Source organism: Delphinus delphis, chromosome 11 (genome assembly GCF_949987515.2).
Source record: "Delphinus delphis chromosome 11, mDelDel1.2, whole genome shotgun sequence".
In the NCBI taxonomy this organism is placed as follows: Eukaryota; Metazoa; Chordata; class Mammalia; order Artiodactyla; family Delphinidae; genus Delphinus; species Delphinus delphis.
The window spans coordinates 24,471,221-24,746,576 of NC_082693.1; the positions used below are offsets into that span (position 1 = coordinate 24,471,221).

Below are 275,356 nucleotides of genomic sequence, written 5' to 3' on the forward strand. Positions count from 1 at the left end.
ACAAGAAGGGGAAATTCTGTACACATATTGGAAATACAGCTAACGAGTTCTTCAATAAGTATCTCTTCTGTGATCCATTTCAAAAAAAATATCATGATCCTTTGTGACATCAAGATTTCAGGAAAGCTGAATAAGCCATCAGAGAATATAAATCTTTTATGAGGCCTGTGATGGTTAATTTTTTATGTCAACGTAACTGGGTCATGAGCTGCCCAGATATTTGGTCAAACCTTATTCTGGATGTGTCTCTGAGAGTGGTCTGGATGAGATTAACATTTAAGTTGGTAGACTGAGTACAGTAGCTTGCTCTTCCTAACATGGGTGGACCTCTTCCAATCAGCTGAAGCGTGAATGGAACAAAAAGGCTGGTCCTTCTCTGAGTAAAGAGAATTTCTCCTGCCTGACTGGCTTTGAATTGGAACATCGGCTGTTTCCTGCCTTCAGACTTGAACTAAAGCATCAGCTCTTCCTGGGTCCCAAGCCTCCTGGCCTTTGGACTAGAACTGCACCATCAGCTATCCTGGTTCTCAGGCCTTTAGACTAGAATTGGAACTCACCATAGCTGCTCCTACATCTCCAGCTTGCCAATTCACCTTGAAGATCTTGAGACATTTTAGGCTCCATAAGTGTGTGAGCTGTTCCTCATAATAAATAAATGAATGCATACATACATAAGTAAACAAACACACACACACACACACGTACACATATATATATATCCTACTGGTTCCGTTTCTCTGAGAACCCGGACTAATGCAATGCCCAAGGTTATTTTTCTTCATGAAATATAGTTCATGAATTAACTTTACCCTTCCTACTTTCCTTCCATTCTTTCTCCAAACAAGAATACATATATTTAGGTTGGTTGTTTGGCCTGAGGAGACCCAAGACTGGAGCCTACCCTGCTCTTTGGTGGGGCTAATGGCGGACTCTGGGAGGGCTCACGCCAAGGAGTACTTCCCAGAACTTCTGCTGCCAGAGTCCTTGTCCTCACGGTGAGCCACAGCCACCCCCAGCCTCTGCAGGAGACCCTCCAACACTAGCAGGTAACTTAGGATGTGTTCTGGGGAAGGGGAACACTCTGGCTCCCTCTGGAGGAGCAGCTCTCAACCTTCTCTTCATAACCCATGTGACAGATGACACTCACCGGCAGGACACACTCTCAAAGATGGAGCCAGATGGGAAGATGCTCCATATTCCATTCTTCTATTCCAAGACCTGGACAATTGAGGAAATAAGCAGTTCTGTGATGTCAGGACCTGTATGTAACCTTGCAGAAGGCAACCAGGAGAGTCAGCAAGTGGTTAAGAATACGCCTGTCGGGCTTCCCTGGTGGCGCAGTGGTTGAGAGTCCGCCTGCCGATGCAGGGGACACGGGTTCGTGCCCCGGTCAGGGAAGATCCCACATGCCGCGGAGCGGCTGGGCCCGTGAGCCATGGCCGCTGAGCCTGCGCGTCCGGAGCCTGTGCTCCGCAACAGCAGAGGCCATGACAGTGAGAGGCCCGCGTACCGCAAAAAAAAAAAAAGAATACGTCTGCCAATGTAGGGGACATGGGTTCGAGCCCTGGTCCAGGAAGATCCCATATGCCATGGAGCAACTAAGCCCGTGAGCCACAGCTACTGAGCCTGCGCTCTAGAGCCCGTGAGCCACAACTACTGAAGCCCACGTGCCTAGAGCCCGTGCTCTGCAACAAGAGAAGCCACCGCAATGAGAAGCCTGCCCACCGCAAAGAAGAGCAGCTGCCGCTAGCCGCAACTAGAGAAAGCCCGCACGCAGCAACAAAGACCCAATGCAGCCAAAAATTAAAAATAAATAATTAAATAAAATAAATAAATTTAACAAAATATACTTTTGTTATATTTACATTTATCCCCAAAACATTTACATTTATCATTACATTTACATTTATATTTACATTTATCCCCCAAACATTCACTGATTAGTTAATTGGATTTCTAATGGCTACTTTATCTTTTATGAATTTTCTGTATGCACTTGGATATACTTCTCGGTTTTCTAATCTATTTCATTAATCTACTCATATATCCGCACCACTCTCTTTTTAAAATTTGTGGGTTTTTAAAACTGTAAGACCACTCTCTTTTAATTATTGAAATTTTATGAGTTTTAATGCAAGATGTCTCCCTTCTTCCTTTTATTGTTCCTTTTCCAACTTTTGTTGTTGTTGTTGTTATTCTTTTCTAAATTGATGTATAATTTATATATAGTGACATGCATAGATCTTAAATGCTCAGCCTGATGAGTCTTAAAGATTTTATGCAGCCATGCCCATTTCAACATACAATGTTGTGTTTTGATTTATTTACTTTATTTTGTTTTGGAAAGTGATATCCTTCTGTTGTTGAATTTTCATATCCAAGCATAAAGTATGATTTTCCATGTGAGCAAATCACTTTTTGTGTCCTTACATGGAAGGTCACCCACTGAGCATCTGTGCTGTTTTGATGGTGTAAGATAAATTTCCATTAAGTCACTAAGAATTTGGAGGTTACTTGTTACAGCAGTTAGCCTATACTAACCAATACAGTTAGACTTCATGTCAGGTGTGGTTTGTACTTTACTGTCTTATTGAGCCTGGGTTATATTTGGCTACAAGATCCTGGCACAGTGAAGACTATTAATATTCATGTGAACTCTTAGTTAGCATCAGTGAATTTCCACAAAGCACCACTAGGTGTCCTCTACTGATAATTTTCACTGAGCTGCTGCAGGACAGACTGAAACTGTTTTTCCCGGTCCATGCATTCCCTTAGCTGTGCTGGCTGAACTCATCAAAATTTGGACCAGGACTCCACCCTCCTGCCGTCATTGCTAAAACACAGACAGATTCATTGGAAAAATGAGAACTGTTTGTTCCTTATTTCGAAAAACATTGTTAAATAGATCATTCTTCTCAGGAACACAAGTGTAGCCTTTATCACATTACAAAGATTAACCCAGCACCAGAGACTGGTTGATGATTCATCTGAGAGCTGTTTAAAGACAGATTTGGAAGAGACAGTTTATTCTCTATACCTCCCTCATCTCCCATCTCTATTCTCTAGCACCATAACACAGCAGGAAAATGGTCCAAACAACATCAAGGCCAGCCTTGAAGAAGAGAAGTAATTACCAAGTGGAGACCTCTTGGAAAGGAGTGGCTAAGTCACATCTCTTGACATTATGTATATGCTTGGAGGGAGACATTGGAACTGGTTGAAAATCATCTCAAATAGCTATTGGTTAAGCCACACTATTTTGCCTGGCTTCAATATTCCTATTTGGATAAGAAGAGAATAAGTATTAATTAAGACAAGGAGACCAGATCGAAGGCTGTTGAGGTAGAATAGATAAGAATCGATGGTCTCTGGAACTCAGACAGTGGTCATGGGCACCGAGAAAGGGAGATGTATTCGAAAGGTATAAAAGAAATAAAACGTACAAAATTTGGCAGCCATTTCATGTTTGGGGTGAAAGAGAGGGAGAGTGTCTAGAAGATCCAGAGTTCCAGAGTCAAGGCAACTGGACATGATGGTGCCTCTTCCTGAGGTAGGAAAAACTGAAGAAGGAAAAGAATTGTGGTACAATTAATATGTTTTCACTTTTTAACATGTTAAGTTTGATGTATATGATGGAGGTCCAAGTGAAAATATCAAATAGACTAAAATCATTCTGAAGAAGATTTTTGGTTAAAGAAGAAAGAGTAGCAGCAGCATTTTTACTCTTCTCCACTCCCTCAGACCCCACCAAAAACAAACAAAAAAAAAATTAGAGGGAAAATAATCTATCTTCAATGAAACATGGAAAAGGATACAACCACAAGCCACAAACAGGGGGGCAAATCTGCCAAATACTTGATGTCTAGACTAAGATGAGAGAAGAGAGCCCAGAAAGCCAAACCCTGCTTCCTAGTATCTAGACCAGGATAACTAATTTCATGTCATCAACACCCTAAAAACTCCTTTGATAGCATGTTGAGCTCTATGAGTATAAGGAATGTTAAAAAACAAAAAATAAAATTAAAAAAAGAAACAACAGGCCCAAAATGGAGTCATTTGTGCTAAACCCCATGAGGGTGAAATGAAGACTTAATACCTAACTATTTGCAGTTTCAGCCTTCCCCAGGAGTGGAATTTTAAACCAGTCTGCCAGGAATTTCCTGGTCAGCACTAGTTGATGAGACCTGTGACTTGAGGAAAGGTGACCTTGCCTAAAACAATTTTTTCATTTGCTAATAACCTCCTTGTCACACCCTGTTTCTACTTATAAAAACCTCCCATTTTGCATAGCTCCTCAGAGCACATGTCTACCTGCTAGATGGAATGCTGCCTGAGTCATGAATCACTAAATAAAGCCAATTAGATTTCAATTTACTCAACTGAATTTTGTTTTTTAACAGGAGTCCATAAGAAAGGAGATATATCCTTACAGAGATCCAGGAGGACATCTCAGAATGCAGGGAAGTTGCAGTAGGACAAATCATGCTGACCCACCATTGTGCGTGCCGTGAGGGGTGAGGGAAGGGTAGATGTGTGTGTGTGTGGGGGGGGGTGTTCTGTGTGTGAAAGAGAACAGAGCAGAACAGAAAAGAAGGGGAGGGGAGAGGATGGGAAGGGAGGGAAGGGAAAAGATTCACAATATACTGTTATAGCTAAGGGGGAACTCTGGAGGTGAAGTGGGGTGAAAGAGGAAGAGGAAACTGTTATAACCACACTGCAACAGAGTTTGTGGCTTAAAAGAATTTGATGGAATCCTCAACCACTCCTAACCACAGTATTTATTATTTTAATAATTAAATAATTAATTATAAGTGGCTGGCTTCCATTTGAAGATAGGTAAGAAGGCAGCATGGGCTAATACACAAAAACTTTGCCAGAGAGAGAGAGAGAGAGAGAGAGAGAGAGAGAGAGAGAGAGAAGCGGGAGGCACATAAGCAAAAGACAAATAAAGAGCATATACTCCACCCAAAGGAAATAGAAGAATTACCCAAGAAACTAGATAAAGAGTAAGTTCTCCACATGCTATAGAAATACTGTGATCTTTGTTTAGAAAAGACAACATGAATGAGATAGTATTTGTCATAGATATTTGCTGGTTTTTCTTCCTGGCATCTACTTCCCCTTCTTTTAATAATAGTATCCACCTAGTCCTCATGCAACCAAAGTGCTTTGAAAGAAAAATGACCCCACCTTCAAATCTAGGGATAATAGTTCAGCCGTAGTGATTGGTTCAGGAATGGACCTGTGACCTAAATTGGTCAACTCACAATGAACCTATTATTTATGTGCAACATTTAAGTTTTAAAAAAGCTTTTTACTGTTTTGTTTCCATGTGAATATAAAATGAAGTTCTGAAAGCTGCTGGTAGCCATCTTATTACCATAAGGGGAGCTGTTGCCTAAGGTTGGAGCCAACACGAACAAAGCTGATCTGGGGAGTTGAGAGAGAGAGGGAAAGAGGGAAAGAAAGAAATTCTGTCCTGAGCATGTAGTTTTAATCCTGGATAATCTCATTCCCTGGTCTCTTCAAGATCCAACCAATTTTTTTGTTATAATTTAAGCCATTCGAGTCAGTTATTATTACTTGTTTAGAAACATTTCTAATTGAAGCACAGGAGATCAAGAAAAGATCATTAATAGTAATAGATAACATTTATTGATTGCTTGTTTTGTGCCAGGCACAATACTAAGCATTTTATGTGAAGTATCTTATATAAACATCAGAGCAGGCCTACACAATAGGTACTATTATTATCTCCACTTTATAAATGAGATAACTGAGTGACCCAGATGAGATAAATAATGTTCTCAAAGTCACAGAGTTAGTGGCAAATTGAGGAATAAGTTAAACCAAGTGAATCTAACTCCAAAGCTATACTTAAATAGCAGTTAGAGTTTCTTCTGCAAAAGATCATTTAGACAATGTAAGAACATAAATTAAGTAGATATAAAGTGGAGCACAGTAAACTATGTAAGTCTTTTTCTGTTCCATTTCTTTGTTCTGCCTCTTCTTGAAGAGTACTAATATGGAAGTTGGGTCTCCTTATCATCCTCCATATTTATCATGTTTTTTACAAAAACGTTTATATTCTTGTTCTTTTCCAATTAATTTTGTGAGGTTTCTTCTTTCAGTAGGTTTATTAAAATTTTGGCTGCTCTGTAATGTTTTCTGTTTATCTCTTCCTTTTCTTTCTTTTCATCTCTTGTTTTTATTTACAGATGACATGATCACCCATGTACAAAAATGCTAAGAAACCTGTGAAAAAGCTATTAGAATTAATAAGTGAGTTTACTAAAGTCAAGGGGGATACAAAGTTCATATGCATAAATCGATTGTTTTTCTATATACTGGAAATCAACATTTGGAAATTGAAATTTGAAAAGCAATATCATTTGCAACATCATCAAACAATATAAAATAGAAATAAATTAAAGAAAATACCGTTGAACCTTGAACAACATGTGTTTGAACTGTGTGGATCCACTTATACACGGACTTTAAATAAATAAGTACTACAGTACTACATGATCCATGGTTGGTTGAATCCATGCAGGCAGAACTGAGGATATGGAGGGCCAACTGTTAAATTATACATGGATTTTCTACTGTGGGGAGTGGGTGCAGGGGAAGCATCCCTAACCCCCCATTGTTCAAGGGTCAACTGTATGCATAAGACTTGTATACTGAAGACTAGAATTGCTGACAGGAATTAAAGAAACCTTTAAAAATGTAAAGATATGCTACATACATGGATTAGAAGATTCAATAATGTAAATAAATCAGTTCTTCCTAAATTAGTCTATAGATGTAACAGAATTCCAAACAAAATTTCCAAGGGCTTTTTTATTGAAATTACCCAACAAAATTGGAAGACTTACATGAATTAACTTTAATATTTACTATAAAGCTACAGTAAATAGCACAGTGAGAGCCATAGAGATATAAATCATGCAACACAACAGAGAGTCCATAAATAAAACCACGTGTATATAATAAATGGATTTTCAACAAAAGCATCAAGGAATTCAATGAGGAAAAGAATAATCTTTTTAACAGATTAAGAATGATTGATATACATATATAATCAAATGAACCTCAACCCTAACCTTGCACCAAAACACAAAAATCAATTTGCATTAGATCACACAACTTATGTAAGAACTAGTACTATAAAACTTCTAGAAGAAAACACAGGGGAAAAAAGTCTTTATGAACTTGGAATAAGTCAGATCACCAATCTTGAAATGGATTTCTTAAATAAACCATACACACACACACACACACACACACACACACAAATTTTTTAAAAGTTGACTAAATAGACATTTCTCCAAAGAAGATATACAGATTGCCAACAAACACATGAAAGAATGCTCAACATCACTAATCATTAGAGAAATGCAAATCAAAACTACAATGAGATATCACTTCACACCAGTCAGAATAGCCATCATCAAAAAATCTACAAATAATAAATACTGGAGAGGGTGTGGAGAAAAGGGAAACTTCTTGCACTGTTGGTGGGAATGTAATTTGATACAGCCACTATGGAGAACAGTATGGAGGTTCCTTAAAAAACTAAAAATAGAACTACCATACGACCCAGCAATCCCACTACTAGGCATGTACCCTGAGAAAACCATAATTGAAAAAGAGTCATGTACCACAATGTTCATTGAAGCTCTATTTACAATAGCCAGGATATGGAAGCAACCTAAGTGACAATTGACAGATGAATGGATAAAGAAGATGTGGCACATATACACAATGGAATATTACTCAGCCATATAAAGAAACGAAATTTAGTTATTTGTAGTGAGGTGGATGGACCTAGAGTCTGTCATACAGAGTGAAGTAAGTCAGAAAGAGAAAAACAAATACCATATGCTAACACATTTATATGGAATCTAAAAAAAATAAAAGGTTCCGAAGAACCTAGGGGCAGGACAGGAATAAAGACGCAGATGTAGAGAATGGACTTGAGGACACAGGGAGGGAGAAGGGTAAGCTGGGGCGAAGTGAAAGAGTGACATGTACTTATATATACTACCAAATGTAAAATAGATAGCTAGTGGGAAGCAGCCGCATAGCACAGGGTGATCAGCTCAAAGCTTTGTGATCACCTAGAGGGGTAGGATAGGAAGGGTGGGAGGGAGATGCAAGAGGAAGGAGATATGGGGATATATGTATATGTAGAGCTGATTCACTTTGTTATAAAGCAGAAACTAACACACCATTATAAAGCAATTATACTCCAATAAAGATGTTAAAAAAATTGATAAAATGTACTTTATTTAAATTAAAGTGTGTGTCCTTCAAATAATATTACAAAAATGTAGAGACAGCCCCAGATTTGGAGAAAATACTGCAATTCATTTATATGAAAATGGACTAGTATACAGAAAATATAAAAAACCCTTATTTCTCAATAATAAGAAGACAAACAAATTAAGTTTTGATAGGCAAATATTTTAAAAGACACTTCAGCAAAGACATAGAGACATAGCAGATAAGTACCTGTGAAAAAACTCAGCATCATTTTTAGGGAAATTCAAATTAAAACCACAAAGAGATATCACTATATATCCACCAAAATGTCAAAAATAAATAGATTGATAACACCAAGCGTTGGCAAGAATGATAAAGACACTTTAAAAAACCACTTGGAACCTTTCTAAAGTGTATACATGCAACTCCAATAAATCACAGAAATTTATACCTAAATATTTACCCAGAGGAAAAAAAAATGGACATGTCCACAAAATGTACATGGCAACATGGAGAACAAAAATTGGAAATAACCCAATGTCAATCAACTAGTAAATGGATAAGCAAACTATGGTATATTCATAAAATAAAACTCCACAATAAAAAGAAATGTACTACTATATGCACAATAACATAGGTGAGTGAATAGCAAAAGCCTGATTCTCAATGAAAGAAGCCAGACATAAAAGACTGTTTACTGTATGATTCCACTTATATGAAGTGGTAAAAAGCAAATCTAGAGTGACAGAAAACTGATCGTTGATTGCCAGGGACCTGGAATGAGGGAGGGAGGCTTACTACAAAAGGGCATAAGAAAATTTTGGGGGGCAAAAGAAATGTTATATATATCGTGATTAGTTGTAGTTGTCATTACACAGCTGTATTTGTTAAAATTCATCAAATTTGACATTAAAAATCACAGGATTTTATTGTAATTAAATTATAAGTAATAAGGCTGATTTTTTTAATTGAAAAGGCTCTCATCTGTATATCATAAACATTAAACATGTAAAATTGTTAATTATTTTAAATGACTTTTGGAATCTCCAAACAAAGGGAATCTTTTGTTAAAAAAAAAAAGTCATATGAGAGTGGAGAGCAAGTTGATGGAGTAGGAGGATGCTGAGTTCAACACCCCCATGAACACATCAAAAATACAATTACATGTGGAGCAACTCTCACTGAAAACAACCTGGAGACCAGCAGAAAACCTCTTCTACAACCAAGGCTGTAAAGAAAGATCCACACAGAGACTGATAGGAAGGGAAGAGAAGTGATCTGGTAAGGATCTGCACCCCTAGCATGGGACACAGAAGAAGAGGGGGATTTCATGGGCTCAGCAATCTTCCCAGGGGAGTGAGGCATTTGAACCACATATGGGGCACACTGGCCCTGGGTTCTGACCTGGGAATAAGTACATACCTATCAATAATCACTTTAAATGTCAATAGACTAAATGTTCCAATCGAAAGACACAGGGTAGCTGAATGGATAAAAAATAAGACCTATTTTTCTGCTGCCTACAAGAGACTTACTTCAGAGATAGAGACACACAGAGACTAAAAGAGAAATGATGGAAAAAGGCATTCCATGCAAACAATGCAAACAAGAAAGCAGGGGTAGCAATACTCAGAAAAATATTATAAAATAAAATCTATAACAAAAGATAAAGAAGCACATTATATAATGATAAAGAGATAAATATAGGAAGAAGATATAACATTTATAAATATATACACCCCTAAAATAAGATCACCTACATTTGTTAAGCAAATATTAACAGACAAAATGGGAGAAATTGATGATAATAAAATAATAGCAGGCAACGTTAATACCCCACTTACATGAAAGGACAAATCACCCAGAGAGAAAATCAATGAGGAAAGAGTGGTCTTAAATGGCACATTAGACCTGTTGAATTTAACAGAGACCTACAAGACATTCCATTCAAAAACAGCAGAGAAAAAAACACATTCACAGAAAGATAGACAAGATGAAAAGGGAGAGGGCTATGTACCAGATGAAGGAGCAAGATAAAACCCCAGAAAAACAACTAAATGAAATGGAGCTAAGCAATCTTTTAGAAAAAGAATTCAGAATAATGATAGTGAAGATGATCCAGGACCTCGGAAAAAGCATGGAGGCAAAGATCGAGAAGATGCAAGAAATGTTTAACAAAGATCTAGAAGAATTAAAGAGCAAAAAAAACAGAGATGAACAATACAATAACTGAAAAGAAAAATACACTAGAAGGAATCAATAGCAGAATAACTGAGGCAGAAGAATGGATAAGTGACCTGGAAGACAGAATAGTGGAGTTCACTGTTGCGGAACAGAAAAAAGAATGAAAAGTAATGAAGACAGCCTAAGAGACCTCTGGGATAACATTAAACGCAACAACATTTGCATTATAGGGGTCCCAAAGAAGAGAGAGAGAAAGGACCTGAGAAAATATTTGAAGAGGTTATAGTCAAAAACTTCCATAACATGGGAAAGGAAAGAGTCACCCAAGTCCAGGAAGTGCAGAGAGTCCCAAACAAGATAAACCCAAGGAGAAACATGCCTAGATACGTAGTAACCAAATTGGCAAAAATTAAAGACAAAGAAAAATTATTGAAAGCACGAAGGGAAAAATGACAAATAACATACAAGGGAACTGCCATAAGGTTAACAGCTGATTTCTCAGCAGAAACTCTACAAGCCAGAAGGGAGTGGCAGGACATATTTAAAGTGATGAAAGGGAAGAACCTACAACTAAGATTACTCTACCCAGCAAGGATCTCATTCAGATTTGATGGATAAATCAAAAGCTTTACAGACAAGCAAAAGCTAACAGAATTCAACACCACCAAACCAGCTGTAAAACAAATGCTATAGGAACTTCTCTAAGAGGGAAACACATGAGGAAAAAAGCACCTACAAAAACAAACCCAAAACAATTAAGAAAATGGTAATAGTAACAAACATATTGAAAATAACCATAATTGTGAATGGATTAAATGCTCCAAGCAAAAGACACAGGCTTGCTGAATGGTTACAAAAACAAGACCAATTTATATGTTGTCTAGAAGAGAATGACTTCAGACCTAGGGACATATACAGACTGAAAGTGAGTAGATGGAAAAAGATATTCCATGCAAATGGGAATCAAAAGAAAGATGGAGTACAAATACTCATATCCAATAAAATAGACTTTAAAATAAAGAATGTTACAAGAGACAAGGAAGAACACTACATAATGATCAAGGGATCAATCCAAGATGAATGTATAACAATTATAAACACATATGCACCCAACATAGGAGCACCTCAATACATAAGGCAACTGCTAACAGCTCTGAAAGAGGAAATCAACAGTAACACAACAATAGTGGGGGACTTTAACACCTCACTTACACCAATGGACAGATCATCCAAACAGAAAGTTAATAAGGAAACACAAGCTATAAATGACACAATAGACCAGGTAGATTTAATTGATATTTATAAGACATTCCATCCAAAAACAGCAGATTACACTTTCTTCTCAAGTGCGCATGGAACATTCTCCAGGATAGATCACACCTTGGGTCTCAAATTAAGCCTCAGTAAATACAAGAAAATTGAAATCATATCAAGCATCTTTTCTGACCACAATGCTATGACATTAGAAATCAATTATGGGGAAAAAAAAAACATAAAAAACAAAAACACATGGAGGCTAAACAATAGGTTAATAAGTAACTAAGAGATAACTGAAGAAATCAAAGAGGAAATCAGAAAAGACCTGGAGAAAAATGACAATGAAAACACGATGATCCAAAACCTACGGGATGCAGCAAAAGCAGTTCTAAGGGGGAAGTTTATAGCTATACAAGCCTAACTCAAGAAACAAGAAAAGTCTCAAACAATCTAACCTTACACTTAAAGGAACTAGAGAAAGAAGAACAAAAAAACCCCAAAGTTAGCAGAAGGAAAGAAATCATAAAGATCAGAGCAGAAATAAATGAAATAGAAACAAGGAAAGCAATAGCAAAGGTCAATAAAACTAAAAGGTGGTTCTTGGAGAAGATAAACAAAATTGATAAACAATTAGCCAGATTCATCAAGAAAAAGAGGGAAAGGACTCAAATCAATAAAATAAGAAATGAAAACGGAGAAGTTACAACAGACATGGCAGAAACACAAAGCATCCTAAGAGACTACTACAAGCAACTCTATGCCAAGAAAATGGACAACCTGGAAGAAATGGACAAATTCTTAGAAAGGTATAACCTTCCAAGACTGAACCAGGAAGAAACGGAAAATATGAACAGACCAATCACAAGTAATAAAATTGAAACTGTGATTAAAAATCTTCCAACAAACAAAAGTCCAGGACCAGATGGCTTCACAGGTGAATTCTATCAAACATTTAGAGAAGAGCTCACAGCCATCCTTCTCAAACTCTTCCAAAAGATTGCAGAGGAAGGAAAACTCCCAAACTCATTCTATGAGGCCACCATCACCCTGATACCAAAACCAGACAAAGATACTACAAAAAAAAATTACAAACCAATATCACTGATGAATTGATGAATATAGATGCAAAATTCCTCAACAAAATACTAGCAAACAGAATCCAACAACACATTAAAAGGATCATACACCATGATCAAGTGGGATTTAGCCCAGAGATGCAAGGATTCTTCAATATATGGTAATAAACCAATGTGATGCACCATATTAACAAATTGAAGAATAAAAACCATATGATCATCTCAATAGATGCCAAAAAAAGCTTTTGACAAAATTCAACACCCATTTATAGTAAAAACTCTCCAGAAGGTAGACATAGAGGGAACCTACTTCAACATAATAAAAGCCATATATGACAAACCCACAGCAAACATCCTTCTCAATGGTGAAAAACTGAAAGCATTTCCTCTAAGATCAGGAACAAGACAAGGATGTCCACTCTCACCACTATTATTCAACATAGTTTTGGAAGTCCTAGCCATGGCAATCAGAGAAGAAAAAGAAATAAAAGGAATACAAACTGGAAAATAAGTAAAGCTGTCACTGTTTGTAGATGACATGATACTATACATAGAGAACCCTAAAGATGCCACCAGAAAACTACTAGAGCTAATCAATGAATTTGGTAAAGTTGCAGGTTACAAAATTAATGCAGGAAATCTCTTGCATTCCTATACACTAATGATGAAAAATCTGAAAGAGAAATTAAGGAAACACTCCCATTTACCAGAGCAACGAAAAGAATAAAATAACTAGGAATAAACCTACCTAGGGAGACAAAAAACATATATGCAGAAAGCTATGAGAAACTGATGAAAGAAATTAAAGATGATACCAACAGATGGAGAGATATACCATGTTCTTGGATTGAAAGAGTCAATATTTTGAAAATGACTATACTACCCAAAGCAATCTACAGATTTAATGCAATCTCCATCAGATTACCAATGGTATTTTTTACATAACTAGAAAAAAAATAGTAAAATTTGTATGAAGACACAAAAGACCCCAAATAGCCAATGCAGTCTTGAGGGAAAACAAATGGAGCTGGAAGAATCAGACTCCCTGACTTCAGACTATACTACAAAGCTACAGTAATCAAGAAAATATGGTACTGCCTCAAAAACAGAAATATAGATAAATGGAACAGGATAGAAAGCCCAGAGATAAACCCATGCACCTATGGACAACTAATCTATGACAAAGGTGGAAAGGATATGCAGTGGAGAAAAGACAGTCTCTTCAATAAGTGGTGCTGGGAAAACTGGACAGCTACATGTAAAAGAATGAAATTAGAACACTTCCTAACACCATACACAAATATAAACTCAAAATGGATTAGAGACCTAAATGTAAGACTGGGCACTATAAAACTCTTAGAGGAAAACATAGGAAGAACACTCTTTGACATAAATCACAGCAAGATCTTTTTTGATCCATCTCCTAGAGTAATAGAAATAAAAACAAAAAGAAACAAATGAGACCTAATGAAACTTAAAATCTTTTGCACAGCTAAGGAAACCATAAACAAGACCAAAAGACAACCCTCAGAATGGGAGAAAATATTTGCAGATGAATCATCGGACAAAGGATTAATCTCCAAAATGTAAAAACAGATCATGCAGCTCAATATTAAAGAAACAAACAACCCAATCCAAAAATGGGCAGAAGACCTAAATAGACATTTCTGCAAAGAAGACATACAGATGGCCATGAAGCACATGAAAAGCTGCTGAACATCACTAATTATTAGAGGAATGCAAATCAAAACTACAGTGAGGTATCACCTCACACCAGTTAGAATGGGCATCATCAGACAATCTACAAACAACAAATGCTGGAGAGGGTGTGGAGAAAAGGGAACCCTCCTGCACTGTTAGTGGGAATGTAAATTGATACAGCCACTATGGAGAACAGTATGGAGGTTCTTTAAAGAACTAAAAATAGAATTACCATATGACCCAGCATTCCCACTACTAGGTATATACCCAGAGAAAAACATAACTCAAAAAGACACATGCACCCCAATGTTCATTGCAGCACTATTTGCAATAGCCAGGTCATGGAAGCAACCTAAATGCCCATCGACAGATGAATGGATAAAGAAGTCGTGGGACATATATACAATGGAATATTACCCAGCCATAAAAAGGAATGAAATTGGGTCATTTGTAGAGATGTGGATGCATCTAGGGACTGTCATACAGAGTGTAGTAAGTCAGAAAGAGAAAAACAAATATCGTATATTAACATATATATGTGGGCCTAGAAAAATGGTACAGATGAACCGGTTTGCAGGGCAGAAACTGAGACACAGATGTAGAGGACAAATGTATGGACACCAAGGGGGGAAAGTAGCAGTGGGGGGTGGTGGTGGGATGAATTGGGAGATTGGGATTGACATGTATACACTGATTTGTATAAAAGGGATGACTAATAAGAAAAAATAATAAATAAATGAAAATTTAAAAAACAAAAACAAAACAGCTGAATATGCATTATTTTCAGGAACTTTCTCCAAGATAGATCATATACTAGGCCATAAAACAAGTCTCAACTTTTTTAAGAGTATAGAAATTATATCAAGCTTTATTTCTGACCACAACAATAAGAAACTAGAAATTAATTAAGGAAGAAAACTGGGAAAAACACAAACACATGGATAGTAACAACATGCTACTAAAAACATTGTTTGATTTCAACAAAGAAATCAAAGAAAATATCTTGAGACAAAAAAATTTAAAAACAACAACACAACGTTCCAAAATCTATGGAATGCAGCAAAAGCAGTTATAAGAGAAAAGTTTACAGAGATACAGGCCTACCTCAGCAGAAACGAAAATCCTTAAATAAACACCCTAACTCATCATCTAAAGGAATTAGAAAAAGAAGAATAAGCAAAGCCCAAAGTCATCAGAAGAAGGAAATAATAAAGATCAGAGCAGAAATAAATAGAAACTAAAAACAATAGAAAATATCAATGAAACCAAGAGCTGTTTTTTTAAAAAAATAAATAAAATTGATAAGTTTTAACTGGGTTCATTAAGAAAAAAGAGAAAGGGTGCAAGTAAATAAGAATGAAAGAGGAGAAGTTACAACTGATGTCACAGAGATACAAAAATCATAAGAGAATGCAATGAACAATAATATGCCAATGAATTGGACAACCTAGAAGAAATAGATAAATTTCTAAACATACAATCTTCCAGGCTGAATCAGGAAGAAACTGATAATCTGAATTGACCAAATACTAGTATTAAAATTTAATCAGTAATCAAAAAACTTCCAACAAACAAATGTTCAGAACCAGACAGCTCCACAGGGAAATTTTACCAAACATACAAAGAAGAGTTAATACCTATCCTTTGCAAACTATTCCAAAAAATTGAAGAGGAGGGAACATGCCCAAATTCATTCTACAAGGCCACCATTACCCTAATACAAAAATCAGACAAAGAAACTACCAAAAAAAAAAAAAAATATATATATATATATAGAATTACAGGCCAGTGTCTCCAGTGAACATAAATGCAAAAATCCTCAACAAAATACTAGCAAACCAAATTCAACAATATGTAAAAAGAATCATACACCATGATCAAGTGGGATTTATTCCAGGCATGCAAGGATAGTTCAGTATCCACAAATGAATCAATGTGATACACCACATAAAAAAATGAAGGATAAATATCACATGATCATCCCAATGGATGCAGATTAAACATTTGACAAAATTCAACAACAGTTCATGATAAAAACTCCTATCAAAGTTGGCATAGAGGGAGCATGTCTCAACATAATAAAGTCCATTCATGACAAACTCACACCCAACATCATAACCAATGGTGAAAATATGAAAACTTTTCCTCTAAAATTAGGAACAAGACAAGGATGCCCATATTATTCAACATAGTATTGGAAGTCCTAGCTACAGCAATCAGACAAGAAAAAGAAATAAAAGACATCCAAATTGAAAAGAAAGATGTAAAACTGTCACTATTTGCAGATGACAGAAAGACCTAAAGTTTCCACCAAAAAGCTATTAGAACTAATAAATGAATTCAATACAGTTTCAAGATACAAGATTAATGTACAAAAATATTTTGCTTTTCTATACACTGATAAAGAACTATCAAAAAGAGAAAGCAAGAAAACAATCCTGTTTAAAATCACAGCAAAAAGAATAAAATATCTAGGAATAAATTTAACCAAGACCCCAACTCTGAGAACTATAAAATTTTGATGAAGGAAATGAAGATGATACAGCAAAATTGATAGATGTCTCATGCTCTTGGATTGAAAAATTAATATTGTTAAAATGTTCATACCACACAAAACAGTCTACAGACTTAATGCAATTACTGTCATGATGCCCATGACATTTTTCACAGAGCTAGAACAAATAATCCTAAAATTTATGTGGAGCCACAAAAGACCCTGAAGAGCCAAAGCAATCTTGAGATAAAAGAAAAAAGCTGGAGGTATCATGCTCCTTGACTTCAGATTATGCTATAAGTCTACTGTAATCAAAACAGTATAGTACTGGCACAAAAAAAACAGATATATAGATCAATGGAACAGAATAGAGACCCCAGAAACAAACCCATGCACATATGGTCAATTAATTTATGACAAAAGAAGCAAAAGGAGAAAAGATAGTCTCTTCAACAAGTTGTGCTAGGAAAACTGGACAGCTATACATAAAAGAATGAAATTAGTACATTTTCTCACACCATACACAGAAATAAACTTAAACTGGATTAAAGACCTAAATGTAATACTGAAAACCATAAAACATAAGCATAACACTCTTTGACATAAGTCTTAGCAATAATTTTCAGATCTGTCTACTCAGACAAGGGAAATAAAAATGAAAATAAACAATGAGACTTAATTAAATTTAAAAGCTTTAGCACAGCAAAAAAAAACATCAACACAAAGAAAAGGCAACCTACTGAATGGGAGAATATATTTGCAAATGATACGTCTAATAAGGGATTTATATCCAAAAATATGTAAACAGCTCATTCAACTCAATATCAAAAAGAAAAAAACAGACAACCTAATTTTCCAATGGGCAGAAGACCTGAAAAGAAATTTTTCCAAAGAAGATACACAAATAACCAAAGGCACAATAAAAGCGGCTCAACATCACCAATCATCAGGGAAATGCAAATCAAAATCACAATGAGATAGCACTTCATACCTGTCTGAATGGCCCATAAATAATAATGATGGACCACAAATAAAAATTTGACAAAGATGTGAAGAAAAGGGACCTCTCGTACACTGTTGGTGGGAATGTAAATTGGTGCAGATACTATGGAAAACATTATGGAGGTTCCTCAAAAAAACTAAAAATAGAACTAGTATATAATCCAGCAATTCCACTCCTGGGTATATATCTGGAGAAAATGAAAAAGCTAATTTGAAAAGATACATGCACCTCAATGTTCATAGTGGCATCATTTACAAAAGCCAAGATGTGAAGCAACCTAAGAGTCCATCAACAAATGAATGTATAAAGAAGCTGTGAGATATATAATGGAATATTACTCAAGCATAAAAATGAATGAAATTTTACCATTTGAAACAACATGGATAGACCTGTAGGGTATCATGCTTAGTGAAATGTCAGACAGAGAAAGACAAATACTGTATATTGTCACTTATATGTGGAATCTAAAATATAAAACAAACAAATGTATGTGATAACACAGAAACAGACCCACAGATACAGAGAACAAACTGGTGGTTACCAGTGGAAAGAGGGGTGGCAGAGGGGCAAGATAGAGGTGGGGAATTGAGACGCACAATCTACTATGTATAAAATGAATAAGACACTTTCAAAAAGTAAAAAGATAACAGGCATTGGTGAGAATGTGGAGAAAAGGGAACTCTTGTGTGCTGTTCATGGGAATGTAAATTTATACAGCCATCGTGGAAAATAGTGTTGAAGTCACTCAAGACATAACTATGACTGCCATATGATCCAGTAATCCCACTTCTGGGAAAATCTGAAGGAAATAGAATCATTATCTCCATGATATATCTCCACCTCCATGTTTATTGCAGAATTATTCACAACAGCCAAGATATGGAAAAAACCTAAGTGTCCATCAACGGATGGATAAAGAAAATGTGATACACACACACTTACACACACACTGGGATATTATTCAGCCTTTTAAAAGGAGGAAATCCTGCCATTTGCAACAATATAGATGGCCCTGAATGATATTATGCTAAGTGAACTATGTTAGACACAGAGCAACAAATATCACATTATCTCATTTATATGTGGAATCTTAAAAAAAATAAACAGTCAAATTTTAAGTTACACAGAGTAGAATGGTGGTTACCAGAGGCTCAGAGGTGGGAGAAAAGGGGAGATACTAAAGTCAAACTTTCAGTTATAAGACTGAATACTTTTCTGAGGCCTATTATACAACATGGTGACTATAGTTAATGATAATGTATTATGAACTTGAAATTCGCTAAGAGAATAGATCTCAAAAGTTCTCACCACAAAAAAAGGTAATTATGTGTGGTGGTAAATATGTTAATTGGCTTGATTGTGGTAATCATTCACAAGGTACACATATTTGAAAATAATACATTGTGTTCCTTAAACATACATAATTTTTATTCGTCAATCATACCTCAATAAAGCTGGAGAAAAATCAGTGAAAGTCTCATAACAGAACTTGTTGCCACAAGAAGGAAAACTCACGTGGTGCTTACAAATAATGTCAGCATGTAAAATTATAGTGAGTAAAATGCTTGGATAAGATACAATGTGAGGGGCTTCCCTGGTGGCGCAGTGGTTGAGAGTCTGCCTGCCAATGCAGGGGACTCAGATGCGATCCCTGGGCCGGGAGGATCCCACATGCCGCGGAGCAATGGAGCCCATGCGCCACAGCTGCTGAGACCCATGCGCCTCCGCAATGGGAAACCCGCGCACCGCAACTAGGACCCAACACAGCCAAGATGAATAAATAAATAAATTTATTTTGGTGCTTCCCTGGTGGCGCAGCGGTTGAGAGTCCGCCTGCCGATGCAGGGGATACGGGTTCGTGCCCCGATCTGGGAAGATCCCACGTGCCGCGGAGCGGCTAGGCCCGTGAGGCATGGCCGCTGAGCCTGCGCGTCCGGAGCCTGTTGCTCCGCAACGGGAGAGGCCACAACAGTGAGAGGCCTGCGTACCGCAGAAAAAAAAAAAAAAAATTATTTTTAATAAAAGATACAATGTGAGAAATTGAAAACGTTCATTTCTCCAATAATATGGTGAGCCAACCTACTGATAACTTGTCACATGAGTCTCAAGAGGTCTTGTGTAATAAACTGAAGAACAACAGCTTCGCTATCCAATTTGATATGAACAGACAATAAAAGTCATGGTATATAGTATTTGTAAAAAATATTACATGCTGGTGAAATTCAAGAAATTATGTCTGCTGCAAAAGCTGCCCAAAACAAGCAAAGCCCAAGATATATTTAATGTTTTGTCATCATACCTAGGAAAAAAATGTCTGTGCTGGCATTTGTAGAATTAATTATGTGCATGAAACGTTTCACCTCTCGTAAAAAATGTGAAAATTTTGACTTTGTCACAACATATGTCTTTCTCCACAGAGGGATTTTAGTGTCAAAAATTCTTGGAAATGAAATGAAAAACTATACAGATAATGCTAAATGGTTAGCTTTATTAAATAAAGACCACTTTGCTCAAGAAAAGACTGGTGTGAAAATCTAGACTAAGAGCACATAAATCTGCTACACACAGAAATCTGGTGGCTTAATTTATGAAGCATTCTTAGCAAGTTGTTTGAGTTGGAAGATAAATTCAGAAGTAATTTCTAGAAACTACTAGTATAGATTTTGCTGCATGACTGATAGATGAAAAATAGCTGAAGAAACTAGGCACACTGGAAAACATTTTTATCATAACAACCAGTTGAACAAGTCCCTGCAAAGCCCGGAGAAAATGTTTTAACTTCCCATGACACAATCCCTGGACAAAAAAAATCCCTCAATCTTTGGGAAAATCATGTTGCAAAATGAAATCTTTAAATGATTCCACTGCTGCTTGGACTTGAGAGTGAGAAAGTATATCAAGTTTCCAGTATTGTTGGAAACCAGCCAGAAGAACTGCAGATTAGAAGAGAATGAAATTTTCAATCCCTTTTCTCTGAATCTTCTGCTAAGCCTGAAAACGTGACTTTGACAGAAGAAAGAACTTTATGAGCTACACTTAAAGTGAGATTTACTAATCTGCTCCTAGATATGTTCTGAATTTCTGTGTAAGGAGAGTATCACACAAGTCATAGGAAAGCAATAAACACTCTGCTGCATTTCTTAATTTCTTAACATGTATGATCAAGACTCTTCTTGTTTAATCAAGCATTAGAACAAGAACAGAAATCTCATTTCAGTTAAAAATGAAATGCGTGTGCATGCTTAACTCAAGTGTAACCAAAAATTATTTGTGTAGCAAAAATCAAGGTTAGGTTTCACAATAAAGAGGAGAATTTCATTATTCACTTTTCATGTCAAAAATAGCATCTTTACACATTTCTATAAAAAGATCAAAGTGCTTGTATAATCATTTTGAAACACCTACATCTATGAGCCTGATCATGTAGGAAACTGTCTTTCAAAGTAAAAGCAGTATAAAATTGTGTCTTGTGTTATATTTTCACTCAGGTAGCTTCAGTTTATGGCTTTAGTAGTTTTACTGTTCAACATTGTCAATAAATTTTAATGTAAATAGTATTAGTTAAAATAAATTAGTAACCACTATTTAAAAGAAATCTAACAAAACCATCTTTATAAAATTGAAACTGTATTTTGGCTTAAGGTAGTAATTTACCAGAAATTTACTATATTTGCCTTGTGAATTTTTAAATTTATAAAAATCAAAGAAAGATTAATTGTGGAAAAGTAAGCAAAGTTTAGTTTTCTAGTTCTTTTTCAAGAATGTTAGGGGGAAATGTCATCTTTTTGTTTTAGATACAAAAAAAAACCCTTTTACATTTACCATCTACTACATATACCACATACCATACCTCATTAGCATATTGCAGGGTAAAAATGTGTTATAAGATCTACTTGGTAGGTAAAAAAATCAAGAAGAAAAAAAACGTGGTTTTCACCATCTATACTACTGACTTACATTAAAGATGACATTCTTTGTGGGGAGGGGATAGTCACACAATAAAAGTAAGCTAATTCGTTGGCCAGAAGAAACAGATCATGACAAAAATACCGTTCTTTACTCATTAGAGCATTAACAATGATAACTGGTTTCTTATGTCTACAACTTACTGATCACATTAATGGACCATGAACTATAAATACAAATTTTATGCAGGAGTTCCTGAGATCTGATCACTACTGCAAGGATTCCTCAAGGGTAAAAAGATTAAGAAAGTCTCCCCTAGAATTATCCATTGAGAAGCCTCAAAGTATCCATAAATTTTCTGGAATGGAATGCAACATTTTACAATTATTATGATTCTATGATAATTTCTAGAAATTTTGTATTTTTGCTACTGTAAAAGTAATATTTCCTTTCATTGAATTCTCTAATTTGTTATTGGTATTATATAGGAAAATTATAGTCTTTTCTGTACTTTTTTAAATACAAATTTCCCAGAAAGCTCTTAACTTTTGCTATTAGCTTCAGTTGCTTACTATGGACGTTTTAGACCTAAAATAATTTAATCTGCAAACAATGCTAATAAACAATAACAACGATAGTAAGGTAGTAAGTAGGTATCATTTAAGGTTGTCCAACATTCCAATCTTCTTAACTAAGGTATGTACATTGGTTTTGTTTTGTTTTGTTTTTTACACATAATGCTGTTGGACACAATACATTACAGTACAGTATAAATATAACTTTTAGATGCACTGAAAAACCAAAAACATTGTGACACTCACTTTATTGCAATATTTGCTTTATTGTGGTGGTCTGGAACTGAACTCACAAAATCTCTGAGGTATGCCTGTACATTATTATTAACTAAAGCCCATAGTTTACATTAGGTTTCACTCTTAGTGTTGTGCATTCAGTGGGTTTTGATGAGTGTATAATGGCATGTATCCACAATTACAGTATCCTAGAGTTTCACTGCCCTGAGTATCCTCTGTGCTCTACCTATTCATCCCTCCCTCCCCTTATCCTCTGGCAGCCACTGAACTTTTTACTGTCTCCAGTGTTTTGCCTTTTCCGGAATGTCATGTAGTTGGAATTATACAGTATGGAACCTTTTCAGATTGGCTTCTTTCACTTAGCAGTATGCAATTAAGTTTCCTTTACATCCTTCTGTGACCTGATAGCTCGTCTCTTTTTAGCACTGAATAATATTCCATTGTATGACTATAGAAGTTTATACATATATTCACCTATTGAAGGACAACTGGATTGTTTGAGTTTTGGCGATTGTGAAAGAAGTTGCTATAAACATCCTTAGGCAGGTTTTTGTGTGGACGTATGTTTTCAGTTCATTTGGGTAAATACCAAGGAGCATGACTGTATGATAAGAGTGGTTCAGTTTTGTAAGAAACTGCTAAACTGTTTTCCAAGGTGGCTGTACCATTTTGCATGCCTACCAGCAGTGAGTGAGAGTTCCTTTTGCTCCACATCTTCACCAGCATTTGGTGTTGTCAGCGTTTTGGATTTTGGACATTCTTATAGGTGTGTAGTTAGTATCTCATTGCTGTTTTACTTTGCAATTCCTTAATGACATATGATATTGATCATCTTTTCATATTCTATTTGCCATCTGTATTTCTTCTTTGGTGAGGTTCTGGTTCTTGGCCCATTTTTACTTGGGTTGTCTATTTTCTTATTGTTGTATTTTAAGAGTTCTTTGAATACTTTACATAAAAGTTTATTAGCAGACATAATAATTATTATTATCAGACTCTTGTCTTTTGCAAAAGTGTTCTCCCTGTCTGTGGGCTTTCTTCTCATTCTCCAAACAGTGCCTTTTGCAAAGCGGTAGCTTTTCTTTTTAATGAAGCCCAACTTACCATTTTTTTAAATAGATTGTGCGCTTCCAGGGTTGTATCTAAAAAGTCACAGCCAAACCAAGTTCACCCTGACTCTCTTCTATGTTACCATCTATGAGCTTTATAATTTTGCTTTCAATACTTCAGTTTTTAAAGTAATATTTCCTGCTTGGTTTGTCCTAACATCTGAAAATTTCCAGCAAAAAATGTATTCTGACCTGGTTTTCTGGCTATTTTTTACTTTCTTTCATGGATTTAGATTGTCTCAGTTTATGAGTCTGTGAAAAATGAGTATTTTTCATTGCAACTATTTTCTTTGTGTTAATTGCTTGCATGTAAAATAGACTGCAGAGGGCTTCCCTGGTGGCACAGTGGTTGAGAGTCCGCCTGCCGATGCAGGGGACAGGGGTTCGTGCCCCGGTCCAGGAGGATCCCACATGCCGCGGAGCGGCTGGGCCCGTGAGCCATGGCCGCTGAGCCTGCGCGTCCGGAGCCTGTGCTCTGCAACGGGAGAGGCCACAACAGTGAGAGGCCCGCATACCGCAAAAAATAAAAAATAATAAATAAATAAATAAAAATAGACTGCAGAGGAACTGCAGAATTACAGAGAACTATGATCTTTATAATAATAATGAAGTGCTTCCTGGGAAAACTTGGCCTATAATTTTAGTCATCTTTAGCACGACTAAAGGACTGGCTCAACCAAGGAGTCTGTACTTGTCCAGGTTCCATTTTCAAGGCTAGCACAGACTAGATTTGGGCAAGAAAATGTGAGAGCAGGGAAGGCAGAGGGGAAGCCACAGCAAGAAAAGGCTTCTGAGTCCAAGCATTTCATAGGCTGGTGCCCAAGGCAGTCATTAAAGAGTTAAGTTAGGGCTCTGTGGAAATATGGGTGATTATTTTCCTTTGATGTTATTTTAAATTCTCAATAATACTTTTTATATTTTGAAACATTTGTAAATAATTCAATTTTAAATTCAGAAAAATAAAATTAGAAAATTTAAATGCATGAAAAGACTGAAAAATAAGAAAATTAAATAGGTAAAAAATAAATTGCATAAAATGAACTCCTCAAGGCCATACTTATCTCCATTATCATCAGACAGACAAGGAAAGATACTGTGAAATTTGATGAAACCAGACAGAAAGAACTTAGATTTTGTTAAACATCTCTGGGCAGTGAAGCCTTTCCAGTGTTGATAGACTCTGTAGTTACTGATGATATCAAATGTTTCTCATCATCAGTGAATGCACTACAGAAATACTGATGTCATTCTTTGATTTTTTTTTTCTATATCTAACTTAACACAAGGCCATGCCAACTATATAACTTTGCATCCTGAAAACTGGGATGCCTGTGAATAAGGCTAGGATTTTGTCTTTTGCAGAAAACATCTAAATTCCCTTTACTCTTCTATTCTGTTGGAGTTTTTCCCTGCATCCTTGCCTTGAATAAAAATATATATTTATGGTTTTAGGTTGGCAAAAGTGGTTGGATTGTCTGGATATATCATTGATATTCTTCACCACCTTACCTATTTTTCATTTTTCTTTTTATTAAGTGATGATTATAACTAACATTTATACAGTACTATATAATACTAGACACTGTGCTATGCAATTTGCATTGATTATCTTGTTTAATTTTCATAGTAACTGATAAGAGATCTTTATTGTTATCCCCACTTTACACATGAAGAAAATGAGACTTGGAGACAAATAACTTGCCTGGGGTCACATAGCAGTGGGTCAGACCAGGCCACCTGACTCCAGAGCCCTGCCCTACCCTTCCTCCTTGCAATGTTTTCTTAGGAGTATAACAAAACTGAAACTCAGTGACTTTTTCTAAGATCTCCAGATGATTCCAGATCTCCAACTGGTTTCTTGCTTTCAGACTTGATCCTCTCAAACTGATCCCATACACAGCTACCACTGTGGTTTATCAAAAATGAAACCTACTCATGTTATTTCCTGCCTCAAACCCTTCAAAGCTTCCACATCCTCCTGTAAAACAAAATCTAGGTCCCTTAGCACAATATCCAAGAGCCTCTGCATGAGCAGGTCTCTGCTTCATAACTTCCGTACCGCCTTCCCACATTGACATTGCAGCAACAAGAACGGTTTGTGATTTCTCACACACACTCCATAATCTCTTATCTAGTTTCTGAAGCACACAACTGCATGGGCAGTTCTTCCTCCATGCTACACTAAAGCCTCGTTGCATCAGGGAAACACCTATCCATCTCCAAAAATCCTTCCCATACCAAACACTCCTCTGAACCCCACACACCTCACTGGGGGATGCGCCCTCCTCTGCACTAGTAGAATGTCCCCTAGAATCTTATTTATGTTGCTGCAGTAGAGTCATAATACAGGAGTCAGCCTTTCCCTTTAGACTACAGGTTCATTGAAGACAGAATAAACCTCATTCCCTTTTATTCATATATAAATATTATATAATGAAAAAATGAAACTGATGATGGAAGGTGAAAGAGTGATCCAGTGGTTAGTCCTGGCCCTTAAATAATTCTCCATTATCATTTACTGGTTCAGGTACTTTTGAATGGAGTCATTACTACTAAGAAAACTCAGGAGTGGAGAGAGGGAAGCCCATTAGCTTTGCTTCATACCTGAGCCTAGTCTGAGTCTTGCAGCTCCTGGGAGCTCACCAAGTCTCTTTTGTGTTTTCAGCTCCTGAGCAGTTTTGCTATAGATGGGACAGAGCCTAAAAGGAGTGGCATGAAGTATGTTAAAGCTGAGTGTTCTGCCTCAAAATAGGACCAGAGGTGCTGAGTCAGTGTTAGTGAAACTCCCCAGTTGCATCATGGCTTCTTTAGAAAACTTTTAACTGAAATTACCCATGTTTTATTTCACATCATGCCTTTGCACATAACTGCCAAGCCATAAACGGTAATACAGCAGGCTTCCTGTTCCGATTCAAAGCAGTCTAGTGAAGAACAAAGATGTCATGTTTTGTAAGATACAGAGTTATTTTTCTCCCCCCAATTATTTTTAGCATGAAGCGTGATCTCATGCCACTCTCTCCTTTTTTGCAAACCTAACAGTGCTCATTTGTTTCTTGGTCTTACAAGTCACTTGCTTTAGGGTGTCATTTTTCTCGGAAGACTGCCCGTAATAGAACTGTCTTGATAACTTCAAAATAAAGCCTAAGAAAATGATTTTAAAAGGTAAAGTCCTGCTATTGTAAGTTCTTTGTAAGTGTTGATGCTAAATCATGCTATTGACATTAACCCAGCTGACTTTAATTTCAATTCATTCATTCAACAAGCAAGTATTGAGTCCTACATTTATAATATTACTTTAAAATACATTGAAAGGCTTGTTGTCAAGGATCTTGCTAAATAATCTCCTAAGTTTGTTGACATGAATAACGCCTGATTTATGTTGAATAAAGAGAATTCTTAGAACTGAAGTGTTTGCTCATCTTCCTTTCCATCAATCAGGGGGAAAAAAATCAACCCTCTAGAGAGGAAAATAAAAATCAGAAAACACAATATAATACAGCTAGAAAGGGAAATAAGGACCAACCTAACTTAGCCGTCCTCAAGATACTGAAATCTGGAACCCAGGTCTTCACAGAGCTCATGCCAAAGATTTCATAGCAAGAGAAGGCCAGGCTGTTTAGTAAGCGTTTTCATTATTTTGTCACAGTGAAATCCCAAATGTAAAATGTAGTCATAGATAACATCAGTGGAAGAAGGTATTTAAAAGCTTGATTTTTAAATAAATTGATGTTAAACTAATTACTCTGTTAGATTACCCATCTCTCTCATCTCCTGTTTGTGAAATAAGAAAAGTTGTTACACCATTTTCCAAGAGGACAAGTATGTCACAGCCATGAATATAGAAATACAGTTTTGCTCACATTTATACACACACATACACACACAGAGAGACACAATTTCAGGTTAAGATACTACTACCATTCTCCACTGTCATCAATTTTGAAGTTTTTCCTAAATGTAATTTACTCCGATTAATTTTTCAATTGTTTCAGCTGTAAAGTGGGGATAATACTAGTGCCTACTTCCTAGGGTGGTCGTGTGAATTGAACGAACATATATATAAAAAGCACTTACAGTGATGTGGTGTGTAGTAGGCGTTATTTAAGGGTTAGCTATTATTATTCATCCAAAAGCTATGTTATTTTTAGAAGTCAGACATTTCCTTGAATTTATGTCCACAATTCAGGTGGCATGAAAGCATGAGCTATAAGAAACCAAACCGACCTTACCAGTCACAAATAGGAGTACGAGTAGTACAAAAAACTCATCTCCATAAAAAGATGATTATGCCAGAAGAGTTAGAGTTGTCTAGGTTGAATTTTAAATGTGTGTGAGGAACAGTCTTAGTTATTTTTGGAAGTGGCAAAAATCTCTTTGTGTTGCTTTGAAAATGAATGTGTGTACTATGAAGATGGTATTCTAAAGCATAAGTGACCTAGATTCAATTAAGCTAATTGGAGGCCTACAGAGGAATTGGAGGTTGGGGAATAGACCAAGAGATGACGGAGTATAGAACAAGGGAAAGGGAGAGGAACTGGACATAATTAGCTAGGCAGAGATGTGTAGAGGTGGTACCATAGGATGGAAATAGAAAATTATCAAAAAGGAGAAAAAAGAGGTAGGTGACAGAAAACTGAGGGGTGGAAGAAGGTCAGAACCTGCGGACAACAGGTAGAATGAAGATATGGAGAATGTGAGATAGTGATCTGAACTTACACAGGCTAAGAACAGGCTGAGAGCAGGGCCTACCTTAGAAGCACAGGAGAGGGGAGAGCAAGAGAAATTGCTTATATCATAGTATCTGAGCTGCCCCAGCACCCCCAGTGGGGTCACTGAGTGCTTTTCAACATGGTGAAATTGCCTGAACTATATGAAATTTTAACATGTTAGATTCTCTTCATAGTACCTGTTTCATACCACAATACCCACACACAAAATAACAAAATGTGATTGTGCATCAAAATCTTTGTTGCATCCTGTTTCATGGAAGCTGGCAGAAACAGAGCCTAGCAGTGTGCCCAGGACAGAAAGGGGCTGCTGTCATACAAGCTGAAGTCTCAGGCTGAAACACTGCAGGTAAGAAGGAGAAGCAAGCAGTCCTGGTGAGGGGACAAGGGCAGAGCCAGTATCCTGACAGCAGCGCCAAGCTTAGCAACAGAGAGATGGTTGAGATGGCCATGGAGCAAATGTTCACAGACTTTATCTCAGCGTGGTGGGGTCAACCCCTGGTGGGGTTTCCTTGGTCGAAATGTATTTGCTAAGTTTTTCAAATGAGAATATTTGACTTTGGTGATTAAAAAAAGAGTTTCTCAAGAGCAATGAAAAAAATAACCAAAATGAAAGCTGCTGGATGCTGCTCCCTGGGCAACCCTGTATTTCGGCTCACACACTGTAGCTGCTGCCCCCATGTGCCTTCCAAGTGGCCTCTGTCATCTGACAACCTTCTTTAGGGGCTTGCCAGCTCAGGGTGAGGAGAACTGTCCCCACCGGGCAGCGACACCATCTTACTCTTAGACAATCAGCTCCATTATGGCACAAAAATTTTCTGGGGTAAAATTTTGAGAACACAGACCTTGAGATGTGTCTGCAAGCCCCCCTCATCTGTAGAACCTTTAAGCTGTTGCCCCTCTGAATAGATACACTGAGCAAAATTGTTTAATGGGAAATACATGAGATCTGGAGGTGGGCAGTTTGAAAGCTGGCTCCATCAATTATTAGCTGCATATTAGTTAATCACTGTGTGTTTCATTTCCCAAATTACTGAATGAGAGTAAGAATCCTACCCTATGCATTGTAAGGATTAGGGTGAAATTTCAAAGTGCTTAGTACAGTGTATGATACGTATAAGGTGTTCAACATTTAAAAATAGCTGTTATTATTGTTAAATTGGGGAGGTAATCCAACGTAGACAAGTGTTTATGCACTTAAGGAACATATCAATTAGCTGGGAGGCAGACAAGTAAGCTAACAATTACACGTAGTGTAGAAAATGCTCTAACAGAGGTATGTTCTAGGAGCACATCAGATTGCGGGGGGACAGGTTTCCTAAATGAAGTGTTGCTTGAGCTGAGTCTTGATGGGAAACAGTGCCTACAACAGGGCCAGGCCTAGGGTGATACAGCGAGGCACTTGCCTCAGGCACAAAATTTAAAGGGGGCCAAAATACTCAATAACTAATAGAAATTTTATATATATATATATATATATATATATATTTTTTTTTTTTTTTTTTTTTTTTTTTGTGGTACACAGACCTCTCACTGCTGTGGCCTCTCCCATTGCGGAGCACAGGCTCCGGATGTGCAGGCTCAGCGGCCATGGCTCACGGGCTTAGCCGCTCCGTGGCACGTGGGATCCTCCCGGACCAGGGCACGAACCCGTGTCCCCTGCATCGGCAGGCTGACTGTCCACACTGTGCCACCAGGGAAGCCCAGAGATAGTATTTTAATGCAATGTTTTAAAAAGTTGAATTGGCAAACTGCAGCCTGCAGCTTGCCTGCTTATTTGTATAAAGTATTATTGGAACAGGGGCTGCCATTTGGGTGAGGTGAGTAAGGCAGGGTCGTGGAAATGCAGGATCAATTCCTGTCTTTATTTCAAGTTTGAATATTTTGTTTATTGTGGATTTCTTTAGCTATTGCATTAGTGTATTGTTGATCTTGATCACTGCATTTACTGTCACCTCCTTAGATTTTGTGCCTGAGATGAGTGCCTTACCCTCTGATGAGAAGATATCAAGATGAAGGAGACCCAGCAGTTAAAGGACACATTCCAGGAAGAGAAAAAGCATTTGTGAAGGCCCTAAGGGCAGGCATGGAAGGCTATCCTCACAGCAAATGGCTCCACGGGGCTGGCACAAAGAGGACAGGAGGAAGAACAGCAGAAGTGTCCAGAAAAGCCATGTAAGGCCAGACCTTGAAGAACTGTTATGTACAAGCCTAAAATAATTAAAATTCTAGAGATGCATCAACCATTTTCATTAGCAATGTTTTCCTCAAACATTTTTGTTTGAGGAAAAGTAACTCTTGGAAGAGCCAAGACAGAGGTATTTAAGAGGCTACTGTAATCACAGCCTAGAAAGTATGGTGACATGAACTATGGAGAAGACAGTGGGAGTAGAGCAGGAGGGCCTGGATTGGCAGACATTTAGAAGATGGAGGGAATGCTGAATAAACATTGAAAATAATTAACCTAAAAGTTTCTCTCCCTGCTCTGCTAGAAACATGGTGATGCTATTCGCCTAGATCGGTCAAACAGGAGGAAGAGTAGGTCTGGGGGAAGATAATGAGGTTAGCGTGGACCCAGGAAATTTGGAGTTTGGGTAGAGGTATACATGGAAGTATCATCACAGGATTGTTACAATCAGGAGGAGAGATTCCAAAAATCCATTGGAACGATAGAGACTATGTGACCAGGCACCAAACTCAGTCCTTGGTTTTGGAGGAGCCAGCTGGGCAATGCAATCAACATGAGGCTGTGGACATCTGCATCGCACAGGAGTGTGTGAACCTCTGAGCATCCTCCATGCCCAGCGCTCCCCTCAGAGAAAAACTCATCGGTGAGTCGTTGTAAAGTTGCAAAGCCTGTCACTCTAGTCATGACTGAAGGAACCAGGAATTGGTGCCCAGGTCAAAAGCAGCTATGGATTCTAGTGAAGGAGGTCAACTAGCAGAGAAGTGATTTGGTCCCAAAGTCCACTCTTTGTGTGGGAAGGTGATAAAATGCCCTTAGTCCGGGCTTCCCTGGTGGTGCAGTGGTTGAGAGTCTGCCTGCCGTTGCAGAGGACACAGGTTTGTGCCCCGGTCTGGGAAGATCCCACATTCCGCGGAGCGGCTGGGCCCGTGAGCCTTGGCCGCTAAGCCTGGGCGTCTGGAGCCTGTGCTCCGCAACGGGAGAGGCCACAACGGTGAGAGGCCCGCATATCGCAAAAAAAAAAAAAAAAAAAAAAAATGCCCTTAGTCCAAAAGCAGCAGGGATTCATGGATGCCTGTTCTGAGGTAACAATAAGATGACTGAATCACTTGGGGAGCTGTTGTATCTTGTTTAACAATGAGCTGTTGACAGTTCTCCCTCATACTTGCTGTCAGTTCCGTCTGGCCTCGGAATCCCTGGGATTTAGCCCAAACCTGCAGCAGCTAAGATGGGTTTTGTTGCTTTCTCACTATTTGGTAATCCCTACAAGGCCCTGCCATTTCATATAACGTGAGCAGGTCTTTTCCATACAACCTAAAAGGCTATAGGTGAGGTAAGGCCCGTTTCACTAGGGGAGCCAGAAGACCAAAGCCTGAGGGCAAGGTGTCAGAAACCAGAAGCACAGAGCCAAGGAGGTTAGAACATAGACACATCCCAGGAACAAAACTGAATCATGAGCCAGCACAGGAATCAGAGCCTGCAGACTGACAATGGGGAGCCTAACAATGAGCCCCAACAAAATTCATTCAACAGTGACCTGGACAAATCACTTCTCTGTGCCTCATTTTCCTAATCTGCAAAATGGGGGTAACCTTTGTACCTTTGGCATGGGGTTGTGATGAGGACTAAATGAATTAAATGTGTGATGTCCTTACAACCAGGAAGATAGTAAACATTATGTAGATGGCTGTTAAAAATAAACTATTTACTTTTTAAAAAATTGACTGGTATCAGCCCATTTCTCCCTTCTTAGACGTTTTGTAGCTTATGATACATATCACAACTAAAGTTAACCAATTGCCAGATATACACAAGACCAGCAAATTGCTCGATTAAGCTTGGGGTTAAGTTTTCTCAGTTTGGTTTATTTAACAATTTTACTCAGGACTGCTAGGACATACATTCCCCACTGAATCTGTGGGAATGAGCAGTTGTGTCTACACTGGATATTTAGGGTTTTTTTAGATTTTTTTGATTTTTTTTTTTGTGGTACGCCGGCCTCTCACTGTTGTGGCCTCTCCCGTTGCGGAGCACAGGCTGCGGACGCGAAGGCTCAGCGGACATGGCTCACGGGCCCAGCCGCTCCACGGCATGTGGGATCATCCCGGAACGCGGCATGAACCCGTGTTCCCTGCATCGGCAGGTGGACTCTCAACCACTGCGCCACCAGGGAAGCCCGATATTTAGTTTTTAAGGTTACTTGTAGGGAGAAAAATATCATCCTGCTCTGGTGTAGTCCCTAATAAGGTCACCAATCAACAGTAAAAGAACATCTTTCAAAGTGAAGAAACAACTATTAACAAAATCAGTTGCTGTGTATGTCCTTTATTTCCATAGGCTAATTTTCTATTTGATAATAAGCATCAGCTTTGATTTTTTTTCTATAAGATATGCAATTTCTGATCCTAAAGTAATTCTTCTAATTGATATATATGCAATTTATTTTATACAATTTTCAATTGACCAGAAAGAAAAGAAAGAGAAATTTTCATTGAGAAGCTACTGTGGTTTATGTACTATGCTCTTCACTTTTATATACATTTTTCTCATTAAATTCTCATTGCAAGCTTATAAGTTTAGCAATATCATCCCCACTTAACATGTAAATAGAGAGAATGAGAGCAAGGGGGAAGACAAAAGCAAGCAAGTAAGAGAGAAGGAGGAAGAGAGAAACTAGAAATGTTTACTTCTCTTATAATATTGAATCCAGAAGATAATATTACATTGTAAATACTTTTTTGCCCACATTTTCATAAATGATGAATTCTACATTAACAATGAAATAATTGAGATAATGCAGTGCTTTGTTTTGAATTTTAAATTTCTTTTGATTTCAGGCCCTTGTCTGTTTTTTTTGGTTTGTTTATTTTTTTCTTTTGGCTGCACCACACGGTTTGTGGGATTTTTTTGTTCCCCAACCAGGGATTGAACAGGGACCCTCAGCAGTGAGAGCTCAGAGTGCTAACCCCATTGGACTGCCAGGGAATTCCCAAGGCCCTTGTCTTCTAAGAACCTCCCAGAGAATATTCACTCTGCTTACCCCTGGTAAATGCCTGATTTGTGATGTCTTTCCTTCCCACTAGACTCCCCAACAATGAGTACAGGACTGCCAAAGAGCAAAGATTTAGTGCTGCGTTTTAACATGACTTAACTCTAACAATTTGGAGCCTGTTGATTTAAGGTTTGATGGAGAGTCTTTCTGGGACATGTGTCTTCTTGTTTAAAAACACTCAGAACTTTTGACAATGCCACTGTTCTGTTACAACCAGAAATCTCACTGAAGCAACAAAAAGAGGAAAAGGAAAAGTTATCTAATTTCTAACATTTTTCTTTAACTTCCCAGATTTAGTTGAGCGTTATCCTTGCTTTTTAAGGATCTAAGTTTATCAATTGAGAGGAGTGTCTCTTTTACCTAGTAAGCTCCGTGAAAAAAGCTTCAAAACTTCTTTGTTCAATGAAGCAAACATGGTGATCAGAAATATCATTAAAATTATTATCCTCTCAACTCATCTTTCTTCTATATTTATTCTTTAGTGTAGCCTTCTAAAAGCACTAACAAAATACAAGAATAGCCACTGCAGAAAATTATCAACTGATAAATTACATTAGTTAAGGGATTTTTTGTTTGTTTTGTTTTTGAAATAAAAGTAAATGAAGTCTACTTAACTTGAGCAAAATAATAATTATAAATAACTTCATGGGAATACTGAAATATTTATCAGAATCCAGAAAAGAGTAAAAAGGTCTTGGAAAGTACAGGAATTTAGGAAGCTCTGGGTACCCAGTAGCAGAAATTCATGGATTTTCTAGAATGCAGTCTAGAGTTACTGAGCTTCGAGAAACTTTCAGAGCCTGTGTCTTTTCAGTCAACAATTCCAAATTCCTGGAAGGGAAAATCTGATTGATCTAGCTAAGGTCAGGTGATCACCCTTGGATCTGCTCTCTAGAGGGTTCCACATATCACACACATGCACACACACACACACAAATGTGTGCAAGGATGTTTCTGTCATGGAGGACCCAACACTCATTAGTGGTAACCAAACAACCACTCTCATGATTAATACCAATCATGTCCCAGGAAACGCTGTCTCTCTTGCCATTTATCTTAAAAACACAACATGACTGCATCTGAATGCCATGAATGTTTGGGGTTGTGCCATTGCTAATGTCAGAGATGGAGGCTGCTTTGGAGCATGAGGAGGACTGGAGTAGCAGAAGCACATAGGTAACAGAAAGGGTAAAATAATTAACCTGAAATCCTGCTTCTCAGATACTATGAATTCAATGAACTCTTGTATGATAAAGTGCTTTTTCCTAGTAGTGCTGAAAGTCAAGTGTCTTGTTTCTCTTTGTGTTCCAATCTGATTCCAAATTAGTGCAGTATTTGAAACAGTTGCTTTTCAGGGCTCAGGACCGTTTTGCCACAGTAAACAATTCATATTACTCTTTAACTTGTATATATGTAGATCTCAATGTAATACTATGAAACATGTTACCAGCTTGATTTTTTTTTCTTACATTGGCAACTAGAGGAAGCCCGAACACTAGAATTGAAAACAATTTTATTTGTATAAAAATTCTTGATATGATGTTTTAGATTTTTTCAAAACAATTTAATTTTTATTTAAAACTTTGATATTCAATAATTTAATTTGTAGTTTCACGTTTGGTGTTAATAGATCACTTAAATGTTTTAGTAAACAACATTAAAAATACTTTTATTATTTTCAAACTTTGCATTTAATTTAATCCCCATTTTTTAAAAATGCAAACTTTATCCCTTTTAAATATAATTTCACTTGATTCTTTAATCAATTTTCATCTAAAATCATAATACAAATTGTGCTATTGTCTTGGTATTAATATTATAATTTGCGATTTCTTTAAATGCAGACAAAAAATCATTTCTGAGAATAAATAAGAAATAATTTGTGAATTATGTACATTTTTATTACTCACCCTAGCACTGTCAGCCCATCAAATGTACATTCACGTATATGCAATAATTATATTGAGTCATCTTGATACTTTGGCAACTTTTAGTCATAAAAGTCCTGGCTTTACACACATGTCATTATTTTGTCATTTGAAGCTATATTTGTCAAGATAGAAGGTTAGAAGATATATAACAATGTGTTAGTTTGATTTGTGATTTAAATATCTAGACTGTAGAAGTTAGTCAATATTCAGTCAAACTCCATTTGACTCTTGCAACAGGTCTCTTAATATTAGAGGCAGAGTAGCATTTATGATTTCCTCTTTATAACCTCTCTCTTCTCATTACTTGTTTTCCTCTGTTACTCTCTGATTCTCTAATTACAGAACTGGCTATAAGCCTTGCTAGCAGATTCAGACAAACCATAAGAACAAGATAAAACCCCACAGAATCATGATTCAATATTGGGAGAGACCTGCCCTACTGGTCTCCATGTGTGGTCATGGAGTTGATTTAAAGTTGCACAAAGTACCATGTACATAATTATTTGTTCTTTGAGGTACAGTAATTTTCACACTCTTTTGTCCCATGACATGAAGGCAAATTCCTTCAGTGACCCCATAACCATCTGATTTTAGCTACTATTACAAAGTTTTTCTCCTAGAATCTAAAGCAATTCCTTTATCTGAGGAGGATAAAATAAAAGATGAGCCACCAATCTTCTCACTTCAAGATTCTGCAGTTACACTTTTTTTTGTTCATCCCCAGAGCGCATGACTTTCCACACCTATCTTTGATTTCACTTTACACTTGACAACTAAACATACTCATCTTCTTCATACCTGCTGCCAGTCCCCCAGCATTCTCTTTTTCAATCAAGAAACAATTACTTTTCAAGCAGTTTTACATTCACAGAAAAATTAAGTGGGAAGTACAGAGATTTCCCATCTACCCCCGGCCCTCACGGATGCACAACCTACCCCACTATCAACATCCTGCATCAGAGTGGTACATTTGTTACAATCAATGGACCTACAATGACGCATCATTATCACCCAAAGTCTATAGTTCACATTAGGGTCCACTCTTGGTGTTTTATATTCTATGGGTTTGGCCAAGTGTATAATGACATGTGTCTACCACTGTAATATCACACATAGTAGCTTCACTCTCCTAAAAATCTTCTGCGCTCATCCCTTTCTCCCACACAATGCTTAGGAACCACTGAACTTTTTACTATCTTCACAGATTTACCTTTTCCAGAATGTCATATAGTTGGAATCATATAGTGTACGTAACCTTTTCAAATTGGCTTCTTTCATGAAGTAATATTTATTTGGGTTTCTTCTGTGTCTTTCCCTGGCTTGGTATCTCATTTGTTTTTATCACAAAATAGTATTCATTGGCTGATGGGGTGTACAAGTTTATCTATTCACCTATTGAAGAACATCTTGGTTGCCTCCAGGTTTTAGCAATTATGAATAAAGCTGCTATAAACATTCATGTTCAGTTTTTGTATGGATATAAGTTTTCAGCTCCTTTGGGTAAATACCAAGGAGCATGATTCCTGGCTTGCATGGTAAGAGGGTATTTAGTTTTGTAAGAAACTACCAAACTGTCTTCCAAACTGGCTGTGCCATCTCTTCAGCAATTAATGAGTGTTTCTATTGATCCATATCTTCACCAGCATTCGGTATTGTTAGTATTTTGGATTTTGGCCATTCTAATTGGTGTACAATGGTATTACATTGTTTTATTTGGGAATTCCCTAAAGACGTATGATGTTGAGTATCTTTTTATATGCTTACTTGCTATTTGCATATGTGCTTTGGTGAGGTGGCTGTTTAGGTCTTTGGCTCTTTTTTTCTTAATATAAATTTATTTATTTATTTTTATTTTTGGCTGCATTGGGTCTTTGTTGCTGTGTGCAGGCTTCTCAACGCGGTGGCTTCTCTTGTTGCGGAGCACGGGCTCTAGGCGCACGGGCTTCAGTAGTTGTGGCTCACGGGCTCTAGAGCGCAGGCTCAGTAGTTGTGGCACACGGGCTTAGTTGCTCCATGGCATGTGGGATTTTCCCGGACCAGGGCTCGAACCTATGTCCCCTGAATTGGCAGGCGGATTCTTAACCACTGAGCCACCAGGGGAGCCCCTTTGGCTCATTTTTTAACTGGGTTGTTCATTATGCTACTGTTGAGTTTTAAGTGTTCTTTGTATATTTTAGATAACAGTCCTTTACCAGATGTGTCTTTTACAAATATTTCTCCCAGTCTATGGCTTGACTCCTCATTCTCTTGACATTATCTTTTGCAAAGCAGAAGTTTAATTTTAATGAAGTCCAGCTTATCAATTATTTCTTTAATGGATTGTGCCTTTGGTGTTGTACCTAAAAAGTCATTGCCAAACCTAAGGTCATCTAGGTTTTTCTCCTACTTATCTTCTAGGAGTTTTATAGTTCTGAATTTTACATTAAGGTCTACAATCCATTTTGAGTTAATTTGTTTGAAGTGAATAATATTTTTGTCTAGATTCTTTTTTTTAATGTCCAGTTGTTCCAGCAACATTTGTTAAAAAGATTACCTTTGCTCCATTTCCTCTGCTCCTTTGTCAAAGATCAGTTGATTACACTCTGTGTTTATGTGGGTCTATTTCTGGGCTCTCCATTCTGCTCCATTGATCTATCTGTTCATTATTTCACCAATATCACACTGTCTTGATTACTGTGGCATCACAGTCTGTTTTGAAGTTGGATAGTGTCAATCCTCCAACTTTGTTCTTCTCAGTATTGAGTTGGCTTTGGAATCAGTTTGTCAATATCCACAAAAATACTTTGCTGAAATTTTGGTTGAGATTTTGTTGAATATACAGTCAAGTTGGAAAACACTGACATGTTGACAATATTGAGTTATCATAATCATGAACATAGAATCTCTCTCCATTTATTTAGTTCTTCTTTAACATCTTTCATCAGTTTTGTAGATCATATAGATCTCATACAGATCTTATACATATTTTATTGAATTTATACCTAACTAAGTATTTAATTGGGGAAGGGGGATGCTAATATAAATGGGAAAGTGTTTTTAATTTCAAATTCAACTTGTTCATTGATGCTATGTGAAAAAGGGTTTCACTTTTGCATATTAACCTTGTATCCTGCAACCCTGATTATTTATTTGTTCCAGGAATTTTTTGTTGATTCTTTTGGATTTTCTACCTAGACAATTATGTGTTCTACAAAGACAGTTTTATTTCTTCCTTTTCAATGTGTATACCTTTTATTTCCTTTTCTTGTCTTGTTTCATTAGCTAGGACTTCCAGTACAATGTTAACAGTGGTGAGAGAGGACATCCTTGCCTCTGTTTCTGATCTGGGAGGGAAAGCTTTGAGTTTTTCACCATTAAGTATAATGTTAACTGTAGGTTGTTTGTAGATGTTCTTTTATCAAGTTGAGGAGGTGTCCCTATATACAGTTTGCTGAGTTTTTTTTTAATCATGAATAGATGTTGAATTTTGTCAAATGATTTTTCTGTATCTATTGATATGACCATATGATTTTTCTTCTTTAGCCTGTTGGTGTGATAGAGTACATTAATTGATTTCTGCATGTTGAACCAGCCTTTCACACCTGGGATAAATCATACTTGGTTGTATATTGTTGGATTCAACTTGTTAATATTTTATTGAGGATTTTTGCATCTACATTCATGAGGGATATTGGTCTGTGAGGTTGTCTCTTTTTCTTCTTCTTATTCTACTTCTTCTTCTTCATGTCTTTGCCTTGGTTTTTGGTTGTAGGGTAATGCTGGCCTCAGAAAATGATTAAGGAAGTATACTCTCTACTTTTATCTCCTGGAAGACATTCTAGAGAATTGGTATAATTTCTCCCTTAAATATTTGGTACAATTCACCTGTGAACACATCTAAGCCTGGTGATTTCTGTTTTGGAAGGTCATTAATTATTGATTCCATATCTAATATGCCTTTAGATATAGGCATATTCAGATTGCCTATTTTTCTTTGTGAGTTTTGGCTGATTGTGTCTTTCAAGGAACTGGTCCATTTCATCTAGGTTATCAAATTTGTGAGCATAGAGATGTTCATAATATCTTTTTATTATCCTTTTTATGTCCATGAGACTTGCTGTGATGTCCATTTTTTATTTCCAATATTAGTAATTTTTGCTTTCTCTCTTTATTCTTAGTTAACCTGGCTAAAATTTTATCAATTTTATTAATCTTTTCAAAGATTCTTAAAATTTTTCCTATTGATTTTCTGTTTGCAATTTCATTGATTTATGCTTATTTCCTATTATTACTTTTCTCTACTTAATCTGAATTAAATTTACCCTCTTTTTCTAGTTTCCTAAGGGAGAAGCTTAATTCATTTTAGAGCTTTCTTATATTCTAAAAATAGTATTCAATGTTATAAAACCTTCCCTAAGCACTACTTTTGCTGCATCCCACAAATTTTGATAAGATGTATTTTCATTTTCATTTAGTAAAAAAAAAAATTAGTATCTCTTGAAATTTCTTCTTTGACTTACGTGCTATTTAGAAGTGGGTTGTTTAATCTCCAAGTATTTTGAGATTTCTCAGATATCTTTCTGTTATTGATTTCTACTTTAATTCCACTGCTGTATGAGAGCAGAAATTGTATGGTTTCTATTCTTTTACATTTGTTAATTATGTTTTATGTCCAAAAATGTGGTCCATCTTGGTGAATGCTACATGTGAGCTTAAGAAGAATATGTATTCTGCTGTTGTTGAATGAAGTAGCATGTAGATGTCAATTACTGATTTTCTGCCTACTGTATCTGTCCATATCTGATACAGGGATCTTACAGTCTCCAACTGTAACAGAGTATTGATCTATTTCTCCATGTAGTACTACCAGGATTCACCTCAAGTGTTTTGACACTCTGTTGTTAGATTACTATGTCTTCTTAGAAGATTGACCCTAAGAGTTAAAGATTATTATGCCTTCTTCAGATATCGTTCTCTTTACCTTTAACTAATGCCCCTCTTTACCCCTAATAACTTCCCTTGCTCTGAAGTCTGATTAGTCTGAAATTAATATAGATAATTCTATTTTCTTTTGTTTAGTGTTAGCATGGTATATCTTTCTCCATCCCTTTACTTTTCATCTCTATGTGTCTCTATATTCAAAGTGTCTAAATCCAGTACACAACATGTAGTTGGATCTTGTTTTTTTGATCCACTCTGACAATATTTTAATTAGGTATTTATACCATTGACATTTAAGGGGACTCTTGATATGGCTGGTTTAATATCTCCTATGTTTGTGACTGTTTTTTATTTGTTACCCTTCTTTTTTGTTCCTATTTTTAGCTTTGGCAACTTCTCTGACTTTCATGGGGTTTTTTTGCTTTTTTTTAAACATCTTTATTGGAGTATAATTGCTTTACAATGGTGTGTTAGTTTCTGCGGTATAACAAATTGAATCAGCTATACATATACATATATCCCCATATCTCCCCCCTGTTGTGTCTCCCTCTCACCCTCCCTAGCCCACCCCTCTAGGTGGTCACAAAGCACCAAGCTGATATCCCTGTGCTATGCGGCTGCTTCCCACTAGCTATCTATTTTATATTTGGTAGTGTATATATGTCCATGCCACTCTTTCATTATGTCCCATCTTACCCTTCCTCCCCACAGTGTCCTCAAGTCCATTCTCCACATCTATATCTTAATTCCTGTCCTGCTCCTAGAGTCCTCAAAAACTTTCTTTTTTTTTTTTTTTTTTAGATTCCATATATATGTGTTAGCATACAGTATTTGTTTTTCTCTTTCTGACTTACTTCACTCGTCTGACAGACTCTAGGTCCATCCACCTCACTACAAATAACTCAATTTCGTTTCTTTTTATGGCTATGTAACATTCCATTGTATATATGTGCCACATCATCTTTATCCATTCATCTGTCGATAGACACTTATGTTGTTTCCATGTCCTGGCTATTGTAAATAGAGCTGCAATGAACACTGTGCTACATAACTCTATTTCAATTATGGTTTTCACAGGATATATGCCCAGTAATGGGATTGCTGGGTCGTATGGTAGCTATATTTTTACTTTCTTAAGGAACCTCCATACTGTTCTCCATAGTGGCTGTATTAGTTTAGTTTCCCACCAACAGTGCAAGAGGGTTCCCTTTTCTCCACTTCCTCTCCAGCATTTATTGTTTCTAGATTTTTTTTTTTTTTTTTTTTTTTTTTTTTTTTGCAGTACGCGGGCCACTCACTGTTGTGGCCTCTTCCGTTGTGGAGCACAGGCTAAGGATGCACAGGCTCAGCGGCCATGGCTCACGGGCCCAGCCACTCCGCGGCATATGGGATCTTCCTGGACCAGGGCACGAACCCGTATCCCCTGCATCGGCAGGCAGACTCTCAACCACTGTGCCACCAGGGAAGCCCCATCATTGTAGTTTTGATTTGCATTTCTCTAATGATGAGTGATGTTGAACATTCTTTCATGTGTCTGTTGGCTATCTCTATGTCTTCTGTGGAGAAATGCCTATTTAGGTCTTCTGCCCATTTTTGCTTTGGGTTTTTTGGTCTTTCGATATTGAGCTGCATAAGCTGCTTCTACATTTTGGAGATCAGTCCTTTGTCGGTTGCTTCATTTGCAAATATTTCCTCCCATTCAGAGGGTTGTCTTTTCATCTTGTTTATGGTTTCATTTGCTGTGCAAAAGCTTTTAAGTTTCATTAGGTCCCATTTGTTTATTTTTGTTTTTATTTCCATTACTCTTGGAGGTCGGTCAAAAAGGATCTTGCTGTGATGTGATTTATGTCATAGAGTGTTCTGCCTATGTTTTCCTCTAAGAGTTTTATAGTGTCTGGCCTTACATTTAAGTCTTTAATCCATTTTGAGTTTATTTTTGTGTATGGTCTTACAGAGTGTTCTAATTTCATTCTTTTACATGTAGCTGTCCAGTTTTCCCAGCACCACTTATTGAACAGGCTGTCTTTTCTCCATTGTATATTCTTGCCTATTTTATCAAAAATAAGGTGACCGTATGTGTGTGGGTTTACCTCTGGGCTTTCTATCCTGTCCCATTGATCTATATTTCTGTTTTTGTGCCAGTACCATACTGTCTTGATTACTGAGGCTTTGTAGTATAGTCTGAGGTCTGGGAGCCTGATTCCTCCAGCTCCAGTTTTTTTTCTCAAGATTGTTGTGGCTATTTGGGGTCTTTTGTGTCTCCATACAAATTTTAAAATTTTTTTTGTTCTAGTTCTGTAAAAAATGCCATTGGTAATTTGAAAGGGATTGCATTGAAACTGTTGATTGCTTTGGATAGTATAGTCATTTTCACAATGTTGATTCTTCCAATTCAAGAACATGGTATGTCTCTCCATCTATTAGTATCTTTAATTTCTTTCATCAGTGTCTTATAGTTTTCTGCATACAGGTCTTTTGTCTCCTTAGGTAGGTTTATTCCTAGGTATTTTATTCTTTTTGTTGCAATGGTAAATGGGAGTGTTTCCTTAATTTCTCTTTCAGATTTTCATCATGAGTGTATAGGAATACAAAAGATTGCTGTGCATTAATTTTGTATCCTGTTACTTTACCAAATTCATTGATTAGCTCTAGTAGTTTTCTGGTAGCATCTTTAGGATTCTCTATATATAGTATCATGTCATCTGCAAACAGTGACAGCTTTACTTCTTGTTTTCTGATTTGGATTCCTTTCATTTCTTTTTCTTCTCTGATTCCTGTGTCTAAAACTTCCAAACGATATTGAACAATAGTGGTGAGAGTGGGCAACCTTGTCTTGTTCCTGATCTTAGAGGAGATGTTTTCAGTTTTTCACCATTGAGAACCATGTTGGCTATGGGGTTGTCATATATGGCCTTTATTATGTTGAGGTAAGTTCCCTCTATGCCTACTTTCTGGAAGGTTTTTTTACACATATTGATGATGAATTTTGTCAAAAGCTTTTTCTGCATCTATTGAGATATCATGTGTTTTCTCTCCTTCAAGGTGTTAATATGGTGTATCACATTGGTTGATTTGCGTATATGGAAGAATGCTTGCATTCCTGGGATAAATCCCACTTGATCATGTTGTATGATTCTGTTAATGTGCTGTTGGATTCTGTTTGCTAGTATTTTGTTTAGGATTTTTGCATCTGTATTCATCAGTGACATTGGCCTGTAGTTTTCTTTCTTTGTGACATCGTGTCTGGTTGTGGTATCAGGTTGATAGTGGCCTCGTAGAATGAGTTTGGGAGTGTTCCTCCCTCTGCTATATTTTGGAAGAGCTGAGAAGGATACGTGTTAGCTCTTCTCTACATGTTTGATAGAATTTGCTTGTGAAGCCATCAGGTCCTGGGCTTTTGTTTGTTGGAAGATTGTTTATCAGAGTCTCAATTTCAGTGTTTGTGATTTTTCTGTTTATATTTTCCATTTCTTCCTGGCTCAGTCTCAGAAGGTTGTGCTTTTCTAAGAATTTGTCCATTTCTTCCAGGTTGTCCATTTTATTGGCATATAGTTGCTTGCAGTAATCTCTTATGGTCCTTCGTATTTTTGCAGTGTCACTTGTTACTTCTCCTTTTTCATTTCTAATTCTATTGATTTGAATCTTCTCCCGTTTTTTTCTTGATGAGTCCAGCTAATGTTTTATCAATTTTGTTTGTCTTCTCAATGAACCAGCTTTTAGTTTTATTGATCTTTGCCATTGTTTTCGTCATTTCTTTTTCATTTATTTCTGATCTGATCTTTATGATTTCTTTCCTTCTGCTAACTTTGGGGTTGTTTCATTCTTCTTTCTCTAATTGATTTAAGTGTAAAGTTAGGTTGTTTATTTGAGATGTTTCTTGTTTATTGAGGTAAAATTGTATTCCCATAAACTTCCCTCTTAGAACTGCTTTTGCTGCATCCCATAGGTTTTGGGTCACCGTGTTTTCATTGTCAATTGTTTCTAGTCATTTTTTTGATTTTGCTATGATTTCTTCAGTGATCTCTTGTTTATTAAGTAGTGTATTTTTTAGCCTTCATGTGTTTGTATTTTTTACAGATTTTTTTCCTTTAATTGGTATCTAGTCTCATAGCATTGTGGTCAGAAAAGATACTTGATACGTTTTCATTTTCCTAAATTTACCAAGTCTTGATTTGTGACCCAAGATATGACCTATCCTGAAGAACGTTCCATGAGCACTTGAGAAGTAAGTGTATTCTGTTGTTTTTGGATGGAATATCCTATAAATATCAATTAAGTCCATCTTGTTTAATGTAACATTTAAAGCTTGTGTCTTAATTATTTTCATTTTGGATGATCTGTCCATTGTGGAAAGCGGGGTGTTAAAGTCCCCTACTATGATTGTGTTACTGTCAATTTCCTCTTTTATGACTGTTACCATTTACCTTATGTATTGAGGTGCTCCTATGTTGGGTGCATAAATATTTACAATTATTATATCTTCTTCTTGGTTTGATCCCTTGATCATTAGGTAGTGTCCTTCTTTGTCTCTTGCAATAGTCTTTATTTTAAAGTCTATTTTGTGTGATATGAGAATTGCTACTCCAGCTTTCTTTTGATTTGCATTTGCATGGAGTATCTTTTTCCATCCCCACACTTTCAATCTGTCTGTGTTCCTCGGTCTGAAGTGGGTCTCTTGTAGATGGCATATATACGCGTCTTGTTGTTGTATCCATTCAGCCACGCTATGTCTTTTGGTTGGAACATTTAATCCATTTACATTTAAGGAAATTATCAATATGTATGTTCCTATTACCATTTTCTTAATTGTTTTGCATTTGTTCTTGTAGGTCTTTTCTTTTTCTTGTCTTTCCTGCCTAGAGAAGTTCCTTTAGCATTTGTTGTAAAGCTGGTTTGGTGGTGCTGAATTCTCTTAGCTTTTGCTTATCTGTAAAGGTTTTAATTTCTCCATCGAATCTGAATGAGATCCTTTCTGGGTAGAGTAAGCTTCGTTTTAGTTTTTCCCTTTCATCACTTTAAATATGTCCTGCTGCTCCCTTCTGGCTTGCAGAGTTTCTTCTGAAAGATCAGCTGTTAACTTTATGGGGATTCCCTTGTATGCTGTTTGTTGCTTTTCGCTTGCTGCTTTTAATATTTTTTTCTTTGTATTTAATTTTTGATAGTTGGATGAATATGTTTCTTGGCATGTTTCTCCTTGGATTTATCCTGTATGGGACTCTCTGCACTTCCTGGACTTGATTGACGATTTCCTTTCCCATATTACGGAAGTTTTCAACCATAATCTCTTCCGATATTTTCTCTGTCCCTTTCTTTTTGTCTTCATCTTCTGGGACCCCTATAATTCGAATGTTGGTGGGTTTAATGTTGTCCCAGAGGTCTCTGAGACCTCAATTCTTTTCATTATTTTTTCTTTATTCTGCTCTGCATTAGTTATTTCCACTATTTTATCTTTCAGGTCACTTATCTGTTCTTCTGCTTCAGTTATTGTGCTATTGATTCTGTCTAGAAAATTTTAAATTTCTTTTATTGTATTGTTCATCATTGTTTGTTTGCTCTTTAATTCTTCTAGGTCCTTGTTAAATGTTTCTTGTATTTTCTCCATTCTATTTCCAAGATTTTGAATCATCTTTCTATCATTACTCTGAATTCTTTTTTCAGGTAGACTGCCTATTTTATCTTCATTTGTTTAGTCTGGTGGGTTTTTACCTTGCTTCTTCATCTGCTGTGTGTTTCTCTGTCTTCTCATTTTAATTAACTTACTGTGTTTGGGTTCCTTTTCACAGGCTGCAGGTTCATAGTTCCCGTTGTTTTTGGTGTCTACCCCTAGTGGGTAAGGTTGGTTCAGTGGGTTGTGTAGGCTTCCTGGTGGAGGGGACTCGTGCCTGTGTTCTGGTGGATGAGGCTTGCTCTTGTCTTTCTGGTGGGCAGAACCACGTCCGGTGGTGTGTTATGGGGTGTCTGTGACCTTATTATGATTTTAGGCAGCCTCTTTGCTAATGGGTGGGTTTGTGTTCCTGTCTCGCTAGTTGTTTGGCATAGGGTGTCCCACACTGGAGATTGCTGGTCGTTGAGTGGAGCTGGGTCTTAGCCCTGAGATGGAAATCTGTGGGAGTGCTTTTGCTATTTGATATTAAGTGGGGCCCAGAGGTCTCTGGTGGACCAACGTCCTGAACTTGGCTCTCCCACCTCAGAGGCTTAGGCTCAACACCCAGCTGGAACACCAAGACCCTGTGAGCCACATGGCTCAGAAGAAAAGGGAGAAAAAAAAAGAAAGAAAAAATTAAAAAGAAATAATAAAGTTGTTAAAATAAAGAATAAAACAATTATTAAAAATAAATTTAAAAAAGAAAGAAAGAAAGAAGAGAGTAACCAAACCAATAAACAAATCCACCAATGATAACAACTGCTAAAAACTATACAAAAAAAAAAAAAAAGGACAGAATATACCCTAGGACAAATGGCAAAAGCAAAGCTATACAGACAAAATCATACAAAGAAGCATACACATACACACTCACAAAACGAGAATAAGAAAAAATATATATACATAAAAAAGGAAGAGAGCAATCAAATCAATAAACAAATCTACCAGTGATGATAAGCTCTAAATGCTAAATTAAGATAAACATAAAACCAGAAACAAATTAGATGCAGAAAGCAAACGCCAAGGCTACAGTTGCTACCAAAGTCTACCGCCTCAATTTTGGGATGATTCATTGTCTATTCAGGTGTTCCAGAGATGCAGGTTTACATCAAGCTGATTGTGAAGATTTAAGCCACTGCTTCTGAGGCTGCTGGGAGAAATTTCCCTTTCTCTTCTTTGTTCGCACAGCTCCTGGGACTCAGCTTTGGATTTGGCCCTGCTTCTGGAGGCAGGTCGCCTGAGGGTGTCTGTTCCCCCCAAATACAGGGTTAACGGAGCAGCTGATTATGGGACTCCGGCTCACTCAGGCCGGGGGGGAAGGAGGGGTACGGAATAAGGGACAAACCTGCAGTAGCAGAGGCCTGCGTGATGTTGCAATAGCCTGAGGCGTACTGTCTGTTCTCCCAGGGAAGTTGTACCCTGATCATGGGACCCTGGCAGTGGGGGGCCACACAGGCTCCCGGGAGGGGAGGTGTGGAGAGTGACCTGTGCTTACACACAGGCTTCTTGGTGGCTGCAGCAGCAGCTTTAGCATTTCATGCCACACTCTGGTGTCCTCGCTGATAGCTGTGGCTCACGCCCGTCTCTGGAGCTCGTTTAGGCGGTGCTCTGAATCCCCTCTCCTCGCACACCCTGAAACAATTGTCTCGTCTCTTAGGCAGGTCCAGTCTCCTTCCCGGACTCCCTCCCAGCTAGCTGTGGCGCACTAGTTCCCTTCAGGCTGTGTTCACGCAGCCAACCCCAGTCCTCTCCCTGCATCCGACCGAAGCCCAAGCCTCAGCTCCCAGGCCCCACCCGCCCCTTTGGCTGAGCAGACAAGCCTCTCGGGCTGCTGAGCGCTGGTCGGCACTGATTCTGTGCGGGAATCTCTCCGCTTTGCCCTCTGCGCACCTGTTGCTGAGCTCTCCACCGTGGCTCCGAAGCTTCCCCCCCGCCACTCCCCCATCGCCACCAGTGAAAGGGCTTCCTAGTGTGTGGAAACCTTTCCTCCTTCACAGCTCCCTCCAACTGGTGCAGGTCCTGTCCCTATTCTTTTGTCTCTGTTTTTTCTCTTTTCTTTTGCCCTACCCAGGTACATGGGGACTTTCTTGCCTTTTGGGAGGTCTGAGGTCCTCTGCCAGCGTTCAGTAGGTGTTATATAGGGGTTGTCCCAAATGTAGATGTATTTCTGATGTATTTATTTGTGGGGAAGAAGTTGATCTCCACGTCTTACTCCTCTGCCATCTTGAAGGTCCCCTTCGGTCTTTCATGGTTTTTTTTTTTTCTTCTTCTTTTTTTTTTTTAACATCTTTATTGGAGTATGATTGCTTTACAATGGTGTGTTAGTTTCTGCTTTATAACAAAGTGAATCAGTTATACATATACATATGTTCCCATATCTCCTCCCTCTTGCATCTCCCTCCCTCCCACACTCCCTATCCCACCCATCCAGGTGGTCAAAAAGCACCGAGATGATCTCCCTGTGCTATGCAGCTGCTTCCCACTAGCTTTTTTTTTTTTTTTACATCTTTACTGGAGTATAATTGCTTTACAATGGTGTGTTAGTTTCTGCTTTATAACAAAGTGAATCAGTTATACATATACATATGTTCCCATATCTCTTCCCTCTTGCATCTCCTTCCTTCCCACCCTCCCTATCCCACCCCTCTACGTGGTCAAAAGGCACCGAGCTGTTCTCCCTGTGCTATGTGGCTTCTTCCCACTAGCTATCTATTTTAATTTTGGCTGTGTGTATATGTCCATGCCACTCTCTCACTTTGTCACAGCTTACTGTTCCCCCTCCCTATATCCTCAAGTCCATTCTCTAGTAGTTCTGTGTCTTTATTCCTGTCTTACACCTAGGTTCTTCATGACATTTTTTTTCTTAAATTCCATATATATGTGTTAGCATATGGTATTGGTCTTTCTCTTTCTGACTTACTTCACTCTGTATGACAGACTCTACTTCAATCCACCTCATTACAAATAGCTCAATTTCGTTTCTTTTTATGGCTGAGTAATATTCCATTGTATATATGTGCCACATCTTCTTAATCTATTCATCCCATGATGGACACTTAGATTGTTTCCATCTCCTGGCCATTGTAAACAGAGCTGCCATGAAATTTTGCTACATGGCTCTTTTTGAATTATGGTTTTCTCAAGGTATATGCCCATTAGTGGGATTGCTGGGTCATATGGTAGTTCTATTTGTAGTTTTTTAAGGAACCTCCATACTGTTCTCCATAGTGGCTGTACCAATTCACATTCCCACCAGCAGTGCAAGAGGGTTCCATTTTCTCCACACCCTCTCCAGCATTTATTGTTTCTAGATTTTTTGATGATGGCCATTCTGACTAGTGTGAGATGATATCTCATTATAGTTTTGATTTGCATTTCTCTAATGATTAATGATGTTGAGCATTCTTTCATGTGTTTGTTGGCAGTCTGTATATCTTCTTTGGAGAAATGTCTATTTAGGTCTTCTGCCCATTTTAGGATTGGCTTATTTGTTTTTTTGTTATTGAGCTGCATGAGCTGCTTGTATAGTTTGGAGATTAATCCTTTGTCAGTTGCTTCATTTGCAAATATTTTCTCCCATTCTAAGGGTTGTCTTTTGGTCTTGTTTATGGTTTCCTTTGCTGTGCAAAAGCTTTGAAGTTTCATGAGGTCCCATTTGTTTGTTTTTGTTTTTATTTCCATTTCTCTAGGAGGTGGGTCAAAAAGGATCTTGCTGTGATTTATGTCATAGAGTGTTCTGCCTATGATTTCTTCTAAGAGTTTGGTAGTTTCTGGCCTTATATTTAGGTCTTTAATCCATTTTGAGCTTATTTTAGGGTATGGTGTTACGGAGTGATCTAATCTCATATTTTTACATGTACCTGTCCAGTTTTCCCAGCACCACTTATTGAAGAGACTGTCCTTTCTCCACTGTATATTCTTGCCTCCTTTAACAAAGATAAGGTGATGATATGTGCGTGGGTTTATCTCTGGGCTTTCTATCCTGTTCCATTGATCTATATTTCTGTTTTTGTGCCAGTACCATACTGTCTTGATTACTGAGGCTTTGTAGTATAGTCTGAAGTCAGGGAGCCTGATTCCTCCAGCTCTGTTTTTCGTTCTCAAGATTGCTTTGGCTATTCGGGGTCTTTTGTGTTTCCATACATATTGTGCAATTTTTTGTTCTAGTTCTGTGAAAAATGCCAATGGTAGTTTGATAGGGATTGCATTGAATCTGTAGATTGCTTTGTGTAGTAGAGTCATTTTCATAATGTTGATTCTTCCAATCCAAGAACATGGTATATCTCTCCATCTATTTGTGTCATTTTTAATTTCTTTCATCAGTCTCTTATAATTTTCTGCATACAGGTCTTTTGTCTCCTTAGGTAGTTTTATTCCTAGATATTTTATTCTTTTTTTGCAGTGGTAAATGGGAGAGTTTTCTTGATTCCACTTTCAGATTTTTCATCATTAGTGTATAGGAATGTCAGAGATTTCTGTGCATTAATTTTGTATCCTGCTACTTTACCAAATTCATTGATTAGCTCTAGTAGTTTTCTGGTAGCATCTTTAGGATTCTCTATATATAGTATCATGTCATCTGCAAACAGTGACAGCTTTACTTCTTCTTTTCTGATTTGGATTCCTTTTATTTCCTTTTCTTCTCTGATTGCTGTGGCTAAAACTTTCAAAACTATGTTGAATAACAGTGGTGAGAGTGGGCAACCTTGACTTGTTCCTGACCTTAGTGGAAATGGTTTCAGTTTTTCACCATTGAGGATGATGTTGGCTGTGGGTTTGATACATATGGCCTTTAATATGTTGCAGAAAGTTCCCTCCATGCCTACTTTCTGCAGGGTTTTTATCATAAATACGTGTTGAATTTTGTCGAAAACTTTCTCTGCATCTATTGAGATGATCATATGATTTTTCTCCTTCAATTTGTTAATATGGTGTATCACGTTGATTGATTTGTGTATATGGAAGAATCCTTGCATTCTTGGAATAAACCCCACTTGATCATGGTGTATGATCCTTTTAATGTGCTGTTGGATTCTGTTTGCTAGTATTTTGTTGAAGATTTTTGCGTCTATGTTCATCAGTGATATTGGCCTGTAGTTTTCTTTCTTTGTGACATCCTTGTCTGGTTTTGGTATCCGGGTGATGGTGGCCTCGTAGAATGAGTTTGGGAGTGTTCCTCCCTCTGTTATATTTTGGAAGAGTTTGAGAAGGATAGGTGTTAGCTCTTCTCTAAATGTTTGATAGAATTTGCTTGTGAAGCCATCAGGTCCTGGGCTTTTGTTTGTTGGAAGATTGTTTATCACAGTCTCAATTTCAGTGTTTGTGATTTTTCTGTTTATATTTTCCATTTCTTCCTGGCTCAGTCTCAGAAGGTGTGATTTTCTAAGAATTTGTCCATTTCTTCCAGGTTGTCCATTTTATTGGCATATAGTTGCTTGCAGTAATCTCTTATAGTCCTTTGTATTTTTGCAGTGTCACTTGTTACTTCTCCTTTTTCATTTCTAATTCTATTGATTTGTTTCTTCTCCCTTTTTTTCTTGATGAGTCTAGCTAATGTTTTATCAATTTTGTTTATCTTCTCAAAGAACCAGCTCTTAGTTTTATTGATCTTTGCTATCGTTTCCTTCATTTCTTTTCATTTATTTCTGATCTGATCTTTATGATTTCTTTCCTTCTGCTAACTTTGAGGTTTTTTCGTTCTTCTTTCTCTAATTGCTTTAGGTGCAAAGTTAGGCTGTTTATTCGAGATGTTTCCTGTTTCTTAAGGTAGGATTGTATTGCTCTAAACTTCCCTCTTAGAACAGCTTTTGCTGCATCCCATAGGTTTTGGGTTGTCGTGTGTCCATTGTCATTTATTTCTAGGTATTTTTTGATTTCCTCTTTGATTTCTTCAGTGATCACTTCATTATTAAGTAGTGTATTGTTCAGCCTCCATGTGTTTGTATGTTTTACAGACCTTTTCCGGTAATTGATATCTAGTCTCATAGCGTTGTAGTGGGAAAAGATACTTGATACAATTTCAATTTTCTTAAATTTACCAAGGCTTGATTTGTGGTCCGAGGTATGATCTATCCTGGAGAATGTTCCATGGCTGTTAGTATTTGCCTTATGTATTGAGGTGCTCCTATGTTGGGTGCATACATATTTACAATTGTTATATCTTCTTCTTGGATCAATCTCTTGATCATTAGGTAGTGTCCTTCTTTGTCTCTTCTAATAGTCTTTATTTTAAAGTCTATTTGGTCTGATATGAGAATTGCTACTCCAGCTTTCTTTTGGTTTCCTTTTGCATGGATATCTTATTCCATCCCCTCAATTTCAGTCTGTATGTGTCTCTAGGTCTGAAGTGGGTCTCTTTTAGACAGCATATATATGGGGCTTGTTTTTGTATCCATTCAGCCAATCTGTGTCTTTTGGTGGGAGCATTTAATCCATTTACATTTAAGGTAATTATCAATAGGTATGTTCCTATTACCATTTTCTTAATTGTTTTGGGTGTGTTATTATAGGTCTTTTCTTTCTCTTGTGTTTGTTGCCTAGAGAAGATCCTTTAGCATTTGTCATAAAGCTGGTTTGGTGGTGCTGAATTCTCTCAGCTCTTGCTTGTCTGTACAGGTTTTAATTTCTTCATCAAATCTGAATGAGATCCTTGCTGGATAGAGTAATCTTGTTTGTCAGTTTTTCTCCTTCATCACTTTAAATATGTCCTCCCAGTCCCTTCTGGCTTGTAGAGTTTCTGCTGAAAGATTAGCTGTTAACCTTATAGGGATTCCTTTGTGTGTTATTTATTGTTTTTCCCTTGCTGCTTTTAATATGTTTTCTTTGTATTTAATTTTTGACAGTTTGATTAATACGTGTCTTGGCATGTTTCTCCTTGGATTTTTCCTGTATGAGAGTCTCTGTGCTTCCTGGACTTGATTAACTATTTCCTTTCCCATATTAAGGAAGTTTTCAACTATAATCTCTTCAAATATTTTCTCAGTCCCTTTCTTTTTCTCTTGTTCTTCTGGAACTCCTATAATTCGAATGTTGGTGTGTTTAATGTCCCAGATGTCTCTGAGACTGTCCTCAGTTCTTTTCATTCTTTTTTCTTTATTCTGCTCTGCAGTAGTTATTTCCACTATTTTATCTTCCATGTCACTTATCCATTCTTCTGCCTCTGTTATTCTGCTATTGATCCCTTCTAGAGTATTTTTAATTTCATTTATTGTGTTGTTCATCATTGCTTGTTTCACCTTTAGTTCTTCTAGGTCCTTGTTAAATGTTTTTCAATTTCTCTATACCATTTCCAAGATTTTGGATCATCTTTACTATCATTATTCTGAATTCTTTTTCAGCTAGACTGCCTATTTCCTCTTCATTTGTTAGGTCTGGTGGGTTTTTATCTTGCTCCTTCATCTGCTGTGTGTTTTTCTGTCTTCTCATTTTGCTTATCTTACTGTGTTTGGGGTCACCTTTTGGCAGGCTGCAGGTTCATAGTTCACGTGTTTTTGCTGTCTGTCCCCAGTGGCTAAAGTTGGTTTATTGGGTTGTGTAGGCTTCCTGGTGGAGGGGACTAGTGCCTGTGTTCTGGTGGATGAGGCTGGACCTTGTCTTTCTGGTGGGCAGGTCCATGTCTGGTGGGGTGTTTTGGGGTGTCTGTGGACTTATTATGATTTTAGGCAGCCTCTCTGCTAATGGGTGGGCTTGTATTCCTGTCTTGCTAGTTGTTTGGCATAGGATGTCCAGCACTGTAGTTTACTGGTCATTGAGTGAAGCTGGGTGATGGTGTTGAGATGGAGATCTCTGGGAGATTTTCACCTTTTGATATTATGTGGAGCTGGGAGGTCTCTTGTGGACCAGTGTCCTGAAGTTGGCTCTCCCACCTTAGAGGCACAGGCACTGACTCCTGGCTGTAGCACCAAGAGCATTTCATCCACACGCCTCAGAATGAAAGGGCAAAAAAGTAGAAGAAAGATAGAAAGAAAGAGAGAAAGGAAGGAAGGAAGGAAGGAAGAAAGGAAGGAAGGAAGGAAGAAGGAAAGGGGATAAAATAAAATAAAGTAAGATAAAATAAAATAATATTATTAAAATAAAAAATAATTACTAAGGGCTTCCCTAGTGGCGCAGTGGGTGAGAGTCCGCCTGCCGATGCAGGGGACACATGTTTGTGCCCTGTTCCAGGAAGATCCCACATGCCGGGGAGCGGCTGGGCCCGTGAGCCATGGCCGCTGAGCCTTCACGTCCGGAGCCTGTGCTCCGCAACAGGAGAGGCCACAACAGTGAGAGGCCCGTGTACCAGAAAAAAAAAATTATTATTATTATTATTATTAAGAAAAAAAAATTTGTTTAAAGAGAAACAAAACAAAACAAACAAACAAAAAAAGATGGATAGAACCCTAGGACCAATGGTGAAAGCAAAGCTATACAGACAAAATCTCACACAAAAGCATCTACATACACACTCACAAAAAGAGGAAAAGGGGCAAAAATCATAAATCTTGCTCTCAAAGTCCACCTCCTCAATTTGGGAGGATTCGTTGTCTATTCATGTATTCCACAGATGCAGGGTACATCAAGTTGATTGTGGAGCTTTAATCCACTGCTTCTGAGGCTGCTGGGAGAGATTTCCCTTTCTCTTCTTTGTTCACACAGCTCCCGGGGCTCAGCTTCGGATTTGGCCCCGCCTCTGCATGTAGGTCGCCTGAGGGCGTCTTTTCTTCGCTCAGATAGGACGGGGTTAAAGGAGCAGCTGCTTGGGGGGCTCTGGCTCACTCAGGCCGGGGGGAGGGAGGGGTGCTGGTGCGGTGTGAGCCAGCGGTGGCAGAGGCTGGCGTGATGTTGCACCAGCCTGAGGCACACCATGCATTCTCCCGGGGAAGTTGCGCTTGGATCCCGGGACCCTGGCAGTGGCGGGCTGCACAGGCTCCCAGGAGGGAGGTGTGGATAGTGACCTCTGCTCGCACACAGGCTTCTTGGTGGTGGCAGCAGCAGCCTTAGCGTCTCATGCCCGTCTCTGTGGTCCGCGCTTTTAGCCGCCGTTCGCGCCCGTCTCTGGAGCTCCCTTAAGCAGCGCTCTTAATCCCCTCTCATGGTGCACCAGGAAACAAAGAGGGAAGAAAAATTCTCTTGCCTCTTCTCTTGCCTCTTTTCCCTGGACTCCCTCCCAGCTACCCGTGGTGCACTACGCCCTTCAGGCTGTGTTCACGCTGCCAACCCCATTCCTCTCCCTGTGCTCCAGCTGAAGCCCGAGCCTCAGCTCCCAGCACCCCCCACCCCCCGCCCCGGCGGGTGAGCAGAAAAGCCTTTCGGGCTGGTGAGTGCCGGTCGGCACTGATCCTCTGTGCGGGGATCTCTCCGCTTTGCCCTCCGCACCCCTGTTGCTGTGTTCTCCTCCGCAGCTCCGAAGCTCCCTGCCTCCGACACCCGCAGTCTCCGCCCGCGAAGGGGTTTCCTAGTGTGTGGAAACCTTTCCTCCTTCATATCTCCCTCCCACTGGTGCAGGTTCCGTCCCTATTCTTTTGTCTCTGTTTTTTTTTTCTTTTGCCCTACCCAGGTACGTGGGGAGTTTCTTGCCTTTTGGGAGGTCTGAGGTCTTCTGCCAGCGTTCAGTAGATGTTCTGTAGGAGTTGTTCCACGTGTAGATGTATTTCTGGTGTATCTGTGGGGAGGAAGGTGATCTCCGCGTCTTACTTTTCCGCCCTCATGTTTTTAATTAAGCATTTTATATTATTCCATTTTTTTCTCATTTCCTATCATAGAAATCATACTTTCCTTTTTTACTTTTTTAAGGATTGCCCTAGAGTTTGGAAGATACATTTACAATTGATCCAAGTTCACTTTCAAATAACACTATACCACTTCACAGGTAACATAAGTACCTTGTAATAACAAAATATTCCCTTTTAATAACAAAATATTCTGAAAATATAACAAAATTTCCCTCCCTTCCAAATCTTGTATCATTTCTTTCATTCATCTACATGTATACACAGATATACATAGTTAATGCAAGCACATATAATCAAGTATATTGTTACTATTATTTTGAATAATCTTTTAGATCAATTAAGAATATGAAAAATAAAAGATTTTATTTTACTTTCAATTATTCATTCACTGGTACTCTTCCTTTCCCTACAAAGATCCAAATTTCTGACCTGTGTTATTTTCTTTCTCTCTGTAGAACTTCTTTCAACATTTTTGCAAGGCAGTTCTAATGGCAACAAATTCCCTCAAATTTAATTTGTCTGAGAAAGTCTTTATTTCTCCTTCACTTTTGAAGGGTAATTTTACATGGTACAGAATTCTAGGTTGTAGGTCTTTTTTTTCTCTCAACACTAAATATTTCACTTCATGCTTCTCTTGTTTGCACATTTTCTGAGGAGAAGTTCAGTGTAATTCTGATTTTTGTTTCTCTATGGGTAAGGTGTTTTTTTTACTCTGACTTCTTTCATGATTTTTTTCTTTATCTTTGATTTTCTGAAGTTTGAATATGAAATGCCTAGGTGTATATTTGTAGATTGGTGTGGGTTTTGGGGTTGGGTTTTGTAGTTTTTGTTTTTTATTTTTGTGTTTTTCATTTATCCCCCTTGTTTTTCTGAGATTTCTGGATCTGTGGTTTGGTGTCTAAAATGAATTTGGTAAAGTCTCAATGATTATTGCTTCAAATATTGCTCTGTTTCTTTCTCTCTTTCTTTTTCTTCTGGTATTCTTATTATGCATATATCTTTTGTAGTTGTCCCACAAGCTTTTGATATTCTGTTCATTTTTTTCTGTCTTTTTTCTCTTTGTTTTTCAACTTTGGAAGTTTCTATTGTCATACCCTCAAGTTCAGAGATTCTTTCCTCAGTGATGCCCAGTCTATGAATGAGCCCAAAAGGCATTCTTCATTTCTGCTACAATGTTTTTGATCTCTAGCATTTACTCTTTATTCATTCTTAGAATTTACATCTCTCTGCTTATATTATCCAGCTGTTCTTGCATATTGTCCACTTTTTCCACTAAAATCCATAGCATCTTAATTACAGTTTTTAAGAAATTCTTGGTCTGATAATTTCAACATTCCTGCCATGTCTGACTCCGATTTTGATACTTGTTCAGTGTCTTCAAAATGTGATTTTTGCCTTTAGTATACATTGTAATTTTGTTGTTGTTGAAAGCTGACATGAGTGCTGGGTAAAAGTAACTACAATAAATAGGCATTTAGTAATGTAATGGTTAGGTGTGAAGAAGGGAAGCATTGTATAGTCCTAGGATTATGTCTCAGTCTTTTGGTGAGCCTATGCCCCTGGGCTGTGAACTTCAAATGTTCTTCTTGGTTTTCCCCCCTTAGATGGAATGAGATGGCAGAGAGGGCTGGAGTCAGGTGTTTCCCTTTCTGCAGTTATGCTGGGCTCTGATAAAACTCCAACAGGTTAGGATCTAGTAAAATAGTTTTTCTTGACAGCAAGCCTTGTTAAGAAGAACAGAATGTTCTGGCTTATTTCAAATGGCTCCTTTTCTCCTTCTCCTGATGGAAGTACCTGGGGATTTTTCACTGTGAGGACCTTATAGAAGACCTGGAAGTAAAACTCAAAAAAGTGTGCCCCACTCCGGCCCCATTACTCTGTCCCCCTGGAGTTTGTAACTCTCAAATTTGTCCACACTGAGGCTCCAGTGATTCATCTATTACAGTTCAGGGTTTTTTTTTTCCTGTGACACTGATAACTTGAAGGTTTCTGCTATGGGTTTCTGCTCCTGTCGTGATTTTCTGCATCCACTTGTCTGTTTCTCCAGTTTTGGTGGCAGCAGTTTGTCCTGTGACTTCATTTCTCTGACAAATCTAAAAAGAATTATTTACTTTTCACTTTGTTTAGCTTTTTACTTGTTGGGATGGCATGATGACTCAGCATTTTTTAAATTAAAACTGTTATAATATAATTTAAATAAATACATAGATGTGAACATATGATACCTTAATTTTTATTTTAGTCTTTCTTTTTCTTTTTCTATCTTTGCCTGGTACTCCTCCCTCTCACTTCCCTCACCTACATTAGTGCCTCTCCTTCACCAACCAAGGTAACATGTTAATAACCTAGTATGTGTCCTTCCATATTTTTCTCCAAGCTTTTGTAGACCTATACATCTATGTATACACATACATATTCAGGTATTTCACATTGATTAATATGAACAAGATCATATTATACATGTTTTTCACCATGTCACTTTCTTCATAAACTAAACCTCTTGGAAAGTAGTGCAATTCAACTGGCATAGCTTTAAGTTATTCTTTTTAATGTCTGCGTAATAGTCAATAGAGAGGATATTCTTTTAGTTCATTCAGCTGTAACCGTATTGCATTCTCACAATAGAGTTCTCAAAAGAATTCTCAAAAGACTCTGGATGTTATGACCCAGGGTTTGAGAAAGCACTTGAATACACTACATTTGGAATCAGAATATATGAGTTTAGTCTTCACCTGTTACACTTTCACAATTGGCAATAAAGAAGCCATATAACTTTAAAGACCTGTATATCTCCATAAGGAAAAAGAAGACAAGAAAAAATTCTGTAAAAATCCATATCTAGCTGCCTCATAAAACAGCCAGATAATAAGAAGCAATTTTTCTTATACAAAAGAAGCTCAGTAGGGTAGGAAACAACACTCTGCTGCTGCTGTTCCTACAGTCTAAGTTACTAAGATGGGCAGAATTCTAAGACGGCCCCAAGACCACGCGCTCGAGTTTAGATGCTCTGGATAATCCATTTCCCCTGAGGGGGCGGAACTGTGTCTATGGTGGTTACCACTCCTGTGATTATGTTATATGAAGAAAGTGAAGGTACCAAATCAGTTGATTTTGAGTTAATCCTAGGTGGCCCTCATATAATTCGGTTGCAGCCCTTAAAAAGGGTCAGAGATTTGAAGAGAGAAAGAAGTATTTTCTTCTGCTGACTTTAAAAAAGCAAACAACCATGCTGTGGGAGTACACATGGTTAGCACCCACCGGAGGATGGCCTGTAGGAGCTAGAAGCAAACTCTGGCCAACAGTCAATAAGAGTATGAAGCCCTGAGTCCTATAGCTGCAAGGAACTAAATCCTGCTAACAAACAAGAAAGAGCTCAGAAGAGGACCCTAAGCCACAGGTGAGATCAGAGCCTGGGCTGACTTTATGATTTTAGCCTTGTGAAACCCTGAGGAAAGGACCCATTATGCCATATCTGATGACTGACCTATAGAACTTGATAATAATAACTAGGTATTGTTTTAAAACACTAAGGTTATAGTAATTGGTTGTGCAACAACAGAAAACTAATTCAGTGACCTTAGACAAGACATAAAGTCTAGTCTTCATCACTATCAAGTAAGATAGTGGGCCCAAAGGACGAGCTTTTGAGTTCTAGAACATTATATTTTTATGATTCTCCTCTCAGTCAACAGAAACAGGGTTTGTTTCAGCAGCACTGGGCAATGACAACACTCCTTGGGAACACTGAGTGTATTCACAATCTCCAAATTTAAGGTGTCATTAGAATGATCTGACATTTTATTTTAGATATGGCATATTTAAAAGTATTTTGCATATTAACTGAAAAACTTCTAGGCAGATTGACAGAGAAACATTTATTTTACAGGGTTGAATAAAAGGGTAAGTCACTGAGCAATAGTGAGGGAGAGAAGACTTTCAAAATAGAGGTCAGTAATTATAATAATCTATTTCTCAATATTGACCATGAGCAACCATGGTTTTAAGATACAACCCAACCCTGGAGACTATTCTCTAATCAAATTGGCATGGAGCTGAATTTGTCTCGACAAGAGTCACATGTACACCATGTGTGAGGATGAAGAACCACCTTACCCGTTTGACAGGATCAGAGCGCTTTGCAGTTTTATCAGCATTTGTGCCTATTGGAGAGTTTATTTTGCAAAACGATAAAATCTTCAGCATGTCTTCTGCCCATCCCTTCAAAAGTGGATGAGAATTTTAAGATTTCTAGTAAAATACTCACTTGAAATTGTTTTGAATCATTTATCACTCTTTCAAGAAAAAACCAAAAAGTAAATACATAGAATGCCAACCCAAACTGCCTGATTTGGTTTCCTAAGGCTGTGATAATAAATTACTGGGTGGCTTAAGCAACAGGATTTTATACACTCACAGCTCTGGAGGTTAGAAGTCTGATCTCAAGGTTAAAGCCATGCTCCTCAACCTTTGGAGGCTCTAGACGAGAATCCTTCCTTCTCTACCAGCTTCTGGCAGCTCGTCTGCACCTCTTGGCTTTCCTGGGGTTTTTTTTGTCTGTTTTTCTTTTTCTTTTTTGCTACTTTGCTCCAATTTCTGCCTTGTCTTCAAATCACTTTAACCAATATGTACATGTCTCAAATTGCCCTTTGCCTTTCTCTTACCAAAGGCAATTGCCATTAGATTTAAGGCCCACCTGGATAATCCAGGAAGATCTCCTCTGAAGACCTTTAACTTCATTGCATAGAAAGAGACTCTTTCATCCAAATCAAGTAACATTCATAGGTTCCAGGGATTTGCACCAGGACGTATCTTTTGGGAGCCACCATTCAACCCACTATGTAACATGGAAGAAACTTTGTATTCTATTACAAGTTAATCACTAAAGGGATGTTGTCTATAAGCATAAATTATACATAATGGTCCATCTCTGGGAACCCTGCCTCCAGATAATAAGCATTAAGCTAAAATAACTTTGTCTGGCTCACAGAAAACATCCTGACCAGGCCCACCTTTGAATGACTGCAGGAAGAATGAAATTAACAACATCTCCTCTGGAGGCTGACTGGAACCAGGAAATGACTGACTTTACTCCCTCCCCTTTTAGTATAAGAGAGGCCTGCATTCTAACTCAGGCAAGATGGTTATTTGGGACACAAGTCCACCATCTTCTTGGTCTGCCAGCTTTCCAAATAAAGTCACTGTTCCTTTCCCCACCAACTCCTCTCTCGATTTATTGGCCTGTCTCGGGGTGAGCAGTATGAGCTTGGACTCCGTAACAACTACACTGCCTCTTTTTGCTATTATACGTTTATGGGTTGATTTGTGCCTTTCTCCACATCCCCCCTCCCCAAATTCATATGCTGAAGTCCTAACCCTCAGTACCTCAGAATGTGACCTTATATGGAAATAGGACTATTGCAAATGTCATAAATTCAGATGAGGGCACTAGGGTAAGCCCTAATCTGATATGACTAATGATTAGGGTTATACTTCTTGAAGGTAAGAAAAGCCAAAAAAAAAAAAAAAAAAAAAAAAAAAAGCCAGCAAACCACTAGAAGCTAGGTAGGAGGCATGAAACTGATTCTCCCTCACAGCCTTCAGAGGAAGAATCCTGCCAACACTTTGGTCTTGGACTTCTGGCCTCCAGAACTGTGAGATAATAAATTTCTGTTTAAGCCACCCAGTCTGTGTACTTTGATAAGGCAGTCCCAGCAAATGAATACACTATCCATACATAAATATTACTTTAAATGGTGAAAATAAAATTATGGTTTTGTAGCCTATAATAATGTTGCATTTTATTTATCAACACTCCACTGAAAATATGTTTTCTATTTTCTACTTTATAAATAGTGTTGTAATAAACATGAACTTTGTCCATATTACATTTCTCTTTTGTGGATTACTTTCTTTGGATATATTCTAAGAAATGAGAATCCTATATCAAAATATTCAGAACGGGCTTCCCTGGTGGCGCAGTGGTTGAGAGTCCGCCTGCCGATGCGGGGGGCACGGGTTCGTGCCCCGGTCCGGGAGGATCCCACGTGCCGTGGAGCGGCTGGGCCCATGAGCCATGGCCACTAGGCCTGCGCATCCGGAGCCTGTGCTCCGCAATGGAAGGGGCCACAGCGGTGAGAGGCCCGCGTACCACAAAAAAAAACCCAAAAGATTCAGAACAATAAAAAATTTTTGAGTGATTCAACATTTTAAGCCTTGGAAACTTGTTGCAACAAGAGTTGTAACAATTTACCTTTTCCGCTATGTGATGAGTGATTTCAACACTCATCACATAGCAGTGATTTCAATCTCACCACCATTTGACAGTATCATTTCAGTACACGTTGTTTGGGGAACACATTCAGACTTATTCTTGAGTGGGAGGAGCGATAACGAAGAGTATATTTATGTGGTCCTAACTTTTTCTGTCTCTCTTGCTTTCAGGTAAAATCACCAGAGAAAATTAGCCACCGTAACTTTAGGCTACACTTTGCTTAATACATTCAATTGAAGAGAGTCCAATAGAAGAGAATTCAAGATGGGTGTGAATTTTTTCTAATGCAAAAACTGGCTCGTATTAACTCCAACTTGCATGAATTAAATTTTATTTCTTTGTATGTCGATTGTTGTAATGAGGAGAATGAAGACAACTTATAGGGCAATGTTCCTTTTTTAGCTTTTCTTAACATAGCATGTTTATTTGGGAATTTACCTTCCACCTTGTCCAAGAAATGAGGTTGGGCGTTGGCCGTTTTCAGCACGTCCTGGCTGAGGACTGTGACAGCTCCACTCACGTGCCTCTCTGTCCCTCTACAAGTCTTCCCTGACGACGGTCCAGTTTTACCGTTTAAAATGTAACAGTGACCAAAGCAAATCCCCCCAAAGCTAAGCTACCAGGCTTATAAACAAAACGTTTTTGTTGTTGTTTGTTTGCCTGCTTTTTGTTTGTTTTTTAATCTGATGAGAAGCTCTGATGAGCAAAGCTGGCCGGCTGCACTCTTGCAGCCGCATCTCTGATCCTTTCTAGTTTCCTATCCACCTACCCACTCCCACCTGACGCAGACAGAGCCTGATTTCTGCCCTCCACACCCTGGACATGAGTTAACCGCGCCTCCGGCCCCTCCTGGATTTTTAAAAGGACACTGCCCTGGTCGGTCATTGCCAGGCGCCTCCGCAGTCTGGAGCAGACACCAGAGCATCCCTCCCACTGGGCGTACAGTACGGACGAGCTGAGTAAACTCGGATTTTTGGCTGCCTTTTCTGCTAGGGTGGGTGGGGAAAGATGTGTCCTCCAAGCGTTCACGGTAGAACCTCTGACCCTCTGTCTCCCCCTGCCCCCCAACTCTCTCTCTCTCTCTCTCTCTTTCTCTCAAGGTGTAGGAGCTCTCCTTTTCCAGACCAGAGAGGGGCGCCTTTCCTGTTCCCTTACCCCTCACCCACCGATTTTTTTTTTAATGGGGGAAAAAATCCTAGCCGCGAGTAATAGCGAGTGGATCTGCTCCGAGCTGAATGAATGGAAGCTGCGGGGCAGGCCTGCGCGGACCGCCACCCTGCCCACGATGCGGTCCCCTCGCGGCCTGTAGGGCCCTCGCCAGCCCCTCGCCCTCCTCCCGCCCCGGGCAGAGGCCGCCGCCAGCTCCGCACCCGACGCCGAGGCCGCGGCGGCCGAGGGGAAGGTCGGAGGGAGGGTGGTTTCCTCCCGCCCCACACCCAGTCTCCGAGCCGGATATATAGAGTGTCACGTTTGGGAACCGAAAGACAAGAGCAGCTTCCTCGTGGCCGGAGCACTTCCCGGAGCCCCGGGGAAGGACCGGGATTTAGAGGACCACTAGTTGAGCCCGCCCCGCGCCGGAGGAGCAGGTACTCAGGGTCGCAGCCGGGCCGCGCGAGCGCCCACGCCTCCGCCGGCGAGGAGCCGCCCGGGGTGGCCGGGAGGCAGGGCTCGGCGGGGTCTGCAGAGAGGACGAGGCAGCAGCGGGGCCCCGCGGCAGGGTGGGCTCGGGCCCCGGCGGGGTCTGCAGAGAGGGCGAGGCAGCCGCGGGGCCCCGCTGCAGGGTGGGCTCGGGCCCCGGCGGGGAGACGCGCGGTTTCCGCGGCTCTGCCCCGGAGCTGCCCCCGGCCGCCCTCAGCCATCCGGCCGCGGCTTAGGCGCGCTGGGCGCCGGCATCGTCCGCCAAGGTGGGTCACGCGGGGGCGGGAAGGGCGCGCGTGACGGGAACGGGCAGACTGGGCTAACTTGGGAGCCGCGCCGCGGCCGCGGGCCCGGGGAAACAGAGGCGCCGGCCGGGTCTGGCGGAGGCCTCCTCGGCCCCCGGGGCTGTTCCAGGAGAGAGCAGGGCCACGTGGGGCGCGGTGGCCGCCCTCCCTGCGCCCTGGACTGTCGGGGCGCGCTTTCCGGCCCCTAGTCCCATCCCGGGCTGTGCACGACCGGACCCTCCCACCCGGGCCTCGCCGGGTACCGAGCCCCAGGCTGAAAAGGGCCGGAGCGGTCCCGGGGCGGCCGGGGCGGGGTCTGTCCCCGTCCGAAGTTTTCCACCTCTTCCTGAGGGGCCTGGGCGTCTTGGAGGTAGCAGGGGAGCAGGTACCAGATTCCAAGGGGTGTAGATGGCTTGAGGGAAGGCTGCTGGCACCCCTGGCGATTACTCACGGGGCAATTCCATTCAGTTAAAAGAATTAATGACCGACTTCATCCTAGAAACCTCCTACTTTTCACCTGGTGGGATGAGTAGAATTATGAACACTTATTCTTCGAAGGATGAGTTACCAGGTGTGAGCAACCAAGGTTCTCTCTGGACCTGCCAGAGCTTCGGCGGCTGGTTGAATCATGTAGATTGTCCCATTGTGCCATGAACAGGGACAAGAGTGGGAACAGCAGACTGACCAGGAACTCAAGTGAATCGTGCTTTTCTGCTTGTTAGAGGCTGCATCAAGAGAAGTTTGACACTCTGTGCAAGTGGATATTTGAGAATTTCCCTGCTGTTTCAGTTACCCATCTCTCTGTATCCCCATTCATATGAGTTGGAGATTTGGCTGGGGAGCATATCTAGTCTAAACGGGCAAAGAGACTAAATAAAATTTTAAGGCAGCCACTCAGACTGAAGGAGCAGGGCTTTCAGCAAAATCCGCTATTAGGGATATTTGTGTGTGAGACTTATAGGAGATGGCCATGGGGTTTTACCAGCCGGACTCAAGAGTTGCAGCATTTCTTCCGTAGTATTTCTCGGGATGCAGGTCTTCAGAGCACTCTTTCCCTGTTTCTGAGGGCATCTTCTGAACCTGCTTTAACAAATGCCTACTTTACTCCTATTTCTAACGTTGGGTTATAATTATCTATAACATCGATATAAATCAGCACGAGTTGGTAAATCTTACATTTCTCCTTAACTTAAAAGAGGGAGCGTGACATCTAATTACAGAAGAAGAAGGAGAAGCTTCCTTTAAGGGAGTAAAAATAAATAAAATAGCTCCTACTTGGGTATATCACTTTGGGGTTTGTGAAGAACGTCATCATCTTGATGTCTCACCATTCCCTTTCCTATCTTCTGAAGGTACATTCAGATGTTATTTCTTTCTGACAACATCTGGGCAGCCTTAAGAATTCTTTGTCTTTGCATTAATACTTGTGCACCCATGAAAACTCACGCATGTACAAATAGTCTCTGAAGGAACATGCACCTGCTGTCCCTGCCAGTCTCTTGTGACTCTGTGTTTGGTCTCTTTGAGAACATTTATTACTCTTGAAGAAGCATTCTTAATGCTTTATTTTGTTAACAGACCACTTAAGGATCTGATGAAAGCTATGGAATATGAAAAAGAAGCATATACATATTAACAGAATTCTGCCTACAATTTCAGGCGCTCACAGCCTCCCTGATACTTAATCACCCAGATGTTAGAGGTTCAGAGGCCTCAGGCAGGGCCAGCTCACAGGGCCCAATACTTGGAAAAGGGCCCTGCACTTGGTTTAATGTTCTGCTGTCGCTTTCAGCTGTCTTAGTAATTTTCAAACAAGGAACTCCAAATTTTCATTTTACACTAGACCCTGCAAATTCTGTAGCCAGTCCTGAGGCCAGGTTCACAAGCCTGTTCTGTCACTTCCTGAATAACAACCCTGTCTCAGCCATCCTACACTGCAGGTAAATTCTCTGACACAAACGGAAAGTTAGCTGCTGCATGCTTCTGTCATTAAGTCCTTCTACGCCCAATTTCCTCATTGACAAAATAAAGATAACAGACAATATCTACTACTCTATTCATCTTAAAGAGTCATTGTGAAAACAGATAGGTAAAAAGAGCTAATAATTGTAAAACTGTCGACTTACCTTGAAGAGTACTATACTAACAAAGACAGTATTGTTACAGGCTTAACTTTTCTAATCCATGTTTCAGAAGTAGCTTGAGGAAGGCTGGTTAAGTACATTAACAGGGTTGCAGAACCTTTATAACCCTTATATTTTGGTGGGAGAAAAAATAAAACAAAAAGTAGCTACGGTTTGTGGTATTTTAAATATTCCTTAAAAGTCTTTATTTGGTCAAGACTGGAACTGGCAACTAAAAGTACAGAATACCTTCCTGGATCCCAAAGATACTTCCTGAATTAAATTGATGTTTCAGTGGAATTCATCCAAAATTGAACAATGAAAAACTGAGTCATTGATTGAAATTTTTGAGAAGGTATCCTTTTTGCCTCATTTAACTTTTAAATATTCATACTTTCAAAACCCTGAGCAAGGCACTCTTTTAAATATTCTGGGAGATACTTGGCAATATAAAGTACACCTAGTCCCCTACCAAGTTGTCTTCACCTTCTGTACCATTGGGGGAGGAACTTAGAAACCCTGGGCCTGTCCTCTTTCCCCACACTCCTCCCTTTATTGCTTCTCTCTGACCTCAGAACTTATCCTTTCCACAGCTTTCATTCCCAGTATGATGGCAACACACCCAGAAGGGTTGAGGAAGAAAATAGAGTAAAAGGAAATGGGTCAAACTTCCGTATCAAAGTCTTAAAATAGGGGCACCAGAGAAGGTAGATGGAGACTCCTTTCATGCAGCACTCTGTGCAGAGGCGTGCTGTGAACTTTAGGGTATGAAGTACCAAGTCCTGTACTCGATAGATTTATGACATCATTGGCAAGACGAAATATGTAAATATAAGGTGTTAATTAACATAACAGATACATTGTTAAGAGGCAATATAAGATTAGGCACCAAATGAATGGTACAGAAAATAAGTGCCATGAGTTCCCAAGAAGAGAATAAAATAAACTGAAATGGTTAGAGAAGCATAAGAGGAGAGTTACATGAGATGGCCTTAAAATTCCACTCCTAATAGAAATGAATGATTGAACCTTCTGGGTGATAATTGTGCAAAAGATGAAAATCTGGATGGAACTAAAGTTTCATGTAAGGAAAAGGCAGGAGATAAAACGAAGAGAAATTTCCACTGGTTAGCTTCAGTCGTGTAATACATAATTATTAAGCCCATTCTGTGACCAGACACAATGCCAATTTTTCTGCATTTAGTGTGGAATAAAGCAGATGTGTCCCCTATCCTTTTGGATCTCACAGGCATTTAAAAAATAAACATATAATAAGAAAATTTTGGAAGTAGCATGGAGAATAACAGGTGCAATGAAAAAACCAGGGGTTGACTCAGATTTGGTGGTTTGTGAAGGTCTCTGACAAAGAAAGATTTAAATTGATATTTGAAGGAAGCATAGGGATTAACTTGGCAAAAAGAAAAAAAAAGAATGGAGGGAAAAGCAATCTGGGCAGAGGAAATAGCAAGTAGGAAGACTGTAAGGAAAGGAAAAACCTGGAAGTGTTCAAGGAACAGAAAGAAGGCACGTGTTTTGGGTGAGGGAGTTGCTGAGAGGCCGGACGTGTGTGTGTGTGTGTGTGTGTGTGTGTGTGTGTGTGTGTGTGTGTGTTGGGGGGTGGCTAGGCAGGAACCTGGTCATGTAGATCCTCACAGATCTTGATAAAGATTCTGAATTTTATTTTAATGAGAAGCTTTTGAAGACTTTGAAGCCGGAGACTAATTTAAATTTTAAGACCTTTGTAGCTGCAATTAGGAGAATGGACGAGCGGGATCAGGGGTTGGAAGTAGGACAGAGCTGGTGATGGTGCGGACAGGCAAGATGGAGAGAAGTGGGCAGACTTGAAGTGCATTTCAGAAGTAGAATTGATAGACCTTGGTGATAGATCGGCGATGAGAAGTGGCTAAGCAAAGAAGTGTGATAATAAATTCCTCCAGTAGATACTGCTCTATGTTTATAATCCAAAACCATAGTCTCCTGATGCATAAGATTTAGAGTTGCCACAGAAGAGCTGAAAAGTGACATGGAAACTGATAACGCTGCCTGGTATCTCTGGAAAGTGTGCCAGGCTGTTGGGATAGAGGTGAGCGAGCAGAAGATAATATGCGTTTCATATTATCATTTCTACTGTTGAGATTATCAATGAACTGTGCACGAACTTTATAATTTTTAAGAGGTTACCACCGAAACAAATATGACTTCTGTCTTTCTGACTTGAGCACACTGATGGCACATGGGGTAATCTCCTAAAATGACGAAAACCCGGAGAGAAAAGTCTGATCCCCACCAAAGTGATTGATCTACAACATAAGTTACTCCCCTGCTTAGAAGCTTTCCATTCTTCCACCTTGTCTGTATCAGTGTCCCAAAATGCAGTCTGTGGACCATTAGTTTCTCGGGATATTAATAACAGTCAAGTGAAGAAAAAAAAACTTCCCTCATCACATAAGCTTGAGAAACACTTAATTTAACCTAGTTAAGCAGTCTTATTGTGGGAATCCTCAAAGCCTTTAACATACTGATAATGCACTTTAAGAATCATCAAGAAAGAAGAGATATTTTATGCTGCATTTCCTAAACTTACTTGACCTTGAAATGCTTTTTTTGGCAGAACATCTAACAGAGTCAGCATTCAGCATAACACACTTTGGGAAATGCTGCCCTATATTAATAGATTAAACCTTTTAACATCCACAGCTGTCTATTAACCATCGGCTTCTCTCATGTCTTTGATGCTACTGCTTAGTTGGAAGGAAGCAGAAGACCGGAATTGAACTGACTCTGTTAATAAGTTCTGAGTTGATGATGAAAACAATTCTAACATATGGATAATAGATGAAGAGATATTCACAAGCAAGGTCTGCAGTCTGACTAAAAACAATTTTTAAAAAATTTTAACTTCTACTTCCCTGGCAAGGCTATGCAGGACCTCTCGGAGGTCTAGATGTACACGTGAGAAAGCTGAAGTCTAGATGTACACGTGAGAAAGCTGAAGCATAGACAATGGGGAAGATTTCACAGGACGTTTTGTGTCCCATGGGAGGTCTGAGCCTTATTTGATGTTCATAGTATATCCCCGGCAGCGCAACACAGTGTGAATACATAGGACGTCTGTAGGAGCAATGATATTGCACTGAATCTTATACATCTTCTTTACTGGTCCCCAGCACATCTGCATGGTGGTGGGATCGAGCCAGAAGTGTGATTTATGACCAAAGAATAACCAGCAGAGCAGAGCAGAAGAGACAAGTTCAAACAGCTATGGACTCTGGCCACGGCTTCATCCACCTGGTGCTCTAGCTTAGGGGTTAGCAAACTATGGCCTGAGGGCCAAATCTGAATCCTGCCTATTTTTGTATATCTCTTGGGCTAAGAATAGTGCTTATATTTTTAAGTGGTTGAAAAAAATCAAAAGAAGAATAATGTTCTCTGGCAAATGAAAATTATATGAAATTCAAATTTCAGTATCCATGAGTGAAGTTTTATTGGAAATCAGACAGTGCCGTACACCTATTCGTCCTATTGTCTATGGCTGCTTTGGGACTCCACGTAATGAGTAGCTGTGATTTGCAAAGCCTAATATATTTACCATCTGGCCCGTTAACATAAAATGTTTGCTGGCCCCTGCTCTAGGCTACTAAACTCACTGGCCATAGATAATTTTAATAGATTTGTTTTATTTATTAGGGGTAGTCTTAGTTCAAGCTGCTATAACAAAGTACCGTAGACTGGGTGGCTTATAAACAACAAAAATTTATTTCTTACTGTTCTAGAGGCTGCGGGTCCAAGATGAAGGCACCAGCAGATGTGCTGTCTGGTGAGAACAACTTCCTGGTTCATAGATGTCCTTCTCTCCATTGTAACTTCACACGGTGGAAGGAGCAAGGGGGTTCTCAGGAGTCTCTTTTATAAGGGCACTAATCCCATTCACAAGGGATCTGCCCTTATGACCTAATCACCTCCCAGAGGCCCCACCTCCATACACCATCACATTGGAGACTAGATTTCAACATACACATTTTGGGAGGACTGAAACATTCAGTCCATGTCAAGGTAGAAATACAAATAGGTAAACTGACGGTCTAGAAGCTCCTCAAATGTTATTACCATCGGAGTCATGACAATGCCATTTATTGTGGATTAGTGTAGCTAGTGTTAGCTGCCAATGTGAGGTGCAGAAGACAGTCTTGCAGGTGATAGCTTTTGAAAGTTATTCAAACATTTGAATTCATATGTAAAGGATGGGGCCTCAGATAAACATACCCAGCATCTAAGAGGTAGAGGGGGTAATTAACACCAATATTACTTAGCTGTTGAAGTCTGCTACCTCTAAGCATGGATCTTCTGTGAGTAGTCACCTCTGAATTTTATTTCAATAAAGCAAATCTGTCTTTTATTAATGCATCCTTTTTGTGAAGAGTGATGGTTTAAGGGTGACACTCTTAAGTTTGGGGTGACAAATATATTTTTTGTCATCCCCACCACATGCCTATTTTATTTATTTACTAATTATTTTTTATACATCTTTATTGGGGTATCATTGCTTCAGAATGCTGTGTTAGTTTCTATTGTACAACAAAGTGAATCAGCCATATGCATACATATATACCCATATCCCCTCCTTCTTGAGCCTCCCTCCCACCCTCCCTATCCCACCCATCTAGGTCATCTCAAAGCACCGAGCTGATCCCCCTGTGCTATGCAGCTGCTTCCCACTAGCAATCTGTTTTATATTTGGTAGTGTGTATATGTCGATGCTTCTCTCACTTCGCCCCAGCTTCCCACTCCCCTCCCCGTGTCCTCAAGTCCATTCTCTAGTGTCTGCATCTTTATTCCTGCCCTGCTCCTAGGTTCATCAGTACCATTTTTTTAAGATTCCATATATATGCATTAGCATACAGTATTTGTTTTTTCTCTTTCTGACTTACTTTACTCTGTATGACAGACTCTAGGTCCATCCAGCTCACTACAAATAGCTCAGTTTCGTTTCTTTTTATGGCTGAGTAATATTCCATTGTATATATGTGCCACATCTTCTTTATCCATTCATCTGTCAATGGACACTTAGGTTGCTTCCATGTCCTGGCTATTGTTAATATTGCTGCAGTGAACATTGTGGTACATGTCTCTTTTTGAGTCATAGTTTTCTCAGGGTATATGCCCAGTAGTGGGATTGCTGGGTCATATGGTAGTTCTATTTTTAGTTTTTTAATGAACCTCCATACTGTTCTCCATAGTGGCTGTATCAATTTACATTCCCACCAACAGTGCAGGAGGGTTCCCTTTTCACCACACCCTCAATGAGTCTGTATTTTTGGTACAAGACTCCCCAGGTGCTTCATACATAACCAGCACAGCACAGGTACAAATGTGGGGACAGCTGGTGTAGGTGCTTCCATGGGACTTAGAACCAGAAGATGGGAGATGGAGGCCTGTGCTTAGGTCTATCGCTGTGATCACAAAATCTTTCCAGGACACAGTGTTCTGTGGGAATCAAACAGATTGCCAGCCACATTCATCAGGGGACTTTCCATGACTAATTCAGAGACCTGCCTTTAATAAAAAAAAAAAAAAAAAGAATTGGTTTCAGGTGAGATCTTTATTCAATAGCCATTTTTCCACTTTAGTCAACACTATATCAAAGCAAAAAATATTATATATTTCTTTTTGTAGAGAACATGATTGAGTAGACAGTGAAAAAAATTCATCTTACTTTAATTGGCAGACACTAAAAATAGCATGTGTCTATTGCTTTAGTCATGGTTTATTTTTAAAGTCCTAGATAATTTTGTAAACTTAACCTCTGCAGTCCAGCAAAAGCCCTTTCCAGCTGCAGTTGACAATGCGTCCCCTTTGGCTTTTGGACATGCTCTTACCTTGGGGTTTTGTTTTGTTTTGGTTTGGTTTTTTGCGGTACGCGGGCCTCTCACCGCTGTGGCCTCTCCCGTTGCGGAGCACAGGCTCCGGATGCGCAGGCTCAGCGGCCATGGCTCACGGGCCCAGCCGCTCCACGGCATGTGGGATCTTCCCGGACCGGGGCACGAACCCGTGTCCCCTGCATCGGCAGGCGGACTCTCAACCACTGCGCCACCAGGGAAGCCCCTATTACCTTGTTTTTAATGCATTTTAACTTCCTAGGCTCCTCCAGAGATGGCTCCAAAGTGTTGAAACACACACTTGAGGGGAAGAGGAGAAGGGAAAGCTCTTCCTTGTGAATCTGTGTAAAAAAAGGCAAAAATCCGGCCTCTTCTATCCACTTACCCAACCATCCACCTCAGCTGGGAGGTGCTGGGTCAGTAAAATTCGCTGGTGAATAACAGGATGACCATAGGAGGCAAGAATAATATTTCCTGAGCCAAGAAATGAGAAAAAGTCATTGTGAAAATGCTCCACATTTTAGATCATTTTAGAAAAATGGTGCACTATTTATCATAGGTCAGCGAGAGGACACATTCCACAAAAGTCAGCACAAACTCCAGTATTCTTGAGGGCAGGATAGTTGGAAATTAGGAAGATCATTAAATTATGTGTCTGGTCCCAACATATTTGAAACCACTGAAGCGCTTCAAGCAGAATTAGATCCACCAATGCACGATATTGTCAAGAAACTGGAAGAATCTGCCCAGAAGAATTTGATAACCTGAACAAAAGAAGCTCTGTGTAACAATTCACTATGTGTGCACGTATTAAAGACTTTTTTTTATTATTTTCAAGAAAGGACATTTAGTACTAAAAAGTGTGTGGATAGTAGCAGCATAGTTTTATGCAGTAATAAAAGCATCTTAAAGATAGATAGGGCTTCCCTGGTGGAGCCGTGGTTGAGAGTCCGCCTGCCGATGCAGGGGACACAGGTTCGTGCCCCGGTCCGGGAAGATCCCACATGCCGCGGAGCGGCTGGGCCCGTGAGCCATGGCCGCTGAGCCTGCGCATCCGGAGCCTGTGCTCCGCAACGGCAGAGGCCACAGCAGTGAAAGGCCCGCGTACCGCCAAAAAAAAAAAAAAAAAAAGATAATATTCATTTAATAAAAATAGAATTATTTGTCTAAAACTTAAGAGAAACTGTCCACTTAATTCCACATGAAACATAAGTGTAAATAAGATACTCTGATAAATATTAATGAAATCAATTTTATGTCAGCCTGTGTATTTTTATTTCTATTATGCTGTAACTGTTGTCTCATTCTGAATTGACTCGTTTCCATTGTGTTTGTTTACATGAGACCTTTAGGACCTATTTGTTCTGAAGATAAGTGTATGATCTAAAGGATGGACACGTGTTCTCGTACCAAGAAGCTTTGAGAGCATTAAGATCCACTTACAAAACTATTCTCCAAGCTGCAGGAGAGTTTGAAAGAGTTAATAGTTCCATCCAAATAAGCAGTTTCCTTCTTTCTTGGTAACCTGTAGTTGCCAAACCTCTCTCCTTAGTAGAACTGTGACTTTGCTTCTTCCTTCTTCTCTTCTTACTATTTTGGTCCAGTCCTGCCTGAAGCAATGGTTATGCAAGTGCTGCTGAGTGCACTACTGATCACAGGATTGCACTTTAGGTAAATTTAGGTCTCAGTTTCTTTTAGGACAGAGTGAAACTTTCTCAAATTAGCCTTCCCTAAACTCTTAGACATACTATATACATACATACATATTGCACCATCTTATCTACTCCACATAGTGGTGACTACAAATAGCTTTGCCTTAACTAACTCTGTTCACATTCTAAATTGTAGAATGTTCAAGTACCTTATCTATATTTGCTCTAATTCCCTTATTTTATAGAAAAGAAAAAGTCAGTCCCAAAAACACAAGGGGACTTGTCACTTATCTATTTAAGTGTAGAATAATATCCAGATGTTATGACTGCAAATCCCATGAGCATTTTATTCCATTCGTTCATTCATTCATTCATTCAATTCACTACCATGTGCCAGGCCAGGTGTTTAGCTCTGCAAATATAGTGGTCAACAAGTTATAGTACCTCCCCTTAAGCTTTAGTGCCCCCTATTCATTGGGCAATTTCTGACCAGTTAAAACTTTGGAGTTTGTGAAATCTTTCAGCGAAGATCCTCAGTGTGAAAATAAAAAATATGCATATATTTTTATTTCCCATTCTTCCCCTCCTAACCAGCCCCAGTCAGTGATTTAGCTTCCCATAGCCCTGAGCAGTTAACACCAAGAAGGGGGTGATGGGAAATGGAATTAAAATGAATTAAAGTCCACAGGGAAGATAATGAAAATTCTCCCCAAGGAAACAATGTTCTCCTTTATTCACCATAAATCCTGAGGATTAAATTAGCCTGTGCCGCCCTCCTCTCAGTTACTGACTCTTTCCCCAAACCTGGCTGTGGACTGGGTTCAATCTTCATGCTTCCCCCTTTCCTTTCTGCCCTTAAAGATAGACGTACAATCTCTTTGTGATTTAAGTAACTGCTCTTCATTGTGGATAAATAAATAGGGGAAGAGCAAAAACAACCAACGTGGGAAAGTTACAGAGTTTCCAGAACGGTACCTTTGAGTCTTGGCATAGGGCTAGTATGTTGCTGGCTTCCTTTGAGTCTTGGCATAGGCTAGTTAGTTGCTGGCTTCCTGTGTGATGACAGCTGGAAACCCCATTATCTTCAGCCATCCATCTTTATTTCTACAAGTGAGATCAAAAACCAATACTCTGTTTTAAAAATCCTCACCTGTACTCTTAAATCTGGATGAGTATGGGTATCTGTCTGATGGGAGGATTTATAACTTTCAACAGAGTTTCAAAGAGGTTGTGACCAAAACAACATGGGAAACCACTGCTTTAGGAACAATCAAGTGGTTATTTTACTTCCTTGAAGACCTCCAGACCCAGGAAAGATCCATTCTGAGGATTCTTCCCAAGGATCATAGAACTGTTTGAGATGCTTAGGTTTTCCTGATCCATCTTCAGTGTGTCACATGATTCAGAGCATTCCATTGTTCCAAAACAGAAAAGAGATCATGTGATTCCCCTGCCTAACACCTTCCACTGCTCCCCATCCTTTAGAGCAGCCTTGCCAAGTGTGTGAGATGCTAGTTGAGGCAGGTGTGTGGGGGGGTGGGTTTCCCTAATGCAGAAGAGCTTTTAGCATCACCCTCCCCTCCTGCATCTCAGGAATCTGGAGTCTAGAAAAATCAAGATGTTGGCAGGGTTGGTTCCTTCCCAGGACTGTTAGAGAAACATCTGTTCTAGGCCTATTCTTAGCTCGTAGATGGCCATCTTCTCCCTGTGTCTTTAACTCCCCTGCCCTCTGTGCATATCTATGTGTCCAAATTTCCTCTTTTTTTTTTTTTGCGGTTACACGGGCCTCTCACTGTTGTGGCCTCTCCCGTTGCACAGCACAGGCTCCGGACGCGCAGGCTCAGCAGGCATGGCTCACGGGCCCAGCCGCTCCACGGCAGGTGGGATCTTCCCGGACCAGGGCACGAACCCGTGTCCCCTGCACCGGCAGGTGGACTCTCAACCACTGAGCCACCAGGGAAGCCCCAAATTTCCTCTTTTTTAAGGACACCAGTCATAATGGATTAGGGGTCCACCCTACTCTAGTATGGTTTCATCTTAACTTAATTAGTTACCTCTACGATAATCTTATTTCCAAATTAGGTCACATTCTGAGATACTGCAGTTGAGGACTTTAACATATGAATTTTAGGAGGACAGAATTCAATCCATAACACCCAGGAAACTAATACTTGATTCCTCCTTACCACCATGGAATATGGTGATGAAACTACAAGGCGCTTTCAGTGTTACTCTAACAAAACAAAACAAAACAAAACAAAACAACCACAAAAAGCAAAAAAGCAAAGAAAAAACAAAACCAAAACCTATGCATTTTAGGTATGGTTTAATAATGAACATAAGTAATAACTATTTTCACCAAGAGTTTCTTCTCCATATGATTTTTATTATTTTTTATGAAGTGTGACTTAAATGTGGAAAAGTGAATATATCATAAATACAATAATAAGTAGCTCTCAGATTTCAACTTCCAGACTTAAAAAAATATAAAACATTACCAGCATCCCATAAGCTGCCATCTAGTCATTACCTATTCACCCCCAAAGTAACCATTATCCTGACCGCTAAGTCATAGATTAGCAAGATTCAAACATAGATTAGCTTTGCCAGTTTTTGGAGTTTTATATGTAAGTAAAATAATACAGTGTGCATTATTTTCTATCCACCTTCTTCACTCAACATTATGTTCATAAGATTCATTCAAATGATTCTGTATTCATTCTTCTCAAGGGCTCATGGAACATTCTCCAGGATAGATCATATCTTGGGTCATAAATCAAGCCTTGGTAAATTTAAGAAAATTGAAATTGTATCAAGTATCTTTTCCAACCGCAACACTATGAGACTAGATATCAATTACAGGAAAAAATCTGTAAAAAATACAAACACATGGAGGCTAAACAATACACTACTTAATAAGCAAGAGCTCACTGAAGAAATCAAAGAGGAAATTAAAAAATACCTAGAAACAAATGACAATGAAAACACGACGACGCAAAACCTATGGGATGCAGCAAAAGCAGTTCTAAGAGGGCAGTTTATAGGAACACAATCCTTCCTTAAGAAACAAGAAACATCTCAAATAAACAACCTAACCTTGCACCTAAAGCAATTAGAGAAAGAAGAACAAAAAAAAACCAAAGTTAGCAGAAGGAAAGAAATAATAAAGATCAGGTCAGAAATAAATGAAAAAGAAATGAAGGAAATGATAGCAAAGATCAATAAAACTAAAAGCTGGTTCTTTGATAAGATAAACAAAATTGATAAACCATTAGCCAGACTCATCAAGAAAAAAAGGAAGAACTCAAATCAATAGAATTAGAAATGAAAAAGGAGAAGTAACAACTGACACAGCAGAAATACAAAGGATCATGAGAGATACTACAAGCAACTATATGCCAATAAAATGGACAACCTGTAAGAAATGGACAAATTCTTAGAAATGCACAAGCTTCCGAGACTGAACCAGGAAGAAATAGAAAATATGAACAGACCAAACACAAGCACTGAAATTGAAACAGTGATTAAAAATCTTCCAACATAACTGATTCACTTTGTCATAAAGCAGAAACTAACAAACACACCATTGTAAAGCAATTATAGTCCAATAAAGATGCTAAAAAAAAAAAAAAATTTTCCAACAAACAAAAGCTCAGGACCAGATGGCTTCACAGGCAAATTCTACCAAACATTTAGAGAAGAGCTAACACCTATCCTTCTCAAACTCTTCCAAAATATAGCAGAGGGAGGAACATTCCCAAACTCATTCTACAAGGCCACCATCACCCTGATACCAAAACCAGACAAAGATGTCACAAAGAAAGAAAACTACAGGCCAATATCACTGATGAACATAGATGCAAAAATTCTCAACAAAATACTAGCAAACAGAATCCAACAGCACATTAAAATGATCATACACCATGATGAAGTGGGGTTTACCCCAGGAATGCAAGGATTCTTCAATATATGTAAATCAATCAATGTGATACACCATATTAACAAATTGAAGGAGAAAAACCATATGATCATCTCAATAGATGCAGAGAAAGCTTTTGACAAAATTCAACACCCATTTATGATAAAAACTCTGCAGAGAGTAGGTATAGAGAGAACTTTCCTCAACATAATAAAGGCTATATATGATAAACCACAGCCAACGTCATCCTCAATGGTGAAAAACTGAAACCATTTCCACTAAGATCAGGAACAAGACAAGGTTGTCCACTCTCACCACTATTATTCAACATAGTTTTGGAAATTTTAGCCACAGCAATCAGAGCAGAAAAAGAAATAAAAGGAATCCAAATTGGAAAAGAAGAAGTAAAGCTGTCACTGTTTGCAGATGACATGATACTATACATAGAGAATCCTAAAGATGCTACCAGAAAACTACTAGAGCTAATCAATGAATTTGGTAAATTAGCAGGGTACAAAATTAATGCACAGAAATCTCTAGCATTCCTATACACTAATGATGAAAAATCTGAAAGTGAAATTAAGAAAACACTCCCATTTACCACTGCAACAAATAGAATAAAATATCTAGGAATAAACCTACCTAAGGAGATAAAAGACCTGTATGCAGAAAACTATAAGACACTGATGAAAGAAATTAAAGATGATACAAATAGATGGGTAGATATACCATGTTCTTGGATTGGAAGAATCAACATTGTGAAAATGACTCTACTACCCAAAGCAATCTACAGATTCAATGCAATCCCTATCAAACTACCACTGGCATTTTTCACAGAACTAGAACAAAAAATTTCACAATTTGTGTGGAAACGCAAAAGACACCAAACAGCCAAAGCAATCTTGAGAAAGAAAGACAGAGCTGGAGGAATCAGGCTTCCTGACTTCAGACTATACTACAAAGCCTCAATAATCAAGACAGTCTGGTACTTGTACAAAAACAGAAATATAGATCAATGGAACAGGATAGAAAGCCCAGAGATAAGCCCACACACATATGGTGACCTTATCTTTGATAAAGGAGGCAAGAATATACAGTGGAGAAAAGACAGCCTCTTTAATAAGTGGTGCTGGGAAAACTGGACAGCTACATGTAAAAGTATGAAATTAGAACACTCCCTAACACCATACACAAAAATAAACTCAAAATGGATTAAAGACCTAAATGTAAGGCCAGACACTATAAAACTGTTGGAGGAAAACATACGCAGAACACTCTATGACACAAATCACAGCAAGATCCTTTTTGACCCACCTCCTAGAGAAATGGAAATAAAAACAAAAATAAGCAAATGGGACCTAATGAAACTTAAAAGCTTTTGCACAGCAAAGGAAACCATAAGCAAGACCAAAAGACAACCCTCAGAATGGGAGAAAATATTTGCTAATGAAGCAACTGACAAAGGATTAATCTCCAAACTATACAAGCAGCTCATGCAGCTCAATATCAGAAAAACAAACAACCCAATCCAAAAATGGGCAGAAGACCTAAATAGACATTTCTCCAAAGAAGATATACAGATTGCCAACAAACACATGAAAGAATGCTCAACATCATTAATCATTAGAGAAATTCAAATCAAAACTACAATGAGATATCATCTCACACCGGTCAGAATGGCCATCATCAGAAAATCTAGAAACAATAAATGTTGGAGAGGGTGTGGAGAAAAGGGAACCCTCTTGCACTGTTGGTGGGAATGTAAATTGATACAGCCACAGTGGAGAACAGTATGGAGGTTCATTAAAAAACTAAAAATAGAACTAGCATACAACCCAGCAATCCCACTACTGGGCATATACCCTGAGAAAACCATAATTCAAAAAGAGTCATGTACCAAAATGTTCACTGCAGCTCTATTTACAGTAGCCAGGACATGGAAGCAACCTAAGTGTCCATCGACAGAGGAATGGATAAAGATGATGTGGCACATATATACAATGGAATATTACTCAACCATAAAAAGAAACGAAATTGAGTTATTTGTAGTGAGGTGGATGGACCTAGAGTCTGTCATACAGAGTGAAGTAAGTCAGAAAGAGGAAAACAAATACCGTATGGTAACAGATATATATGGAATCTAAGGGAAAAAAGGGTCATGAAGAACCTAGGTGCAAGACGGGAATAAAGACACAGACCTACTAGAGAATAGACTTGAGGATATGGGGAGGGGGAAGCGTAAGCTCTGACAAAGTGAAAGAGTGGCATGGACATATATACACTACCAAACGTAAAATAGGTAGCTAGTGGGAAGCAGCCGCATAGGACAGGGAGATCAGCTCGGTGCTTTGTGACCACCTAGAGGGGTGGGATAGGGAGGGTGGGATGGAGGGAGACGCAAGAGGGAAGAGATATGGGAACATATATATATATATAACTGATTCACTTTGTTATAAATCAGAAACTAACACACCATTGTAAAGCAATTATAGTCCAATAAAGATGTTAAGAAAAAATTTTGTGTATTCATTCTCCTTGCCGTCTAGTACTCCATACTGTGAATATACCACATTTAATTTATCTGTTCTACTGTTGATGAACAGTTAGGTAGTTTCCACTACCAAGTGCCACTAAGAATTTGGGAATAGTAGTACTAAGAACTTTCTTATGAATGTCTTTTGTTGAACATATGTGCATACTACAGTTGGGTATACCTCCATGTGGAAGTGATTTATGTAGAGAGCTTTAATAAAATCTGCCAAGGAGTTTCCCAAAGTGGTTGTACAGCATATACTCCCAGAAGCAGTAGTCAAGAAGTTATACTTATTCCACTTGTCAACACTCCTCATTGTCTGTTCTTTTCATTTTAGTCATTTCAGTGGAAGAGTAGTTGTGTGGCATAGTAGTTTTGCTTATATTTCTCTGGTAACTGAGAGTGGAGCACCTTTTTGTATATGGGATATTTGGATATCTTTTCTTGAGACGTGCCCAAGTCTTTGCCCATTTGTTTATTGGGTTTCTATTTTTTTTCACAATGATTTGTGCATATACTTTATCCTGGATGCAATACTTTTATTAGATATAGGTATTGTGAATGCCTTCTCCCAATTTGTGGCTTGCCTTTTTATGCTCTTAATTTTTTCTTTTGATGAACACAAATTCTTAATTTTAATAGAGCCCAATTTATTAGTATTAGTCTTTTATTGTTAATGTTTTTTGCCCACTTACAGATCGGGGAGTTGTTCTCTTTTAAAGACTAGATTGTTTTGCCTTTCATACTAAAATCTGCAATCCATCTGCAATTAACTTTCTATTTGATGTGGGAAATAAAAATTGCATTTCCATCTGGATATCCAATTGATCATTTATGAGAATTACGTATATGATTTCAAATCAGGGGACACAGTAGTAGCCTGGACACCTCAGTTAGAACTAACTCATTTAAACATGAAGTCATTTGAAACATATCTCACTGTAATGACTTCTGAAGCCCATTGTGACTATGAATGAATGTTCTAGGCCCCTCCGTGTTAAGATCAAAATACTTATTTTACCTGCTTATAGGATCCTAATTTCTGGTCTAATGGATTAAGTGAAATAAATTATTTTATTTCACACTCAGAAGTCAAAGTATAAAATTGAAAACAAATTTGGGCCCCAGATATAGTGACTGTGGATGAAGAAAATTCCTGTCTTAGTAGTGTGATGAGTTCATGATCAAACATTTGGGGAACAACAATCAAAAGACTTATCTTTGGGGCTTCCCTGGTGGCGCAGTGGTTGAGAGTCCGCCTGCCAATGCAGGGGACACGGTTTCGTGCCCCGGTCCGGGAAGATCCCACATGCCGCTGAGTGGCTGGGCCCGTGAGCCATGGCCGCTGAGCCTGCGTGTCGGGAGCCTGTGCTCCACAACGGGAGAGGCCACAACTGTGAGAAGCCCGCGTAAAAAAAAAAAAAAAAAGGCTTATCTTTGGTTATTAAGGAAGATAAGTAAAGGGTTTACCAGCTTCCATGGAACTTACATACTAATGTCTCACTAGTTTCCCCAACTCACTTCAGGTTGAAAGATAGGTAGAATAAGGAGAAATTGAAGACAGAAAGATTTAGGTGACCCTTCATTCTTTCATGCATTCAGTCAACAAATATTTATTTACTGTTTTTTTAACATCTTTATTGGCGTATAATTGCTTTACAATGGTGTGTTAGTTTCTGCTGTATAACAAAGTGAATCAGCTATACATATACATATATCCCCATATCTCCTCCCTATTGCTCTCCCTCCAACCCTCCCTATCCCACCCCTCTAGGTGGTCACAAAGCACGGAGCTGATCTCCCTGTGCTATGCAGCTGCTTCCCACTAGCTATCTATTTTACATTTGGTAGTATATATATGTCCATGCCACTCTTTCACTTCGTCCCAGCTTCCTCTTCCCCCTCAAGTCCATACTCTACGTCTTGTCAGGTGTCAGGTGTTGTGTCAAATCCTGTGAATATTAGGAAGAGTAAAACACAGTCACTATGTTTAAGGTGTTTGCAGGCCATCAGACAAAACAGACTAATAAGTAGCCAATTCCATATAAGGTGATGTTGCATGGGGACTCAGAGAGTTTGGCAGATACGATTTTCAACAGATTGAGGGGAGAATTGAGAACTGCTTCCCAAAAGAAGTGAGTTAAGCTTTGCTCAGTGAAGGGCAGGGCAGGACAAAGTGCATATGGTTGCGTGATGGGGGCATGGCCTCTGGTGCTGGTCTGCAAGCTGTGTGACCTGGGGTAAATCACTTTAATTTTTCTGTACCTTGGTTTCCTATTTGTAAAATGGGGTTTATAATAGTAAATGTCATGGAGTTGTTGTGCTGATTCATGAGTTAATACATGTAAGACATTTAGAAGAGTGATTGGCACAGTGAGTTGAGCTATTGTCATGGGCGAGGGTTAGAGAGTTATGATGGGTCCTGAAACTGCAGAGAAGCAAAGAGGCATTATCTGTAGCATGTGAGTCCATTGTGAGAACAGAGGTGGAGAGAGAAGAGCAGACACGGGCTCAGGAGTCCAGACTCTTGTCCCAATTCTGCTCCCTGCTTGCTCAGTGACTATATCTGTATTAGAAAAATGACTGGATTATCTCTGAAATCCCTTCTAGCTCTCATGCCCAATGATTCTGTGGCTCCTGCTGAGGTGGACTTAATAAATATCATTTGGATTCTTGTGGTAAAGAAATAAAAAAAGAAAGAAAATTCTATTCTGAGATTTCCAGCTAGTGACTGGGTGAGCGCTGATTCATTTCAAAAGAAATAGGCAAAGCATGAAGAGATTGGTGTATGGAGACTGAGAACGATATAGCACAGATTCATGCATAGAAATTTTAGGTTGGAAGAAACCATTTCTGTCATTTTAATTCAGTGTGGTAGAGAGGCAGTATATTTCAGTGGTTCACAATGACTATAGAAACAGAAGCTCGATTATTAGGGCCCAGGCTTGACACTTTCTGGAAAGTTACTTAAGTGCTCTGCATCTAGATTTCTTCATCTGTAAAATGCAGAAAAAATGCAGGCTGAACCAGCCACGGTGGCCATTTGTAGGTCAAAATGGTTGAACATTGGCAATTTCACATGCTTCAACCTAGTAACAGACACTTTCTAAGGGGTTGGACTGAGAAATAAATGAGTTCATATGCATCACAGTATAAAGGCAGCAGTCGATACGTGATAAGGTGCCATAGAAATATTTCCCTTATTAGTAAACCTTTTTTTGCTTGTTCAAAATTTATTGCACCAAGTTTAACTTGGCAAGAACAATAGGCATTGCATAATGTAACTGTTTAAGCCTCTTTCCCATCCTTACGTTCAGGCAGGCCTGAGGCCTTGGTTAGGCAATTAGTCTCCCAAGGTACAGCTAGCTGTATTCACTTTCAGGATGGCTCCTGCTGCCATTTTGCTTGTTTCCAGTGCTTTCATCTAGACAGGCATTAGTTTCTACTCCAAAGGGAAATTTATCATCAAAGTTCCTGGGTTGCAACTGGCTTCCTCTTCCTCTTCTCAAACTACATGCTCCCTCCCCAGCCCGGCCCTTGGCATCCATGGGCACAGTTTCCATCTCCCTCAGGGTGTAGTACCGTCTACCATCTGAGACCCCTTGACATTACAGACACCAGGCTGGCCCTGCAGGGAGGGTAAAAGGAGCATGGGACATCTAAGGGTGGCCCTGAGTGGAGGCCCAAAAGACGGGGTAACTGAGGGATGCTAGAGAAGTAATGAAAAAAAAGAGAACATTTTCTTCTTGAAAAGAAAGAGAAAAGCATGTCTTTCCTGAGTAAAAGCAGTACTAGCTGCAGTTCCTTAAAAAACTGTTTATGATCATTGCCTATTGTCACCGTACATTAACCATGGTTCACGGTGTTGGATTGATATAAGTCCCCATTTGTGACTTGTCTTCTTGGTTTCTTTCTGGTGTGTTTTGAAGAACAGAAGTTCTAACTATTAATGTTGATGAATTTACCAAACATTTTCTCTTTTTACCGAGATTTTCGTGTTTTGTTTAAAGAGATCCTTCCCTGTCTGTTTTGCTTTTTAACTAATTAGTTTGTAAACCTCTTCCTTAGTGAGACTGGTTTCAGACTTAAGGTTGCAATTGTTCTATTTCCTCTTGCTGGTGTCAATGCAATGATACAATTCACACAAAGGAAGGAAATACTCTGGTAACAATGAAATGCAGGATAATAAGTCATGGCTGATTGAAATCACCCTTATTTTTATTGAATGTTTAAGTCAAGGTACTGTGCTGAGCACTTTACAAAACCCATATTCCATCAAACTTGGAGGTTACACATTTTGCAGATGAGGAAACTGAGACCCACAAAGTTTAAAATACAGTCATTAGGCAAGCATTAACATGAAAATATAGTTATTGTTGAAGCATAACTTCAGTTAAGAGAGACAATTCCAACTCAAAAATCTATTTTGAGAGTGAGTCAAAAGAAGCCTTTGGTACTGAAACACCCATGGTTTGGATATAGTAGATATATTTGCTTTGAGAGTAGTGTCCTATTTTCCTGAAAATCAATGAAAAATGATTCTATATTCATTTTTGACGGACAGTGTCTAAGGAACAGAATTGTGGGTTTGTCTTTACTATCAAGAGACAGTATGGAAAATAATTGTACCAACAGGTAATATGTGAAGCCTCAGACAGGAAACTGGCTGTTGAGGAGAGAATCACCTTGCAAATTCAATACCTTTGAGCCCCTAAAGCTTTAATATTCTGATATGCAGTGGCTAAGAAAAAAAATACAGAACAGAGTTATCACGTGTATGTGTGTTCCAGATGTTAGTATGTGGGGAAAGCAGGAAGCAAATGAACACCTGGTGAAAAGCTTTTTTTCTCATTACCTATGGGAGTTAGAAGACTTCACTTTCTTTAATCCAAAAAAAAAAAAAAAAAAGTTGGCCTTAGCCAAATAACTCACTGTCTCTGTTCTTCAGTTTTCACATCTATGGATAATAGTATCTACTCTTTACCTCCCAGGATTGTGGTGAGAAAATACTAAAATGTGCACATGAAATGCTTTCAGAACTGTTCAAATAAGGTGTAAGATATTACAAGAGTTGCTAAAATGTTAATGATAGCATATGACTGATAACTGTGTGTGGGGGGGGGTGTATAAGTTCCAATATCCGTGTCTATATATAATTTTGTACACAAATAGTAATAATAATACCTTCAACTTAAATTATATTTTACACCCCATGGAGGACTTTTCTATCCATGACTTCATATGAGCCTGCCCTGTGAGTTGGGCCAAGTGTCATCCTACCTTTCCATGTTGCTCATGCAGGTCTCTGTTTTCTCACCAAAAGCAAGCCTCTCCTCCTTCACAATTTGTGCAGCTTCTGCCCGTCCTTGTTGCTATTACTTTTCACCTCCAGATCATTCTCTGATATCTGTCAAACACATAACTCACACACATCCTTTCCAACGACTGAGCGTGTCCTAAGGTTCAGCACCCGTGTGGAGGCGCACATGGCGGTACAGTGAGTGCCCTGATCCCACATCTCCTTCAGCTTTCATTTCAAGCCCACTAAAGCACCCTATTTTTAGAAGACTACTTCCAAGGCAATCCTTGGGCTTGGATGTTACTCCAGACTGCTGCATCTAAAATCTCTAACTAACAGTTCACACTGGGACAGTGACATTCTTTACTTCTAGCTCTCTCGTTTTCTTTCTCCCACCAGAGCTACGGTTCCAATTTGGCAGGACCTCCAGTCATTTGCCTTCTCTGCCCATCATACACACACACTTTCTCCTATTGCATGAGCTCCCTCTCATGAGAGGTACCTCCCTCTCTGAGCACCTAGGTCCACTACTTTACTCCTTTGCCAGCTTTCTCTACTCCTGACCCATTCCATTTGTTTCCCCTAAATCCATTGTTTATACCCCCAAGTCTGCAGCTTGCCAACGATCTATTCTTCCTGCTCCAACCACGGGCACTCAAGTGTTACTGGAGAAAAGCAGGTAAATATTTGTATGAAGTGGGGTAGTACAAATCCATCTTCAATCTCAGCTGCACACTCTGCTACTTCAGCTTCTTCACTGGTTTCTGATCTGTTTTCTTTCCCATGTAGAGCTGTGGTTATGAATATTTATCCCTTTCCAGGAGCACCTTCCTTTAGCTCTTTAATAAGCAAAATATGATCTTGCCTTATACTCCTTAGAGAAAAAAAGAAATAACCAAAGATCTATCTCAGGTTCTGCTCTAACCTACATTTATCTACCTCCCCCACCCCCGACCTCTTTTCCTCCTTTTCAGAGGATGAAATGACCTTCCTGTATTCAGTGCTGATAACTCTATCTTTTCTATTAATTTTATGCCCTCTGAGCTCCTCTAGAACCTCAGTTACATTTATTTTCATTCTCTCTTTTCTGTCTAATTCCTCTCAGATTCTGCACATTCTCAAACATCCCATTTCACCAACAAATGAAATTTTCCCACCCATCCTTATTTTTATGTTCTTCTATTCTTCTATTGCTACCCAGTCACCTACATCACTTTTCCTTCTATGGTTGAACTTCTGCCAGAGGTAACGTACACTAGCTGTTCTAATTCAATAATCTGTCCAGAGTTGTCATGTAAATACTACGATCAAAGACAGTTTATGAATTATTCTGACACTTAATTTGGTGCTTTATTTAGTCACTTTCTTCTTGTGTATTGACCTTTCACCTTACTCAATAAGGATGTTTGCTTTGGATGAGTATGTGAATGTAACTTGTTGCTTTAACCAATGAATGGAAATGGTATCAGAGCACCAACTGTGGGACCTCATGGAGGAAATGAGAACTTTAAGGATAGGAATGGGTATTGTGGGGAAATAAAGTCCCCTCATTATCAGTTACTGAGATGAAATTCTTAGAGAAATGGTGCCTCCAAAAAAAGTGTAGTCAAAATAAATGTGCATATCCTCATAGATGAATTACAAATAGTTTTTGCACTCATGATTCCAGAAAGTACCAGAGGGTGAGTTCTTGAAAATGTGTCACTCAGAAGTGAACACAGATGTCAGGGGAAACCTTTTCTGTATGGTTTATCCTACCTTGAAACCAGAGACCAGTTGAGAGTTGCTGAACTTTAGTTCTTGCTCCATAAAAGGAGAGAGTGTGCAATTAGATGAGCCCTCCTCTGTTGACAGAAATTACTGAGATTTATGATGCTGTGAGGGGACATGGCGTACCTTTTACTGTTAGCAAGTGTCTGGTTACCCTGATGATAATCCTGGTCAACTCATTTCTGGGGGTATACAATGGTATGATTGCTGTTGGATGAGGACCCTTAGGGATACTAATTTAGTGCATGTCTAGATGCTGCAAAATCTCATTTCTAAAGACGAAGCTCAGAAAGAAATGAATAGAAAGTATTTCAAACTATAAATAATAATAACATAATATTCATCTTATAAAAATTCAGAGTAAAAATTGAGAAATAAAGCAAAATACCAAAATTTAACATGGTGAGTAAAAACTAGGTGACTTCAGTTTATGAAACTTTAAAGGATAGTACATTTAAATACTGCACTCTTTTAGTTTTGTAAAAATATGTACATGTTACTTAAGTTTTCAAAAGCACTAAGTATAGATCATTTTTTATGATTTTTATTATCAAATTTAATTTTAAGCTCCCCGGCTTGCTTTTTCCTCATATGAAAATTTCAGGAAAATGCTCAACAACTTTGTTAAAGTGAAGATTTAATTACTGATAGATAAAAGCTATTTGTTTTTCAATAACTGCAATAGGTAATCATTGCTATTAAAGCGAAGTGTGCATTTGTTTTCTTAGTCAGTTTAATGACTGATGTACATCACCTTATCAGGGCTACTGGCCTGCCACTAAGCACTCTGATATACAAGTTATTGGAATTCCAGCTGAGTTTGGATGAGAACAGCAAAAACAGACAGGTAATTTGCCAGTGGCAGAGACAGCATTTTGAACATTTTCATTTAGTTTGCATTACTTTCTTTAACCTAGAAAAGAAAAAGTAATTTCAGAAAAACTCTTAATTTAAAGAAAATGAAGTTTAGATAAAGCAATTCAAAGATCCTCTAGAGAAAAATGAAATAAGAAATACAGCTAAAACGGTCACCTTTATATTAACAATTGTGATAATTGAACAGAAAGCCAGAAATAGATAATCGCTACAACAAAGCTAAAGAAATGATGCTACAAATATTATGTATATAAAATATAGGTGTGTTGCCCTTGCCCCAGATCATAATTCAGTGTGTAATCATTTAGGCTGTTTTGATTCTGCCTTAGACACTCTATGTTCACTTGGGCTTTTACCTATGTCAGTGCCATAGAAAATGGCAAAAGGGAAATTGTACATAACAGAATGCTTTTTCAGAGAAAAAGTAATAGGTTTTGTTGTGGAGGGTTAGAAACTATAGGTTAAGTTATTCTTTAACAAATGACCAGTGAACTGTATTTAGCCATGCTGGGCTCCTATCCTTCGTCAACTTGCTTAAGCAAGACAGACCTACACATAGGACTTACCTCACAAAATGAAGCAGTGGTCAACCTTATCGAGAGCCAAAGAGCTTTCTGAAGGGCAGTCACTTTAAAATAACCCAGGCTAAAAGCCTGAGGATGTTTATGGTTCACGAAACAATGAACGGAACCAAAGCATTTAAGATAATGTTTGAGTGCCTTCCTTGGGCACCCAGGCCTTCAGACACTTGATGCAAATCTCATCTGTCTTATTTCAGTCTTTTTGGCTGCATTGGATCCAGGGTAACAATACAGGTTGAGAGTGTTGCATAAATTCCAAGAAATCCGCAGAGCAAATAACAGAGCTAGCTGTGGCTGTGGTCTTGATTAGAGATTGCCTCTCCCATTGCAGAGCACAGGCTCTGGATGCGCAGGCTCAGCGGCCATGGCTCACGGGCCCAGCCGCTCAGCGGCATGTGGGATCTTCCCGGACCGGGGCACGAACCCGTGTCCCCTGCATCGGCAGGTGGACTCTCAACCACTGCGCCACCAGGGAAGCCCTTGATTAGAGATTTTTAAGGGAGGTTTTTTCCTGCTTCTATTTATGCTTTTACTAGAACATCTTATTGTATAAATGCTTGTGTGGAAAAATGTGGATGGGAGAATGATGCCACTGAGAACTAGGCCAGAGAAACTGTTAACCTCCCGATGGCATCTTTCCAGACAAAAACTGGGATATAACCAATTTTTCTGTGGCTAATATAGGGAGGGCTATCCTAGGGTTTTCTCTAACAGTTGGATAAGTAAGCAGATACTTGCAAATGATAAAAATAGGGAATGGGTTGAAAAAAGCATTGAAACGGCATTACATAGAAGCTGAGCTGTAATCAAATTCACACATTCGTGTACCTCAGTGCTGGACAAAACCTCAAGTGGGCACTTGCTCTGGGCTCTAGAAGGTATTATTATCCTCATTTTGTAGCTATGTCCCAAAATTTCCCCAAGATTATGTGTAATCATTAACTTTATCATTAAATAGCAATTGTAATGTAAGCCAGAAAAATTCAGCAACCATATTTCTGTTCAGAAAACCAATTGCCTTTATGAATAAGAACCATGCAAAAAGAAGTAAGGAAAATTGAGTTTACCTATACTGCTGATGTGAAGGAGCTATATGTCAATACAAAAACAGTGGGTAATCTACACCTAGCCTCCAAAACTTCAAATGCAGTCAATGACATCTACGAGACACATTGCTCATGGTCTGCTACATGGAGGCTAAACTAATGATTTTCATCTGGTGGTCAGTGTAAAATTAATGACCTTCAGAAATAGTGGTCTAAATGGATGCCAATCTGTCATAATTACAACAATAAAAATAGCTATAAAAGAGAATTCTCAATAACATTGATTTCCAATACTGCCATTCTTTTATGTTCTTAAAATTTACATTGTTATAAATGTTTCTAAAATAGGCCTGTAAAATAAATGTTTTTCTTAGGATAAAATGGGAGGAAAAACAGCTTTGTTTTTCTAGCATGGTGTGAGGCCCAGCTTTTTTGATATTGCTTTTTGGACTATAAGATATAACAACTAGAGAAACTTTATTCTAGAAACTTATTGAAAAGCTAGCTTTCTTTGCTGACAATGTATGGCTTGATTTACTTGCTTATTGGATTTGCAGATGTTATTTCACTGATGAATTTGCTAGGGCTGTCAAAATAAGGCACCACAGGCTGGGTGGCTTAAACAAGGGAAGTGTATTTTCTCACACAGTTCTGGAGACTAGATGCCTGAGATCAAGGTGTTGGCAGGATTGGCTTTTTCTGAGGGCTTTGAGGAAACGATCTGCTCCAGGTCTCTCTCTTTGGCTTGTGGATGGCTGTCTTCCTTCTGTGTTTTCACATTGTCTGCATCCAAATTTCCTGTTTTCATAAGACTATCAGTCATATTAGATTAGGGTCCACTCTAGTAACCCGATTTTAGCTTAACTGCTTCTGTAAAGACACTGTCTCCAAATATAGTAACGTTCCAAAGTCCTGAGGATTAAGAATTCAGGGTTTGATTTGGAGGGACACAGTTCAGCCCGTAACACCAGGAATTTTCCTCCCCTCCTTCCTTCCTTCCTTTCTTTCTACTTTTTAAAAAATTTGGGGGGATCTGTACATATCATCAGATGCACATATTCAGAAATATATTCACCTCTGTGTTAGTTTGCTAGGGCTGCCATAACAAAACAGTGAAGCTGGGTGGTTTAAACAACAGACATTTAATTTCTCACAGTTCTGGAGGCTGGAAGTCCATGATCAAGGTGTCAGCAGGTTTGGTTTCTTCTGAGACCACTCTCCTTGGCTGGCAGATGACTGCCTTCTTGCTGTGTCCCCACGTGATCTTTGCTGTGTGCGCATACACACACACGTGCGCACGCACATGCACTCACACGCACAGTGCTGGTATCTAACTGTCCTTTTCTTATAAGGACATGAGTTAGATTAATTAGTACATACCCTAAAGATCTCATTTTAACTTAATCACCTAGTTAAAGACATCTCCAAGTACAGTTACATTCTGAGGTGCTGGGGGTTAGGGTTTCAACATATGAATTTGGGGAGGGGGCAGACACAATTCAGTCCATGACAATATCTTAATTGCATTGCATCTGAATCCTGATGCCAAAATCCAGGCCGTTGCTGTGATATATAATAAGAAAGGGAAAGAGGAAAGAAACCAACATTTATTATGCTTCTCCTGTGCATGGAGCACTAAGCTAGGTAGTTCAGAGACTTTAAATGCCTCTGTAGCCACCTGCTGCGTACTTACCCTATGCCAGGATCTTTATATACATTCTTTTTAATCCTCACAACAAAGCTTCAAGCCAGACATGATTCCCACTTAAAAGAAGACAGAATTGAAGTGATAGGTGCTTTTCGGAGCGGAGATTTACACAGAGGAGTATAAGACTCAAAATCCCTTGCTCATTCTTCATGACACTAGAGTGACACCTGTATACTCAGATCCTTGATAGGCAACCCATGGTCATTCCAACTTGTATGCTCTAATTTCAGGAACTTTTTCCTGTTTCAAATGGAAAAACTGAGGCCCAAAGGGAACCAAACCTATCCTATCTGTCTCCTCTACTTCAGGGATTTGGCATCCGAAGCAATTAGTCTGTTGTCAACTACAGTTGCTTCAGTCAGATATGGAGGTTTGCAGCAGGGAGCATTGTTGATGGGAATGAAATGGACCATTTTCCACATAAAATTTAAAACTTTGCTATGAGTACTGCCAAGAGAAAAGTGGGTGATGGAAAAACTCATGCCTTTCAAAGTAGGTGGGCTAAGGAATGTTAATATTAAAGATGTTGTTGTTTATCTCATATTTGCAATGGAAAATTTTCTCTTTAAGAGGAATTTGGGGACAGTTAAGTAGTTTACAGGATCAGTCAAGAAAAATTGAAATCAGCCAGCTTCAGAAGAGCCAAGCAACAAAATCTTCCTTCGAAGGCTCAGCATTACTGGCGAAGTATGATAGGTGCAACTAACCCAAAAGCAGATGCACTGTTGGTGAAATAAAAGGATGCTTATGTAAAGCTGCAGATATCGCTTTTCTTGATTTAAAAAAAAAAAAGATATCACTTCCCAATACAGGAAATGTTGTTTATTGTACCCTAAATGTTTTGCAGAGAAATAATGAATACTGACTGTATTAAGAAGGCTTCTCTGTGAGAGCCCAGTACCACCAGTTATAGACCAGATCATAAGGACAGTCAAGCCTGTTCAGAATGCCTCTGAGTTCTTTACTTCTTTCAGGATGTGTTTCCGATGCCCTCATGATGCTCTGGGTCAGGTCCCCAAAACTACCCTCTCCCAATGAAGTCCTTAACCTCACATCCTTAGTCTTGAGGAAATTCCTCCATCCTGATTTATCCAGTCACTACTGGTCCTACTAAATTAGTTTCTTAAACTAATTGGAGAGATGCTGTAACTATCTGATATGTGACCACTTTCAGAGCACATATATACAGTTTAACCCAAAATTATATTGTCTTCTGACAGTGTTTTCAGGCCCCAGGGAGGACTTCTAGGGAGAGATACTTGGCCTGGGGAATCTTTCCTCTCTTCAAACAACATGTATTTTCCTAAGGTTACATGTATTATTCAATGAATCTATCTAGCTACTAGCTATCTATCATCTATCTATCATTATCTATCTTTAAAAGCCACTCACAAAGTAAAATACAAAGGGCCAGAAATCTCTGGATTTCCTGAGAGAACATCTGGTTCTCTCATGTCTTAATCCTCTGTGTGCAGAAAGAACACCAGCTTGTCACATACCTTCTCTCTACCTTGTTGGAGTGAGAGTGGGAAGACAATTCTGCTCTTTTCTAAGCATATATATTTTTACATCATCAAAGCCTGTTGTATCTAGTTTTATTACTCTTAAATGTTCATTCATTCCTATCTACTTATTTATAAAATACTGTATGTTTTTACTTGTCTCAATGACCCGTGTTTATCTTGCCATTATGCTTAACATTTTTCAACTATATCATGTAACAGTTGGCCAACATAGAGGGATAGACTTTTATATTAGTGTTTCTGAAGTTCATACACAAAATTACCCACTAAAGATTGAACTTTCTACAGCTAACAATAATCAAATTTTATTTGAAATGTGCCTTTTGGGGTGTAGTACCTTTTCATAGTTCTCCTGAAGCTAATTAGCAGGACACTCTCTAATCAGCATTTTATCTTATTGGTTAATAGCACTCTAACTTATTTTATTATCATTCATTTATGAAGCACAAACATGTATCATTCATGTATTAAGTGACTGTTTTAATTCCAAATGAAAGTTTACCAAAACCTCTCAGATTTCTAGATTCTGTACCACATTGTTATTTTATTAGGAAACCTCAAAAAGAAATACACTGAAGACTGTCTTAACTGCAAATATCAACACAAATTTGGAACTTTATCAAGGTGATGGTTTTGTACCAGTGTGAATATATCATATGCCACTGAATTGAACGCATTAAGAATAGTTTATTTTACGTTATGTGAATTTCATCTCTAAAAAAATCAACACAAAGATAGAAAAATCTCCAAGAGGCTTATCTCCCTCCTTTATAGAAGAACCTTACATAACTCCACCAGAATAAGTGTCTATCCAGGCCACAGAAATCAATTTGAACCTGCAGTTCTGAGAGAGATTAGGTCAGGCTTTAAATAAAGAAGTTGTAGACAAGTTAATTTGTCACTGAATTCTTAAATACCACTCAAGTGTCCAAGAACTGTACTTCCAAATTATTTGTTCTCAGAGCTATATTTCCAAATTATTTGTTCTCACTGTGATAAATTGTGTGGCCTGGTTCCCAAGATCCATTGAAAAGTGTGATCGATCATCCTTGTTCTTACAGGTCCCTGGAGAGGAAATTTTTTTAACCTTTGGTGGCATTTTCTAATATTTTACTCTGACCCTCAAGGTTTGTGAGGCTCAGTTAAATCTCTCCTTCAGCTTTCAATATCCATTTCTTCTCTTGTAAATCCCCAATAGGAATAGATAGCTGATCTGAATCCACCAGATACCACTTCAGAAACTTCAGTATTGTTGCTGATCTTCATTTTCCAAATTTCACAGGCTTTGCCTCAAAGACTTCTAAACAAATGTTAAACCATCTCTATTTTTCACTTCTTGCCTCTTTTCAATATTTCCATTTTATATATCATTTCATAATGTTCCAAACTAGACATAATTTTTACCCAGATGTGTAATGGAAAATTAATTTCTTCTTCCAGCATATCCTCTTGTCCTCTAGATACATAATAATACCATCTAACACCACTGGTGCAATGAATTAAAATGTGCATTCACATCTGTACCTCACTTGTTCTGTATCAGCCCTGTGCTCTTTACTTAAAGGAATGACACGGATAATGTGTTATTGCGCTATATTCTGCATTGAAATTCAGTTGGAATTCAAAATCTTTAGCTATAACTGATGGCTGTTGTCTCTCTGAAATGTTTTTAATCCTATGTGTGTTCGCTATTAAAATTCACTTTGTGTACTTCATTCCAGCGCTTCTAACTCTTTTTGAATTCTAATGCTATTCCCAAAATATCCATCTACCTGAGTAGTAGCTGGGAAGGCCGATTCTCCAATGTCTTATTCAGATGGAAATGGGTGTGTTGTCTATGCATGGTTGTGAGCAATACTGGAAAATAGCAGAACAGGGATGGCAGTGGGGAGGCAAAAACAGGACGTAGGTGAGGACAGTCCAGGTGGTTCACAGGTCAGAGTCCCTAGCCAGGGGCTTTGAGTTGACAAGGAGACCATATGAGACCCATGAGTACAGAGTGTGAAACTTAAGAACATTTATTCTAGCTCCCTTACTACTTGGGAGGAAAATTTCTGAGCCATCATGTATTCTTTTGCAATTGCTGCCATAACAAAATACCACAGACTGGGTGGCTTAAATGATAGACATTTATTTTCTCACAGTTCGGGAGGGTAAAAGTCCAAGGTCAAGCTGTTGGCAAGTATGGTTTCTTCTGAGGCCTCTCTCCTTGGCTTGCAGGTGGCCGCCTTTTCATTGCGTCCTCACATGGTCTTTCCTCTGTGTGCACATCCCTGACGTCTCTTTGTGTGTCCAGATTTCTTCTTCTTATAAGGACATGACAGATTGGATTAGGGCCTACTCTAACATGCTCATTTTAGCTTAATCACCTCTATATAGGCCCAATCTCCAAATGCTCCAAATATCTCCATTTCCAGTATTTACCTGAGATATTAAGGTCCATTTGCATATAGTGACTTAATATCACTCCTTACTGGATGCTTTTCTCATCCCTACTCCTCAGGTTTTCCCTGCACCTCCCCAAATTTCCACTCAAATCCTTTTCTCAGGGTCAACTTCTATGGAAAAAAAAACTAGGACAGATACAAAGGAAGGAATATTACAGTGTTGTAGAGTGACACAAAGACCATCAGTCCAGCATCAGATGACCTGAATTCAAGTTCTATCTTCAAATCCTGGCACTCCTGTCATCAGGTTTTCAACTTCCTTAAACCAAGGTTTCCTCTTCAGTAAAATGGAGATGATAACAATGTCTGCTTTTTAGGGTTCTTTCAATTCCTAAATTAGAAAATGAATATATCACAGTTATTTTAAAATATTATTATTACCACAGTAACACATAATTCTCTGTCCTCAAAGAATTCTATTTAATTTGGACAGTCAAATTTTTATACTGCCTAAGGCAGCATATGGTTAAGTTTCAAATGAATGACCATCATAGTCACTGCTGAAAATATTAAATAACGCCAGATTCTAACTCAATCCAGAAAGCTATCCTGACCTCTGGATACATTTACTTCACTGGTATCTATTATTCATTTGTTATGGGAGAGAAAGGTTATATAAGAAACTTCCTGCCATCAGAGCTTATGATCTTGCTTGGAGCCCAAGACATGTACACAAATGAATGAAATAAAAAGCAGCAGGTGCTAAGTGCTACAATGCTAGATGAATACACTTCATACAAACTTAGAAAATTGTACAGGGTAAACACTAAGAATGGTCGTGTGTTCAGCCCTCAAGTGGGCTGTCATTAGACAGTAGGTTCATATATCAATAAAAAGTAATTTTCATAAAACTAAAACAAAAAAAGGAGTTTTATAAAATCACACTGTAGAATCATAAAAATTCAGCACTGAAAAGGACCCTATGAGCAGTCTCCTAGCCCACTGGTTTTCAACATGGGCTATCACCCTAGGGGCATTTGGAACCATGAGAAGGATGGTTTGGGCTGTCATGACTAGAGATGGGGAAGCATGAGTGGGTGGGGCCTAGAAATGCTAGCCACACAGCAATAGAGGGGACACACTGTCCAACAGCCCAACAAAGAACTCTCCTGCCCCCATCCTACCCTCCAACCTCTCAACCTTCCCACCCTCTGTTGCATAGGAAAAAATGATGCTCACAAAGGACAATAGATTCTCCACAATCTACTGTGTTTAGCATCCATATTCCAGACAGTGCTCTCCAGTAGAAATATTGTTAAGTCCAAATGCAAACTATGTGTAATTTTAAATTTGCTAATAGTCACATTGAAATATGTTAAAACTGGTGAAATTAATTTAATCATATATTTTATTCAACCCAGAATATATAAAACATTATCATTTCAATATATAACCAATATATAATCATCGATATGAGTTTTTTGTACTACGTTTTCAAAATCTGTTATATATTTACACTTAACAGCATATCTGAATTCAGACTAGCCACATTTCAAGTGTATAGTAGCCACCTGGAGCTAGTGGTTTCCATATTGCAGCCCTAGGAGAGTCTGTGTTTTTCTAAACCATCTTTGTGTTTCTTACAAGATGCACGTCATAAGCAACTAAGTGAAAGACCTCAGTTGACTCTATCTACTGTTCCGGTCACTGTATCATAGGAAGAAATGAGATCAGTGTGACCAAATGTATTTTTCAGAAAGCCAGAGCCATGGTGGTTATTATTTTGTACCTTCTAATCTTCTAAGCAGTTGAAAATTGATTTCTGGATGAGTTGCTTGAGTATTTTTTTTTTTTAGGTTTGAAGCTAAATCGACCATTTTATAATTCCAGGCTTAACTTTTTTCTGAAAAATATGCAATCTTTTTGCCATTTTCCATAATTGCTTTCATTATTCATGATATTATATGAACACGAATTTCCAGTCTTCTTGTCAGAATTTTATATAGCTTGGTTTTTCTTATGGCTCTGCCTTTTTTTTTTTTTTAATTGTAGTTTGCCTAAATTTCCCTTGCTGAAACTTCCATAAATATTCCCATGTTTCCTCCAGCTAATAAAACTATCTATTTCTTACCCTTTCTTTCTTTCTTTTTTTTTGCGGTATGCGGGCCTCTCTCATTGTTGTGGCCTCTCCCGTTGCGGAGCACAGGCTCCGGACGCACAGGCTTAGCGGCCATGGCTCACGGGTCCAGCCGCTCCGCTGCATGTGGGATCTTCCCGGACCGGGGCATGAACCCGCGTCCCCTGCATCGGCGGGCGGACTCTCAACCACTGCGCCACCAGGGAGGCCCCCCCATTATTTTACAAGACCAATTTTACATGTCACTAAGTTCCTTCTGGCATTCTTTCATTCTGTATTGAGTATAACTATTTTGTCCATTCGTCCTCATTTCTCTAAAACTTGGTTATTAAATGATAAATATTTTGCTTGAGGTATTCTATTTCTACTTGACTTTCAATAAAAATACCCCTGAAGTAAAAAAACATAAATATACTTTCTAATATTTGGATTTCAAGTACAGGACATTTGAACTTTAAAGCTTTAAATCCAGCAAGACAGATTTTTAATATATCGTGTCTGTACATCGATGGTTAGATTATGAAAAAGAGGCAATTGTATCAACTTTTCTGAAACTCTTTAAGGGATGATTTATCCACATTTTAGTTGGAATTTGGTAACTTTATGGCCTGAAAGTGGACAAAATAAATATTCATTTCTAGTCTATGCATTTTTTTGTTAACTTCTCCTCAACCAAATACAGAAAGTTGTATATTTCAGGCACTGGATCTTTTTTTTTTCAAATTTATTTTATTGAAGTATAACTGATTTACAATGTTGTGTTAATTTCTGCTGTACAGCAACGTGATTCAGTTATACATATACATACATTCTTTTTCATATTCTTTTCCATTATGGTTTATCACAGGGAACCTGTGCTATACAGTAGGAACCTTTATCCAGGCAGTGGGTCCTTATGGATGCTTTTATTTAAGCTTCTTGGGTGAATTTTCTGTAGAGGTCCAGATTGTAAATATTTTAAGCTTTGCCAACCCAGTAGTCTCTATCACAACCATTCCATCTGCCTGTCATTATAGCATGAAAGCAGCCACAGACAGTATATAAAGGTATAGGTTTGACTCTATTGCAATAAAACTTTATTTATAAAAAGACCTCAGGCTATATTTGGTCTATGGGCTATAGTTTGTTGGCCCTTGTTCTAGATATTCTAGAATCACTCACTTTACTTTGACTATATAAACTAGCCATTTGATCTCACATCATGATTCTGGCATAAGGTTGAGCTGTTACACTGAGCTTTGAATACAAAGAAGACAGGTTCAGAGATCACTAATTCTCATCTGACTATGAAACTATATTTGTTGTCTTTATTTTCCTGCTATGTGTATAATAAAAAATCATTTATACCTCTGCTTTTAAAACAAAATTTATCCAAAGTTTACATTGTTGTTGCTGTATTTTAGTAGTTTCCATAAAACTACTTCACCCTCAGCTTTGGGTGAAGCTTCCTGGCTTTTGGCCCTTAATTTTTACATATTTCACACTTTGAATTCGTTTGCTGCATGGTGAACACTTAAATTTTTTGACTTACACTATAGCATAAAAACAGCCTTCCAAGGAGGATTTATCATAAATGTTTCTCCATAAAAGTGTAAGGATGGAACTTCCCTGGTGGCACAGTGGTTAAGAATCCGCCTGCCAATGCAGGGGACACGGATTCGAGCCCTGGACCGGGACGATCCCACATGACACGGAGCAGCAAAGCCCGTGTGCCACAACTACTGAGCCTGTGCTCTGGAGCCCGCGAGCCACAACTACTGAAGCCCTCACTCTTACAGCCCACACACCGCAACGAAGAGTAGCCCTCGCTTGCCACAACTAGAGAAAACCTGCATGCAGCAACGAAGACCCAATGCAGACAAAAAAAAAAAAAAAAAAAAAAAAGAAGTGTAAGGACGAATTTATAATACCACTGGCTGAAGTGGACAATTTTAGAATTAATGTGAAACATACCAATTTGAAGAGCTTTCAGTAGTAGGCCCTACATGCGATGCGTTTGAAATCCTGATGTGAATAAACACACCAAAACAAAATGCAACGTAATAGCCAACACTTTTCAGGACAGAAAGGCCTAGAGCTGCTGCAGAAATGCTTTCTCTGGTTGTGGTTACTCTGGGTTGTTGTTACAGTTGAAGTGTTAAGTGGCTAAGTTCCAATTGCTATGGGAACTGTAACTGAAATTTGACCTTTGATATATTTACACATTCAACCCTAACATTATATTAACAGGTTTTGCATTTACCTTGTGTCTGTAAGTGGCTTTGTTTTAGGCTTTCAGGGATATTAACTTGAAAAGATCCTCTGGGAGGGAAGAAGCAGAAAGCTTGATTTCTTTCAGAGTCTTATCCACTCCTAGCATCAGAGTTTACTTCTGTAGAATCAGTGTGTAACCATGCTTTTTGAGGATAGGCAATGATTTCCCATTTAGAGACTACTCCTTTAAAGTAAATAGTGGACTCATTTTTCAGAAAGTCGGTTGCTTGGCTATTTGTGTTCGTTGATTAAAACTTTGTCCGCACAGCAGGTGGATTTCCTGTGCTTGTCAGAAAGCAAGAGAAGAAAATCAATAGTTGTGAGTAGCCATAAGTGAGAAATAACCATCATTAATTCTTTCACCTTCTTTATCACATCAAGTTCAAATATGGGTGAGTCAACACACCACAGTAATGCCTGCAATTGTTATTGTACCTCCACAAGTTAAATCAATTAAACTATCCTCTATGATTATGCAAGTTTGAATACTGTGAGTAAATATGAACCATCAGGCTCATGAAGCCCCTGCAAGGTTTCACAGTACCAAAGCCCAAAAGGACTTGCGTGGACTCACTTGGAAATGAAAGGGGTTAACATTTATGGAGGACTTCCTGTGCTGGGCAATATGATGGATGCTTTATGTAAGCAATCTCATTTAATCCTCACAACATTCCACAGGACTGTTGAGGCTAATGAACTTTCCCCAGTCACACAGCTAGTAACTGGTGAAGCCATTATTTGAACCTAGTTCTGGATAATTCCAAAATCCCAGAATTCTATAAAAAACATCTATGTTTTTGCAGATTTCTAGTTCAGTGAATAATATTTGTTATGTTTTTATCAAATAGCTCAAAGTTTCCATAAAATATTCCATAAAATATTGACTCTGGTATTTCCAAAAAGTGTTTGAAAATACCAAAGTCAACATCGGGATTTATTTCAGGAGTAATGTCCATTTATTGAGCATCAGATTTTGTAACAATTAATGAAGCATAAGGGTCTGGTCAAAATAAAATAAAAATGAAAGTGGAAATGCAAAGCAAGAGAGAGTTGAAACAAAGGCCTTGATTCCTTCAGTGGCACTCTTCACCTGTTTATATACATTCCTGTAAGTTAGTGTCTACATTGCAGATACCAAGAGGTTTTTGTTTAATAACAAAGAGGTTAAAATGCTGCTATTTCTATTTATGCAACTTTTCAACATTAGCAGTTACAGCAGGGGGTCAAAATCTGGCTTCACAATGCCTTTTAAAGCACAGTAAAGGGTTTTAATGGGCAATGTAATAGAGCCAGATTATTCTGGGTTGTAATGCAAAGCGTAGCATGTCTATTTTCTCTTGCCTGCTCCATTTAAGTTACCTACTGCCCCCTGCAGGCATCTAAGTTTCCCTTCCATAAAATAGAACTGTTCCTTCAAATGAAGTGTGTGTGCATTATTTCTTAGAGGAATAAAATTGTGTTTCCATATGATAAATAAAAGCAAAAAGAGAAAGTGTGCTGTAGTGATCTCTTGGAAAGGTTACCAAATTCCAAAGACTAATCTTCAGCTTCTCAGTTTCTGAAATTGAATCTTGACATCATGTTAACATTGATTAGATTCAATGGAATGGATTCCCAGTATATGAACTCACAAAAAATTGATGTATGAACTAGAGCAGTGGTCCCCAACCGTTTCGGCACCAGGGACCAGTTTCGTTGAAGACAATTTTTCCACGGGTTGGGGGGGGTGGGTGGGATGGGTCAGGTGGTAATGCGAGCGATGGAGAGCAATGGGGAGCAGCAGAGGAAGCTTCGCTCACTGGCCTGCCGCTCACCTCAGGCTGCGTGGCCCAGTTCCTAACAGGCCACAGACCGATACCGGTCCACAGCCAGGGGACTGCGGACACCTGAACTAGAGTCTCAGTTTATTAAGTTACTCTTGGATGCAGATTTCTTCCTAGGTACTAAAATTATTATGTCTTCATTGCAAGGGACCCTCCTTCCAGTATCTTGGTGACTGGTTGCTATGGCCAGTCCACAGAGTTGAGTTGGATCCCCACCCAAAATTTGGTTTGGATTTCGAAACTAATCATCACAAACACACACACACACACACACACACACACACACACACACACACACACCAAGAATGTATGAAAAGGTTTTTTATTCCCATAATGAAGCTTTCTGGGGAGAGCAGGACAGGCCTCTCAAGCTGATCTGAAATGGCTTGAAAGAACTGTGAAAGGACAAAAGGAGATTGCCTTTGAGTTTTTATGGTGGTTAGGGGCTGAGGCTGGAGTGAGGGTTTTAGTGCATGATTTGAACTTGCTGTTGGTGACAAAGCACCTAGGTTTTTATCAGCTTGCCCAGATGTGAGACAGAGGGGAAGAGGGAGGCGTAAGGCATAAAAGATGTCTGTAGTCAAGCACAAAATGATGGAGTCAGACTGTTATGTTGGGTCCAAAAAAGATAGTTCAGTGAACATGGAATTAGTGCAACATGCAGTGAATACTCTTGAAATGGCTTATACAAAATATGGCAGTGAAATCTAAGCAGAATCCTGTCCCACCACAGCACAAGCCCCTCGGGCTTCCAGAATGTCAGGTTTTGATGTCTCTATCTTTTGATCACTATTGGGGAAAAATATCTACAAATTCTTGTTCTTTACTTCTATTCATGAGATTTTCCCTGAAAACATTCTTTGATATTAGATAATTCAGTAAGGTTTCTGACCAACCCAAGTCCTTCTTGATTTTTTAGCCTGAGAATCAACATATCTTTTTTGGTGATTTCTTCAGATCAGTAAATCTGTTGTGGGTAGAGTTAAACTATTTTAACTCATAGTGTTTTAAGGAAATTATACTGTCCACCATCTACAACCACTTTCAATTTTTTTCTAAACTGGATGATAGTGAATCTTCCTTCTATTATTTATGAAGTCTCATCTTTCATGTAGAACACTGATCTTATTCTCCCATATCATCATCTAAAAGGGAAATAATATGGATAATGTGGAATGTTGGTAACAGCAGAGAAAATTCCTATAAAATGACTATTTAATGCAAGAAGAGTAAAATAGTAAATTGAGATCAAATCTGAATGACTGTGGCCAACAGTTCTGTGTCTCTGCTGAGGAGAGATCAAAAGAATACACTCAAAGAGAAACAGAGAAGATTCAGAATAACACCTGAAAAACATCTGCAAAAATGGGGAAGAGTCAGAAAAAACCCTCTTTTAGAAGTTTATTTTTAGAACTTCCCTGGCAGTCCAGTTGTTAAGACTCCACGCTTCCAATGCAGGGGGCGCGGGTTCGGTCCTTGGTCAGGGAACTAAGATCCTGCATGCCGCACCACACTGCCAAATGTGCTTATAAGAAGAACAAAGTACCTTCCATGCCTGCAATTGTCTAGGTCAGTGGTTCTCGATCTGCTTGGAGTCATAGGCCTATGGAGAATTGATGAAAATCCTTGATGGAGAGAAAACTCACGTGAAGCAACATTTGCATTTGACCTATAATGTGCATTAAGTTATTCAATACTAACTTTATGCTGCGTGGCGGATAAAAAAATCATTCCAAAGGGTAAAAGTTTGTTTCATAAGCTACTTAGTCTGCAGTGTCTCATTATTGGCTGGCTATGTACATTTAGAGTTTCCAATTTGTCTCTGAACCTGGCTTTGTGTTTTGTTACTCAACTATTACGCTACTTATAGAGCTGAAATATAAGATGACAGTGTTGAGGATAAAACAGCCCCTCAACCAGGCTTACAAGGATCAGACATGCACATAATAATAGCAACCTTTGATTGAATGGTTACTATGTACCAGGCACGGTACAAAGCACTATCTCGTTTAATCCTCCAATGACTTTATGATATGGGTATTAATCCCATCTCTTTGATGAGTAAAAATGAGGCTTAGAAGGTTTAATAATTTGTCTAAGTATTTATGAGCACCTTTTGAATGTCTAATACTATAAAGGAAGATACAAATGAAACAGAACATAGACTCAGTAAACTTTTAAAACTAAAAAAATTTTTTTAACCAACTGCATTTTAAAATGTCAGTGCTTGAAATTATGACATGTTGTTGCCAGCATTATGGTTTAATTATAGCTCAAACTAATGGTGTGGAGAGTTGACTTCTTCTAAAACTCTGTGGGTGTTCATTTAAGAAATGATATATTCCATCATAAGGCTCTGTTGATGATGGTGTTCAAACAGATATACTCCAGATATTTGAACTTGAAACAAAATAAAATCTCAGACTTAATGCAAGATAATTTTTATAAGCCAAAAACTCATATCTGTTGTTTGTTACATATACAAAGTAATTGATACAGCTTAATGGTGACATTAAATGTACTTCAAATAGATGTGACACTACTGCCTCTTTATAGCTGTGAACATCTATGTACTTTCAAAATAACAAACTTTTTTAAAAGAAAGAAGAATAGAAGAAAAAATATGCTTGGAGAGTTTCCTTTTATGCTCACTGTTTTGAAATAGCTTTGTGTAAAGGCAATTTCTATTCTCTCCCATTATTCTTTTATATTTAAATATCATAGCAACTTTCCTTTAAGTTTTATCACCAATATCCATAGCTTTGACAAAGACTTTATAGGGTATTACTGCTTTGAAGTAATTTGGCCCCTTTTAAAGATTTTTTTAAAAAACCGAAGCATAAAAATGTTAGGCGTCTCTGTGAAATAATGCTGCATTCAATGCTACACTTCTACCTACGCGGTTAGAAAAAGCTGAGTGATTTTGAAATCTGGAGACATGGACTGCGTCATAGCCACTATTTTCTTTCCTACCTTACCTCCTCAACTTTCCTGATCTTTCAGAAGAATTTGAAGTTCATAATTTCCTCCCTTTCCTTTCTCTTTGACTTATGCATTCACCCATTGACTTGTCAATCATTCTGAGTAGCAAGTACTAGAGATACAAAGATAAAATCATTTCCCTGTTCTCAAGGTACTTGAAGTCTCTCGGGAAAGACAGATTTGGAAACTATTGCAATGTGCTCTGCTAAATACCACTGGAGTTCTAGGAAGGACCACTGACCCAACCTCAGAGGTTGAGCTGGGCCTGTTAAGGAAGGCAAAGGTAATGTGTATGTCTAAAGTGTCGTATATGTCAGGACAAGTGGTGGAAGTTGAAAATGGAGAAGCATGCCAGGACCAGCTCACCTGTAGTGACTTGTTATATCCCACAACTGGGAATTCAAATTCCATCACGAATTGCATTAGCAAGATATAACAATTGAAGAAGCTTCAGTGAGAGAGTGACATGGTAATATGTGCCAAGATCCCACTGGAAACTATGTGGATGCAGAATGCACCAGATTAACAGAAAAGATGACAGGTGATTGGAGAGGGCCATTGAGAGGCCCCAAACAACTGCACTAAGAATGTAGCAGGGACAGGTGTGACAGAAGTTAATTGAGGCAGAATCTCCAGGATTTACAGATTGATGTTTTGTGGGGAGTGAGTGAGATAGAGACAATTCTCACATTCTGGCTTGAGTTACGAGATGGATGATGGTGGTGTTAAACAGGATTGGGGATCAATTCATCTTTTTAATGTGTTGTATTTTTGGTGCCACTGAAATATCTGAGTAGAACTGTGTAAAAACCCCATTAGAAGGTGAGTCTGGGGCTCTGGAGAGAAGTCTGGTTGTGGATAATATAACAGTTTAGGAGCCATATAGGTGGTGGATGAAGCTGTATGTATGAATGAGGTCATCAGTATCTACATTAAAAATGAAAACAGCAAAGGGCCTAGGGTCTCCCGCAAGGGGAAGTACTGCCTTGCTAGAGGCCAAACTGAGGAGCTTCTAGGCCATATGGTGCCCTTATTTGAATTAGAGGACACCTTTACTGCCATCAGCCCGAACGTCATCATAATGAATTTACAGATGTGTGCAGTCTACAATGTGAATGGCACCCCTGGAGCTGAGCAGTGCACAGCCTCCCCTAATCATACCTAGTGGAGATAAAAAAAATCAGCTGGGAAGGAGACTGAGAAGCAGCCTCTAGGAAGATAAGAAGAAATCAATTATTTTGTGGAACAAACAACAAGGACAGAGTTTCAAGGTAGAAGAGCGGGCAGCACCACCCCTACCAACCGTGACTCAGAAGTCAGGTAAATGTGGTCTGAAAATTTTCAGCAGGAGCCAGTTGATCTTAGTGACGATGGGTTCAGAGGAGCGCTCAGCTCTGGATTAGTCTCCTTCTGAATTTGGATGTTCTTTTTCTCCTGTGTCTTGCAGATGCTTTGACCCAGACACTGTCCTGCTTCCACCCTCTCTACCATCTGCCTACCCGACACGTTATCTTCCTGTCTCATGCTTTCACTTTTGCTTTGAGAGCTTTCTCTTCTCCTGTTTTGAATCTTGATACATTTTAATTTTGTTCTTATTCCTTTTACCTTTCACAACCACTTTCACCTCCACCTTACCCAGCACACTCAGTTTCCCTTTAAAAAAACATATCTAGAAAAATGGTACAGATGAACTCATTTGCAAGGCAGAAATAGAGACACAGACATAGAGAACTAATGTATAGACACCAAGGGGTGAAACGGGGGGTGGGATGACTTGGGAGATGGGGATTGACATATATACACTAATATGTATAAAATAGATAACTAATGAGAACCTGCTATATAGCACAGGGAACTCCACTTCGCTGTACAGTAGAAACTAACACAACATTGTAAAACAGCTACATCCCAATTTAAAATATATATATATATCAGTTTTGGCCACAATTCTCATAGACATCTACTGCCCTTTAGATGTATTTGTGAGCACAAATTTATATTTGAATACAGATGTCTTCTGAACAAGAGATAAAAGAGAGGGTGAGGTCTTATATTTACTATCATCTTTTTGCATGAGGAAACATATCAGCCTGATTTGAGGTAGGCATACCAAACCTGCTGGCCTCTTAAAGTCAAATGGGAATTCTGCCTTTTCATGTATATGTAAGCTGGAGTTAGGGGCAGAAACAGAGGTCAAGAAATAGACTCATCAAGAAAAGAACTCCACTTTCTAATGTCTATCACAGTGAGACTTAAGATGAACTGGTTAGTCATAAATTACATGTAGAATAGTATCATTCATTTTTTTAATTGTGAATGCTGACTTTGATATGTCTACGTCAATTTGGCAAAATTTGAGCTCATTATTCCACTAGAACTGTATTGTCCAATACAGTAGCCACTAGCCACATCAGATATTTAAAATTAAATTATTTATTACAATTTAATTATTTATTAATTTAGTTCATTATGCGGTACACCTTAAACTTATACAGTGCTGTATGTCAATTATATCTCAATAAAACTGGAAGAAAAAATCAATTTTAAAAGATTAATTAAATTAAAATTTAATTAATTAAAATTTAATAAAAATAAAAATTCAATTCCTCAGTTATATTAACCACATTGTAAGTGCACGGTCACCACATATTGCTAGTGGCTACCATATTAGACAGCACAGGTATAGAACATTTTTTCATCATAAAAAGTTCTATTAGACAACACTGCTGCAGAATAGTGTTTGATTGTTCCTGTTAGTTTACCATTTTTGATGGTGACTTTGAAAAAATGAGTCTCTCAGCAATAATAAACAATTTATATTGTATTACATAGAGGATTTTTGTTTGATATAATTTAAGAAAGGGAACTTACTTCCAATCATCATCTTTAGTGTTCCAAGTATTTTATATTCACTACCTTAATAAATCTCCACTAATCCTATGTTATCATTGTCATTTTACAAATGAGGAAAATAAGGTTAAGAGAAGGCAAATGCTAGAATCAAAATGCAAACTCAGGCTTCTCTGGTCCAAATTCTACTACTTGATGCCTTCTGAAAATCACCACATGGTTACATTTTTTATCCAAGTAAAATAAGGATGGTCATTTTGGTGTACTCAGAAGATAATGACAGAACCTTCGAGACCCTTCAGGAAACTATTTGTATTCTCAAATGAACATTTATTTGTTTAGCTGATGAATATTTTGGTGGTCACATACTATTTTAAGAACTTGAGAGTTGCATTTATTTCCTTACCATCAAAAAACAAGTTCTGGCAGGAGCTATCAGTAACTTTCTAGTGGAACAGTGATCCCAAATCCATTCTAGATATATCTTCATGGAAAAGCTGAGAGGCATAAAAGAAATAAATCTCAGTAATATTTTTCCAGAAGATGGATGCTCTTTTGGTTAAATTATACATTAGACAATGAGAATTCATGGAGACAAGATAGTATAAATGATTTTGCAATTCATTTTAAAGATGACTTTTGAAGAAAGAACTGATATGTGATATTTAGTATTCTACAGAGAAGAGAAACATATAACAAAATTTAATTTTGTTCAAGTTTTGGTATAAAGCTGTGGTCTTTGGTTTGTGTGACATTCTAACAAGCCAGGAATCTCCTCTTTAAACCACACAAACAAAAAATGAAAACATAGTAACTCTTGCACCAGAGGGCAATTGTTTTGCCTTTATCATTTTTTTAAACATCTTTATTGGAGTATAATTACTTTACAATTGTGTGTTAGTTTCTGCTTTATAACAAAGTGAATCAGCTATACATATACATACATCCCCATATCTCCTCCCCACTGCGTGTTCCTCCCACCTCCGTATCCCACCCCTCTACGTATCCCACCCCTCACAAAGCACCGAGCTGATCTCCTTGTGCTATGCAGCTGCTTCCCAATAGCTATCTATTTTACATTTGGTAGTGTGCATATGTCCATGACACTCTCTCAGTTCGTCCAGCTTACCCCTCCCACTACCCGTGTCCTCAAGTCCATTCTCTACATCTGCGTCTTTATTCCTGTCCCGCCCCTGGTTCTTCAGAACCATGTTTTGGGGTTTTTGGGTTTTTTTAGATTCCATATATATGTGTTAGCCTTACTTCACTCTGTATGACAGGCTCTAGGTCCATCGACCTCACTACAAATAACTCAATTTCATTTTCTTTTATGGCCGAGTAATATTCCATTGTATATAAGTGCCACATCTTCTTAATCCATTCATCTGTTGATGGACACTTAAGTTGCTTCCATGTCCTGGCTATTGTAAATAGAACTGCAATGAACATTGTGGTAAATGACTATTTTTGAATCATGGTTTTCTCAGGGCATATACCCAGTAGTGGGATTGCTGGATCACATGGCAGTTCTATTTTTAGTGTTTTTTTTAGTTTTTTTTTTTTTTTTTTTTTTTTTTTTTTTTTGCAGTACACGGGCCTCTCACTGTTGTGGCCTCTCCCATTGCAGAGCACAGGCTCCGGACGCGCAGGCTCAGCAGCTATGGCTCATAGACCCAACTGCTCCACAGCCTGTGGGATCTTCCTGGACCGGGGCACGAACCCATGTCCCCTGAATCGGCAGGCAGACTCTCAACCAATGCGCCACCAGGGAAGCCCTATTTTTAGTTTTTTAAGGAACCTCCATACTGTTCTCCATAGTGGCTGTATCAATTTACATTCCCACCAACAGTGCAAGAGGGTTCCCCTTTCTCCACACCCTCTCCAGCATTTATGTGTGTAGATTTTTTGATAATGGCCATTCTGACTGGTGTAAGGTGATACCTCATTGTAGTTTTGATTTGCATTTCTCTAATGATTAGTGATGTTGAGCATCCTTTCATGTGTTCGTTGGCAATCTGTATATCTTCTTTGGAGAAATGTCTATTTAGGTCTTTGGCCCATTTTTGGATTGGGTGGTTTGTTTTTTTGATATTGAGCTGCATGAGCTGCTTGTAAATTTTGGAGATTAATAATTTGTCAGTTGCTTCATTTGCAAATATTTTCTCCCATTCTGAGGGTTGTCTTTTCTTCTTGTTTATGTTTTCCTATGCTGTGCAAAAGCTTTTAAATTTCATTAGCTCCCATTTGTTTATTTTTGTTTTTATTTCCATTTCTCTAGGAGGTGGGTCAAAAAAGATCGGGCTGTGATGTGATTTATGTCATAGAATGTTCTGCCTATGCTTTCCTCTAAGAGTTTTATAGTGTCTGGCCTTACATTTAAGTCTTTAATCCATTTTGAGTTTATTTTTGTGTATGGTGTTACAGAGTGTTCTAATTTCATTATTTTACATGTAGCTGTCCAGTTTTCCCAGCACCACTTATTGAACAGGCTGTCTTTTCTCCATTGTATATTCCTGCCTCATTTATCAAAACTTAGGTGATGATATGTGCCTGGGTTTATCTCTGGGCTTTCTATCCTGTTCCATTGATCTATATTTCTGTTTTTGTGCCAGTACCATACTGTCTCGATTACTGTAGCTTTGTAGTATAGTCTGAAGTCAGGGAGCCTGATTTCTCCAGCTCCGTTTTTCTTTCTCAAGATTGCTTTGGCTATTTGGGGTCTTTTGCATTTCCAAACAAATTGTGAAATTTTTTTTTCTAGTTCTGTGAAAAATGCCAGTGGTAGTTTGAAAGGGATTGCATTGAATGTGTAGATTGCTTTTAGTATAGTCATTTTCACAATGTTGATTCTTCCACTCCAGGAACATGGTATAACTCTCCTTCTGTTTGTATCATGTTTAATTTCTTTCATCAGTTCCTTATAGTTTTCTACATATGAGTCTTTTGTCTCCTTAGGTAGGTTTATTCCTAGGTATTTTATTCTTTTTGTTGCATTGGTAAATGGGAGTGTTTCCTTAATTTCTCTTTCAGATTTTTCATCATGAGTGTATAGGAATGCAAGGGATTTCTGTGCATTAATTTTGTATCCTGCTACTTTACCAAATTCATTGATTAGCTCTAGTACTTTTCTGGTAGCATCTTTAGGATTCTCTATGTATAGTATCATGTCATCTTCAGTGACAGCTTTACTTCTTCTATTCCAATTTGGATTCATTTTCTTTCCTTTTCTTCTCTGATTGCTGTGGCTAAAACTTCCAAAACTATGTTGAATAATAGTGGCAAGAGTGGACAACCTTATCTTTTTCCTGATGTTAGAGGAAATGGTTTCAGTTTTTCACCACTGAGAACGATGTTGGCTGTGGGATTGTCATATATGTCCTTTATTATGTTGAGGAAAGTTCCCTCTATGCCTACTTTCTGGAGGGTCTTTATCATAAATGGATGTTGAATTTTCTTAAAAGTTTTTTTCTGCATCTATTGAGATGATCATATCGTTTTTCTCCTTCAATTTGTTAACATGGTGTATCACTTTGATTTGTGTATATTGAAGAATCCTTGCATTCCTGGGATAAACCCCACTTGATCATGGTGTATGACCCTTTTAATGTGCTGTTGGATTCTGTTTGCTAGCATTTTGTTATGGATTTTTGCATCTATGTTCATCAGTGAGATTGGCCTGTAGTTTTCTTTCTTTGTGACATCCTTGTCTGGTTTTGGTATCAGGGTGATGGTGGCCTCATAGATTGAGTTTGGGAGTGTTCCTGCCTCTGCTATATTTTGGAAGAGTTTGAGAAGGATAGGTGTTAGCTCTTCTCTAAATGTTTGGTAGAATTTGCCTGTGAAGCCATCTGGTCCTGGGGTTTTGTTTGTTGGAAGATATTTCATCACAGTCTCAATTTAAACACTTATGATTGGTCTGTTTATATTTTCTATTTCTTCCTAGTTCAGTCTTGGAAGGTTGTGCTTTTCTAAGAATTTGTCCATTTCTTCCAGGTTGTCCTTTTCATTGGCATATAGTTGCTTGTAGTAATCTCTCATGATCCTCTGTATTTCTGTAGTGTCAGTTGTTACCTCTCCTTTGTCTTTCTAATTCTATTGATTTGAGTCTTCTCCATGTTTTTCTTGATGAGTCTGGCTAATGGTTTATCAATTTTGTTTATCTTCTCAAAGAACCAGCTTTTAGTTTTATTGATCTTTGCTGCTGTTTCCTTCATTTCTTTTTCATTTATTTCTGATCTGATCTTTATGATTTCTTTCCTTCTGCTAATTTTGGGGTTTTTTTGTTCTTCTTTCTCTAATTGCTTTAGGTGTAAGGTTAGGTTGTTTATTTGAGATGTTTCATGTTTCTTGAGGTAGGATTGTATTGCTATAAACTTCCCTCTTAGAACTGTTTTTGCTGCACCCCATAGGTTTGGGGTTGTCTTCTTTTCATTTTTTTCTAGGTGATTTTTGACTCCTCTTTGATTTCTTCAGTGATCTCTTGGTTATTTAGTAGTGCATTGTTTAGCCTCCATGTGTTTGTATATTTTACAGACTTTTTCCTGTAATTGATATCTAGTCTCATAGTGTTGTGGTTGCAAAAGATACTTGATACGATTTCAATTTTCTTAAATTTACCAAGGCTTGATTTGTGACCCAAGATATGATCTATCCTGGAGAATGTTCCATGAGCGCTTGTAAAGAAAGTGTAATCTGCTGTTTTTGGATGGAATGTCCTATAAATATCAATTAAGTCCATCTTGTTTAATGTATCATTTAAAGCTTGTGTTTCCTTATTTATTTTCATTTTGGATGATCTGTCCATTGGTGTATGTGGGGTGTTAAAATCCCCTAGTATGTCTTTATCATTTTTTCAGGAAATTTATGGTGTATATTTATGCTCTACGTCTACCCTCCTTTGCAAAGAATTATTACCTAGGTGAGAAGTTACCTTAGTTTTTAGGTTCCCATGGGAGAGTCACTGAAGTGTTAAGCTCTTAGTGTTAATCTTTGTTAGTGGGAAGGGTCTCCATACTTATGCTTGGGCCCCAGGAAAGTCTCTAAGTCATGGCAATTGTATTAGGTTTATATGACCATCCACCTCTGAAGTTATTAAAGCCATTTCAATTCCCATAGTACTGTTTTACCTTCATGAAAACTGTTTGTGTCAGTGCAGGAATGAAGGTTCTAAATGGGTGGGGCCTTGATCACCACCAGCACGTTACAAATTTCAGAAGACTTACAGTTAGATAGAAAATATGTCAGAGGTAAATGTAATCTTTCAGTAGGATCTAAAGTGGTAAAGTCCATCCTGATTTTGTAATCAATGACTTGATAACAGCACAGTCATCTCACAGCAGTTTGTTTTATGGGCATAGCAGCAAATGAGAAACATAAACGTTTGTAAAAGAAGAAATGAATTTGTTCTTCATATAAGAGCAGGTCATTCACTTTTTCCCCTAGTTTTTTTCCTAAGTATCTCCTCTAAGCCAGGGCTAGGCTGGCACTGGAGAGACAATGAAGAAATGGTCCCTGCTCACCGTGGACCTGATATTCTAATGGGATACATGACAAAAGTATATACAAAATGATACAATTAAAAATTGTCATAAGTTTATGAAGGAAATTTACATGAATCCGAGAGAAGAAAAAATAAAGACTCATTTACTATATGTGGGGTGTTCAAGAGGGCTTTTCTGGGCATGTGGCATCTAATCTGACACCTGAAGGGTAAAGCAGGAACCAGCTTTGTGAACTGTGTTCTCCACAGAGGGAGCAACCTGTGCAAAGGCCATGAGGTGAGCTTATGTAGCTACACAGCTGCCACAGGCTTTCACAAGACCTTTTTTCCTGTTTTCTTTTTTTTTTAAATATTTATTTATTTGGCTGCACCAGGTCTTAGTTGCAGCACTTGGGAGTTTCGTTGCTGCATGTGGGATCTAGTTCCCCGACCAGGGATCGAACCCAGGCCCCCTGCATTGGGAGCGTGGAGTCTTAACCACTGGACTACCAGGGAAGTCCCAAGATCTTTTTTTATTTACAGAATCCTACTGATGACTCCTTTATGATATTGTAATAATCATAAATATTTGTTATATTGTTGCTTTCATGGAGAAATTTGAGGCTCTCCATTGAATTATGGTTATACAGTGAAACCTACTGTTTGGAAGTATTCATTTTTTCAGGCTTTGACAATCATCCCATGTACCTGTGATTGGGCGTGGTAGTAAAAGTTTATGTAATTTACTACGTTCAGGAAATGTTGTTCGTTGGTCCCCTACTAGACCTGAATCATTACACATATTTTCAGGGGTAGTGGAGAGAGATCTGTAAAATTGGAATGAATTTTTATTTTCTCTGATCTCAGCAAAGAACAGGCCTGGTCATTTTCAGTGTACTGATGTGTTATTCAAACCTTTGCCCAACCTATTCTGTTGATCTGAAGGCACAAAGTTTCTACTTCATAGTGTTTACTGAATGACTAGATGAGAAAAAAAAAAGATGAATGAAATATGGACACTAAAATCTATGCCATATTTTAAACTCTTACTATTTTGGTAGGTATGTAGAGAAAGAATAGCCAAGTGATGCCGAAAGCTACAGAGCAGGCTCTGAAAAAAAGGAGGCCAAGGAAATGGAGAAAAAGCCCCATATGATTCTTTAAATCTGAATGAAATAATGATACTGGCCAAATGCAAAGGGTCTCACATAGAGGGGAGAACACAAGGCATCGTTAGGCCTAAAAGGGTCTCAGAGACCCGTGAAATTCTTATAAACCTCAGTCTCTAGGAAATAACAGCTATGCCACATAGCTGAACATTCAAGGAGGCTGTAAGTAGAGAGTTAGAGTTCTAGGACTTACTGATTCTTATTTTGATTTGTCTTTTAAAAAACTGTCTTTTATTTTTCTGACTTGTGGCTACTAAATGTCCATTATGAAAAGCTTATTTGAAAAAAACTCAGTTCTCTTTGCTTTGATTAGAGCCCAGGGATGGTATCTTAATGATAGCATCTTCTGGAAGTAGAAGCTTAATAAAGATGCAGTTTCTTGTACGGTGCTTCCTTTAAATTTCCACTTTGATACTTGGCATCACTGGGAAGCATGATTTATGAAAGCACATTCTTACCCAATGAGAACAGTCCCACACCACCTGTTTGCCTGACTTGTTTCCCAAGAACTAGGGGAGAATCACCAAAGGATCCAGCAGTCCTCACCCTTGTGCAGAATTGGACCAAGGGCTTTTCTTTCATCACGGTTGAGTCTTGGATCCCAGGAACTTTTACAGCTTACTTGAACTCTTGCAGATTGCCGCAGCGTTCCTATAAGGAATGAGACTCGGAGCATTAAGACACTATATTCAAAAAGTGACACCTAAGTTTACCTAACACAGATTCTTGCCTCATCAGAACTAAGACTGATTGAGAAACTGTGCTGAATGTCATAAACATTGGTTTGTATTCAACTTGGCATGAGGGCTCAGACCCTGAGAGCTGCACCAACCGCATGGCACTGCGGGGCACACAGCTCTCCTGCAAAACTCGTCTTTGGCTGCACGGATTAAATAATGGTTTGGCCTTGCTTTGGTGTCTTTGACCCCTTTCAGGCAGTCAACATATTTCTTGACCCCTAACTAAATGGAAAATACAGTGGGATTCAACTCTCTTTGTTTCCACCTCTAATTGAGGGATTAAGACACACAGACCTTTAAGGAAGGGAGAGAACTGTAAAAATGCTAAATAAGAATAAAAGAAGATCGTAACATGAAATGACATAAGGGAATTAATTATTATGTGCAAAGGACTGACATAAACTGTAGCTGAGGGGATCGGTAGAGGGAGGAGATGTGCCTGGATCCCAGAGTAGCCTGAGCAGGTTCATAGATGAAGTCAGATTTGATTTGGGCCTTGAATAGGCCAGTAGTTCTCAACCTTTCCTGGTCAGGAAGGCCGTCTGGGGAGGCTCCCAACCTTTCCTGGATGTGAGGGCCATTTGGAGAGGTTTTTAAAGAAGGCCAAGTGAGAGATCCAGGACAGGTGTGAAAGAGGAGTGAGGGTGCTATGAGAAGGAAAAGAAGTTTGAAGAAACAAGGCTTGTTTGGTTGCAATAAAAAAAAGTCGTGTAAGAGGAGAAAAAAGAGAGAAGGCAGAAAAGTCAGGTTTCATCTGATTTTTAAATAACCTTGTGTGCCAGGCCAAGGAACTTTGGAAACATATTTGGCCTAGGATAACGGGGTATATTTAGCTTCAACACCTGACTTTCACAGCTGGAGAAGGATGTTAGAATTCCTCTGTATCACATAACTCCTCGCTTCCCACTTCCACTCCCTGCTTGGAAGCTTAAGTTTGAGAGAAATTAAGTGTATATACGTGCTAACACTTCACCACTTTCTCATTCTCTCAGATACAGGATTCCGGCTGTCGCTATTGGGATGTGGTGATTCATACAGAAGTACTGCTGTGTGGGATTCCCCTGAGTAGCAGCCAGCAGGAGGCACCCCTGAGGCAGCAAAGCTAGCGTCCCCAACAGAGTAACCACACTGTGCCCTCATCCTGTTTACCTAGGATAAGGGGACTCTGCACTGGTACTTCCTGAATAACACAGATGCAGATGATAGCTAGCTAGCTCGCTAGCTAGAGATTTTTTTTTAAGAAAGCCACCTAATGTGAAGGAAATGGTTAGTTTCCAGCTAGCATTTAATAAGATTCTTTGCAAATAAAATTCTATTGGCTCTTAAGAGAAGATAAATTTTATACCACTGAATGAATTATTCAGAAACTTGAACACAGCACATTAACCATAAATCTCTGCTTATACATATAACTTAAAAGACAATTTTAAGTAAGTTTGTGTTTTAGCATTAAATGTATTGCCTCAAAACTGGCTAGAAGCTTAGCATTTTTGGGATGAACAAGAGCTTTGGACAGGTTTATGATGTACATAGGGGAAAACACACACATACACACACACACATATCCTGGAAGCAACTGAAATCCTCCTCCTATGCTTCTTCCTCTGAATTGAAGTTTAAAGACTATGGGCACTTGTGGTGACCTGTGCCGGATGCTTCGGTTTCTGCCGAAGCACTGAATAGCTGCAGGCTAGACAGGGCAGTCTTTTGCCCAAACCTCAGTGATGTGGGGACTTGAGCCCTGCTGCTTGATCCATTGAAATAGGAGAACTAAGACTTATCAGAAACCCAGGTTCTGACTGTGACCTCTACTCTTTGTTTCTATTTTACATTTCTAGCTGCTTTTTCTCTGACCCATTTTTTGTCTTTTATACGTAGATTTACTCAGGTGCTTTCTTGTCTTATGTCTTCTTTACTGTCACTTGCAAAGTTATCTGTTTATTCTATTCCACATGCAGCTGACCCCCAAATTTGTGTCCAGCCCTCATCTATTTTCAGATCCCCAAGAAGGATTAATAAAAAATAACGACATCTAGGGCTTCCCTGGTGGCGCAGTGGTTGAGAGTCCGCCTGCCAATGCAGGGGACACGGGTTCGTGCCCCGGTCCGGGAAGATCCCACATGCCGTGGAGCGGCTGGGCCCGTGAGCCATGGCCGCTGAGCCTGCGCGTCCGGAGCCTGTGCTCCGCAACGGGAGAGGCCACAACAGTGAGAGAGACCCGCATACCGACAAAAAAAAAAGACATCTAGAAAATTTCTGTAAAACAAAGGTAAAGAGAAAAATGTTAAAAAGCAGCCAGAAGGGGGAAAAGTTACATTCAGGAAAACCACAGTAAGAATAACAACTGACTCCTCAGAATCAATGAATTTATATCCAAGATGGGTACTATTTCCTACCTTATAGGGCTTATATGAGAATTAAATGAGTTAATATTATAAATCACTTAGAATAGTATCTGGCACAGAGTAAATTCTAAATAAGAGTTTGTTATGTAAAGTAAAAACTACATGGCAGTTGGGACTGTAAATCGTTACAACCTCTCTTGGAAAAAAATTGCCTGAAGCAAATGGGACAACACCAAACATTGTAACTTATGTGGCATTTACTTTCTTCTTCATATTTTTCTATAATCGTGCACTACTAATATTACTAAAACAAGACAATTTTGATGGAAAGTATGCTCCACAAAAACAGGGAATTTGTGTAGTTCACTGCGTACCTCAGCACCTAGAAGAGTACCTCCATAACCTGTAAATTAGCTCACACCATGGATATGAGAAAATCTTTTCTTGAAAATAATTTGTAATGTATATGTTGCCGCTATGTAGACAAGAAAGAAAAGAGGACAAATAATAAAAGTTTAGACCCATTTAAATCCTTAAAATTTGAAATTGGGTTATTTACAGAGATATAAATAATTCTGCAAATGCTTGTATCTGTAGTGCAGATATCAGCCCTTTAATTTTCAAAAGACCCCAGGGAGGAATATAATAGCATCATTTGGTTCCCTTTTTCCTAAAAGCTTTAGTGTTTCTTATCATTCAGATACAGAAAACTTCTTTTTCCTTTTGGGGGGTTAAACATTCAAGCCAGATTTAGAAACCTAGAAGTCTGAAATGTTTAGGATCAAATCATTTATTATTATGGTACTTACTACTCATTACAAATCAAGAGAGTTTTAGAGCTAGATGGGCACTTAGAGATCATCATGCCTGCACATTACAAATGAGCAAACTGTGCTCAGTGAGGTTACAGTGCTAACTGGAAACAGAGCTGGGGCTAGAACCCAGGGCTCTTCTTTAACATTCAAGGTTAGTTTTTAATGGACTCTGGCCTTGGCAATTTTTCTTTAAAGGTCTCCCTTACTTTCTCCCTTTCTCTATTAGATTATCCTTGGTAATGGATGTCAGGGATAGGGTTAGATCAAGAGCAGTATTCTGTTGGGGAATACAGTGGAAAGCTTAGACTAGTTTCTTCCCATAAATTGAAAGCAATAGGAATCCTATGGGTAAATTTCTTTGAGCATACAGGGAAGATTTTTAATTTGCAGTAATCCTAAAGGGAGATAGAGTTTGTTCTCATAAATGACTTGCTATATTTCTCTATTCATCTAATGGATAACTTTGACATTAATATGGAGAACTCTACAACTTGAACTTAAAATCAAGGACTTTTTACTATTTATTAGTACTTCCTTCAGGAAAATGGTGATTTACCTATTAAAAAAGTAAAAAATCATTTATGACTAGTTAAGTGCACATTTTTTTCTCCATGCATCAGTATTTCCTTTCTTTAACCTCTGTCCCTATCTCCTAATTAGGATTTCTGGAGACTGACTGATATATTTTGAACACTAAGTGACTGTTTTCAATTAGAAAAATGCAAATATCCTAACTACTTATTAATTCCATCTCTTCAAAATATATTCAAGCTGAGCCGAAATTTAACTGCCCTAAATACCCCTTCTACTTTATTTACTTATTTTGGCTTTCCACTCTATGAAATTATTTTAGACACTTTGTTTCTGCTGCATGGTCTACCTCCAGCCAGTTTTCTCCCCTGTCTACCTCTAAGGTCAGGCTAGAAGGTATGTAAAAAGAATGATATGTCTGTATATGTCTGTCTTTATTTGGTATAAAGAATGATACGTCATTACTGTTACCACCAATATTAGAAAATGAGTTTGTTTTAGGATCAACGTGAGTAGTAACCTTTTATTTCAAATGGGGGGAAAAAAAACTAGAGATGACACCCAGAGAAGTATTTTAGGTTTTCTATGTTTGCTTTTATTATCTGACCCTCTTCACCTTCATCACCCAACTGTCATAAGAAAACCTGTCTCTGATCATCATAAACTCTTTTAATCTATTTGAACTTTTCCCCATTGTCCTGGGTAGAGACTGAATCATAATTCAACTATAGTGATATTTCATTGTTTCCATTGTTAAAGAGAAGTTATCCCGACACTTGTTAAAAATGGCGAGGAAGACTTTATTCCAGAGTCTTGCAGTAGGGGAGAGAGGTTGAACTCAACTCCAAGTACAAACTGGGATGAGTAGGACTTCATAGCTGGCGACAGGATGAGGGAGAGGATGACAAATTACTAAGAGGAGCTTGTTAAGATATTAAGGTGGGGATGAGGAAGGGAACTTAGGTAGATACCAAGGTGGAGGAAAAGGAGCTTGATTGGATCTCAAGAGTGGGGAGGGGCTTCCCTGGTGGCACAGTGGTTGGGCGTCCGCCTGCTGATGCAGAGGGCGCGGGTTCGTGCCCGGGTCCGGGAGGATCCCACATGCCGCGGAGTGGCTGGGCCCGTGAGCCATGGCCGCTGAGCCTGCACGTCTGGAGCCTGTGCTCCGCAACGGGAGAGGCCACGGCAGTGAGAGGCCCGCGTACCGCAAAAAAAAAAAAAAAAAAAGAGTGGGGAGGATTCTCAATAAACTGGCTAAGCAGAATTCTTTTCTAAAACTGGGTTCAGCAGGTCAAGGTCGAGACCTGGTCAAGAAGAGGGCTCAGAGGAGCCTGACTTTAGTCAGGCTTGGTCAAGGAGGGAGTCTATGTGACAATAACCTTTCTACATTTGGATTTACCCACTAATAAGGCCCAATTTAGAATGCTACAGATACTGTGCTAGTCCTTTTATATCTCTGGAAAATAAGCTCCATTATCATTCATAATGCTATTATAGATGAGTGGAACCAGTGTCTTCATTAGCACAAAATCTTTTAGCACAGCTGCCCACACACTGACAATTTGTTCCAAATGAAATATAGGAAATCTGATCAACCTCAGAGGATGATGAGAATATTTGTAATATTTACATTGTGCTATTTGCCGGGCACTACCCTGGAATATTTAAGTAAATTAATCAGGCAAACCCTCACTGCAATCTTCTGAGGTAAGTACTATTATTATCCTCATCTCAGGACTGCAGGCAGAGAAACTGAAGCAGTTACAAAACATGTCCAAAGTTACTTAATTAAAATATGTCAGGGTTGCGATTGGAACCTAAGCAACATAACATTTGAGATGGTGCTCTTAACCTCTGTGCGTTCCTGCTCCTGTGAAATCTCTTGCCCTCTCTTTCCCCAAGCAAACACAGAGAGCTGGGAGTTGGGTGAAGGGGCAGTGGAAGGGTATATATTTGTGGAAGTCCATGTATTTTGGTGCATTCTTCACATTCAGAACACTTTCTGTCTACCACCTAGTGCAGTGCTTAAGATAGCAGGTCACTGGTAATTTTTATTGTTGGATGAACGATGACTGAATAAATATCTAGATGATATTCAGTTCCTGATTATCAGTGAGATAATCAAATTTATGCTTCTCAAACTCTGGCACACCGAGGGCTGCAATGGCCACATTTTAGGACAAGAAGGCATTTTCTGCATTTCAAAATACACAGGTGATTGCAGCTGTCCATGGGAGCCCAGCCCACAGAGTCTTCCAGTGTCTGCTTGGGGTGAGCTGGACCTCAGGCACATGGATATAACAGTGCAAGGAACCTTTCTCTCCTGAGGTTTTAGATCTCCCCTGAAATCTACCATTGCTCTTTAGACCTGATTTAAATTCTTCTGCCACATTTCCTGCTCAACCCTTACTCATACCTTCTTGTCCTAGAGAAACCTGAAGCCAGAGAAATAAGACAAAAAGGTAAGAGGAAAACAAGAAATGAACGAAGTCCCAGATGTTGCTAAAGTTATTGGTAGGAGTGACAAGCTAAATGAGTCTTGTGGTGACAGACTGGTTCTTTTATTTCATTTTCACTTTTCTGTGGTCTCCATTCTAGCTCATCAGAACTCATTTATCCTGAGAAATCAATGGCTAATTTCCTGTGAGGTAGAATCAATAAGTCTGCAATGTTCTACATTGCTTAAACTTGAGTGCTTGGTTCACCTGGAGCTGTGAAATACGAGTCAAATAATTGTTGCAAGTCATTTAAGCGTTTGAATGAAGAAAAATTGCTTTTCACTATGACTGCATGGCGTGAAATGCTGAACTTTTTGTGGAGGCTGGGAATGGGTGGATGGGGGTGGGGATGGCTTTCCCAGTCTCTGAAATTCAATTCTGGCCTGAGTGTGTGCATTACCAAGTGTCACTTTGGCGCATCTGGTGCAGGTTTATAGTCTAAGAGCTTTCATATGGGCTTCGAACATAAATTACAGTAGCAGGGAACTTGAGAGCTCCAGGAAGGAATATGATATTTCAGGTGCATTTGATCACTTTATTGAATTTGCCTGGAAAAAATCATTTTAAAAAATTTAATTTGCAGACTCAGAGCCGAGGTTATTCATTCCAGCTCATGCCTGACAATAGTTGTGTGTGTGTGTGTGTGTGTGTGTGTGTGTGTGTGTGTTTTCATTAAATAAGCAACTCCAAAGTACTCAAAAGGCTGCTTGTTCTACTCTGCTGAGTATGGGGGAATTGGACTGGGGCCTTCATTCTATAAACATTTCACCAACATTTTTGCTTCAACTGGCTTCTCTGTGGGACACGTTCAAATTGTATACATACCAAAGTAATGATTTATTAGATTCAAGTGGCGTTTTAAAAGGATATTAATAGTATACTTAAATTGTAAAGTGGAGTTAGCACAATAGTATGAGAGACGTATGATTGTAATGACTAACTGAAGGGTCACCAACTGAGTGCTTAGTTGCCTCATGTTCTTTTTTGAAGGAAAGGGATATAAAAATAATGTTAATTAAGAAGTAATCAGTTAACTTTGTAAATAAAAAACTTTGGGGTGAGTTTCTTACCCTCTTTGAGCCTCAGTTTTCTCATCTGTAATAATCATGCCTGCCTGAAAGGCTTGTTGTAGGATGAAATGGGATAACACCTGTGGAGCCCTTACCAGAAGGCTTGGCACAGAAAGTCTTAGCTATTGTTGTGATTGTTATTGCTATTGTTAGTCAAAGTTCAGGCTGTTAGGACAGCTCCAGTTATGTTATACTCTAAACAATTAGCATACATTTTTTCCAGTGGGATAATTGGATAGAGGGGTTCTTGGAATGCTCTATAATAATAATGTCAGTAGGAACGCACATAGGACTCTGGCCTTTCTGGCCACCCAGTAGGAATGTAGGACAAATGCTGAGGTGGAAATTGTAAGATAAGCAGCAAGAGTTAATGAAGGCAATCATACTCTCCCTGGAGTGGGGCCATTACAGCTTTGCTCAGCAACCGTCACATTCGTGCACTTTCAGGCACCTGAAGACCTCACCTTATGTCAACTCCAAAAATAATTGCAGCTTCCCTTATTTCCAAACTGAATAATGTGAGAAGGTGAAGATGCACGTGCTTTACCCTAGAGAATACGTAGTCAAGGGCCCCTTACTAGTTTCAAGCAGAAGGAAACAAGCTCTGGAGACAGAGCTCCTGGGCTCAAATCCCTGTTCTTGTCCTATTATCAGACTTGCACAGGTTACTTAAGCTCCCTGAGATGAGAGTCCTTATTTGTCACCTCATGTAGTAGTTATTGTAAGAATTATATGAAAAAATAATTGCATGGCACGTGGGACATTTTCTGCAACAGTAAGTCTCAGTGTTAGTGATTCACTTATTTCTTAGGTTGGATGATATTTACACTGAGCAGTGTTAAAAAAAACTGAGGTATATTAGACTTTTAAGAGTTTATTTGAGCAAAAATCAAGTAGAATGAGGCAGCACCAAAGCATAAGTGATTAGAAGCCCTCCTTTAACTGGCGGGTAGGGGAAAGACTTTGATAGACAAGAGGTGGAAGCAGAGCAAGGAAACTGATGCTATAGCTTAAGCCATTGCATTATTTGAGAAAGCCTAGTTGGCTGTTTGTCACTGGTTGTCCTTAGGTTTTGCTTTTTTAACTTTGAGGCAATAAGGGCTGAAGTTTTGCTTTGCTTTTGTAAGCCACTAAGCCTTTAAAGCCACCTCAGTCTAATGGCCTCCTTATTTAGCTAATTTAACAGATGTTCGAGATCATTCTGGTTTTATTATATGGTTTCCTCTATGAGTTAAGTTGCCTCAGAGTAAGGGAATTGGGAGAAAGGGGAATTAGAAGTCTTATTCTCAAAACCCATAGACAAGCCTCTGGACTTGCTTCATTTATTAATTTAATAGCATAGGATTTGAGAATTGTCTTCAGGATTTAAATGTTGCTCTTTTCACTTCTAATGGTGAAGGTTCAAAAAGTACTGGGATAAGCTCTTCGTTACTAAAGTAGCTGTAAGGTGTCAATCGGCAAAAGTTCATATGCAAATTTTGCTCTGGAAAAAGATTTACAATTTTCCAAATTATTGTGGGAACACAAACATGTTTATGATGGTGAGTTTCTTCTAAAATGAAATTCTAATCCATCCAAAATCATTTAAATTTAGTATTGTGGAATAGAGATATATTTTCTTTCCATCTTTTCAGAGAGTGTGGATATCTGTCTAATTTTCACATTTTTTTTCATTCCACCTTGAAATCATTTTAGTCCTAGTCCCATTCTGGCTTGGAGCCAGTGGGTGGAGCCTCTAAATTCCTCTAAGCAGGTATTTTGAATAGTGATACAGAACACTACTAAATTATTTTAGAGAAAAATGGCACCATCTGGGAAGACGACAGAGGTAACCAAGCGGAGCTCCATACAAAAAGCATGATGAGGCGGCTTATTTGAAAGAACATAGAACATACTGAATTATTTTTGAAAACTAATTTTACTTAGATCTTTACAAAATAAGATTAGAAAATAAAATTTAAAGCAAACACTACTTTCCCCCTTTATAAAGAGATTATTTTTTCTATCTTGGTGAGGAATGCAAGATCCTTAAAGTGTGGCAGTGCCCAGATTCCTTCAGGGCACCCTATGTGCTGTAATTGTTATAAATTCTGATTTCTGTTGTTTGTCAACAGATTTGGCCTCTTAGTTGCTAAGAGTTGAAGACATTTTGATTGGCAATATTAAAAAGGAGTTAATAGAAAATTTTAAGAAGATAATTTAAATTAAAGAAAATAGAAACATTTTAATGAGGATCTTTGAAACAAAACATTGTCAATATAAATGGATAATGGTTTATCTATTATCTCCGATACAGTGATTTCTTATTATCTCTTTAACTCCTGATAATTAACATGCATTCTCCTTTTCATCTTTCTCAGGGCTGATGAACAATGAATGGATAATTTTAAAGTATGAGTAAGAAGTAGTAGAAATTCTTTCGTAATTGATTCTCTATTGAGCAGATACTCTATGTATTTATAGAATTTGCCCCAAGACTTTCTGCATCATCCTTTTTGTTTTTTTACCTTTTACACAGGGATATTACAACTGATTGTCTCTAGGCAGTTTTATCTGGGCAGATTGCTTTATTAAGCAAACAATTTTTCAAAAACACTATGAAATAAGAACTTCTAGTGTCAGCCAAGGAAACATCTGAAAAAGCGGCATTTTCTTGACTGCAGGAAAAAATGTCTTTTCCTAAGAATATTTATGGTGCATTTAGTTTTCCAGGGAAATTAACATCTGCCCTGTTCTACACTTAACACTAGGACAGAATAATAGCCACAAACTGTGTATATTTCATTGTTATACTTTGCTAAGATCAATAAAATTGGTTTCTATTTTGTTTTCTTTTAGAGTGGGTTTTTCAAACCTCATTACCTTTACTAACCTAATTTATATTCTCCTCAGAAAATATTATAAAAGTTCTACATTTCCAACTTTGATATTGGTTGTTTTGTTTCCAAATGAAACAAAATAGTCAGGATTTTTAGTTTTAAAATATTGGGGTGATATCTGGTTTTTTTTTTTAATTCGGAAAAGTGGCACCCTTTCTCAGGATTACATTTACTTTAAAGGTTTAAATTTTAAACAAGTTATTATTTTTTTAAGTATTATGATATCAAAAAACTTTGAGAAACTTGCTATAAAATTTGGTTATTTTTGTAGTGATTCATTCCAATTTCTCTCCATCATATTCTGGCAGAAAATCTTAATCTTTCCTGAAGTGTGGATATCGCTGGTTGGCATCTGCAGCATCTTAGAGTGAAACTCATAAAAGAATGTCTTTATCTGGAGCAGAAGAAAAACACAGAGACTATTAAGGTTTTCTTTCTTCATTTGCAGAAACTCAGCAATGTTCTTTCTGTAGTTACTTAGTTTTGACATTCTTTGCAGTTAGGTCAACAATGGTTGTTTTTAAAAACGTTTCCACCCATGATTGAATATAATCTAAAGCCCATCTTCCCCACTGCGTACGGCATGCTGAGCTTTCCTCTGTGGTTTACCTGAGTATGCTAATTTATATATTTTGTAATTGTAATCTGTTTTTAATTCTTCTAATGACGAGAAACAAAATAAAGTGTGAGGTTCCTGAGAGGTATCTGGCATATTTTTCCAGATTCAAATGAAGAACTCAGGTCCAAGTCCTGCAAGTGGTCCAGATGGGCAACACTACTCTAGCAATCCTACTATAAATTCATGTTGTACCTGCTGACAGCTACATCTCTCAACTTAAAGAAAATACAATGAAAAATAAAGTAGTCCTGAGCAACAAAAATAAATTGTTTAATGAAGTAAAGATGTCAAAACTTTTAAAAAAATTTTTTGAGCCTTTTATTTTATTTATTTACTTTTTACTTGAAGTATAGTTGATTTACAATGTTGTGTTAGTTTCAGGTGTACAGCACAGTAATTCTTTCATATTCACACACACACGTATATATATGTATATATATATTTTTTCAGATTCTTTTTCCCTTATACGTTATTACAAAATATTGAGTATAGTTCCCTGTGCTAATCCCAAACTTCTAATTTATCCCTCCTCCCCTTTCCCCTTTGGTAACCATAAGTTTGTTTTCTATGGCTGTGTGTCTATTTCTGTTTTGTAAATAAGTTCATTTGTATCATCTTTTTTAAATCCGACATATTAGCAATATCACATGATATTTGTCTTTCTCTGTCTGGCTTACTTCACTTAGTATGATAATCTCTAGGTCCATCCATGTTGCTACAGATAGCATTATTTCATTCTTTTTTATGGCTGAGTAGTATTCCATTATATGTATATGTGTGTGTGTGTATCACATCTTCTTTATCCATTCATCTGTTGATGGATATTTAGGTTGCTTCCATGTCTTTGCTATTGTAAATAGTGCTGCAGTGAACATTGGGGTGCATGTATCTTTTTCAAATTAGAGTTTTCTCAGGTATATGCCCTGAGGAGTGGGATTGCTGGATCATACGGCAACTCTATTTTTAGTTTTTTGAGGAATTTCCATACTGTTTTCCATAGTGGCTGCACCAATTTACATTCCCACCAACAGTGTAAGAGGGTTCCTTTTTCTCCACACCCTCTCCAGAAACTTTTCAAAGAGACCATATTCATTTGTTCATTCATTCATTCAAGAAATCTTTATTGAGTGCCTACCAAGTGCTGAGCTCTGTACTAAATTCTAAGGATACGGTGTTGAGCAGAAGCAGGTAGCATTTCTGCCCTCAGGGAGCTTAAAGCCTAGTTAGGGGGCAATTTTAATCAATATATCTTAAAGATAAGTGTACAATTACAGCTGTGATAAGTGCTAACAGAGGAAGGTACACGGAAAGAGTTAAATTACAGATTAGATTGAATATGGAAGGTCAGGGAAGACTTTTCAGTGGGGGTGGCAATTGAACTGACATCTGAAGGATGACTGAGGGTCGATAAGACAAATATGGGCTGGAGAACATGCCAATAAAGTGAACAGCATTCATCATGTGGTCATTCTATGTGTCAGGGCTATTCTTGGTGCTGAGCATACAGCAGTGAACAAAATAAATTCCCTGCCCACGTGGGGCTGACTGGGGACAGAAACAGACTATAAACAGATGACAAAATAAATATAAATGTTGTCAGGAGGTTATAAGTGCTGTGAAGAAAAATAAAAAGTAAGCTGAATACAGAGTGCAGGTGTGGAGGTGAGGTGGATCTTTTATAGGGGAGGATCTGGGGGAAGGTCTCCCTATTAAGCTACCTTGAGCTGAAATGGGAAGGTGAGGCAGCAAGTCACGCAGTTATGGGTGGAGGAGGCCTCTCTGGGCAGGGGGAAGAATGAGAGCCGAGGCCTGGGGTAGAGCACCCTTGGGCATGTTCTAGGAGCTGAAGGGACTGTGTCTAAATGTGTGGGGTGGGAAGGTGGGTGCAGTGCATTAGATGCCATCAGAGGGGTAATGGGGCCAGGTCATTCAGCACCTTTTATGCGAATGAGAAAGGCAGCCTTTAGAGAGTCTAAGCCTAGGTGTGATAGACCTGACATGCCTTTGAGAAGGATCGCTCAAGCTGATCTATAGAGAATAGACTGTTGGTGGAGTGGATTAAGGGTAAGGGAAGCAAGAACCACTTAGAGGCTATTACGATAATGGTTTGAACGAATTTCATACAAACAAAGGTGGTGAGAAGTGGTCAGAACCTGAATATACTTTATAGACAGAGCTGATGGGATTTGCTAAGGATTGGATGTAGAGTGTGGGAAAAAGACAGTCAAGGATGGCCTCAATGTCTTTGCACTGAGTAACACGAAGAATCAAGTTTTTATTTACTGAGATGGAGAAGATTAGGAGAGAAGCAGGTCGGGAGAGGTGGATCAGGGGCTTGTTTTGAGGCATGTTAAGTTAGGGATGCTCTTAGACTTGTGCCAAGTCCTGTGGTGGGTGGAGTTTGACATGTTTGATTAACTGAAAGAAGACAGTGAGTCTGAGCAAAGCTGGTACAAGAGACATATCGTGTGATGTGCTGGTAGGGCAGGCTGTGGTCAAACCACATCAGACATGGAAGGTCACCTTGGAGATTTCAGCCTGAATGCTAAAAGCAATGGGAAGACATGAGTTATTTAGGGATATTTAAGCGTATCAGATTTTCATTTCCAAACCGAAACTGACTGCAGTGTGGCAAAGTTATTGGAGTTGGGGATTGATGTGGGTAAGATTGAATGCAGGAAAACTTACTAGTAAACACAACAGTCCCGAAAAGATGTTGTGGTAGCTTAGGTCATGTGGTGATGGTGGACATGGAAAGGCAGGCGATTAGACAAATTCAGAAGACAACTGTCAGGACTGGGTGACGAGTGCCCATGGAGGTGAGAGAGAAGGAAGTGTCAAAGCCTTCAAGCTTATACAATAGGATGGACAGTGATTTAATTCAAGAATACAGGACAAACCGGAATAAGAGCCAGTCTTTAAGGGAAAGATCATAAGATTAAGGTGCCTTTGTGATATTGAAGTGGAAATGTCAAGTAAGCTGTTGTGGACCATGTTTGAATCTCAAGGATGGGGTCTAGGCAGGAAAGATTAATTTGTGAGAGATATTCCAAAGCTGAAAGGAAGGATAGTTTTGAGTGTGGCAGATTGATATGCAAGAGAGGGAAGGGATAATCAATCATATAGCTCTCAGAGAAGACTGGAGGAGATGAAACCCAAATGCAAATAGAGAGATGAGCCCCATATAGGAAGAGAGGCGGCTTTCCCTCTATTGACAAGGATGGGCACAGATACAAGAAGATTTATTTGTGTGCTTCATTCACTCGACAAATATACATTGTGCACCTATCATGTGCCATGCACAGCTCAAATGGCTGGCGATACAGAAATAAAAAAGAAACAACCTTTCCCATCAAGGATCTCTCAGTCAAATAGGAGAGATTACACAGTATAGCAAAAGAAGAGAGTTTATGAGAGCCATGGGAGTACTGCCATGGTTGGATATACACCCTGGCACTTTGGGGACACAGATTTTTTCACAAGTCAGAGAAGAGATGGCTATGATATTATGACCTATGATGCTGTAAAAAGGCATATCTTGAGGGGGTTTAGAACCTGAATCCAAGAATTCAGATTCTGCAATTTATCCCTGGGAAGAGACAAATGCTGTTTCCAATACAAGGCATGGGTCCCAGGATTGAACTAATTGTTTGCAATTCTAGGCTAAGGTTTCTTCAAAGACATTATCTCATCGAATTTCTCATTGAAAACTAGAGGAAAGGACTCAGACTGTTCATGTCATCAAGCTTCCAACAATTCCAGGGGTCTACACTGACCTTGAACCAGCTTCAACCTGGTCCCATCCTTTTCACCCTTGGCTAACATCCAAATTGCAAACCTTTCCAGTCATCTGTCCTTTCCCAAACTCTCATCAGGTTCCCTTGTGCTTTCTTCCCTTCCTCATAGTCTTTTCTCTCCCCTGCATCACTCCACCCTAATCTTTCCAATAATGTTTGTGGAGGCCCTCTACATCTTTACTGAACTTTGAATATGCAATTAGGAGCTATCTCAAATACTTTGTTCATTCTTTCCCATCATCAGAAGGATGTTCAGCATTCTTTTAAGTCCTAAACATTATACCTCCAGACATCTTTTAAGGCTTCATTTCCATCCCTAATCAGACTAGACTACATAATTTTTAACCATTGTCCTAAACCGTTTTCTTAAACCATACACTCCATTCTCTTGCTATCTTCCATACTTTACCTCCAAAATCCAAGTCCTGGAAGAATTCTAATGTCCACCTTCTTTGCACCTGTTCATGCACCACCAGGCACAGCTGTGGAAAATTGTACATGTGTGCAGATTGATGCCAGTAATTATCTCCTAATTTTGGCTAGACCCTCATTCTTACTTAGCTGTACTCTGCCTGCCCTGATCATCTCCTCAAAATTCTTATAACAGCTCCTTCACTTCTTTACCATCCTCCTCAAACCCTGTAACCCACAATTTTCCATGCCATTTTCAGCTCATGACTTCCCTTCCTATTTCAAAAGGAAATGGAAGCCTTAAAAATAGGAATTTTGTCAATTTATCCTTTCAGGAGGATACCTGCATGCATTTATCTATATTTACACCAAATTAGTATATGTCTCACCTCCTGCCAAAAGTTAACTCTTGAACTTGTCTCTGGATTGCGTTTGCAATTCTCTCATCTCACTGGGATTTCTCTATCAAAGTTCTACAGTATTTTAGGCAGTAGGAAAGACGTTTATAGAGAAGCTGGGTAAGATTAGTAGACTAGAATGAAAATAAAGATCCTGAGTCAGGATGACAGGTGTTGGAATTTTTAAAGTGCAAATTAGAATATCTCATCATATTTTCCCTGTAGTACATGATGGGGATGCAATTTTAGCAGCTTTGCGTGTTGTGGAAATGCACCTTTATGCACCTCTCAGTATTTTTCCATAAGACTCATCCACTTGAAAACTGACTATTACTGAGTCACTTCCTCCAGTAAGTCCTGAAGTGTGTGGTCAAACAAGAGTGTATACACTGAGGAGTCCAGCAATGGTAAGAAAATAAATCTATAGTCAATATGCTTTTACTAATGGTTGGGCTTTTTCTCTTGGAATAAATCTGGAAGCCATGCCAGAACCTTTCACCACTTGTTACCTTTTCTGAGTGTGCCCTGGCTCAGGTACCAGTCGGTTCCCCCAGCATCACTGGTTACCTGCAATGGGCCAAGCATTGTGCTATCCCGATGGCTGTGTCCAGCTCTGGGGGAAAAAATGTGGTGGGTGATGGGAGCAAATAAGACAAGGGTTATATTTTTGTCAGGAAATAAACTGCTGCTAGCCACATACCATGTTGCTTCTCCAATAATTTCAGTGAATTCTAGGTTGAGTTAAAAAAAAAAAAAGAAGTCTTCTCTTGTGGAATCAGTCAGCTGACAGAGAGACAACTAGTAGAGCAGATGTGCTTTTGTTACCAAAGCTCTAATGTTCAAAAAGAATTGCCCTTAACCTCTTGAAATACCAAATTACACCCTGAACTAAAAAAAAAAGCAACCAGCGCGTAGCTAGGAAGAAGAGGGATATTGCCTCCTTTCGTAAATTTGAGTCTTAGTTTCTGGTTTGGGAAGCAACAAATCAAAGATGCCCAAACTTTTGAAACAAGAAAACCAGAGCAACAGAGTATCAATCATGTTAAACTGGTGATATATTATCATCTTTAGCTTTAACTAAGCTGGTTAGATTGGTCATGATAGAATGAATACATTTCTAACACTTGCTAATTACTAGCTCAATCTAAAATATAAAGAAACTCTTTTTCCTACCTTGTTTTAATGCATTTGTGTAATAAGTTAAAGATAAGGACTTCTGTGCTCATGAACAGAACCAGCAATTCTTTGCAGGTTGAAAATACCTAAAAAGTTCTAAACCCAAACTGGGAAGTATTATTAAATCCACTTTGAGCTAAGCGCAGAAATGGTTGGTATAGTGCCCTCAAATAATAGTTTAGACCAGTTGTTCTCAGAATGTGGTCTGCAGACCTCTGAGGTCTCGAAGATACTTTCAGGGATCCACAGGGTCAAAAAATTTAAGATGTTATTTGCCTTTTTTATTGTGCTAACACTTGCACTAATGAAAATACAAATGCAATGTATTAAACTTAGCACGAATCAAGGCAATACCCCAGACTGTACTAATAGTCATTGTATTCAAAGCTTAAAAAGAAAATAATGTTTCATTTAAGAATGTCCTTGAAGAAGCAGTTAAAAATAATTATATTTCAATCCTTGCTTACATGTCTTTAATATTTTGTGTGATGAAATGTAAAGTATATAAAGAACTGCCCCCTACCAGAGTTGTTTCCAAGACAAGCACTTGTGTGATTGAGTTGTGAGCTGAACTAGCTGATTTTTTCATGGAATGTTGTTTTATCTGAAAGAATAACTCATAGACAAGCTATGGTTATTCAGATTTGAGTATTTGGCAGACATTCCCTCAAAATAAACTAAGTGAATTTGTCGCTTAGGAAAACAACTGACAGTGTTTTTGCCAATGAAGAACTTGAAGCTTTCAAATGAAAAATAGAGTTTTGTAAGACTTCTATCAGCTTGACAGCTTCCCAGTACTTAAAGACTTTCCTGATAAGATTGACTAGATATTAACAAATATGATTTTTTAATATTATATAATGAAACGTGTTAACATTTGTAAGATCTGTGTAACTCGGTGAATTGTCATTTTCCAGGTGACCAATGCATGATGTTATAAAATTATGCATGAGTAGAAGATCCATCTAGATAGTGAGATAGGCCAATGGATCTTAGTGTAACAGAATCTGAAAAGTTCGTTGATATGGTTTTAGACTCCACATTGTACTAAACTTTAAGAAACTATAATTTGCCAAGCTTTTGGTATAATATCAAAACAAAAATCCACAATTATCTAGAAAGGCTTTTAAAATACCCCTCCCTTTCCAACTACATATCTGTGTAAGGCCAGATTTTCTCCATATGTTCAACCAAAATAATACAACAGATTGAATAAAGAAACAGATATGAAAGTCTAGTTGCTTCTACTAAGGCAGACACTAAAGAGGTTTGCAAAAATGTAAAACAGTGCCAATCTTCATAATATAGATTTTTTAATTTTGGAAAATATTAGTCACTATTCAAAGTCGTCACTTCTCAAAAAACATGTTATTTCTGTTAACATTTAATGTGCTTATCATGGTTTTAAATGATAAATATTTTTAAATCTCAGTTTTATTTTCAAATATGTGAAGTATTGGTGGGCATATCCACATAAAGGCTCTTTGGGATATTCAATAATTTTAAGAGTATAAAGAGATACTGTTTGAGAACAAGTGGTTTAGCTGATCCTAGTGAGAGAAGGGCTCTTTTACCTATGCTAAACTATAGCTACAGAGAAACCAATATGTTTTGTGACATTTAATCCCAAGAGAAATGTAACTGGTTTTGTTGTTTATTGATTAAAATATGCTTCACAGATTGCAGCCAAGGCATTTTTAAGGAGATCCAGCATTTCATTAGTCAGAGTTCTTTGGTTGAAGGCAACGGAAATCAACTAAGGCAATTGAATTAGTTTTCTATTGTTGTGTAACAAATTACTCAAAATTTAGCAGCTTAAAACAACATGTAATTATCATCTCACAGTTTCCATGCAGTTTTAGAACCCATAGAACTTGTCACTTATTTTTTAAATTTAATTTTATTTATTTTACATTCAGCAGGTTCTTATTAGTTATCTATTTTATACATAATAGTGTATATATGTCAATTCCAATCTCCCAATTCATCCCACCACCACCTCTGCCACTTTCCTCCCTTGGTGTCCGTACATTTGTTCTCTACATCTGTGTCTGTATTTCTGCCTTGCAGACCGGTTCATCTGTACCATTTTTCTACATTCCACATATATGCGTTACTATACAATATTTGTCTTTCTCTTTCTGACTTACTTCACTCTGTATGTATGACAGTCTCTAGATCCATCCACGTCTCTACAAATGACCCAATTTTGTTCCTTTTTATGGCTGAGTAATATTCCATTCTATATATGTACCACATCTTCTTTATCCATTTGTCTGTTGGTGGGCATTTAGGTTGCTACCATGACCTGGCTATTGTAAATAGTGCTGCAATGAAGAGTGGGGTGCATGTGTCTTTTTGAAATATGATTTTCTCTGGGTATATGCCCAGTAGTGGGATTGCTGGGTCATATGGTAATTTTATTTTTAGTTTTTTAAGGAACCTCCATACTGTTCTCCATAATGGCTGTATCAATTTATATTCCCACCAGCAATGCAAGAGGGTTCCCTTTCTTCCACACCCTCTCCAGCATTTGTTGTTTGTAGATTTTCTGATGATGCCCATTCTAACTGGTGTGAGGTGATACCTCATTGTAGTTTTGATTTGAATTGTTCTAATCATTAGTGATGTTGAGCAGCTTTTCATGTGCTTCTTGGCCATCTGTATGTCTAGGAAGACAGTCACTCTTACAAAGGGATCACTGAGTAGATTAGGCCCACTTCGGATAATCTCCCATTTCACTTAATTAAGGACGTTCATTACACCTTTGTTATATAAGGTAACATAATCATGGGAGTGTAAGCCATTACCGTTGCCATATTTTATTGGTTAGAAGGAAATTACAAGACCTGCCTATTTTCAAGGGGAGGGGACTATAAAGGGTGTGGGTCACTGGGGGTCATTTTGGGATTCTGCCTTCCATAGCAATGTAAACAAATAGAGAATTTATTGAAAGTAAATGAGGTAGCCACACAATCAAAGGAGTGGCTGAAAAGCCAGCCTTGGAAAGGACAAGAAGCCCTTTTCCATTTCCTAAAAGCTATCAAAAACTTGCTTTTTGTATCAAGAGGACAAATATTGACTAGATTATCTAGTCAACATGACATTACTAGGTGAATCAACTCCATATTTTCTTAACGTTGTGTTCCTTTACTCAAAGTTTAAAATCCTTTCCCTTGGCTAAGTGGGGCAGAGAGTCTTGAAGGACAGTCCCACAAAGACTATCCACAGTAGAGAAAGAGGTACTGCCCCAAAAGGAGGTTTTGAAAAGTAGAAGGAGAAAAAGATGCTGGAAGGCCAAGATAAAAACGTCCACGAAAGTCATCAGAACCAAAGATAGCATAACTTTTCAAAGAGCAAAGGCAGAGAAATATTATCCTTCAACAATATATACTCATGATGTAAAATTTGACAAATCTTTTATACTTATAAGCTCAGGTTTTGAAAAAAACGTCTGAATAGATCATTATTATATATCCCCATTGACTTGTTTTTTAATGACACAAAATAGTTTCACATTATAGTTTGACTATTTCATTTCGTTTTCCTCTAAGAGTTTTATAGGTCTTTAATCCATTTTGAGTTTATTTTTGTGTATGGTGTTAGGGAGTGTTCTAATTTCATTTTTTATATGTAGGTGTCCAGTTTTCCCAGCACCACTTATTGAAGAGGCTGTCTTTTCTCCATTGCATATTCTTGGCTCCTTTATCAAAGATAACATGACCATATGTGTGTGGTTTATCTCTGGGCTTTCTATCCTGTTCCATTGATCTATATTTCTGTTTTTGTGCCAGTACCATACTGTCTTGATTACTGTAGCTTTGTAGTGGAGTCTGAAGTCTGGGAGCCAGATTCCTCCAGCTCCGTTTTTCTTTATTAAGATTGCTTTGGCTACTTGGGGTCTTCTATGTTTCCATACAAATTGTGAATTTTTTTGTTCTAGTTCTGTGATAAATGCCATTGATAGTTTGATAGGGATTGCAATGAATCTGTGGATTGCTTTGGGTACTGTAGTCATTTTCACTTTGTTGATTCTTCCAATCCAAGATCATGGTATATCTCTCTATCTGTTTGTATCATCTTTAATTTCTTTCATCACTGTCTTATAGTTTTCTGCATACAGGTCTTGTGTCTCCTTAGGTAGGTTTATTCCTAGGTATTTTATACTTTTTGTTGCAGTGGTAAATGGGAGTGTTTCCTTAATTTTTCTTTCAGATTTTCCATCATGAGTGTGTAGGAATGCAAGAGATTTCTGTGCATTAATTTTGTATCCTGCCACTTTACCAAATTCATTGATTCTCTCTAGTAGTTTTCTGGTAGCATCTTTAGGATTCTCTATGTATAGTATCATGTCATCTGCAAACAGTGACAAGTTTACTTCTTCTTTTCTGATTTGGATTACATTTTTTTTCTTTTTCTTCTCTGATTGCTGTGGCTAAAACTTCCAAAACTATGTTGAGTAGTAGTGGTGAGAGTGGACAACTTTGTCTTTTTCCTGATCTTAGAGGATATGGTTTCAGTTTTTCACCATTGAGAATGATGTTGGCTGTGTGTTTGTCATATATGGGCTTTATTATGTTGAGGTACGCCTACTTTCCTTACCTTCTCTTAAAGACAAATGCCTAAAGTCTTTGTTGATAAAATTCATTGTACATTATCAGAGAAAAATAAGAGTGCTGTTTGTGGCTTATTGTTCTTCTGACATGGAATAACTTCCTATGGAGAGAACTGTGACAGGTACAGTGTTAGCTTTACTTCAGAACTTAGTCCTTCATAAAGGCCTAGCTGCATATTTCCAAGTGCATAGGATATTTACATTTATTCAGATTTTCCTGTCAATTTATTGACACAGGTTATGATCAGGAACTTCCATTAGGAAATAAGGATTTCCGATTTGCCATTTTATATCAATTTATGTATAATTAACTAACCTTCATATTGACCTTTTTAAAAAATATAATTTCTCGCATGGTTCCATTGGTGTATGGCAGTGACTAAGCTCCTGGAATCTCACTACATGAAGTGACTAACTTGATGACTTTTCTTTGGACAGGTATAGTTAATGAATACTGTGTCTAATAATTGACAGTAACAAATTCTGATAACTCTTGTATCTGCAAATGAACTATGTATTTTATATATATATATATATATATATATATATATATATATATAATCTGTGCTCAGATTTTGTACCAAGTTTTCAGTGTTAGTCTACGAATCAGTTGCCTTTTTGGTGGACTGAGTTCATGATGTTAAATCAATCTCCTTGTAATCAGGCTTTCTTGTTAAAGATCTTCACACTTTCCAACTATTTTGTTTCCACACAGTTTCCTTGGTTGGATAAAAGGTTGAGATATAGTTGAGAGGACTGGAAAATAGAAATCTCCAACCTTATTTCTAAACTCTGCTTGAATTAATCTGAACATAGGTATTTTAACCCATGTGAATAGCAGAGGAAATGACTATATCTTGTCAGAAGAAATTAGGACACTTTGATCTATAACCCTTTCATGCCAAGCTGATATAATATGTTTATTAATCACTGGTATGCTCTTCTACTCTCTGTGCATAGATTTCCACTATATTTTTTAAAATTCTTTAAATAGTCATTTATTTCAGCTTCTAGTATTGGGAAGCAGGAACACAGAGAAAAAATACTTTGTAAAAGTTTTAGTTATTGATTTGAAAAGATGTGTTTCTATTCTACTTCTTCCAGTACCTGTGTTTTATGAGTGACCCTGTGAGCTCTGATGCTTGTAATAAATGCAGAGAGAGTCTCTCCATCACAGTTACCTTAGTGCATGCTTGAAGCCTTTGAAGCTCAGACTTCAGCCCTGGCTGGACTGAAGCCATGGTCTGCTGCATCCTACCTGTGTTATCTGCATTCCACTATTATTAGAAATGAGAATTCTCAAGTAAGCAGGTTATTTTTTGTCTTGTTTTAAGAAGAAAAACCATCATAGGGACAACATAGACTTACATTAAAGACGTAAGCTGTGGAAGAAAATATGATCTGGATCAGAGCACCTCCATCAAATTCCCTACATCAGCATTTCTCTTACCACCTATATCTGAATCCGTTGGGGTGTTCATTAAGATGCATCTACCTGGGCCCTACCTCAAACTTTCTAAATCAAAATCTCAGAAAAGGAGTTCTAGTAAAGAACAATTTTAGCAAGCTTTCCAATGATTCAAATGCCCACTAGGGTTTGTGAATTAGCCCCTGACTTTTTATTCATTGATTAAGAAGTCAATCAGTCCTTTCAGTGCTGACTCACTTATTTGTTGATTCAATAATATTTATTGAGACACTTTTCATTACAAAGTACTGTGCTAGTTGACTTTTGAGGAATAATACAGTATAAAATACAGCATCTGCATCAAGTGTTTTACTACATAAGCTGGATGACAAGATATGCTCTCAATATTTGTTAACAAATAAGCACAAGATATTTGGATTCAGGGTTAAAGTAGTATTCATAGTATAGCAACCAGAACAAGAACAATTCTGGTCAGATAACACTTAGAGTTCTCTTTTACTTATTACTCTATTTGATTATTAAAACTGTTCTGTGAAGTAGGTAGAATATTATTTAACAGAAGAGGAAATTGAGTCTCAGAGCTGACAAGATTGGAGATTCAGAGTTACATTAACAATTAGCCACAGAACAGACTCCATTTCTAGATTTTCTAGCTCTAGTTCAGTGTTCTCACTGTGCCTACATTGTAACTCACATACTTTTTGTTACTTAAGCTGAGGCAGTTTAGAAATAGAAGAGTTTATCAGTAATGAATACTTAGGTTGAAAATCGGGCAAAAGATATCATTCAAAATCAAGTAAATAAAACTTCCCGTCCATGTTAATGTTATGTTCAGCTACCAAGCCATCAAGCAAGGATTTTGTTCTTTAAAAATGTGACAGAAGTCTGGTGGGTGGTGAATGTGTTAGGAGAAAATATAATAATTGTGATGTGCCAACTTGGCTGGGTCACAGAAATAAATTTGTGAAGGGAGCCCCAGCATCCCTGAAGAGCTCAGTAATCATTTTTCTCTGTAGGCCAGAACTTACAGTGGGAAATGGTGTAATAAATTGGGAAACCTAAATGCAATGAGGATCCCAGGGTGACTGGGGACAGATAGTGACCCTTAATTGCCAAAGTCAAGGTATCATGGTTAAAAGGACATAAATGACAGCAGAGTCAAAGTAGCAATCAGAAAAGTCTGACTTATAGAGACCTATGGCATTGACTGTTTCATCATGGTGTATGGGAAAGCTACTAAATTCTTTCTTCATCTGTATAAGCAAAAAAGTTCTAAGTCAACTGAACAAAAGTCTAACTTGAATCAAAAAAAAAAAAAAAAAAACAGTCATGGCCCCAACTGAATTCCCAGACTTGAGTCAGTGTACAGACCCAGAACCCCTTGAATGAAGGGAAGGACAAGTCCCCTTGAGAAAGGATCCCTCTATACTGCTAAAAATTTATACTGTTAATCTTTTCCCAGCCATCCCCAAAGGGACCTATGGTCTTTCCCAGGGTAACTGCACATTGGGGAAAAGGAAATAATGAGAGCTTTCAGGGACTACTGAACATTGGCTCTGAACTGACACTAATTCCAGGAAAACAAGAACGTCAGTCTGGTGACAAAATAGGAGCTCGTGGAGGTCAGGTGATCAATGGAGCTTTAGGTTAGGACCATCTCACAGTGGGCTCTGTAAGTCCCCAAACCCATTCTTTGATTATTTCTCCAGTTCAGGAATACATAATTGTAATGACATACTCAGCAGCTGGTAGAATCTCCAAATTGGTTCCCTGTCCTGTGGAGTGAGGGCTGTTATGGTGGGAAAGGTCAAGTGGAAACCACTACAACTGCCTCTACCCTGAAAAATAGTAAACCAAAAGAAATACGTCATTCCTGGAGGGACGGCAGAGATGAATGTCACCATCAAGGGCTTGAAAGATGCAGGGATAGTGATTTTTACCACTGCTCATTCAACTTGCCTATTACAAAAAACAAATGGATTTTGAAGAATGACAGTGGATTATTGTAAGCTTAAAACAGTAGTGACTACAGTTGCAACTGCTTTACCAGATGTGTTTGCATTGCTTGAGAAAGTTTACACATCCTTTGGTGCCTGGTATGCAGCTGTTAAGCTAGCAAATGCTTTTTCCTCCATCCCTATTAATAAGACCACCAAAAGCAGTTTGCTTCTACCTGGCAAGGCCAGCAATACACCTTCACTATCCTACCTCAGGGGTATATCAACTTGCCAGCCCTACGTCATAATTTAGTTTGGAGGGATCTTGATCACCTTTCCCTACCACAGGATATCATAGTTGTCCATTACATTTATGACATTATGGTGATTGGACCCAGTGAGCAAGAAGTAGCAACAACTCTAGACTTACTGGTAAGACATTTGCATATCAGAGGGTGAGAAATAAATGCAACAAAAATTCAGGGACTTTCTATCTCAGTGAAATTTTAGGGGCCCAGCAGTGTGGGGCATGTTGAAAGATCCTTTCTAAGATGAAGAATAAGTTGTTGCATTTGGCCTCTCCTACAACCAAAAAAGGAACACAACACCTAGTTGGCCTCTTCAGATTTTGGAGGCAACATATTCCTGATTTGAGTGTGTTACTCTGGTCCATCTAGTGAGTAATCCTAAAAGCTGCTCATTTTGAGTGGGGCCTACAACAAGAAAAGGCTTTGCTGCAGGTCCAGGCTGCCATGCAAGTCTCTCTGCCTCTTGAGTCATATGATCCAGTAAATCTAATGGTGCTGGAAGTATCAGTGGCAGACACTTGTCGGTGGCTCTTTGGAGCTTTCAGCAGGCCTCTACTGGTGAGTTCCAGCACAGGCTCTTAGGATTTTAGAGCAAAGCCCTGCCATGCTCTGTTGGGTAACTGCTCTCCTTTAGAGAAACAGCATTAGGCCATCATGAGCTGGGTGTTATCTGCTCCATCAAACCATAAAGTTGAGCACGCACAGCAGCACTCCATCATCGAGTGGAGGTTGTATATAACCGACGAGGCCCAATCAGGCCCTGAACACACAAGTAAGTTACATGAAGAAGTGGCCCAAATGCCCATGGTCCCCACTTTTGCTACACTACCTTTTCTTTCCCAACCTGCCCCTATGGCCTCATGGGGAATTCCCTACAATCAGTTTACAGAAGAAGAGAACACTCTGGCCTGGCTTACAGATGATTCTCATGATGTACAGGCATCTTCCAAAGTGGACAGCTGCAGCACTAGAGCTCCTTTCTGGGACATCCCTGAAGGACCGTGGTGAAGGGAAATCCTCCTGGTGAGCAGAACTTCAGGCTGTGCACCTGGTTGTTCTCCTTGCTTAGAAGGAGAAGTTGTCAGATATGCAGTTATCTACGGATTCATGGCCTATGGCCAATGGTATGTCTGGATGGTCAGGGACTTGGAAGGAACATGGCTGGAAAATTCATGACAAGGAAGTCTGGGGAAGAAGTATATGGAATGGGCAAAAGCCCAAAGATACTTCTGTCCCATATAAATGCTCACTGAAGAGTAACCTCAGCAGGGGAAGATTTTAATATTCAAGTGGATAGGATGACCTATGCTGTGAATATCAGTCAGCCTCCCTCCCCAGCCATCCCATCATCACCCAGTGGGCTCGTGAAGCCATGGTGGCAGAGATAAAGGTTTATGTACTGGCTCAGCAACATGGGCTTCTGCTCACCCACTGCCAACTTGGCTGCTGCCACTGCTGAGTGCCCTATTTGCCGGCCCAGAGACCAACACTGAATCCTTGAGATGGCACCATTTCAAAGGGTGGTCATCCAGGTACCTTGTGGCAAGCTGATTACAAGCATACTCAGAGATATTGCAGGTTCAGTTCCAGACCACCACAATAAAACAAATATTGCAATAAAACGAGTCACATGAATATTTTGGTTTCCCAGTGCATCTAAAAGTTATGCTTACACTATACTGTAGGCTATTAAGTGTACAATAGCATTATATCTTTAAAAAAATGTACAAACATTACTTAAAAAATACTTTCCTGCTAAAAAATGCTAACCATCATCTGGGCCTTCAGCAAGTCAATATTTTTACTGGTGGAGGGTCTTGCCTCAGTGTTGATGGCTCCTGACGGATCAGGGTGGTGGGTGGTGAAGGCTGGGGTGGCCGGGGCGGTTTCTTAAAATCAGACAACAATGAAGTCTGCCACATCAATGGACTATTCCTATCACAAATGATTTTTCTTTACTATGTAATACTGTTTGATAGCATTTTACACACAGAGCTTCTTTTTCTTTTTTTTAACATCTTTATTGGAGTATAATTGCTTTACAATGGTGTTAGTTTCTGCTTTATAACAAAGTGAATCAGCTATACATATATATATATAACCCCATATCTCCTCCCTCTTGTGTCTCCCACCCTCCCTATCCCACCCCTCTAGGTGGTCACAAAGCACCGAGCTGATCTCCCTGTGCCATGTGGCTAAATCCCACTAGCTATCTATTTTACATTTGGTAGTATATATATGTTCATGCCACTCTCTCACTTCGTCCCAGCTTACCATTCCCCCTCCCCATGTCCTCAAGTCCATTCTCTAGTAGGTCTGCGTCTTTATTCCTGTCCTGCCCCTAGGTTGTTCTTTTTTTTTTTCTTTAGATTCCATATATATGTGGTAGCATACGGTATTTGTTTTTCTCTTTCTGTACATTGAACTGCTTCGATCATGGAAGAGGCAGTATCTTGTTCTTACTAGAATAGACACTTTGGATATGGATTTGTTTTCCTTACATGAAATGCTTCTGTCAAAACTATCATGAGTATACTTATAGAATGCCTTGTATACCGTCATGGTATTCCACACTGTATTGCTTCTGCTTAAGGAACTCATTTCCCAATAAATGAAGTGTGGCAATAGGCCCATGTTCGTAGAGTTCAGTGGTCTCGCCATGTTCTGCTCCATCCTGAAGCACCTGTATTGATAGAATGGTAGAATGTCCTTTTGAAGACTCATTTACAGTGCCAGCAATGTGGAAAAACCTCACGGGGCTGGGGTAAGGTTTCCCAGAGGGATGTATATGCTCTAAATCAGCATCCAACATGTGGTGCTGTTTCTCCCATAGCCAGGATTCACAGGTCCAGGAATCAAGGGGTTGAAACCAGAGTGTCACCACTCACCATTACCCTTAGTGGCCCATGAGCAAAATTTTTACTTCCTGTCCTCATGACCTTTTGCTCTACTGACCTTTTGCTCTACATGACCTTTTGCTTACTGGTCCTCATGTCCTTTTGCTCTATGATATCCACACCTAACAGGGTGTAGCACACAGTAGGCAGTCAATACACCTACTTAATCAATTACGATGAAGTGATGGATTTAGGTCATATCTTTCTCCATTTTCATTTCTGTTAAATTTGGAGTTTTTTATGAAGACTTACTAAGGAGCTAAGCAGAAGCAAACTAGGAGGAATGTGATGAGGTGATTGCTAAATTTTGTTTTCTTAAGCCAGCCCGGACTATCCCTCCCCAGCTGGGATGATTTCCAAATTGGTTTCTCTTGACCATGGAGCGTTGCTAATTCAATTAGTGAGGCCTATGCCCCAACATCCCTGGACGTTATTATTCCTCCATCAAGAACTTAAAATTTCTCCCAGAAAAACTTTATATAAATAGCCCACAGTGAAAGGTATCTAAATTCATTGCTGAACTGCATAATTTGGCATATACTCAGGAAACCAAAGTAAAACGTAGAGCTCTCTGATGAAAACTTTTTTTCACTAAGTACTTGACAAACAGATATGTGATTTATATATATGAAAGTTGGGATTAATAGTCTAATCTACAACACAGAGACTAAAAGAAATTTGGTTAAATAAAAAGTGGGGAATCTTTATCTGGAGAAATCTTCCTGCATCTTCACTTTGAATTCTATCAAGATTCACCACATCTGTAATTTGCTTGGGTAAACGTAGTTAATTATGAATGATTCAATATGGGTAAAATAAGATATGACAGTGGATTATATTTCTACTTAGCCTCACAAACATATTTAAGCTTTGAATCTTGACTTTTTAATAGGATGGACAGAATATTATAAACTGAGAATTTTAAAAAGTCCTAAACACTGATTCTCTGAAAAGCGAGGCAAGTTTTCTCCAAAAGCACATTGAGCGAAGTCTAGAAGCATTTGGGTTGTCACACCCTGCTGGGGAAAGGATGTCATTACCATCGAGTGAATAGAGGCCAGGGTGCTGGTAAACACCAACGTACATTGCCCTGGACAGCCCCTGCTACAAAGCTTTACCCATCCCAAAATGTTAATAGTGCCAAGACCAAGAAACCTTGACAAAGTGCGATTCCTGAGAGGCAAAGCACCTTTTTTCTTTTCTAAAAATGTTTTTCTCTCAAGGGCTACCAAGAAGTGTGGATTGTCTACTTAAATACTTGAATCTTAATTTTTTATTTTCCAGAGGAGCCACCCAAAGAAGAGTTAAAGTTCCCACATGCTTTACACCTGCAAGAAATGTATGCCTTGGCACAACTGTTGTGATTAAATATTTTAACACCTGTTCTCTAGAAATTAGAACGGCCTCATTTCTAGAGAACAACAGGAGAGTGAACACTATCGAATTCCACTCGTGACCATGGAAAACTGGCAATCTTAAGGAGAAAAGATGCTCCAGAATAGAAAGGAAGAATCTAAGCTGCATAAGGCCTGTTCTCTACTAGTCCCAGTGCCTGGGTAGTGCCCTGCACACAGAGACATTCATTAAAAATACATTGGCTGAAAAAAAAAAAAAAACATTGGCTGACCCTCACGGGTCCCATCTTTTTTTCCTTCAAGCCTCAGAGACCCTGCATTATACAGGATGGTTCAGAGATTGTCAAAGTAGTTTAGGCTTCTCACAGACCATATTAGGAGCATGAGGAATAGGAAACTGGGCTTTGCTCTCTGCATAAGTAATCTGAGACTTTATGAAAGGTAAGCCGTGATCCAGCCAGCTGTTCTAAACCTATTCTTCCTCCTAGAGTTGTATATCCTCCATTACTGAGTGTAAAATTATTTTAATTTTTGAAACAATTTAATTGTTTTAATGAATTATATTAAGGATTAACCATTCCTGGACCTTGCAAATCTATAACGTATAAAATGGGTTTTCCGGGGCCAAATTTCGTATGGGAGTTTCCGGGTCCAGGAACCAAGGCATGTCTTGAGAGTAGAAGCAAGAGTTTGACGAAACATCTCTGATGATGTTTTGATCTGAGGATGAGGACTTCTCTTTGACGTTTTTCAGAATCACTTGCCTTAATTAGAGTCCTGGCCACAACTCCCCTGCCACCTGCTCTTGACAATGGGTAGTGAATGCCAGGAGATACTGGCATATGTTTTGCTTTCCTCTCAGAGCACTCATTGTACTGTGCTGGTTTCTGTTGTGTTTGAGAAATACTTGGACTCCGGACAGAGCAGGCACATTCCATTCTTTGGGGACACTTTAAGCCTTCCTTTGTCCCACAAGAAACTGGCTCATTAGAGATACGTAACCTGCTCTCTAAAATTTTTCATCACACATTGCAAAATTGTCTGGGACCAAAAAATCTGAAGAGTATCTTTGCAGTTCTAGAAAATATAACTCTAGGAAAGCATATGTTATTACAAAACAAGCATCTGACATCTTCAGAACCAATGAGGTTGGGAAGTCACCCTAACCAAACTCAGTTTCCCATCTGTATTTTCCCGCTAACCATGCTCATTTATGCCTAATATTCTATTAAAGGAGTATGGTGCCTAAACTTTTTTTTTTTTTTTTTTTTTTGCAGTATGCAGGTCTCTCACTGTTGTGGCCTCTCCCGTTGCGGAGCACAGGTTCCGGACGCGCAGGCTCAGCGGCCATGGCTCACGGGCCCAGCCGCTCCGCAGCATGTGGGATCTTCCCGGACCAGGGCACGAACCCGTGTCCCCTGCATCGGCAGGCGGACTCTCAACCACGGCGCCACCAGGGAAGCCCCATTTATATATGTAAAGACGTTGGAAAGATTTACCATCGAGTAGAGTTGCATTTGGGGAAAACACTATTTGACTTGATGACAGTTATAAATCATCTCCTCATATTTCCAAAAGAGGGTATATAAAATACATAAGACAGGACATTTAAAATAAAGCCTGCGTGCAGCAACAAAGACCCAACACAGCCAAAAATAAATAAATAAATAAACAAATTTATTTAAAAAAATAATAATAACTGTCAAAAGAAAAAGCCAGGGCTTCCCTGGTGGCGCCGTGGTTGAGAGTTCGCCTGCCGATGCAGGGGACACGGGTTCGTGCCCCGGTCCCGGAGGATCCCACATGCCGCGGAGCGGCTGGGCCCGTGAGCCATGGCCGCTGAGCCTGCGCGTCCGGAGCCTGTGCTCCGCAACGGGAGAGGCCACAACAGTGAGCGGCCCGAGTACCGCAAAAAAAAAAAAAAAAAGAAAAAGCCAGAAACCATTAAGATGAAAAATGTGGAACCAGTGACCATATGAATAGCCAATACTATAGGTAAGTTATATTTTTAAAGGTTTTACATGTATTCACTCACATAATCCTTACCACAGCACTATTAAGTGGATACTTTAGTTATCCCCAGTTTACTGATGAACAAACTGCAGCATTGAAAGATTAATAATTTGCCTGAGGTTATAGACCTAGTAAGTGGTAGAACTGGTATTTGATTTCAGTCTTGCTTAGAATCTGAGTGCTAAACTAGGATACTGTACTGCCTTCCAAATTTGGTGACACCACTTTTCTGAGCTTCAAGACAGGCAAAGCAAAAATAATAAATACTTTTCCCAAGTGCTAAATTTTGAGAAAATCATTAGATAGATTGTAATGTGAGTAACATTATATAACATGACAAAACATATCTTTCATTGCTCTTTTGCACAAGGTCCAAATGTGTTCTTCAAAATAATATTTCTCACATCAATCCTTAGTAAAAGGGATTTAGACAACCAATGAAAATAGCTAACAGTTGAAACCCATAGTACTTCCTAGTGTATAGCACTGATAATTGTGATTTGTGTCGTTGATCTCTGTTTTATTTACATTAGTAACAGTTGTAATTAACTTGTTTATGTATTTACTTATGTGTGTATCACTGGCCTCCTCTTCTAGAGCGACAGCAAGGATCTGTTTGTCTTATTCAACCGTTGACCTTCAGAACTTAGCATAGAGTCTGGCATGGCAAGTGCACAGAATTATTTGTTGAGTAAATCCATGAATGAATGAATCCTCCAAAGGCAAAGAGTTCTGCCCAAGAACGTAGCCTCAAGATACTCAAAGTATAAATTATGACTATAATTTTAAACTATAAATTATAATTAATTTATACATCAGGACTTTGAAAAATCATGTTTTGTTAAGCAGTCACTGGAGTTGACTTGACTGGAGTGAAAAGGGCAGGGTGTTGGCTTTTTCACTTGTTTTTTTTTGTTGTTCTTCTTTCAAGCTCTGATGTCAGGGCTGGTCCTTGGAGTTGTGTTCTGCAAGATCCACCCAAATCCCATCCACAAAGACAGCCGAAGACTTGCTGCAGGCAGCAAAGTCAGTGACAGAAAGGAAAGTCTGCTCCCACACTATGGCCTTGCCTCCTCCAAAGCTCCGCGGCTTCCAATCAACAATCTTGAGGCCAGGCTTAAAGACAAAACACTTCACGTTGCATGGAGTGTTTTTTCTTGGAAGTCACAGCATCCAAGTGCTGCATCTGGCTTCCCACCACCAGATCTGCTCTTGGAAATGATTTTCTCTGAATAAAACTGCAACTGAAATACTAATTATGTCATAATTTTTAAAATTTGATCCTGTTCTAATCTTTGGTTTCACGGGTTTGGGGCTATTCCCAACCTTATCATTTACATTCTCATAACACTGAATTCTTTGTATTATTCCCCCATACAGCATCCCACACCACACATTGGGCCTTTGCTTTTGATCTTTCTTTGGCCTGGAATGCCCTTACCCCAGCCCTTATCTCTTTTCAAGTTTGACCACAGGTGTCACCACCTATAGGGGCCTTCCTGAAATTTCCAGATCCTGCTATGCACCCTTCCTCTGTGCTTTCTTTGGTTTTAGCATTACCATATTATATTTCACAGTCTCTAGGTATCTATCTCCTCCATCAGACTACAAACAATTCCTTGAGAGCAGGAACCATGTCTTACTCATTTCTTGTCCACAGTTCCTGGCATAACATCTAGCAGGGAGAGAAATCTCAGTAAATATTGATTGAAATGAATTGTGTTGCCAATAAGCCATGATGCTATCACTCTGTCTGACCTTTTCCTGCATTCAAAACTCCTGGAAATGCCAGCAACATTTTAAATGACTGCATTTTAGCACTACTGAGAATGTAATCTTTTGTTATTTTTCTTTCTTTTCAGGAACCTCTTTCCGAAGCTATAAAAGACAAAGGGAAGAGCCATGTCCATGATTGCAGATTTCTATGGTGGCAAATCCATTCTCATTACTGGGGCCACAGGCTTCCTGGGCAAAGTGTTGATGGAGAAGCTATTTCGCACCAGCCCAGACCTGAGAGTCATTTACATCCTTGTGAGGCCCAAGGCTGGCCAGACCCTGCAGCAGAGGGTTTTCCAGATCCTAAATAGTAAGGTATGCCTTATGGGAAGAGCCTTAGGGCATGGTGACTCACTACAATGTTCCCTTATAGCCCCAAACTGCAGGTGGGGACCAGGATATCTGGGCAGGTAGAGGAAAGGAGACAAAACAAGATAACAAGGAACAGCTCATGGAAATCTGTGGTGTTTTCCCATAAGAGAGGAAAGAGTGCTTAGACCCTGTCCAGAAGAGGTGAGCGGGTAATCTATATTCTGCAAATTACTGGGTAAGAGTCAGAACGCTAAAGCTCGCAGAGTGGACTCGCCAGGCTTGAAATCTATCATGAGGTCATCCAAACTCTTCCCTAATTTTCATTTAAATTTAAGGTAGCTTTCCTCCAAATTTTTAGATAGTATATTGCATATTACATCATATCATATTATAAACAGATGTGATTACTAAGTAGCCATGCAGTAATACTTTCAGTTGTCTAAAAGCCACAAGTTGTATACTTTATCTATGATAACTTGATATTTCTATTATCCCATTATATTTCTATTATCCTGTAAGTTCTTCTAAGGGAAAATGAAACATATGTGTGAATGAGCACTTGGGTATCAAACTTTCTCACTCCCCTCCCCCCAAAATATGAATGTCATCTCATGTCTTAATTTATAAATTTGAAGGCTTTCATCTCAAACATATTATCAATTTTTTGTCACTTTATACCTCTTACCCTCCAGCTTGCAATGTTTAGAATAATAACAACAATGACCTCCTAGGATTGCCATGGGAATTAATTTAAATGTACGTGTCTTGTTCATAGACTCCTTTGGAAAGTACAAGGTCACTTAGGGTTGGCAAAAAGAAGATTTAAATAAGAAATTGTTTTTACAAAGTCTCCTTTCCAGTGTTTAGGCATGCTAACATCTAATGGAGTGGTGTATCTGATAGCACAGCACATTATAGACACCCCGTAAGCTTGATGATTACATTTTATCTTCTGGCACCAGCATGAGATTTTGGTATAAACCATCATCAGGAGAATCACAAAAGCCTCTCCTGTATCTCATAGCTTAACTCAGCAGTGGGACAAATAATAATAGCTGGCACTTACTGGGTACTTAGTACATGGCAGACGCTATTCAAATGAGCCTTACCTCATTGATTTTTCAACAACCCTGTGAAGTAAGAATTAATATCCAAATTTTACAGATGGATAAATGAGACCAGAAGTATTAACTTTCCAAAGGTCACCCAGTTAGTAAATGAGAGAGTCAGACTTCAGACACCCACCCCCCAAGTCTGGCTCTAAGGCAAGCACACTTGCCTATACCCTACACTGCCTGCATTGTAAGTAATGGTTCTTAAGAATAAGAGAAAAAAAGGCTGATGTGGCATAAAACCAAAATTGAGAAGAAACTCTCAGATCCTTCTTCATACAGCTTGCTCAGTTATACATCCCTAATGGACTGTTTTCATCATGTAGGAGACATGCCTCTTTAGCTTTGTAGCCAGCTTATGAATTTCTAGATAAGTATTTTGACAGAGAGTCTTGTGGTCAGCATAATTTTCGCCTATAGTTATATTCAATGCATTGTATTTGATAACACAGCAATAATTCTTTTGGTATGGAAATCTTGATTATACTATAAATAACTTATTTGTGAAACTGGCTTGCAAATCTCTACCTGTTTCCACTATTGGGCTGTTTACAACTGTCAGCTGTTGACTTTTATAAACAGTGGTCCTTAAACTGTGGTCTCCCAACCAGCAGCATCAATATCACCTGGGAACTATCTGTTGCTATCAGATGGTGCTTAAGAGCAAGGGCTTCAGAGGTAGATTGACCTGGGTTTGAATCTCAGCACTGCTAATTATTAGCCGTGGGACAGTGGGCAAGATACATACTCTACTGAACCTCAGTTTCCTTATCTGTAAAATGGGATAATAATATCTTGCTCACATACATTTATGGCAATCTTTGGATGAGGAGAGCTGGCTCTCCCTGAAGCTCTCTTCCAAGATCGATGAAACTTCTTTCCTGGAAACCCTCAGCAAAATTTTCCTTACATCTCATCAGCCTGGGTTAAGTTATATATCAACTTCTGAACCAACCTCTGTGGCCTGAGGTACACCATGTACTGATTTGTTCAGAAACTTCAGATCTAAGCCAATCACTGGCCACCTGGAAATTCTCAATAATCTTACAGAGAATCTTAAATTAAGGATATAATCAATCATAATTTCATTAAGTTTATAGGGAGACCCAAGCTGACATATGGGTTAAAAAGGCAAAATAAAATTTCTCTGAGTTTTATTAATGTAAAATATAAAATAATCAGCTTTGTTTTTTAACTAATCCAAAACATACCCATAAATTTGTCATCTCCAATTCAGAGATCACTAAACTGGAGCTTGGTGGTATCTTAAAACCAAGGAAACTGCAGTCAGCAGCCATTTGCTAAATTCCTGGATGCTCAGGGCTTTACATTTCTAGGCAGCAGCTGTCCTCCAGTTGTAGTTTTAAAAATTCTTCTCCTGCTGGGAAAACTGGACAGCTACATGTAAAATAATGAAATTAGAACACTCGAACATCATACACAAAAAGAAACTCAAAATGGATTAAAGACCTAAATGTAAGGCCAGACACTATAAAACTCTTAGGGGAAAACATAGGCAGCACACTCTATGACATAAATCACAGCAAGATCCTTTTTGACTCACCTCCTAGAGAAATGGAAATAAAAATAAAAATAAACAAATGGGACCTAATGGAACTTAAAAGCTTTTGCACAGCGAAGGAAACCATAAACAAGACAAAAAAACAACCCTCAGAATGGGGGAAAATATTTGCAAATAAAGCAACTGACAAAGGATTAATCTCCAAAATTTACCAGCAGCTCAATATCAAAACAACAAACAATGCAATCCAAAAATGGTCAGAAGACCTAAATAGACATTTCTCCAAAGAAGATATACAAATGGCCAACAAATACATGAAAGGATGCTCAACATCACTAATCATTAGAGAAATGCAAATCAAGACTACAATGAGGTATCACCTCACACCAGTCAGAATGGCCATCATCAAAAAATCTACAAACAATAAATACTGGAGAGGGTGTGGAGAAAAAGGAACCCTCTTGCACTGTTGGTGGGAATGTAAATTGATACAGCCACTATGGAGAACAGTATGGAGGTTCCTTAAAAAACTAAAAATAGAACTACCATACGACCCAGCAATCCCACTACTGGCCATATACCCTGAGAAAACCATAATTCAAAAAGAGTCATGTACCACAATGTTCATTGCAGCTGTTTACAATAGCCAGGACATGGAAGCAACATAAGTGTCCATTGAGAGATGAATGGATAAAGAAGATGTAGCACATATATACAATGGAATATTACTCAGCCATAAAAGAAATGAAACTGAGTTGTTTGTAGTGAGGTGGATGGACCTAGAGTCTATCATACAGAATGAAGGCAGAAGGAGAAAAACAAATACCGTATGCTAACACATATATATGGAATCTAAAAATAAATAAATAAAAATGGTTCTGAAGCACCTAGGGGCAGGACAGGAATAAAGATGCGGATGTAGAGAATGGACTTGAGGACATGGGGAGGGGGAAGGGTAAGCTGGGACGAAGTGAGAGAGTGGCATTGCCATATATACACTACCAAATGTAAAACCGATAGCTAGTGGGAAGCAGCTGCATAGCACAGGGAGATCAGCTCGGTGATTTGTGACCACCTAGAAGGGTGGGATAGGGAGGGTGGGAGGTAGGCACAAGAGGGAGGGGATATGGGGATATATCTATATATATAGCTGATTCACTTTGTTATAAAGCAGAAACTAACATACCATTGTAAAGCAATTATACTCCATTAAAAATGTTTAAAAAAAAAAAAAAGATAGCCCTAGTAGAATCAAATCCAGCATACAAAGTTAGCTTCGTATGAGCAGTCAGTCTCACCTATCTTCCCCTTTGCTAAGCCTTCCTTCACATGGGCTCCTAAATTCAACCTCAGAATAAACAGTATTTTTCTTTTGTCATTAAAAATCTTTCCTTTTCCTCAAAGAGACTTTGCTATTACAGTAACACTATTGAAGATATGTCTAAATGAGTATTTTAAAAGGGAACAATTGCTATAGCACCGAAATGCTCAAGACATTGAAATATGGACATTTCTTCTTCAGTCTCTATTTCTGGTTTTTGCAGCAAAGGCATTAATTATACTTCCATAAATTTTGACTTATGTGGTCAGATAGAAAGACAGGGCCCGGGCTTCTTCATAAAAAGAGAATGATATAGTTTAATATTTTTGCAATGTTTCCTTTAAAAGTGAAACTATTCCATATGAAGTCTAGTTTTCCTCGATTTGGTTAGAATTTAGAAGGAAATGGTGCAAGTCTGTTATTCCAAACATGTGGGTCCCCACAACCAACTTTCCAACACAGGGTTATACTTAAAGGAATATATACCCAGACATCTTTGGTTTCATAATAATTCTGTCTGCTTTTATGCTTTCCTAATTTCAGATTCAGTGAGAAGAGTCTCAGGTTTGTCAAATAATACACCATTTTCTCAGAAGTATTTGATTTGCTGAAATCAATAACACATGTATTATCCCAATTTTTTCCCTTTAATTTTTTAAACTAAGGCCTTTTCGTTATTTCCTTCGTGTGTTCCCACTGTGTCTTCCACATCTGACACAGTGCTTGACACTCTGTAGGTAATCAACCAAATATGTTCAATGAACAAGTTTAATGTACTCCAGTTCTTTAAGCCAGTCTTTACTTCTGTTGTATGACCACTCTCACCCTAGGTTCTTACTCAGAAGAGCTTTCCTGTCTGGGTTAAAGTTTCTTCTGGAAGGCCTCTGATTCTACAAATATTTATTAAATATCTTATATGAATCAAGATCCAGTCTAGATGCTGCCATTGAACTTTATTTTGACATGACAGAGTGATTTAAATGCCTCCAAGCCTTATTCCTAAGAAGGGTCTGGTATTACTTTTACTTGGTACTTGCCTCCTGTCACACAAAACAATGCATGAATTCTAATCCACCTTAAGTAATACAGTGTGCTTGAAGGTAGATTAATGGTATCAGGTATAGGAGGCTTGGAAACTTTCTTTAAAACATAATGAATAAAACTGTTACCGGTTTGCCTTTGATTCCCACTGTGTCCCCAGGAAATATGGTCAAGAGAACATCTGTTCTATTGATGTCTATCTATCAAAATTCATTCATCGGCTTCATTCCTTTCCTTTCACGGTATGGACAGCAACTACCTCTCACTTCCTGTTTCCATGCCTTCAGAGAGAGACAATTAAGTAGGAAATGCTTTGGAAAGAAGGTTATTTTTAATCCTTAGGCCACATAGAATTGGGACTCAAGAATCAGAACAGAGGATCAGTTTCCTCACATATGCTAAGATCCTTAAGTATTTTCAGACCACTTAAAGGAATATATCAATTGAGGGAGAGGTATCTGAATTAATGGCAGATCCTTGAGGACTTTCTCACAAAGATAATTAAGGTGGCACTCTAAGAAAACAACCAGAGACACACATAAATAATGTGCAAATATATTTATTGAACATGTTTACTTTTATCGTTAAGTAAAAAAACCACTGTCTTTTGTAGTGAAAAACCAGAACAATAATCTTTTTCCAAAAGAATTTTCTAAATGCAATTACAATGAAGTTGTTTTATTTTTATAGTGGGAGAAAAAGCCCACTTTTTTTTTTTTTTTTTTTTTTTTTGCGGTACGCTGGCCTTTCACTGTTGCGGAGCACAGGCTCCGGACGCGCAGGCTCAGCGGCCATGGCTCACGGGCCCAGCTGCTCCACGGCATGTGGGATCTTCCCGGACCGGGGCACGAACCCACGTCCCCTGCATCGGCAGGCGGACTCTCAACCACTGTGCCACCAGGGAAGCCCAATCCCACTTTTTAAGATAGTAAATAAATAAGGCAGCAAAGCAATCACGAATTTCCAAAATTATGTCATCAGATATAAGTTGTTTACTTTTAGTTTAGAAACTTTATCAAAGTGAGAGAGTAGCATTGACATATATACACTACTAAATGTAAAATAGATAGCTAGTGGGAAGCAGCTGCATAGCACAGGGAGATCAGCTAAGTGCTTTGTGACCACCTAGAGGGGTGGGATAAGGAGGGTGGGAGGGAGACGCAAGAGGGAGGAGATATGGGGTATATGTATACATATAGCCGATTCACTGCGTTATACAGCAGAAACTAACGCAACATTGTAAAGCAATTATACTCCAATAAAGATGTTTAAAAAATAAAACAAAAAATAAAAGTAAAACTCAAAAAAAAAAGAAAGAAATACTATTCGAAGTCTATAAAATCATTTTTAAGAAAACTCTCCTAATTTCTTTCACAAAATCTGAGAAGTTTCTACGGAGAATAAGCCAAATTTCCCATGTTGACATGTGAACATGCTAACCGCAGACCCACTTGTGGGTCCCCAGGCATCCCAAGCTGACTGCTTGGTCTCTTGTTATGAAAAATGTGCTCATTTAAGTATGAACCAACAAGCTTTCCAGGTAGCAGAAACAATTTTCAGTGGCAAAATTGATACTTATTTTGCTATCTAGAATGCGGCTTTGCTTAAAGACATTTTTCTTCCCCACGACAAGAGATAATTAGTTGCAAATAAATCATTCAGTTACGAAGCTCAAAGTGTTGACAGCATTTTGAGGTTCTTCAGTGCTTTAAAGATGTGTTCCTTTTTACAACAGTCATGTCCCATTTATATCCATTTAGGTTCTTAAGTTGGTCATAATCTACTCTGAATAATTCTTTAAGAAAACATCAAGAAGACAATATCCGTACCTGAAAAATAAAACCATAAGTAGTTGAATTTATATTGAGTGAGGTAGTTAATTAAGAGTGAGATCAGAATCTAAAAAAAAAAAAAAAATTCATTGAGAGAATACCAGAAATGGTTAGGCATTTCCTCTTAAACTAGAGTAATCATGTAAGGAAAGGGTTACAATGAGATTGTGCTGGGTTTAGAATGCAGCATCTGAGAAGACCAGGCAAAATTCAAGACTCCCAGGGAGGGACCATCCTGTATGATGTCACCAGGAAGCAGATTTATAAACAAAGGCAGAGCTTGGCAGGTTGCACTGGATATTTTAAGTCAACTTCTCTGGAAAAATGTGAATTACTCAATAAGCTCTCAGCTGCTCCTGAGATAAATCAACTTTGAAATACCCTGGAGAGTTTTGGGTAATGAATCATGCAGGGTCACACACGGGGCCCTCAGTTCATAGAACTGATTAGATTTAAGACAATAGAAGATAGCAACATTTTATGAAATAGTTTATTGAATCATTTTGCAAGATTATCACTGTTCGGTAGTTTTTAGAAGACATTAGATCCCTAAGAGGAAAAATAATGCGTTTAAACAAATTAACTTCCAACTAAATAACACAGGCAAAGAAAAGGCCAACACTTTGACATCACTGGAGTATTAAGAAGCACCCAACAGAAAAGTTATTCATTTTATGTAAAAGTTCATTGTTAATTTTCAGACTCTTTTTTTTTTTTTTCTTTTTTTGCGGTACGCGGGCCTCTCACCGTTGTGGCCCCTCCCGTCGCAGAGCACAGGCTCTGGACGCGCAGGCTCCGGATGCGCAGGCTCAGCGGCCATGGCTCATGGGCCCAGCCGCTCCGCAGCATGTGGGATCCTCCTAGACCGGGGCACGAACCCGTGTCTCCTGCATTGACAGGCGGACTCTCAACCACTGCGCCACCAGGGAAGCCCTTCATAGACTCTTTTATAAGGAAGAAAAACATTTTCGTGTTTGGTTCAGGCTACCCTGTGTAAAAGCTGCTTGTCCACAACTTCCAAAAAAAGATGAATTTCTCATTGATATTAATAATTCTGTTAAATCTCCATATAAGGCAAAGGCGATTAGAACCAGAAGTTTGTATTTTAAATTCCCAAAGTCAGCTTTGTTCCATTACCACTTTTTACTTTACCTAAGAAACTAATGATCCCACAAAAAAGCAAGAGGCTTTTATAAACTTGAGACAACTTGAGGGACTATTGCCAGGAATTAAAATTTCCCATGATTAACAAACACACTTTTGAAAGAGTATAACTGATTCTCAGTTTGACAGACACTCAACTCAGATTAGTTGAAGCATGTTAAGCCTCTCCCCTAAGGGCCATTTCCTTCCTTTTAAGGAAAAAAAAAAAAAAAAAAAAAAAACTTTTTAAATTGATTTTGTCCTGGGGATATTCTTTAAGGTCCCAGAAACAGAAACAATTTATTTCTCAATCTCTTGTTTTCTTTTACAGTACCATTCACTAGTTAATTCAATCCCTGGCATGATTTCACATGTCCAACTTCTTTCCTTCTTTTTAAATTTCTTCCAATCACATCAAGTCTTTTTCTCAAAAGCTTCACATTGCCTGTACTGATTTCATTCAAAAAAGTCACCAAACCACAGGATTCAACATGACTCTTGTCAACTAATTGGCACTTGTCACTGGCACTTGCCAGCTCCCTCTACAAGGATTAAGTCATGTGCTGCTGCAGCTGCTGATTTTCAACACCTGCCTGAAAGGTGTTCAGGGTGGAGAGCTGTAATGAAACTCTCTGTGCTCTGGGAAAAACTGGCAGAACAGGTCTTCAGATAGTTAGATATTTTCAGGAGTCAATTTTATGAGCCCGATTCTTGTATCTCCTCATATCTAGAAAAACACTAAAATCCTTCATGGTGACATCTGTTCCTCATGACCAGCAGTAACCTTCATGAGACCAGCAGAAACATTCTACAAAAAATTTGTGCTTGAAGGGGAGCTTCAAGATGGCAGAAGAGTAAGACGCAGAAGAGTAAGACACAGATATCACCTTCCTCCCCACAAATACATCAGAAATACATCTACATGTGGAACAACTCCTACAGAACACCTACTGAATGCTGGCAGAAGACCTCAGACCTCCCAAAAGGCAAGAAACTCCCCAAGTACCTGGGTAGGGCAAAAGAAAAGAATAAACAGAGACAAAAGAATAGGGATGGCACCTGCACCTCTGGGAGGGAGCTGTGAAGGAGGAAAGATTTCCACACACTAGAAGCCCCTTCGCGGGCAGAGACCATGGGTGGCAGACGGGGTAAGCTTCGGAGCCACGAAGGATAATGCAGCAACGGAGGTGTGGAGGGCAAAGCGGAGAGATTCCTGCACAGAGGATCGGTGCCAACCAGCACTCACCAGCCCGAGAGGCTTGTCTACTCACCCGCCGGGGCGGGCGGGGTTGGGAGCTGAGGCTCAGGCTTCGGAGGTCAGATCCCAGGGAGAGGACTGGGATTGGCTGTGTGAACACAGCCTGACGCGGGCTAGTGCACCACAGCTAGCCGCGAGGGAGTCCGGGAAAAAGTCTGGACCTGCTGAAGAGGCAAGAGACTTTTTCTTGCCTCTGTTTCCTGGTGCGCGAGGAGAGGGGATTAAGAGTGCCGCTTAAAGGAGCTCCAAAGACGGACGTGAGCCACGGCTATCAGCGTGACCCCAGAGGTGGGCAGGAGATGCTAAGCCTGCTGCTGCTGCCACCAAGAAGCCTGTGTGTGAGCACAGATCACTGTCCACACCTCCCCTCCCGGGAGCCTGTGCGGCCCACCACTGCCAGGGTCCCGTGATCCAGGGACAACTTCCCCGGGAGAACGCGTGGTGCGCCTCAGGCTGGTGCAACATCCCGCCGGCCTCTGCCACCACAGGCTCACCCCACACACCGTACCCCCCACCCCGCCCCTGGCCTGAATAAGCCAGAGCCCCCGAATCAGCGGCTCCTTTAACCCTCTCCTGTATGAGTGAAGCATAGATGCCCTCAGGTGAACTACATGCAGAGGTGGGGCTAAATCCAAAGCTGAACGCCGGGAGCTATGTGAACAAAGAAGAGAAAGGGAAATCTCTCCCAGCAGCCTCAGGAGCAGTGGATTAAATCTCCACAATCAACGTGATATACCCTTTATCTCTGGAATGCCTGAATAGACAACGAATCATCCCAAATTCAGGAGGTGGACATTGGGAGCAACGATATATATATATATTTTTTTTTTTCCCTTTTTCTCTTTTTGTGAGTGTGTATGTGTATGCTTCTGTGTGTGATTTTGTCTGTATAGCTTTGCTTTTACCATTTGTTCTAGGGTTCTCTCTGTCCTTTTTTTTTTCTTTGTTTGTTTTTAGTGCTTGTTATCATTGGTGAATTTGTTTTTTGGTTTGGTTGCTCTCTTCTTTCATTCTTTTTTTTTTAATTACTTAAAAAAACTTTTTTAATAATTATTTTTCATATTAATAACTTTATTTTATTTTATCTTCTTCTTTCTTTCTTTCTTTTTCTCCCTTTTATTGTGTGCCGTGTGGATGACAGGCTGTTGGTGCTCCAGCCAGGCGTCAGGGCTGTGACTCTGAAGTGGGAGAGCCAAGTTCAGGACATTGGTCCACATAACCAGTATCATGTCCACAAGACCAATATTATGTGGTCCAGCTCCACATAATATCAAATGGCGAAAATCTCCCAGTGATCTCCATCTCAATGCCAAGGCCCAGCTCCACTCAATGACCAGCAAGCTCCAGTGCTGGACACCCTATGCCAAACAACTAGCAAGACAGGAGCACATTCCCACCCATTAACAGAGAGGCTGCCTAAAATCATAATAAGGCCACAGATACCCCAAAACACACCACCACACGTGGACCTGCCCACCAGAAAGACAAGATCCAGCCTCATCCACCAAAATACAGGCACTAGTCCCCTCCACCAGGAAGCCTACAAAACCCACTGAACCAACCATAGCCACTGGGGGAAGACACCAAAAAACAATGGGAACTATGAACCTGCACCCTGCGAAAAGGAGACCCCAAACAGTAAGTTAAGCAAAATGAGAAGACAGAGAAACACACAGCAGGTGAAGGAGCAAGGTAAAAACCCACCAGACCAAACAACTGAAGACGAAATAGGCAGTCTACCTGAAAAAGAATTCAGAATAATGACAGTAAAGATGATCCAAAATCTTGGAAATAGAATGGAGAAAATACAAGAAACATTTAACAAGGACCTAGAAGAACTAAAGACCAAAGAAACAGTGATAAACAACACAATAAATGAAATTACAAATCCTCTAGAAGGGATCAATAGCAGAATAAGTGAGGCAGAAGAACGGATAAGTAATCTGGAAGATAAAATAGTGGAAATAGCTACTGCACAGCAGAATAAAGAAAAAAGAATGGAAAGAATTGAGGACAGTCTCAGAGACCTCTGGGACAAGATTAAATGCTCCAACATTTGAATTATAGGGGTTCCAGAAGAAGAAGAAAAAAAACAAAGGGACTGAGAAAATATTTGAAGAGATTAGTTTAAAACTTCCCTAATATGGGAAAGGAAATAGTTAATCAAGTCCAGGAAGCACAGAGAGTCCCATACAGGATAAATCCAAGGAGAAACATGCCAAGACACATATTAATCAAACTATCAAAAACTAAATACAAAGAAAAAAATTTAAAAACAGCAAGGGAAAAACAACAAATAGCACACAAGGGAATCCCCATAAGGTTACGAGCCAATCTTTCAGCAGAATCTCTCCAAGCTCGAAGGGAGTGGCAGGACATATTTAAAGTGATGAATGGGAAAAACCTACAACCAAGATTACTCTACCCAGCAAGGATCTCATTCAGATTTGATGGAGAAATTTAAACCTTTACAAACAAGCAAAACCTAAGAGAATTCAGCACCATGAAACCAGCTTTACAACAAATGCTAAAGGAACTTCAATAAGCAGGAACACAAGGGAAGGAAAAGGCCTACAATAACAAACCCAAAACGATTAAGAAAATGGTAATAGGAACATACATATCGATAATTACCTTAAATGTAAATGGATTAAATGCTCCAACCAAAAGACATAGACTGGCTGAATGGATACAAAAACAAGACCTGTATATATGCTATCTACAAGAGACCCACTTCAGACCTAGGGACACATACGGAATGAAAGTGAGGGGATGGAAAAAGATATTCCTTACAAATGGAAAACAAAAGAAAGCTGGAGTAGCAATTCTCATATCAGACAAAATAGACTTTAAAACAGACTGTTACAAGAGACAAAGAAGGACATTACATAATGATCAAGGGATCGATCCAAGAAGAAGATATAACAATTGTAAATATTTATGCACCCAACATAGGAGCACCTCAAAACATAAGGCAAATACTGACAGCCATAAAATGGGAAATCGACAGTAACACATTCATAGTAGGGGACTTTAACACCCCACTTTCACCAATGGACAGATCATCCAAAATGAAAATAAATAAGGACACACAAGCTTTAAATGATACATTAAACAAGATGGACTTAATTGATAATGTATAGGACATTCCATCCAAAAACATCAGAATACACTGTCTTTTCAAGTGCTCATGGAACATTCTCCAGGATAGATCATATCTTGGGTCAGAAATCAAGCATTGGTAAATTTAAGAAAATTGAAATCATATCAAGTGTCTTTTCCGACCACAATGCTGTAAGACTAGGTATCAATTACAGTAAAAAATCTGTTAAAAATACAAACTCATGGAGGATAAACAATACACTACTTAATAACAAAGAGATCACTGAAGAAATAAAAGAGGAAATCAAAAAATACCTAGAAGCAAATAACAATGAAAACACGACAACCCAAAACCAGTGGGATGCAGCAAAAGCACTTCTAAAAGGGAAGTTTATAGCAATACAATCCTGCCTTAAGAAACAAGAAACATCTCAAATAAATAACTTAACCTTAAACCTAAAGCCACTAGAGAAAGAAGAACAAAAAAACCCCGAAGTTAGCAGAAGGAAAGAAATAATAAATATCACATCAGAAATGAAGGAAATGATAGCAAAGATTAATAAAACTAAAGGCTGGTTCTTTGAGAAGATAAACAAAATCGATAAACCATTAGCCAGAGTCATCAAGAAAAAGAAGAGAAGACTCAAGTCAATAGAATTAGAAATGAAAAAGGAGAAGTAACAACTGACACTGCAGAAATAAAAAGGATCATGAGAGATTACTACAAGTAACTCTATGCCAATAAAGTGTACAGCCTGAAAGAAATGGACAAATTTTTAGAAATGCACAACATTCCGAGACTGAACGAGGAAGAAATAGAAAATATGAACAGACCAATCACAAGCACTGAAATTGAAACTGTGATTTAAAATCTTCCAACAAACAAAAGCTCAGGACCAGATGGCTTCACAGGCAAATTCTACCAAACATTTAGAGAAGAGCTAACACCTATCCTTCTCAAACTCTTCCAAAATATAGCAGAGGGAGGAACACTCCCAAACTCATTCTACGAGGCCACCATCACCCTGATACCAAAACCAGACAAAGATGTCACAAAGAAAGAAAACTACAGGCCAATATCACTGATGAACATAGATGCAAAAATCCTCAACAAAATACTGGTAAACAGAATCCAACAGCACATTAAAAGGATCATACACCATGATCAAGTGGGGCTTATTTCAGGAATGCAAGGATTCTTCAATATAAGCAAATCAATCAATGTGATACACCATATTAAAAAATTGAAGCAGAAAAACCATATGATCATCTCAATAGATGCAGAGAAAGCTTTCGACAAAATTCAACACCCATTTATGATAAAAACCCTGCAGAAAGTAGGCATAGAGGGAACTCACCTCCACATAATAAAGGCCATATATGACAAACCCACAGCCAACATTGTCCTCAGCGGTGAAAAACTGAAACCATTTCCACTAAGATCAGGAACAAGACAAGGTTGTCCACTCTCACCACTATTATTCAACATAGTTTTGGAAGTTTTAGCCACAGCAATCAAAGAAGAAAAAGAAATAAAAGGAATCCAAATCGGAAAAGAAGTAAAGCTGTCACTGTTTGCAGATGACATGATACTATACATAGAGAATCCTAAAGATGCTACCAGAAAACTACTAGAGCTAATCAATGAATTTGGTAAAGTAGCAGGATACAAAATTAATGCACAGAAATCTCTGACATTCCTATACACTAATGATGAAACATCTGAAAGTGAAATTAAGAAAACACTCCCATTTACCATTGCAACAGAAAGAATAATATATCTAGGAATAAACCTACCTAAGGACACAAAAGACCTGTATGCAGAAAATTATAAGACACTGATGAAAGAAATTAAAGATGATACAGATAGATGGAGAGATATACCATGTTCTTGGATTGGAAGAATCAACATTGTGAAAATAACTCTACTACACAAAGCAATCTACAGAGTCAATGCAATCCCTATCAAACTAACACTGGCATTTTTCACAAAACTAGAACAAAAAATCTCACAATTTGTATGGAAACATAAAAGACCCTGAATAGCCAAAGCAATCTTGAGAAAGAAAAATGGAGCTGGAGCAATCAGGCTCCCTGACTTCAGACTATACTACAAAGCTACAGTAATCAAGACAGTATGGTACTGGCACAAAAACAGAAATATAGATCAATGGAACAGGATAGAAAGCCCAGAGATAAACCCACGCACATATGGTCACCTTATCTTTGATAAAGGAGGCAAGAATATACAGTGGAGAAAAGACAGCCTCTTTAATAAGTGGTGCTGGGAAAACTGGACAGCTACATGTAAAAGTATGAAATTAGAACACTCCCTAACACCATACACAAAAATAAACTCAAAATGGATTAAAGACCTAAATGTAAGGCCAGACACTATTAAACTCTTAGAGAAAAACATAGGCAAAACACTCCATGGCATAAATCACAGCAAGATCTTTTTTCACCCACCTCCTAGAGAAATGGAAATAAAAAGAAAAATAAACAAATGGGACCTAATGAAACTTAAAAGCTTTTGCACAGCAAAGGAAACCATAAACAATACGAAAAGACAGCTCTCAGAATGGGAGAAAATATTTGCAAATGAAACAACTGACAAGGGATTAATCTCCAAAATTTACCAGCAGCTCATGCAGCTCAATATCAGGAGAACAAAGGCTCAATCTAAAAATGGGCAGAAGACCTGGTGGACAGTTCTCCAAAGAAGATAAACCAATTGCCAACAAACACATGAAAGGATGCTCAACATCATTGATCATTAGAGAATTGCAAATCAAAACTACAATGAGATATCATCTCACACTGGTCAGAATGGCCATCATCAAAAAATCTACAAACAGTAAATGCTGGAGAGGGTATGGAGAAAGGGGATCCCTCTTGCACTGTTGGTTACAATGTAAATTGATGCAGCCACTGGGGAAAACCTTATGGAGGTTCCTTGAAAATGTACAAATGGAACTACCATGCAACCCAGCAATCCCACTGCTGGGCATATACCCTGACAAAACCATAATTCAAAAAGAGTCATGTACCACAGTGTTCATTTCAGCTCTATTTACAATAGCCAGGACACGGAAGCTATTGTGTCTATCGACAGATGAATGGATAAAGAAGGTGTGGCACATATATACAATGCAATATTACCCAGCCATAAAAAGAAACGAAATTGATTTTTTTGTGGTGAGGTGGATGGACCTGGAGTCTGTCATACAGAGTGAAGTAAGTCAGAGAGAGAAAGATAAATACCGTATGCTGACACATATATATGGAATCTAAAAAACAAATAAAAAATGGTCATGAGGAAGCTAGGGGCAAGACAGGAATAAAGACGCAGACCTACTAGAGGTGGACTTGAGGATACAGGGAGGGGGAAGGGTAAGCTGGGACAGAGTGAGAGAGTGGCATGGACATATATACACTACCAAACGTAAAATAGCTAGTGGGAAGGAGCCGCATAGCACAGGGAGATCAGCTTAGTGCTTTGTGACCACCTAGAGAGGTGGGATAGGGACGGTGGGAGGGAGGGAGACGCAAGAGGAAAGAGATATGGGAACATATGTATATGTATAACTGATTCACTTTGTTTTAAAGCAGAAACTAACACACCATTGTAAAGCAATTATACTCCAATAAAGATGTTAAAAAATATATATATGTGCTTGATTGCATGTACTCCCCCTTCACCGAAATCACATATATACTGAACTTCCCCGCTACCTCTTTGCAGCAGTTTGTCAGAACTATCTGTGGTGCTGTCTACTGGGCTGGAGTCCTCATTTTGCCCGAAATAAAACTTAACTCGCAGCTCTCACTGTGTATTTTTTTTGTTAAGTCGACACTCTGGAATATATTCGGTTTTCAGAGGTATCAGGATCACATGGTATAATCAGAAACCTTGGGATGACGCACAAATACACACATAGCTGTCTGATTAGCAGCTTTTGAAAATGGAGTATTTCTGTGGAAGCAGAAAGGAAGTTTTCCTATTATTAGAAACATACTAAGTGGTAGCCACTATGCTAGGCATCTGACTTTTATTACCCTATTTAATCCTCACACAACTCTGTGGTATGCCTTATTGCTACCTCACAGATGAGAAATTACTCCAAGAAAGTTGTCACCTATCCAAGGAAGTACCAAGGTAGTGAAAAAGCAGACTGTAAATGCAGTTCTCTTATCTCCAATGCCCATGTCTTCCCCACTGAATTGCATTGCTACCCCTAGGAAATCGCTTCCTCTAACCAGGTACTTATTCTCAAAGAACTCTGTGAAGCAGGCCTTTGGCATGGGAACAGAGCGTTAACAAGATGATGAACTGTGTCACCTCTAGCATTTATTATAGATTCTTATGTAAAGTGAACTATAATTTTGTTAAATGCAAAATTGTTTTCAAGAATAGCAGAATAGGTATGATATACAGGAAAGTTGTTAATAGAGTAATTCCTAAGGGTTCTCATCACAAGGAGAACATTTTTTCCTTTTTTTCATTCTTTTCTTTTTATTGTGTCTATATGAGAAGATGGATGTTAGCTGAACCTATTGTGGTAATCATTTCACAATATATGTAAATCAAGCCATCATGCTGTACCTCTTAAGCTTATACAGTAATGTATTCCAATTATTTCTTAGTAAAACTGTGGGAAAAAAAGAAAAGTAGAAAAAAAAAGAATAGCAGAATACATGCTGAATTATTAGTTCTCTGAGATCACAGAATGAGACAGTCCTTTGATTGACATTTTAGATAAATATGCAGGTGAAGACACAGAGGCCCCATGAGGTGAGTAACTCACCCCAGTCACACAGTTAGTAAATGGCAGAACTAGGCTTCAAACCCTGGCCTTCCTGACTCCAAAGAGCCTGGGATCTTTCTAATACACCAATGGTTCACACCTTCAGTGTGTATCAGATTCATTATAGAGCTTGTACAAACTCCAGGCGCCCAAGCTTCAACTCAGAACTCAGTCAGAATCTCTAGGGTCAGTACATCTGGGTTTTCTGGGTTTTTTGTCTTTTTAAACAACTTCTCAAGCAACCCTACTGTATGCAAAAATTTGACAAACTAGTACTACACCAGACTGCCTTATGGTCCTATAGAGTGGTCCTCACTAAAGCAGTAAAAACTTCTAGGTTAATTCTTCATATCTTATGGAAGTTAGTAGTGAACTAGCAAAATCCTAACGTTTTGTGAATCTTTACATTAGGTATGATGGGTTTTTGCCTTAATTTACATGCATTTATTTGTATTTAATTGTTCTCAACTTAGATTATATATAGCCTTTCTTAATGTCTTTCTTGTTCAAGAGCTAACTTGCAAAATTCGTTGATTTGCTTTTACTCAGCACTCTAATATTTCTATGATAAATGTTACAGGCTCTCTTTTTCATTGGGATGCCAGATATTCCATAGAGATTGCACTTTAGTTTAAGGGACCTAACTTTTTTTTTCACAAAATAAAAATACTAAGCAAATTTTTATTGGTTATTGTGACTAAATAATATAATTATATTTGAAGAGAGGGAATCAGTAAACTGAATAAAGATCAAAGACTCTCATGATTAGAAAGGAATGATTACATTTAATAGCCTTCAGGAGGTAGTGACTCCTAGATGCCTCCCAAGTTAGGTCATGTGGATAACAAATTGACTGTAGAAGTCCAAGTGCAGGGCCTGTACATTGTTTCAAAAGCATTATATAAATGTCATGCCCTCCACTCCTTGCCCAATTCCTGCTTCTAATAAAAATGCAGTCTTAGTCTCTGGCCACAGAAGTCATACCTAAGGAGTTTATTGAATCCAAACAGCTCTTTCTGTCAATTTTCTTACTTAGGATTTTCAAAGTTTCTCTCTTGCCTCTGAGCTATAAGTAATTATTGCCATAATAGTCTCTCATGTTTAAAAAATAAATTGAAAGAGAGAGAAATACTTGCCTGTATAATGTCAAATCAATGGAACACTCCTAAACTTTCCAAGAAAAATGTATTGCTTTGTTATCAGTTTGAAATGCTTAGATCACCTCACAGCTGTTATCTTTCAGTGACCACAGAAATGTGTCTTCCTCCTGTCAAGAACATGGTTTCCTAAAATGGAAAAGCAGCAGTCCTGAGTGTTCAAAAATAGCAAGTAGTTATTCAACGCTTTACCATCTCAGTCCTATGCCATTAAATAATATATGAGAAGGAAGATGATAAACTCTTAGAATCTAAAATAATTATATTAAGTTCTTTATTGGTGGGCCTTCACTGAAATTTTTGAAATTTTATTTTTTCTTAACTCATTTTTATTCCAAGTATTTTTTCTTGCCTTTAATAAATGTCTTAGCCAAAAAAAAAAAAAAAAAAACTTTCAGAAGGGCTGGTATCTGTTGAGGATCCATTTGCATCATTTCATCTGTCATTTAGTCTTGTCATTATTACAAAAGAAAAGGGTCTGCTCTGAGCCTTTCCATGCGCCCCCCCACCTTGGCAGTTAATACAGAGGACCCAAGGGAACACTTTGTGTCTTCTTTTAGCAGTAGTTACCTGCTGTCTTTTATTCCACCAATACAAAAGAGCTGGTAACCAATTTCAGGAATCAAGCTCCCATTTATGGTTCTATTACTATTCTTACAGTAATTAATTTCAATTTAACAAGCAAAATTTGAGTCATTTCAATGAACTGGGTGCTGTCAAGGATAAAGAGATATAAGAGAATCAAGGAGTTTACAAGCCAGAGGGTGAAATTTAAGCCCAGAATTTTAAAATGGACATGAATTTTTGGAGTCACTGTTTCTCTAAGTATGTACCTGGACCATCAGACCTATCTGTGGAGATGGTTAAGAAATACAACTCTTGGGTTACATATCAAACCTACTGAGTCAAGATCTCTGAGGGTGTAGTAAGGACATCATCTTTAATTGGTCCCTAGATTTTTCTTATGCCAACACAGTTTGAAAACCACTGATGTCTTGTAATTGCCCTGGGCAGTTAAAAAGGGAAATGAGTCATACACAATTGTTCATCAGTTATTTAACAGTCCAACTAGAGAAGTTCTCATCTTGGGTTCAGTTAAAATCAACTGTGAAACTATGTGAAATGCAAACTCCTGGGCATGCCCTAGTGATTTCTTACTTGGTGATTATGGAATGGGGTCCAGGAATATACATTTTTAAGATGCATACTAGTGATTTCTCTTTTATTTATTTATTTGTTTGTTTGTTTGTTTGTTTATGGCTGCGCTGGGTCTTCTTGCATACTAGTGATTTCAATGCAGTTCACCTGGGGGATAACACTTTGAAAGGCACTGACCTGTTACATGGCAGTTGGCTGTAATCTCTAGCACTCTATTTAGGATGTACCAACATTTAAGGAGAATTATTTTGTTAGAAGCTACAGCTGTATGCTGAGACGCCAGACAAAGCAAGTCATATTATTAGGTCTGGCTAATATAGTAAAATAGGACCCTAATTTAGCACTGTGGTTTGAGTTGATGCAGCCAATTCATTGATTTATTTCAGCTGATTGTAATCAATACCAACTAGATCAGAAAACTTAAACTTCTTTTTTTTGCGGTACGTGGGCCTCTCACTGTTGTGGCCTCTCCCGTTGCGGAGCACAGGCTCCGGATGCGCAGGCTCAGCGGCCATGGCTCACGGGCCCAGCCGCTCCACGGCATGTGGGATCCTCCCGGACCGGGGCACGAACCCGTGTCCCCTGCATCAGCAGGCGGACTCTCAACCACTGCGCCACCAGGGAAGCCCTTAAACTTTTTTTTAAATTACACTATGTTCACTCAGATATCCCCTCTCATTTGAAAATATAAATCCACAAATAGGATGTAGATTGGGACATTATTTCCCCAAATAGTAATTACCTCCTAAAATAGTAATGCTGTAAATGTATGTTGGTGCTGTTCAACATTGCACAGGTGGTCTGAAAGTATAATACAGTATAACAATAGCCTCTGCCTTTTAAAGTCATAAAAACCAAAGGCAACAGAAAATCTATGTATGGCATCTTACATCATCTGTGAGCAGCCCTATTGCCAGAAGGATGGACACAGGTCATTTTCCACGTCTTGCTCTCAAGCAGCCATAAGTCAACACAGGCCAAAGTCAGACTCCATAGAACCTTAAATAGAGTTCTTATGAATAAAAATCTATCATGACTCAAAAAAGAGCCTTCTACAAATGCAGTTATTAAAAAGGGGGGTAATTGTACAAATGTTACATAAATTTATCCAAAAAAATCCTGTGTTTGTTGACCTTTTTTGAGAATGTCCCTCAGATACTTTTCAATCCCAGATGTCAAAAAAGCATTGAGGATTGACCTAACTTTGAATTATTTTCAGAATTATAGTCACACTTACTAAAAAGGCCAACCTTATAGTGCAGGAAGATCATAGCTGCAAGACAGAAGTATATTATCTTGCCAGGTCTAGTTGGCTTCATTTAAATTTCCATGTTCCTCTGAACATGGTCTTGCCTGATACAAATGAGACATGATTTCTCTGAATACCTGAGATCAACTTCTTATTACCCAACAGAAAAGCGTTGGGTAGCTCTCTAATGGGGAGGAGAAGCCTTCTGTTAAGGATCAAGCAACAGATGAAAACATTCTTTGGGGGTTAAAAGGGAGAAAAGGATTGTTCGTCTCCATTACTATATTACTATTAAAAACATAGACTAATTTTCTCTGCTCTTAACCTTTCTAAACATTTAACCTTACTTTTCTCGTCCTCACAGTTAACATACCATACCAATACTACAGTAAAATTTTATTTTATCAAAGTAGGCTGGAGCCAAGATCATTTCATTAAAATTGTTATTTTCTGAGAAAATGGAAAATACAAATTTAATCTGAGAACTTCTGTGTGGAGGGGAAAGTAGACACTCTGTTTCATCTGAATAATTGTAATAAAAGCTAAAACTGCCAGTGCTCTTTCCTTTTCCCTGTATAAATAAATTAGAACATTAAAAAATCAATTAAAATCTTATAAAAGTACATGAGCTCATGTAATCCTCTTACTAGACAATAACTACCATTTATATTAGAATGAGATTATATAAAATTTTTTTTGTTTAACCCATTACAAGTTTTCTCAATTTGTTTTTTTCTAATTATCTTTGTGCTTCTAAGACATCTTGTTAATCTGGTACAATTAACCAAGTTGTTTTGAATCTGTGCTCATGAGACCTTCTTAAAGGCTGGTGATTTGGCTGGTAATTTGTCAAGGCTGTGTAAAGGCTGGTAATTTTGCACTGAAAACAATATTTCCCAGGCAGAAATGGAAACAATCATCATGTATAAACCTGAAGCTGCCTTGGAAGGGAAGAAAGGATGGCACAGGATAAGGATGACTTACTACCCCTCCTTCACCCTGCAGGAAAAGTTCAAAATACACTCCTTACTGGTTATTGGAACTGACTTTTTCAAATTCTACCAAATTAAGAGGAGCAGGAATTATACTAAGCTGACCTTGAACTGCATGCAGTACAGCAAATGGTTGAGTCATATTATTACAACTAAAACCAGTTTTTGAGAATTATAATGAAACAAGTCAGTGAAAACAAGAACAGTGTGATGGTGATGATGATCTTTGATGATTTATATTTATGTTTTAGCTGTTTGAAAAAGTCAAAGAAGTTTGTCCAAATGTGCATGAGAAGATCCGAGCTATTTCTGCAGATCTCAATCAGAACGACTTTGCCATCAGCATGCAGGACATGCAGGAGCTTCTTTCCTACACAGACATCATCTTCCACTGTGCGGCTACTGTGCGCTTTGATGACCACCTGAGGTACATCCCCATTCCCCTCTCATGACTTGTATTATACATGTGTGTGCACGCGTGTGGGTGTAAGTTTCTCTATGATTTCCATTTTATTTTATTTTTTTAATATTTGTTTATTTTATTCTTGGCTGTGTCAGGTCTTAGTTGTAGCTCACGGGCTCTTTGTTGCGGCGCGAGGGCTTCTCTCTAGTTGTGGTGTATGGGATTTCTCTTCTCTAGTTGTGGCATGCGGGTTTTCCCTCTAGTTGTGGCACGCGGGCTCCAGAGTGCATGAGCTCAGAAGCTGTGGCACACGGGCTTAGCTGCCCGGCAACATGTGGGATCTTAGTTCCCAGACCAGGGATCGAACCTATGTCCCCTGAATTGGAAGGCAGATTCTTTACCACTGGACCACCAGGGAAGTCCCTATGATTTCTTTTTTTTTAAAAAAAGAGATATTCTCAATGAAAAAAAAAAAAATACAAAGGAGTAAAACTTCTCCAAAATCTTACTATCCAGAGTTAACCATTTAATATTGTAAAGACCATCCATTTCAGCTTCTTTTTTAAAAAAAAATATTTATTTATTTATTTTTGGCTGTGTTGGGTCTTTGTTGCTGCGCACAGGCTTTCTCTAGTTGCGGCGAGCAGGGGCTACTCTTTGTTGCAAGGAGCGGGCTTCTCATTGTGGTGCCTTCTCTTGTTGCGGAGTACAGGCTCTAGGTGCGTGGACTTCAGTAGTTGTGGCTTGCAGGCTTTAGAGCGCAGGCTCAGTAGTTGTGGCTCACGGGCTTAGTTGCTCCGTGGCATGTGGGATCTTCCCGGACCGGGGATCAAACCCTTGTCCCCTGCATGGCAGGCAGATGCTTAACCACTGCGCCACCAGGGAAGTCCCTCAGCTTTTCTTTATGCATCCATAATAGAATATATTTATGTTCAATTTTACCAAAAAAATGGCATCACATTGAGAATGATGTTTTTTGCAACCTGTTCAATTTTATTTCTAGATATCTTTCATTGTCAATTGATATTCTGTTATAACTTGTAATGACTACATGACGTTCCATTGTACATGTATATAATATACCCAACCAGTTCTGTATTGGTGGATGTTTTTTAGAGTGTTCTAGCTTTTCGCTATTACAAACAGCTCTGCAGTGAACATCTGTGTTGAATACATTTTTTTCCCTTTGGGTAAATTCCCAGAAGTAGAATTGTTAGACACATACTAGATGTGTCCAGGTTATGAAGAGTTTATATTTTGACATATAATGCTAAGTTGCTTTCCAAAAAGGAGGTATTAATTTACACTGTTCTTGTGCATATGAATGCTCATTTCTAACACCCACAACAGTACCATATTATAATTCTTTAATTCTTTTTATCATCGTCAATATTATAATGCAAATAGCATTGCATATTTTGATTTCTGTTTATTTGATAATCAGAAAGGTTGAAGATGTTTGCATGCCGATTGGCGTTTTATTCTTTTGTGAAATGCCTGTTTATGTTCTTCACCTATTTTTCTCTTGAAACATTGTTTTCTTATCAGTTTTAGGACTTCTTGGAAGATTTAGCATATTAACTCTTTGTCTTTTATAAGGCTCAAAATATTTTAACAGCTTATCATTTGTCCTCAGCTCTATTTTATTATTTACAGTTTTTCATAATTTCTTCCAGTATTTTTATTGTTTTATTTTTACAGTTAAATCTTTGACCCATTTAAAATTTATTAGCTATAAAGATAATAGTCAGGAAAATTCCATAAAAAGAAGAGCGATGTAGGTGTGAATGTACAATATTTTTTTATTACCAAAAGATGGTTATTTTTTAAACAGCATTTATTAAATGATTTCTTTTCACTTTTTGTTTGAAAGGAAACTCTCATGGTATATTAAATTTCTATTTCTGAACTCTTATTCCATTAATTAGGCTTTCTCTTCCAGTACCACAGTATTTTAATGACTACGATTCTTATTTTATTAAGCAACTATACACACATTTTTCTCTTTTTATAGAATTTTCCTGACTATTCTCACCTCTTGATTAAACTTAGAATAAATTTGCCAAGTTTTTTCAAGAGTTGGCAGTTTTATTGAGATTACCTTGAATATGCAGATTGATTTAGAAAAACAACATATTTAAAACATTGACTCTTCCTATCCAAGAACAATATATGTCTGTTTATTCAGTTTTTCTGTTATGACCCTTAATGAAGTTTTATCATTTTCTTCATATAAAGCCTATTCATTTTTTATTAATTTGATATATGTTTTAAATGTTCTTTTTTGAATATGTGCCTTTCTTCCATTATAGTCTCTAATTTTTGTTTCTATATAGGAAAACTAGTGATTTTTTTATATAACTTTTATAAGTGGACACCTTACTGAATTATGTTATTGTTCATTCCAATTTTTTCAGCTGCTTGTTTGTTTCCCAGACATAATCTGATAGTCATTTAGGGATTGCCTTTGCAGTGTTTGTACTTATTAATTAATTTTATTTTCCTCTCTAATTATAAGGCTGGAACTTCAGAGCAGTGTTAAGCAGTAGTGATTGTTGGCATTCTTCTTGGCCCAACTTAAAAAAAAATCAGTGCTCCTTACTTTTCACCATTAAGTGTAACACAGGCTAGCAAATTAAAATATACATTTTTAAATCATTTTCTTCCTCTTTTAGTGAATTTATAAAAATTGAGTTGGAAATGGATATTGAATGTCATTTATAAACTTTTCAAAAAAATATATATATATATACATGATCATGTATTTTTTTATCTTTTTGGGTTAGATTAATAGGTTTCCTGATTTTGTATGAAACATGTATTTCTAGAAAGAACTATTTCATTGTCATCACATGTTTATATAGCTTTGTATTCTATTAGGTAAAATTTAGGATTTTGACATCAATTTTTTTTATTGAAGTAAAGTTGATTTACAATGTTGTGCTAATTTCTGCTGTACAGCAAAGTGATTCAGTTATACATATATATATATATATATACGTTCTTTTTTATATTATTTTCCATTATGGTTTATCACAAGATATTGAATATAGTTCCCTGTGCTCTACAGTAGGACCTTGTTGTTTAACCATCCTGTATGTAATAGTTTGCATCTGCTAATCGCAGACTCCCAATCTGTCACTCCCCCACCCCCCCCTTGGCAACCACATCTGTTCTCTATTAACATCATTATTTATGTCTGACCTGTACCTTTGCAATAGAAACATATTTCTCATTCTATATTCACTGTTGCTCTCCTCCAATTTATTTGAATTTTCTAATTTAAGTTAGATGCCTAATTTATGTTTTTCATTCTCTTAATGGCTGCTTAAGAAGCCCCTTTATAAATTCAGAGGATTGCGATTTTTTTCCTTCCGGTTGATTTAGAACCACGTGACCTCTAAATGCAACATGCATCATAGGATTTATGTGCACAGAAAACATCATCAACATATTATACATTCCAAGTATCACATAACTTTGCGGCCGTGACCTGTCCTTTGATGCAGCCACAAAAATCAGATGGATATGCCAGTTATTGGAGTGGGCGCAGTTCCAGCAAAACGGGATGTGAGTTGCCTCACTGCATTTCCTTCTGTCTAATCTTCTCCAGACATGCTGTGCAGCTTAACGTCACTGCCACCCAGCAGCTCTTGCTCATGGCCAGTCAGATGCCAAACCTGAAAGCCTTCATACACATCTCTACTGCCTTTTCAAATTGTAACCTGAAGCACATTGATGAAGTCATCTATCCATGCCCTGTGGAGCCAAAAAAAATCATCGACTCCATGGAGTAAGTTGGGGTGAAGGGTGGGCAGACTGTTGTTCTCTTTAGCTCTTTGTAGTCGTTCATTTATAAGGTAACAAAGTGAGACACTCTTGGAGCAAAATGCTTCCAAAAGGTGCCAACTTTAACTCCCTGTCCTTGCTATTCCCTCCATCCCCGGTGGAGAATACAGTGCTTGGTGATGGAGCGGGGATAGGGGTAGAAAAGTCCTACAGAAAAGTTGTCTTGAGTAGTTTAGGATTGCATGAAGCACTTGAGGGTACTTTACATGGAAGTCGTTTCTCAATTCTCAGTGAACTCAGCATTGTTACTAGATAAGGGAAGTATCAGACATAGTATAAACGTTCAGAAGAAAGGTTTTGGCATCAGACTGGCAAAGGTACTGCAACTTACTAGCTGTGTGACCTTGAGGAAGTTCTTTGGCCTCTCTGAGCCTTAGTTCCTTCATTTGTAAAATGGGGCTAATAATAGCCCCTGTCCTTATAGTTGTGATGATAAAGTGAGTTATATAAAGCAATCATTGCAGTGCTAGGGAGTGTTTAATAGCAGTTAATCAAAAGGTTAATAAAGAAGAACTAATAGAGAAGAGAAATTTCTTCCAAATCTGGCAGAAAGTGTTGGTCTCTTGCTCTATTCAGCTGAGAGGCACTTTTCTTACTGTACTGTTATGCATGAGAGACAGAGGTCTAGCATTTTTCTCTTTTTGTCAACTAACAGGAACACTTTCTTTTTAGGACATGGCCCTGGTTTCAGAATAAGTATGCTTTTCATTCTGCATCTTCATTCTTCTGTTCCATTTACCAAGTTTACCTTGTTTTGTTTGTTTTTTAAAAAGACTCTGCATAAAAAGTATTATAGCAGAGAAAATAGACCATTTCCTGGTGAATTTGTCATATTTTAATTTCTTATAATACTGTATCTTCTATTTAAGACATACTCTTTAAAATGAAGCTTTAGCTAAATCAAGAGTTTATTCCCTTCAGGGCAAACATTTTTTTTTTTTTTTTGCGGTACGCGGGCCTCTCACTGCTGTGGCCTCTCCTGTTGCGGAGCACAGGCTCCAGACGTGCAGGCTCAGTGGCCATGGCTCACGGGCCCAGCCGCTCCGCGGCACGTGGGATCTTCCCAGACCGGGGCACGAACCCGTGTCCCCTGCATCGGCAGGCGGACTCTCAACCACTGCGCCACCAGGGAAGCCCCAGGGCAAACATTTTTATCTCATACAGCTCTGATAATATATATTTTTACCTGTCATTTAAAAATATCCAGGACAAAGGAAAATGAAAGTCATCTAAAGGAGCCGGAGGTTGCTTAAGTTGCTAATAAATGATGATGTGCTTAATTGGTGCAGAGGAACCTTTCAGAGTCCAAAGTTTGTCAGGATAGTTGGAGAAAAGACACTGATGCCAAAGTCAGTGCAGGAAAGTCGATGTCTAAAGCCTTGGCATGTTTTCAGGATAGAATTGATTTGTTTGTCATTTACCCACCCCCTTACAGCATTGTCTCCGGGTAAATGTGGTGTTTATGGATGTGCTAAGCCCAGGAAAGGAGCACAGGCCCATTTGATTCCTGACCCTGAGATTCCAGAGGCTCACTCCACTGTTAACCCCCTAACCCCTAACAGACCTTAGCACGATTTGAGGAGGGATCTCTGAGAGGTCACCAGAGAAAAGAGCTAGGAAATGGAGATTCAGTTCACCCATTCCATACCACTTCCTCCCTCCCAAACTGTGTCCAGATGCTCAAAAACCCCAGATTTCAAAGAATAAGCTCACCACCCAGAGGAGGATTTGATTTATAGTCAAGCATTTGGCACTTCTCATACTCCCCACTATATGTCAACTGGTAAAGGCAGGTAATGAATACATGATTGATGATCAAACAGTAATTGACATGGGTACAAAATTTATGTCCGTCTGTCTTGTACTGCTCTCAGAGGAGAAGAATTATTTTTAAACATATATATATATATATCCAAATAGAACTAGGAATAAAATTATATTTTATCTCAACAGAATTCATTTTGAATGCAATTAAGGAAATAAAGGTGTTTTTTTTTAAACAGGGGGAACATCATTACTACAATTTATTTGTTCAGAATTTTATACTAAGGACCATCTGTCCAGCCCCCCTCTCAGCCCTCCCCTTGCATTTGTGCTGCAGTCACACGGAAGTACTCACCCCTCTCTCTCTTACCTCTCTGCCTTTGCTTAGGCGGTTCTGTTTCTAGAGACTACTTCCACCTCTGCTTCCCCTGGTGAGTTCCTATCCAGACATCAAAGCTCTCCCCTCAGAGCCCACGGGCTCAGGTGGCCGTTCCTGGTGCTCCCAGAGTGCTCATCTTCAACACTGTGCTTAGCACAGGTCATTCTAAATGTCTGGTTATTCGTCTGTATTCCCCAGTGGACAATGAACTTCTCAAAGGAGGAGAGTATCTCTTGCTCCTTCTTGCTCTCCAGGGCCAGCACATAGTAGGAACTCAAATATTTGCTGAATGAATTAACACTTTTTTTTTTTTTTTTTTTTTGCGGTACACGGGCCTCTCACTGTTGTGGCCTCTCCATTGCGGAGCACAGGCTCCGGACACGCAGGCTCAGCGGCCATGGCTCACGGGCCCAGCCGCTCCACGGCATGTGGGATCTTCCCGGACCGGGGCACGAACCCGTGTCCCCTGCATCGGCAGGCGGACTCTCAACCACTGCGCCACCAGGGAAGCCCAAATGATCACTTTTTGATGGAACTGGATGATTGTTGTTCATACCACTCCAGCTGGTATTTTTGTTCTTGTTTCTTTGTTTGTTTAGACAAAGCAAGAATAGATGACAGAATTCCATAGCAAGCTGATATTTGGGGATGTGAAGTCTTGTGTATAAAATACCTATATGCCCACATCTTATCCCTGTTTCGGATTGCACTTTTTTTCTTCTTAAACTTTGAATAAAACCTATGTGTTAAGTTTGGAATAATGCTTTGAATAAATCCCAGCAGCCCATCACCAACTAGAGCATTGTTCACGACTGTTTCAACAATTCCTACATCAGATGGAATTTTCTGAATAATAAATAGCATTAAATTTTAGAATGACAAATAGCATTAAAGTTATTCCTAATAAACATTAGTGCACCTAAATCGAGGTTTGGTTGCTGTGTTTTAAGAAAATATTGTTCTCTGATTTCATCTCTATTCTGTAATTGTAGTAACTGTAGTTAAAATTAGTTTCCAAGAATTTTAGGTTCTATCTCCCTTAGAAATTTTCATTAACAGTAACCCCATGGGGATCTGTCATTGTTCTTAGTAGTGCAGGGGTCCTCATTTTTTTAAAGGAACCAGGAGTTAGACAACAGGAAAATGATCAATTTTCCACTGCCCTCACTTTGTGTTGTCTTTCAATTCCTAGATGCTTTAATCCAGTCAAAGCTCCTGATAGATTTGTATCTATTAAAAATCATACTTTAAGCTACTTGGCCACCAGAAATCACAGCCGATCTGCCAGGTGAAACAGAAAAGTTGTTTCTTGATCAAACACTAATTGCAGTCAACCATGGCAGATGTGCTGCAGGTAGAGTGTGAGAAGCAGGGAGACTGAGGTCACAGCAGCCTCGGTAATGGCCCTTTGGGAAATGCAAAAAGAGGTCAAATGTTGGAAAGTAGTTTTGCCTTCATGCTGAAGAGCACATTGTTAACACTAAGAATGCTTATCTATTCTAGGGGAAAGGAAGAAGCTGGTTTTAGCATTTGTGCTTTTATTGTCAGGATTGTACAGCGTTAGGACGGCATCCAAGCAGCTGACAAAAAAACTGTCATTTCTGTGTACCACGCTTTAATGCGAATCAGAGCAGGGTTAAATTGTTTCTTAAACAAACTGAATAATTTTCGTGTTGTCAGGTCATTGGAGCCAGAATAGGTGCTCAGTGAAAGTCTATAGGGTAATACAGAGGACAGGTCACCACAAGCATTAGGCTCAGATATACCCTTTTCCCCAATAAAACGTTCATATTTACTTTGAAGCCTGTTAAATTTATTCTGAAGCCAACTCTGCCAAACTGAAGTTGGTCAACCTTTAACCTTTCAGCTTCCCAGCACTTTTCACCACTGCCACCGGACATTAACTTCCAATTTTTCTTCATTCTCTGCAAAGACATCCCCTCTCTTACTTGCCCACAGTCTCCCTACAGCCCCACCTCCTTCTGAGTTCACCCATTCTGTCCTATCATTATCCATCTCAGCTTCCCAAACCTTTGCCAGCACATAAATTGGCCAATCAAGACTGTCTTGTGGGAGGACACACATGTACTGAATAAGGTAGCTCATTCCTGGCAGCAGAAGGTGATTGGACACAGAGATAAAAAAACATAAAAAACATAATCCCTCCTGGACTCATTGTAAAGTGGGGAAACAGACACATGGGCGAGAACATATGCCATGATAATCAAGGGAAGAGCAATCCAGATGAGAGAAAAGAGAGCAAAAGCTACCATGAAGCAGTGTGTCCAGTATTTACTCCCAGACACCTTCTCCGATATCCCTCTAGGTATATCTAGCTTGCCCTGCTTATTGCATAAGAAAATTAGGAGGCAAAATACATATTACTCTTGCTATTTCATTCAGTAAATATGTAAATTATGAAATTAATGATATTAGGAGGTTGAATAAATAAGTTTCAAACCAAAAAATAATATTTAGAGGAAATTGTGTGTGCGTGTGTGTGTGTGTGACACACACAGCCTTCTGAAGTCTTCAATAACTTTTTGCTTCTTTTGAAGCTATTTAAGTACAAGTTTAGTATTTGGAACCCATGGGTTCAGACATCTTGAGTACACTGAAGGGCATTGGCTTTAATTTCAGAAATTTTCTTTGGTTTATACGCTGTCTTTTTTCCATGCTACCTTATTCGCTATTTTAAAAACTGATCAAGAACAAACAACAGCAGCAACTCAAACTTTGGTAAAGAAGAGCATGAACTGATTATAGGTCCTGAAAAGGACATCACTTAACCAATGGCTGTGCATATTTGTTACATTAATCTCCTCTTCAAACCTGGGAAATGGCTGGTTGAGATATGGTCTGTTTGGCTGTATTAGAAAAGATATTATTAAACCAACTATTACCTTTGTAGGTATATCCTTCTTGGTCGTTTTACTAAGAATAGAATGTCTTAGATTTGTTGGCTCATTTTGTTTTATCAAATAGCTCTAGGTGTAGTTGTAAATATTCCTGTTTGTCCTCATATAACCTGAAAATTTAGAACAGGTATAATTATTGCCATTTTTTCATAAGTGAAAATGGAGGAAACGAGAAGATGATACAGTAGAATATGGGGGAGCTACAAATAGTAGAGGCAGACCATCTACAGAACACTACAACTTCTTTTGCTTTGTGTTCTTAGAAACCTATGAAACCAATATTTTCTAAGATGAGCTAACTCACTAAACTTGGGGAAGCCTCCAGCTGTTACCCTTTCCATGCACACCAACAGCAATAAGAGCACATGGTACCAGCCATGTGACATACAATCCTAGCATTGCTGGCTTCTGATGTTTTCTTAAAATTGTTTTTTTTTTTTTTACAGCCTTAATAAAATTAGGCTGTATTTCTTCTGACCCAGTTTTTGTAACCTGTATGTTTTTGCAGGTGAAAAAGAAAATGGTCTTAGGTCAGTTAATCCACTGCTGACCCACAAATAAGATGAGATAAAGATAACATTATGAGAAAGATAGAGAAGTGTCTGCATTACCCCTCACTCTCTCCCAACACTCGGGTGACTCTATAATTGAAATATCTTCTGCTTTTCTAAGTATTTGGAGTTGTTTTTAATTCTAGGAACTTCTCGACCTTTACGTTTTCAGTGTAAATCAGAAGGAATTTGATACTAGAAGGCATTTGATACTAGGCTAGAAAATACCCAGCACTAGTAGCCGCAAAGCAAGGAAAACCAAACCATCACAGGCAGTGCTCATGTTTCTCTCCAATATCGGAGAGTTACTGAAATTGAGAGTTGTGTTTCTGAATAAGTCTTGGCATTAAGCACATCTTAAATACTCAACAATTTGTCATGGGAGGAAGACGATAACCTCTAATAAGATTTTTCTGCAATCAAAATTGTATGATTGCGCTGGGTCCGATAAAATAGGAATGAATGTACCGAACACATGGATTATAAAAATCACACTGACATATAGCCTAATTTTTAAAAACTATATTATATCAAAAGTTTAACCAAATAGATCTACCAGCTAAGAGAAACATTCAATATTTAATCGACAATAATTTGATTGCTTTCTTAGAGAAGATCAGATAGACTTTGGGATTATCAAAATGGTTCTAACGTCTTTTAAAAAAAAGATTAGGCTAATGCCATGGTAACTCAGTTATTCGTGATACAGGTCTTCCTGTAAGTGAAGGTATTCAATAATCACTCTATTAAAGCTGCTTCACAGTGCTGTTCCCACTCCACTTGACACACTATTAACAGTTATAAGAGCACTTCAGAGCTCATTGGAAATCTCTGGAAATGATTACCAAGTTATTAGCATAGACTCTAAACAGACTTTCAAAATACAGTGCATAGATTTGCTAAAATGTTGTAAGTCTGCTAAGTGTAGTTGCTTTTCTTTTTTGAGGCATTGAGTAGAATTTTTAAAAAATCAAAGCTGAAGGTTTCAAGATGGGTGCCATAGGTTCTAACTGGACAACAGTGAATTAGTGGGGCTGCCACTGATGAGCCTCGGAGGACAGACTCTGAAGCCCATGACCAGGGCAGCCAGCCCGCTGCCAGGTGCCCGACTGGCCCTCGCAATGCATTCACTGAATGTACCTTCATAGGTACATTCCTGCTGAGAGAAAATAATTGAAGATAGAGACTGAGTCTATATGATCAAGTAGCAGACTGCATAGCTCTTGGATAAATCTATCGAGGCAGGAGGCCGTAGGATTCGACTAGTAATATTGGGCTGAGCAGTGGAGAGCAAAGAACTCATCCGTCATGCATCATTTGGACAGGTATACACTCAAGCCTTGGTGTCCTCTGACAGGTCCTAATTCCAGAACTCAAGCTAGGAGGGGGAAGTTTTGTTTGATTGTCGATGTCTCACAGTTTCGTTTTCGGTCTATTGTCTAACATATGTTGCTAGAATTCTTTTTTACTCTGACTACCTTCAGGTGGTTAGACGATGCTATTATTGATGAGATCACACCCAAGCTGATCGGGGATCGGCCCAATACGTACACCTACACCAAGGCCTTGGGAGAGATGGTGGTGCAGCAGGAGAGCGGCAAGCTCAATCTTGCCATCATACGGCCCTCCATCGTGGGAGCAACCTGGCAGGAGCCTTTCCCAGTAAGCCCACTCGCCTGGATTCCACACTTTGCTTCCAAATCAGCATCCTTCTAGCCCAATTACTCTTTGATGTCTTTTTTTTTTTCTTTTTAGCATGTATAGCTAAGTACAGCAAATCAAATGTGAGCCCATTATATTAGGACAGAAGTCCACATTCGGTTCAGGATTTATTCAGCATGGGGCTCCTCTGAGTGTGACACTGACTGTCCTAGAGTTGGGTGGCATCTTAAATTAGCTTCTCATTAACTCTCGTCTCAAAATTGCCATGGGAAATAGTTTTATTTCTTGGCTTCCCCACTATAGTTTAAATATAGCAGAATGTTCTTGATGGCCAAATTGGTAGTATTACAATTGCCAGGGTAAATAGGAATCACGAAGCTCAGAGAAAAGTCCTCAGTTTAGGAATAATAATTTTTATCTCTGTATACTGCTATATCTTTTAGAAAGTACTTTAAATTATACCATCTTTTTTGAAGCAATTCTATAAAGCTTTTGCACCAGATAAATCCAAGCTCCATTACTTACTGACATGCAGGCTTTTGAGCTGTCTCATCTGTAAAACTGGGCTAATCCCACCCACTGTGGAGGGTTGATCAAATGAGTCGATGTATGAGGTGTGCTTCGTGCAATGCCTGGTCCCTAGTAAAAAGCTCAACTAATATTAATCCCTTCAACTTCTCCTGTCTTCTCTCCCACTTTATGCACACATTTTTGACTTTCACAGATAAAGAAACAGACATAATGAGGTCAACTGACTTGCTTAGGGCTTAGGAGACAAACTCAAAGAGACATTTGTCTCTAACTGTTCCTAAATATAATCTTTCCTCTAACATCTGTAGGCAAGCTAATACAGATAGACAGATAGATAGCTGGATAGACAGATACATACATACATAGAACGAAAGATGCTATGACTCTTAAAATTGTAAAGAAATGGACATTTCCTACAAACTGTGCTTGAAATGTTCCCCTGAGGAGTTAAAATCAGGCCCAGGTGGGGAAAATGAATTGGTTAGCAGATTATGATATTTAAGAGGTGATCCAGTTTAGTTCATAAGATGTCATAAACAACTTGCAACCATCCATGATTCCTGCTATGAAATAAATGCTGGCAGAATTTTAATTCTTGCACAAACCAAGTGCAGAAAATATCCAGTGCTTTCTCATTGGTCTCTGTTTGAAATCTTAGAAATTAGATTTCTAATTGGATTAGAGAGTTCTATCGGCTGGGGTCTCAGTGCTCTTGTTTGAAGTTTATTAAGATTAGACTGCAGATGTTCCAAAGATATTAGGATTTTCTGACATGTGGAACCAATTAGAAATCTTTTTTTTTCTTTTTTTTTTTAGGGTTGGGTTGATAACGTAAATGGACCTACCGGGCTCATTGTTGCGGTATGTATAATGGTGTGGAAATAATTACTTGAAAAGTAGTGGAGGGATAGTAACAAAATGCTAAGTGTTGGCTTAGCTTCACTGACACAAAACCATAAGCATTACTTTACTAACCACAATTGATGCAACTTATTTCAATTTTGCTGATTGGAAAATAGAGGCAGAATGAAATTACTTTAATTATCTGTGGATATCATTATCAGGAAAACAGAAATACTGTGATATCATCAATTACTACTTAGGAGTTTTATTTTTGGAAACTTTTGAACATCTAGTACCATGCCTGTATTTCCCCTTAGTTAACACAAGATGGGGGTGTTTCCCCCTTTTCGCTCTATAATGGTAGCTTGAATTAGGGATGCAATAGAACTCATATCCCCAAAGATTTTTAAATTTATATGCGTGTGGATAGAAATTATATAAATTCATAAAATATATCAACATCCATTTCTTAATAGATACGAGAAAGAAAACTACCAATTGGAGCAAATTTTTCAAATATAAAAACTGATGACTATAGGAAACACTTTTCAACAATAATACTCTCACAGACCAGGAGAAACATCAATCATTCCTCTGGGTCAGCAGCACTTTGTGCATGTCTCCCTGCAGTGGAGACTGATCCAGTGAGCTGTGGTGCTTCCCAGTTCACACTGAAGCATTTTAGGGCCAGAACCACAACTCTACTCTTTAGAACAATGAACAGGACTTCAACTCTTTAAATGAGTTTAAATCTTATTGGGGATCTCATGTTTCAGACTATGACTTTGTTATTCTCAGAACTAGAGCCAACATGAACTACAATACAAATATAAGACAGTGAATTATAACTACTTGTCAAACACAATGACAATGAACTTCTTTCTGATTTCTTTCTTTTTCTGTTTCCTACCTGCCTTCAACTCTTGAGGCTTAGTTGGGGTGAACATTTGGTAACTTAGAACGTAACTATTTTAACATGATCCAAGAGTGAGTTTTATTACATTGTTTACAAAGCTGCATATTAATTCAAATTTTCTAAAATTTTCCAGACCGATTTCCTATGTCCAAAGGAAGGGAAATCAGTTACAAGAAAACAGAAATTAGGAACACAAGAAAGTGCTAACCACTGCAAATTGATGTTGGAAACATACAGGTGTAAATAATCACTTTATAAAGTCACTAAATGTGACTTTTAATTTATTAACTGACTTCTTTATTTATTGACACAACATTTATTAACATGAACAATTCCCAGTTCTTACATCTGTATAACATCAGTGATCTGTGAGGTAAACAAAGATACCAAACAAAAAGTAAATAATGGTGGGTTTTTCCCCAAGTGATAAAAAAAGTTTTGTCAAGTAGTAGAATTTTATTAATTTTTAAAAAATGTTTCTTAAACATTTAGTGTCTATTATTGCTTGTAAATTAGTAGACACTAGCAGAAAACAACATCATTTAAGAAATGGTAAGCTAAATTAATGGGGAATTTGGGAACCCTAATTCTTATTGTTTATTAATTAACCAAATACATTAAACCTCTCACAAGTTTGAGGAATTTCACTCTGAAAGGAACCTGAGGACCCCTAGCGGTTCTTGGCAATGGTGGCACTTAGGATGAACTCGGCTGGGAGATTGGACAGGCTGAGAGCAGTCAGCCTTGGCGCAGGAACCTAGTAAGCAGTGATCAGTGCTGGCCGTTATCACTAACAGCATTCGTATTACCTGTCTGATGTATACTTTAATCCCGGCTATTACTTAAGACCTGGTTCAATATTTTATGTCCTTGGGACTTCCCTGGTGGTCCAGTGGTTAAGAATCCACCTTTCAATGCAGGGGATGAGGGTTCGAGCCCTGGTCGGGAAACTAAGATACTACATGATGTGGGGCAACTAAGCCCGCACTCCAAAGCCCGCGTGCCGCGACTAAGACCTGATGCGGCCAAATAAATAAATTTTTAAAATATATTTTATGTCCTTTTTCCTGTGCAGGCTGGGAAGGGGTTTCTTCGGTCCATAAGAGCTACTCCGATGGCTGTGGCAGATTTAATTCCAGCAGATATAGTCGTCAATCTCACCTTGGCTGTAGGATGGTACACGGCAGTTCACAGGTGTGGATGCATAAGCTGGCTTTTAAAGAATTGATGAGAAGGAGGGTGACTGTGTTAGGCACCTTTTCAAAATACATGCATTTTGGGACTTCCCTGGTGGTGCAGTGGTTAAGAATCCACCTGCCAATTCAGGGGACACGGGTTCGAGCCCTGATGCGGGAAGATCCCACATGCCACGGAGCAACGAAGCCCATGTGCCACAACTACTGAGCCTGAGCTCTAGAGCTCGCGAGCCACAACTACTGAGCCCGCGAGCCACAATTACTGAAGCCTGCGCGCCTAGAGCCCGTGCTCCGCAGCAAGAGAAGCCACCGCAATGAGAAGCCCACGCACTGCAATGAAGAGTAGCTCCCGCTTGCTGCAACTAGAGAAAGCCCGCACGCAGCAACGAAGACCCAACGCAGCCAATAAATAAATTTATTTAAATTTATTTAAATAAATATAAATTTATTTGAATATTTATTTAAATATTTAAATAAATAAATTTATTTAAATGCATTTTATTGTGGAAGACCCCAGATGTGAGAGGGTGTCCATTTCAATCTTTCACAGTTCCAATTATGCCATCATATATGCATTAAGTTGTTTTATAAATACTGGTTAGTACTTGGTTGATCATAAAGTAATAAATTTTTCAAATCATTTAACCAGCTAATTCTTGATAACTGAAAAGCTTTTCTTTCTATTCAGTAATCTAAAATACAGCTTCCTTTCTTTTTTTTTTTTTTTTTTTTTGCGGTACGCGGGCCTCTCACTGCTGTGGCCTCTCCCGACGCGGAGCACAGGCTGCGGACGCGCAGGCTCAGCGGCCATGGCTCACGGGCCTAGCCGCTCCGCGGCATGTGGGATCTTCGCAGACCGGGGCACGAACCCGTGTCCCCTGCGTCGGCAGGTGGACTCCCAACCACTGCGCCACCAGGGAAGCCCTACAGCTTCCTTTCTTAAGGCAAAGGAGATAAAAGTGGATGAAATGAGAGCATATTTTTTTAAACTCCTCAGTTCCTAATAAATGCCAAAAGTTCAGATCACCGTGTGTGTAGCCGGGGAGGGGTGGGGGGGGGGTGGGAGGGATTTTCTAGTACAAGGAAAAAATAATAGGTTGTTTGTATATTTAGCTTTGTTATAAAAGGTAAACAAAGTTAATTTTTATTAATTATTGGAAGTTAGATATTTAGATGTTTCCAATCCAGCAGAGCTTCACTGGATTTAGGAAAAAACATGGCCCATATTTTTGCCCAATAAAGATGTCAAGAAGCTAGAAACATGATCTGCTTTCTCATCGTCATGCTACCTCCATTTGCTCCATAAATATGTCAACCTATTGGGATTTTTTCCTTGTACATATGTACACACACACACGCACACACACACACACTCTTGCACTTTTCCTAGTCTTCTATTTTGCTTATTAACCCAAAGAAGGAACAAAAGATGGAAGTGTTGCATAGGGTGCCTTAGTCATGGGAATTATTGAAAAAACCTTGTTTAAATGTTATTTTCCCTTATCTTTCTTTCATTAGTTCTCCATTTTGTTGTATTTATCTAAATTTTGTTTTCCAGACCTAAGTCAACATTGATCTACCACTGTACGTCTGGCAACCTCAATCCCTGTAATTGGGGCAAAATGGGTAAGTGCCTATAATGATGTACCTATATAACTATGAGAGTCTGCTCACTCATGTTTAGGGTCTGCTACAGGGAAAAAAAAAGACAAAGTGTGTCATGGAGCTTAGAGTCTAATGGGGGAAAAGACAAAACATAGGTAAAGAGATAAAAATAATTGCAAATTGTAAATGTGTAAGAGTTAATTAGGATGTACTGTGGTATACCAAAAAAAGGGGCCAGTGGGATAGCTGCAAGATTGTAAGCAATAAGGAGTCCATTGGCTATAGACATTTAAAAAATAAATAAAGCCAAGTAAAAGTCAGCAATTATAAGCAATGCCAGTGATAAAATACTCTTGCTGAGCCACTGCTCTCATGAACACAGTCCTCATACCCTGGCCACATCGCTGAGAATGTGACATAATCAATGGCCAAGTAGATTTAGAAAAGTCCAATAATGTTAACTCGTGTTATTGAGTCAGTGATACTCTTTATTAATTTATGCTGTCAGCCATAGTGTAACCTTGAATGTATCCTGTTGAATTGAATTAATTCTTCAACCTAACCAATCTTGTGCTCTCCTTTGTCAGTTTCAAAGTTGATTTTCTTGCAAATATTTGAAACTTTTAGATCATCTAATTGTTTAGCTACTGGATGTTGAAAAAAATCAAACGTGCTTAACTTGTTAGAATCTGATTTCCAATTCCGAGCACTCTGCTCTGCTATTCTAGTTGCAAAGTTATTACTTCAGTAAAAGTAAAATGAAATTATCTACTACCATCAAAGTTCTTTAGGTAATATATCCAGGTATTTAGCTAAATAATTCTGACAATATTTGAAAATAAAAATAAATCTCCTCTACCTCAGTAACAGAATTAAGATATCACTATAAAAAGAGGCATTAATAGAAGCAACCAAGATATTTAAACTTTTCTTTTTTAAAAAAACAGCTCTTTTTTTAAAAAATTTATTTATTTTGGCTGCGTTGGGTCTTCGTTGCTGTGCGCGGGCTTTCTCTAGTTGCGGCGAGCATGGGCTATTCTTCATTGCAGTGTGCAGGCTTCTCATTGGGTGGCTTCTTTTGTTGCAGAGCACAGGCTCTAGGCGCGCAGGCTTCAGTAGTTGTGGCACACAGTCTCAGTAGTTGTGGCGCACGGGCTTAGTTGCTCTGCGGCATGTGGGTTCTTCCCGGACCAGGGCTCGAACTCATGTCCCCTGCATTGGCAGGCAGATTCTTAGCCACTGAGCCACCAGGGAAGTCCCCAAGACACTTAAACTCTTAAATAAAAAGATGCTACATGTAAAATCCATTCCTGAGCTTCAAAATAGTCTTCTTCAGTGCTGAAAATGTTTGCTATCTATTTTGTGGAATAATAATATTTGAAAGTGATCTTAAAAATAATCTAGGGCTTCCCTGGTGGCGCAGTGATTGGGAGTCCGCCTGCCGATGCAGGGGACGCGGGTTCGTGCACCGGTCCGAGAGGATCCCACATGCCGCGGAGCGGCTGGGCCTGTGAGCCATGGCCGCTGAGCCTGCGCGTCCGGAGCCTGGGCTCCACAACGGGAGAGGCAACAACAGTGAGGCCCGCGTACCGCAAAAAAAAAAAAAAATAATAATAATCTAGTGTGCTCACTTTATTTGACACACAAGGCCAGAGAGAGTTAATGATTTATTCAGTTCATATGGGGAGCTGGAGCCTGATGTAGAAGTATTGATAGAAGACAGGTCTCTTGAACGTGTAATGACCACCCACTAGGGATTCCTAAAAGTTAATATGAATCCCTCTGGGGGGAAAAGACCCAGGAATCAGATAATATTTTCTGTATAGAGTATATATTTTTCATACAGATTTCTAGGTAGTATCTTTTATGGGACAGTAATCATATTACCATAATAACTGATAGCTTCAACATAACTGAGTAATGAACTTAGGCATATTCTTTGAAAATTCTACATAAAATCAAAATTGAATTCAAATGAATGAATACCTTTTGAAAAGACATATTGGATTTACAAATATACACTAAAAGCTTTAAACTAGGTTTTATATAAGTAATACTTTTTTTAAAAGATTATTATTTTAAAAAACTCTGGAGACAAGAGTAAAACAATTGAGTCTGACATATTCCAGAGCAGTAGGAATACCAAAGAAGTAAAAGACTGGTATTTAAAGTGAACCAACACAAAGGAGTCCTGCTTTTCTATTCTCTCTTTTACTTAAATCTTTATAAAAGTTTAAGTAAAATGTCTAGAAACTTTCCTGATTTTCCTGCAAGTAAATGATCCAACCAAGGAAATAACACCCCTAGGCTCTGTCTTGGGCTTTAGAATAGATTAGATAACCTTGAAATTGAATGATGGATTTAAGTTTTTCTGAACAATACTTCACTGTATTGACTAAAACTATTTTCCCAAGAAGTTGTTTTAGGGTAAAGATTTCAAGAGAAGGACCAAATTCTTAACCTATTCAAATGGTTTGATTTTGCAGGTGACCACTTGCCCGGCATAAAAATCTTAATATTATTCTCAGAAATTGATTCGTGACTCTACACAACAAATCCTTATTATTTATTGTTTTGACCCATTGCAAATGCCATCCACCACAGTGGGTTTATATGCTCCTAGACTTAGCACTTATTCTGGGTTTTTTTTTTTCCCCCAGGGATCCAAGTCTTGGCAACCTTTGAAAAAATCCCACTTGAGAGAGCTTTCAGGAGGCCAAAGGCTGACTTCACAACCAACAACGTCACAACCCAGTACTGGAATGCAGTCAGCCACCGGGCCCCTGCCATTATCTATGACTTCTACCTGCGGCTCACGGGAAGGAAGCCCAGGTGAGAAGCTGAGACAATAGCTTTAGGAGTATCTCTGCGTGGAAGTTTAGGGCCCCGAGTCCTTAGCCCTCCCGTCACCTGGGGATGAAAGGTGACAACTGAATCATATATACTTATGATTTTATATATATAAGGGGACAACCAAAGCAGTAGTAGTGAAAAGCCTACCTTAGAGATCCTTTATCATAATAAATGAAGTTGTATGTTAAGGAACTTGCTTGATGAATTCAGCAGGTAATCATTCACCTACAAAGAAAAACAACTGAGATTCTGTGTCTGGGAGTTTCTAAATTGTTAGATGATCTTAAAATGTACAATGGTAACAGCCTCACATACACACAAGGGATGGTGCATGATGACCTCATTTTCATTCTCACAACATCCCAAGGAGGATATTCGCATCATCCCAATTTTACAAATGAGGAAATGGAAGCTAAAGGAAGAATTTTAAGTAGTCTCAAAGGAAGTGACAGAGAAAAGATCTGGAGAAACCAGAACTGGATTTACTGCCACCTGGAGATGAGTGAAGAAAGTGGAGGGAACAAGGTCGAATGAAAGTATGTTGATGCTGAGGCAGCTCTGTCACCTTCCAGCTGTGTGACCTAGGACATGTCCGTTCATACCCCTGTCTCACTTGAATAATACTATATGTGTCATCATTATCATAACTACCAAAGGCAAATCCCTGCCATCAAGCCTCAGAAGCATGATGTTAGCTCCTTTTAAAGGAAGAAGTCTCTCTCAGCGTGTTTTATTTCCATCCTTATTAACAGAGCAAATGACTGAAACTTAGGCAATGTAGAGTTTATCCAAATTTTCAGAGACCTTACTTAGTGTTCATAACTCAATTGTCAGTTTCTTCCTGAGCAAGGTGAAAAAGGGGATACTGTGTCTGTGGGAAAATATTTGTATGAGGGGTTTATTAAATAAAGATGGGAGAAGAAGGAAAACCAAACATTCCTGGCAGAAACGCTAAAGCCTTTCAAATATATCAGAGTTAGAAGAAGACCTGGTTGAAGAGCAAAGTTCGGTAAGTACAAAAGGAAAACACAGGAGGAAGGAGCCCAATAAAAATATTTATGTATTCTGTTTGTAAGGCATTAAATTGTAATATTCATGGAAAATGGTTAGGTTTGTTATGTGATAGGAATCTTAAGAATAATCTTTATGGCAGAAAATGCTAGAATCTTTCTGGACCCTTTTCTTCCCCATGTGTGTTTGTGTGTAATCGTCTATGTATTTACAGCCATATATGGACATATATACAGTGTTGCTTTGAGGTAAGTGTATGTATAAATCTCTGTGTATGTATAAAGCAATCCTACATACTTTTAACTTTTTCACTTGAGTTCCATGAAAATCTAAGTCATTCTGCTAGTGCTTTTTCCCCTGCTATTACAAACAATGGGGCAACAAACATGCTTTTTTCTAGAATGTACCTCTAGATCTGGGGTGGAGGCTGAGGGGTGGGATTGCTAGATTGGAGAGTATATGGATTTTATGACTACCACCAGGTTGCCTTAAAGGAAGGCTCTGTCAATTTACACCCCCACAATAGCAAGTGAGAGTACAAGTCTGTTTCTTTCTCACTCTCATTAATACTTTGCAAAAATCAATATTTTGAATTGTCGAACTAATGACAAGGAATAGCATCTCTTGGTCACTTTGAGTTGCATCTTCCGGGATTGCTGGCGGGGCTGGGCCTTCATTTGTGTATTGGACTTTCGTGTTTTCTCTGGTATGAGTTGCTTGCTTCTATTTCTCGCCTATTTTTTTAATTTTTCTTTTTTTATTGAAGTATAGTTGATCTACAGTGTTCCAGGTATACAGCAAAGTGATTCAAATATACAGATATACATATATACACATGTACATATATATCTTCTTTTTCAGGTCCTTGTTGTTTATCTATTTTATATATAGTAGTGTATATCTGTTAATCCCAAATTTTAAATTTATTCCTCCCCACTTTTCCCCTTTGGTAACCATAAGTTTGTTTTTTTATGTCTGTGAGTTTATTTCTGTTCTGTATAAGTTCATTTGTATCATTTTTCTTTAGATTCCACATATAAGTTATATGACATTTGTCTTTGTCTGACTTCACTTAATATGATAATCTCTAGGTCCAACCATGTTGCTACAAATGGCACTATTTCATTCCTTTTTATGGCTGAGTAATACTCCTATTTTTCTATTGGGTTGTACTTATTAATTTATGGAAGCTCTGTGTGTGTGTGTGTGTGTAAATATATATTTCATGTATTTACTAAGTCAGTTTCTTATATTTTAGTTCTAATTATGAAGCTTTTTTAATACAAGGGAAGCTATATATAATGCAGGTCTTAAGAGCATGGAGTTTGGAGTCAGACTTACATATTTAAATCCTGGATTCACCAATTTATCCATATGAGCCCTAAATTACTTAACTTCTCTAACTTCTAACTTGTAAAAAGGGGATTGTAATCATACCTATTTCATAGGGTTTGACATAAGAGTGCATAGAATATAGTAGTCACTATTATTACCAAAGAAGTTTAAACATTTTATGAGATAAAATGAATCACTTTCCCTTTATAGCTTTTGCATTGTACGCATTGAGAAGATCTTTACTACATGAGAGTAATAAATATATCCTTTCTTTCTAAAAAAATACTATTATGCTGATATAGTCCTGTATATACAATGTTACACCATTGTATATATAATATACAATATTCTATATACAATGTATATATCTTATATATACTATATAATCATTGTGCAATGATTCTTTTTAAAAATTAAATCTATTGAAATCATATCAATTACATCAGGGTTGTAGAATGGATAAAGTTTGCCTTAGTCTGTTTGGGCTGCTATAACAGAATATCATAGACTAGGTGGCTTATAAACAGTAGAAATTTGGGAGTTCCCTGTTGGCCTAGTAGCTAGGATTCCAGGCTTTCAGTGCAATGGCCCAGGTTCAATCCCTGGTCAGGGAACTTAGATTCTGCAAAAAATAGAAATTTATTTCCTCACAGTACTGGAGACTAAGAAGTCTAAAATCAAGATGCTGGTAGATCTGGCATCTGCTGAGGGCCCACTTCCTGGTTCCTAGACAGCCATGTTCTCTGTGTCCTCACATGCTGGCAGGGCCAAGGAGCTTTCTGGGGCCCCTTTTATAAGGGCACTACCCATCTGCCAAAGACTCCTTCTCCAAATGCTATCACTATTAGGAGGAATAGGTTTCAACAGATGAATTGTGGGAGGATATAAATATTCAGTCTACAGCCAAGATATTAGATAACAATAGTAAATGGAACCCTATTATGATGCTTGTATTGATTCTACCTCCTTGCCTAAGAATTTCCCATGATACCATGAGAGAAGTACCTCATGAGTCATCAGGGATATGGGCAGTAGGATTTGACCAGAAATAAGACCAAATTCCCCAAATAGCATCATAAGTCTTTATGAGGTCAACTATAGTAATAACTATTACCAAGATTAGCCTAACTGATTAAGATAAAAATCGAATGTTCTATAGGCCAAAGGTGATCTGTAACCAGAAAATCTAGACTTGAGCATTAGACATGTGACCTTGAACCTATTAATCCATCTGTAAAATGAAGATAAACAGTATAGACCCTGACTAACTCACAGAAGCATACTGTGAGGATCAAATAAGAAAGAATACAAAAGTTTTTTTACAAATTGTTATAAAGTTGGGAAGTTCAAACAGCAGGTCCTGACCATGGGGTTAGAAGATGTGATCCATCTCAAGCAATGGGATACAGGGGGTGAGTTTACAGAGGCTTTTTGAAGTCCGTCAAAACTGAGTTGGAATTTTGGCTTTGACACATTATATTATCACAGCCACTTAATCTTTCATAAGTTTACTTTACATAAAAATGCAGATAAATACCAACCTAACAGGGATGTTATGGGAATTAGTGGAAATAATATTTTTAAAAAATATCAGCACTACGCCTGAGTAAATTATTAACAAATAAACTATTTTCCCCTTAAATCTCCATTACAGTTAATAACTGTTTTTGGTTCATCGGACGCTAATGCAGTCACCACTTCTGCCTAGAAGTTATATAATAAGACCTCGAATCAATTTAGTTTTTTTAAAAAAATCCAAGAACATACAATAAAAAAGAGAAATAAGTTTTCTTATTGTCTACCTCAGAATTCAAAGAACGAACAGTATGTCATCAGGGATGGATACCTGGCTAGGCTTTTAAAATATTTGCAACTCTTGAGAAAGAGATGGTAGAAAAGAGGGAAAGAAGTTTAGTGGTATTAAAATGCCTGATAGAACAAGCACCTTTAGATTCATCCCCTTCCCTTCATTCGACAGAGTGTTAACATGGAAGGGGGAAAAAATAAGAGTTTTAATGTGGAATTTGAAAACGTGGGAAGAAATAATTTTTTCAAACATGATTTGTCATATATCCCTATAGAGTAGCAGGGAAGCAGCCATCTGTGGTGCACTGATACTCGCTCCTATGTGATCTTTACCTCAGGATGACAAAACTCATGAATCGGCTTTTAAGAACCCTTTCCATGCTGGAGTATTTCATCAACCGGAGTTGGGAATGGAGCACATACAATACAGAAATGCTGATGTCCAAGCTGAGTCCTGAAGACCAAAGAGTGAGTACAGCACTGACAACCAACAGGAAAACCTTACCCATTCAGAATTTAGAATTATTTGACCTGGAGAGCTGATGAATAAAGGACGTTTTTGTTATACACACAGATTTTTTTCTTTTTTGGCTAAGAAAATCAGTGAATGCTATCAACACAGTTGCAGGAAGCAAGTTTAATGTAGGTAAGAGATCTAGGTTCTTAGCCTTTGGCTGGCTTCTCACTGCTGTTCTGCAGTCAGGTCTCATACACTTTGTTTCAATCTTTGTTCGACTTCCATAGCTGTTAACTTTTCAACAAATCCTCAGTACCTCTATCTTTCCCCCCTAACCTCCAAAACATATGACTTCAATGAAAAATAATAATTTTACTGGCCAGGAGCTCTCTCATCCACTGTTCTTGTCAAATCAAAATCGTTCTGCATCTCCAAAGCTACAGTTCCTTCCTTCTTATCTTTTTAGATAAGCTAACCCTTCCACCTCTGCATTCTAGCCCAGCTAAGACCACCCGCATCAGCATTGCCCTCTCTCTAGCATTGTCAGTCTTCCTCCCTATAATGATTTCTCTTTGACAATTCAGACGTTTATTTCTCAAGATAGACCTTCACATTAATTGCTTAGGATCAGTGCCATTTATTTCTATATATTAGCTTCTTAGCAGTCACAAATGTCCTGAAATTCACAAATATAGAAATCTTCTGTACTTTGTACATGTCCCTAGCTTCATTTTCTCAGTCATTTATTCCTTGAGCATATCCTTAGTTTTTAATTAAGCTTTAAAGATTTCACTCTCTTGACATTTTCCGCTAAAATTTTTTTAAAAGAAAGAAAAGATAAATTTCTTGATTTATCTTGTGCTTGCCAGCATGTAGAAGAAACCAAGTCATGCATATAGAAGAAACCAAGTCATGCTGAGAAGTAAATGTTAGATGGCTAGCTAGCCTCACCTGCTAGCTCGTACATACCAGCCTCATAGAGCATGATTCAAATCCAAGTCCTAAAATTACTTCCCACCATGGAAACTAAGGGTTACTTGCAGTCAGAAACGATGTTAAATATACCAGTTGAGATTTAGATGGATATTTTAACTGAAATCATTGCTGTGAACCTCTAAAATGGACATGAAATAGAGCTTTTTTTTTTTTTCCAGAAATGTTTACATGCCTGTATAGACAAAATTCTTCTAAGCACCTGTGTTTAAAATGCATGGATCAAACCAGCTTATTTTTTAAACCCCCTCAGGCTATTAGAAATTATTTTTAAAATTAGCATCAAATGTTAAATAGGCTTATCTTTATTGCATTTTCTCCATGGAATTTACCCATCTAAATAATTCAAAAGGTAATAAGCTTAGAGTTTCATTTTACAAATATTTTTACCTAAAATAACTAAAAATTTTGTGAAAAACAGAATCAAAACTGCAGTGGATTTAACATATGCTTTCCAATATCTTAGCAAAGGTAATAGTCCTGAATACTTGGATATAATTGCCAAACTCTGGTGTGGCTCAGAATTCAGTTTCATTTGCCACATGGAATGAGGATTCCAAACTAGGGTTTCACTGAAATCTAACTTAGAAATATGAAATAGCATAAAAATAAAAGCCTCTGTTTATATAGATGAATAAGTACCGTTTAGTGATACTGTGGAAAATAAACAAATCCAAACAAAGTGATACAGAATTACTTTTGGAAAGCAATTCAGCTTTTGGACAAGTCTGTGAAACTCTCTGGAACTCGTTAATTTCATCTGCCTTCTTTGTTAATACTCCAATTTATTTCACAAAGATTTGGGATAACTTGCAATAAATACATGTAATAAAAGAACAAAACAGAAATAAAACATCAAACCAGGAAAAATATGTACTAAAATATGAAATCAAGAGTAAGAATGGAAAAACAGAACATTCATATGCAGTCTACAAGATCCTACTAAGTCATTGCAATTAAGCAGGAAATTTGTCTTAAGATTTCTGGTGGCAAAGTGAAAAGAAAATATAGTTTCATGGCATTCTTTGTCTAAGAAAAGAAAATACACTAGTGTTCTAGGAGAAGCAAAGCTGTTCTTACCACTCTGAATGTTTCTGAAGGGCTTCGTTTTATGGCACACTAAGAAACATAACGGATAACATCTCAAAATCAAAGATAGAATATAAATTCTGCTAAGTTAGTCCTTAAAGCTTTGATTTAAGCCTTTGGTTTAAACTTAAGTCCAAAGTTTTCCTTAATCAGCATAATGAAGTAGTGATATTTCAGGAAAGGGTGCTAGGGCAAGGGAACAACACCAAAATTTAAGAATAATGAAAAGAAAAAGACATATATAATTTGTTTTGGTCCCTAACATATTTATTGTCTTTAAAAAAATAATTAATCCTTATTTACTTGAAATGAAATTAACCTTCACCAGACTAATACCAGTTCCTTTAAATTTCCAAGACTTCCTAAAGGTCAAATATTTGTGCTTGATCCATGTTTAAATATTCATATATAAATGGTAATCCATATTGTTACTGCCTTTAAAATAACAGCTCAAATCATCTCGTTTGGAGGGGTACAACCTAAATCTTCCAAACTGAATGTCCCTCATTTAGGTAAAAGAAACTTCATCAAATGAACAAAGTGATCGTCCAGCAGTGCAATTCTGACAATCCATAATCTCTTCTTGCCTTTCAGGTATTCAACTTCGATGTGCGCCAGTTGAATTGGTTGGAATACATTGAAAATTATGTTTTAGGAGTTAAGAAGTACTTATTGAAAGAGGATATGGCTGGGATCCCAGAAGCAAAGCAACACTTAAAAAGGTAAATATAATCGGTCAGTTAATATTTACTGAGCACTTACCATGTGTACCTGATTTTATACCAGACATGAAATATGAGTGGGGAAGGAGAGGAATTAATTTTTTTTTGAGCCTTTGTACTATATACCCTGTAATATACTGTTTCATTTAGACTTTACCACATCCCTGTGAGGCAGGTATTATTTCTGTTATCCCACTTTTATCAAAGAGCTATTTACGCTCAAAGAAGGTAAGTGGGCAAGTCGCACATGGTAAGTGCAGGAGCCAGATATGAACCCAAGTTTGTTTCTTCTACCAACATCCTGTCATAATGTGGTATAGAGAAAGAATACCCAACAGGCAGGAAACCTGATTGTGCTATTTAACATGGGCGAACCAGTTAACCACTCTTCAAGACCTTTGACTGCCTGAAATTTCTTTCAATAATTAATCCCTAAGGGACAAAGAATTATAGTAATCTGACATAATTCTGGTAGAAGCGAAGGGTTTTTAATGCAGAGATGATAAGTATGGGAAAAGTAATTGCAAACTGAGAGGAACGTTGCATAGCAAGAACTTTAGAACTTACCCTCTAGTGAACAAGAACCAGGGAAGGTTTTTGATATATAGTAATATGATCAAAGTATATTTAAGAAAGATTATGTTAGCCATGATTATAAGACAGGTTAAAGCAGGTATGAGAAAGGGAAACTAGTCAGGGGAATACTATAGAAATGATTACTCAGAAGGCATGTGGTGGAAATGAGAGATATCAAAATCAAAAGGCCATCAGGTAGTGCCACATACCTGAGCACTTAGTTATTTGCTGGTCATAGCCAGGAAAAGATACATTTATGCTTCAAATAACATAGTTGGGTATTTGGTACTGTTTTGACTTTGGTTATATATGTCTGTTTCCAGGCTCCGAAATATTCACTACCTCTTTAATACCGCCCTCTTCCTCATCGCCTGGCGCCTTCTCATTGCAAGATCTCAGGTGGCTCGGAATGTGTGGTTCTTCATCGTGAGCTTTTGTTACAAATTCCTCTCCTACTTTAGGGCGTCCAGCACACTCAAGGTCTGAGAACATTTGGCGATCTCCTTTTGTTTGGAACCTCTCAGATACCTCTAAAACAGCAACTGTGGTTCTCAAGATTAGGTAGTAACAAATATGTCCAAGTCATTACCTGTCAAATGTGCTGTCATGTATTCATCCTTATTTCTTAACTATACATTTTTATTTCAGTGAGAGAAGGAAAGTCATATCCTAGCCTATAATCATACATATGTTAGGAAAACATTGTTTCCTAACACTCTATTCTATGCTCTTGAATATAAAACACCAAAGTACACCCATCTTCCCATAGTTAGCTTTTTCCTCCTTGAGAGGACTAATTTCAACTCAATAAACATGGAAGAATACATGGTAGAAGCTGAGCTATGCTAAAGAAAGGCAGTTCTAACCTTTGAACCATTCTAGTGTACTTAGTATAAAGGTTTAAAATCAAGGCAAGTAGAGGAAGGATGGTCTCAACATCTTCACAAATGCTGTTAGAGAAATAATTCTCCACCGAGGTTTCTGCTTTCTTTTGTATTATACCATGGAGTCCTGGTTGAGGGCTGGGGGGAATTAGAAAAGTGGGTTCACATTTAACATTTTCCTTAACTATGCCCACTTCTGAAACCTAAAAAAAACCAAGAGGTGTAAATAATTATGTATAAAGTGAAAGCTCAAGCGTATTTTCATTGGGACTGTTTATTATGCTTTTAAGTAAAAATTAGTTCCCGTAATTTGAATTTGACCTCTATTATTTCTAAATCTTTTGAATCACCAGTTTTCCTGATAACCTCCTAAGGGTTTCCCTCTTCTTCACTGAAGTCTCCAAATCCTTTATATTTAAGTTTATATTGCTCAGGCCTCGATTAGAGATTAGAGTGACTAATGTTAGAGGAAGGTCCTAGGCTAGAATCATGTAAAAACCCATTCCCCTGATCTTTGCCATTGAGGAAAGCAAAATTTCAAATAAAATTTTAAATGCTAGTTTTAGCTTTTTCTGTAAGTGGGGAAGTTTACTCTTTCACCAGGATTTGCTAGTATCTTCATCACTCCAGTTGCAGAGTGTTACCTGTAGAATGTGCAGCAGAAGAGGACAGACTTCATTAAGTGACTCTAAGTTTAGAGAACAGGTGTTGTTTTGTTTAGAAATATTTTATGTATAATGCAAATGAGTAAAAAACGAATCTCAAGATCCTATATTAATATAACTGTTATTCCAACTTTCCTCATATTTGAGAGATGAGTGCACGTTGGATTGCAGCATCTCGTGTTAAAAACATGGATTATGATTCAAATACAGTACCTGGGGCCTAAGCAACTAAAAAGAATCACAACTACTTGAAAATTACATGAGCATAAGATGTTAACGACAGTTATATTTATGCTCACTTTCTGAGATAACTGGTTAATACTCAGAAAGGCACACTAGGTGGCCGAAGTATACTAGGGCCATGAGGATGACTTCTAGCCCAATATTACTTGAGATTTTTCTGAACCTCGTAAAGGGCATTTGGTGGGGATGCTTCTGGGCAGTGTCTTTCCCAATCTCATCTAAGTTCTGGGAACTACTTCCCAGGGCAGACAAGCCAGTTCTGAAACAAAGTACCTGGATATCTTCAGTTTGAGATGTCTGTATGACATGTTTGAGTTACATTGATTAAGATACAAACTGTAGATAATGATAAAAATGAAATCAAGATACAATTCAATGAAATTGGACAAAACATAATAGTTCTAAGAATTTACTATCTTTTGATTATTTTATGTTTCACCAATTCAATAAATTCCACTGATCAAGTATTCACATTTTGACTTGATTAAATGAAAATTTGAATTAAAAAATGGTTTCCTCTCTTCTAGTGTTTGACTACTGCAGTTGATCTCCCACCTCCTCCCTAGAAAAATGATATAATCTAAATAAACTACCAGTTGAATATAAATTAACACATACCCATAACGCTTCATTTTTTTCAGACACCATTAATAGGGTTACATTTACATGTTGAAGCATGTTCTACCCGTGACATTAGAGAAATGACATGAATAAAGTTCTCTTGTGATGATTAAGCAGCTTGTGATGATTAAGCAGTAAAAGTAGGTATCTGCATGAAAGAAAATCTCTAGTTATTTTACATCAAGACCAAGTGAAACTAATTTGAGCGCCTAATATATACACTCCAAGGAGAAAGAACCTTCTACTTTTGGGAAGAAGGGGACAGTGAGGACAAAGAAAAGCTTATGTTTAAAAAGAAGTTTTGGTAATCCCTATATTCTGCACCCATAAGATATATGCTACAGTAACAAACATAACAGAGTTGAAGACAGTCACCACCTGAGGCAATTAATACTAGAAAAAGTTGAGGCAGATGAGCACACAAATCAGAAAAACATTTCTCACATTTTATACTAACCTAACGTCATCTCCAGTTAACAGCTCACTTTAATAAACTGATTTAGAATCTCAAGGTAAATAGACTGATCTGAGAAGGGACTAATACCCAAATAGTGTGTTATCTCACAGTGAACATAACAAAGTACGTCAGCCTAAAGCTTCCAAAAACATCAATAATTTTTAAAGTTCATGTGAATCACATGCAAATTTCCACAGCTATTTTTCTCTGTAACTGCAAATCTAATAATTATATTCTAGGAACATAAGCAATTGCCTAGAGTAAAAAGTAATGACTGTCCCATGTGCCCACAGAGAGATATGGAAAAATGCTCACTGCCTAAATTACTTTTAAAAAATATTTTTAAAAATTACAAAATAGGGCTTCCTTGGTGGCGCAGTGGTTAAGAATCCACCTGCCAATGCAGGGGACATGCGTTCAAGCCCTGGTCCGGGAAGATCCCACATGCCACGAAGCAACTAAGCCCGTGTGCCACAACTACTGAGCCTGCACTCCAGAGCCCGCGAGCCACAACTACTGAAGCCCAGGCGCCTAGAACCCGTGCTCTGCAACGAGAAGCCACCGCAATGAGAAGCCCTCACACTGCAACGAAGAGTAGCCCCTGCTCACTGCAACTAGAGAAAGCCCGCGTGCAGCAACGAAGACCCAAGGCAGCCAAAAATAAATAAACTAAAATATATTTTTTAATTACAAAATAAAAATAGAAATTGCTGGTTTTAGGGATGTAACTGGCTTGAAAGACAGGAATGCCCTGTGAGGTGTAGATACAATTATGACAAAGGATATGTAACTGAAATTGAGTTTTAATAGCTAGAAACAGCTCTCTTAACACACAGGTGAACATTTTATGTGTGTCCCTACTTTATTTGAAATAGCAGTTCCAAGCTGGAACTGTGAATCGGTTGGGGAGATGTGGGGTTGGGGAACTTTCATCAATCCTAGAAAAATATCTTAAAGAAATTAAAGGTAAGTATAATACAAGAAATCACCAAATTGACTTGCATAGTTGCTTGGAAACAGAATTTACAAAATATTCATTACATAATTATATGCCGTGTTGCTGAAGGTCTGCTTTAGTATGTAGCTTTCATCAATGTACACCTTCCCCCCACACCTTCTCATTCTGAGTTTTACCTTAAAATCATTACACAAATAGCATAAATGAGTTACGATGTTTGGAAGAATTGTTCATCTAATTTCTTTTGATAAATATCCAGTACAACTTGGAGTTGCTGAAACAAAACTATTAAATGTTTTGCTGATTATAATCTGCTTACAGCTTTATAAACTTGAGTCAACTGCTCAATTTTCATCACTCGTCCATTCATAACACGAAAAATACAGAATGAATCCAATCTCATACAACAATTTAGCTCCATCTGAAGCAAAGGAAATGTAACTGAGTGATAAAGATTGCTGTAGTTTTCCTAGAAGGAAAAAGAAAAATACGAGGAACTGAGCCTTATTTGGGGGTACATGATCGTAAAGGGACAAAGAAGTTGTACAATTTATTTTATTTAGAGTCCAAATGTTCAGGATTGAGACACTAAATGAGTCTTTTATGGTTTTTTTCTCTTAAAACAACACAATAAAAAAACTACAAGAAAACCAAAAAATCCAAGGCAGTTTGTTTCCTACTCTTAAAATAATGATAAGTGATACTGTCACTAAAATATTTCAAAAGGGCTGGGGGGGAACTACAATAAAGAAATTACTTGGATATTACTCCAGACATCATACCATAAGGTAGTGAACAAATAGTGATCTATTTGGATAGTGCTGACAAAAAGTGACTCACTTTGAAGGTTTGCTACAGCTCCAAATAGAAAGGGAGGAACTTAAGTACTAGGTTAAAGGGCATGATGAGATTTTTAAAGATCCTAAGAGTCATGTTTAAGTAATTTTTGAACATTCAAAATTATGCATCTCGAACTGAAGTTTAAGATTCAAAATTTTAAATTTTGAAGCAAGGGGGTTGCATATAAATTTATTTTGTTACTTGAATTACTAACCTAAGACATAAAAAGACAATGCATAACATATGTCTACTTATACCATTAAAAACTTAGGAGATCTTAGTCATTCCTTTATGAATTCCAAAATTAGTTAGTATTAAAGACTGTAAACTTTGTCTGCATTAGTAAATTATTTATTATAAAAATTCAGTGCTTTATATCATCAAATGTATACGAGAAAAGTGTAGTATTAATCACCTAAGTTGAGAATTAGAAATAATTTTGTACTTCTCATATTGAGTTAAGCTTTTACCAGGAGGTAGTCTGAGGTGTACAAATACTGTAGCAGAGAATTATTCACCTAAACGTTTCATCTCCTTTTATAGGCCAATATATGCAAACAGTTTTAAAAAAAACACATTTCACATAATTTGAGATCTCAACTCTTAAAAATATTTAGGATGGAATATATATATAGATATTATGAATGCCCTAATAAAGAGGATTGAGTAATAAAGTTGGGTATCCTACTGGAGGCACCCCAGGCACACACCAAGGCTACATGATAGGCCAGTACAGTGTTCTCTGCAATGGAAAAGAAACACTTGGTGAGGTCAAAAACTCCTAATAAATCCTAACATGCAAGTATACTTCATCATTCATCATACAAAGGGCTGGTCAGAATCTTAATACTTTGATTGCCCCAAATCTGACCCTATTTGAGGAGTTTCAGGTGGAAACCTTTCTTAACTTTTAAAATGGAAATCAATGGCAAAGTAGGATTTTGCTTCAAAGAAATTCCTTTTATAGTCAGTTTTAATGGGACAGATTAATTCCATTAAAATTTTAATATGGTATTTGGAAAACACAGAAACAATTAAAAATCATATATAAGTACGAGAATAATTTTTAAAAGCCTTCTTAAAGATACTTAACTGTCATAATCCTAACTGAAAGAAAATAATTCTAAATCAATATTTTTCCTATTAAAAAAAAAACCCTGAAACTTAATTGAACTTTCTGACAAGCAGATTCACAGAACCGACATTCAGTCTAAAACAGCTAAAATTTTAATTCTAATTAAAATTCCTTTTCCTAGTCTACCTTCATTGGAAATAATATCTGAAGAAAAGAAATGAGAAATACGGAGACGACCATTCATTATTTGGAATCTTCTGAATTCAAAAACCTTTCAAAGCATGTTTGTTACCTATATTAATCAGTTAATTTAATGGCTCAGTGATAAACTGTATATCTTAAACAATGACACTTGTTATTATCTGCAAAATACCATTCCACATAAGCTTGAATGAAAAGTAGTTTTATCAGTATTTCTCCTTCTCTCCATTACATTATCTGCCCCAACTGTTTGACTTTTCTTTTACCTTTGAAAAGAATGCAATTTGAAAAACTCTAACTTGTGATGGCCTGTTCTCTAAAAACCACCATTTTAAATCTTGTCTTTTAGTCTTGGCCTTGTTACTTACCTGGAATTTTGTCTCCCCATTTCCCTAAATGACTTAAACCATGAAGACTGGTTGATGATTCCTCTACTATCATTAAGTATTACAAAAGGAAAAATGATATTGGCACACATATTCCAAATTTAGTTTTTAACAGCACCTGAGTGATATACCCCTCTCATTATTTTCAATCTTTTATAGTGTATAAATTTAAAATCAATCCTTAAATAGTAAGAAAGCTAGACCAACACAATCTAATACAAAATCAATCACATTCAGGACATTCTGAATGCAGATACTTCTTTCATAATACAGTTTTACAGTTTAACGGACATTGTTTAATATTATAATCTCTCAGATCTGACATTATCTTGTCTTACTTAAATATTTGCCTCATGCTTCTATTTTATTTAGTTACCCTGTTGCCCACTCACCACAACACACACAAAATATGCTACTTATCCTCTTAATCTTTTACAGACTGGTAATTTTCATCATTAGTAGTTGATCTTTTTATTACTCACCCCCTGTTCCCAAAGTATACCAATAATAAGGATCAGATTAGGAAACTTAGCATTTTTTTAAACATGTGCTTTCTTCTCCCTGTATAAGTGCCCACTATATAATTTGTGAATGATACCTCTGTTACATATTATAGCATCTATGTACCTGCCCCTGTAAGAATTCACCTTAGTCTTTCACGACCCTGCCCTGATCAGAAAAGTCAATCGCCAGAGTTTAAAGAAAAGCAGTAACCGTCCTAAGACTGAATTATTGGATAAATGGTCTTGTCGTTATGGCTTAACAGTAATATGGCTATAACACAGGGGCCCCGCCCTCTCTTCCTTTATTAACAATGTGACCTGACCACACTTTTTAAAGTCTAGACTAGTTTTCCACATGTTTTACATATTTTATTCTGACATCATATCTTTTAAAAACAAACAGATGCAAACATTTGCACTTATCAATGCCATTTTCTTTAGATGTGGTTTGACTTCTTCCTTCAGGCTCTTTGTCATCAAGAAGCAAGGTTTGATTTCGATACTGCCGTTGCTATGAAAATATCAGAAGGGGTCATCTTCAACGCAATATTCCAGTTGGGCTTATTCACTGATTAGATTAGCTGTATAATTTCTTCTAGGACATTTGTAACAGACACAACACACATAGGATTTCAGTTTGGGTTTTTTTCTTTTTTTTTTTTTCCCCTAGGGTGATTCCTGCTTCTCATTCATATTTTCTTTTCTTTGAATATATTGCACAATATTTTATTATTAAAAACGTTTTACATCTCAGACAAAAAGTTTTTCTCCTTTACTTGGGAGGTGCTAATGTGTATTATTTTCTAAAAGAGGTAAGTGGTTGTCTGTGTGGCCATCTTCAAAGGGAACCTAGGGAGGAATAAAAAGACCAAAGCATTAGTTTTATTCCTTACACTATTTCCTCTAAACACAACACTTTATTTTGGGCAATTTCTTTCTGGGCGCCAAGAGCTACTATTTAGATTTAACAATGATACTATGACTTAGAGATCAGCACCATTTATACTACACCACTTACAGAACTGACGGGTTTGTAGGCTCCAAGTCTGAAACGACAGTAAATTATTTCGACTATAAACTTTCCAATTCCATGTAACATGCCTGTAATAAAAAATAAGTTTATGTTTTTAATTAAATTATGCTTTTAATGAAATTTCTTCCTAAGTTATTCATTTCCTAATTTTGTAAGTAAGAATAAAAAACTATTATAAAGGAATAGATAAGGAAGGAAACAGTTTGCTTTATTCACTTCCACAGTCAAAAATATCAAGACAATTGAATTTTAAAATAAATGAATTTCTTTTCAAAATCACAAAGCCACATAATTCATGACCTTGACAAAGCAATCTTTTCAAAGGTGCTTAATATGTCTCACACCTACACAATTTTGAAAAATAAATACTACTAGCACCATAAATTTAAATGAATCTAAATAAAGCAGTGATAAAAACTTTCATAAGAAAAGCTATTCATCCATTTTAAAAATATAATTCAAACTATATAAACCCCATGTAATATTAAATAGAGGTTAGGATAAAAAAGGAACTGTTTCCTTATCTATTATACTCAACTATCAAATTTTCAGAATTACAATTCTGCAAGTTATCTTTGAGAGAATCCCATAATCTTATGGCGAAAAGACCAAAAGTCATAAAAACATTACTGACTAAAAATTTGGTTTCACATATTTCATAGTTCAACATACCATAAAATACAATTTTACGTTGTGTACAGTTAAAAATACCTTAACTGAAAAAGAAAATTTACATTCAAAGTATCTACTATTTCTAGGCATTTTCTCATCTAATCCTATAACACACTTGCAAGTTAGATATTATTATTCTCATTTTTATATAGAGAAAACAATTTCAGAAAATTTAGGTGACCTACACAAAGCTATCACCATGTAAATGACAGAACTTGGGTCCAATCCTAGGCTCTCTCTAGCACACTAAGTAATCTCCCATAAATCACTGAATGCAGTGAACTTAGTTATGTGTAACGCTTAATCAATACAATTTTTGAGGTTTGAAATTAAATCTTAAAGAAAAAGTTCTTTAAGTATCAAAACATGAGAATGTGTATATTTCTTTCCCCTTTTAAGTAAAAGCATCTTGATTTTTAATGTTAGCAGAACTTTTAGAAATTAGACAAAAAAAGGAATGAATCTTAACCTGTTGTTGAAAAGATTCCTCCAACAATACCACAAAGCCTTACAAAAAACTGCCAGAATGGCATATGCTCCTCAGTAACTGTCACCATAAGAGAGCTGAGATCATATTTCATAAAAATCCCAGAGACTCCATGGCTGCCTGCAGCATGGTTAATGACACGTTCCTAAAGGAAGGCAAAAGGAAGGGGAGAGAGAGGAGGAAGAGACAAACAGGATTCACATCATTAGGTTACTTGTATACAGTCAATATGAAGCCCTCCAGCCCTCCTGAACAAGAGGGACATCCAAATCTCTTTATGAATTGTCCTACTAGACCAAGCTCTCCAGAAATAAGCAAATTATTCTGTATTCTTTGTATGGTTAGCTTTTGAAGCAATCAAAAGAACAGAATCATTTTTTACTGTTTTCTCAAAAAGGTCACTTTACATCTACAAGGTTTCTACTAAACTCAAGAGTTTATATGGCACATTCCTCATTGACCAAATCAATGAAAACTACATTCCTATTTTGACATATTTTTTGTATTATTTCTTTGCTAAGAATTTACAAAATAATTCTATCTACTTCCTGTCATTTGCATGATAATATTTAAAACCAATTTCAATTGCTGTTGTTCATTTTAAACTATATGAGATGGAGTACAGGAAGAAAACATAATACATTAATTTGAAAGATATCAATATCTGAGCTACTGGTTCAGTTTTTAAAGGAAATTTTTCTTGAAAGGAGCGTAACTAAAATAATAAACCTACCACAGTGTGCACACTGAGTGAGAATATATTGTTTCATTCCATTCTGTTTACACTTCAAAACTCAAGTTTGCAAATTTCTATTATAGCATGAAACAACTATGCTACCACAGTGCTTTGCTATGATTTTTGTGTCAGGCCCTACCTGTTTTTACTAAGCTGTAACTAAACTGCAAGCTTTAGGAAGACAAGTAACGTGGGAAATTAAAACAATTTCATGTGGGCATTACAAAACCTCTTTGCCTATTAGCACAACAGAGCCTTATAAGACATTGATCAAGTTTCCAATATAAAGTGACTTCATCTTTAAGTTCTGATAAGTTCAATATTTTGCCAAAATTATAAATATATTGTCATCACCTATGTGAGTGGATATTGTTTTAGGGATCACTGTGTCTACATAACAAAAGACTCATAATGATTCGCTTTTGGTCTAGGACCAATGAAGGTCAGCCCTGTCCTTCTCATCCTCCACTCTACCAACTCCAGTTACTCCTTTTTTTTTAAGTGAAATACAACCACTGTAGTTGTCCTATCAGTACTAACACATCCCACAAAGGTCAAATGCTCTGTGATTCTTTTTTTTTTCTTGTTAATTTATTTTTGTTATTTAAAATACATCCTGGAGATAATTTCGTATCAGTATATAGATATCTTTCTGTCTCTTTTTTTTAAAGTTGCATGTTCCTCCATTGTGTCGATGTATCACTTGGGTTGCTTCCAGTCTTCTGTCATTACAAGTAACAAAACGAATAATCTCATATACAACATCACTTTTTTTCCACCGTATCTTTGGATTTAATTTCTAGAAGTGGGATTGCGGTAAATGCATATGTCATTTTGCAGATATTGCCAAACTCCCTTCCAAGAGACTATGCCATTTTCCTTAGCAATGTATGCATGCCTGTTTTCCCCAAAGTCGTGCTGCTGTGTAGACTGCCTGACCTTCAGGTGTTGCCAACCTTAGTGAGAAATGGTTATCTCCCCACCCATAAAGAAATGCTAAAAAGCACAATATATACTTGTAGACACTTTACCTAGTTTCTCTTTCTCTCTGCATGTGAGCATGCGCACACACACACACACACACACACGGAGTTACACATACTTGATTTTTCCTCCTGAACCATTTGAAAAGTTATAAACACATGACACGTCACCCCTAAAAACTTTAGTATTTAGCTTCCCAAGAATAAGGAAAACTCTACAATTACTGAGCACATAGTCAACACAAGTTATAAGACTATCAAAGGAAAATTTCATATGGAGGAAAGCAAATTTTATTTTATTTTTCTTTTTTTTGCTGTACACGGGCCTCTCACTGCTGTGGCCTCTCCCGTTGTGGAGCACAGGCTCCGGACGCGCAGGCTCAGCGGCTCTGGCTCACGGGCCCAGCCGCTCCACGGCACGTGGGATCCTCCTGGACCGGGGCACGAACCTGTGTCCCCTGCATCGGCAGGCGGACTCTCAACCACTGCGTCACCAGGGAAGCCCGAAAGCAAATTTTTAAAAGCACTTAAATTCTGGAATTCTTCTGGATACTAGTATTTGAATATTCACCATTCTTGAACACAATAAGAAAACATAGCTTATAAAAATAAGGAATTAACAACAAAAAGAATGAAAGAAAGAAAGAAAACATGGTCCCAGAGTAAGTGAGAAATCTGTTAAACTGCCCAATTCCAAAATTCTGCTTCTCATTATCAATATTTACTTATAAGGCCACTCCACCCTAAGGTTGCAGAACGTCTGTCCTCTCAATCAGATGAATATGAAGCCCTAAATTAGGAAGGCAAACCCTCTAAATCTGCTATCTGAGTCACAATAACCATGCGTGTCCCAGGGTAGATACATTAAGTAAAAAATAAATAACAGAGAAATCAGAAAATCTGCTGGCAGATTTAAAAAAAACTGCTTATACCAGTACATGGGAAAACAAGTATTAAGATATTAAGAGTAAAATAATTAATATCATAGTTTAATAATTTTTTACTAATTGAATGGAAAACATTCCAGATTTTTTAAATCTACTTCTTTTCTTACTCTAAAACATACTTAATACCCATTTCTGATATTTTATTGACTTAAAATAAAATGCCAATGCATTTCAAATTTTAAATGGGGGAGGGCATTACCTGAAACTCCAAACTAATTTTGTAGCGGGACTATAAAATGCTTTAAAAAAATAATTTTACCAGTTGGATTCAACTTACCCTTTCTGTCACAGAAAACTGATGGGTGTCTGCTGAAATTTTATATGTATGGAGTTTTGTTGGCACGATTGTAATAAAATATTGGAACATCTGGTTGTCTAGAATAAAAACAAAATGTAGGTTTTTTTCATCAATCCAGTAGCAATGAAACTACTGCCAAATACATCAGCCTTCTATTAAATACATCTAATCTGAAATTTAATGCTACTTATAACTTAATGTCTAACAAAAAAATATTATAAAAGAATCAATGAAAGCAATATATTCACATTTGGTAAAACAAGTTCTCAGTAAGCATAAAATAGTCACACAGACACACACACACATCTATTAGAAGACGTCAAAAAAGATGAGCTAGTTATCTAGTTAGATATCTTTTATAATCGTTATCATCCTTTTATAAAATATGGAAAATAAAAGCATTTCTTTATAGTACAGAAACTAATAAAAATAAAGTTATAATAGCATAACCACCACAAGACACATTTTCAGTTTCTACTAATATCTGAACAGAAATAAATAAACCAAAACTGAATTAGCTATTGGATATATAAACCAAAATGTAGCCTTTGGATAAATACAAAGAATCAATACTACAGTAGGAAAATAAGCAAAGAAACTACTCAATGATGGCCTGGGGTTACTACGTAATCAAAATGATCATATTTATATAGTCATTAGGCATTTATAGGTTTAATACAAGTCATAAACACCAGTATATTACTAATTATTAATTAATTTTAAGCAATTAACAGTTCACATAATACAAAACATGTTAATTCTCTAGGTCTACATTCTAGAAAATTTAGAACTAGATACATCTATCTATAGTTTCAGCTAGGTTAAGTGAATAGGGCCTCATTACGTTTGCGATGTACTTCACGTCACATGGTGATAACTGTCTATGACAACTGAGTACATGAATAAAATATATAAATTTTAAATGTATGGTTTGATAAATTTTGACAAATGTTTTTATCCATACAATCACGACCACTATCAAAATATAAAACATTTTAATCACCCCAAAGAGTTCCTTTGAACCCCTTTTTAGTCAATCCCTTCTACCTCTGGTCCTAGGCCAACCACTAATCTACCTTCTATTGTTACAGACTCGTTTTGCCTATTCTAGAATTGCATATAAATGGAGGTATACAGTATGTACTTTCATGTGTCTAGCATGAATTAATTTTTATTTTTATTTCCATCAGTTCAATTTCTCTGTCTCTTATCTCACTGTAATTCAGAATAGGAGAGGGAAAGTTAAAATTGTAGATAGAAGGGAGAGGTAAGACTAATGGTCTCTTCAACACTAACATTAAACAAGTTTCTAACAAAATAAAGCAAAGCCTGTTTCAACTTCACCATTTCTTATTTCACCTACCACTATAACTACCACTTGTACCACTATAACTTTCAAAAACATAAAACAGTTTTTGGCCAGTTCTATTATTAATTTCAACTTAAATCCTAAATATTACCACAGATAATGTTAGAGCAAGTGTGTCAACTTTGTCCACCACCAATAAATGGCTTATCAATTGTGGACGATCTTTCATCCTTTGAGTTGTTCTCTGATGTAAAGTGAACTGCTCAATCTGTGCTTATTTTTGAGGTGTTTTACAAATATCTCTATTACGTCATAAACAAAAATAAGCTAAAAATGAGCGGAGAAGGTGTTCAAGTACGAAGTATTTATGAAAAAGAAGATGAAATTGAGAGTGGTGAGGTTATAACCAATGCTGTACACATGGGTGGGATAATTAGACTTGAGGGAAAAAAATGAGAGACAAAGGAAATCTCACCATGTGCGGAATGAAGTCCAATGCAATGAACAGTAGCCAAAGCGGGTCAAAGAAACTTGACAGGGAAAATTGGAAACCTTTTAAGCTATGGAGAGAGAACTGCTGAAGACCTATTTGTCTAATATATAAGTCTGTTAGATAACTTAATGGCCAGGCAGGGGGAAAATGCTCTTGCATTAGATTTTGTTGCAAGCCACAAACTGTTCCAAAGGCTATAGGTCTGTCCAAATCTGCACAATATTAAACATGTCACTGCTAAGTAATCCCCTCAAAATTCCTACATGAAGGAGAGGGTAGTTACCTGAATCCAACAGATCTGTAATGCTGAATTTTTTCTTTATCGAAAAAGAGGCCCAATAGAACATATATTAGGAAGGAGAAGAGTATACCTGCTTTAAAGCTTTGAATAACCTACTGACATTCATCTCATGCCATTTTATAAAATAATTCTAAACACCTCTTAGTCTTCCTGAACATGTAAATTTAAAGAGCCTTTTGAAAACTAATCTGTTCATATTTAGATCTGCTTCTTTACAAAAATGTACAGTTCATTTCAGCATCTTGAAACAAAGTATTAACCAACATGTTTTCAATTGCGCATCTCTTGTAATATTTAATGTATTTTGGTGTAGAATGAACACATACTTAAAGATGAGATTACACAGAACAAAGCTTGTAATTCTCAGAATGTTTCTACTCACACAGTTCCAAATTTAGTACTCTCAAGCTTCCTTGAGTGAAACATTCCCACACAAACATAAAATACTCATGAATTCTAAATAAAACATGTTTAATGTATGATTACGACACTATGCTAAAAGAGTAAAATACTGAAAAGAACATGAATAAATCTATTTGAATTAATAAAAAATGAAATCCTTAATTACAGTTTTGCAAAGGCTAGAATTCCTAGTAGCACAGGAAGCTTTAGACGTCCTTAAGGCATATAATATGACTATTTAAGAAGAAAGGCAACCAAAAATCTTCAAAAAACAAACATCAGAAACCAAAAAACCTTTTAATTCCTTAATAATCCATCCATATTTGCATAAACTGAAATTTTAAATGGAATAGATGGTTAAAACAAACAGTAATAAAAGGTATCTGTACTACTTCTGACTGTGTTAATACCAAACCATTCTAGAAGAACTCTAGGTTTCTGATGTTTGTAAAATTCTCTAGAGAGGTTTCTGATATGGTAAATATTGTATAGATTTTAGAACTCTGAACCTACACAAAGAAGAAAATTTTTCTTATAATGTTCAAACTTTCTTTTGTTCTTATTCTTTCTTTGTTGAACATGAAAAAGCAGTTATGCCCTCTTAATACATTAACCTTTCATATACTTAGAGAGCCTTTAAATTCTACTCCTTCTCCTGACTACTTCTGACTAATTTCTTATTCTGTTCCATGGCTCATTTTTTACCATTTAAAATTCATCCACTACTAGAACAAATTCTCTTACACACATCTCCACTTAAAGATGATCAGCCATTTAAACCACTTCAAGATTTATCCGTTTATCTGTTACAAGGGGGTTAAGGAAGAGGTTTATTTAAAATGTATTAATATCAAAGTTATAAGAACTATTTGCTTACATGCAAATTCCAACAGTAATTATTAAATACTTACGATCGAATGCAATTTTTTCAGTTCCATCTAAAGGATTAATAATTCCTGGAACAAGCTCTCCAAAAGACAAATGATCTATTCTATGAGAAAAATTGTAAGCTAAGAGGCAAAAAAAAAAAAAAAAATTAAGTAGAGAAATTAAATTATTCAAAACTACATGTTACAGATTAGTTCACATTCTTACCTATTCTCAAATGAAAATATCTAAAATCTGCTGGTATAATAATATAGTATTTAAAAACATATTATTTTAAGAAAAATGCATGCAAATATGTGGGAATTGTATGTATAGAGGTAAACACATTCTGATAAAATGCTATATCGCAAATTTCATAATTATATACAAATTAATATCTAAGAAATAATATGACATCTAATTCTGATAAACAAAAAAATAAGTCTTTTCTAGTCCAAATCATCATATAGAAACAGGATTGTGTTAGAAGAACTGAGATGATGTCCATGAAACTGATCAGGTATATTTTTAATACACACTATTGCTTTAGCACATTTATGTAACTAAACTTGTTTTTTTATGGAATTTATTACTTGTTTTTGTTGTCTAAAGGAGATTTTAAAAACTAAGTTTTATGATAATCATTACACAAAACTAACTTGAATACTTTATATATGTGTGTAAATGTCCATATTTAAATTTACATATTTAAACAAGTTTCAAATATATTCTTTTCACTATCTGTAAAAACTATCAGAAAAAAAAAAAAATTAGCAGAAATGTGTACTAAGTGATATAAAGCACACCAAGGGTGCTTCTCCCTACCTCAGCAACTTCTGAGCTATGGCTAAAAAGAAATATAGGTAGCTTAAAGACAAGAGAAAATGGATTAGTCAATAAGTTAGATCATTTATTTTCTCCTTTAGATATCTTCTTTCAGCATACCCCACTTCCAAAGCCCTACCTCGCACCTGCACTAAAAATTAAAAAACACACTTTTTTTGCAAGGACATCTTCACAGAAAGAAATTTCAGAAACTGCTTACAGTCGTGGTTGACAAGTGCTGCCAAGTGTGCATGACCTCGGGGATGTGGAATTGCCCTGAAAGGAGGAAGAAAAGATTAAAGTAATAACATTTAAATACATAACTAATTAAAATCATAAAGGGGATCTTTCCTAAGTTATATAATTTTCTTAGTATAAAATAATATAACAACATACTTGGCCCATGATTTAAGTAGGTAAATCTCATCTCAGTAATGCAATAAACTGGGGGTTGGCAAACGTTTTCTGTAAAGAGTCAGACAGTAAATATTTTAGGTTTTGTGGGCCAAGATGCAAAACTGAAGATATTATGTAGTTACATAACAAGAGAGAAAACAAATTTTTACAAACTTATTAATGAAATTCAAATTATAATAGTAGTAATTGAGTACTTTTTTGGAATCCAGGTATTTTTGCTGGGAGATAACATTTTGCTTAACTGGGGTTTAGAGTTGACATTCCCGATTTTCAAAATCCCAGATAAGATAAGGATAGGATACAAACCAAATGCCTTTCCATTTGGCCTCTCTTATTGATAAGATGAGTTATCACATGGAGAGGTAAGTGAAATTGAGAACAAAGGCCAAAATATAGAAGTTCTTCCAATATTTGTCAACGTTTCCCTCTTTCAGTTAGTTTTGGAGTAGGATATTGTTTTTATTCAGAAGTGCAATAAAACCTTCTAAATTTCTTTGAGCCAACTATCATTTGTTGACTATATGATACCAAGAAATTCTAAGGTTCCCATCTACAGGTTGGGGATGGAGAGAATAGGCCCTGGCAACAGTAACAAAACAACAAAACATGAATGTTAAGAAGAGTGGGATAACAAAGACAAAGCAGGGAATTCCCTGGCAGCCCAGTGGTTAGGACTCAGCACTTTCACTGCCGAGGGCCCGGGTTTAACCCCTGGTTGAGGAAGTAAGATCTCACAACCCATGTGGCACGGCCAAAAAAACAAAACAAAGACAAAGCAAATGCCTGATTTGATCTGATCACTGTAAACACTGAAATAATTTTGCATAGAAGTCTAATGCTGTCTCTATATATTTAAAAAATCTCCAGCCACGCTCTGTCCTGCTCTATGGCCTTTCCCTCAGTCTAGATGCCATTCTCTCCTTTTATATATAAAATTCCTAACCATCCATTAGTGTTCAAAGGTTTCCCTCAATAAAGCCTCCACTAACTTGCAGAGTAGGTCAGGTACCTTGTTATATAGTTTCTTATCAGCCATAGTTTTCCTTTATAACTTCAATACAACTATAATTAAATAATTATTACTGTAATTCACTGTTTAAAATTCAGATTCTCTCACAGAATGTCAGCATCATAAGGGCAAAAACCCTTTCTCTGTTTTTCACTGCTTCATCTTTAGTATCTACCATGGTACTTTGCACATAGCAAGTACTCAAAAAATACTCTTCTTTTGCAATGAAGAATTGTTCAGCTTTGCAAGTCTAGATGGAAGGAAGGAAGGCAGGGAGAAAAGTAGAGAAAGAGAGAGGAGATAATCAGAGAACCTATTTATTCATTCAGGAATTTACCAAGTGTTTATTATATGACAGTTTCTGTGTTGGGTTCTGCTCATGAAGGCAGGTGGTCTGATATTTTTCCTTAACATTTACCCAATTTAACTTTATCCCAGACATATTTCTAACTACATCAAAATACTTGTCTCGTACTGGTCAGGGATTATATTTTGATGAGGATCACCAAAAGGAAAAACAAAACAAAAACCTAATATCCAACAAAATGAACAAATTAATGAAATGTCTAGGTAAGAGCTTTCTGGCTACTAAAACTTGGCAAGCTGAAGGTTTTAATTCATATTTACCTACAACTTATATACTTTAATATATGAAATATGACATGACTATTTTTCTTTTGTTTTGAAGCAGTAGTTTTTAAAGTTAGTAGTCTTCTCTATCCTGAGGTTGAAGGCTGAAGACATAAAAAATATACATTTTAAGAGTTCTCTAGTGGTTAGTTATATATTATTTGATTAACAAAGAATTTACTTTTAACCAAACTGCCAACTTGTTTAAAGTATTTTCAGTAAGTGAAAAGAACATACTTGCCCACAGTTATGTGAAAATTCCCCGCTACTTTATTGACATATAGATGACCACGAATTCTGCAAGCATCTGGAGGCTGTGATGAATCATCTTCCCTGTTACAACAAGATACATTTGAATTACTTACAGTGTATTCAATATAGTCACCATATTTCTGGTGAGAAAATTTTATAGATGGGAAAAAAAAAATCCCTAAAGATCAATTTTTAGATAATGTTCTAAATGTCAAAAGTAGAATAGCAGTTTTTTGAAGTCTACTCTTTTATTAAAAAACAACTACAAAATGAAAAAAATTATATAATTATTATATATATATATTATTTACACAAATATAAAATTTCAAGGTCATTCAAATTTAACCAGAGGACTAAGTCTAATGAGAGAAGAAAAATTAAAAGTAAAGAATTACTAGTCCAACAAAGACATGCTTTTATCATGTTTCTGGTACTTTAGGGGACAGGAAGCGTTGGGAAAAAGAATGAGTAAGGGAAGGGCATGCCACTTAACTTCAAATAGACAATAACATTTTCTTCCTAAGCAAATGTAAAACCTCTGTATATTTTTAAATTTAAATGATCATTTTCATGATTATAGCATTTCCAAATATCAGCTCTTCTAATCTATAAAAGAGACAAAAAGTGAAATAAAAACATGAAATTCCTAACAAAACTTTATACATCTTCATAATGGTAAATGAAATTAATTTGTTCTTAAAACCTAGTACAATTTTATATGAAGGTATACCATACACACATAAAAATGAAAATAATATTTGGGATAATCCTGATCAGTATCATAGGCCATAAATTTAAGAGTAAAAAAGACATCTTGAGACTTCCCTGGCGGTCCAGTGGTTAAGATTCCACGCTTCCACTGCAGGGGGTGCGGGTTCAATCCCTGGTTGGGGAACTAAGATCCCATATGCCGCACGGTGCGGCCAAAAAAAAAAAAAAGACATCTCATCATACAGAATGATTACATTTTCTCTAAGAAATATAAGATTCAGAGGAGTAAACCAATACTAAAATTATGTCACAATAAATTCTTTTTTTTTTCTTTTTTTTTTTTTTTGTGGTACGCTGGCCTCTCACTGTTGTGGCCTCTCCCGTTGCGGAACACAGGCTCCGGACGCGCAGGCTCAGTGGCCATGGCTCACGGGCCCAGCCGCTCTGCGGCATGTGGGATCTTCCCGGACCAGGGCACGAACCCATGTCCCCTGCATCGGCAGGCGTCAAGCACTGCGCCACCAGGGAAGCCCCAATAAATTCTTAATAAATAGTCTCACAAAATCTCCCACCTTGGTGGAAGTGCTGTTGATGCACTTTTAAAAGCACTTTTAAAGATCACATCTTGAAGTGAATGTTCTTCTTGCAGTCTACTCTGAATCAGCTGTAGCATCCTAAATACAAAAACAAGCAATAGTTAACAAATACAGTAAGACACACAGAGAAAGCCAACACTATTTTAAAAATAACACAGGTAGTTGACTTAGCTAAGCCATACATTTATTATTACATAACTTTATTCTAAAATAAAGTCCCAAGTATTCTTTGGTCATTTCCTTGAAAGCAGGAAAAGTGAGGGAGTATGGCTAGAGGTGTAACAGCTGGGGTCCTTAAGTCTGTCTAATTCCATCAGTAATGAATGTGTGGACACTAATTACATGTCCATTATTGGTGGAATCAGGGTCACCAAGAAAGAACTTCTGTTCACCTGAATATCTAAATTTATCTTTCATGCATGCACGCAGCAATAACAAAATTCTTAGTTTTTGTCGGGCACTGAATAAAGTGTTACAGATACAAAGAATGAGACAAATAAGGGGCCACATAATAGATATGATGGACTTAAAGGGGCATGTTCCTGGGGGTTAAATCCACACAGGAGCATCCAATTCTCATTACAAACCAGGCCACAGTGACATTTAATATCACCTAGTGTCTGCCTTTTCCAAAGAAACCTGAACTTTATCCTATGACAAGACCATTCTAAACGAACTATTATATTCTACCTATAATTTTTAAAAAGAACATCAGCATATAAGGTATAGGATTATAGAGAACAAAGTATTCATTTGAGAACTCATGCTTAGATTTTCTTTTTAAATATACTTTGCCACTAAAAACACATTAGTTGCTTGAAGATTTTTTTTTTTTACAAAATTGTTGCATTTACATAACTCATGAAATTACTTATTCTGAAGAACAAAACCAAGAATAAAAGTATTTCTTCTCTCTAATATTTCTAACATTTTCAACAATAACTTTGTATCTTTAGATATAATCCTATTTTATATCCTTTAATCTATATCTTTATATAACTAACATCCAAAGTCACCTGTATCACAGTTCAAACTCAGCAAGTACAAAATTTACACCCAGAGGGAAAGGAGGGATGAATAGACAAAACTGGGAATTTTCAGGGCAGTAAAACTACAGGTACTGTAATGGTGAGTACATGTCATTATGTATTTGTTAAAACTCAAAGAGTGTACATCTCCAAGAGTGAACTCTAACGTAAACTATGGACTCTGGGCAATAATGATGTGTTCATGTAGGTGCATAGACTGTAAGAAATGTACTACTCTGGTGTGGGATATTGATAACAATGGAGGCTGTACACGGGTGGGGGCAGGGGATATTTGGGTACTCTGTACTTTTCACTCAGTTTTGCTGTAAACCTAAAAATACTCTTAAAAAGTCTTTAAAATATATATACACATACATACACACACATAAATAACTTGGAAAAATTAACAAACATAGGAACTTAAAGAAGCAGCAAATGTAAATGAGAATATATTTCACATCCCATCATAATGATATAATAAACATTTTTTAGAAGTGCAAGCGAGAGATAAAGATAAAATACGTATGTACCACCCACTAAGAACACTGGTAACAGGCCTATTTAAAATAAAAAGTCATTTTTATACTGTAAATTTAGTATAAATAAAAAACAGTAATCAGGAAGGCTATGTCTAGGCTTTGAGATTTCCTTTTACTAAAGGAAAGAGATTAATTGGGATCCTAAATATTTTAAGAAAGCAGAACAATTGAAAGACAACTTAAATATCTTTTAGCAAATTCTACAGGTAAAGAACGTTTTGGTATGCACATTATTCAGGTTGTTAGGTCTTAGGCATCTCTAATCCATTCAAGAATATTTGTTTAGAAGCAGAACATGATAATCTAGGAAGCTTCAAGAGGCCAGATCCCATCTTCAGATTTACATGTACAAAGACTTAAAATCTTTAGATCTAATGCTAACAGAAATTGAAAGCTTCATATTTTTGCATGTCTTGTATTTCCAGAGTTCAACTTTTATTGCTTGGTCAGTGGGAAAAGAGGTTGATGACACCAAACTGTATGCTGTATGTGTGTCTTCTGTTTCCAGAGTTTAACTTTTAGTGCTGGGCAGTGGGAAAAGAGGTTGATGACACCAAACTCTGTGTGTGTGTGTGTGTGTGTGTGTGTGTGTGTGTGTGTGTGTGTGTGTGTGTGTGTGTGTGTGTGTGTACGTGTATAACTTCTGCCTCAAATATACCAATAAATACCCAAGTTTATATTCCATATATAAAAGGATGTAGAAAATTCTACTACGATGGAAAATGTCTATCATTTTAACAGTAAAAACACAATCTCTTCTCTCACTTACTACTAGTCTTGAACACTAAATAAAATTCTAGATGAAAGGAGACTTCTCACTTTAACATTTCTGGAATAAAGTAATGTATTTCATCTCTGGATGGCTCTCTACTAAAAGTGCTAGAAGCCCAGAGACACCTAATATTCAGTTATTTTGTTCAATACATTCGTTTCAACTTTAATTTTAAAATTTCTCCAAATGGTGAAAGTAGAAATTAAAAGAGAAAGGCCTTTGAAATGTACTTAGGGACTAGAACGAAACAAAAAAAAAATGGGTAAAAAAATTTTTTTGTAATAATCTTAAATTAGGTAATGCCTTTTTAAGCATAAGACATAGTCTAGAAAACAAAAAGAAAGAAAAGAGTGGGGATGGGGTAACTATTTAAAACAAAGAACTAATTTCTTTAATATACAAAAAATTGGGCTTCCCTGGTGGCGCAGTGGTTAAGAATCCACCTGCCAATGCAGGGGACATGGGTTTGAGCCCTGGTCCAAGAAGATCTCATATGCCGCGGAGCAACTAAGCCTGTGTGCCACAACTACTGAGCCTGCGCTCCACTCTAGAGCCCACGAGCCATGGCTACTGAAGCCCGTGTGCCTAGAGCCCGTGCTCCGCAACAAGAGAAGCCACTGCAATGAGAAGCCCAGCACCGCAATGAAGAGCAGCGCCACCCCCACCCCCACCCCCCCCACCCCGCTCGCCACAACTAGAGAAAGCCCTTGCGTAGCAACAAAGACCCAATGCAGCCAAAAAACAAACAAAACAACAAAAAAAATTATTTAAAGTTATTAAGAAAACAATCAAGCAAAATGGGCATACGGCATGAGCAATTAGTTTCACACACACAAAAATACAAATGGGAAAAAAATAATCCACAGATATTAAACTGATTTACAAAGAAATGCTAACTAAAACAAGTACAATACCAGTTTTCACGAATCAAATTGGCAAAAATAAAAAAAGTCTGCTTATACCCACTGTTGGTGAGGTTGTATAGAAACAAGTACTCTCACATATTGATAGCTTTGGAATATAAATGAAACTATTTGGGGAAGATGTTTGGCATTATCTATCAAAATTTTTTTCCAGTTTTACTAATATATAACATTGTATAAGACTAAGGTATAAACACATGATTTGACAGATGTATATATGTGAAATGATTACCACCGTAAGTTTAGTTAACAACCACCACCTACCTCACCATTACAAATTTTCTTCCTTGTCATGAGAACTTATCAAAACATTAAATATACTCTAAAAGATAAATTTCTTTTCTAGAAACTTTATATATATATACATATATTCACTCAAGTACATGAGGAATATGTATATATATATATATATATACATTCACACAAGGAATTAGATTCAAGAATTTTCACTGAGCATTGATATTAGAATCTTTGCAAGTAATCTAAATGCCCATCGATAAGTATCCAATTAAATAAATTATAGCTTATCCATAAAGGGTACCACTATATGTACTTAAGTGGGAAGATGTGCAAAATATAAGGTTAGGTTGGAAAAAGAAAGTTATAAAACAAATGTATAGAATGACCCCATTTGTATTAGGAAAAAAATAACATAAGCAAATATGGAAACATGTAGAAAATTATACACAAACAGAATATTTGTAGCAGGCTACACAAGAAATTTAACTCTGGTTATTACCACCAGTTAGTGGCACTAGGTTTAGAGAATGATGAGGAGGCTTTTACTTTCACTTTATATCCTTTATATTCAAATTTGATCATATATTGCTTTTAAAATTTTTTAAATAGTTAATACAATTTTAAATGAAAACTAAAATGTATTTATGATTCAAAGTGCATTAAAGATTATATGACTTTCCTAAGATCTGATAAAATCTTTGAAAGTGTAAAGATTATATTATATACTATATTCTGCTAATATTTCATCCAAAGAAATGCCTAGATAAATATATTAATCTATGAATAATATACAGTAGACAAAATAGACAAAACATGATCTAATTTCTATGGACCACAATACTTTGTTTACTTGTTACCTCTGCCACTCTTTTTGCTGTGGTGAAAGATCAAATATTGCCTGAAATAAAGGAAAACATAATCACTAGCACTGTCAATTTCTCTTGGCTCTTATATCATAATTTTTTAAAATTTTCTTTGACCAAGGAACAAATTTATAATAACATTAAAAACAAGTATTCATAATTTACATTTAATCTTCCATAAGTCAAACTAAAAAATTAATTTTACTCAAAAGTAGTATAAAGAAATTTCACTAATTGCGAATATTTTTCTATTACAGTTATCTACATTTATAGGAATGGATACAATGCAATCTATCACATGTACAAAATGGTATTTTAAGACTTAAAATCATTTAAATGATGCCAGCATGAAACTTAAGTATTTAAAAGAGAAGAAGAAATGAAAAAGACATACAGCTTAAGTATAATATTCAAGCGTCCAAAGCCCATATTCTTGCCAGGAAAATACCATGATAAAATCAAAAAGTTTTGAAATGACCTAACAATGTCACTATAATTCCCACATGTATTAATCAAGAAAGAATAATTCAAGAAATTTTATCTAGGCACTATGTTCACCAATTCAAAGACAAACTTAGCTACTTTGTAGAATCAGAGGAAAAGAGGCAAACTTCTCACAGTTTGTGGCAATACCCACAATTTAATTTTCCAACAAAAAGTCCACTTTTGATTTTTAAAAGGCGATTTATAACAAGGCATATTAATTCTACTTTCTAACTTATCAATATCATTAATGATCCCTCCATAATCATGCCCTAACCTACTACTCTCTCACTATAAATCCTTTCTCTTTAACCCCTCATTCCATCAGACAGTTCTACCTCTGTGCCTTTGGTTATTTAATTATATCAACCTGGAACCTTCCTCTCCTGTAACTGTGACCCTAATGTCAGTCTAAATTCTATATGCCACTTGCTCTAGGTTAATGATTACAGTGAAATTACTTTGATTACTCCTCCTGCTGAACTTGTCTATACCTTGCTTCCCAACCTTTTTCACAGCACAGCACACAAAGAAAGTGCTATAAAACACACCATGGCAAACAGATGAGGCTACATGCAACTGCTCCCCAGTTACCTTGTGAATAAAACTACTGACAGCAGGGACTATGTGATTCACCCTTTGACTTCCCCAAACTGCTCGGTATAGTGCTTAACACAGCGGGTAAAGAACTACTGAGTGGCCTACTTTGTGCTCGGCACTATGCTACTTAAATCATTATCTCACTTAACCTTCATAACAACCTTGTGAGTTTGTTATTATTCTCTCCTTTTTATATATAAAAAAGAACTCAAAAGATTAAAAAATTTTTTGAAAAATCACAGATAATGAAGGTCAGTATATAAACCCAACTATGTCAGATTCCTCACTTTCTCACATCCCTAAAAGTAGTTCTTTTCTTTAAATAAATAGTAGCTATCATAGCATATTGTGTGATCATGGTTTAGAAACCAGTAAAATTATTAGAATTAAGTTTTTAATATTCAGACTGCATATTAAAAGAATGAGTGAAAATTTAAAAACAAGTAAAAATTATCTCAAATAATTTTACATTAATAATAATTCTTAAATATTTTAATATAAATTAGGACAAGGGAATGAATACTTACCAGAAACACTGTTAAACGTTTTAAAAATTACTGATAAAAATATACAATTACATATTTTTAAGTTTCTAACTTTCTGGCTAAGACATGACTTTTAGTTCATGACAGTTAAATCAAAATAAAACTTTCCTCTTCTACAAATGATTGAAAGAAATGGCAGAAGCTGTTACAATGGAATAATCAAAAATGGAATAATCAAAGATCCTGCCACAATTACATAATTCTAACATATTCATCAGTGCCTAATACCTGCAATGCATTATGCTTTACATTTTGTGAGCTATAAAGAAGAAAAAATAAAGTAATTGCTTTTCAGGAGCTTAGAATCTAGCTGAAGAGACAAGCTGTCCAGAAAAAATATTTATTAAAAAAATCAGAGACTTAATAAACGTGAAGAGAGTGGGAGTGACAGTATGGAGCGAATGCTAGAAAAACAGCATAAATAAATTTTAGTGGGTAAGTTCAAGATGATTATCTCCTCAAATTCTCACAATGTCCAAAGAAACAGAAAAATGAGGACACAAACTGTATCATTATTTTAAATCATTTTAAATAGTATCCATATGTTGGAAATTATCAAAAACTTATGCAAGACAGCATACAAGGGAGACTAAATTGAGAAAAGAGCCCAACACATAATTTATTTCATGGGACAGGAAAATCCATGTAAGCAGTAAATCCCCAATTCAGAGTAACAGAGGAAAACAGGTGATAAAAGATAACAAGACACTTGAGGAAGAGACAGTCACCATCCTAAGAAGACTTCTAGCAGTTCAATCGAGTACCAGAGACCACATCACAAAGGGCATTCCACAGCATTATTATTCCCAGCTTACATGTGACCTGGACTGTATTCTAAATTAAGCAAAACTACTGCTACAGCTGGCTGCTAATGAGGACAGTCACACCAGTTAAAGAAAAAAGGAATTACCCTAGCTAAATTTAACCTGTCAAAACAAATACGGAAAAGGAAATGTGGGGTGCCCTGGTGAACTACTCTGCCATCCTGAACCCAATGTGACTTCCTCCTTTCTTTTCAAAAGCATCTGAAGCTCTAATTTTGCTTAGAAGAAACACAGTATATCTAAACTATATATCCTTCTCCTTTCATTTACGTCTGGAAAAAAAAAAAGTGGGGGTGGGGAGGGAAAGGGAACCGACATAACTCAAGTCTATCTCAACTCTCAGTCAGTTAACTGGCCATTTATTTTCCCATCCTAAAGATGAACAAGAAAATAGATAGCTAGATAGCTAGATAGACAAAAAGATTCATCAATTTGAAAGAAGTGGTAAATCTGAGGTCCGAGGGCTAATTTTCCTTTGTGATACCATTTCTAAAAAGAAGAAGAAAAGTGAAGTTTTTCTAATTATTTCTCAATGAGATTTATCATCATGAAGACAGAAAAAAACGGAGTGATCTGCAATATATCAAAGGTGGAAAATATAATCACTGAATTTTAAAACATAATGAAGGCATTGAAAAAAAAAAGATTGATCCTGCTGGATCAAGGTCATCTCCCAGAACTCACAGATAAAGTTCAAAATATGCATCTTATGCAAGAATTGATAAAAATATTGAGAACCACTCCATGAAATTCAACATCACTTGATAAGAATTTTAAAAAACAGAGGTAAAACCGTTACTCTGAACATCATTAAAGCAAACAAACAAGCAAAAAACACTTAAAACTTCAGATCATTAATACCATCAAAAGCCAAAAATAACTGAAGGGGATCCACACTTGGATATACAGGATAAATATTTGAATTTCAAAAGTAAAAGAAAAAAGCATGTAAGTAGATAAATATGTTACCTGCAAAGAAAAAAAAAATTGTGCCAGAAGGCAATAAAGGAATGTCTATAAAGTTCTGAGTGTAAAACACCATAAAGCAAGAATTCTATCCTCAGCCAACCTTACACGTATTGAGAACAGAATGACATAGGCGGTCTGTCATAAAACATAACCCACATATTCTTGCTGATAAAGAAGTCACAAAAAGTCCCTCACAAAACGATAAACAAAAATAAAGAAACTAAGAAGGGTAGAAAGTAAAAGCAATAAAACATAAAGTTGAATAATTATTCCTAAAATAGTATGAAACAGAATACAAATGTTAGTGTCTGATAATAATCATCTAGATCTAAATTTCCAGATAATAGTTTAACATGCAATAACATGGTACCTGAATTTGTAAGGTTCCTAACCTCATTTAAAATTACTGATATCAATTTTTTGAGTGGCAATACAGGAGGTAGGAAGTAGGGTGGTTCAGAGTGGCAGTAACAAAAGTTACTTTTTCTTTAGAAAATTTTATTTTAAAAGTGTGTATCAAAAGGCATAAATATATTTTGTTCATGTAAACTAAAAATAATTTGGTAATCAAAACTGAACTAAGAGCTTCCCTTTTTTCTCCTCCACCTATTCAGTTACTTCTAATCCTCCTCCATCACCTTTAGTCTTCACTTTGCAATTTTGTTTAAAGAGGGTTCACAACTGTCAATGGTAAACAAAACAACTCAAGAACGCATGGGTAAACATAAGTACCACAATGCCAACAGAGCAGTCAGCAAGGCAGAGTAGCTGGGAGTTCCATGCTTTGTTTTCTAAAGCTTCTTTAGGGCTAGTTCTGATCATGACCTGTTATCACCCAACCCTGTAATGTGATACCTGCCCCTGTAATGTGATGGTGTTTTCTAACAAATTAATTCTATTACACACAACTTGTACTATGAAAACAATAAGAGAATGTCAGTATTTCATTAGGTCTGGGAAATGGAGGTGTGAAGGAGAGAGGAAGAACTAAATGCATATGAAATTTCTCCTCTTAGATAATGCTTCATTCTTGATTACAAGAGAAATATAGCTCAAACGTTTTTAAGAACTTAAATTTGGTAAAAGAAGAATACAAATAAGACATAGAATTTCCAAATCATTAGAAGAAAAGAAGAAAATTTCATCACTATAGCAACTGTATAAAAGAGAAAAGGAAACTGTTAGGAAGCATTAACAAAAAATATAAAATAAGTATAAGATTATAGAGGCTTATCCAGAATGCTAACAAGGCTTTGGTTTAGATATAATTTGGTAATTATATTTACATAATTTGGTAATTAGATATAATTTTTTCTTCCCCCTAAATGTTTACAAAGAATATGGAATATTTCTGTTTGTTTTGTTTTTGTTTTATTTTTTACTGAAGTATAGCTGATTTACAATGTTGTATACTACTTTTGAATTAAGAAAATATATTTTTAAAAAACTAGCTCAGACAAAATTAAAAGCAAATATCAAAACTGTCTTCAAGGGAACAATTCCTCAAAGCATACTATTTAAAAGAACATGTAAATCAAACTTACTGGTTCATAAACTAGACCATCTGCAGATGCAACCATTGTTTCTGCTAAATCCAATACATCTGCTCCAATATCTGCATAGAAAAGAATTAGAAGTTTTATATTCTATGCTGAGAGTCAAACTATATCCACTAACCACTAACATAAGAAAAAATAAATGGAAAAGGAAAAGAGATTTAAGGTTGTTCTTAGATGAAATCTTTTAGAAATTAATTTCCTTAATTGGATAAAATGATTTCACACTTTAAAAAATTTTGTCTGAACTACTGAATTCTTGGTCTCTACTTTTCAAGCAGTAATTTAAGACACAATTTAAGATGAAAAAGCAGCCTCATTTTTGAGAACTATACTGATTCAAACATTATCTATCTAGCATATTAACATTTTTCCACTTCTACCAGTATAATTAAGTGAAGCCAGCGAAGAAAACAGAAAAGGGTAACATCACCATTAACTCAAAAGATTTGGATCTGTATTTTAATATGCAGAAGTAAAAGTAAAGGGTAGTAAATTGAAACTGTGAAAGAGGATATGTTTCTGGAATGTGGATGTAAAAATCAGTATGCCAAACAAGAAAGAAATAAAGGATATACCTAAACTAGAACTTCGATTTATAAAAATTTCCTCCAATTTTCTTTCATTTTAATTATACTAATGTGAAAGTTAAATCTCTTTATGGAGAAGAAATTTAAAGAATACAAGCTGGGGAGAAAAACACTTTGTATTCTTAAATTAAGATATCATAAAGGAAAAATAAAGTTAAAACAACCAGTGGCTTTTACTTTTTACTAGCAACTGTTTAAACCATAATCTATATATGCAATCATCAGGTTAAACACGTACTTACACTGACACTTCATGGCAACAGTAATATCTATATTGATTCTCAATTTGCTAAAAGACAAAAAGGAAACATTAGAACCTACCAATTGATCAACAAAACATGATCAATATAAATCAACTGATCTATGAAAAACTTGGACTTCATACAGAATAAAATATGTCAATTAGAACTTGGATAGCATTCATATGGGCAAAACAAAGGCACTTTAAAAGTAAAAATCCTATTTTGTAATAATTCCAAAAGTCTTTCTGATTTCACAAGTTTTTAACACAGTATCCTTCATTTTAATGGCAATTCTACAATTAGTAAGTCCAAGCAACTCAGAAAAAAGTATTAACCTCTGTTTACATAAACCTTACGTAGACTATGCCATTAAACAATACAAAACTTTCAAAATCAAAAGTTAGGAATTGAAAGCCTTTCTCTCCTTATTTACCAAATAAATACCAGACATCAGGCATTGTACCTGATGTCCTACAAATACTATCCTCTTTATTCCTTACCATGGACCTATAAAGTAGATAGCTTCAGTTCTACAAATAAGCCAATGGTGTTTACGGCAGTTTAAATAAATGCCTGGCTTAAGACCACATAACTACTGAAGTGGCATATTGGAAACTAGGTCTGTGTGACTCAAGATGAATGTACCCAAATTACCAGAAAAAAAAACCCCACAAAACCTGATTCTTAAAGTTTTGCATGGCCTTTTAAAAAGGCTCAACCAATGCCTTATTTTCAAATATTTAGTTCAAATCAAATTAATTTTCAAATAGCAGAATCAGTGCCATGAATAACAGAATGAGTACAATCAGGATCAGTCCTGTCCTGCGCTTCCTATCAAAACTTTTTTTCACTCTAATAATTTTCATCCGGTTTCAATAGGGAGTACAGATTTTTAGAACTTCACAGAGTCTTAAAGTAGTCTAGAGTTCAAACTGTGTTCCAAATAACCCTGGGGTTTAGGCTCAGATTTATAGGAAGAGGGTGAGGTCAAGCAGACAGGCTTCTAGGCATCCCCACTACACTTATGTGGTGAACTACATGACTTCATTTAGAAAGAATAAAAATTATTTCATTGGTGCTAAAAAAAACCAAAATAAGAAAAACAACAAATTCCTTAAAAACTAATGGCATTAAGAATAACACTGATGTTATAGATCAAGAAACTGAGGCCCGAAAGAAGTCAGTTGTATGACTTGCCCAAGGTTACACAGCAACTATTACAAATGTTGACTGACTGAATTCTCACTGACCTGAAGAGGAAAGGACTATAATTAGTATCCCCATTTTACAGAAAAGGAAACTGAAGCACACGCAGAAATAGATTTAGTAAGTTCCCTAAAGTCACATACTTAGTAAATGGCAGAGCTGGGATTGAAATTGAGAAGTAAATGTTTCCTGCTATCTAGTGCAATCTAAGTATTATAAACCTGTTATCTTCAATTAAAAAATACAAATAATACAAATAAAGTATATTTTGTCTCCTAATTAAGGTACTAATATTTTCAAAGGTTTAAAAGTGATGCTGTTTACCTTAAAATATAGTTTATACACAATTTACAACAATCAAGCTATAAGCATAAACAATGTAACCTTAGACAATTTATTTTCCAGTTCACACAGATCAGTAAGATACTTCAAAATCTAAAGAGTAAACAATTTCAAAACATCAAACAATTTCCGTCATTTCAACATCTAAGGAAAAACATATTCTCCTAACCTTTTTAAACAAATGCATATTCAATCAGAGAACCTTTCTCTTAGAATTTAACCAGTATTCAAATTATTCTAAAATGTTTTACCTAATGCATACAATTAATGAGGATTTTTCAGTACTATTTCTTCAGAATTAAAATAAACCAAGTATAAAAGGTTAGACTTTTTTTTTTAACATGTTACCTTCAGAGCAATTTAAATCTAAAGGTATTTCAAAAAAAAAGTTACCTAGAAAAATCCTTGTCTACTTCATATTCATACTTCATCCATGTATCTTGATATACTGAAAATTCCATTATAGTTAATAAAGCCATAGTGGTAAATGCTATTAGAGAAACTGAGAAACCAACAAAAAAGGAAAGAATTAAAACAATTTTTAAAAGGTAAACAGCAGGAAACCATTTTAAGTAAGATTAAAATTAGCAAAGAATACCCTAATATGATTGCCACGTGAATGAATACAATAAAAGGTTTTTCTTAAAATAGTCATTATAAATTTTTTTCTAAAACAGCTCAAAAATGAAGATTTAATGAACACAAACATTTGCACTATTGAGAAAGCATTTTATTTCTTCAATACGAAGGACATTTCTCACTAAATAGATTTGTCAAAATTCTACAAATACATAAAACTTTTACCTTGTTATATATAGCAGTGTCACAGATAAGATAAATGATGAAAGTAAGCATAAGTTTCACAACACAAATTTGAAAGTAGTCCCCTCATAATTAAAAATGCATCCATGCCTATAGTCCAATTAAAAAAAAAAAACTAGCTTAATTTCTTAGATCCTAAGAATCCACAACAATCTGTGTCAGAATCTCAAATAACATCTCCAAATCTCTAATAAAACTTTCTACTTTGAAAGCTCCTAAGTATTTCACTTCATTTATAAAACTAAAAGATCTAACAAAAAGAAAAAGCACTATCATATACTATGACAAACTGCACTTAAAATGGATTGTGCATCAAGAACTTGTACTATTTTCATTAACAAAAGTTAATCACAAGAGATTAGAAATAGCAAGCAATTTATTATACATTTTACTAAATGAAATGTCAATCTTATGGGAAGTACATTGTCTTATCAGCTCTTCATGGGGAAAGAAATAATAGTTAATACTGTTATAGTTGCATATTTTTCTGATATATTTCATTATTTATTTATTTAACAAATACTACTATCTGTACCAGGCACTGCTCTGAGCATTTTATAAATATTAATTTATTTAATTGCTACTGCAACTCTACCTGGCAAATACTGATAGCATCCCCATTTCATGGAAGAAGAAACTAAAGCATAGACAGATTAACTTCCTCAAGATCAAGTATTTAGGAAGGGGCAGAGGTGGAATTTAAATATAGACAGTCTGATTCCAAAGTCTAAGCTCTTAACTATTACCCTATGCTGCCTCTCTTCAGTAATGTGAAATTTAAGAATTTTTATTATCATGTCTAAATTGACTTATTCTTAACCAAAACAGACTGAGGCAGTTTCAACATCATTAAACAACTTCAATTCTATTTACATATAATAATCTTGTTAATATATGTATACATAACTCAAGAGCACCAAAGCAGTAAAACTGGATTAATTTGTTCAGTAATATTTTAATAAACACTGCTAAATGCATAGACTGCATTGGGTTGGATGCAAAAAAGAATATATATAAGAATAAAATTAAGGCAAATAGTGTGGCATGAGGACAGACCAACTATAAAGTTACTGCACAGTTCATTGATGAGTTCTTTCTCATGGCTACATTTCTGTATGCTCTTGATTGATAACTTAGAAGTTGCACTTACTGAAGGAGTTTTAATTTGAACTGATACTCACCTGTACCCCCACTGGCTGAAGTCTCTACATAGCTGTCAGGAACTTTCGGAAAGGCATCCAACTCTTTCACCAAACTTAAGGTTTTCTTCCGATTCAGTCGCCTCATCTTCAGGAAAACCTTCTTCTTCTTTCATATAGTCATGCTAAGGAATAAAAAATGAATAAATGAATCCTCCAAAAAAGATTAAAAGGTTTCTTTTATTTTTAGATAACTGAAAAATGTCCTTGGAACAACGTAACATTCTTATTCCTCCTTGAGAAAAAAAGCTTAACACTTATCCACACCTCTTTTTTCTCCACTTCCACCCTGACAAAAAAGTACTAATGACAGGCAATTTACACACACAAACACATTAAATAGCCAAAAAAAGTGAAAATCAATTCAATTACATTTGTAATATTTGAATATACAAATTAAAATAAAGTTTTTCTCCTATGAAATTAACAAAACACATACAAATAATATATTCCCATTAATGGATGACAATGAAGTAAAGTAGATATGCTCATACACTGCTAACAAGAACATAAATATTCACCGCTCTTATTCTAAGTAAATTCCTTTTTTAGGAATGTATCCGAAGGAAAATATCTGTGTTGTGCACAAAAATTTGATGAGGATATTTCTTGTATGGCTATTTTTAAATATTGAAGATAGAAACGAACTCCTCGTATCCAATATACAAATTACAGTGAATTAAAAGTTCTAAATCTATGTAAACACTGAAAATCTTATAAAAGAAAACATTTAATGATGTAAGAAAATACTCATAATACATTAAGCAAAGACCAGAAGGCCATATGCCAGTTTTATGGGAGACAGGGAAAAAGATATATGGGAAACAAACTGAAGGCCTATACACAAAATGTTATAAGTAGATCATGGGAGGATTTTGTCTTCTTTACAAAATTTTGGATTTTCCAAATTATCTGCTTTTATAATAAAAATATTATTTAAAAATTGCTTGCTATTCTCTTTTTGATCAATATGCCAACTACATCTAAAATATGCTAGCCATAAAAATAACTGAAATCTCAAATATTTACATAATTTTTTTTTTTTTGCGGTACGCGGGCCGCTCACTGTTGTGGCCTCTCCCATTGCGGAGCACAGGCTCCAGACGCGCAGGCTCAGCAGCCATGGCTCACGGGCCCAGCCACTCTGCAGCATGTGGGATCTTCCTGGACCGGGGCAAGAACCCGTGTCCCAGCATTGGCAGGCGAACTCTCAACCACTGCGCCACCAGGGAAGCCCTTTATATAATTTTTTTTATCTGACTGATTTATATAAATAATATTATAGGTGACACTACAAGCATTACCAGAAATCAAAGTTGTATTGATAAAATCAACACATAACAGAATAAGTTAAATGGTTGAAAAAGTCACTAAAAGATTGTCTCTAGAAGAAAGCAGAAAGACTTGTCTGAAATCTAAGTAGGATTAATACAGAAAGAACAGACCATAGAAAGAGTATTCATGGAGAAAAAAGGAGACTCAGGGAAGTAAAAACTGGCAGTAATCATAAACACTGTCCAAAAGAGAGCAGGACCTAACCAGAGGCACTACTAATCAGTCCATGAAGGAGCCACTGCCCTAAAGTGAAGCTAAATGCATTAATGGGTTGATTTCATTTGCCATTATAAATACCCAACTAACTCCCCTTGCTGATTCCATGCTCAAAAGTGGCCTTCAGAATATAATTTTGCATTTCATGTATATGGTTTTCCTAAGGAAAAAAAAGAACATGTAGACAAGAGATGACAGTGTTTGATCCCCATGACAGTTATAAAACTACTCTTCTCGGGCTTCCCTGGTGGCACAGTAGTTGGGAGTCCGCCTGCTGATGCGGGGGATGCGGGTTCGTGCCCCGGTCCGGGAGGATCCCGCGTGCCGCGAAGCGGCTGGGCCCGTGGGCCATGGCCGCTGGGCCTGCGCGTCCGGAGCCTGTGCTCCGCGGCGGGAGAGGCCACAACAGTGAGAGGCCCGCATACTGCAAAAAAAACCAAACAAACAAAAAACTGCTCTTCTCATCTGTAAATTAAGCTTCTGAGTGTTTATTAAGCATAAGCCATGTTCCTCAAGTTTGTTCAACTCAGTAATCAAATTTATTTTCTGTACCTGCTTAGCAGTAACGGCACCAAGACTGATCCTTCTTCCATCTTTCAATTTATACTCATTCTTTCCTACAGGGGCTAAATAATAAATATGTCAAGCCGCTTATCTTTAAGACAAAACTCTCCACGTAAGCTCAAGTCCAACTCCAACTACTGTATAGATCTCCAGCTGCATATCTACAGCAAAACTTAAAGGTATGAGTTGTCCGTATTCATATACTGAGACTACTTCCTTGCCTCTCAACTAAATTTGCTCTCAGCAAGGTTATTAACAACTTGCTTAGTACCAAACCCAACGGACAATTTTTAGCCCTTAATCAATTTTGCTTCTGAGAAAATATATTTTCTCACTTATTCATCACTTCTTTTTCTCCTTGAAAGTCTCTTACCCTGGCTTAGGTAATACTATACTCCTGATTTTTGTTTTACCTCTAAGATATTCTTTGGCTTATTTTGCAGATTCTTCTTCCTCTCAGAGGGCACTAGGCCCTCCTCCCAACCTCCACACTTCCCCCAAGTGATCTCCCATCCCTTCCATTTCTATCTACATGTTGATTCCTCTCAAATCTTTATTCCCAGTCCAAATATTTCTGCAGACATGTATATCTTTTTGTCTTCTATTACATTTTCATTAGGGCATTCCAGAGACAATTCAGACAAAACAAGTCTAAAAATAAATACTTCACCCTACCAAACCTGTTTCTCCTCCTGTGTCCCTATATTCGTTAATGATGACACATGCACCCAAATGCACAAGCTAGAAACATAAGTTGCATCCTTAGACTTAAACTCTTCCTAAATTTCTCTCAAATCTGTCATTTCTTTTCCAGGCCCATTGAGAAGTTCCTTACTAGGAGCCTAGTCTCAGTTGCCATAATCCATCTCTGCATTGCTTCAATCTTCAATCTTTCAATTCACTCTCCACACAACAATCAATAATATTTTTAATACATAAAACTGATCATATAAATTTTATTTTAAAATATTTTTATAGGTCCCCATTACATTTAAAGAGTTTGGACCCTATCCTAACATGGTTTACAAAGCACTCAAAACACAGGCCCTGCTTACCTCGCTTCAAAACCCAATCCCTCAAAGTCTTAGTTCCAACCATACTAAATCACTTTCTATTCCTTAAACATGCTATTCTCTCTACTATAAATATCCTTCCCCCACTCCCCCACCTCTACATTTGACTAACTCCTATTTACTCTTCAAGTCTGTCTAAATATCTCTCTCAGGGGGAAAAAAAAACTTCTATGACCTCAAACATATGAGTTATAGCATGGCCTCCTAGAACACTGTGCCTTTATCACACTATTTATACTTGCTTGTTTAATTTTGTTTTCTCCATTGTAATTTTAGGGCAGGAACCATGTCTAACTTAATCTTTGTATCTCCAATGCACAGCAGGTTACTTGATAAATATTTATGGAAGGAAGGAAAGAAGGAAGGTGGGAAATTTCCCCAGAAAAACTCACGGTAGCACAGCTTTCCAATCAAAACAGTCATACTTAGATAAGTAAATATGTAAAAATATAAGATCTACAAGAAGAATTTTTGTTTTGCTCACTACAGTATATCCCTAGCACCTACAACAGTGGTTGGCACATAGTAGGTATAGCATTGTTGAGCAAATGAATAAAACTGTGAATTTTACTTTCTAAATTTTCTATATTGTAATGAGCTCTATAAATGCTTTCTTGTAAATTACATGTACGTATAAAGATATGGAAAGCAGCTAGTTTTACCAACCCTCTAACACTTCATATAACCTATCCGGCACTCCTCCCTTAATCATCTAACTAGTGTACTCACTTGGCTCTCTCCCAGCCTCTGGCTCTTCCATTCCTAGTTTTCACGATTCCACGGCCTGACCCTGAGGGCATGCATAGGGCACTCTCACTTCCTCTCCCCCATCCCGGGATAGAAAGGTGGACAACAGCAGGCTGTGTCTCACCTTCTGCTAAGACAGCTCTATTCTACAATGGAGCACCTTGCCACTCTGCTGCTGCTCCAGTCCCATTCCTGTTAGCTCAGCATTAACCTACAACCAAAAATTCGTTCCACCTCGAATACCTGCCAATCTACTCTATAGAGCCACTGTTCTGATATGAACAAGTCATCCAATAACTTCCAGTTTTTCTAAAAGCAATCCTTCTACCTGCTCTTTATGAAACATAACGTTCTCCTGGTGGTAATTATCTTTGAATCATACTTCATTTCTGAGACTCACAGGTAAAGAAGTAGCATGTTTTAACATGATATCTCAACCATCTCTTCCCTTTTCAAGTCTATCTTCTAATAATAATAATAAACACACATACTACATTAGAATTATAGCTAACTTTCATATTATGTGCTAGGTATTATTTGAAGCACTTCATATATTAAATTCATTTAATCCTCTAAAGGACTCTACAAAGTAAATACTATTTTTATTCACTTATAGATAAGGAAACCGAGGCACAGACAGTTAAGTATTTTCTTTTTTTTTTAATATTTATTTATTTGGTTGCACCGGGTCTTAGTTGTGGCAGGCGGGCTCCTTAGTTGCGGCTCACCAGCTCCTTAGTTGCGGCTTCTGTACTCCTTAGTTGCAGCACACGGGCTCTTTGGCATGCAAACTCTTAGTTGCTGCATGCATGTGGGATCTAGTTCCCTGACCAGGGATTGAACCCGGGCCCCCTGAATTGGGAGTGCGGAGTCTTATCCACTGCGCCACCAGGGAAGTCCCCAGTCAAGTATTTTCAAGGCCCACACAGCAGGTGGTAGAAACTGGATTCACTGCCAAGCAGCTTGGCTCCAGAGTCCATACTCCAACCCACAGTGTACACTAACTCACTTCAGCACTTGATTCATCTTCCATTAACACCTGGATATATATAGAACTTCCTTAATGACTTCAGCACCTGGATCATTCACTGCACTTCCTCCCCATTCCATCACCACCCTATGACACTCAGTCTCGGGCACTCATTCAAAATGATAATCCTTTTACCATGTAAGCCTAACATATTCTCCAGTGACTTCCATCTTAATTCTATACAAAGCCACACACGAACAAGGCCATGCTTTGGCTCCTCTTAACTTTTAAAACTGTTCCACCTCTAATATCCAAATCACCAATTTTCCTCTCTGAGCAGAAACAATTATCTTGCCAGCTCTTTAATTTCCTCACTAGGGAAGAATCTACTCTTCATTTTCCCTGTGTTCTCAATCCCTTGGATTCCTCCCAGTCATTCAGTTCCACTGCTCCCATTCCCACTCTATTTGCCTCTCCATCCAGCTCAGTCAGACATTTTCAAAAATGCATTTAGAAAGACCCTAGATCAGTGGTTTCCAGAACCACAGAACTGCCATTCTGTTACAAAAGTTTCTAGTCTGTACCTAAGTGAAAAAAAACAAGGACAATATAGGATTCTTTTTTTAAGTTAAATTTATTCAGTTTAAAAATCTGTCTTTTATTCTGAGATTATTTCCTTCCTTTTTTTTAATGTGTCAAATGTCCTTTCTTTTATGAAATGATAAAATTAGATAAAGTTTTTTGTTTGTTTGTTTTTGGATATCTTTCTTTAATAAAATTAAAAACTGCAATTCTAGGGCTTCCCTGGTGGCGCAGTGGTTGAGAGTCCGCCTGCCGATGCAGGGGACACGGGTTCGTGCCCCAGTCCGGAAAGATCCCACATGCCGCAGAGCGGCTAGGCCGGTGAGCCATGGCCGCTGAGCCTGTGCGTTCGCAGCCTGTGCTCACCAACAGGAGAGGCCACAACAGTGAGAGGCCCATGTACCGCAAAAAAAAAAAAAAAACTGCAATTCTATATCAGTCCTTAAGTCCAGCCCCTTTCCCTGATTTTTTCTATACATTTTTTTGTACTGGTTAACAAAATTTAGGAGCCATTATGCTAGATTCCTTTGCCCATTAGTTGGTGATGCTCTTCATACTTTGACAATCTCCAGTCCAGTATCATATCTTCAATTTCTCTCCTGAACTGTTGTGTATACTAAAAAATAAAACAAGCAAATTCCAGGAAGTCACTGATAACAACTGAGACTAAGACAATGCTTTGAAAAACTGCATAAGAAATAAGAAACCACCTTTCATGCTGGAACACAGAGACACATTATCAACACTCAATCTAAGAAATGTCAAACAGCTAGTATTTCATCATCTGTGTCCACGTGAATATAATGAAACTATCAGATGCTTTGCCAAAATTAAAATATAGAATTCATGACACTTTTATGGTCTGCTGAATTAAGTTTAATTACTTCTTCAAACAAAAATGGAGGCATAATTTATCTTCTGCTACCCACACTTTATGAGCTAACTTCTATTTTTAATGTATATTTAACAATATGAGAAATATTTAATTGGTTAATACACATGGCCATTGTTGTGAGTTGAACTATGTCTCCCAAAAGGACACTTTTAGGTCCTCACCCCTGGTATCTGTGAATGGGTCTTATTTGGAAATATTTGGGTTTTTAAAGATGTTAAGAGACCATACTGCATTAAGGTGGCCCAAAATCCAATGACTGGTGCCCTTTTAACAAGGCCATGTGAGAATACACAGACACACAGGGGAGAATGCCATGTGAAGACAGGCAGAGATTAGAGTGATGTATCTACAAGCCAAGGAGCCAAGGATTGCCCAGATGCTAGAAGAGACAAGGAAGGTTTCTTTCCTAGAGCTGTCAGAGGGAGTATGGCCCTGCTGACACCTTGATTTCAGTCTGGTAGTCTCCCAAACTGTAAGAGAACAAATTTCTAGTTTTTAAAGCCATCCAGTTGGTAATTTGTTATGGCAGTCCTATGAAACTAACACAAGCCATTAATAACAATGAGAAAGGAGATGGAACAAATATTATCCAGGCTATCACTGAACTTCAGAAACGAAAAGCAAAACTATGACTTATATGTAATTTTAAACTACTTGACAATATTGCATTAGAATACAATAAATTTTATGAAAGATAACTTAGTTTCACTTTACAAACACTAGATATCAAAAAAGTACTCATTCTTTTTACTTTAAAACTTTTTACAACAGAGTTACATTTTGTTTTTAAAATTATTTACACTAACATAATTCAAACAAATCTAATAAACTTCCAAGTGATTTAAAAAAAAAGGTTTACTTGGAAGCCAAGTAAGATGGTATAAATGTGAGTTTTTTGTGATCAAAAACACTTGGGGGACTTCTAGGCACTTACAAGCTATGTGATGAATTTGAAAAGATCCTCAACTTCTCAGAATTCTTTTATAATTTTGTTTTAAAAGGAGGGAGGGAGACATAATGGTTACCTCACAGTTTTTAATCAAGATAAAAATGAGTCATTTGATAAATATCTATTTCTAATTCTCAAAAGAAATGCAAAGACTTGTAGGATATTTGAGGTTTATGTTAAAGTCTTTAGGAAGGTGGGAAAGTGAAGTTAGGCGATAATAACATGAACAGACTGAGGATTATACAAATTGATAGAATGAAAGTTAAAAGAAGAGACTATAGAGTGATGGCAACACAATAATTTGTAAGTACCTAGTAGCAAGATGAAGCAAAGACAAACATCCTCCTCCTTAAAGAATGGTTTGACTACAGTAACTACTCAATAAAAGCATACAAAATTGAATTAAATTAATTGAATTAAGCAAGTAAGGAAAGTGTGAGGAAAAGGTCAGAGACACATGAAATTATATATATATATATATATATATATATATATATATATATATATTTTGTTTGTTTGTTTGTTTGCGGAGCAAAGGCTCCGGTCGCAGAGGCTCAGCGGCGGTGGCTCACCGGCCCAGCTGCTCCGGGGCATGTGGGATCTTCCTGGACCGGGGCACGAACCCATGTCCCCTGCATCGGCAGGTGGACTCTCAACCACTGGGCCACCAGGGAAGCCCACATGAAATATATTGACAACAGAATGAAGGTCTCCAAAAGCAAGGAGAATGGGTTAACAAGGCACCTAGGGCAGAAATGACCTAGAAGTGACCTAGACTTAAGTAAGACTGCATGGAGTAGTAGAAAGAGGAATCTGTACCTTAGTAATTAAGAGAGGATAACGGCTTAAGAAAGCAAGCAATTGGAAGATGGAGTTTAAGGACATTTTAACCATATAGACTGAAGAGTTTAATCAATTTTGGAATCCAAGAAATTACTTATAAAAGCATCTTCTTCAGTCTATATTTTGACTAAGAACAAAGGCAACATTTTGTGAGTAGGTATAGAAGTTAGAAAACAAAAATTTAAAAATAACAAGAGCTAACATTTAATGAAAGTTAACTGTATGTCAGGCATTGTTCTAGGTGCTTTGTATGTTTTAGCTCACTTGATCATCACCACTCACTTTCTGAGTTGTATTATTATTATTCCCATTTTGCAGATAAGGAAACTACGACAGAAAGAGGTTAATTTACCCATCATGACATTAAGAGGCAGAATCAGAATAAATATAGAAAAACTGTTGAATAGGATTTGGAGCATGCACAGACTGCCTAAAGAGTAACTTCTATTAAAAATGTTTCACTATTTCTTCCAATTAAATGACTAATCCTCAAAGAAATTTATTATTTTTTCTAATTCTTTTTTGATGCTGTTGTTCCAAACTAGTACTGATTTCCTCTGAGACTTTCAAGCTTGATATATTTTTATGATTTGTACCCTCAACCAATTACAGCAGTCAGTTGTGACTGAAGTTCATCATCAAAAAGAAAGAAATTGCGCCCCACGTTCTCCCCCCGAAGAAAACCATGAAATTTTTTTTTCATGTTTTTCCTCTAAGAGAACTGGAATAATTGCATCAATTTGGAAATATCAATAAACAAATTAAGTAAACAAACATAAGTCCTGAATTCTTCAGTGAACAAGCCTAATTCATTTCTTTATAATGGCTGTACACTAGAGTTCAATGAAATACCTAAGTACAACTGCAAACAAATAAATAAATCCCGTTTTTAACTGTATCTTTATCTGCTTCTGTATCTTCATCTTTAACTGATTCTGAAAGCCAGTCTTGCATCATTTTAACTGGTATTTTGTAACTTTGTGTTGTCTCGAGGGCACTAAATCCTAAATATAAAAGTTACTGGAACGTGTTTTCTCAAACAATGACCTATTAATTCTATATACTACCAATACTCAAAGCTATTCTCTACCACGAGCTGACATGTTATCTAACAAGGGCTTCTTAACTCTTCAAGGGTTTCAGAAAAGTAGTGACACTCGGACCTGTCTCTCCTACAGCATCTCACCCTGCCCTGCCCCTTTCTCAATTTCCTAAGCGGCGTGCGAACCTCCCGAGGCGAGGCCAAGACCTCGTTCTTTCTTAGAGAGCACAACTTGCTGCGAAGAATTTGGTATCTGAAATGGGGATGGGAGCCAGACACCCGGGACGATCGGGACACTATCAGGCTGGTCTTCACAACGCGGGACCCTCCGCCCCTGCGGACGGGAGGAGCCACCGGGGCACGGGGCACTGTGAGAAGCAATGGGCCAGGGTCAGCAGCTATGGGGACGCAGCTAAACTCCTTCAAGTTGGAAGACAGCGGAGAGACATTGGACCAGGAAAAGGGGAGCTTCCAGGCGCAGCGCTGCCCAGGGTCCTGCCAGTAACGACCCCGGGGAAGGTAAGTAGACCGGCTCCCCGGTCCGGCCCGCTCTCCGGAAGAGAGGAACTAAGACAGGGAGCTAACGCTATGACGGGCTCTCACCCCTTTAACCACATTCATGCCCTGAACAGCCCTGGAACAAACGAGAAAACAGCACCCGGCGAGGTTTCAGTATTTTACCTTGTGCTACGGTCCCAGCCGACCGCCATGTTTCACAGAAGCCCGGTCGCCCGGGCCCCCGTTTACCCGGAAATATCGCGAGAACAAAAGCGACTACCACCGTGGAAAACGTCAGCCGGGGGTGGGGGGGGGGCGGGGAAACGGTGTAGAGTTCTCGCGATATTCCTTTCGCTGACGAAGTGCTTTGTGAATCAAGAGGTGTGAGCCGAGTTAAGGGGGCTCGGCTAAGAAGAATGGCGGTTTAAACTTATTTCACTTGTGACCACGTGGCTAGCAAGGAATTAACTTCTCCAAGGAGAGCTTTGTTACCTACCAACGGATACTTAGAGACCACAGAAAGAATCTCAACTCCTCTAATAGTACTTCGTTAGGAATGAGATACTTGGGCGCAGGAATTAACATTTGCAGCCCTATCCGTATTACTCTTACAAACTCTGCACCACGTTTTGTGCCCCTTTATTTTCTTCTGTCAAGAACGTTTAAACTTTCCTTTCCAGGCACAGGTAACGCTTTTAAATTATTTGTTAAATGTTTTTCTTGTCTTCTAGATGGTAAGCTCTGTAAGAAATCACATGCGTCTTCCTCATTCTTATATCACCAATACTTTTCTATGCACTCGAATATTTGTTGAGAAAGAAAATTAATACTTCATTCACCTTTTTTCCCTAACACTTCATATTATAAGAGGTAACAGAGGGGACTTTGGAAAAAAAGGGCTCAAGAGCAAGCCCATGTGTTACCAGATTTTCCAAACATTGAGATTTTTAATTTTATGATTTATTGACCAAAAATTCTAACAAAAGCGTAATAATGACTAATTCTTAAATGGTAAGCACTGATTTTTCTTCCCCAGTAAGCAATATTTATATGCTTTACTTTCCTCATCTCGTTTAATCTTTTACAACTGTGTACGGTAATAACATTATTTACCCATTTAATAGATAAGGAAATTGAGTCAAGTGGCAGTTAAGTGATTTACCCAATGTCAGATAGCTGGGAGAGGCAGGGAAATCTTGACCACAAGACTAAACTGCCTTTCGAAGGAGCAGTCATCATTTTGTTTACTGAATTAACGTTTATCGAAATATGAAATTTTACTAAATTTAAACTGTCCTAGAAAATAAGGGCAGATAAAGAGTTTCCACTGATGCAATTTCATTTCCAGACTTTCATTTCAGGATTAGTCCAAAAACTTTAAACCAACTCTAAACTGATATAAAGTTTCTGCCTCCTTCACATATTTATGAAGAAGCATAATGTGATGTCTAAGATCATAGACACTGTAGCTAGGATTTCCTGGGTTAAAATTCCAGTTCAATAACTTACTAGCATGTGACCTTGGGCACATTATTTCATTATTTTGTCCTCTTTTCTTCATCTATAAAATTGTACTATAATGTCTCAAAGATTTTTATAAGGACTAAATGAGTTAATACATATCTAAAGTGCTTCTTTATCTTAGCCACAAATGCACCATCAGCCCTTCCTTTGTAGGTCTGATTGTTTGAGGTCTTGTGTGGCTGGAAGCTGGTTGTTGTTCACTTAGTTACACTGGATGCCTGGTCTCTAGAGTAGTCTACTTTCAGGGTAACAACTATCCCATAAGAGTTGGATGGCCCAGTGAAACAAAACTGACTAATTTGATCCTGCTTATTTAAAAAACAGCTCACCATCTCCTATAATACTAAGTCAAGACTAAATTTCCTCCTGAAGATTGAAACCTTGCTTAACTAGAAAGAGGGGCGAGTACTTAATCCTATGTTATTGGTGTAGTTATATCTAGAAAACAATTTGCTTCCAAGGAAAAAAAATATGTCCATTATGTATTATGAAACTGTGGGTAATGATTAGTCAAATCCGTTTCACCTGCCTTCACTAATCAAGGTCATTTTAAGACTTGCTTGTCCTCCAAGCAGCACATAGCCTAAACAATAAGATGTTTGCCCGAGTTATTTTCAAGGAACTTGGGGTCATCTGTGTCTAGCTCAAGCTGAGCTGGTTAAGGCTGGATGGGATCACCAACCCTACAACTGGGCATGTGGAGGGTCCACTTGGTGACCTTTTGAAGGTGCAGTGGCCCATAGCTTAGTTAGGCCTGCACAGAATGACCATTACCTCACCTTTTCCCATCACCCTTCTCCATGCTCCCCCACTGAGACCGCCCTGCTTCTTTATTCCATAAAGACCCAGAGAGCCCCTTGCCTTCAGGAAGGCAAATTTGAGATTTGCCCTCCAGCCCCCTCGCTTGGCTGCCGTGTGGAAAAACCCTGCCTTTGCTGCAAACCTCAGCATCTCAGCACTTGGGCTTGCTGTGCGCTAGGTAAAACGAACCTGGTTTGGTAACATTGCCCACAAAAGAGAACTGGGAGATAGATGTTAGATTGGGAATTAACAACTGGTGCTAAACAACCTGTATTTTGTGCAAATGATCAAAAGGTGTTTTCATACTGGTTTTTGTTTGTTTTTTTCTTTTTTTAGTTCTCTGTAGTTTGCATAAAAGTTTTAGCAAGTAAGCAACAAAATTAAGGTAAGTTAATACTTTTTGCTATATGAATGCCCCAGAAACACCTCAAATTCAATATATCCCAAGTGGATTTTATAATTTACCCCAAATCTATTTCTTCTGCACTGTATCTACAAAAGTCAATGGCACCACTAACCTCAGATTCAGTCACTAGCTACCAATCCCAGTGACCAGTCAATTTCCTTCATTAAGACTATTTCCAGTTTCATGCTGTACACCAGACTCTGTGATTTTTATGTATGTGACAAACTATCATAATTAGAAAGGAAAAAAACCCAGGATGATATGACAGAAAGAAAATCAACTTTCAACTGAGCACAGCAGAAGACATTTTTCCATTTTCTGATATGATTATATACCACTGATGTTGAGCTAAAAAGGTCAAATAATTTCCATCCCATATATGAGATATGTCCATAAGTTGATTTTCCTATCATATAAAAAATATAGAAGCAGCTAAATATGTAAATAATACATGGTCAGAGTTCAGATGCTTTGACTAAAAATTATGAATACATTTGTATATCTTACTGTTCAACAGGACCTAACCTGACAAATACTCTTACGAATTAAACTTGTTTTTCTAAGTAAAGGATAGTTGAACCAACAATAGTGAGGTCCCCCTCCTCCCTGTCTGGGTCTTAGAAGGAAAGAAGCCAGTCAGACCTGTTCCCCGCTGCCCTCCACCGTCTCATGAACCAGTCTGCATGAGTAAACTTGGTCAGAAGCTGATTTTTCCTCTAATGGAGGGTAATTAGGTTGGGGGAACCTCATTAAAGATCTGAGTCCTTGACACAGATTGAGGCTGCTGCTTTGGTATCACATCCATCTATAAGGGTGATGGTCTATAGCACATTGAGTGCCCTTTGGCACTCCCATCATAATAGAGATGGGGATTGCTGAGTCTGAGGTAGGAGAAGCCATTAACGTCATGTCTATCCTAAGCCAAGTCCATGCTGAAGGAACACACAGGAACCCATTAGAGTCTTTCATTTGGAGGCAAAAGATGGAAAAAATGAGGCTGGGAAATTAGTAATTTTTTTTTTTTTTGGTCTATACACCAAGCAGATAGGCTTGATTCAGTTAAACTATATGATTTGTCAAGGATGAATTAAAAAAAACAATTATTATAAAGTTTAAAGGGTGCTAGCAAAGGCCATAAAGGACAGTGCGGCTCCCCCTTGCTCTCTCTTGGATCATCCTTTGGGGAAATGCAGCTGTTTTGTCATCAGCCCACTCAAGAAGCCCAGTGGAGAGGTCCACATGGCAAAGCATCTTTGTGCATTTAAATATTCCTGATGAGAAGTCTAAAGCCACTCAGATTCTTGATCCTATGTATGAGACCTGTTTTTCTCTGGAATCTTATGTAATTTTCTTGTCCCCAGTGCCTTTAAGCTTCACAGTGACATCTGTGATCTGGGTCCGTCTTCACTCTTGTGCTAGGCATCCAGTGCATTCTTTCCACCTGACAACACATACCCTTAAGTCTAGGAAGTTTTCTTGATTTGTTTCCTTGATTAATTTCTCACCTCCATTTTCTCTATTTTCTCCTTCTGAAACTCCAATTATTGTTATGAGATGTCCTGGACTATTAAAAATGATAACTAGCGGAAATGGGAAAAGGATAGCAGTGAAATAAAGAATTATAATTTTTGCTTTATACAATCACAGTATCACTCTTTAATTGACTTTCTTTTGCACTTATTCTTAGAAAAGGTAATAAAAGTAAAATTAATGCAAAGTATTATAATTAGATATGTGGGAGAGACTTCTGGTTGCCATGTAAATACTCTTCTCTCCTTCTTTAGAACCAGAATCCTGGACAGTAAACCCAAGTGAAGAACTATATTCCCAGGCTTGGCAGGTAGTTATGTAAATAATAGTCACTGAGTAGGGCTTTTATGAAAGTCATTTATCCCCTTTTCTCCTTGCCCTCCCTCATTTCCAATCTTGGAATGTGACTGCGATGACCTGAGCCCTGCAGCAATTTTATGACTTGAGGATTGAATCGATACACTGAGGATGGTGGAGGAGGAAGACAGGAAAAGCTGCAGGCCCTCTAACTTTGTAGAGCTGCCTATCAGCTGCCTGACTCCATTTAAGTAAGAGAATAAAAATCCTAATTCCTTCAAACTACTGTAGTAACGTCTTTTTAACCAGCAGCTGGCAAGTAATTCCTGGTGGATTCAAGGAAATTTATACTATTTTTAAGCTCTCTGAAAACTGAACCTCCCTTATTACACATAAGTCTTCTTTTTACCTCTCTCCATTTTATTTTCCTTCTCATGTTCAAGTGTGTGAATGAAGCCAGCCCAATTCCAATCTCTCCATGCTCCCAGTCTTATCTCCCCAGTCCAAACTCCACACTCTTGCCTACATTATCTTCTGAAAACACCCATCAGCCATGTGATATAGTAATTAAAGTCTGTAATCAGAAAAATCTGTGTGTTATTTCTTCTCTGAAACCAGATGTTTGATGTAAAACAAGTCAGCCTCCCTAGCTTCAATCTCATGGGTAAAATGGGAAAGAGAATGCCTTTCTGATACAATTGCGCTCAGAATTAAATTAATATATGTAAAGAAGTTGGCACATGGAAAGCTACTAAGGTAGCCTAATGGGATTGTCATTCCCCAATTAAATCCTTAGGGAAATTATGAAGAGAATTTTTGAAAAACAAAATGGAGACATAAAAAAGAACAGAAAAATTAGAAAGCTGTACTGTATTCTTGAACAGCAAGGCTTAATAAAATCAACCTCTCCCCAAGTAACATATGACATAGCCTCTGCCTGCACACATAACAGTGTATTGCTGGATTTTGACTACATTCAAACATGAGAGTTTAATCAGATTTTACCCATCCTGATAAAAGTGCCATTAAAGTAAAAATCCTGGAACTGTTCCTTAAAAAACAATTTGTAAGTGTACAATTCCATGATTTTAGTAAATTTATGCAGTTGTGCAACCATCACCATAATCTAATTTTAGAACATTTCCATCACCCCCATTTTGTTATTTCTTGCACTTACCCATAACCTTAGGGAACCACTGTTCTGCTTTCTGTCTATAAATTTGTCTACATTCCATGTAAGTGGAATCCTAACATGTAGTCTGTTGCGACTGGCTTCTTTCAATTAGCATAATGATTTTGAGGTTCATCCATTTTTGTAACAATTTTTTTAACATCTTTATTGGGGTACAATTGCTTTACAATGGTGTGTTAGTTTCTGCTTTATAACAAAGTGAATCAGTTATACATATACATATGTTCCCATATCTCTTCCCTTTTGCGTCTCCCTCCCTCCCACCCTCCCTATGTAACAATTTTTTAACTATTCTCTTCAAGTATTTTTTAAAGGATCCAAGGTCAGGTTGGGGGGGGGGGAATCCTCTTTAAAACTTTATTTTAGAAAAATGCACAAAATAATAACTAACATGAATTGAAAGTTTACTAGGTGCCAGCCACTTTTTTAAGTGGTTTGAATTTATAAACTCCTTTAACTATAGGATATCTGTATGAATAGGTTTTTTTATTACCTCCACTTTATAGATGAGAAAATGGAAGTATAAGGAGACTAACTTGCCCAAAGTCATAACACTAGTTGGCGATGAAGGCGGGATTTGAACCCAAGAACTCTGGTTTCAGAACCAACACTTAATCCCTATTCCCAGGGGTTATTAATATTACATTCAAAACATTTTCATAAGATTAGTTTTAATGATTAAATGACCTAAATGGAAATGTCAAGTAATATCTGGCACCTAGAAGATAAACAAATGTTAAACCCTTTTCCCCTGGAAGAGAATAGATGGTAGAAAATGTAATTGCCAGTGTTAACTAAGCAAAGTTAAATAGTGACATCAGGGAATGCAAGTGTCAGTGACAATTTGTGCTTTCTAGGCAAAGGGAACTGCCGAAAATGCAAGGGTATAATGCTCCGAATGAGTGTGGAACTCTAATTACCTGGAGAGAAGAATAGGTTCTATGCTGAGAAACTAGTATTATTTAAAAGGTCTGTAAGTATACTTATACTGTGTACACAGAAGTATTATGTAAGTTATGGAGCAAGATCATAAACATCTGTAAAACCACCACCAACTTAACTAGAAAATTATAATACCACTTGTGTGTGGTTCCTCCATCCTATCCCCACACCCCCCGCCCACTGCTCTGAATGGTGGGTTATTTTCCCTGGCATTTTTTTCAACCATATATGAAGCCTAAGCAGTTTAATTTTGCCTGTTTCTGAGCTTTATAAGGTACCTACTCTTCTGAAATTTGCTTTTTAAGCTCAGCATTGCTTTTAAGATTCACCTAAAGAGCCTGTGGAATGTCATATATTTTACTGCTGTGTGAGTATACTATATAGATTTTGATTATCCATGCTTCTCTAGTGGACATTGGGAAGTCCGGCTTTTGCTAATATTCACATTTCTATAAACTTTCCTGTACATGTTTAGTGGTCATGGTTGCATCACTTTCCTAGGACACTGTTCCCAAACCTGACTGCACATTAGCATCATGTAAGGAGTTAAAAAAATTACCCCTAGGACTTCCCTGGTGCCTTAGTGGTTAAGACTCAGCACTCCCAGTGCAGGGGGCCTGGGTTCGATCCCTGGTCAGGGAACTAGATCCCACGTGCCACGCAACTAAGACCTGGTACAGCCAAATAAATAAATAGTAAAAAAAAAAAACATTACCCCCCTCCATGCCCCAGATGTTTTCATTTAATTGCAGCCATGGTTGAAGACAATGCTCTAGGGCATTTACCTAGAGGTAGAATTGCTGGCTCAGAAGACATTGGCATCTTCAGTTTTACCCATGTTATCTGAGTTGCACCCCACCCCCAGCCGTGAGGAGAGTTCCCCTCCACTCCACATTCTCATTATCTGTTTATCTTGTCACACTATGCATTTTGCCAATTTAGAGAATGTAAGATGGCGCTATTTCTTGCTTTTGTATTCTGTTCTCTTGATCAGTTTATCTCTGCAGCAATACCACCCTGTCTTAATTACTCTAGCTTAATTGCCTCTGTTATAATTCCCCCACTTCATTTTGCCTCTTTAAGAGATTCTTAGTTATTTTGGCCCCAGCAGTTGTTTGTGTTACCACTATCTGACAATTTGGTTTAAATTTACTCTTATTTTATAAATATCTGTGGGGGATAGAAAAATGAAAGTGATCATGCTACTGATAATAAAGTTGAGACCAAGATGAAATCAGGTAAGTGCCCAAAGCTGTTAATCTTTGGTGAGAATTAGACACTTGTCAGGCTTAAGTTGTTGACTGTTAAATTGACAAAGAATATGCATGAAATGTTGGAACTGTATTGTTGAAAATTTTATGAAAAAGACAAGATGTAGGGGACTACCCTGGTGGTCCAGTGGTTAAAACTCCGTGCTCCCAAAGTAGGGGGCCCGGGTTCGATCCCTGGTCAGGGAACTAGATCCCACGTGCCACAACTAAGACCAGCACAGCCAAATAAGTAAATAAATATTTAAAAAAAAAAAAAAAAAAAGACAAGATGGAGGGTTAGAGAAAGTGAAGTAATGCAATTTATGGCTTAAGAATGAATAACAAAATGTTCCAACAATCCAAATGACAGGAGAGATTCAGAGTATGTGTAATTGTTAATAGGAAAAGAGCTTGATACAGATTTCTTTAACGTAAGATATTGGTGTATAAAACATTAAAACATAAAACAAAAATCAAATCAACTAATACTTGAGCTTTAAAACTCAGCTCAAACATTACTTCTCCTGCAAAACCTCCATCCATCCTTGCAGAAAGTGTTGGTTGTTCCCTCCTAGACTGGCAGCTCCCATGGCATGTGGAATTGGAATTACCTTTGTATATTGTTCTTCTCCACTAGAATGAGATGCTAAGATAAGGGAAACTTCCTTTTTCAAGGTGCCCCTACTTGACACACAGTAGGTGCTCAACGAGGACATTTTTAAATACACACATGAATGAAAACTTAGGTTATTAGGTCTCTAATTTTTTTTTAATTTGGCTATGTAACCCTTACAGACTATATCAATTTACAAAATTGATTGTAGTCTAATCCACATAGAGCTTGACCTTGAAAGGAAAGAATAAAAAAGAGTTCTTGGGAAGAAGAAACAGTCAAAGTAAGAAATAAAGCTTATGTCCCTCCTGAGTTAAATTGGCTTTCAACTAGAGAAAGGGCAAGTAAAACAGTCTAACATAGTAAAATAGTCTAACACAGTTCTATTCAATAGGGAAAAGATTAAATACAGAACAATTTGAAAATTACTGCCAACTCAAGCTGAAAACAGAGCACCAGTCTCTGACCCTCGTATGAAAGTCAGGCAGCTTCCTTAGGTAGTACATGGAATGCTAACCCTTCGTCCTTTGCTGACAGAGCCCTCAAGCATCACCACCAGATCACTGTCCCAGGAGGTCAGAGATTGTGCCAGTACCAAAATTAACCACCTTCAGATCATACTGTGAAGAAGAAAGCTTTAGACAGGCCTGACATTTTAATACAGCCCATCTTTAACCCCCCTTAATGTTATCTGATTGAAAAGATGAGAGAAATTCAATGAGACAAAGTAAAAATGGTACAAAACAAATTAACATAAGAATTAGAGAATCCTTATTGTAAATCTCATCTTTCAATTTACTGAGTCCCTATCAAAGAGTATAATTTAAATTATTTAAAGCAGTTTAGACCAATATTCATGTAAGAGGTTTTTAGTAAATACTAATTCAAAAAATTCAAAATATTTTCCCTTTATAGCATTTGCAAAAGAGAGGAGAGACAGAAAGAGAAAAAGAGAGGGGTAGGGACAGGGGGGGTGAGAGAAAGGGAGATCAGAGAAAGAAAGGAAAAAAAGTATTTTTTTTTTGCTAATATCTTTATGAGTTGTTCTTTGATTAGGTTATATTGTGCTTACCTAAAAAGTTAAAACTATCCTCCTTTTTTGAATGCTGTAATTTTGGAAACCAAATGATAAATTTTGGTGGAAAATAAGAAAAAATAGTTGCTTCAGACTTCTTATTCTGTATTATATATCTCTGTGATGGGCTTTGGCATTAAGTATCCAGGCTCAGGCACCTTCCTTAGTTTTTGGCTAAGCCTAGAGAGATGAGGGTATTGGTCAGCTGAAGTTCAGATAAATGTTTTGTAAACAAGTGAAATATCCTAAGATTTTATCTAAAAATTTAAAAATCAAATGATAAGCCTGATAAATAATTTCTTAAATGTCAATTGCTCACTGAAATTGTGAAACTTACAGGGACCATTCCTGTAAACCTGTGCATAGGGCACTGTTCTATGTGAGTAAAATTAGGAATTATTCTTAACCACTGGTGGCACAGTGGTTAAGAATCTGACTGCCAGCTCAATATCAAAAGAACAGCCCAATCCAAAACTGGGTAGAAGACCTACATAGACATTTCTCCAAAGAAGATATGCAGATGCCCAACAAACACATGAAAGGATGCTCAACATCATTACTCAACAGAGAAATGCACATCAAAACTACAATGAGATATCTCACACTGGTCAGAATGCCCGTCATCAAAAAATCTACAAACAATAAATGTTAGGGTGTGGAGAAAAGGGAACCCTCTTGCACTGTTGGTGGGAATGTAAATTGATACAGCCACTATGGAGAACAGTATGGAGGTTCCTTAAAAAACTAAAAATAGAACTACCATACGACCCAGCAATCCCACTACTGGGCATATACCCTGAGAAAACCATAATTCAAAAAGAGTCATGAAAAAAAAAAAAAAGAGTCATGTACCACAATGTTCATTGCAGATCTATTTACAATAGCCAGGACATGGAAGCAACCCAAGTGTCCATCAACAGATGAATGAATAAAGAAGATGTGGCACATATATACAATGGAATATTACTCAGCCATAAAAATAAACGAAATTGAGTTATTTGTAGTGAGGTGGATGGACCTAGAGTCTGTCATACAGAGTGAAAGAAGTCAGAAAGAAAAACAAATACTGTATGCTAACACATATATATGGAATCTAAAAAAAAAAAGGTCAGAAATACCTAGGGGCAGGACAGGAATAAAGATGCAGACCTACTAGAGAATGGACTTGAAGACATGGGGAGGGGGAAGGGTAAGCTGGGACAAAGTGAGAGAGTGGCATGGACATATACACTACCAAATGTAAAACCAATAGCTAGTGGGAAGCAGCCGCATAGCACAGGGAGATCCACTTAGTGCTTTGTGACCACCTAGAGGGGTGGGATAGGGAGGGTGGGAGGGAGGGAGATGCAAGAGGGAAGAGATATGGGGATATATGTATATGTATAGCTGATTCACTTTGTTATAAAGCAGAAACTAACACACCATTGTAAAGCAATTATATTCCAATAAAAATGTTAAAAAAAGAATCTGCCTGGCAATGCAGGGGACATCAGTTCGAGTCCTGGTCCAGGAAGATCCCACATGCTGCGGAGCAATTAAGCCCGTGTGCCACAACTACTGAGCCACGTGCCACAACTACTGAAGCCTGTGTGCCTAGAGCCTGTGCTCCTCAACAAGAGAAGCCCGCACACCACAACGAAGAGTGGCCCCTGCTTGGTGCAACTAGAGAAAGCCCACGGACAGCAACAAAGACCCAGTGCAGCCAAAAATAAGTAAATAAAATAAAATTTTTTTAAAAGCTTAAAAGAAAAGAATCTTTAAAATAAAAAAAAAGAATTATATGGAGTGAATAACATCTCCATATCTTCCAATGTTAACCAAATTAAAAAAACAGTAAAAGTATATGTGATGGTACTCAAATTTGACATATAGTACATGGTACACTAGACCTGAAATTAATGACATTTAAGATTGTAAGTTCCCAGGAGGCATGAACCAACATTAGCTTTCTGTGACCAATGTTTAATATTGAATGTATGTACACACCAAATCCAAGCTTCTCAATGACAAGGGTTGGGGGCAGTGACATTGAGTTTTTTAGCAATGACAAGAGACGTATTTTTCAGGTAGGCGGTCATGTATTTCCTTTCCCACTTAGGAACACAATTCCACCATGCTGCTCTTCCAGTGATCATGCTTCTCCTCCAGTGACAGATGTGATCCAGTCTCTATAAGCAGAAATTCTGGTGAAGACCGTTGGTGCGTCAGGATGGCAATTACTGCTGCCCCAGCTCACAATACCGATGAGCTTGTACTGCCCATCCTGGGCACACTGCAGTGGTCCTCCAGAATCTCCCTGCAACCAGCAAAAAGAGAAGTTCATTCTCCTGGCTGCACGATTCATGGCGGACACTAACCCCCAACTGCAGGGGATGATCCGACAGTGTGTAAGTCACTCTCATCTCTGATTTCTGCTCATAATAGCATAGGGAACTACAACCACTGAGGTAGTTGGCTGATGTTACAGATCTCTGAATCAAATCAAAATCTACATTTTCAAGGCAAGGCTGAAAGGAACATTTAGCATAAATTTATTTTATGCTGACAATAGACTGTGCCATGCAGAAAGTTTCAAGCATCTAACATAAATGACTAAATGATGGTTTTGAGTTACGTGAAAGCATCTTTATATTTTCAGTGCTACTGGAAGTAGGTAGTTTGAGCTACCTAATACAGCTATGAAGTTGAACCACAAGAAATCATCATTTTTTTGTGGATCAAAAACAGTTGAAAGTTATCAGTTTCACATAGTTGAACCTAGCAACTGAACAAGTAATTCCTTTTGAGAATAGAATCCACAAAAATATCAAATTGGCAATCACAGTACATCAATTTAGCAATGTACTTACTCCTCTCACTTTTCATTTTAAAACTACCATACATTTATACCTTTTTATGGTCAGCAAACACCCATTCATGAGACACACTGAGGAGAAAACTCCTGCCCTCATCAGTGCAGGCCTTCATTACCATACAGGACGATGATCCTGCAGCCCCTCCGCATATATTGGTATTTTTAATATCCAGTCCCCAGTAGCTTCGACAAGATGTACTACTAATCAGTGGTACCTTTGCCTGCTGCACAGTTTTAGGAAATTCATCTTCTAGTAGAAAAGGAATAAAAACACATAGGCAAATGATATTAAAGGATAAAACAAAAATAGCCTTATATATACACAGACTCCGAGGGTTAAATCCCACCCATTCGCCCCTCTCAGCACTATAGTGATGCTGTTAGGTGACTTCTAAAAAACTAATATAATCACTCCACAGTGGCTTATACAACAGAAACAATGAAAAACATTTTATGTGGGTTCTTTTGTCTTTAGTATAGTCCTCAGAAGATATAAAAACATCACTTTATGCAAAAAAGACAAAGTTTACACCCAAATCAGTTGTTGATAAAGCAAACAATACACATTTTTTACATATTAAGTCTATACTTTAATTCATTGGTTTCACGACATTCTCATTCTTTTGATTTGACTTCTGCTGAGCAGACATTCTGGTTAAGTGCTGACACTGACTGGAAGCTGACAACTGAAATTGCATTCTAAATAACTAGTTTATTGGATATTTGTAGGTAGTTAATTCATTTGCAGAATAGGGTGTATGTGAGACCAGAGTCATGGGTTTGATCTTTATATGGACTAGAATATCTGCACATAATCTTTCTACCCACTTACCTTTTTTTTTTAATTGAAGTATAGTTGAGTGATTCAGTTATTACATATGTATATTTTTTCATATTCTTTTCCATTGTGGTTTATTACAGGATATTGAATATAGTTCCCTGTGCTACACAACAGGACCTTGTTGTCTATCCATTCTACATATAATAGTTTGCATCTGCTAATCCCAACTCCCACTCCAACCCTCCCCTGCCCCCCCTCCCCCTTGGCAACCACAAGTCTGTTCTCTCTGTCTGTGAGTCTGTTTCTGTTTCATAAATAAGTTCATTTGTGTCATATTTTAGAGTCCACATATAAGTGATATCATATCTACCCATTTACCTTTTATACCAGCCTATCATTTCAGAAAAATGCCTCACAGCTTTAATAGGCTCATATATCTTCAAGTATGGGTTTTCACAATAGAAATATCTACACTGTTGTGAAAACAATTATGTGTATGAGTGTGTGCATACACAAATATTTATTAGGTAATAACATCACTAGACATTTACCAACACAGTTTTTAAAAGTATCAGTGAACTTGTATTAATGAATATGATGGCCTAAAACCCAACCAGTCACCTTTAGGTCCATTATGAAAAAATTTTTCCACTATCATTCCTATTAAAAATACAGAAAAATTGAAAATGAGTAAACAGTATACTCAGACTTCACATATATTTGTTTGGATTCTAATCTTAGAAGAGGTAATAAAATATACTCACGATGAGGTTCAGTTATTCCCCATCCAGCAGTCATACATTTGGAAAGTAAATTTATTTTATCATCTTTCCCTGGCAAACAGATTGGAGATACAAACTTTCCTAATTAAAAGGATGAGAAAGAAAAACGCAAATATCAGTTAGTCCGTAAGATTCATATTAACATTGTCTATACTGTTTGCTCTTCAGTGATGGCTCTAAAAATACCTACTTTGACCTAACAGTACCCTTTCTAACCCTGTAATTTAATAAGTCTTCCAGAAGATTCCACCTATTATTTACTCAGAGGGGATCATCCCAATATACATGTTACCACTTTGCTCCAGGTATTTCCATATCCTCCTAGGAAAACAGAAACACATGCCCTACACTGAAATGTGGGGCTTCTCATCCATAAGCATTTTTTAAAGTGCGTCTGTCTTTTTGCCTGTGTGCCTTCAGGACATCACCTTGTTGAATTTGAGATGAGAGTGGAGAAGAATATAATTGTCTTCTTTTTAAGATTTTTATTATTTATTTATTTTTGGCTATGTCGGGTCTTAGTTGCGGCACGTGGGCTCTTTGTTGTGGCGTGCGGGCTTCTCTCTAGTTGTGGCATGTGGGTTTTCTCGGGTTCCAGGGCACATGGGCTCTGTCGTTTGTGGCACGCAGGCTCTCTAGTGGAGGCGCGCAGGCTCAGTAGTTGTGGCACACGGGCTTAGTTGCCCCGTGGCATGTGGGATCTTAGTTTCCGGACCAGGGGTTGAACCCGCATCCCCTGCATTGTAAGGTGGATTCTTTACCACTGGACCACCAGGGAAGTCCCTATAATTGTCTTCTTTTTTCAACTACGTTATATGAAGAACAGGGAAAAACACGTAGCAATTTAACTGTTAAAGTATTCTTACAGCTAAAAAGTATTTTTATATCTAATTCTATCTTCACAGGTTATTGTAAAATATATTGATACATTATACATTTAAACATTTACATTTTTTCTTATCACCAAAATCTGTGTATACATAAATATTATGGGTTTGTGTGTCTGTGTGTATATATGACACACACACACACACACACACACACACACACACACACACACTGAATGCAGTGCTCTTGTGTTTGTTTTCCCTTTTTCCCAGGCTATTTAACTTCATTTTCATCCAGATTTTTACATACTTAAATGCGTCAGCATATCTACTGTCATAGGCCGTTTATATCAATGATATGTTCTTTATTTTTACTGCTATCTCTTAATAAAATTACATAAAACTGTTTGTAACGTGTCTATTCTTTTCCTACTCATCTCTCTACGCGTGTGCCAAATCTTATGTTATTCTGCCTTCACAGATAATCATTGCTCTATCGTATCTTCTCCCAAATTTCCTTGAGCTAAATAACATTTTCCTACTAACAACATATGTTTTTAATCAGCCATTTTTCTTATTCTGATATTCTTCATTTACTAGATTATGATCATGCCATTTACATGGCATCATTATTACATCATTCTTTTTAATAGCATATAGTATTCAGGTAATGAATGTACCTCGATTTATTAAATCCCATTGGAAAACATTTAGACTTTTAATTTTTTCCCTTATAAGCTGCATCAAGTTTCTGAGATCATGCATCTGTGCATTTGTGCCAGTATTCCTGGACGATTGACTTGCTGGACCACAAGGCACACACTTTAAAAACTGACAGATATTGCCAGATTGCATCATTTGGCAGGATGGAGGAGGGGGATGTATTGACTTGTACTCCACATCCAGCTGTGTTTATAACTTAGAAATACATCAAGAGTCTTGAAAACAGTTATGCCCTAAATCCAGCATTTCTGCTTCCGAGAAATTTATCTTAAGGCAGTCATAGACCTGGAAAAATGTACACATAAGGATAGTCAATCCAGCATTATTTAAATAAAAAAAAGGAAACAACCTTTACACAGATGTTCGTGGGAGCTTTATTTGTAATATCTAAAAGCTAGAAACCACCCAGATATTCTTCAACAAATGAATGGTTAAACGTTACGAGTGGTTAAACATTCATACGGTGAACACTACTCAGCTATTAAAAGGAATGCACTACTGATACCTGCAACCACATAAATGAAGCTCCAGGATGTTATGCCCAGGAAAAAAGTCAATCACAAAAGGTTACATATTATATAATTCCATTTATGTAACACTCTTGAATTGACAAAATTATAAAAACAGAACAGATTTGTGGTTGACGGAAGTCTGGGTGGGGAGGGTGGAGTGGGGAGGAAGGAAATGGGTGTGGCTATAAAGGGGCAACAGCATCGATCCTTACTGTGACAAAAATGTTCTGTATCTCAACTATATCAATGTCAAATCCTGCAAGATGTTACTATTCGTGAAAACCAGGTTAAAAAGTACTTTGGTTTCTCTGTACCATTCCCTATAACTGCATGTGAATCTACAGTTATCTCAGCATTGAAAGTTTAACTAAAAATAAATTTAAGAAGCAGGATAAAGAGAAAAAATACTGATGTCAGAGCTCCAATCCTGAGATTGTAATTAATTGTTCCAAAATGTATCTGGGCTGATAGTTTTGTTTGTTTTGTTTTCAAAGCAACTCAGAGGATGATAATGCGCAGTCAAGGTTAAGAAGCACTGTTCTAAATGCTCTCACTGACTCAGTTTTAAAAGCATGAAAAGCAAATGGTAGATTGAACTATGATTGGGGGTTTGTAGGATGAATGCACCGAAAAGACATACAAGGGGAGGTCTATAGGCAGAAACAGAGGAGAGAACTGGAGCAAAGGAAGAAAACTGTCCCAGAACCCTGTGATGCCATGGAAAGGCTTGGGTGTGAAAGTGGGAACTATCCACAGATCTTAGTTACATTCCCCCCAATACACCTTCCCACTGAATGCTCACCTGTGCTAAGTAGGTAGGTGGGTTACTGCCATTCCCTTTCTACAAACAATAAAGCTAAGGTCACAGAAGTTACATAACATGCCCAAGATCACATGGCTACTTCCTGACAGAGCCAGGATTAACAATGCCTCAGTTTCACTTAGCTTTGGCTTAAGTAAACATTTTTTTAAAAACCAAGATTTTACTAAGTTATGAAGGCACAGAAAATTAAACATCTGGTGGTTCAAACTGATGTTCTAAGTATTTGGGATAACCTCATAGAACATAAAGAGTCTCAGGAGAATATATAGGACAAAGTTAAAAACATACTTCTCTGAAATCTTCTCTAGACCTCTGTCAATTAAATACACATAACAGTAAAATGTTTATGCAGATACTTCAGCTTTTAGAGAAAGTATCTTAGAATGTAAGAAAATTTTAAAATAATTATTTAACTTCAAAAGTACATACAGCACTTCTAAGCAAGATGGAAGATAAAAGTTTCAAAATATGGAAAAGAGTTATCCATACTGACCTAGTTCAACAGGGTTTTCCAGATGCAGCAAGCATATATCATCATTGGGAGGAAATTGTGTGAAGCTGGGGTGAGTATATACAGCTTTCACTGGTATCAAATCTCTGTCTCGTGTGTTCCACAAGTAACTTCTTCCTATTACCAGGTTGTCTGTGACAGTACTTGTCATAAGAAAAGAGAGTGAGGAAATAGATACCACTTTTAATGAGGCCATCACTTTTCAGAATTACTAAGAATGTATTCTTTAACATTTTTTTTGCTTCTATACTCCAGTTATATTATTGCCAAAATCTAGTCCCCAAAACTTTCTTTAAAATTTTTAATCTACATTAATATCCTTATTATCCTGAATTCTTAGAAAATGGGAGTTTCTGATTAATTCAATCCTTGATAAAATGTTTAAAGCATCTACTTTCTTGCCTTCATAACATCAAATAAAATGATTTAGTACAATATATTTTTGACAATTAAGATTCATGATGCCTCAAGATAATGATTTTATGTATTATAATCATTATGCATTATATGATGTACTTATGTGATGGTCACTGAAACTATCCTGAAAGTTATAGTGACTCTACTCCCTAATACGATGTTTCTCAAAGAAATGTCTAGGGACCACATGCATTAAATCTGGCATGTGTATTAAGAATGCAGGATCCCAGACATAACTCAGCAAATCAAATTTCAGGATTAATATTCTAAGATTCTGTTTATAGCAAACTCCCCAGGTAAGTTTAAGCACATGAAAGTCTGAAAACTGCCCTAATAAGAATGCCTTCTTGTGATTTAGCTATATCAAAAGTAAGACTTGGGGAATACTAAAGAAATTGAGTTTTTGGTTCATTGAAGCTTCCTGCTCACCATGTTATTTGAGCAGATGCTTTCATTATAAAGCCAATTTTAGAGACCCTGAAAATGTCATATCTGCTCATTCAGCTATGGGACATTGTATGACAGTGTCAACTGTCTCACTACTTCTGGGAGATAATATTAAAAACGTCAAGCTAAGACTCCTTTGAGGAAGGAGTTTTCAGATATTTCCATCTTACATTGAGACCAAGATTCAGATAAAGTCAAAGAAAAAAAAAAAGTTCCTTTAAAGGACATTCTTTAAAATTCTTTGAAACTTTACATATTTATTTCAGGGCTGGGTTTGATCATCAGACAGTCCACAGAGGAGAGCAAGAAGGAAAGGAAGCCACATTTGAGCAGCCCCTCGGCTCTGGGCACCATGCTGAGAGACTGATGCAAAAATGTTGAGACATCATTACCTTCATTTTTATGGATGGGTGGGTGTTGTTAGTTACTTATTAATTAAATTATACCTAGAGGCAGGAAGCTGCTTTTAAAATTAAAAGCTATTAGTAGTAAGTGTATTAGTGAAGCACAGAAAATTTCATAAACCTAACACGTTCATTCATTTGCAAGATGGGGACTGTATCAGTGGGAGCTGATGCTTAATGTTTCTTGTGACATGGGGAGAACAGAAGGAGTGCACCCGCTGTGGACCCTCAAATAGCTCTGCACCGCCCTGCTGTCCCCAACCCTGCACCACTTGGGCACACACCTGAAGTTGCAGTGTGCCGCTGTCAGGACCCACTGTCTCCCAATCAGAGCACCTCCACAGTAATGCTGTCCTTGGTGCTGCAGACTGACCAGCCAGGGCCACGACATCGCAGGGGCGGCACGGCCACCAACCACCCTGGGCTTCCCAAGCTTGGCTGGCAACACGTTTGTATTCCTCTCAGATCCTTCCATGAGAAATGGGTCAACAACAGGAATTCCACATTTGTCTTGGGCTGGCTGTCTTCTGGTATTGTTTTCTACTGTTAGCCCTTAGAAAAGTAACAACAAAACATCAGATAGCAATACTTGTGAAAGTCTATTAAAATCTCAGAATGGAGGCATTTACTTCTTTTGTAGGTTCAAAACTAGGATTCTTTGCAAGAGATGAGACTCATCTTTTCTTCCATTGCTTTTAAATGAGTAAAAATCAATAGTTAACTAAAGCATTAATATATACGTCTTTAGACGAATCAGAACACAAATCAATTTTTAAAAAAGTATTGCACTTAATCATGAAATTACTGGAAATTGTTCTTTCTGTGGCATCGTTTGTGTTATCCCAGTATAACATACCTAGACACATCAAAATACTTCAAAATAAAATGTTTATATAAAGGAAAAGCATAGGGGAAATTTCTACCAATGTGTTTACTCCATTCTCAGATTTATAAAGAAATTTACCAGGGAATAACAAGAGACTTAAATATAAAGAAAATTAACCCTCTCCATAGCCATATAATTTCAGAATGATAAGATATGATCACTTGTGAATTCTTTACTTGAGATTTTTTTTTTACACTAGAAATCTATTTAAAACAAAAAGTTTCTAGCATAGTGGATTTGTGTTTATTCAATCCTTATGTCAAAACTCATTTCTAATTTCTTTTCAGATATGTATAACACATGGATTCCCTCTTCCTTTTACATACATATGCCTAAAAAATATGCAGACTCTTCAGAATTAAGATTATCCTAGATTTTAGGGAGAAAAAACCCACAAAAGGTATTTACTCAAACATGTTTTTAGTGCATTAAGGTTTACTGCATTACTGCATGTTTTTTATTGCATTTGTAATCCACATTATATGTAGTAACTCAGACTTTTGGGCTGTTTGTACACATGTATAACAGCAATATTTTATTAGTATTCAACTTACTTTAAAATACTTAAAAAAATGAGGCTAAATATTTTTACTGAGAATAAAGGGTCAGTTTAGAGATATAGTGATGAAAGACAAAAGCAATGGACACAGAAGAAGGGTCAATTGGGCGAGCATCCCTTTAACAATTAAAAATCACACCTATAGGGTGATGTGGTTCAGTAGTCTACAGCTCAAATCCAGGACTCTTAGGAGAGCCCATTCATTCCACTATCCTAGGAAAGATAGAGCGACATCAAAAAGAACTTTGCATTCACACGGATTAAATTCTTCCTGCAATTACACTCCAATCAAGAAAATCTCCTAATAATAGATTCATTAGGTTTCTTAGTCTTAAGCACAACTAATGGAATTCTAGCTTAAAATTAGATAGGATAAGTAGATAAGAATCAGCACATTTGTTTCTATTTTATGCAGAGAAGTTAGTATAGGTTCAGCTAAAATATTCCTTTTGAGGGCTCTTCATGGGGGTGGGGAGGCAGTTACTTAATAAAAAATATGTTAACAGAGACATGGAAACACACTGAACTCTACCCTTGTTTCAGCCTGAATGGCCCCAGTGGATCTTTTAAATAGCAACTGACTGACTTTTATGTTTATCATTATTTCTTAAATAAAAATAACATACACACATATAGACACATACTCACCCCAATTAACCTTATTACCTCACATGATCTACCTGAATCACCAAATTCTCATGCCTTAAGGAATGGTTGGAAATGAAGTTATCCTATTTTTAGTATTAGAGCAAGGTGACCGACTACCAGTGACTCCTAAATCAGTGGGCCCCAGGTTCTACTTTAAGGCATATATGGTACCTGCTTTAATAAATGTTTTAAAACAATTTCTTACCATTAATAGGCAGTTGGATCCCAATACTGCTTTTCTGTGATTGCTTCTGAGTCATATCTTCCAGAGTAAGTTTAAAACCTCTTTCTCCCACAGATTCATCAGTCTTAAAATTCACAGTTAGGTAAGCACCACTGGATATCAAGACAAATTCTTTCTTGGAGCCACATAAATGAGCTGCAATGCGAGATATACTCGATAATTAAAATACTTTTCCTGTGTAGTTACATAGGTAAAGGAGGGAGAAGAGAGAGAGGGGACATTAAATTCCAAACAAATCTTGACAAAGGAATGATTATCAATAATGTAAGAGCAAGATTTGTGGGATGAAATTCATGATTTGATTGAAACGATAAAAGGGTATAGATTTTAAAAGATAAAGGGAAAAGACTGGGCTAGCAATTGCTTTGGAAATGATATATAATTATATGGCAATCTTTGGTCATAAGGATAGGTAGAGGCATTTCGATGAAGATAAATGGACAGAGAAATAGAAGTAATGGAACAGCACGATGGACCAAAAATTTGCATACTCCCAAAGTTCATATGTAGAAACCCTAATCCCCAATGTGATGGTAGTAGGTGAGGCCTTTGAGACGTGATTTGATTATGAGGGTGGAGCCTTATAAACCCTTATAAAAGAGACCCCAGAGAGCTCTCAAACCACCACCCCCCCCAGCTTTTTTTTTGCCATGTGAGGATATAGCAAGAAGATGGCTATGAACCAGGAAGCAAGCCCTCACCAGACACCAAATCTTGGACTTCTAGTCTTCAGAACTGTGAGAAATAAATGTTTGTTATTTAAGCTACCCAAACTATGGCATTTTTGTTATAGTAGCCAAAACTGACTAAGACACACAGGCTGCCTAAATACAGACTAATGATGATCCTTTCCTAATTCAGAAACACAAAAGTTGTCACAAAGATGGTCCTGATAGTGAGAGGCCATTTGCTGTAATTTATCTGTACAGGCTGTAACTTAAATTATCTCAAGATAAAACAATGATACACTACTGATTTCTCTTAAAGATAATGTTATCTAAGAAATCTGAGAAAGATGGGGAATAGGGCAATAGTGAAACTCTACATCATTCTTAATGCTCAGAGAATCTGGTGAATTGGATGTGATGGGGTACTTTTGGGATGCACCATGTCAAGTAAAGGCATTCTGCATAGAGTCAGCTAACACTCTGGAAGTTTTAAAATAATGGAAATGGGAAAATGTTACTCTCTTTTTCAAAAAGGAGATTGGGAGTTGGCAGAGGGGGATGCGTAGGAGACAGAGAAAAACAAGGAGGCTAGAGAATTTCCAAAGTCTTGTATCAGTGAAGTAGTGTAGCTTAGTCCTTACAGGCTCAGATTCTATATCCAAACTACTGGTTTGGGCTAGTTCTGCCATTTATTAGCTATGTAGCCCTAGGCAAGTTATTTAACCTATCTCTCTGCCTCAATTTTCTCATCTGTATAATGGAGATTAAAAAAATACATGGAATTATATGAAGTTATATTTATGAAGCATTATAAGTGTTTGTTAAATAAAAATAAACCTCAGCAAAATTTTACAGCAAATTATTATGGGTTTTGAACACTTGAAGAAGGAATCAGTGGTCACGAGCAACCAGCATGTGTTCCTTTACATGCCATATTAAATTAACCTAATTTAATTTTTGGAAAGAGTTAATTAGATGGTGGCTAGGGAGAATGAGATAAACTTAATGAATCTTGATTTCAGTGAAGCACTTAATAGAGTACTTTATGATGTCCCTGTGAACAGATATAAAATGTAAGTGGATAATTATATGACTAGGAAGTTTCACAGCTGATTAAATAACCATACAATGTTAACCTGAAGGGAAGGTCTTAATGGTATGAAAATGGTTCTATCCTTGGTTTTGCGAAGTACAGTATTTCTATTAATGGCTTAGATAGAAATGCAGATAACACATTTACAAAATGTGTAGGTTTAAGATGGGTGGCTGAATGAGAAGTAAGGAACTAGGTTAAATATAGAATCTTAGTGATAATTTAGTTCAATGTTTCATATAACATGGAGTTTCTTCTTTTTAAAATTTTTTTTAAATTTATTTATTTTTGGCTGCGTTGGGTCTTCGTTGCTGTGTGCAGGCTTTCTCTAGTTGCCGTGAGCGGGCTTCTCATTGCAATGGCTTCTCTTGTTGTGGAGCACAGGCTCTAGGCACGTGGGCTTCAGTAGTTGTGGCATACGGGCTTCAGTAGTTGTGGCTCGCAGGCTCTAGAGCGCAGGCTCAGTAGTTGTGGCACACAAGCCTAGTTGCTCTGTGGCATGTAGGATCTGCCCCGGACCAGGGATTGAACCCGTGTCCCCTGCATTGGCAGGCGGATTCTTAACCACTGTGCCACCAGGGAAGCCCCTAACACGGAGTTCCTTCTAAAATACCCTTGGACATATGAAACCTGGATTTGAAGATATTACATGTAACTTATGAGCATTTTCTCTTTTTGAACAGTTCTAATTGCTTGACAGTTCTTGCTCATGTTGAATCAAAAGGCATCAGTATGGGCTTCCCTGGTGGCACAGTGGTTGAGAGTCCGCCTGCCGATGCAGGGGACACGGGTTGCTGCCCCGGTCCGGGAGGATCCCACATGCCGCGGAGCGGCTGGGCCCACGAGCCATGGCCGCTGAGCCTGCGCATCCGGAGCCTGTGCACCACAACGGGAGAGGCCACAACAGTGAGAGGCCCGCGAACAGCAAACAAAAAAAAAAGGCATCAGTGTAATGATGGCCACATGGTTAGTGGACTGGCCAAGGATATAAGTGTTTGAATCAGAGTGCTTGGGCTTTAATCCAACTTTCTCTACTTACTAGTTATGTCACTGGAGGCAAGTTACTCAATATATTTGTGTTTCCTTATATTTAAAATGAGGATAATGTAACCTACCTCCATATGACTATTAAGATTAAGAGTTATAAGTTCTTAAGACTATGCCTGAATAATGGTAAACATTCAATAACTATTAGATATTACTAGGCAGAACAAGTTTCATACCTGGCCTGAGAGTCTCTATGAGAATTCCATAAATATTTGAAGGGGAGAAATTATGAACCTTCTCTCTTCTCCAAGATAAACATGCCCAGGTGTCCACACCCTTCAGCATCCTGGCCATTATGTTCTGTGTTCCAGTTTGTTAATGTTCCTTAAAATTGTTGCTTGACCAAGGATGATATCTAATAGCCAGTGTGGCAGGAGCAACAGCCAGACAGACTGGACATTGACTATGATGATTTGTAAGACTGAGCTAGTGAATGCCAGCTCAGTGCCAACCCTAAATTTGACCACACAAGGGAACTTATTTCTTTTATCTTATCATTCTTTACCAACACTGCTCTGAAATTCTGTAATCATTTGAGATTTCTGAAATTTTGATTTCAAACATCCTACTTTCTAAATCACCACTCCTATCTATCCTAATCCATTAGTATTTCCCTGCTGTAATTGTTTGCTCTCTCCATGACCTTCTCGCCATTAATCCCATAAACTTTCTATATCCATCACCCTCTAAGAAAGTGAGAAATTTTGCTGTCAGAAGCAGAGAAATGGGGCAACAGCTAAATTTCTTGTTCTGTTTTGTTTTGAATTATGGGTAATACTAGAATGTGTTTGCAACTGATGAGAATGATAGAGGAGATTGATGAAGTCAGAGAATGAATAACTTAAGGAAACTTATAAGAAGCTTACAACTCTCAAATTTATATCTCAAGCACAAACTTTAAGAGTTCTGCTTCTAGCTCCCTGTTGCTAACTCAACCTAGATGTATCATGTCATTAAAAATTTAACATGGCTAGATCTCTCCCCACAAATCTATTTCTCCCTCTAGTATTTCCCATCTCTGTAAATGCCACCACCTCCAAAAACCTCATACCATAACTTAGGAGCCATCCTTGATCTGCAGATTTAATGCCACATTCAATCCATCAAGAAATCCTATCAGTTCTATCTCCAGATCTGTCCACGTCACTTGTACTCCTTTGTTGCCATCTTCTTTCAAGGCAACATTATCTATTACCTAAAACAGTACTAATAGAACATTCTGCAATGATGTAAAGTTTAATATGAGTGCTGTCCAGTATGGTAAACTACATGTAGCAATTGAGCACTTGAAGTATGGCTAATACCACATTTCATTTCATTTTAACTAATTTGAATTTAAATGACAACATGGATTAGACATGGATTATAACATGGATTAGTGTAGGTCTAGATTACCATGATAGCCTCATAGCTGCAGACATAATTCACCCTGTCACCCTAAAATCCACTCCCAACATGGCAGTCATAGCAGCCCTCAACTTACTCCCCTGTCAAAAACCTTTAATGACCTCCCATTGGATTGGCATAAAATCCAAACTCCTTACCATAACCTGAGCTGCACAACTAGGCAAAGCCTCCATCTTCTACAACCTCACCTCATTCCTGTCTGTACTCACTCAATCTCCAGCAACTCTGACCTCTGACAGTTTCCCAAGTTACCAAGCTCTTCCCACCTGCAAGGCCATTTTCTCACTTATTTTTTCATCAAATATTTACTAAGTGTTAGGAGTGCTCTAGACACTGGAGATACAGCAGTGAACAAGAGACTAAGTTCTGCTCTCAGGACATTTTCATTCTGGTGGAGGGAAACAGATTCTAAACAAATAAATATTGATATATATGCTGCCAGGTCATGATAAATGCCAAGAAGGAAAAGTGGAGGAGGGTTATTTAGATTGTGTGATAGAAGAGGCCTTAGATTAGGTAACATTTGAACAGACACCTGAATGAACTGAGGAAGTGAACCTTGAAGTCACCTTGGGGCCAAGCAGGAATATGGTCGGTTAGTCTGAGGAAGAATAAAGAAGCCAGTGTGCCTGGTTTTGGGTGAAGGAGAGGGAGAATGGTAGGAGGTAAGGTCAGATAGGTACTAGACACCTTGGCACCTGCTATTCTGGCCTTGCCTGGCTGTTTCCTTTTCATTCTTTGAATCTTCTGTGACCATATTAACTAAAGCAACTGTTTACCCACTATTATTCCATACTTCTGCTGCAACTTATTTCCTTCAGATTACGTTGACAATCAATAATTATTTGATTGTTATTTATTGTTAAATACTGCTACTAGTTTTCTTCTTCTTTACCATCTGTCTTCCCAAAAGAAGGTGGCAGTGATCATTTCTGAATTGTCTACCATTGTTTCTTCAAGGTGCCTATCACATTAGAAAATGCTCAGTCATGAATGAATTTAACCTGTACATTTAATATGGTGTTTACTGGTTACTGATGTTTACCTTCATGGGGTAAATGGAAGGAGGAAGACCAGATGAATGTTAATTTTGCTAAGTTCTTTTCATTAAAATATTATAAAAGCATTGCAATGAAGACAACTTGGAGGCTGTGTACCACTCCATTTACATTCACAGAAATAATTAAAAACTAGCTAAAAACTGATAAATTCTATTTAGGTGAGCAAAAAGATTTAGTAAGAAAAGATAACTAAGAGAATATAGACAATGTGGTTCCACATATGGGCTAGCCCTTCTAACTAGCTGGGAGAGTAGCAATGGGGCTCAGTGTTCAACAGTTTAACAATGCTTATAGAAATTGCATATTTCACTGAACTAAAACTATGTAAGTACATAAAAGTATATGAAATAAAACTGTATAAACTAGCAAACTAGTGATAGTGTCCTCACTTTTATATAGAATTATATAAGCTAATTATAGAAATATTAGTTGTCTCATTTGTAATCTTTTGACACCCATGAATTTTTGATTAATCAGAACTTTTAAAGAGGAATAATGTTGTCAGGTTGACGAATACTAAAGAGTGAGAAAGAGAAATGCAGCCCTGACATCCAAGAACTGGTCCAACACTCACAGCTGGACTGTGTTCTCGTGTTGGACATAAACAATCTCACAGGACATCAACATCAGACAAGACTCTGAATCTATGATAAAATGAGACAAAAACAAGGCCATCTGTAACCAACAAAAATATCAAACATTGACCTCTCATGGCTGAAATGAGAGCTTGCTACGTCTTTACCAATTACAGTTTTATCCTTACTCTAGTCAGGGCTCCCTATGATTGATACACCCAATCATAAAATTGCCCCACTTCCTGCAAGCAATCTAGAGCAAAGTCCACTTCTCTAGACCTTCTCCAAAATTACCCAACCAAAGCCTAAGTACTGTAATAGGTTCTCTCTACCACCCTTTTAACAACGCATGGTTTTCCAGGATATGTGTTTTCCCTCTCCACAATGAATAATAAATCTAACTTGTTCAACTCCAGGTATGTTCCAAGGGTCTCTGGTTGAAAGGCATTCACAAGAGTTAGGGTTGTATGGTTGGATGCTATAGACACCTCATATTAATCTTATGGAGAACTGATAGCTTGATATTTTGTTATCTCCTCCGCCTCCATACTCTCAATTGCTTTAGAATCCTTGGCAGGAACCAAACTCGTTGATAAGAAAAAATTTAGATAACTTTGGAATTTCAAAGCACATTGCTGAACTTACTGGAGTTATAAATCCTAGAATATCATAGGAGTGGTTAAGGTCCCTGGAAAAAGATAGCATCAAAACTCTCCTCTTGGGGCTTCCCTGGTGGCTCAGTGGTTGAGAGACTGTGCCCTGGTCTGGGAAGATCCCACATGCCACGGAGCGGCTGGGCCCGTGAGCCATGGCCGCTGAGCCTGCGCGTCCGGAGCCTGTGCTCCGCAACGGGAGAGGCCACAACAGTGAGAGGCCTGCGTACCACAAAAACAAACAAACAAACAAACTCTCCTCTTGGGGCTTCTGTGGTGGCGCAGTGGTTAAGAGTCCACCTGCCAATGCAGGGGACACGGGTTTGAGCCCTGGTCCAGTAAGATCCCACATGGAGCAACTAAGCCCGTGCACCGCAACTACTGAGCCTGCACCCTAGAGCCCATGAGCCACAACTACTGAGCCCGTATGCCACAACTACTGAAGCTCGCATGCCTAGAGCCCGTGCTCTGCAACGGGAGAAGCCACCGCAATGAGAAGCCCATACACCACAACAGAGAGTAGCCCTGCTCGCTGCAACTAGAGAAAAGCCCCCGCACAGCAACGAAGACCCAACACAGCCAAAAATTAAATAAATAAATAAATTTATAAAAATTTAAAAAAAAAACAAAAAACCTCTCCTCTTTCCCTTTGTGATAGGTGGATTGTAATGGTGTCCTGATTGGCAGAACTGGTTGGAGATTGGAGAAGGTGATACAATATTGAATTACAAAATCTTTGGAAAAGTTCCCTCTATGAGTCAGTCTTAGAACAAGATATTGCCTGACATCCAAACATGGTAGACACCATGTGGTCAATAAATTTCCAAAGATTATTCAAGTTAATTGACCTTTACCTTTTAATAATTTACGCTGGGTCTAACCACCTTTACTGTGAGGATGAAACCTGAGTAAACAAATTTCAAAAAGTTACCTAAAAATGAAGTTTAGGAAATAAAACCTCTTAAAACATATGACCTCCTGAGAAAAACAAAATTAGTGTGCTCCCTAATGGTAAAATGAGATAGGAATCACTGGATGAAATCAAAAAGAGCTGGAGGGGCTTCCCTGGTGGCACAGTGGTTGAGAATCCGCTTGCTGATGCAGGGGACGCGGGTTCGTGCCCCGGTCCGAGAGGATCCCGCGTGCCGCGGAGCAGCTGGGCCCGTGGGCCATGGCCGCAGAGCCTGCGCGTCCGGAGCCTGTGCTCCGCGGCGGGAGAGGCCACAACGGTGAGAGGCCCGCGTGCCGCAGGAAAAAAAAAAAAAGAGCTGGAGTTAAAGGTCAAGATCCAGTGAGTACAGCCTCATGCTCATCCCATTGTGTTCAATAATACTCAGGATTCTGATGAAGGATCTGATGAAGAATCACTGACAACAAATGATATCATTCTAAAGGCAAATATAGGTCATGGTTTCCATATATATGATTATATAAATGCTTATATGAATGCCACTCAGTGCAGGACATTTAAGAAAGTTCAGTTTACCAAGTAATCTTGATTGCTGATCTGGTCCGTCATAAATATTGAAGTAATCCCATTCACAGTTCCAAGATTCTTCTGTTATAAAGCCTTTAATCACTGCTTTCATTTTATTTCCTGACATAGAATAAAAAGTCCAAGTGCAGTTCAGCATGTTAGGATAAGTGTTAGGATAATTGGGAGATGTGATCTCAATAGAGCTAACTGGAATCAAATCCAATACTGGACATCCTTGAGGCAAAAAGAAAAAAAAAAAACATTTAATGCGATAATGAAGGATCTGGTTTTAACGTCTACAACTAGGTCATTAAAACCTAAACTATAGTGTACTTTTATAAAGTTCTATCACTATTTTTTTTTGCTTCCATAGCTTCTTATGTGGTGACCCAGGGTTTAAATGACTTGTTTTGAAAAACTGACACCTCCCAAAAGAAGACAGGTTAAAGTTCTTTGACTTTAATTCACAAACTGTGAACCACTAAGTCAACCATATCTACATTTCAATGTAGTTTTGTTGCTCATTTTTAGCACACAATCTTCTAAATCCCCGAGTAAATTAAACACTCCTAAAATTCAGCCTACACTTCAAATTACAATCATTTATTTGGTAGGGAAATTTGGATTACTCTCAGATAGTTGAAACTAGGATATGAAGGTTCACAAGGGCCAAGGGGCTACTACACCAAAAAGAGAATTGAGGAATTCAGTGACATTTTGGGTTTACTCCAAATGCTCTAGGTATTACCCAACCTAAAGTTAATGTCATCCAAAAACATTTACTTCATCAATAATCTTATCATTTTTGTTTCACTATGCAATGGCCCAGCCAAAAAAGAAAAAGAGAGAGAGATACATGCACAATCCAAAAGACATAAAATATATGGAAAGAATGTTAACGAATAATAGAATTAAAATTGTTAGGGAAACTCCCATAAACAAAACGTGTTTCTTACCCATTAATTAGATAGGGCGCTACCTTGTTACTCTCTACTCCGTGATCTGACCCAGGTCTCCACCACCCCCAAAGTTTGACACTCAGAAAACTAGTACAAGTCCATATTTCACTATAAAGCAAATAGAATAAGGACACAACACTTGAAAGTTTTTGATAGCAGCCAGAGTATACTTCTTCCTAAACAGTGTTTAGCACCAAAGATATTCCTCACTCTTATTTCCATAATATCAGGTAAACAAAGCCGAGACAATGAAGCCAATTCCTTACCTCCTTTATCCTCTTTACCGTTAATTTTTCCTTTCACAGAATCTAGAATAAGAGAATATTCAAGGTCAATATATCCTATGTAATACTTTATATTTTATTCTTTTGTTTAAGTGATACATTTACATTGTAGAAAATTTCAAAAAAAAAAAAAAACAGATTTCAAAGAAGAAAATAAAAGTCTCCTGTAGTCCCATCCTATAACCAATACTCATATTTTAATGTAACTCCTGCTTTTTCCTAAGCTATAGTATATACATTTTTTAATTGTATTTCATTTTACACCATTGTAACCTCCCCTACCCCCAATTGTGAATATTTTTCCATACTACTAAATATTGCACATACATTTTAATGGTTTTATATATTTTACTCACATAGATATAACAATTTCTACTGATATATTTTAATTTGTAATCTCAAGAATATGAATGATGAGTCAGATCTTTAACAAACCTCACACATGGGGTAAATCTGTTACATTTCTGCTGTTGTTAGAAAAATGTCTGCACTAAAGCTTTTCTATGTTTATCTGAAAACAGAAATTGAACATGTGTACGAAGTCTGCTGAGTTGACTTCTATTCATCTTTTAGCTCTAAGCCAAAGGGATTTCTATAAGCAAAACAGATGTATTTCTTACCCATTTATTAGATAGGGAGCTACCTCCTTACTCTCTACTCACTAATCTACCCCAGCTAGGATGTCATTTCCTTTATTCAAACAATTCTTGAACATCATCTATTTGCTAGGCATGTTGTACATTTTGGAGATAACAGCCATGGGGCATGCTTGGTGTGTCTGGGGAACAGCGGGAAGGATGGTGTAGAGTGAGCGCTGGGGAAAATGGCAGGAGAAGTAGTCAAGGAGGTAGCCAAGAGCCAGATCATATAGAATCTTATAGGTCACTGTAAGGACTTTTACTAAGAGTGAGCAGGGAAAATATTGAAAGATTATAAGCAGAGGAGTAACATGATCTGAATTATTCTTTTTAAAATGATTATTCTGGCTGTTATGAGTAAAACAGACTAAAAAAAGGCTTGTATCAGAATGTCATAGTGATGTTGAGAGGTAGTTGGATTCCAGATCAGTTTTGCTGAAGGCCTACAGATTAACTAAATCCAATGAGAGATGTGAGAAGAAAAGTCAAAGATGACCGAGATAATGGCTTGAGCAATTAATTATTAAACTGTTGTTGCCATCTACTGAAGTGGGGAAGATTGGTGGAGGAAGAATTTGGAGACAGGGGTAGGAAATCAAGACTTGAATTCTGGTCATGTTAAGTTTGAGATGCTTATTAGATATCCAAATGAAGAGGGAGGCAATTGGATATATAGCACTGTAGTTCAGATGGTGGCGCAGTGGTTGAGAGTCCGCCTGCCGATGCAGGGGACGCGGGTTCGTGTCCCGGTCCGGGAGGATCCCACGTGCCGCGAAGCGGCTGGGCCCGTGAGCCATGGCCGCTGAGCCTGCGCGTCCGGAGCCTGTGCTCCGCAACGGGAGAGGCCGTAGCAGTGAGAGGCCCACGAACCGCAAAAAAAAAAAAAAAAAAAAAAAAAAAGAAGTTGGGACTGGAGATACACTTTGGGAGTTATCTGTGTAAAGTGGTATTTAAAACTAGGGATTGGGTGAGATCATTTAAGAGTGACTACAGGCAGAGAAGAAAAGAAAGTCAAGGACTGGGTCCTGGGACACCTCAACTTTTAATAGTAGAGAAAAGGAGGTGCAACCAGCCAAGAGACTCCAAGGAGACCAGTGAAGTAAGAGGATAGCCAAGAAACAGTGGTTTCCTGGAGGCCATGACAAATGAAACTTCAGAAGGAAGAAGAGCTTATCCGTGCCAAATGCAGCCATTAGGACTGAGAAGTGACTGTTGGATCTGAACATTTGGAGGTCACTGGTAGCTTTGGCAAGAACACTGTCTGGGGAATGGTTAGAAAGGAAGGCTTATGGGAATGGATTCAAGAAAAAATGAAAGGGTAAAAGGGTAGACAGTGAGTAGAAATACATTTCAAGGTATTTTGCTGGGCTTCCCTGGTGGCGCGGTGGTTGAGGGTCCGCCTGCCGATGCAGGGGACACGGGTTCGGGCCCCGATCCGGGAAAATTCCACATGCCGCGGAGCGGCTGGGCCCGTGAGCCATGGCCGCTGAGCCTGCGTATCCGGAGCCTGTGCTCCGAAACGGCAGAGGCCACAACAGTAACAGACCCACGTACCACAAAAAAAAAAAAAAAAAAAAAAAAAAGGTGTTTTGCTGTAAGAGAACAAAGAAATTAAAGTTTTCCTAGAATTCCACGCCCATCCTTTACCGAACTAAATAAGATATCTCCTTCAAAACTTAATATAGTTGTTTTTTCACTCTATATTTTTCTGAGATTATTTGATTAGTTGACTGAAAGAAAAATGCACAACCTAAGAGCTATGAGTTTGTTTTACTCAGGGTCTTACTGAGGACAACCACCCAGTAGCTCTGAGGAAGCTGTTCCGAAGAGGTAGGGGGAGAAGCCAGCTTAAATGTGATTTTGGCTAGGGTATATGTGCAGTCAAGCACATGTCTTGATAAAACACTACTGCTAGTCACAAAGAACAGAGATCTGAAGTTAATGATTTTAGTGCTTTTCTGTGTATGGGAAAATGCAAAATCTGGGTTCATTAAAATTCTTCCTGAGATATACATCTAATTATGCAAGGGGCCTGCTTTTCCAAAGCACAGAGCATCCTGTTATCACCTTAGTTTCTTCCCTCTGAAGCACAGAATACACTGTCCATCAGCTACTGCAGTGGCTTAATCATGGCAGAACTGGGTGCTAAGCAACAATCTCTGTCCTTCTCTGTTTACAGATTACTGACTATCTCCCCCACTAGACTATAAACTCTTCTAGGGCAGGGACTGTCTTGCTCATCGGTGAATCCTCAGTGCTTTAAACATGGCCTGGCATAAGTTTAAAACAATTTGTTGATAGTCTGAATAATTAAAGGCTTAAATGTGAGATTTTATTCTATTTTATGTTAGCCCCGTATGGTATGCTTTCACTTACATAATTTGAACTTGATGCAAATCTTCTTTGTGTTCTCCATACAACATTTCTCACATTATCAGACTAAAAAATATAATGTTTTTTGTAGAAATATTTCTACAATTGTATTCCAATTAACAATTTTTATGAGTATGAATTGATTAATCTTAAGGACTAGAGCAATTCTAATAACTATTCAGAATTAAGCATAATTGCAAATGCTTTTTCCATGATACCCAATTTCCATAATTTGCAAAAGTTCCAATTTTCATAATGCTGTCTATCCCTTCACCAAAACTATAGGAATGTTGGGCAAAGCATATTTTTCAATAATCTGGCTACAACTAATATATATGAACTATCCACCAAACAAGTGTTAAAAAAAGAATCAATTACTCTTGATATTAGTACATTAAGGAAATGAATTTCAAAATAGAAAAATTACTTGAAACTTTTAGGCTAGGGATAAAAGTTTCCTACTGTATTTTTACAATATTCCAAGTATACAGAAAACTAGACAAAATTATTAGTTGCTGTAAGAAAAAATGAAAAATCTGATCAATCTTATGCCTTAAGGAGGTTTAGCTTGAGGCCTCCACAGAGGTCACAATCTTAAATATTGTTTTTTTCTTCTCCCCTATAGCTGACAAATGAAATAAAGAATTCAAGTCTCTTTATTTGATAACACATATTTTCTAATAAAGCACAATAAGACAAACATACACAAAAGCAAATATGAAAAAAGTAATAGACTTACCAGACATATGAAAAGAATATCTCAAAGAAAATTTTTTCATGGCCAAACTGGCATTGTATGTGAAAAACAACATCATAAGAGGACCATGAGATTTTAATGAAGGTGAATCTCCTTCACATAGATTTCCTAGACAAAAAAAATAAATAAATTTTTACTATTCATCAAGGCAAAGTTATTGAGCAAAGTGAAAGGAAAAAAATCCTATTTTTAATACAAATTTATACTGTATCCCCTACCAACAATATAAAAATGGGAAAATTAAGCAAAATAAAACCTAATTAGAATAGAGAGAGATGTTCCAGATTCTTGAGTGTAAGCAGTTCTAAGAAAGTGGTTCCAAACCAACTAGGACACTGTATCCAGTTCTTGTACTGTCTGAAATACTTAGGTAGGTCTTTTTAAAGCCATATAATATAAAAGAAGGTAACATGGTTGATACCGAGCAGGGCCCTGTGGGGCTCCTGAGCACAAAGGCTTTCTGTGTCCCCGTTTCTTGAATTACAGGAAACAGCCTCCATTCAGCCTCCATGACCTTCCCTGAGTTTCAAAGGGCAGATTCAAGCAGTTGCTAATGAGGAAAGGGAGGGGATGCGAGACCAGGGAGAAACAAACTGTCAGGAGAAACAATAGTACAGCCTGGTTGGGGCAAGGTCCTGGCTCCCCGTCAACGCATACCCACAGCAATATCTTTGAGCTGTTCTGCAGATACTGAAACCCCCTCCAGGTAGGAGAAGTTGACAATTAACCATGGTATGCTGCCCTGCAAGCACATAGGCCCCAGACTAGTTGGAACCTGAAGGTTGATGATGCTGACTCCTACTTACCTCACCACCAACCGATCAG

At 37.7% G+C, this 275,356-nt stretch overlaps 3 protein-coding genes and 2 pseudogenes across 4 annotated transcripts; 3 read left to right on the top strand and 2 right to left on the bottom strand.

The window, feature by feature from the left end:
- Window positions 1-63,559: 63,559 nt before the first annotated feature.
- On the top strand, window positions 63,560-201,206 carry FAR2 (fatty acyl-CoA reductase 2). 2 transcript variants are annotated; one of them, XM_060024528.2, is made up of 13 exons: window positions 63,560-63,836; window positions 70,069-70,112; window positions 147,854-148,082; window positions 170,026-170,201; window positions 173,791-173,970; window positions 181,123-181,300; window positions 182,648-182,692; window positions 184,666-184,784; window positions 186,345-186,412; window positions 189,052-189,223; window positions 193,735-193,864; window positions 196,530-196,657; window positions 197,557-201,206. In XM_060024528.2, the coding sequence occupies exons 3-13, from the start codon at window positions 147,894-147,896 to the stop codon at window positions 197,717-197,719; spliced, it is 1,548 nt and encodes a 515-aa protein (XP_059880511.1). In that variant the 5' UTR covers window positions 63,560-63,836; window positions 70,069-70,112; window positions 147,854-147,893; the 3' UTR covers window positions 197,720-201,206. The 2 variants fall into 2 exon arrangements, with proteins under 2 accessions (XP_059880511.1, XP_059880509.1); XM_060024526.2 differs by lacking the exon at window positions 70,069-70,112.
- LOC132434256 (uncharacterized) lies at window positions 138,751-141,185 on the top strand (annotated as a pseudogene).
- Window positions 141,229-142,759, top strand: LOC138413858 (uncharacterized; annotated as a pseudogene).
- Window positions 201,207-204,702: 3,496 nt separating the features above from the next.
- ERGIC2 (ERGIC and golgi 2) lies at window positions 204,703-230,893 on the bottom strand. Its single transcript, XM_060024530.2, is given in 14 exon segments — window positions 204,703-204,915; window positions 205,085-205,167; window positions 206,241-206,403; window positions 209,202-209,299; window positions 212,639-212,737; window positions 213,640-213,695; window positions 215,713-215,808; window positions 217,011-217,112; window positions 221,394-221,434; window positions 226,365-226,435; window positions 227,209-227,255; window positions 229,150-229,258; window positions 230,760-230,844; window positions 230,846-230,893. Coding segments are annotated over 14 exon segments (1,161 nt in total). The 3' UTR covers window positions 204,703-204,852.
- A 21,359-nt stretch (window positions 230,894-252,252) lies between these two features.
- LOC132434471 (chymotrypsinogen A-like) lies at window positions 252,253-259,677 on the bottom strand. Its single transcript, XM_060026140.1, has 5 exons — window positions 259,487-259,677; window positions 257,917-258,077; window positions 254,521-254,619; window positions 253,092-253,225; window positions 252,253-252,417 (listed from the first exon to the last, which is right to left on the bottom strand). Exons 1-5 carry the CDS (start codon window positions 259,675-259,677, stop codon window positions 252,253-252,255), a joined length of 750 nt encoding a protein of 249 aa, XP_059882123.1.
- Between the last annotated feature and the right edge of the window lie 15,679 nt (window positions 259,678-275,356).

What these genes read in the sequence shown, in the direction of transcription:
- FAR2 (XM_060024528.2), top strand. Translation starts at nt 147,894, where the DNA reads ATGTCCATGATTGCAGATTTCTATGGTGGCAAATCCATTCTCATTACT. An exon ending in CGCTTTGATGACCACCTGAG is followed by an intron (nt 170,202 to 173,790) that starts GTACATCCCCAT and finishes AATCTTCTCCAG; the next exon opens with ACATGCTGTGCAGCTTAACG. An exon ending in CTACCGGGCTCATTGTTGCG is followed by an intron (nt 182,693 to 184,665) that starts GTATGTATAATG and finishes TTTCCTGTGCAG; the next exon opens with GCTGGGAAGGGGTTTCTTCG.
- LOC132434471 (XM_060026140.1), bottom strand. Translation starts at nt 259,677, where the DNA reads ATGGAAGGATCTGAGAGGAATACAAACGTGTTGCCAGCCAAGCTTGGG. An exon ending in GCGGCACACTGCAACTTCAG is followed by an intron (nt 258,078 to 259,486) that starts GTGTGTGCCCAA and finishes TCTTATGACAAG; the next exon opens with TACTGTCACAGACAACCTGG. An exon ending in GGGAATAACTGAACCTCATC is followed by an intron (nt 253,226 to 254,520) that starts GTGAGTATATTT and finishes CTTTTCTACTAG; the next exon opens with AAGATGAATTTCCTAAAACT.